Source organism: Pleurodeles waltl, chromosome 8, assembly GCF_031143425.1.
Source record: "Pleurodeles waltl isolate 20211129_DDA chromosome 8, aPleWal1.hap1.20221129, whole genome shotgun sequence".
Taxonomy (NCBI): Eukaryota; Metazoa; Chordata; class Amphibia; order Caudata; family Salamandridae; genus Pleurodeles; species Pleurodeles waltl.
Window position 1 is genome coordinate 257338153 of NC_090447.1, and position 288358 is coordinate 257626510.

Sequence of the window (288358 nt, forward strand, 5' to 3'; positions counted from 1 at the left end):
AAATAGAGATGCCAAAGGGTACAGTAAGTGGCCATAGAATTTGGAAAATCAGGCTGCCATGTACAATGTCCAACACAAAACTGCAATGGAAAGTGAAGTTACAGTGTCTTACTTGTGTGTCACTGGAAGTACTGTTGAATGAGTGAACTTCTGTTGTCCACATCTTCTTCCTCTGCCTCCTCTTCCTCACTGTCCACAGGCTCCACCACAAGACCATCTCTAGGCTCATCTTCCTGCAGAAAAGGCACCTGGGGTCTCAAGGCCAGGTTGTGCAACATGCAACCATGATCTGGCACGTCTTCTTTGGTGAGTTGTAAAGGGATCCACCTGTCAGATGGAGACACTGGAATCTGGCCTTCAGGAGGCCAAAGGTTCTTTCAATTATGCTCCTTGTTCGCCCATGTGCCTCATTGTAACGTTCCTCTGCCCTTGTCCTGGCATTCCTCACTGGGGTCAGTAGCCATGAGAGGTTGGGGTAACCAGAGTCACCTGCAACTATTCGATGGATACCTGTTAGAAAAGACACTCACCCTTAGGGACAACCCCACACCCATATACCCACATCAACTGGGTGGGAACCATGGGCTCACCTATTAGCCACACCCAGTGCCTCTGGAGTTGAGACATCACATATGGAATGCTGCTATTCCTCAAGAAAAAATCATCATGCACAGAGCCAGGATACTTGGCATTCACATGGGAGATGTACTGGTCCGCCAAGCACACCATCTGCACATTCAGAGAGTGAAAGCTTTTTCTATTCCTGAACACTTCTTCATTCCTCCGGTGGGGGGGACAAATGCTATATGTGTACCATTTTAGTGTGGTTAGTTTTACGTATTCATTGCGCTTTAGCTTCAGGCTTTAGGCCTTTGTGCACTTTGCCCTGAATATATTTTATTCATTTGCTGACAGCTTAGAGCCTCTGTGCACTTTACTCTACATGCTTTTTATTAGGCTTCGTACTGTTATTTTTCAAATAGCCAGTTCTACGGTGTTGTTTTTTATTCATATCACACTGTTTTGCCTAGTTCAGCACTGGAGTTCTCCATAACATATTTACTCTGTGCTTCAGTCAAGGATACAGTCTGGTACATTGCCGATAGACGTGGTAGGAGTTTAGACTTGGCATTCCTGCGTAGGGACATTTTGTGATCACGATGACATGTTAGTTATAAAATCACTTCCTTGTCCCAATACACGCAAGAGGGAGATTCCGACCAGGGAACCACAACTAGACGCTGACTGCCTCGTTGCAGATGCTGAACCAAGATCACAGGTCTTTGCTCAGGTATGAGGGCTGATGTCTCCACAGTGATTCTAATAGGCAAGCTAGAAGCTTAACATGCTGTGCTCTAAATAGAACAAGCAGAGGGAGAGTAGAAACTGTTAGACAATATGATAGCTTTGTTCTTATGTTTTACTCTCCTGGTGACTATTTCAATCCTACTGTGTTGTATCGTTCTGGTTATTGCGGCTCACGCCTTAATATCTAAAATACAGTCGTTTTATTAAAACATTATATAAAACTTATACTGTCTTTGTCATTTGTATATGAGATCATATTGGAAATAAGAGAGTTGGTTTGGATCTGAGTAACCACGACTTCCCTGAGAAGTTCCAAAGATGTCATGCGCTCGGCTGCCAAATCATTCCTTCCACATGGGAAAAATGAGGCACTGCTAGTTAGCCGGAGCAAAAACCGGATTTAGGGTGACAGAGTTCTTTACACGTGGGTCAGACTTAGTCCCCCACACCGTTATAGATCCTGCTACCTAGAAATCCAGTAGTCTCATTTAGAATAATGAGAGCCCACGCGACACCATCAAGGGCACCAATGATGTTGGGGATATGTCCCAGGGCATAAAAGTCAGCCTTCACTGTGGCCAAATTATCCACCTGGGGGAATACGATGTAGCTGCGCATGTGTTTCAGCAGGGCTGACAACACCCTGGTCAACATGTTTGAGAACATAGGCTGTGACATCCCTGATGCCATGGCCACTGTGGCTTGGAAGGAACCACTTGCCAGGAAATGGAGCATTGACAGGACCTGCACAAGAGGGGGGATAGCTGTGGGCTGGTGGATAGCTGAAATCAGGTCTGGCTCCATATGGGCGCACAGTTCTTGGATTGTGGCCCTATAAAGTCTGCAGGTCAGGATAATGAGTCTGTCCTCCATTGTCGCCAGGTCCACCAGGGGTCTGTACACTGGGGGATGTCTTCACCTCCTATTCATCCTCAGCGGTTGAAGTCTAGGGAGAAAAATGGTGAGCAGAGGATCATATTCACATAAATGTTGTTATAAAAATGCATTTCTTCCTTTACAGAAACAGTATGTGAATTCGAGAGTCAGTTGATGTGCCAATGTCTGCTGTGACGCAGTTAGGTGCCATGGCCTGTGCCCCCCTGAAATGGCGGCTGCCTGACCTGTGAGGAGAGACATGTGGAAATGAGGTAATTCCACTGGCGTTGTGTGCCGCTGTGGTCGGCTATCGCCGACCGCCGTGCAACTTCGCATTGGTTATCATTGAGCCCTATGGGTTCCAGGAGCCAATGGTGATGTACACCGGCGGTGATGGTACGCACCACCGCAGAGGTGACCGCCATTTTCTATCTGGTCACTCACTTGCTATCTGACCTTCAACAGGAGAGGACCTACACTGCAAGTGCTGCTGTGACCTCTGTCTGGAAGCTGCAATGGCTCGAGTGCCTGGGGAAAGGGCCCCAGCCTTCACTTCGGAGGAGTTGGAGAGAATGGTGGATGGGGTCCTACCCCAGTACACTTTACGCTATGGTCCTCTAGATAAACAGGTGAGTACACTGTGAGCATGATGCGTGGGCCATGAATGTATGGAGTGCTGTGTGTGTAAGCCTCATGTAGGGAGGTTGAGGGGTCCTGGGCAGAGTGCTGCATGTATGGTGGTCAATGTATGTGTGTAAGGGGACGGGAGGGAAATGATGGGCCATGAGTATGACAGTCCAGACAGTATGACTAATCCCTTTTCTGCTGTTTTTTTCCTGCAGGTCAGCACCCATCAGAAAAAGGGTATTTGGCGTGCCATCGCCAAGGAGGTGTGGACCCTGGAGGTCTTTGACAGGCGTCGCACCCACTGCTGCAAACGGTGGGAGGACCTGCACCGCTGGGCAAGGAAGACAGCGGAGCCCCAGCTGGGGCTGGACTCCCAACGAGGAAGGGGTGCCCGTCGTACCCTGACCCCCCTGATGTTCTGCATCCTGGAGGTGGCCTATTCGGAGTTGGATGGGCGCTTGAAGGCATCACAGCAGCCACAAGGGGGTGAGTACAGATTCTGAAGCATGACTTTGCGCACATTAAGGTTGTACCTGGGTGGGGGATGTGGATTGTGGGTGCCCGTATGCCAGGGCGAAATGTCAGGGTAGGTCCCTTGTTGGTCAGGCTCTGAAGCACTCCAACCCCAATAGTGTTAGTGGCCATCTACTACTGGGAGGGTCCTGTTGGTTTCAGGTGTGCACCTAATGGCGTTAGGCATTGTACCCCATGGGCTGGTGACTAGCTTTGTAACTGGTAGTGCATGGCCTAGTGCATAGGGCTGATACCTGTGCGTTGTGTACGCCAACGGTAGTGTTGTTGCTGGCATTGACCCAGTGTATCCTCTGTCTCTCCCCCCTTCTTGTTTTGTCACCCCGTCCTCGTGTGCATTAGCATCATCTGGCAGAGGAGCAGAGCACCGGCGATGGAGGGAGCTGCATCCCACATGGGCCTAGAGGCCAAATCCACCGACGGTGAGGGCACCAGAGAGATGGAGGTCGAGGGGAGCACCATGACCGAGACAGGAGGGGGCACTACAGACAGCGACTCCTCCTCCGATGGAAGCTCCATGGCGGTGGCAGACACCTCTGTGCCGACCTAAACAACAGGTGCAGCCGCCACCGACCTGTACCAGCACCGACCTCCCAGCAGCCCTTCTGCATGTTTACCTGGGGCGAAGGAGATGCCCACCCTCCTGGGTGAGTGGGCACTCACCCAGGAGGCTGGGCATCTCCTTCACCCCAAGCACCTCAGGCCCTGCCCCAGTCAGCCCTGCTGCCCTCAGTGAGGAGGCTATTGACCTCCTGAGATCCCTCACTGTTGGGCAGTCAACCATACTGAATGCCATCCAGGGTGTCGAAAGGCATTTGCAACAAACAAATGCATACCTGGAGGGCATTCACTCTGGCGTGGCAGCCCAACAGAGAGCATTTCAAGCTCTGGCCTCAGCACTGATGGCAGCCATTGTCCCTGTCTCCAGCCTCCCCCTCCAACTTCCTCTACCCAGTCCCAATCCCCTCAACCCCAACCTGCTCCAAGCACACCTTCAGACCAGCATTCACCCAAATCAACACACAGAAGTGGCTCAGGCGAAAACAAGCACCACACTTCATCTCACAGGCACTCACACAAGCACCATCCCCATACAGACACACCAACATCCACTGCCTCCACTGTGTCCCCCTCCTCGTCCACCTCCCTCCCAGTTGTGTCTCCACTCACACCTGCATGCACTACATCCTCATCCAGTACCACCATCACCAGCACACCTATCACTACACGCCCCTCACTGGCAGTCACCACCCCCACATCCATGCACACGTCCCCTGTGTCCTCTCCCACTGTGTCTGTGACCCCTCCTCCTAAAGTACACAAATGCAAGCACACACCCACCCAACAGCTATCCACCTCACAACAGCATCCAGCTCATGCACCTGCACCCAAACACAGCAGACTGACACCTCCTACAAGGACTCCCTCTTCCTCCACTCCCAAACCCTCACCCTCTTCATGCCCCAATGTCCCTAAAAAGCTTTTCCTAGCCAACATTGACCTCTTCCTACAAATTCCTCCCATCCTTCACCTCGGGCAAGGGTGGCCAGAACCCAGCCCAGCACCTCAGCCACCAAGTCCACGTCCGCTGTGGTTTCTGCAGCTGTGAGTGGCTCTAAGGAGGTACCCGTCAGCCCAGCCAGTGTGCCACCAACACCTGACAACGCCAAGAGGGTTCCGCCACCTGGCAAGGGCAAGAAGGGGACAGCTTCCAGCAAGGAGAAGGAGCCACAACTAGCCAGCAAGGCCAAGTCAAAGATTACAGCTGGCAGAACCAATGAGGCACCACCATCTGCCAAGGGCAGGAAGGGGCACAGAACACCAGCCACGGCACTTCAGCCATCCGAGACTGCAGGTGAAGGCTTGGTGGCTACCACCAAAACCGCCAGCCCCGCCACCTGCACCACGGCCAGCACCGCTACCTGCACAGCCGCAAGCACTGCCACCTGCACCGCCGCAAGTAGCACCACTGGCAGCAGCCCCAGTGGGCAGCCGTCCAAGGCTGCAGCGGAAGGGATGGAGCCTCCCCCGACCACTGGCAGCACCACCACCTGCACCGCGGCCAGCACCGCCACCTACAACACCACAAGCACCGCCACCTGCACTGCCGCAAGTAGCACCACTGCCAGCAGTAGCAGCCCCAGTGGGCGGCCGTCCGAGGCTGCAGGGGAAGGGCTGGAGCCTCCCCTGACCACTGGCAGCACCGACACCTGCACCACAGCAAGCACCGCCACCTGCAACGTCGCAAGCATCGCCACCTGCACCGCTGCAAGTAGCACCACTGCCAGCAGCAGCAACCCCAGTGGGCAGCCGTTCAAGGCTGCAGGGGAAGGGCTGGAGCCTCCCCCCACCACTGGCAGCACCACCACCTGCACCGCAGCCAGCACCGCCACAAGCACCGCCACCTGCACTGCCGCAAGTAGCACCACTGCCAGCAGCAGCAGCCCGAGTGGGCAGCCGTCCGAGGCTGCAGGGGGAGGGCTGGAACCTCCCCTCATCACTGGCAGCACCGCCACCTACACCATGGCCAGCACCGCCACCTGCACTGCCACAAGTCGCACCACTGCCAGCAGCAGAAGCCCCAGTGGGCATCCGTCCAAGGCTGCAGGGAAAGGGCTGGAGCCTCCCCCCACCACTGGCAGCACCACCACCTGCACCACGGCCAGCACCGCCACCTGCACTGCCGCAAGCATTGCCACCTGCACCGCTGCAAGTAGCACCACTGCCAGCAGCAGCAGCCCCAGTGGGCAGCCGTCCGAGGCTGCAGGGGAAGGTCTGGAGCCTCCCCTCACCACTGGCAACACCGACACCTTCACCGCCGCAAGCACCGCCACCTGCACTGTTGCAAGTAGCACCACTGCCAGCAGCAGCAGCCCCAGTGGGCAGCCGTCCGAGGCTGCAGGGGAAGGGCTGTAGCCTCCCTCCACGACTGGCAGCACAGATACCAGCACCTCCACTGCCACCACTGTACAGCCGTCCCCGCCGGTGGATGGACTGTAGTCCTACTTCCATGGAGTGTCATGCATCCTGCCCACAGAAAATCATGTGGGTCTGACGCCCAGGTGAGTGACTGTGATCTTGCACTCCCCAAGATCTGCATCACAGGGCACAAAGCCCCCTCCAGAACCAGTGGAAGAAGGCATCCACTCACCCTATCCTTGGCAGGATGAAGCACACTGGGCACAAAGCCCCCTCCAGAACCAGTGGAAGAAGGCATCCACTCAACCTATCCTTGGCAGGATGAAGCAAACCGGGCACAAAGCTTGCTCCAGAACCAGTGGAAGAAGGCATCCACTTGAGAGAATGTGGCCTTGAACTCCCCAGGACCAAGCAGTGGCAACCACCCACTTCAGAGACTGTGGCTTTGCACTCCCCAGGACCAAGCAGTGGGCAAACCACCCACTTGAGAGACTGTGACCTTGCACTCCCCAGGACCAAGCAGTGGGTGAACCACCCACTTGAGAGACTGTGGCCTTGCACTCCCCAGGACCAAGCAGTGGGCAGACCACCCACCAGAGAGACTGTGGCCTTGCACTCCCCAGGACCAAGCAGTGGGCAAACAACCCACTTGAGAGACTGTGGCCTTGCACTCCCCTGGACCAAGCAGTGGGCAGACCACCCACTTGAGAGACTGTGGCCTTGCACTCCCCAGGACCAAGCAGTAGGCAAACCACCCACTTGGGAGACTGTGGCCTTGCACTCCCCAGGACCAAGCAGTAGGCAAACCACCCACTTGAGAGACTGTGGCCTTGCAATCCTCAGGACCAAGCAGTGGGCATGGAGCTCCCTCCTGGAGCAGTGACACTGTCCCATCTTCCGGCTGAGGTTCCCCCCTACCCTGTCCCCCTGAGTTGCCTGTGTGTTTTCGACCTGATGCCCCTGCAGTGTTCTCTCCGTATTCAGGCAGGAGTCAAGTGTTGGTTTGGCCTCTGTGTTTTGGCCCAGTGGGCCATGGACAATTTTTGTGTGGACATTGTCCCGCCTTTTGCATATATTCTATATATTGTAAATACTGTTTTTACTTTCTAAATGTATTTCTAGTATTTCTTATATTACACTCATTTTAATCAATTCCTTTTGTCCTTGCGTTATTCGTGCGGGTTACGGGGTGTATATGTAATGTTGTTGCATGTGTTTGTGTGTATGGTGTTGGGGGTGAGGGTGGGAGTGTGGGTGTTGCATGTTTGTGTCACTCTCTTTTCCCTCCCCCCTCCCTTGTGTGCTAGGTGCAGTACTCACTGTGGTCGTCGTCGCCGGCGTTGGTGCTCCTGGTATATTAGCAGATACACCAGCATGGGGAAGACCTGCAGCTCGGGCTCCATGGCGTCCTGGTTCTTCCTTGAGTGTCAAGAGGTGAGTCTTTCCCTTCAAAACACTGTTTCCAACATGCTTTTGATGGTGTTGGTACTGCCTTAGAAAAGCTGGAGGATGGGCGGGTTGTAATGGAGTGGGCAGTACATTGTTTTCTGCCAGGCTGTTGGCGGCTACTGCCGCGGTGTTTGTTGCTACCGCCGTGGCGGTCGGAGTCTTAAAGTGGCTGTCTGTGTTGGCGGTTTCCGCCGTGGCAATGATTCCTTTTTTTTTTACCTCTGGCCTGTTGGCGGTGTTACCGCTGCTTTAACACCGACCACCAGGGTTGTAATGAGGGCCATAGTCTTTAGCTAGTTTATGTAAGTAGGACTACTAGTATTTCTGCTGTAGCATTGCTACAGTAGCACTTATACAACCATGGGCAGATGATTACTCCTCGTGAGCTGCTTTAATGAGATCTTCTCTAGCCTGCTTATTAGGTATTACTCCATCTCCTACTTCAGAAAAAGACACCACTGGAGTGTTATCTACATTGAAAGTGTAGGAGTATTTATAGGTAGTGATTTGGAGGATTTCCCACTGTAGCTGATGCTTCCATTGCTACCAAAAAGTCTGTGTCAATCTTCGTCTGAGATCTGGTTACCACTGCTACTTTAAAAGTATGAACCACTGCCTTTGTGGCTAGATTGGTTGCACAGTTCCCTCTGAATCTCTGAATATGCTCAAAAGCCTACATGTTAAATCAATATTGTAACCTTACACATAGCAAGGTGAAACCGACACGATTAGTGTGTGCACTGCTCGATCCGCCTTTTGTAGGGTAAGTAACAAGGCATGAATTTCTGCCAGTTGTGCAGCTGCATCACATAACATTTTAGTGTGTGTGTGAAATAGTTTTAATTCACAATCTTTAAAATTTTCCTGGACTGCAGTGCAAGACATTGAGTATTTCTGTTTAGAACCAACTGAAGGCTGTGCAGGTTCATCTGTATAAAAGATGCCCAGATAATTCTCAATGAATAAGATATTAGGAGTCTGTGGTATGTGTGGTGTATACTTGAAAAATACTTGCATGCAGAGAGCAGGAACATATTCAAATTTGATATCAACTGCACTTAATGAAGAGTCCCACTGCACCCAATGCATGTGTACAGTCTGAGCATTAAGAACACTTGCTTTGGTTGACACGTCTAGTGTAGGAATGTTAGAAACTATACTTATGAGATTTCCCTGTATCAAAGGATGCACTTTCAAAATGGATGTATACACAGCAGCAAGACATTTCTCTGTGGGTGCGAACTGTGCCTCAGCTTTGAAGGTCAAATGTGATTTGTAAGTAATAGGCACTGTCTCTCCCTCATTGTAAACTATATAAGGGTATCCTGAGGTGCTAGGAACAATTCTAATAACTATGTTCATTTTGTGATAACTACTTTGTGGATATTTTGTGTTTTGCAGGCTGCATGTCTTGATGCAGCTAAAAGAGAAAACCTGACATGGCACACTTCCTGTGTGCCCTGTCCCGTAGCACTGCTTCCAATATATATAAGTCACCCTTACAGTAGGCCCTGTAGCCCTTAGGCAGGGTGCATTATATTACATGTGAGGGAATATCAGATATGCCCCTGCTATGTCTTTGTCGATTCTTAGACAGAGTGAGTGAGCAGGGAAGCCATTTTAAGTACATGTGCTGGTTACTGGTCAATAGGAGGTCCCCAGCTACATGATGGCTTCACTGAAAATAGGGATGTTTGGGTCAAACATGTCTTATTAATAAACTCTCACTGGTGTCAGTAATGGATTTATTAATTCATGCACCCAGAGGGCACCTTAGGAGGTGGCCCCTGAAAATATACCGACTACCTGTGTGGAGACTAACTAGTTTTAGCCAGTCTGCCACCACCAGACAATATTCTGGCCCCCTCTGGTAAGAACTTTTGCTCTTTGATGGTCAGAGACAAGGCCTGCTCTGGGCAAGGTTCTTACACATCCCATCCAACAGGATGACCAGTGAATCTGCATTCCAAGGCAGGCAGCTTCAAAGAAGCCCACCCTCCCCTTGGTATGCAGATCTGGCTTCACTCAAGGGAGAGATGCCAACCCACATGCCCCAATGCCCACTTACCACCAGGACATGTTGGACATTTAGTATACACAGAGATGTGTCCATCTCTCAGGTCAGTCTCACCCCTAAGGTGAGCTTCCAGATCTTGACACCACATTTAGAAACCAGTCATCTTGGTTTTGGCAAATGTAGGAACTCTGGGACAGGGCTATGCCCACTTCCCCAGCAACTGGTCATGTAAGGGCCATAGTGACCCCAAGAGCAAATAGCCCCTTGGCTACTACCTTACACTCCCCTAAATGTCTTTAAATTCAGTATTCAGGGGAGCCCCTGACACCAGGAAAACAGATTCCTGCTGACCTATAAAGAAGGGCACTAAAGGGCTGCTAAAGCAAAGCCGGAGGAAGAAGCATCTGAGTTGGCCCCAGCCCTGTCGGCCTGTCTGCTGTTCCCACAAATTTGAACCAAAGTTGACTTGTCCTGCAAGCTGCTGTGCCTCCAAAAGCCTGGGAGGCCTGCCTGCCTTTATCAAAGACCATGGAACTCTAGTGGAGCAGCGGAGCTGCTTCCCTGCAACTTGCAGGCACCCCAAGAGACCTGAGAGGACTCCAGACTACAAAAACCATACATCGGAAAGCACTAATGCACCCGTTCCGCCAAGCCCGAGTTGAAGTGGGCCAACAGTGCTAACTTAGTCCGCTAACCCTCCAGAGACAAAGCCCACATTGAACTTGCCCAGTGTGGACTCACTGGCACCACCTGCATCCTCTGCCCGCAGGCCCCTTCAACCACGTGTGCTCCCCGTGGAGAAAAACCCTGCCACAGGACAACTCTGCACCCGTCCCCCTTGGCCCGTGGAGAAGAAGAACAAAGGTGTCCCTCCATCCCCAAGCATCTCAAGACTTGAACCCACTTTTTGGTTCTCCTCGACTGAACTCCCTGTCCAAACCTGCAGGCTCTTTTCAACAGGACCGATCCCCATTGACTAACATTAGGTATCCAATGACGTAGTACACCTCTGCACTCAGCCCCCCCAGTGCCACCTTGATGTGGACCTGACCTTTGCCCAATACTTACCTTAGGCCCAAGAGATTGGTCCCATAAGTCGCTGTACTATACCTAAACGCAGTACTAGTTTTTCTCTTCATAGGATAACACCTCAGCTTCCAAAAATTGCACTGTCAACTTTTCAAAACTGTAAAGACGTTTCTTGAAAAACGTACTTACCTGTTCGTATTGATTCTGGTGCCTAAACATATATATAGAGACTTGTTATTTTTATAATTTGGTGTGGTTCTCCTTGAGTCATGTGTCTCATTTATTGACTGTGTGTGTATTTGCGGATGTCCAACACTATTCTCTGATAAGCCTAAGGCTGCTCAACCACACTCTTCCTTAAAAGAGCATCTTGGGATTGCTAGATCAAGCCCCTGTTCACTAGTAAGAGAATCCCTGGACTCTTTGCATGATATATCTTATTTTGATATATCATATAAAGAGCCAGCTTCCCACACCTTTCATGCTCTTAATTGGGAATAGCTGTGAATTTCTGGTGTACAGCCAAAGACACTCCTTCTCCAAAAATGGTGCTCAGAAGGATTGAAGAAACTTTTTCAAACTTCCCCCATAATGTAATTCCTAGATCTAGTGCTCGCGCAGCTCCATGCTCATGAACTGCTAATGGGGGTGTACGATGAATAGAAGTGTAAATACATGCAATTATACTTCTCTGGATTTTGCACTCATCTACAGATGGCACCAACCCAAGCGGAATACATATAGTCAGAGTTTGATGCTTGTCTTGGGGTGTTGTATGAGGGTAGGCCGCTACAACTGGTTGGTCTTAAGAGCAATTCAGAAGGCACCTAGCCCATGATAGCATTATAGTCTGTGGACCGATTGCCTGCATGGCAAATAGCCCCTATTGTGCATGCCCTAAAGAAACTGTTTTGCCTGTTAGATTCCATAGTACACGCTGCCTGAATCATCCATGCAGAGATACTATTTGATTTAACAATATTACAACTTTCCAAACTGGCAATTTCTGTGAATTAGGAAACTATGGCCCATATTTATACTTTTTTAGCGCCGCATTTGCGTAATTTTTTGACGCAAAATCAGCACAAACTTAAAAAATACAGTTGAATTTTGTAAGTTTCCACTGTTTTTGCGTCACAAAATGACACAAATGCGGCACTACAAAAGTATAAATATGGGTCTATGTGTATCTAGCCAATGCAGACCAGGTGCCCCTTCATTACTGAGAGGATCCAGTCTGACATTTTAATGTGTGTGTGAGATAATTGACCACCAAACCAATTTTGATGTTCCTGGTATGTCAAAAGAATATTTAAGTGCCAGTATACTTTAGATTGTGCAGGCATGGTCGTTGGTATATATGTGTGAAAATATCCTTTTGGGCATGGTGAGGATCAAAATCTAGCCCAGGATAGAAAATCTCAAAAGCATATGCAGTGTGTCCATTATCGACAAATGTTACTGCACCTCTGTTATCACGTATGCTTCTATGTTTAGGATGTTGTGTAACTACTGCCCCATCACAACAAGAGACATCAATTTTAGTGAACAGATTCAATAAACATGAGACTTGAATAGCATAAACCAGATAATGGGTAAAACACTTTTAAGAGCAAAGCTTGGCAGACCTACAGAAAACATGAGTTTCCTATTTATTCTGAAGGAGGTACCCAATATTAGAATGGACATCACCATCTCTTTGAAATACATGGTTTTGGAGAGTGTCATCTGAAACTACTCAAAAGACCCTACAAATATGAGGTCCAATGTTGAGCACCAAATGATATGAATTCTAGGGGGATCCTCAGAGCTACAAAGATCGGATTTCTAGCTCATCAACACAAGGACTTTGTTCAATGAGTCAGAAATTAATTAGAAAGCCAGTTGGTCTGCAGACCTGACACTAATCCGCTCAGCAATCCTGCACATGCAGTGTTTTCAAGTTACAATCAGTTCCTCTAAACAAGTTCAGGGGCACAGTGGCAGTTCAAACAATCTTCTGTTTATGGATAATACACTCAAAGATACAACTAAGAAATGGGAACATGTTTAATATGGTTATTTTAAAATCTTCAGCCTAGCGCAGTGGTTCTTAACCTTTTGCCTTCTGTGAGACCCTAATTAATCATTACTGGAACCCGGGGACCCCCACTAAATCATTATTGGAAGAAGGGGGCCCCAATGAGGCACTATTGGAAGCCATGGACCCCGTCTTAAGCATTTTCGATGATTTCAACCTCAAAACATGCAGAAACAAGCACTCATCAAACAAATAATCATATGATTAAATATCTACAAACAAGTAAAAAAATAAAAAGATTAATAGTAATGGGAAGGCTTGAGATTTTCTAAAATCAATTGAGGTCACTCATTGTCCATATGATATTTTGTTTGATGCACTTGCACTGCTCCGAATTATCAATCTGAGGATACTAATGTAGGGCCTGATTACAACCTTGGTGGAGGGGATATTCTGCCACAAATGTGATGGATATCATGTACACCAAATTACAAGTTCCATTACGTTCTATGGAACTTGTAAAATGGCGGGCGGGATATCCGTCATGTATGTGACGGAGTATCCCATTGCCATGGTCGTAATCAGGCCCTTAATCTTTAGCCTCCATTTTCTAATTCCTTCACATTTACAGAACATTTTAAACTTTTCATTTTTACATTTTGCTTCTTTATTTGTATATACTTTATAAAATCTTGTTAACGTTTTTCCCCCACACTCCCTCTGCATGGGGGCATGTGTTGTGCAATCCGGGGCTCTCGTGGGACTTTGAATGAAGTTGGCCCAGTAAATAAAGCGGCCATGTTGGATTGGGATTGCCCTTCATTGATTATGTCTGCTGGGGCTCATTTAGCGTGCATTTTTATTTTGCTTCAGAGCCATACACAAAGACACCAATTGCAGGAATAGACAGTTAGGGTGCACAAGCTGATGTTCAAAAATATAACTGCATGTTAAAATTGAGGGTTGATATGCTTCTGAGCATCTGAAAATCACAATTTACAAGCACCCAACTGCCTAAGAGTGAAATATTGGAGGCTGAGAATGTCTCTACCTTCCTAACAAAGCTCAATTACTTTTCCTGATACACTGGGTGCAGGCTGACCTTAGATCAAAAGCATAATGCTAATGCTGGGTAAGGCATTTGCTCCATGTAGCACTAGGAGATTTCTGTGTGGTCTCAGACAGTGGGGCAGACCAGATGAATTAAAATGGTTCAAAGTGAAATAGAGGGCCAGGTCGAATCCCAGGTCAAAGAGACTATGGGGGTCATTCTGACCTCGGCGGTAAAAGTCGCTTACCGCCGGCCAGAAGGCCGCCATAACACCGCCGCGGCCGCGGTAAACCGCCACGGTCATTCTGACCCGCAACTGGCAAACCGCCAAAAACCCGACATCCACAAAAGTCCGCCACACCAAAGGTCAGTGGGAAACTGGCGATGACCAAACCTCCACCGTCACGCCAACAGAAATACGCCCATACCATTCCGACCCACAAATCCCTGCAGCGGTCTTTCAACCGCGGTATTCCATTGGCGGTACACACCGCCGTGGTCAAAATACACACACCTTTACAAAACACAACCTCCTTGGATAATTAAAAATACACACACCTGAGACACATACACACACCACTCCCACACACCCAATTAAATATAAAACACACACCCACATCACCCACAAACCCTTACGACCACAATTGCGAGTGAAGGACAGAGAGAGAGAGCACAGCATAGAGTAGACCATCACACAGAGGCAAATCACAACATCACCCACACAATTTCCACGCACAAAACACCATACACCACCACACTCACCACACTTTACAACACATACACCACCCCTCACCTCATCCACACCACCCCATGGCACCCCAAAGACACCCCAGGTTCTCTGACGCAGAACTCAGGGTCATGGTGGAGGAAATAGTTTGTGTAGAGCCCCAGCTCTTCGGGGCACAGGTGCAGCACACCACCATTGCCAGGAAGATGGAGCTATGGAGCAGAAAAGTGCACAGGGTCAACGCAGTGGGACAGCATCCACGCAATCGGGACGACATCAGGAAGCGGTGGAACGACCTACGGGGGAAGGTGCGTTCCATGGTATCAAGGCACAACATTGCGGTGCAGAAGACGGGCGGCGGACCCCCACCTACTCCCCCAGAATTCACAGGATGGGAGGAGGAAGTCTTGCACATCCTGCATCCTGAGGGCCTCGCAGGAGTAGGCGGAGGAATGGACTCTGGTAAGTCAAATCTTCACTACTCCATTCGCCCCACCCCACCTGCATGCCAAATCATACCCCCACCCTCACCCCCACCCCCATCACACCAACTCCTTGCAAATGGCTCAACATCACATCCCACCCATCCCAAAACCTAGCCCTGCGTGCGTCCCCAAAGCATGGACACCCATCCCCAAAGCATGCCCACTGCACACACCCATCACCCCCACAAGCCACCGTCACAAAAGCCCCCACAAGGGAATGCCAGCACTGGGGGACACGGCCACCCACCCATTACACGAAATGCCACACACAGAAGCAATAACCATACTCTTATACCCCTGCAGGACCCGAACGCCACCACACCGCCACGGAGGGTCCAGAGATGTCCATCCCACCCCCAGAAGAGGCCCCCAGTGACGACAGCAGCTCTGTCTCCCTGGACCCTGATGACCAGCCCGGCCCATCGGGGACCTTGGGACAGTTGGTTCCCCACAGACAGCCACAGGCTACACCAGACCTAACCCCCTCTGGGAACACCAGCACAGCTCCCACCCAGCGGGCCCATGCCTCTGTCCCCAGGACACGTCAATCAGTGGTGTGTCCACCACTACAGGGCACCCAGGTTGACCCACCACCCCAACAACAACAGGGACCTGGGGGCAGTGGTAGTGGGCACACCGTCCAGGGGACAGAGGCCCAGGAACACAGGGGAGCTGGGAGGGCTGCTGTGCGACAGGGGGGGGACAGGCCCAGGGAACCGACTCTCCAAGAGGCCCTCTCCTCCATCATGGGAGCATACCACCGCTCCCAGGAGACGATGGCTACGGTACTGGCCATGTTCCAGGAGATCCAGGTACTGCAGGAGGAACAGTACATGGGGTTCAGAGAGGAACTGAGGAACATTAGTTCCGCAATGGGGACCATCGTAGTGGCCCTCAACCAGATAGTCACCACATTGCGGGACCATGTGGCACCACAAAGGGCCCCTGTCACTAGCCTGGACCAGGAACAGCCTACCACCTCCGCCGGCGCTAGTGGACAGGAGGCCCCCACACAACGACAGGCCACCAGAACCCCACCTCCTGCAGAAGAACCACCCCGCAAGCGGAACGTGAGATCTCACAAGAAGACAGAGTAGGATGCCAAGACCCCGCCAGCAAACGATACCCCCTGATGTCATCCCACTGTCCCACATTGTCACCCTGTCCAACCTTGAACTGCCCCTGCTCCATCCTTCCACAGGCATATGGACAATGCACCTGTGCGACTGAGAACTGGACTCTGCCATGGACATTACTCCACCATCACCCATCCCCGTTTTACAATCATGTTCCTTAAATTTAGCACTTTAATTAAATCACTTCTTGCACTAAAAAAATCTGGAGTCTGCTTGAATTTTGAACAAATGTATTAGACATAACGGTGCCAAAATTTTCAGTTACATTGTGATGACAACATACCACTGTCACACAGCTGCAGTCCATGGGCAAACAAAGCAGAGGTCACGCAGTGGGGCCCACAGCTCTGAAAACGGAAGGGAAAGTCCCAACTCAGTTAACAGGAACTGGGGGGGAACTCAGACAGTAGAGAGGCTGGAGACTTTAAGTAAATGTTAAATGGCGTGGTTGATTCGTACCTGTGTGCTACTGAAAATACTGTTGTATCACTGTGTCCCTGTTGTCTGTGTCGTCCCCGTCGTCCTCCTCCTCTTCACTCTCCACAGGCTCCACAGCTGCTACAACACCACCATCTGGACCATCCTCCTGCAGGAAAGGCACCTGGCGTCGCAAAGCCAGGTTGTGAAGCATACAGCAGGCCACGATGATATGGCACACCTTCTTTGGTGAGTACATTAGGGATCCCCCTGTCATATGCAGGCACCTAAACCTGGCCTTCAGGAGACCGAAGGTTCTTTCTATAATCCTCCTAGTTCGCCCATGGGCCTCATTGTAGCGTTCCTGTGCCCTTGTCCTGGGATTCCTCACTGGGGTAAGTAGCCACGACAGGTTGGGGTAACCAGAGTCACCTATTAGCCACACACGGTGTCTCTGTAGCTGTTCCATCACATAAGGGATGCTGCTATTTCGCATGATGTACGCGTCATGCACTGACCCAGGGAACTTGGCATTTACATGGGAGATGTACTGGTCAGCAAAACAGACCACCTGGACATTCATAGAATGATAACTTTTTCTGTTCCTGTACACCTGCTCACTTCCACTGGGGGGAACCAAGGCCACATGGGTCCCATCAATGGCACCAATGATGTTGGGGATATGTCCAAGGGCATAGAAATCACCCTTCACTGTAGCCAAATCGGCCACCTCAGGGAAAACAATGTAGCTCCGCATGTATTTCATCAGGGCAGACAACACTCTGGACAAAACCTTAGAAAACATAGGCTGAGACATCCCTGATGATATGCCACTGTTGTTTGGAATGATCCACTTGCCAAAAAATGGAGTACTGACAGAACCTGCACCAGAGGGGGAATCCCTGTGGGTTGGCGAATGGGGGACATCAGGTCTGGCTCCAGCTGGGCACACAGTTCCTGTATAGTGGCTCGGTCAAGTCTGTATGTAAGTATGACATGTCTTTCTTCCATTGTCGACAGGTCCACCAGCGGTCTGTACACGGGAGGATTCCTCCATCTCCTCGCAAGTCCCAGCGGACGGTGCCTAGGAAGGAAAACATGAAGCACAGAGTCAAGCAACCCACAGGTACGTAACCACAGCTTGCACAGAACACGATTCGCTATGCATTGAATGGCTTGTATGAGTGGCAATGCAACGCCTAGGCCTGTGTGACGCAGTAGAAATTAAGCCATGTGGGCCCTTGAAATGGCGGCTGCCTGACCTGTGAAGTGTGACAATGGGATGTGAGGTCAATGCGCTGGCGTGGCACACCGTGGCGGTAGGCGGTCGAAGACCGCGGCGCAAAGCAGCATTGGTTAACATTGAACCCTATGGGTCTCAGGAGCCAATGACGATGTGCGCCGGCGGTCGCGGTACGCACCGCCGCGGGCGTGACCGCCATTTTCTACTTGCTTAATCACTCGAGACCTGATCATCCACAGGAGAGGACCTATACTGCAAGTGCTGCTGTGAACTCGGTCTGGAAGAGACAATGGCTGCTGCGACTGGGGAAAGGGCCCCTGGCTTCACATCTGAGGAATTGGATAAACTTGTTGATGGGGTCCTCCCCCAGTATGCGCTACTCTACGGTCCTCCAGACCAACAGGTAAGTACATTGGGAGCACGTAGTATGGGCTATGCCTGTGTTGAGTGGTGTGGATGTAAGATGGTGGGGAGGGGAGCGAATGAGGAGTGCAACGCACGACAGATGAGAGCATGTGCCACATGGCAAGGTTGGGGAGGGGGGGCCGCGCACATCGACCATGCAGAAAAGTGATGATATTTATTTTTCAACCCTGTACATGTCACATAGGTCAGCACCCATCAGAAGATCGACATTTGGCGTGCCATCACCAACGACGTCCGGGCCCTGGGGGTCCACAACAGACGGGGCACCCACTGCCGCAAGAGGTGGGAGGACATCCGCCACGGGAGCAGAAAGACCGCCGAGGCTCTGCTGGGGATGGCCTCCCAACGTAGGAGGGGTGCCAGTCGTCAATTGACCCCCCTGATGTCCCGGATTCTGGCGGTGGCCTACCCCGATTTGGATGGGCGCGTGAGGACATCACAGCAGACACAAGGGGGTGAGTATCAGCACGTTCCACTATATTAGCGCACAGTGGAGGCGTCTGGGTGGGGGAGGAGGGCTGTGGCTATCTCTAGGCCAGGGCGGTTTCTGTAGGCTAGGCCCCTCCGTTAGACATGGCCCTGTGCCCCCGCCCCCCACCTCTGTAGGGTGCTAAGTACAGCTATCCATGGCCCGGGCTCACCTATGTGTGCATTTGTCGTCCATAGATTTGTAGGCCAAGTCACTATAATTGAGTAGTGTACCCCGAGTGCGCGGCGTAATGCAGGGGGCTTCTGTGTCTGTCCTCTCCGCCAACGGTGCTGCCAATGCATGCACTCAACATGTCTTTCTTTCTTCTCCCCACCCTTTTTTGTGGTTTTCCTGTTCATGTGTGCATTTGCATCATCAGGCGGAGGAGAAGTGGCATCGGCGCACGAGGGAGCTGCATCTCACATGGCCCCGGAGGGCCCTGCAACCGACTCGGAGTTAACCAGTGAGACGGAGGGCGAGGGGGGCTCCACAACGGGGACCCGTGGAGACGTCAGCGACACCGACACGTCCTCGGAAGGGAGCTCCCTTGTGGTGGCGGCAACATCCGTGCCCACCGCAACAACAGGTACAGCCGCCACCCAGCGCACCAGCTCGCCCTCCCAGCAGCCCCTCAGCTTCCGCCCCGTGCCCGCTCGGGCAGGAAGCCGGCCATCTCCTTCGCCCCTGGCACCTCAGGTCCTGCCCCAGTTACCCCTGCTGCCCTCAGTACGGAGATCATTGACCTCCTCCAGACGCTCATTGTTGGGCAGTCTACCCTTTTGAATGCCATCCAGGGGGTAGAAAGGGAGGTGCATCGGAGCAATGCATACCTGGAGGGCATTCATTCGGGTCAGGCTGCCCATCAGCGATCGTTCAACGCTCTGGCCTCAGCACTGACGGAAGCAATTGTCCCTGTCTCTAGCCTCCCCCCTCCAACTTCCTCAACCCAGTCCAACTCCCCTGTTCCTCTGCCTATCCCAGACACACCTACAGACCAGCCTGCACACACCTCAACACCCAAGGGCAGCTCATCCAGACATAAGCACCACAGATCACACAAGCATTCACCCAAGCAACATCCACATGCAGACATGCCAACAGCCACTGCCTCCTCTGTGTCCCCCTCCTCCTCGTCTCCCTCCTCCCTCCCTGTGACGTCTCCACTCACACCTGCATGCACAACACTATCTGCCAGTACGTCCATCACCAGCACACCCACCAGAATAGTCCGCACACGTGCAGTCACCACCCCCACTGCCATTTACACGTCCCCTGTGTCCTCTCCCAGTGTGCCTGTCACTCCCTCTTCCAAGCCACACAAACGCCTCCAGCACAAGCACCTGCACCCAAAGACAGCACACTTGACTCTCCTACAACCACATCCTCTTCCTCCACTCCCATACCCACTGCACCTACCCTTCCCATTGCTCCTAAAAAGTTGTTCCTCTCCAAAATTAACCTCTTTGCATCACCTGACCCACCCCCTCCATCTCGTAAGAGTCCAAACAGCACCTCAGCCACCACAACCCCTGCACCTACTAGGACCATCGTTCAGGGCTATTGGAGTCCACCAGCTCCTAGGGCAGGAACATCAGCCAGCAGCAAGGGGACAGCCAGCCCACCCCCTGGGAAAAGAACCAAGAAAGGGAAGGGCCGGCGCGACAGGCCTGAGACGGCTGCCCCCAAGGACACCACCCTTGCACTGTCACCTGGCCCATCCACAAAGGGAGGCAAGGGCCCCAGAGATTCGGCCAAGGGGAGCAAGGGCAGCAGGGCGGACAAGTCCGGCAGCAGGCGAGCTGCCCAGGAGGGCCCCACCAGCCCCATTTGGGTGTGACGGAGGACACCCACGGGCCCAGGAGTCCAGCACAGGAGGGCCCCGCAAGCGATAGGTCGGATGGCGACTGAGCGGGAATAATTGCCCAGATCTGGTTCCCTAGGAACACAAGACAAGCACCGCTGAACAGGGCCCCGCCGTGAGAAGCACCGCTGAACAGGGCCCCGCCGTGAGAAGAGTAGCACCGCTGAACAGGGCCCCGCCGTGAGAAGCACCGCTGAACAGGGCCCCGCCGTGAGCAGCACCGCTGAACAGGGCCCCGCCGTGAGAAGCACCGCTGAACAGGGCCCCTCCAAGAGTAGCACCGCTGAACAGGGCCCCGCCGTGAGAAGCACCGCTGAACAGGGCCCCGCCGTGAGAAGCACCGCTGAACAGGGCCCCGCCGTGAGCAGCACCGCTGAACAGGGCCCTGCCGTGAGCAGCACCGCTGAACAGGGCCCGCCGTGAGCAGCACCGCTGAACAGGGCCCGCCGTCTCTGCACTGCTCCGCTGGGCCCTTCCTGTCAAGCACCGCTCCGCTGGGCCCTTCCTGTCAAGCACCGCTCCGCTGGGCCCTTCATCTCAAGCACCGCTCCGCTGGGCCCTTCATCTCAAGCACCGCTCCGCTGGGCCCTTCCTGTCAAGCACCGCTCCGCTGGGCCCTACATCTCAAGCACCGCTCCGCTGGGCCCTTCCTGTCAAGCACCGCTCCGCTGGGCCCTTCCTGTCAAGCACCGCTCCGCTGGGCCCTTCATCTCAAGCACCGCTCAACTGGGCCCTTCCTGTCAAGCACCGCTCCGCTGGGCCCTTCATCTCAAGCACCGCTCCGCTGGGCCCTTCCTGTCAAGCACCGCTCCGCTGGGCCCTTCATCTCAAGCACCGCTCCGCTGGGCCCTTCATCTCAAGCACCGCTCCGCTGGGCCCTTCCTGTCAAGCACCGCTCCGCTGGGCCCTTCCTGTCAAGCACCGCTCCGCTGGGCCCTTCCTGTCAAGCACCGCTCCGCTGGGCCCTTCATCTCAAGCACCGCTCCGCTGGGCCCTTCCTGTCAAGCACCGCTCCGCTGGGCCCTTCATCTCAAGCACCGCTCCGCTGGGCCCTTCCTGTCAAGCACCGCTCCGCTGGGCCCCGCTGTCTCTGCACCGCTCCGCTGGGCCCCGCCGTCTCTGCACCGCTCCGCTGGGCCCTTCCTGTCAAGCACCGCTCCGCTGGGCCCTTCATCTCAAGCACCGCTGGCCCATTGGCAGGGCCGGATCTGTGTCGGGCAGGGCTTCACGAAGCACTCTGGGCACCATGCCTTCTCCATAACCAGTGGAGTCTGTAATCCACCTGATGGACTGTGGCTTTGCACTCCCCAGGATGGTACAGTGGGCAATCCACCCACTGTAGAGACTTGAGAGACTGTGGCTTTGCACTCCCCAGGATGGTACAGTGGGCATGGAGGCCCCTCGTGGATCTGGCGTCGTGGACTCATGTGGCTGAGGTGCCCCCCTTCCCTTCCCCCTGAGGTGCCTGTGGTTTTATTATCTGATGCCCCAGCAGTGTTCTCTCCAATGGAATCGGGTCTCGTGTGTGGGCTTTGCCCATGTGTTTATGCACATTGGCCCACGAACAATGGCATGTAGCCAATATGTGCCGGACTTTTGGACTATGTATACATTGTTCATGTTGTGATTTATTTAGTGTATAAATTTCATATTTCAATTAAGTTCAAATATGCTTTAATATACTTCTATTTTAATGATCATTTTATTTTGTCTTTGAATTATTCCGGGGGGCTTGGGGGGTGTAACTCTGACTTGTTGCTCTGCATTGGTGTGTGGGGATTTGGGGGGGGGGTGTCGCGTATGTGTGTGCCCGTAATCTTTTCTCCTCCCCTGTGTCGTAGGTGCAGTACTCACCGTTGTCTCCTGCGGCGGCATTCGTGCTCCTGGTAGAGGAGCAGGTAGACAATCGCTGGTAGGATGTTTAATTCGGGTTCCATGCTGTCCAGATTCCTCGTGGAGTGTATAGAGGTGAGTGTTTTCCCGTTCGTGGTCTGTTTATGCCTTGTTTTTATCGGCGGGGCTCCCGCCCCGGAAAAGGTGGCGGATTGGTGGGTCGTGATAGGGTGGGCGGTACATTGTCTGCCGCCTGTCTGTTAGCGGTGACCGCCGCGCTGTTTGTTTGCCCCGCCGTGGCGGTCGGAGTGTTAAAGTGGCGGCCTGTGTTGGCGGTTCCCGCCAGGGTCAGAATTCCATTTTTTTTACCGCCTGCCTGTTGGCGGGTTGGTCGCCGCTTTAACACCGACCGCCAGGGTTGGAATGACCCCCTATAACTGTGGTGAGATGGGTATCTCCTGACACCTAGTCTCTGGGTCTTCAACAGGGAACAAGCTGGATGAGATACTGGCAGAAATACCTTCCACCAAAACATCTCTAGAGAAAAACATACATGATGGCTGTTGATGTGGGCCTGCTGTGAGATGACCAGAAAAAACTCTCACAGAGTACAACTAGCCTAAGCCTCACTTTAGGAGCAAAAGCCTACTATGGTGGAAATACAGCAAAACATGGATGACTTGATGGAAAGAATTTGCTTTTGGAATGGTGTGCTGAGGACTACAAAGCGTGCTTTTGACGCAACAATACCGTATCAAGTGGCTCAAAGAGGGAGCAGAATTGAAAGATATAGGGGGTCATGGCGGCGGTCAGACTCCCGTGGTCGTGACAGTCGGACCGCCACATTATGACAGTGGCGGAGCCGCCACGTTTCAACCACTGACACCGCCAGGCTGCCACCAGCCTGCAGCCTGGCGGTCCCGGCGGTTGTAATCCACCAGTGCGGCGCTGCAAGCAGCGCTGCCCTGGGGATTACGGGTCCCCCATCTGCCAGCCTGTCCATAGCGGTTTACACCGTCATGGATAGGCTGGTGGAATGGGGAACTCGGGGGCTCCTGGGAGCCCCTGCACTGCCCATGCATTTAGCATGGGCAGTGCAGGGGCCCCTATGCACAGCCACATTTCGCATTCCACTGCCCGAATTACAGGCAGTGGAATGTGTGACGGGTGCTGCTGCACCCGCTGCATGGCCACATTGCAGCCGGTTGCAATGTTAAGGCCCAGCAGGGAACTCAAAATAGGGCAGGTGGGGTTCAGGCCCCCCGTGGCAGGCGGCAGAGTCATAATGAGGGCCATAGTCTCCTTCCTCGAAACCATGATGAGCCAAACTGTGGCAGCACAGTGCCTCACACAATTCTTTCCCTTGGAGAAGGTGCACAGAGTTTCCACCAGGCGTTCTCTGTCCGGCACAACTGTGGCCAGTGGTTGAAAAATGGACCCACTACAAGGCAGACAGAATTTTCCTTCAAGAAACTAATAAAGTATGCATCTACATGAATGACAACTGTAAAGTACTACTTTTCTAAGACTACACCCTAGGAGTTCAGCATGTGCATGCTTCATTGTTCCTGGTAAAATAAAAAAATATTTGTGGATCAACACACACATTTTTTCGAAGACCTGGAGCAGTCTGAGCCTGGACTGAGCAGCACTGCAGAGCAACAGCAGAACAACTGACGAATAGAGGGTAGCACTGGCAACAACAGCAATGTTGTGAAAAGCGACAAGACAGAGATCAGAAGTTTCAGAGGAAGTCATAATCTCTCATACACTTGCAGACCCAGGCTAGAAATCAGGCTGCTTTGGATGCCTTTATGGATGCTAGAAAGAACAAGAAAGAGCACAAGCATTTGCAATGCAATAGGTCTCACATTAGAAAGAGTTATAGCTGTTGGTGTTGTAAATGATACTGACAACCTCGCATTTGGGACCTTATAAATATTTAGCCGTGCAGCACATTAAACCTTTATCAGAAATAAACTGTGTTTGTGCATTTCTTCATATGCTTGGCATTAGACTGCAATGGTCTGAACAGCCTTTACAGAGGACCACAGTAAAAATAGCATTTGGAAGAAACCTGGTCATGTAACCATACAGTATATTCAGCCCCTAGAAGGCATAATCACATAAAAAAGAATGGTCAAGAACATTGCCATGTAACCATATAATCAGCCCTTTGAAGGCGTAATGTATTACACACTTTCAGGCCTAGCAGGCCTTTTAAATATCATTTAACTGTGGAGTCAGTGGCACAAGGGTGCAGTGCCGCAGGTCGTTACTAGATGTCCCTGTAGAGTCAACCGCAGAAGGTGCAGCGCCACTGGTTATGGCTAGATGTCCCTGTTGAATCAACAGCAAAAGGTGCATTACCACTGGCCGGGGCTAGATGTCCCTATGGAGCCAAATGCACTCAGAGTACAGTGTCACAGAACGCTGCCAGAACGTCTTCTGACGTCAGAAGCTCAGAATGTCCCCCAAACTGGGAAACGTCTGGAGAAGTACCAGGTCCTCAGTGAAATTGCTGAAATATTTATCCATGCCACACATTAAACTGTTTTCAGAAATAAACTGTGTTTGTATACACTTGGCATTAAACTGTAATGGTCCGAACAGCCCCTACAGAGCACCACATTAAAAATAGCATTCGGAAGAAACATGGTCATGTAACCATATAGTCAGCTCCTATGGGGCATAATCACATGAAAAAAGAAGGACAAACAACATTGCAGTGTAACCATATAATCAGCCTCTTGAGGACATTGTGTATTATACATTTTCAGGCCTAGCAAACCTTTTAATTACTTAACTGTGACATCAGCTGCACAAGGGTGCAGTGCCGCAGGTCGTTACTAGATGTCCCTGTAGAATCAATAGCAGAAGGTGAAGTACCACTGGCTGTGGCTAGATGCCCCTGTAAAGTCAACCGCAGAAGGTGCACCACACTGGTGGTGGCTAGCTGTCCCTTTAGAGTCAACAGCAGAAGGTGCAGTACCACTGGCTGTGGCTAGATGTCCCTGTAAACAGCAGAAGGTGTAGTACCACTGGTTGTGGCTAGATGTCCCTGCGGAGCCAAAAGCACTCCGAGTAGTGTCACAGGACACTGCCAGAACTTCTTCTGACATCAGAAGCTCAGAATGTCCCCCAAATCCGGAAATGGCTGGAGAAATACCAGGTCCTCATGTTTGCTCATACAAAATTGTGTTTGTGTATTAGTAGAAGGTACAATATCACTGGCCGTGGCTAAATGTCCCTGTGGAGCCTACTGAGTTAGTAGTGCTTTGGGGCAATTATCATCCTTCAGCCCTTGGAGAGCATAGTGCATTACACGTTTGCAGGTCAAGCAAGGCTGTCAGAATATAATTACAAACAATGCCCTTATAACATAAGTTTCTTTCAGCTGTAAAAACAAACAATCTAACTATAAGAGAGTTTAAATATGCATTAAATGATGGAAGAGGTTATGATTTTTGGGCCCCCTCTCACCTAGTGTGACCCACAAGATGGCCTAAACATAAATGTTTTGGTGATGATCACCGCTAGGTTATGCCAAAAAAGCGTTGTAGAAGGAATGCCTGCAAAGCATTATGGAGTGAGTTTCCCCAAGTGTAGTGAATATTGTAGTATCATCTATCCCGCTGTGCTCATACCTGGGTCAATTTCATACTATATAAAGCCACAAATAAATGTACAAAACACACGCACAACACAACTAATTGTAATTACTGATTATGTAAGGTAAGGACCAAGTGAAGGGCAAACGTGGAAAACAAATTGCGCGCGTGAACACAAGGGCTTACTGGCAAACACGAGAGGCAGGAAACAAAGAAAAATAGTCCGTCCAAACAACAGAAAAGCATTCAGCCGTAATTAAACTGTACTTTGCCAGTGCTCCTCAGCCTATTACAGGCAGTGACGCATCGGCTGCCAAACCAGTTATGAGGCAGCAAAATAAGAGCAATACTGCCTTCAGCCGATGGTAAGAGGCAGGTGGGAGCAAAGTCCTATACTCCATCCAACAGGTCTTGTAGTCAGCGCATGCATGCTGTTTAGGCTTGACCTAAAAATGAGGACACTACAGAATCCACCAACTCAAACAAAAATAAGAAATCAGAGATTTTGGAAAGTGTTATAGACTGCCTACCTACAATTATGCTGCAATCGCAGATTAACTGATTTTAATTTGTGGGTGCAGGTATATGGCTGATGAATAATATACAGCTGTGCATTTTATAAAAAAAGGTTTATCGCAGGCTAGCGCCATTCCAAGCCGCCGCCAGCGCAAAGGGTGATCTAACGTCATGGAAAATTACGTTAACCGGGTGGGGGTGGCGGTATGGGAGAAGGGGGTTTTGCACCAAAAAATGCTGTTAGGCTGGTTAGAGTAAAAAAAGATGACTCTAACCAGCCTAGCGTCATATCTTGACGCTAAACCTACCATACCACATGACTCCTGTGTTATAGAAGACAGGAGTCATGCCCACCATCCCAATGGCCAGCACAGGGGACAAGGGTCCCCTAGGCATGGCAATTGCACCCAGTGCCATGTATGGGGGCACATTTCATGGCCCCCAATGGCACTTTAAAAAATATATATATACTTACATATACTTACCTGGGATAGGGTCCCCCATCTCCTGGTGTCCCTCTTGTTTGGGTGGGGTGTCCCTGGGGCCTTGGGAGGGCACTTGTGGACTTATTCCATGGTGTTACACCATAGAAATAGGCCCATAGGTCCCCTAACGCCTGTCCTGACCCGGGCGTTAAATAATGGCGCTAAGTAAGCTTAGCACCATTATTTAGGCCCGCCTCCCACCCGTACACCATTTTTGCACAGGAGGATTAATAAGGCGCTAGGGCCTTAGAGTAATTTTTTGCCCGGGAACACCTACCTTGCATCTCATTGACGGAAGGTAGTTTCCCGCTAGCAAAAAATGACTTTAATTCCAAAACATTGGCGCGAGATGGGTCTAGTGCCAAAGTATACATTTGGAGTTAGGTTTGCACTGAATTAGCATTAAAAAAATGTTGATAATTCAGCACAGAGTGTAAATATGCCCCTTAGGGCGAGCACTTGGGCAGGAGCTGAGTAGAAACAGCATGGTGCTGTAAGTAGACCTTTATCTAAGGCAGTGGGAGTTCTACAATCGACAGCATATGTCTTCCCAAAATTGCTCTTTTCTAGACTACAAATGGGAGGGGATCGTTACTGGAAAGGGTACATTTAGAAAGGACAAACAATTCACTTGTTTTGTTGTTACTCTCCTGTTCTGGAGGGATGTTTGGAGGAAGTTTAGTGGAAAGATGTTCTTTTGTCAACTGTATGGAGATTAGGATTGATAGTTATATGCCGAATAAATTATATCTGCAGGAAATGAAAAGCAGCAAGATGAGGCTCCTAGTCGCACAACATCCTATATCACTCACTAATAATAAATTGATCTATTGGCAGATAATAGGAAGTATTCCACATTAACATGTAATATTACAGCAATGAAATTGGCAGGCAGAAGATCCAAGATGTATGCTTATATATCTGACATATAGAGTGTCACAAGTCGCTATACTCCACAAAACATACATTTCATAAGGAGAAGGTGTTAAACTACATAAATGATGGCGAGGTTAAGTGTTCCAAATGGGTTATTCGGCTGGTGTCCCGTTTCATGCCAGAGATGTTTTGAGTGACAAACAGGGTAGATATGTATTTGTAGTGGGTAAGATGGATGAGGTTCCTATTGGATTGGGTAGAATATCCATCCCCAACTCTGACCAATGCAAATTTTACACATCTCTGTCAGAAATTCTAATGAAATGGCCTCATATGCCATGGAGAGTGTAGGGAGTATTTTGGTGAGTGTTTGACATTTTTCTGGCCTGTTTCGCACCTCCCTCATCCCCTAGTTTTTAAAACAATAAAGGCCTTGAAAAACTGACCGAGACAGTGGTTTTTGCTAGATGTCTGGAGAAGCGTCCACCACATGGTTAGAGAATACTCTTTTTATTCATTAGTTTCTGATCGCCATATGAGACTTGACTACCTACTCTGTACACAGCATATATTTGCCAAATCTTTATGTGCAGAAAATTCGGGGAGGATGTTCTCCCACCATAATCCACTGCTACTGGACATGTAATGGGGCACAGAACTTGCCCAATACACACATAGCAGCTCCAGGTTCTATGCCTGGGAGATGCAGCTTTAAAGGTGACCATCTTGGACGCTCTAGAGGAATACATAGACAAAAACATTGTTCCACTTACACCAAACAGTCCGAATGAGAGGCTTTAAAGATAATAATCAGGAGAATAACAATGAAAACTGTGGTGGGTACTGAAGGAAGGTGCTGAAAGTACTATGTACATCAGAAGGTAAATTGGGTGACTTGGATCCGAAGACATTAATGGAGTTGACAAAAGCCAGGAAAAAACATTTTACACTCATAGAAATGTTATGGTGTATAGATGATAGAGAATACTCAATGTAAGCACAAGCCCATGACGTTAAATTGGGGAGACCCCTGGAATAACTTCTTAAAGATGAAGAGATAAAATAACATAACCCCAGTCACTGCAACCAGGGACAACACAAGCTTTCTTTGAAAAATACTCAGCCTTATATAAAAATGCAGACCAGGGCTTTGATGAAGCCATAAGTATTTCCCTTGACTCAATCAATCTTTCGGGTGTAGGTATGAATTACAAAGAAACGCTGGACCTACCTACACTGCAAGGAGATGAGGGACGCTATCTTAAGTCTAGCAGGAAATAGGTTCCACGGGACAGCTACGCTTCTGGTTAAGTTCTACAGTGCATATTCTGAAATACTGATACATAAGTTGGTGGAACTATATAAGGCTGTTCCTGAAGCAGGTCTTTCCCTGAAGACTACTAGTGAGGCCCTTGGGGTGTTGCTACTTAAACCCAGATAATATCCAATTGATATAACTTAATTTTGTCTGCTCTCTCTAATTTGAACATTAATTATAAATCACTCAGCAATACTGGCCAATAGGCTTCTCCTATGCATGTCAAAATGAGTACATTCTGATGAAAGCAGTTTATACTGGATTCATAATCTTTCTTTGAATATCCAGTCCAAATGCTGTGTGCTAGGGATGCTAACTCATTCTGTGGTTGTTCTCACATTAGACATGTAGAAAGCCCTTGATGCATTAATTTGAAAATACTTTATCTAATTGCTACAGAAATTTGGCATAAGCAGCTCCATGTTAAGATGGATACACTTGTTTTACTTTAAACTGACTGCCAGGGTCAGGTTCCATGGGCTGATGTCTGACAAGTACAGAATTAGTAATGAACGTGACTAGGAAGTCTACGTTCTCCAACAGTATTCAACTTAGCAGAGAACCATTTCCTGTAGCACTGAGACGTACTGCTGAAGAATGGGGCATCCCTAAGGTAGACAGAATACACTTGATCTCCCTTTTCACAGACAAAATGATATTATATAGAAAAGATGTCAGTGGGAACCTTGGCCCAATATTCAAGATATTAAATATAATGTGCATACTAGCAGATCTTCAGTTAATTTAAGTAAATCTCCTGACTAAAGATGTCCTCCCCTTACATCTTAGATAGGAATGCCCAGTAATAACTTGAGAACCACATGAATTGCATTACCTGGGTATAACGTACATCATAGAGATAAGAACATACAAGATGATAATGTGGGTCCCTAAATACCTGACTGCGACCACAAAAAAAGATTGAAAAAGTTAGGAGAATAGTTCTGCCGACCAAATTGCAGGGCCAACAGACAAAGGTGGGTTAGGTGCTCCTGATATGGAGTTATACTACTTAGCTGTACAGCTGCAATGCTTAACTACGTGGCTAGTTGGTCACTATTTCTAGGCCACGAATATAGCGCAGGATGGCGGACTATTTAATGTGTTGGTACAGAAGGACAAACTCTTGCGTCTTCCTTCTCATTTCCTCTGCAGAGCTCTCGACTGTTAAGAGGGTAGCAAATACGCACGCCCATCAGCCAAATGCCCAAGATGCCCAACTGAACCAGCAGACTTTTTCCATATGGTATGGAACTGTAGCACAATACAGAAATATTGGGAGGGAGTGCTTCGGAAGATATGAAAGGCCCTAGGACAAGAAATACAAAAATCAGCAAAACTTATCCTACTGGGGATAATGGAAGAAATGGGAGGGACACGTGCTACACGATCATTTACAGCCACAGCACTATTGGTCGCCAAAAGGGACATTGCTGCAACCTGGACCCTCCCTGAGGGCCCATCGATTCAAAACTGGACAAAAGGAGTAGACTGGTGTGCCAGCCAAGAAAAACTAGTATTTGAATCTAGAGGTTGTCCGAATAAATTCAGAAAAGTATGGGGGAGATGGATGGATCTACTGACATAAACCAGGCAGATTTTCCAACACGTGATATTATGGGGAGGAGTGATTGATGGTCTGATGGTCTTACAAATAGTCCTAAAAATCACGATACTGTCGATTGCAGACTCTGATGCGTTGCTACTAACGAATCGATATATAATACATGTGGACTTTACTCTGTGCACTAACCTTGTTTGTAATGTATTGTTAATCCCATTCCCCTTTTTCCTTGCAAAAAACAATAAAAAATTGTTCATCAAAAAGAGGGTAGTAAATAATAGACCCCGTGGTCCTGCAGTCTGTATACTAGAAAAAATGCTAATAAGAAATATTGGAAAATAAAAATAAATTCGATTCTTGTACCCCGGGCAATGGCAAAGCTCTCTGGTGTGTTTTGGGAGCTGTTGCAATAATAACATCCATATTTGTTAGGAAGCTGTCATATATTTTCCTGTTTCCCTGTGAAATATGAGTTGTTGTACTACTGCATTTTGCGCAATAAACTTGCAAAATCATTTGATATAGGTGTATGCAAGTATATTACATTTTTTATTGCACAAAATACAGTGATAAAAACCCTTATTTCACAGAGACCCATGAAATATTGTAGTTAATTTATAGTGACCTGTGAAATGAGGATTTCATCATCATAGTGACAGATTCCCCAGACCATCAAATCCACTCTGTAGAGCTTTAATTTAGGATTATGCCTCAAAATGGATCAAATTATGCTGCAGGTTTATCCAAATCATGCATCAAAACATGCAAATTATGCCACCCATTCCCTGTCAGTATTATTTTCGTCCATTTGAGATAGAAAACACCTTTTAATGGAATCTGCAGATTTTGCAATTTGTGTGGCAACTTTTTCGGCAACTGCAGTAAACCCATAATTATGTGGTAACAATGCAGCCACAGAATCACAAAAAATCTACTGATCCCTCAATCAAGCCTTTACCCTATATAATTGACTTGTCACTGTAAGCAAGTCCTACCTTATTGAGTGTCAGCTTTCCCACAAACCAACCACTAGGTATACAATCATAAAAGTACAAATTAATGCAAAATTACAGTTGGTAAAGCAAAATACTATTTCTCTATAGAGGGCCTAACAAGAATAATCACAGTGTAACTCTATCCCCACAGTTTATCAGACGGGATAGCAAACACTAGAATCCTTGCATAATATAGTAATCTGTGACATTCCTTGTAATAAATTACCTTTCTTTTTGCTTAATTACAGAGTAAAAGCAATCCACCTTTGTATACCTGTTGATTTTAAAATATGCTTTTCATAATACATGCGTCAGTCCTACTGCCTTTATTGTGTTTTTTCATAAAAAAACAGATCAGGCCTATAAACTTGTTAATTGGCTTGCCACCATAACCATCACAACCCTGCTGTATATGGAGCATACATCTATGTCACAAAGCAAAACTTACAATCTAAGCTCCTTTTTTCACTGTAAGCACAAAACTTCTGATCAATTGAATACTTTACTCAAGGCTAACATCATGTGAGCAGAGCCTAGGCACCACTCTCTTTAGTACTCTCAATAGCTCTTTTCTGCTGATTACATAAGATGCAGTGACAACTGCAGTGTCTAGCAAGACCTAAAACTTAAGAAAAGGGGATAAACAACAAAATAAATTAAATTTAATGGAAAGGAAAGGGACAATGAAGTTGCTGATGATGTAAAAGTATAAATACTTATCTAGAAGAGGTAATGATAAGGTGAGATATAGGGTCGATGTAATGGTATAGCGATGTAGTGGTGGTCAATATTGAATTGTACTGTAATGTCACATATATATAGCGCTTAGTACCCATAAGTGGGGTGCTAAAGCGCTAGCCTCTATGAGTAGCATGTTACACTGCGTGGGGTGTGTGGTTGGAAGCGTGTTGTCTTTGTTTTGATCCTGTGTAGGAAGAGTTTCCATGTGATGCATGATGACCAATGAGGTGTGGGTATCGTCAGGGCTGACACCTTGCACTGGGATGAGCAGCACTGTAAAAGAAATAAAACAAAATAGTGGTATTTAAATTGTTATTTGAGTAAATACCGAGGCAGACCAACTCATCTGACATTCTAGAGTGCATGCATATCTCTTAAATGGAGGGACTGAAGAAAGTCAAAAGAGTGCCTCTCTTAAGTACCTGTGAAGTGACAAGCTATGTGTTTTGTTTCCCCTCCATTGCAGTAGCATTTATGTGTAGGCTCCCAATAGCTCCCAGCAAGGATACCCCAACAAAAGGAGACCTGATGGGCCCCTTAAATTCGGTCTTTGTTAGGTGCATAGGGGTAATCTGATAACCCCCCACCCCGTCTGCACACTACTACTTGAAAAGAAAGCAAACAACGTTCAGGTATTGCTGAATGTGTCCTGATGTCTGAAAACTACACTGGCACATGTTTAACATATTTCTGTGGGGCCCAACTTCATGTCATCAATACATCCAAAACAGAAATACTCATATGTGGTGATTGGAAAAGTTATGACCCACTGTGTGCCTGGCCTGACGATCTTGGACCATCTCCTCAATTGTCCAAGGAAGTTAAAAACCTTGGAATCACCATGGACTCCAAGTTAACTATGAATGCCCAAGTGGGCAAATTAGCACAAACAAGCTTCATCGCCTTGAAGACTCTACAATGGATCTTCCACCACCTCGGATTTCCACACAAGGTGCAAGTTACTATCTCGCTTTTACTATCCAAACTGGATTATGCCAATGGCCTCTACCATGGATCATCTCTATCTATTATGAAAAAACAACAACGTATTCAGAACTCCGCAGCCAAGCTACTATTACATGTAAAGCCGCAAGCCCACATCTCCCCTGCCTTGAGAGCACTACACTGATTACCCGTTGCCAGAAGATGCACTTTCAAGCTGCTTTGTATCACCCACAAAGCTATACATGGAACAGGACCGCTTTTTATCAGAAACAAAATAACCAAATACATTCAACAGAGAAACCTCCGCTCAAGATTGGCACCCGGCCTTAGAACACCACCATACAAGAAAAAGACTATAGGTGGTACATCCTTCTCCGTTCAAGCAGCCAAACTATTAAATTCATTACCCCCAACTATAAGAGCCACAGATAACTTTCTTGTCTTCAGAAAACTATTTAAGAGTTGGCTCTTTCCTTCATAACCACCATATTCAAACAACTATGGACTTCATATGCCTATGTTGATAAATATTTTTTCTGATTATGTGTATAGCTCTAGTTCTGTATAGTTCTTTAGAAAATATGTATCACTACTATGTCCTAACAATAAACTACACACACACTCTTTAAACCTGTTTAAGTATATTTACCCATGGTTTTAAATATGTATTGTATGTACATATATGTGTGCATATGTGTGTGTATTCATGTGTGTATATATGTACTGTATGTGTGTATATACACATATTTATGTATGTATGTGTGTATGTTGTTCTGTGCTTGGCATGTTCGTGGGTCATTGCATGGCTCCTGGGTGGGTTGTTATACTAGATATCTATGAATCCCTGCTCTCATCTTATATCACACTTATCTACCCATCATCATATGTCATGACTCTATCAATCTATCCTCCATTCCCACTCTGACTCATCCCAAATCCATTATACTACTTTCATCTCTCATAAATAACTCTGCCTAAGCTCTTCCCTCCGCTTCCACATCTAACTCACCAAACCTCACTTTACTACCATGACCTCCCAAAGAACCCTACTAAATTCGCCCTCATTTATCTCACCCTGCTACTATGATCTCCCTAACCCCTGCCACAGACTCTTCCCTCCTCCATCCTCCTTTGCTCATCCCAAGCCTGAATCCTATTACCCTATACTCCCAATTAACACTTCTGGATTCTTTCCTCCTCCACCCCTCCATTACTTCAGTCAATCTAACTAACAAACTCTCCTATCCGCAGCTCAAATTAGCTCATAATAATACTAAAACTGTACTCATATTTCCCGATACTAATCCATCACTAATTCTTGTTGGGTTCCGGAGTAGCGTGCTACTCGCGGAAAAGCGATTCGACGCCTCGTCAGGGGTAGTAAGCGCTATATAAATACGATTACACTACACACTATACACTACACTGTAACAAGGTACTGAAAGATTCAAACAAACTACAAGAAATGGCACAACCCTTTGGTAAAACCTTATCAACATACAACTGATTATCAAACTGAATTCCCAACAATGACAAATCCAAAGGATGCACTGGTAACAGTCAAAAAGCTGACTTAATATCACATTTTGCTACTTCTGCTGCTGGACCCATTGTGCGCACTAGCTCCATAGCTTCATCCACTGAGGCAAATTGAACTGCAGCATCCTCTTTCGTTATGTAATCTTTAACAGATAGTCCTTGTGGCCAAGAAAGGTGCTGTATCATGCAAAATTCTCCCTTGTTCTGTTTTGGCACTACCCCTAAAGAAGAGATCACCAAGTCAGGTAAAGGCCAGTAATCAAAGGGGCCTGCCATCCTTCCTTCTACCACTTCTTTGCCCAGCTTCTCTTTTATTATATGGTGATGCTCCTTTGCTGATTTCAAATTGTCAACAAACCTCTGTGCTATTGGACCTTGGTGACTCAACCTGGAACCTTCATTAAACCCCATTCCAACTTCGCTCTGCATCTGCTCTGTTGGGGTAAAATTTCAATTAATAACTCATGACTTCCAATTTAATTTAAGTAAAAGCCCTTGTATCCATTCTCTTCATTGTCGTCCATTTCACACTGCTTGACCTCATCCACATCACAAAAGCTAACACCCGGACGATCACCATCTACTATGCCCCAATCAAAACTTTTCCAATCTATACTTTTCTTTTTTATTGCAGATGACGCCAACCTTTGCTGCCCTCTCGCTGTTGGGACGGTTGCTCCGAACCTCTCCCTCAGCTCATGCCCGCCCCCCCAGGTCGCTCCCAACCTGGCCGGATGTACTTCACTGCATCTGCGTTGTTCATGCAGCATGGTCCCTCCGTCACCCTGCAAGTCGACAAAACCTGTAGGGGCTGTGGCCCTAAACTTGCCCCTATTTTTAACAGTGCCATTTCCTTTTAAGCTGCGATGCCGGACGGACGTGCTGCCTGAATAAAAATATTTCCCCGGCTACACGAGCTTAGATAATACAAGTAAGTGACCATGCTGAAATGCCGTATACAGTGGAATTATCCCCTGATTTTGTACTAAGGCCACACTTATTTTTTAGAAACCGTCTGCCTCCCCAGCCACCATTATTGCGCGGCTGGCCCACTGAAATGCACCACAGAAGGAAGTGATAATTGAGATATGGTCAATGCTAAATAATACAAGTAAGTGACCATACAGGCATGTTCTATACAGTTAAATTATTCCCTGTATTTGTATTAAGGCCACACTTAATTTTATAGATACCATGAGCCTCACCAGCCACCATTGTTGCTTGGCTAGCCCACTCACATGAACTTAAGAAGGACGCCACAATTTGGAAATACAGAATGTATCCGGGCTTCACCTACATCTTTAATAATAATTGATAATGTAAGTAGTTACACCCATTATTACTATACAATAAAATGTTTCGATATAATCCTGGGATGACTATAGAACACTGATAGATGCTATGTCGCCACCAGATACAAGACACTGACCTGAAGACCACAACTAATTACTGGTATCTCTAGGTGAGTGCTTATTCTTAGCCCCATCGATTTTATGAATTGGACTGCGCAATTAGGTCCCTTACTAAGCTGGATAATTTAATTATTTGTAGGTGCTACTGTAAGAAATATCCCCAGTCCTGATGATGATCCTCTATTGATTTACATCTTGTAATGGGGTTGAAACGTCGACATGAGATTGAATGTGGATTATAAATTGTAAAAATACTTTGTGACTTCAGGGCTTCCTGGATTGACGGAGCCGTTAGAAGTCCATATTGTTCTTAACCACCTTCTTAGGGTGACCACCCGTCCGTAAATTTCACGGACTGTCCGTAATTTCGCCCTGCCATCCGTTGTCTGTGATGAAAGCCTTAACGGACTGCATTTGTCCGTAATTTTAGCCTTTCACCTAAAGGGCAAAGGAGGCAGGGCGAAATTACCGGCAGATCAGTTTCCCCAGCTGGGCTGGAAGGCAGGGAGTCTCCTGTGCTCTGAGGGAGGGAGGGGCAGACATATAAGAATCAGACCTTCTTGACAGGGGGTCTCCTTCCCTAAAGACATGCAAATGTGCCCAACTGGTAAATCTGCAAATACAAAGAGGCTTGAAAACCTGCATTGACTTTACCAAAAGGAGTCACTTGAAGTTTTCTGGTGGCAAAGATATTTATTTTGGAGAGGTATTGTAATGGTGTTCCAAGGTGAGCTGTGGAGTGTGTGGTTTTAATGGAGTGTTATACATTTTTTTAGTACTAGGTATAAACTGCATATTATTCAAATCTGTATTTGAGAAGCACTTTCTTTTTATTTAACTGAAATGTATTTGCGCATTTTGTAGCAGCCTTTATTATGATGTTATTGTATTTTTCACAGGTCTTTCAGGTACCTCGGTACCTCATAGTACTAACAAACATTGGCAAAGCCAATTGGTCTCATCTACGAAAGAGTTATTGGCTTTGCTAATGTGTTTTAGCCATTAGCCATGTTATACACCAGAGTAGCTGCTGATCAGCATGGCTTAAATGTAGTGGCATAGTTGTGAGGAGTGGAGTAGAGTGGCATAGGAGCAGTGGCGTAGAGCCCAGTGGTGCAAAGTACAGTGCAGTGGGGTACAGTGCAGTTGTTTAGAGTGCGTTAGCGTAGAGTGCAGTGGTTTAGAGTGCAGTGGCATGGAGTGGTGTGGGACAGAGTACAGTGGCATAGAGTGCAGTGGCGTAGAGTGGCATACAATGGAGTAGCAGAGAGAGCAGTAGTGTAGAGTGGTGCAGTGGCATAGATTGCAGAGTAGACTCACGTTGCAGGGAGTGCAGTGGCGTAGTGTAGAGTGGTGCAGAGTAAAGCAAAGTGCTGTAGAGTGGAGTGATGCAGAGTAGAGTGGCATAGAGTGTAGTGGCATAGAATGCAGTAGTACATAGTACATTGGTGAATAGTACAGTGGTGGAGAGTGCAATGCTGCAGAGTATAGTGTCAGTGCAGTGATGCAGAGTGGAGTAGAGTGGCACAGAGAGCAGTGGCGTAGAGTACAGTGGTACAGAGTAGAGGGCAGTGGCTTACAGCGCAGTTGTTTAGAGTGCATTGGCGCAGAGTGCAGTGGCATAGAGTGGCACAGGGTAGAGTTACATAGAGTGCAGTGGAGTAGTGTGGCATACAATAGAGTAGCAGAGAGTGCAGTGATGCAGAGTGGTGCAGTGTCAGAGTGCAGAGTAGACCCATGTGGCATAGAGTGCAGTGGTGCAGAGTGGAGTATTATAGAGTGGTGTAGAGTATAGTGCCTAGAGTGCAGTGGCATAGAGTAGAGTGGTGTAGAGTGCAGAGTTGCAGAGTAGAGTGTCAGTGCAGTGGTGTAGAGTGGTACAGAGAACAGTGGCATAGAGTACAGTGGTGCAGAGTAAAGGGCAGTGGCATACAGTGCAGTTGTTTAGAGTGCACTGGTGTAGAGTGCAGTTGCATAGAGTGGCATTGGGCAGAGTAGAGTGTAATAGAATGCAGTGGAATAGAGTATATTGGTGCAGTAGTACAAAGCAGAGTGGTGTAGAGTATAGTGGCGACCAGTGCAGTGTTGCAGAGTGTCAGCTTGCAGTGGTGTAGAGTGCATTGAACTAGAGTGCAGTGGTATAGAGTGCAGTGGCATAGAATAGATTGTTTCACAGTAGAGTGCAGTGGCATAAAGTAGATTATTTCACAGTAGAGTGAGGTGGCTTAGAGTGGAGAGGTGCAGGGTAGAGTGGAGTTGCATAAAGTGGCATAGAGTGTGATGGCATAGAGTAAAGTGGTGTAGAGTGCCGTGGCATAGAGTGCAGAGGTGCAGAGTAGATTATAGTGATGTACAGTGTATTGATGTAGAGTGCAGGGGCATAGATTTGAGTGTTACAGAGTAAAGTGCATTAGCATAGAGTGTATTAGCTTAGAGTGCAGTGGCGTACAGTGCAGTGTTGCAGAGTGGCAGAGAGTGGAGTTGTGCGGATTAGATTGGTGTTGCCTAGACTGGAGTGGTATGGCGTGCAGACGAGCAGAGCGCAGTGGTGTAGAGAGGCGTAAAGTGCAGTGGCATAAAGTAGAGTGGTACAGAGTAGAGTAGAGAGGCATAGTGTGAAGTAGCATAGAGTGCAGTGGCATAATGTGGAGTGGTTCCGAATGGAGAAGAGTGCAGTGGCATGGAGTGGAGTAAAGTAGAGTGATATAGAGTAGGGTGCAGTGGCGTGTAGAGGTGCAGAGCAGAGTGGAGTGTAGTATGGATGGTATGCTAACACACTGCCATTACAGACAACACATTTTTAATTGAAATTACCATTACATTTGCACAGATATACAGTTTTTCAAATCAAACTATACTGTGCACAGACGATGATGTGTGGAAATTGCATCGCCTAATGCAATGATTTGTTTTAATCATGTACAGGTATTTGTTTCCAGCACAGTTCAGAATTAACAAAAATGTGCTTGATTTGTACTTCTAATTCTGATATATTCTGAAGTTTATTTAAATCTTGTCATGTGATAGAAAAAACTCTTTCCTAACCCCAGTATCCAGCAAGATTGTCACATAAATCCTCTCACTGGAAGTCAGAGAAAGGAAAGTAAACACTAAGTTCCCACCAAAGACAGAGCCTGACATTTGACTTTGTTCTTTGAATGCACAGCAAATATGATAAGATAAGAACAAGATTTACAGGCCTGTTTACAGAAAGGGAGCACTCGGCAGGATACTGTAAATAAGGTTTTGGCAAGGGAAGGGACGAATTCAAGCTGCATAGCCTAAAACAAATAAAGCCAGCAAACTGAAAGCAACAAATTGTGAGTTACAAACCACAAGGCCAATGGCAAGCAACGGGCAGAATGCATTCACAAGGAAGCATTATGAATTTACTTAAATATGTGGGATACTTTGTGGGGAAAGTCCAGTATTTTAGTCCATATCTTGCAGAGGTTTAGCCACATCAATCACCCAGGTAGTATGACGAGAAGATCTTGAGTGGTTTCCATGTTGCAGGATAGGTCTGTACACCCATTCTATCAGTTTGCCACCATTTCCTATGGTACAGAGCTTCTGGCACACCTCTTGTAGGGTTAGTGCTAGGTGGCAGACATGAAATAGGGCATTTAATGATTATTTAAGGTGGTTGTAAGTAAGGAGTTGACCGTCGTGAAGATGGTAGTCTGCCACAAGGGTTTGGAAATTTAGTAGCTCACTGTTCAGAAACAAAGTCTCCAATTTTAAGACACCTGCAACATGCCACTGATGGAGTTGCTCTGAGCACAGCCATCCTGTGCGAGTGGGAAGGCTTAGCAAAGGTAGTGCAGGAGCATAGGGTTTCTTTCTGTCAGCGAGTTTACAGGTTCTGGCAAGGCAAGAGAAAGCCGTGCATGATAACCCCAGATGGTGATCCGTAGAATGGTCAGTAGTAAACAATGAGCAGAGCATTAAGCCTTTCTTAAAAGTCTTTACTTGTAAACCCCATCTCTGCAGGGAGGTGGGCAGAAAGCCAGCGAGCGACCCATTGGACCTGTGCAGCTGAATAATAGCATTCTAAGCCCAGAAGACCTAATCCACCCGCAATCACAGTTAGCTTTAGAGTGGAAAGAGCTCCTGATGGCGCTGCAGTGACCAAATCAGATGTGTGAAGACTATCGAGGGTCCCTGGTATAATACGTAGCCCATCCAGGGAAATACTTGAGTACAAGTAAAGAAAATGAGCTACAACTAATGCTCACTGTTGTCTACTATATAAACAACCAAACAATCAAGATGGCGAAAATACAAAAAATGATATTTATTACATATGTATGTACAACAACATGAGAACACAATAATCAAAATTAGATATATAAATATTTACATATTCACAAGGAAAGACACACACACTCATATATAATGAATAGACAGAGACAAAGTGTTACACAAGACAAGACACAAAAGATAATAGAAACGTAACATTGACAAAAGAAAATCCAAATTGTCCAAGATACAATGAGATGTAAATTAAATATACACTTTTTCTTTCTAAAGCCTTGATAATGTTCATAATAATGACATATTATAACTCAGAACTAAATAACGTCTCCACCTAATTCATAAAGATAATTTAATTACTTGGACCTTAAAGTTCATAATCCATTGTAACAACTGTAGGAACTAAGCCTACGCGCGTTTCGGCGGGAACCATCCAATTTATAAAACCGCCTTCGTCAGGGCAGTTCCTTTTCAATATTAGGTAACTAATGTCGCAGGTCTTTTAGATTCTTGTCCTTCCCACCCGAATCAGGCCTGATAAACATGAAAAATAATAACACACAAATACATTTAGTCCGAATCCTTGAGATCCAAATATCCACCTACATAATACCACATGCAGATTATCATCAAAAGAATCCAAAGTGCAAAAACAAAGGAACAGGGTGAAAAAATAAATAAATAAAAATAAAAAACGACGTGATTAAAAAATAAGAACAAAAAAAGATTCAACACCAAAAGCCAGTGCAGGGAAATCAGGTGTGTGGCCTGTCTGAAGAAGGAATGAAGGACGAGCAGGGGAAGGTTTGCAAAATAATACTGTCATTGGGGTAGCACACCATCTTCACTAGTGCCACATGGCCTCTACAGAAAGCAGAAGAGAAGACCAAAAAGCAAACTGGGCTTGGAGGGACCGTTCGCTCTGCTGAGATTTTCATCCTGGAAATCAGTGTAAGAATGGTCGATATTAATCATTAGGTATCAAAAGGTAACTGGTTCCCAGTTTAATCTGAGATCTAATTGTATATAAAGGCAAAAACAGTGCCATATGTTAAAGAAACACTAATTACATTTTAAAATTTGTAAATTTTGGGCAATTTACATCCCAAATATTTTGAAAATTCTATTTGTACTTGATACTTAGGGATAACCCAGATCTCTAGTTTGGCTTTTGCTCAATTTCAAACCCATATAAAGACATGGACAAAGCGGGCAATTGCCTGGCACAACCTTGCAAGAGGTCTGGCCCCTGCTCACCCTTCAAAAGCACTAACAGCGGACCATTGCACCAGAAGAGTTTGCCAAGGTGGATGGGTGTTGCTTGTTCAACCGCTTGACAGTGCCCCTTCTGTTTTGCTCCTGTGTGCAGAGACAACTCCCCAGGTACCCAATACCTTCGAATAGTCTTGGTGGACCCATCTTGTCTGATTTTAGGAATTGTCCCACCTTGTTCTTCTCTTCTTTATTTATCCAGTTTTTTGCAACAACCCTTTGAATTAATTGCCGTGGATCTCCCACTTGCTCTCAATTTCCTCCTCCTCTTTTAATATCTTTGATTGGTACTCTGGGCTCCCATTTCTGAGATAAATGTAGAGTCCCAGACACACACTCTAGTGCAGTGAGACTACAGACAAGTTATGGGTACATCACATCCTGACATTAGGTGTGAGACTGTCGCCCACACCATCTGCCCTGCCTCTTTAAAAAAAAAATAGGTTGAAAGTCCCTGGGCGGTTGGGGTAAGCCAGATGTTTTTGTTCAATTTGTTTAAACTAGCATAAGGTTAATTACCTTAATGTTTCCCAAACTGTTTGCCAGTTCAGAAACATAATCAAAATGTTGCTGTTACTTTCTCTTCAGGAAAGATCGGGTAGGTTTGTGTAGGGGTGATGGCCTTGCCGCAGTACTGAAGGGCATTAATTTACTACTGAACAAGGACGTAATGTAACACCTGAATGTAGCATACCAGGAGGCACTCACAAAAAGACCACAGTGAATAAATAGTGCTAAGTTAAAAAAAGAGTAAATAAATGCACTGACAACATAGTGAGGCATGGCCTCTCTTGCGTGTGTTTGTAAAACTGACGTTTGTTCTTGAATTTTTGTCCTGAATTTTAACCCTTTGTCCTGAATTTTGGTCCTGAATTTTGACCCTTTGTCTTGAATTTCTTACAGTCCTGTCCAGAATTTCCCTCAATGCCAGGTGGTCACCCTACACCTTCTGTACATATTGTAAATAACATTATCACTTTTATTCACAATATTCAATTTTCACTGTGTTTCAATATAGGAGCACCTAATATCACAGATACCTTATAAAGAAAATGTGCAATATATGCTGTTACATTTCTTTGAAAAAGCTAAAAGAAAGAAAGTACAATAAATGTAGCAATAATTATTTTACGTAATTATCACACAGACAGTTTACCATGGAAGTCTAGGATTACTTCCCCCTTGCATTGACAATATAATAATTCTGTTTATTGCCCTGGTCAAAAGGGTTTTGCCTCATTGCTTTGAACTAATATGGATTTATGTCAGCTTCCTCTCTCTTGAACCCGCCTTCCATATAATGCAGTTCTTCCTGTAATTAAAAAAACAAACACACTTTTGATTTCTACTAGCTCTTCCATCTGTTCCCAAACGTTGGCATGTGGGTCAGAAAGTGCATAGATAGCTCAAGCCACCACGGCGGGTTTTCATCACCTCCACTGGAAGACTTGTTTAACATGCATCTGTGTCACGCGCAGTGTTTCCCAGGCTTGTTTAATAACATGTATCTGTGTCAGAGCAGACTTTCCCCGGCCCACACTGTAGCTGCAGATGCTGAAGCCAGGCCCTCGACTGATACGTGGTTCAGCCTCCTGCAGGTCAGGGGCAGGCGCTGCCCGGCGCTGCGGGGGTTAAGGAAGCCGGGCAGGACCAGTGAGTGGCAGCAGGCTGGGAGGGGCTGCGCGCCCGAGCACTGAGCCGGGGGAGGATCTGTCCTGCGGCCAGGCGGCGAGGCTGGAGCTTGGCAGGCATTGCAGCAGAGCCCCGAGGCCAGGGGAGCGGGAGGCAGGCAAGCATACAGGAAGAAGCGGACGAGCGCAAGCGACCTGCTGAGACCAGGGTTGTTGGGCGGTAGAGCCTGCTGGAAGCACAGCCTGAGGAGGACGGCAGACAAGATCCCTTGGTGGGCGCCTGGCACGCAGCTGCGGGATCGGGGGCAGAGCTCGGAGAAGGATCGACAGAGGCTGATGCCCGTCCACGGGTCTTGAGGGACCGAGAAACAGGTACGTGCCTACCACGGCGGGAGCGGCTGAGAAGAGGGCCTTGGAGCAGTGCCTCTGGCCTGAGCAGCTCCCGCCGCCGCTGCTGCTGCGCTGTGCAGGGGTGGCCAATCCCAGGGAAGGTCCGGATGAAGCCGAGCTAGATTTGGACTAATCTGTGTATTTTGGTCTCACGCCGGAGCCTCTCCGGATGCACTACCATCTTGTCTCCTGCACATCCAGGTGTATTATTTGGCCCTAATAGCCTCCTGGCGGGGGCTATTATATATGCATTCTTTATTCTTGCCTGTTTTTATACCAAGTCTGACGTGGGGTAAGTAAGTCTGTATTTTATTATTCGTGTTGAAGACCCATATGGATACACCCAGCATGTTCTGCGATTCAGGCCCCTGGTGCATCACACGCATGTCTGACAGGACTGGCTGGTAAGGAGTTGTGAGTGCCCTGTGCACATCTAAGACCTGGAAATGCCAGTGTGTGTTCAAAGGGACCTTATGTTTTCCGATCAGGAAGCCCTGTCCGTGTCATGATGAGCTGGGCTCAGCTCGACGCGAGACCCATTGCATTGCAAATGCTTGTTTCTTTTGGGAATGAGGCAGAGTAGACCTGTGTGTGCCATGATGGAAAGAGAGTGCGCGCGTCCTCTCATGAGATGTATACAAACCTGACTGTGACCTGTAGAAGCGGGCACAGACCCGTTTATACCGGTATAGATACGTGTTCACTCGTGACGGACTGGGCAAAGCCCTGTGTGCACTAGGTATATTTGGTACGCAGAACAGCGTGTGCTATGTTGAAGCAGGTTGTAATGAATGGGCCGTAGCCCTGCATGTGCCTTTCGAGCAGCCCTCTGTGTGCTTATAATGAACCTGAGTTAGGATGCTAAGATTATATAGGGAGAGACCTCCATATGACCTGCGCGGTCGTATGGGAGCCACAGACAAACTGTTCGTGACGACCTATTTAGAGCATTATAGAAGGAGGACACGCTGTGGTAAAATACAGGATTTGCGTGCTCAGAGAGGATCTTGCCATCGCATTTTGTGCACCAGGTCGCAGTGCTCAGAGCAGAGACTACATGTGCAGTAAGATTGGCATTGCTGGTAAACAGTGCGCATTGAGCCTGGGTGCAAAACAGGGCTAAGGGAGCCCATTACTGCTGGGGGCTTGTACAATGCTACAGTAAACAGGACTCGGCGGGCTGCCACGGGCGCAGGTGCCACTGAACCTGCTGCACCACTGGTAGCTACGCCTCTGCTGGCGAATCTTTAGTGACTGGCCTGGAACTGCATACCCAGTGAGCAGCCTTGACAGGAAATGTTGTTACCCTACGTTCACAATGCCTACCAACTGTTTTTTCTTTCAGGGGCACGAGACGGTTATTTCATGTTGTTTCCTGCCTTGTTTGAACTCTTGTAGCCTTTCTACGACACACACCCTCTCAACCCAACATTGGCTATGGAAATAAAGTGATCCCATGTGCACTTCCTGAATTGCATCATCGTATGTCCCGTTTTTTTTATTTTATTTTTACAGTAACCCTTTTCCAACATGTTCACATCACCGTCTAATGCAGGGATAGTAAAAGCACGTGTTAGGTGTCTGTTTTAGATACATTTAAAGAACTATCACTACCTAATTCGTTTGACGTCCAGCGTTTATTAATGTTTTTTTTTTTGCAACAATCAAAAGCAAACAGCAAAACAGGGCGGGGAATGGATAAAGCAAAATATCGAATTTGGCAGCTTAATCTCATCCTACCTGCAAAATGTTAGTGATGCTTCTTTTGACGATTGCCTAGATTTTAGAATAGCCCTGTTCCTTAGCCTTACTAACCATTAATTATCCTCAAAGTACTTGAGCGCAGTGTTGGATACACTCCCAATTCCTCGCACTAGTTTGCTCGATTTGAGCACTGCACAAGTGCTAAAGTTGTCTGTTTACCGCACAGTTCTCTTATACAGTGTTGCAACCAACTCTCCGTGCGTGAGGCAGGTTTACAGCCTGTTAAACACTTAAATACTGAAGCAGCAGTGCTTTAAATTGCCAGACACTGGGTACCTGCGTTTCTTTAATTAGAAAGGGAGAGTACCAACCCTACCACTGTGGAAGTGCATTGCTTTTAATAAGGGAGTAGCAAGTCTTGTCAGTATTAAACTGGTACTCTTAGCGAATATCTGTACTTTTCTATGCCACATAGCACAGGAAAACAAAAATGTGTTTCATTTCTGTCAGCAAATTTCTGGTGGCAGCTGCCTGATAAATAAAAACAGAATTCTGCATGTACCTAGGGTCTGTTTGTTATTCCTGTATTCCCCCTCCAGAAACTTAAGTCTGAGGTAAGCGTCAACAGTAATGCTATACCTGTTATAGGTGAAATCCATGTGAAATACACAACACTTTCAAAGAGCACCGGTGTCCCATTTTTCAGCCTACTAATATTGCAAAGGTTTCAGTGACTCATGATGCCAGTAGCCCACTCACAAGTGTCCAATTTAATTTCACTTTCTCTTCCTTGCTATAAATAATAGAAATTATTAAAATCATGAACCTGTTTTAGTCAAAACTCATTTGGTTGCATGCAACTGGGTTTGCAGGGCAAACTGCATCCAGTGGGCTAGAGCAACAGTGAGCCATGGCCATGCCTCTATCTTTTTTTAGGGAAGATTGAAAGATAGGAGAATCAGGGGGTGGGAGAGTTCAAGTGTGGTCGTGTGTTAGTAGTAATACATTTCCAGCTAAAACCTAATTGTGCACTAATGTTTACAGGTTGTTGTTTTTTTGGTTTGACGAAAATGTATATTTATTTCCCAAAACACTCTTTGAACCTATTTATTCCGAAAGGGAAAATAAATCCGCAAACGTTTCTGTAATTCAGAAACTTAATAAGGAGTGCACGCTCATCTGTCTACATATGTAAAGCACAATGATGTCTCCTCTCTGACGTTTCGGTAGCCTGTTGAGGTGGAACGCTCCATCTCGATGTGAGCAGAAATACTGAATTATATTTTAAGCGCTTGTGGGGAAGTCTGTTTTCCATTTAGGAAGTATGTGGTGGGAACAGGGATGTCTGCATGTACATCTCAGTTTGAGAGCTCTGGTTTCATCTTTGAGTGGAAGGGCACCGACTTGGTGCCATTGGTGATCTTGTGAAGTTCCTGATGCATTCGTTACGTGATATGGACCAGAAATTCGGCGCTCTTTTACTTTTTTCGTTGGTTGACATTGCTGTTTCTTCCAGTAGTGGCACGGCCCACCACTCTGGTGCGCTTCCATTTCCAATTAAGGTGCTAAATACAATGGGAGCTCCTTTTGTTGTTTATCTCACTTTCCTGATATTGGTGAACATGCTGACCTTTCATTTCAGAAAAATACAGTGTTAAAATCTTTTAAAGATGATCATTATTTTCAATACATTTGATGTTCTCCTTGGAGTAACTTTAGTTTATGGCCACATTATGGATTTACTTGTTAATTGACTTGCTTGACAATGACCCCTCCTTACCTGTGAAGTCAAGTTAGATAATATCAATTGCTTGGATGTAGGTATTTTTCAGGGAGCTTTCAGGTTTAGGTACATTTTGGGGAGGATGCCAGTGATTGTAGAAAAGGTAAGAGAGTGCTTTTCACTTTTTTACACATGTACCCATTTGCTGGAAGAAATGCGTGTTTTTGGTCCTGGCCTGAAATGACCCTCATAAAGTTCTGCGGTGGAGTCGAAAATTGCACTTAGATAAAAAAAAAATGTTACTGAAAAATATTCAGTGTTATTTATTTTTAATGTGAGGGTGTACCAAATCCTGGTGTTTACTGGGGTCTTTTAGCATTTCTCCATGACTTTTGTTACAAAACCCTATTTGCATTAACTGGCTTCATAGCTCGGATGCCTCCGTTTACTTCATTCACGTCATGATGTTGGGTTCTGGCTGAAAGAAAGAGTGATGTTAAGATAGGTGTTTACGTTGTTCAGCTGTCTCCACCATCTTGGCACCTGGTCTGTCGGTAGGTGCTCTTGGCAATCCAGCAAGATCCTGAGAAGAAGGCATATCTATAAAAAATCAGCCAGACATTACAATATTTTGTTATACAAATTCACCCATCCCTTTGAAACTTAACACACGAGCTTTTGTCGAATTTGGTAGCACAGAATCTTCGTTTTAACTTGTTGCTTTGCCTGCGCCATGGTAATAAAAGGGTCCCTGCGCGTGTTAAGCAATTAACCCCCTTCTACCCTCGTTGGAACGAGCCGTGTGACTCAGAACAACAGGATTCAAGCCGAGTGAATCGCTCAACAAGTTTAAAGCATCGGGGATATTGTGAGGATGCTCTACTCCAGTGTACAGTGCTTACAAGTTTCCTTCACACTCTGCCGAACGGTAACAGGCCATATGATGAGGAAACCGTGCCTGGATTTTTGGGTGTCCTGACAAACGGTTGGAATCACCAACTGTCAGAATTTCAGGCTTCAGGAGCTCAAAAAACACCATCCCCTGTCACCGTGAAGCACTGCACTCAGAAACTGCTGCGTCACAAAGGACTTCCTGTAACATACATGTAAGTGATGGCAGTGAAGCCTAACTTGCTTGCCAGACCCCTCCCTACACGTGTTCTCGGTTTTGGGTACTTCTGGAACTCCATCTACTTCTATGTTTAACTCGAGCAGTGAACTTGTGGTAAATTTACAGTGGCGCTGACATATATCGTTTTCCCGCTTTCCTTGCCAGTTTTGAGGGCTGTGGTTGTTTTGTCTGGCCTGTCTGGCCTTGTATCCTCACGTCACCCCTCCGAGATCAGGCAGAATGGAATGTTCTGTATGAATGCTTCATCGATTTACATAAGAGCCTTTACATTAAGCGAACGTGCTTGGAATGAAAGATGTTTCCTCACACTTCTAGACTACTCGAAAAACCTGACCTTCCTATGTATTAGGGTGGGTAGAAAAGGCATGTGCAGCGTGTCCTCTCACTGCCTTTTCAAGCCTTCTAATGAGTCATGCTGGGGAGACAGTGAAAGTGACTGAAGCGCTTTTACTCATGATATGCTAATGTGGAATTACCTACACATTGTAGTACTCCATAAAGGCACGTCACGTTTGATGATTGTTGCTCTAATGATGCTTGTGTAATCGGACAGAACGTACAGGCGAGAGAACTGAATGTACATTCACCTCCGCGAGGTTAGCCAATATGTTTATGATGTTGTATGCTTCAATTTACATTGTACTCAAGGGGCTTAGCTAGGGCTAAAATTAAACGTGGTAGTAACGTGGCAGTGGCAGAAAGACACGTAGATTAAAATTCATGCCTTTTGGATGCGTCCCAAGGCCCCTGTGGCTACCTTCCTCGCTTTTGCGCACTGTGTTCTTTCATTGAAGTCCAAGGGCGGTGCTGAATGGTGATTGTGTTTAGGAAAGGTCCCGCGAGGCCAAGTGCACTGCGTGTCAGGGGCAAGCTTGGGACTGCTTGTGGGCGCGTCTGTGCTGCTCTGTGCGTGCGTGGGATGCGTGCCGGGATCTGTTCCAGCATCATCTGTGTGTGGGGAAGAGTTGATCCCAACGCACCCTGATCTTAGCCACAGTGAACTTTATCCTTATGGTCGCCAGCTGTCCCTTGTATTCCAAAGTAGCCCATATATTTTATTAAGAAGTCTGTTCAGTTCCTGAAATAAGGAACTTTATGAACTGTATAGGTAAGAAATAGTGGATTGAAAGGGTCAGAAAACTTGGAAAGTACCAGTCCTCAGATGACCCTGTGTCCGTGAGAGGTGCCAAGCTGAGCCAGCACAGGGCAGCCAAGGACCATATCATGAACATTCTGCATGGGCTCATTTGCAGGGGTGTGCGAATTTATGCAGTTACGCAAAATGCAAATCTGTCATTTCGCACTATATTTTGGCGCTAAATGCATCCTAGCTCTATTTTTTTGTGTGAGGATACATTTAAACAAAAGCACTGCAAATAAGAAGTGCTTGCGTTCTGTTTCTCCTCTGTGTTTACTGTACATTTTCCCTGCAAACGGTGTATAAATACACAAAGTGGAATTGCCGGAATTTATGTGACAAGCGCAACATGAATTTCCCGAAATGCCACCAGTGCAAAATAAATTTGGCCCAGGCCTATTTTGGAGTTGTGCACCACTTTTTCATTGAACTCGTGCTTTCCATAGTGCACAATGCACATGCACCAACTCTGTAGTTCCTAGGGAGAGTACATGAGCTATGGGCATCGGAGGGTGGAAACATGCAGTGGCAACTAAGACTCTTGTGTTTCTCACCTGTGCTGACCAGCTTATGTATTACACCGTGCTAACAAGTTAGAGACAGTACAGTTCTGTGGCAAACTGGCACACATAACAGTGTTGTTGATCTGGGCCCAAGTTCACTCGTGTTTATGTTAATCAAATCCTGGCAACCTCTCCCCCTGCAGTCCACCTCTGCTTCTCTCAGTGAGACTTTAGAAGAGAGGGCAAGTTCTACTCTTGGGTGGCTTGCTCTTCGGAGTGGTATGTTGAGCGTGTAGGTTCGCAGAGACAACAGCAGAGTGCAGCCATCTCTTTAAATGAGCCATCTGCAAGCGAGAGCTCCAAGCCCTTAAGGTCCCAGGAAGATTCATACTGTCAGGCATCGTGGGCCGAATGCATCTATAAGAAATGAAAAGTGTTCAAGTACTACCTCTTAGTATGTGGAACTTCTATAAGACATGCTTCTGTACTGCATATGTCGCATCCAGGGTATAGTGCGGATCCCTTACCTCCTTGCATTTATAAATTTGTTGTGCACTTTCTACTAGCGGCCTCTCTATTCATGTCAGCCTTATGTATATTAAAGGCACAAAAGGGTTATTTCAATTTTTTTTCTTGACTTTGTGTGACTCTAATTTGCTCTGACCCAGTTAAAAAAGCCTATTTAGTTAGGCTATATTCTAGAAACCTATCAAAGTCACAGAATAACATTGTTAGGAGCACACAAACATTTGCAGTTCAGTTTTCTTTGATTCTGTTGTGCATGCTACATTTGTGCTGAGAGAGGCACATTGCACACATGGGCAAAGATGTTTATGTGGGGCACTTCCGGATTGGTGTTCTCTTGCAAGTTAAGATAACGGTATTGATGAAATAAAAATAATTGCCTATGAGCCTATTGGCCTAATTTATAGGTGGCTTTCAGTAGAGAATTGAGCAATGGCTGCTGAGGTAAATCAATATATTTCAATAAATACCTGTAGCTCCTACACGCATGCCACATCAGTGTCACTTCTGAGCCAATTTAAGGCAAATGTTGCCGAATCTGAAGCAGCTAGCTGGTTCAGGAGATATCAGGAGCCCTTGCTTATATCCTGATGTTATGAAATCTTAATTTTTCAGCATCATGCTGCTTCCTTCTTTTTAGGTCTGGTGTTTGCAATGGGCTTTTGATTTTACTAAAATGTTATTACAATTGTATATATATATACATATTTCAAAACAAGGTTGTCCTCTGTGAAAACGCTTTCACAGAGATAGGACGTTTCAGCTAGCCCTCTTCATCTTTTTATCTGTAGTTCATATTTTTCTTCCACCTACTGTAGCAGACCGCATGTGGCACTGGGTCAGGCCATTTCAGCTATTGGCTAACTCTATTGCGAGTGACAGCACTCTGTTCTTTCGCAAAATGCACATCAACACAAAGTAGTTCCCTTTACTACCAGGGAGTGCTATGGCAAAATGTGCTTTGCGAAATCAGATAATATTGTTTTTAGCCAATGTTTATTTTTTGTTAAGTTGGAGCGGTCCCAGCAGCTCCTCCAAAATAAGTTTAACTAAAACAATGACAAAATAAGCATTGACAAAGCGAAAAGGCTAATTGCCAACGCCAGACCTTTTGACATTGCCAGTGCTTGTTCTTGGTGCACTGACTTCGTTTCCTGGGAACATTTCTCCTGCCACAGCCTAGGAACACGAGTTCTGGTGTGTGGGGAGGCTCGTGACCCCTGAGCAATATTTCATGGTTTGACAAGTTGTCCTCTGCTGACTGCACGTGGCAGCCTCTTCTTGAATAAGGCCTCACTCATGACATCAATTTGCATGCCACCGAGATCTCTAACTTAAGAGTGATTCTTATCTTCAGAAATAAGTGTCCTGTTCAGGTTTACCAAGTTACACTGAACGATTACTTGTTCTACCCGGATTAGTATAAATGTGTTTGAAACTGTATAAGACACAGTAACCCAACAGCTTATTTTTATTTTTAATAATGCATTGGAACAGATTTCTCCCTATTTCCAAAATGTCTATAGATTTTAAACTAAGTGTTAGCCGTAGTTGACATAAGATCAGGGAAAGTGTGGATGACTTGGTAAAAAATATATTTAGCAAAGGAGGCAAAGCTTGCAACTTCATGTAATGGAAAAGTTTGTCACTGTCCCGAAAATCTCATTACAGACAAAAATCCCCCAAAAATAGAAAAGCCATTTATGCAAACGTATTATCTTCAGATTGTAGTTATTTTTGCAGATGTTTTTCCTATAAAGCCTACTTTGACACACTTATTTTTCACAACGTTGCATCCTCTGTACCCTTCATAAAGTTAGCAGAGTTTTGAAAAATAAAATCCCGAAATTTGCAAAGGAAAAAGTTGCTTCTTCACACACCTATATTGCAAAGGCAAGGAAGGTGTGTAAAGCTGCAGTAGAGAGGTTGAGCAAAACGAATGGTGGAGCTGCAGGTGGGCATTAGCAATGATAATTACGGGGCAAAGAGAAGGGCAGCACGTGCATAGGGTGGAAGGTGCCAATGGGAAACACTTACTAAAAAGCAGTTTTCCCCCGTGTGAGGATGCAGAGTTTGTTGGCGATTGGGCATGGTGAACTAACTGGCTGAACATTTTTAGAAAGAGGACACTTGTTTGACTGTTTCAGTAATAGCAAGTGGACCGCCTTTAATATGCAGATTGAGTATACAGTGAAACATTTTCTTCCTATCTTAGGTTGTCGTACTGTGTGGTGTAGAACGTGCCCTGTCCTATCACTGTCGTACTTCGGTTTGTCCATCAACACATATATTAACCTCTAAACTAGCCTTGTACTATTTGTTATATTTTCATTGTTGACAACATGTTTTTTGTTTTCCATTATTCTCGTATGTTTTATTCATCATTATTGTGCATTAGTGATATTTTCTTCTACATTACTTCTGACCAGTGCACAAGCCCTAAAAAACGAAGTGTGGGGAGTAACCAAGCTAGGCAGTATGCGAGTGGCATCATGGCGTGCATAGTGCGTGATATCATGGCGTGTGACATCATAAAGGATGACATTGCACATGGCATCATAGGAAGTGATATCACAGCCCATGACCTCACAGGAAGTGACATCACAAGAAGTGACATAAGATCTTAAGACCTCACACATCTGTTTAGCAGGTCTTTCATGAGAACATCTGTGCACATTACAATATTTGACAAATGAGATTTTGCTCTGGGGATGTGCCAAAAAAGTGACGCAACCCCAACTTCAAAATCTGGGTCTCAACTTATACATTTATTTTTTAAAACCCTGCCACAAAGAAATTGTCAACAAGAAGGCATATAACAGTAGATCCGTCATGTGTAACTGGTTGAAAAGTCTGCATTTTAATTCATCCTATTGGGTTAAGACACATGCTGCAGAGATCTTTGTGTGCTTGGCAAATAATCTATGATGTAAAATGCTCGAACACCGTACAATTGGATGAGTAACGCTCTAGAGATATAAAAGAAATAAAGTGGCATTTAAACTGTTATTTGTGTAACTACTAGGAAAGACCAACACATCTGACATTCTTAAAATGCATGCATATGTCTTGTATACAGGGAATGAACAAAGTCAAAAGTGTGCTACCTGTGATGTGATAAACTGTATGCCTTTGCTTCCCCTCCACTATATTTAGGTGTGAGGCTCCAAATAGCTCCCATCCAGGATACTCCAACAAAAGGGGGCTGATGGCCCTTTACTTCAGCCTTTGTTATGGGCCCAGCTGGAATCTGAAAAGCCTGTTTCCCGCCTGAAGGTTGCTGCTTGTAACAAAAGCAGACAACTAAGTGGAGGCAGGGCTGAATGTGTCCTGGTGTCTAAAAATTACACTGGGGCAAGTTTAGCATATTTTTGTGGGGTCCAACATTTAGCAAGGGTGAACTTGAATGTGTCCCGGTGTCTAAAAATTACACTTAGGAAAGTTCAGCATACTTTTGGGGGGTCCAACCTTTTGCAAGGGTAGACGACGTCCACCCTGTGAACAAAATGTGTAGACAGGGTCTACCCTTGACTCGCCCCCTACTTCTGCCCTTTACACTGTTTTCTTTTCCTTGTTTGGAATTTTCACAAGCTGCGTAATCTGGTAACTTTAATTGTGGGACGTTTTCTTTTTCCAAACTTCTGCTTTTGGTTTCATAACCAGCCTTTTGTTTTGACTGTCTTCAAGCAATTGGTAGCTTAAAGGAATTTGCCATTGTATACAATTCATGCATTTGTTTATAAGTTGTGTAGCTGTTGTATCAGCAGTGCGAATGCCATGTAGGTGTCCATATGCATGTTGTTCTGAACTTGAGGCTTAAATAGGGTGACTAGATTTTGAAAACCAAAAACTGCCGAGATCTTTGTGTCCCCAGAAATTCTCGGGCAATAATAATAATGATAAGATAACTCTGGAGAGTAATGTATTTCTTGGAGGGATCTGAGTTTTTTTTTCTAGTTCCTGTTCTGAATCAAAGTAGCATATATGGTTAATTTGTCTCCTGCAAAGCACATGAAATAACACCCAGATAACAGATTTTTATTTTATGTGAATGGGTAAGTGGGTTACTGCTTTTGGAGATCCTTTGGTTTCTTGCAGTTCATAAATGGTAATCCTTCTAATATGGCACAGTTACCTATGAAGGACACGTGACTCCTACACCTTGTAACCCTCCCTCTCTTATGTGGCACATTCTGTACATCGATTCATACACATATCATTTATTGTCAATGTATAATATGCACATGTGATGTAAAGCTTTCTGACATCCTGCTTTGAGATGAGTAGCTCAATAAAAGAAATAAAATAGTGGTATTAAATTATTTGTGTAAATATGATACAGACCAACACTTCTGACATTCTTACAGTGCATGCATATCTCTTATGTATGGTGACTGAACAAAGTCAAAAGCATTCCTCTCTATAGTACCTGTGAAGTGATGAGCTGTATGTCTTTGTTTCCCCTTCATTCCATTTAAGTGTGAGGCTCCAGATAGCTCCAAGCCAGGATACTTCAACAAAAGGAGGCCTGATGGCCCCTTAATTTTGGCTTTTGTTATAGGCCCAGATGGAATCTGATAAGCCTCCTCCTGCCTACAGCCTGCATGTTGCTGCTTAGAACGAAAGCAAGCAACATGCTGGCACTGCTGAATGTATTCCCGTGTTTGAAAATTACACCATGGCATGCTTAGCATATTTTTGTGGAGGTTAAAGTCTTGGCAGAGTAGACGACGTCCACCCTGTAAAAATAGTGGGTAGGCGCCGTCTACCCATGTGTAACCTTGACTTGTGCCCTGCTACTGGCACCCTCCCTTCGCGCTACCAAAAGCGCACATTTGTTTACAACCAGTTATATTGTAAAGGCTTGTCATTTAGCCACTTAACTTGTATTCTCAGTGGCTCCATTGCTGTTGTGCTAGCTCCTGTAGTTGTTCTCCAGTGCTTTGCATTCTCATCTTGATTTAACTGACTGCCTGCCCTCTTACCATGTACATACATCATACAAAGGGGAACCCCATGCATGCCAACATTTTCAAAGTGGAATATTCTGGAAAAAAACGGGGAATGTATTTCCCCAATGGATTATATTGAAACGGAGGCAATTTTAGCCAGGAAACACTTAAAATGAAGCCAGTTTATTGTGAGTCTCCACCCTGAATCGGGTCTGTTACATGTATGGCACCTCATATGCTCTCAAGGCATTTTTAAAATAAATTCATATGTGTATAACTGTGAATAATAGGGTGTTTTTCACTGAGGGGTTATAAGTGGTATAAGATAGGTAAAGAGAGCAGAGCCATTTATTAGCAGGGAATAGTTTTATGTTATCTCTCCCCCACCCGACATCTCTATTCCCATTCCGAGATGAGCAGCACCGGGGAGAAGGGCCATGGGGAAGCTGTGCACAACATGATACGATCCCCCTCAGGTGCACTACGCTATGTTATGTGGACATAAAAAGCTGCTGGTGTTCTGGCACCCAGTGAAACCAACCTCTTGCTACCTCTTCTCCCACACCCAAAGATTGAGAAAAATGCTGGTGTCATGGCACCGTTCCCCATCACCCTCCAGCCTACTCAAAAAGTCCCCTCACCAAGTATTTAAACATCTGGTGTCCTGCCACTCAGCCCACAACTCTTGTCATTACCCTCACCTCTACCTAATATTTTAAAACATTACCTTTTATCTGGTCACTCGCCCCCATCGTCCTTAACGTGACTGACCCCTCCCCATCCATATATAGGGGAAAACATAAATGCCTGCTTTCCTGCCAACCACCCCAACTTTTGTTAAGCTTTCAGTTTCTCTCTTGAACTTCGGTTGCGCTCTCTGTTCTCACAGAGAGTAGTGGCACTTCATTTGAGGTTAGTGAAGCACTTGATTCCATGAGCGCGCAAGCCTGTTCTGATACGTGCTGGCAGGGAAGATGGAAGTTGATGGCAGCAGAGCGCTACCCGAACTCCTCAGCTTCCTACAAGGCTGTGGTGACCTGAGAGAGAAGGGACATGGTGGGCAAGATGAAAGACCGTGATCCACCACTTAGCTTGGGTCTCTGGAGATCGGGTTAAGGTGGTGAACATTGGGTTTTTGCTTGCATTGGTGGTGGAACCACAGAGGAAAGAGGATTTTGATTTTCCACTGATGACACATCAAATCAGCCAGAAGCTGGCATTGAGGCTAATGACTCTCGTAACAAAATGTATACACATCATTGGCACAAGCCACAAATGTGAAAGAAAGTGTCCTCTAATATTTGTACAAACATTAGAGAAGTGTGGCACAGGAGTTCTCAGACACACAGGCAGTCAGCTAGTAAATTAAGGATGGACTGTAATTCCACAGCCCACTTGACTTTTTGTCTCTAGTAAAGGGGCACATGGTATGAACAAGAGATAACTATTTCTAATGATTCCCCTGGTACAGATAATGTTATGAAGAATAGCATGTTTGAAAAAAGGTGAACAATTGGAGGGTCCAGTTCTTTAGAAATAATGTGTGCTAAGATATGAGTCATAAAATTATGTGATAAGGTATGTCTTGCGCTTGAATTTCCATGAGCAGGTTTCATCCACTCATGTAAACCAGGCCCTAAGCGTTTTCTTGAACCAATTCTGAATTACCACTAGGATATGTTTTATGCAAAAAAAGGCCTATACCATAACATTTCCATATTTAATATGCTGCTAATTCCAGCCTCAGCCGGCCTGTGCTTACCGTGACCTTGCACTCAGTAACTTCACAGTGTGACTTCCGTGGTGAATAGATTACTTGCTATTTTGGGAAGCAGGTCTGAGGAACAAACATTGGTGATTTATTTTTGAAAGCCTGCAATGCTCACTGTAACACCAGTACTCGTCTCTCAGTGTCTCCTACCTCCTCTCTTTGTATCTTTGAGGATCACCTGTAAGAATCAGAGCAAAGTGCCACAGGTGAACCTTTTCCTATCCTTAGTAAACCGCTTAGCTCATCACTGTGATAGCGCTGCCAATCCAGATGTATACATGCCCACTAAATATTTTTCTTAGTACTTATGACTTTGCACCATTGAGTCAGCCATCCAATCTCTTTTAAAGTTTATATGGCTGTTATACATGGCTTCAATAGGAAGCCTCTGCTGTTTACACCAGAGTCTAAATTTACTGCCATGACGGAGGCGCTTGTTATAATAAAACATGTTACCCTTTCTACATACAGTAGTGTACTACAGAGGTTAGCGGTAAATAGATTATTACAGAGAATAGTGATAAGTGGATTTAACTCTGTGAAGAGAGTGAGAAGCTGCCAGTTTTTGGTTTGTATATTACTCCTTGGAGCAAAAATGCCCAATAACGTAAACCACACCTCTCATCTGTGAACAGATCGTGGCTCACCCTCCCACATACCTTAACATGCAAACTGGATAACCTGCTATCCAGTAAGAACAAAGTCTACACACTTTTCTTTAATGTCTGTCAGTTCCACAAGGCAGGGTTGTTGACACTGTTGGTGGATCCTATGTCATGTTCTGTTTTCGTGAATTGTCAGATATTGCTGATATAATTTGATGCTGTGTTGACTTAAATTCAACAAAGAATTGTCATCAATTACTCTTCTTCTCTGTAACGCAATATTTTGTTATCCCAGAAAAAGTAGATGTGGGTCTGTGGGCTGGTGTCCTTAGCCTCCTCTTTCCAAAGGAAACATGTTACCGTATTCCTTTAAGTGCAAATATACTTTGTCCTAGAAATCTAAGCCTAAAGCCTGATCTCTGGACGCCACCAGCCTTTCTCCTTTACACCATGTGATAATTAATGTGCACTGTAGAAGGCACTGGCAAAGCCAATAGGATTTATTTGCAAGTAAATTAAAGTGCTTTCTTGGTTGATTGTCCACGTGTGGTTGAGTGAGCGATGAATGAGTGCACGTACTGATGAATGAGTGAGTGATAGTAGACATGGATGGTGAGCTAAATGTGACTGTCATATTATAAAATATGCAAACAGTGAGCCTGGCCAGAAGACAACTTGTGCTCCTTTCAATCAATAAATGTATTTTACGTTTAAGAAATCGCTAAAACCTAATTAATTCATTGTGTTTTATTTAGTTCCCTTTCTCTAAATAAAAAAACGAATGTACAGGTAAATCAGTCCTGTGCAGCGGAGATGCTGCTCCAAAAATAAACCATTGCAAGGTGGCTGGAGAGCAACGTTTGGCCTCTTGATAGAAGGCAACTGTTAACTTTTAGACTCCAAAAATTATACCACGCCCTGTAATAGGGACAGTTTGTCTAGCACTTACAATCAAGATACATACCAGGAAGCATTGGTACTCCCATGTTGGGGACGATTCCTTGATAAGGGTGATTCTGATGGCTGATTTTTTACTATGTTTGATGCTATTTTCAGTCTGAACCACACCAGGTGTGGATTCCCTGTGACTGTGCCATAGGACTCCAGCTGCACCGTACTGACAATGCCCAGATAGGTTGAAACCTGTCTGGGTCTGCTTGTGTTCGCTTTCAGAAGGGGCCTGGCCTTGCAGTTTGTGCTGAACTGTAACTATTGGAGGAGGACCAAGGCTGATTGGCACATAGCTGCTTCCTGTCTCAGGTGGCATGGTGGGCCAAAAATGACGAACTGCATTGCAGCCCAATGTAACTACAAGTAGATGAGATTAAAGGAATCTACCAACTACTTTTTTGTTTTCTTCCAGGGCACAGCCATTCCCCACCTCACAAATGCTTTCCTTTGTTTCTGAAGTCCTTGTAGCATCTGATGGAGGCCAGCCTGTTATATACTATGAAATACTAAAGAGCCACTTTGCAGAACCTCTTGGAAAGTCATCCTCAGATACTATAGGTACTGCAGTGCCATATCGATGGCAGACTGTGCACTATATAATGTTGTTATATTAACCATTAAGTCAAGAATTAAAATTGAGGCGGTGCAGCTGAAGGTGGGGGCATACACTTGGAGGGAACACTTACAGAATGCGCAGAAGTGAATGTACATGGTGTAAAGTAGAGGCAAGGCATCTTAGCCACTCGAAACAGAATGTACAGTTGGTATTATGTGGATTTACTAACTGAATGTAACACAAATAATGGAAGTGCTACCTTTGTGAAAGTCCCACACTATGAGCGAGTAACGAGTCCAGCATTATAGTCAGGGTAGTGAATGCTAAAAGCAACGAGGAAAATCTTTTGTAAGCATAATTTAACTACCTGTGAAATCCTCTTAGGTTTTCCAAGTCCACGAGTAGGCTTCCGGGCCTAAATTGTCCTTTCCACGCCGGCACCTGCAACGCTGAATGTATGAGGACACACCGGGCGGACTACAAGTACCAGAATGCTAATTTAAAAAAAAGCTCGACTGCCTGTCCTGTATCGAACCGGGAAACGTGAGAGCTAGTTGTGCTGTAGATTGAAGACCTGATGGGCGTGGAAAGGAGCTTTTAAAAAATAAAAAAAATCGTAGGCACTTGAAATTCTCCCTGTGTTGAAGAGTTCTTGGAAAGGAGATTTCTTGTTCGGAATGAAGTTTCCTCGCTTTTATTGTGAAGCCCCACGAATTCAAAGACCTGCGGGGACAGGGCCGTTCTACTTGACACAGTATCGCTGCACATTCTTATGGTTAACAATGGATACTTTTAACGGTACTTAAGAATAAAGAGCCAGTAGGTGGGAGACCCCCTATGAAAGAAACGTGTTTTGTTCCTCGTAAATCCTTGAGGCGAGAGTGAGCTCACTGAACAGGGTCAGCGGTGACTAGCGAAGTGCAAGTCCAGTAGTCAGACAGGAAGCTGTATAAATAAACCCGTGCGCAATGCATTCTCTGAGAATGTAAATAAAAGCTGCCTGCTATTTAGTTTGCTAAGCTTTCCAGTCCGACAGTCTCGTGTGACTATATATGCCGAAAGCGGTATAACCGAGGGCCATGCGTGATATGGTACGGTGCATTTCATATATTTCCGATTTGCGGGCAGATTGTCACAATTGTTGGAAAATTTGTAGAGCAAATCAAGACATCTTCAGTTTTGCTGATTTTCTGAAACACCCTTGTACGTGTTGCGTGTGGCAAACACGGGTATGTTAAGCGTAACAGTAAAAAGCTCCTTTGTCATGCTTCTGTTTCCTTATCCTCTAGTGTCGTGTGGCCTTTGACCCCGTGAGTTCACTGCCGTGTATATATAGCACATGCATCCAGGGAAGGGGCACATGCGTGTCATTTTATAGCTACTCGGCGCACTCGGTCTTACTGCAGTGCAGTTGGTGTGGAATTCGGAGGTTAAAACTTGATGTGGGGCGCGGGTGTAACACAGAGTGATACAGAGTGATGGGCCCCTCCCCTGCAGACTTTGATGAGGGGTCCCCGAAGCTCCCATATCCCAGATGTGCGCTGTCCTTGAGAGAATTTGGGTTCCCGGAAGAGTTGCGGGACACTTGAAGTGCTGGGTATAATCCTGCTCCGCAGGGGCTGCTGGGCCTCTGTTAAGGGCCTCTGATGCCGCGGAGGAAAAGGGGCCCTTGAAGTTCGGGAGAGGGAAGGGGTTTGGTTTGCCCAAACGCATGTGTCTTTAATGCTGAAATGTCTCCATTTAACCGAGCCACAAAATCGAGGTCGAAATATCTATCTTCAGATCTATCGAGATCTTCATATCGTTTTGGCAGAGTTAATTGAAATGTTTACTTGTCTTGATAACATTTCAGGAGTTGATGGTGTATGGTCATGATATAGGTATTGCTCAATATGATACCGCATCTCTAGCTTTGTTACAAAACAAGTATTCAAAGACAGCAGCAGCAGGGCACATATGTTTTAAAGAAAGGCGTCCATCACTTACAGTTTATGGCATTACCTCCCAATACTCCCTTGCCTTCCTTCTTAACCAATGTGAGTAGTAAGCGAAAAGAAACGGACAACTGAGTCCGAGAAGAGCCAAAGGAAAGAAAGAGAGCCCCAGATAGCGGCCCCAACAGAAAACCAGAGGGTCCCACTTAGTAATCCGAAAAGGTAAAAACCCAAAAATAGACTCCCACTTAGTAATCCGAAAAGGTAAAAACCCAAAAATAGACAGGGAAGCCAAGGGTGTAGCCCAGCAAACCCCATCCGCAGAATCCCCTGGCAAAGCAAGCACCTTAGAGGCCAAACAAAACCAAGGAAGAAGAGCCAAAGGCAACCAAGCAACCTGAACAAAAGATCACCAACAGGAACCGCAAAGCCCCACCAGAGAAAGGTTGCACCAAACCAGGAACAAAGGGAAGGGCCCGAACCATCCGGAGGAAGAGCCAGAAGAAGAGGGGGAGACTGGCGAAGGGAAGAGCCCACTCCAGACTCCCCCCCCCCCCCCCCCCCCCCCATATGCCAGAATCGATAGAAAGAAAGATGCCCCGGGTGCACCATGGGGCAAAACAAAAACACCAAACCCCACACACAATCCTGCACTCGAAGCAGCCGGACCAACACGTATGTCGGAAAGGGCAAAACAGACCCTGAGGTTATGGACAAGGTCCGCAGCTGCCACCGAAGCAGGAGAGAAACATCCCCAGGGACAAACATAAGCCAGGAGTTCAACAGAAGAGAAACAAGCAGTCCCAAAACCGGAACACCCTGCACTGACCAACAGAACTAACAGGCTGGAGAGCAGGGAAAAACATCCCACACCACCATATCCCACAGGCCAGGCCACAAAAGAACAAGAGCCAGGAGAGCCGCATAAAGGGAACAGTGAAAGGCAGGGGCCTAGAGGCCACAGACCCACAAATGTAAACAACACCCAGCCAGAAATGGATGCAGTATGGGCAGAAAGCACACCATCCCAGACGAGGCACCAAGAAACAGACAACACACAAAAAGCCCCAAACCCTCAAAAGTCAACCAAAAGGTCAACCAGCCCCCCACTGCAGCCAGAACCGGAGGCAGGGGAAGGCCAATCGAAGGGGGGAACAGGACCGAAATCCACAGTAGAGCCACTGGCCACAAGATCCAGACCCAAGGACCAGACCCACAGGCAAAGTGCAAAGCAAGCAAACACTCAGGAAAGCCCCTGAAAAACAGGGCAGGGAAGCCCCACCAAGAGCGCCTGACCCACAACAAAAGAAACAGCAAGGCAGCAACTCACAAAGCCGCCGAACACTGAGCCAAAAAAGCACGCCCAGGTCTCAGCCAGAGCCCCAGGGAAGAAGGAAGCTGGCAAACAAAACAGCAGCAACAATCCCGCACACAGCAGCCAAAAGAGCAGAGCACACAGCAGCCATCCCAAAAGCCCCAAACAGCGAAAAAGAAGACCAGGACCAAACAGAGCGTCAAAGCCGCAGAGAAAGACCAGCAGACAAAACCAGCATCCCAACAGTAGCAGTCCCTAAACCAGAGGCGAACGGCACAAAAGTGTCAGCAAAGATAGTACCGCATACCGGGGCAAAGGCAGCCAAGATGAGCAGGGGAGACAAAAATAGAGGCCATGGGACCAACCACCACCCCCTTCCCCCAAATAAAGGCACAACCACCGTAGAAAGCGATGACAAGGAAGCAGAGCAACAACTTGCTCCACCAACAAGCCCAGGACCCAACAGGAACCCGAAGGACATGGAAGCCTAGCAAGCAGAGAAAGGTGGGAAAACAGAGTTTCCAAAACTCAGCCGCTAGAAAGGACGGAACACCCAAAAGAAGACCCATACAGGTAACAGAAGAGGCCACCACGCCAAAAGGGAAACAAAGGGCAGTAACCCAGCAGGAGAGGGCACCCCAAAACGGCGGCCAAAGAAGCAGGAACAGCCACCCTGACCCAGGCAGGAAATCTACAACAGAACCAGCAGGCTGTGCTCAAAGGCACCAGCCACCATAACCATGACACGCAACACCATTCCAACAGAAGAGGAGCACCCAACCAAACCACATAGAGGGTCGAGCTGTGGATATGGGGAAAAGGAACAACCAAAGAGGCAGAAGCTGGCGACAATATGCTCCACTGAAAAGCAGGGAACAAACAACCGACACACCGCAAAGAAGGGAATGGACCATAAAGACCCCAGTAAGAAAACCCCCAACACACAGTGTGAGGGGAGACAGGAACACACATGCTGCAGCAGCATGGTCGAAGACCTGAACCCCTCAGTCCACAGATAACCCCCAGGACCCCATACGAATGCCACAAAACCAACCCAGCCACCGGGAAGGCAACAGCAACCCGCAAGGCAAAGCCAGGAAGCAGGTGGCCCAGGAGGCGCAAGGCCGAAGCTGGGGGAAGGATCGCAGAGAAACGAAAGAAAAGGACCCAACTCAGTCCTCCCACAAAAGAAAGAAAGAAACCGCCAAGGTTCCGAAAGACCGCAAAGGAGGGAAAGGATAACAGACACTCCTGGACCAGAAACCACTACAGGCAGTACGAGGTAAAGAGACTGGAACCATAGATAGCACCACCAAGAGTCACAAAGCTTGTGGGAGAAAAGTGCATATTCTGCCAGCGGCCTGCATCCCTGCAGTGTCTGAGAAAGACACACAAAGAACAGGGGCCCCAAAGCGCAGAAAAAACATGCACCAGGGCTATACACAGCAAAGGAAGCCACAAGTAGTGCTGATAATAAAGGCCACCAGGAGGAGCAGGTGAACATTGCGAGGAAGAGGATTCTCCAGAAAGGACGAGAATACAATAGTACCACCATCAGCAACGCAAGACTTCACGTAAGAGCAAGCGTCATCCTAACGGGAAAAAAAGACACACAGAAGTACACTGACAGTATAGCACTCAGAAACGTGGCAGCCAAGTATGAGGCAAAAGGGGACCGCAGCAGGAAAGGAGCGGCACCAGCAGGGGACCGAGTGACCGCATAAATCAGGAGGCCAGCACACAGCACAATAAAGAAAGACAAGCATTTGCAACGCAGTGGATCTCGCATTTGCTCGATTTGGAGCTATTAGTGTTGTAAATTCCTAACTGAACTTTTCTTGCCAAATAAATGAAAAATGAAAAGTAAAACAGTTGACATAACCAAGCAAATTCAAAGCGCCACGGCCGCTATGAGCGTGAGCACGAAGGAGAGACACAAAAGGAAAAAGAAGTTCGCTTGCAGTCAAACATATTGGCAAACATGCAATGGCCAATGAGGTAACAAAACTGCTCTAAGGAGGGACAAACATAAATCATTTACCAATAATAACAAAGGATTTTTGAAAGGCAAGCCCACAAACGAGTAAAAGTGATGGGTGTGTGGTGGGCATGTTTAAAAGCTCACAGATAGATTACAACATGTCAGAGCGTTTTGCAAGCTCGATCTAAAAAGTGGACTGGGTTGAGCTACTCAAGCCTGGAACTGGGTAACCTGAGAGCTCTGATGAAATGCAGACACAGAAAAAGATACACATTATCGGTTTACTGTTTGTTTTGCTGGTCACAGACCTTCGAGTATCATAGATTTGGGAAAGGGTCAAGTGGCTTGGCGCAAAGCACAGACATGTATTCCTATTTGTTTCTGGGACAAGTACTCGCAGAATAAATAAAAGAAATTCAGGAATATATATCTGTTGTGACCATGCCTGTGCCTCTCCTTGGCTATGAGTCTATGGGGGTGTCGATCCCAAAAATAAAACGACAGAATGAACAAGCATTTGCAATGTAACAGGTCTCGCGTTTGCTCGTGCTAAAGCTTTTATCGTTGCAAACTCCAAACCGGACTTTTCTTGCCACATAAACCAGTAATGAAAAGTAAAACAGTTTCACATATGCGAGCCGATGGTCGACATGAGCGTGAAGGAGACAGAAAAGGAAACGGAAGTTTGCTCGTAGTGAAACTTATTGACAAAAATGCAATAACCCTTGTTACCGGCAAAAGTGCAAATATCCATGCTACTGGCAAAAGTGCAATTATCCATCTAACAGGGTCGATGTCATGCAAAGCGCTCGACTTCTGCCCAGAGAGATCATGCTTTTCACAAATGGAATCAATCCATTTTTAAAAGGCAAGCCCACGAACCAATGAAAGTGATGGTCGTGACAGAAATTACAACATGGTCCAGAGCACTTGCACATGCTCGACCCTAAAAAAAATGGGTAAACTCCATCAAACCGCCCAGCCACCATGCCCGAGACGCGCCGAGATCCACCAAGGCGCCAATATTGAAGCGCAGCCACAGCAGACCCACTGGATTCCGTCACAGCACCAGCTGGCAGAGCACCAACCACAGTCACGCAGATGACAGGAAACGCCACCTAGCTGGGAAATCACCGCCCAGAGCTCCGCACATGGCGGGAAGCCAACAAAGAAGCCCCCCAGGCCACACCTGGATGGGACCATCATCAGTGCATCATATGTGTACCTCACAGGACCGCCGCAGGGAGCACCGCATCCCACTGAGATCCAGCACTGAAGACCCCCCAGGTCCCGCAGTGGAGGAGGAAAGAGGTAAGTCCACAGGCAAGACAAAAAAGAACAGGACGAGGAGGGGGACAGAGGGAGTTTTTATTTAGAGGAGGGAGGAGTCTGTTGGAGGCAAGAGGCCTCATTGGTTAAGGGAGGAACGGGAGGTAATGTCTTGAATCTTCAAGAACATCTAAAATGAAAGACAAACAGTGGGTTCCCACATAATCGCTTAATAACGCAAAGACTTTCTTTCCGCTAACTTGCTCTCGTCTTGTGTTACTTCTCTAGTACCATACGTTTCCAAAGTTTTGTTGTCTAGTATCAGTCCAGTACCACATTAAATACTTTGTTGCAGTTTAAAGTAAATTAGCTTGCTCAGTTACACATAAAGAGTAGTCCTGCAGCACATCCAGATTGAGCACCTCCTCCTTTCCTTAATACTGAAAGCATCTCTTAAAAACTATACTCCGAGCTTTGCAACAACTAGTCTATAACCACTGAACAGTTTTTTTCATCCTTTGTGTCAAAGTGGCCTCTCGACCATCTGCCGTATGTCTGCGTGGTAATTTAGTGCATGACCAATCTGGAAAGTTTGCAAGACATCGTATCTGTTTTATGAGTGCTTTGTCGCCCAAAGAAGTATGTAGTCAAATGATCAGTCTAGATCATATGTCAACCATCATAGCAAGCATGTTGGTTGAGCCTCATGACGGGCTTTGTGCTGCTTTGTGCTGCAAGAGGTGGCCACATTTTATGAAAGGCTGCTGGAGGTGACTGTAGATTCGGGGAGCTAAGGCAGCAGAGATTATCTCCACTGCACCTGGCATATGGTTTTGGTCTTGATGATGATCCTGCCCAAATAGTATGGAATCGTGAGGTAGGTCGGGTGGTCACATGAGGCAAATTTTTCTGAAGCAATCTGGTTAGGATTATGAGATTGTTTTCATCATGTTGATCACTTGAAATCATAGAATGGTTCAGCCTCACTAGAGACTTCAGTTTGAAGTGGATCACTGGGATTCATTTGTTCAGGCAGTAGACCTAGGACAAGCCAGAACTTCCTATCACTCTCTGCACTACATACATTATTGAATAGGAACTTAGAACCTGAATCAACTCCATCAGTGGGGCTGGTGCCACAGTGTGCATCAACAGTAACCTGTGAGTGACGTGACGTTATCCACTGCGGCCCTGTCGTTAACATTTATTTTCAGTGGTATCAGTTGTACACACAGGTCTGGTGGAAGGAGTGACAACAAGAGACAGTATGGTTTTGTTGGTGTCCTGTGTGAATTTTGTCCCTACAACTTTTCGGAGTACCAAATTTGGAACTGAAATGTAGGTCGCCAATCAGTGGAAATTTTAAGGAACCAGACCTGCTGTGTACTTTAAATATATAAGCATATTTTCTGTCATTAAACGCCTTTTAAACTCTTTTCTAATATGTTGAACACAAACAGCTTTGCCTCAGAACGGGGGCATTTCCAAAGCCAGCTGGAGTAGCACATGCATTTTATTTCAGCAGAGTATTGTGACATGCATTTTTTGAAGATAAACAGTTGAAATATTCAGTTGTAAATATTGTGCTACAAAAATATCATAGTTAGAATCCCGACTAAAATATTTTGCACGAAAATGTATGTAGTTATGTGTAGATTTACTGTACTGAACACCACATACATTTGCCTTGACAATATATCTTCATACTACTTGGATGTTGAAATAAGATTACTAAATCTCTATTTACGTCTATATACATATTTTCATATTTGTGGTTGTTGATATTGTGGCTTGAATATTTTTTGAGCACGCTATTTTTGTGTTCGATATTATGACATGAAACCTCTTAGGGGCACCTCTATTTTATGCTAGCATTGTGATAGAATCCAAAATGACATCAGAAATGTGCTTTGCCTTTTATTGAATTATATCCAGAACCTATGTCAAATCCCTCATGCATTGCCTCATTCGATGTCTGAATGTCTAATTTCTGATTTTGAAAGTTAAGCAGAATAAGTAGTAGTAACCAACATCAGATCTGCTATTTTGCACAATTTATTTAAGGCTGTGCAGTCATGGAAACGTGTCCAGCTAAGTTATGTAGCATAGGGACCACCCGTAATGTCAAGTCCTTCACTGTGGATTTCTGAATAGCATAATTTCTCGAATCTACAAATGTAGGTGAATAAATATGCTTGAAGGTTCATGTTGCTACTCGCATTAGTCCCCCCCCCACTGCTTGCCTGTAGAGCGCTATGTAGTTTAAGGCTCCCGTATGCATTATTGTCTCATAGTTCAACTTGGATTGAGGGGAAGGTGAAAGTTGTGACACAGGAGCCGCATTGCTCATTCTGGTACTCTGGCATTAGCCCGGTAGGCTTCTGGCTATTGTTTACTTTCTTACAGGGTGGGCTGCCATGACCTAACCATGTCCCCATAGGGCAATTCTTGTACATCAGTGTAGAGCTCCAGTTTTAACCTTTTTGCCAGGTCTGATATTTGTTTCCAGCCCAGGCCTGTGCTCTCTGCCTCCTTTCTAATTTTATTTTATTTCATTTTCTTAATATATTAGTTGTGCTAGTCTCCACAGTAATTGTTATGGGTGCTTCGATCATAGACTGTAGACATAGCATGTGAATCTCCTCTGTTACAGTTTACTTACTTCAAAATCATGTCCACCCCATCTGCTCTCCCACTGCTTCGACCTCCTTGTGCATATTCACAAGGAATGCAGGTTTTTTCCCTTGATAGCAGCATGCCTGCCCGCATTAAATAAAAAAATACACAACACATATACAATTCAATTTTACTAGGCCCTCACTTGCCATGTCCTCCTAGTCCTGCTGCTCCTGCGTCTATAACTTCATCCTGCCCTAGCCAGAGGCCTGCAGCAGGCTGGCAACCAGTGATGAAAATCATTGCTAATGTACACGTATATCACGCTATAAGTGAAGTTTTCCTCTGCCTGGTGTTCTCTTTCACCTTGTCTGCTGTTGTTCTTCCCCACCTTTTCTCTTGCCAAGCTCAGCTCTGCCTCCACCCCCCGCTCATCCCTCCTGCCCTGCTCTCTTCTTCTCACAGTCAGTGCAGGACTTCTTCAGCTATGGGCGACTTGCTGAGGGTACGTACGTAGGCCATATGCAAAAGTTGCAGAGGCTGCTCCTTATGCTGCTATCCTAGCTGAAACAATGGAAGCAGACCAAGACTCCTTTCACTGCATTCATTGCCTAATAATAATGACAGTTCTGGTTCTCTGGGAGGAAATTCTAGAAGGGAAGGAGTATGCCTTCCCATGTAAAAATAGAAAGAACAATGGTGTCTGGGATTTAAGAACAAATGTTGCACTTGCAATGAGGGGTGAAGACATAAGGGCGAGACAGTTGTTCTTGTGCTGTCAGGGTAGGAAGGTACCAATCATTTCGTCTCCTTCATACGTCCAGGGAGCTTGAGAGTGGATTGCAGGCTCAAAATGTTATCCTTGGCGGACCTAGCAGGAGCAGGTGAAACCTGGGTCTTACAATGCGAAGTATTCTCTGCTCAAGTTTCGCAGTATCCCTGCCTATGAAAAAGATGCATGGGCACGGCACATGCCCTCAACTTCTATTCGTGCTAATTTGGCTGCATTGTACTTATTTGACACCGTCTCTGTCCCCCAGGACTATCTGTATCGCACACACCACCCAGTCGGATCCCTGCCTCGTTCATAAAAGAAACAGTGAAAATGAACATTGAATCTTCAAAGTAAATTATGACTGCCACCTAATTCCAGTTATATTTTGTGTGTCTGTCTCTATGGGCGTTGCACCCCTAGACCAGATAAGAGCACCTCTCTGGTCACTTGCACACCAAAATGCTTCAAATTGGATCTAAACTAATAGAACACTCTTCCAACCAAGCACTGCCCGATGGTGTAGCGTGCTGCTTGTTTGAAAGTGCACTTCAGCATCCCATAGTGAGGTATGAAGTACTATATAAATGCTAAGATGCACAACAGGTTCCCCCTAGAATTTTTCGGTGCCCCCCGTGTCCGTATGGACATGATCTGTCATCAGGCAGATGTAACTGGAGTAGCTCTTTGTGCCTGTCCCTCCTTTGCAAGTCCTGCAGGAATTAAGGGGCTGAAGCAAAGGAGGGTGCGTAAAGGGTATGAACAAACCCTGACAGTGAAAGCCCAAGACTAGCAGGTGTCTGTTTTAAGGAGCACTAGCCTCTTAGTATTTGGGAAATCTGACTAAAAAGAGAGGTGGGTAATGTTGGTGTCGCTGTACCTTCTTCAGAGAACACAAACATGCATGCACCATGGCCGCTGGAGCTTGAAAGACAAAACAAAGAGAATCCCTGAGGCAAATACACTCCTCTTTTTCTCTCCCTGTTTAACCTTTGCCGGCTCCATCATGCTAGGACATAATTATTGCAAGTTGACCTCGGGTCGTTTAGAAAAAAAGATCTGTGTTCTGATCGTAATGGAGGCAGGCGTGCTTTTTTTTAAATTTATTTTTAATAGCATTGTGTTCACGGAATGAGCTAGCAAGACTGGGTTTTAAAGTGCTCATTGGACCTGCACGCTCTGTACCTCCAGTCTAATTATTCAGTGTTTGTTTTGTTGTAATGCCTGTTTAGGAAATTATCACCGCATTATTAGAGTAAATCTTGCAGTGTAGATTGACAAGCCGCTTGAGGTGAAATTTCTCCATTGGTCATTTTTATGAACCAGAATGTGCTGCTCGTGTTTCGGGTTGCCACCTTTCTCAGAGAAACATACCAGCAATTTGTTATTGTTTTGAGAGTCAGAAAGGCCAGGACGTTGTCCTCTTGCCACATGTTGTGTAACCTATTCAGTTTCTGCTTCTTTTAATAATCATTTATGAATATTTTGTGAAGCTCTTTTTTGTTATGTCCATTGCATTTATCTTCCTAGACAAATTTATTATATAGGGAGAAAAACTAGAAAAACAAGGGAAGAGGTTCAAGAAGACTCTTGATAGTGTTTTTGGTGAATTGAAAGGAGACAAGACATTTCAATATATTGAGGCTCTCTCTGTAAACATGTACGAATGTTGGATATTCATCAGGCTTAACGAGGGTTATAGATGGCATAGAAAGTGATTCACAGAGGTTGTATTTCCTGCATCTCTGGTTTGTTTAACAAGTGATCTGAATCAGATTAGGTTCTACAGATCAGTTTTAAATCGAGGGCATTGCGCCTTTTGACATGGTTTATATTTGCGGTACTGGTTATCAGATAATTTGAGCTTCCCTGATGCTTTCTAGGTCTTTGCAACATAAATTAATAATAGGGACTAGAGATTTATCTCTCTTTGGAAAAGCTTCTTCGTCAAGATTTATGGTTGTAGGTATAGACTGGGCCTCCTAGAGAGAAAAGGGAATCGTACTTAGCCACCATAATCTATAGTTTGTGCAACTCCAAACTACTTTTGAACTGTTTTTTTTCTTCTTTTATTTTTGTTTACATTTAACTTCTTACTGGATTTTTTTTTTTTTTACTTAGTCCCCAGCCCCCACATGGTTTTACTGGCATTGACATAAACCGGCTCATAGTGTGCAGTTGCATTATTGCCTACAGTCATCCTAAAACATTCAATCATGTCCAAGATATGGTTAATAGCCTTTCAGGAAAAGAAGTAAACTAGCATAGGGGTATAATTGGGCGTAAAAGTACACGTATTTATTGAACCAGCAAAACACAGTTTGGTTATTCTGCACCCAATATTTGTAATTACTTGTGTTTTTCATACCACACGTCTGCCGTTTCTAAACACAGTGACTATGTTCAAAATTGAAGATATATATTGAATCAGTACGGTAAGTGTCACTAATTAAAAAAAAAATTAATATTGCTTACGTATTGATGAACCTGGGGCCAGATGTATGAAAGGTTTTTACCCATTCTATGTCTATGGAAAAATGTGTTCGTACATATGGCCTCAGGTTTCTTTAAGTTGGATTTTCCTCAAAATCCTGTAGATCTGGGAAAACAGAAGTGATGTAATACCTCAAAAGCACTTGCTCCCATCCGAACTGTTTTCTTGTCTTTTACCTTTTTTATATTTGACTTACAAACAGTATTAATAGTTGGGTCCTATATAAATCTCTTTAAATGTACCACTTTTTCATTTGGAAAAAGTCACCAAATTCTGCAGTGAAAGTGTGGTGATTCATTAGGTCACAGGATCAATAGAAACCGTTATTAGTAAATGGGGAGATGTCAGCTAGGCAAACCTTGTGCACAAATGTCTTAAACATGTGTCCACCTGGTTATAGTAGAAGATGCACTAACTTGTCCTGTTCCGTATTCATTTACATCTTTCTTGAGTGTTAAAATTCCTTCGATCTTTCAAGTTGTGCATGCTCAAGAATTTACTACAAGAGTGTTTATGAGCATTCAAAAATATGGAGCAACTTTAAGAAATGAAGCGTAAGTAGTTCAGTCCGTGGCTGCGTGTGTGTGGCAGTTTCTATTCAACGTGATTGGACGATTTGCAGTTTGATAGAGGTTGCTGTACGATCATCTTCAGCTTGAAGGGCGTGATGACCTCCCTGCTGATGTGTATGTAAGTGGTATAATGAGATGTACTGTGTGTTTTCAGCTCTGGGTCCAATTCAGAAGCAAACAGATTATGCAGGATGACTATAACCATTCCTATAATTTTTCCCTCCGTTGTCTCATAGGTTGCATCCATCAAGCATTCAGAGTATTTATTACCACATGGATTTATTTGCTGAGTACCATACTTGGGTAACGTTATCAAATGTGTTTGAATACATAAATGGTCTTAAATAATCCAAGAAGTCAATTTGCAGTTGTACATGTATCACACCCTAATTCAAAGAGCCATTCACAACTCTATAGTGCACATAAGGCGGAAAATTTGCCATTGTTGTAAATTTAAGTAGACAAATGACTGTTTCATGGTAGACTGATGGGTTAAAATATGTGAAGCCCCATAAACTAGGAAGTTTGCTATTCACATTCTTTGAAGTAGTTTCACACCAAGGTGACGTCCTAGACATAAGTGTGTTTTCTATGGAGATAAAAAAAAGATCATCAATCAGAACATTATTCTGCATGATTAGGTCTTTCTTTAGACCGATTTAGCAGTCTTGAATACCTTACATCACCAGGTTTTTAAAAAATACAGTAAGCTGTGAAGAGTGAGGGTGTGCTTTGGTTAGCTCCCTTCAGCCATCGTTTTCCTGAGTTGCCTTTGCTTAGATGGGGTTTTTATCAAGGCCATGACATTTTGTGAAAGTTTACTTTGTTCCATTTGTGTTCCCATCAGATTTTGTTGATGGCGTGGAGTAGCTTTTGTTGAACTAGTGCTTTAAATGCATTTGCTTTGTTGCGATGACACCACGCCCCCCACCCAAAAAGCCATACCTTTTGACTTTGGCAATGCTCATGTAATCCTGCTGCAGGTGGAAATGTGGGGCCTGCAGACCGTCCGAAAATCTCAGACTGTCGCCAGTTTACAGGGATACCTCCGAGGATTTTCATGAATTTCACTAACAGTTCAACTATGAAGTTTGTCAGTGAAAGTAGATTTCTTACTTATTTCGGTGCAGCACTTTGTGAAATCGATGGATTGTCTTAATTGGCCTCAATTTAGTTTTGAGGAAACGCTCTGAAACTGTATTAGTTACATATGTTTCCGAGCTGTTTATGTACCACTCCCACTTTCATTGCTCAATATAGGCGTTGCTCACTTGCATTGTTATGCGTCTATAGGAAATTATTTGCAATGTTTCTTTTTAAACATAATACTGAGTAAATGTGCTAGGAGCAGACCTCTAAATGAGAAAAAAGTAACCCACAATCTCTTTGTCTAATTTCAACTCTTATCTTTTTTGAAAATGTGAGAAGTGTAAAACTAAATATAAACTGGGTAATGGTGAAGGCCTTGGCCCTCAACAACTTGCAACCCTGCCTTGAAGGAACAGCTTTCATTCACAGTGTGGGTTACATTTAAATCCATCTCTGGCGAAGCAGGTGGTAATGCTAGCCCGCAGGGCCGTCTTAAGTCTCGCCAACAGACATTACTTAGCTGTCTGTTGTCAAAGACCAATTGTGGACAATATCTAACGCTGGCTTTGAGTTAGCACACTGCCTACTCATTTTTGGCTTTCTTGTTACTTTCTTTTGCTTGCTTCCTATTTGATGGTTTTCCTTCCTCTGCGTATGTTTGTCCCTCCCTGTGGAGCATAGCTTATTTACTGTCCTTTTGATTAGTTGACTTGTATCCTTCCACAGCTTACATTCAGGGAATCATTTTTTTCTTTCAGCACAACATTTTCTTACTGTCTTTGGTGTGCTGTTTCGGACTCTAAGTCTTTCTTGATCTTTCTTCCTCCCTCCCCCCAGCTGTCTGTTGCCTCTCCTGTCTTGCCTCATCCCCCCCCTTTTTTTTTTAGATTTCAAAAATTCCTAAGTTGCTTTCTCACCCTCATACTCTCTGTTGCTCTTCCAACTGTGGCACTTTCTTCTCCCTTGACCGATGACATTTTTTTTGGTGATTTTCTTTTTGTTTTTTTTTGTGGAGAGCTGGGCAGCTGCAATTTGGTATTGGGATGCACATTTCTGTTTGATGCATTTTCAGACATATGTTTTTACTTTACTGCACAAAATTGGCGTCTGTCATCTTGAAACAGTAGTTTACAAGTAACAATTAAAAAAAAAATCTGACATATATGTGTAATGCTGGTAAATGTGTCATCAAGCCAAGGTGGACAGCTTTTTTGAAATTTTGTCATCACAAAACTACTTGGTCAAAAAGCATTGGTAAAGCAAAAACATTGGGCAGCACCATTGAACGGCGAGACTAAATGGCTTTGGCAGGGCGCAGTGGACTGGTCGGAGCCTCAATGTCTGGGTCAAGCTTTGTGGGAGCTGCTGCTGAGCACACTAAAAGAAACACCATGTTCACAGTGCTGTTTGCATGACACTTTGCACAAAGGTTCTGACTGTGGACTGTGACTGCTACAGAAGGCGCTAGCAGCTGTTTGTGTGAGTACTCCTTTATTCCCATGTCCTACTGTAAAAGGGAGGTTGATGTACCCTGGAGTGCTGTATCTGGGGTACCGTCTGTGGCACAATGCCATCCACTTTGCATTTGCGGCATTTGTCCTAGCGAGGCGAAGAAGAAGATATTTTCCACCCAGGGCTTTCCAAATAGACCTCTTTTCCACTTCCCTTGGTTTACCCTCTGTTCTTCTCAGTTTAGCAACATATGATTATAATTGCTATTAATTTCCCTGAGCTTGACCAGTGACTACCTACAAAATAGACCCCTAGGTCACATTTGACACAGCAGAGGACTAATGGGTAAATGAATACCACAGCTTCTCTTAAGTGTTATGACTTCTGAAAAACAGGGAGAGTTAAGTCTTTTATTCCCACAAATCATGCGTCTTATAACATTTAGATTGAAGGTGATTTCTTTCTTTAAAAGACTAATTAAAACATCACGTACTTTCCCCGTGTTAAATACATTCATAGCAGTGGCTAAGATTAGGCCGGAACTGGAAGATCGAGACAGAAACTCACTGCCAAGATTTGGAACTGTAAAATCGGGGGGAGACTGTCATAAAACAAGCCTGACATAAATGGAGTGGTGTAAATAAATGAGTGATATTTTAGAACGTGTAAATCCCTGGTGAAATCCTGCTGTCGTTTGGACTTAGGACGTTAAGGTGCCCTTGTTGTGCCACCCACCTAATTTTCACTTTTGAAACGAACGGAACACATCACCCCTGACTTGATGTGAGTCAGTAGACTTTTTATCAAGCAGCAGGTCGAATTCACACTCTCCCACGGGTCACCTGTTTAGACATGCTCAGACTAACTTACCGCAGCGCTGCTGTCCTAGCAGCAGACCATATTCACAAAGCAGACCATTTACTACCTGTTAACATATAGGTATTATCGGTAAATATCCTTTTATTCATAGAGCTCTAATCGATGGACTCGCTTTGACTGCCCGTCAACTGTGGAGCTCGCTTCATGAAGTTTTGGAAAGGTTTTAAAACTTGCTTACTCAATGGACGTGGACTCTTAGCAAGGTTCCTCAAACATAGCAACCATATCTCCTTTGTGTCCTTTGTATTTTCCACCCACAACAAAAAAAGTGATCTGAAGAGGTCGAGAAAGCGGGAGCTCAACACATTCAATCTAATTTAATAACCGATACTGTACAGTTAAATAAGGCTTTGTTTTCCTCTTTAGATCTGCGCTAACTCTCTGTGGTTCCTTCTCCTTCACTCCAAAGTGGACTGTTTGTGTCCTGTAGGTTCCTATCTTTTGCGAACAGAAATAGGCTAAGAATAACTTTTTGAATCAGAATACATTAATACGAGAAGTGCAGTTGTATCATATAGGTTTGCTAGGCATAGTGCCATCGAAATTGTTACTGCTAATGCGTTCTGTGTATCCGAGCTGTTCAACACTATGACACCATGTCATGGTGACCCAAGAAAAACAGTAGTTGTGTATTAGAACTGCATTCCAGTTGTCGGTGAAAAGTAAGTGATATCAGTTTAATTCTTTGTCGAAACTTGCCATGGAGTTTTGATTTTCTCACAATGGGCAGTAGTTATTGTCCCAGTGGGCAGCCAGAATAGAAGCTGAGTATTTGTAGTCGTTGAATATAAAAACGAAAGATGGTGACTGCAGAGTATGATTGTGATAAGGTGGCAAATTACAATATTTCTGTTAATAATGAAGATAAATGTGTGGGCACCTGTTGTTCCGCCATAGGGTAAGGACCTGGATAAACTCTTCTACAGCCAGACAGAAGATGTGGTTTATGAACTGTGTGGGACACTGTGCCTCTGAAACACTTTAGTTTTTCTCTAGTTTTCCAACTTGCTGTGCTTCTTTCTCTCACTATTAAGGGAGAAAAAAAATCACAGTTGATTTGGGTACCCATACAGTCTGATACAAATACTGTTAGAATTGTCTCAAGATGCTTTAAGGTGACCTTGATTTTCTAGCGAGCAATGGGCTTTGATATCCCTGTGTACACAAGTTACATTAACGTGACGTGAGGTGTAAATTCTCGGGTACCGTTCACGGAACCGAGACCCGTTTGTCTTTTCAGGTTGAAAAGGAAATGTCTCTGGCTGGTTACCCAGCCAGATGTATGTCGACGCCCTGTGGATATGCATAACCTTTTCTACAGGTCTTACACAGTTTCTTCTGCCAAGAGCATGAGTAATCCTCTTTGTGAACAAGAAAAGAATAGAAACATGCTCATAATTCATGGCTTGGCCAGGAAGGGAGGGTTGCCTAATGAAGAAACTATTTTTCCTGAGGATGCAAAAAAATAGAGCAAAAAATTGCTGGTGTTACAACAAAAGCATAAGCACTGAAGTACGCAGACAGAACCTCAGGTACACCCCAGGATACATGATTTGCATAGATTCCCATAGCACTCGCTTTGAAATTCTGTGAATCACTAAAAATGTGTGAATCCTTGCAAATCATAGGTATAAGACAACAAGGCGCATAGAGTTACACATTTTCTGTATATTGTCCCAGAATGGTGAACATTATGACCAGATTTTCTCAGCTTTTGCACTTGATCCATGGAACAACGGCAGTGTTGGTCACCCTCCATGGTTGTGCTCCTATCACATTGAGTCATGCGTGGTTTGTATGGCTACAAGGTGGAGGTATTTTATTTTCTCGTTATTCCTTAGTCTGTTCGTGCCAGATTTATTTTGGGATTTTGAGCTACAGTTTCGATATTTCAGTTGTTTCATTTTTTAAATGCTGTGCTGCATTCAGCTTTACTGCAGCAGTTAATTTAATGTGCCATGGTGGCTAAGATGAATGGAGGGATCGAGCTAATTAACTTTTTATTACTCCAAACCCCCTTGGTTCTCTTGCTACGAATTATATGCCCTTGCAGTCATTGACTTGAGCCCGTGACAATGTCAGCACCATGAATATAATTAAAGATGCTCGTTATGTCCGGGAGAAGTTCAAAGAGCATGTATTTTCTCTGCAGGTGTGTTTGTTTAGTATGTGTGGCTGGCAAAGGTCACGTCAGTTTTCGTGGCATACGTGATTAGATTTTTTCCAAGCCTTGATTACAGAAAATAGTTCTATTTGGTGCTTAAAGAATGTATTTTTTAAAGCTATCCTATAATTCAACTTTGGGACCGGTGACTTAAAGTAAAGGTTTATTCCATCTAGAGATAACAATTGTAGAATGAAGCAAATGTTCCCCTTGTGGGCCAGAATTAATAAATGCGGGTGGCTGAGAGGGAGCATTGTGTGTACATTGTGCGCGGAAACGATACGGTAATGCCATGGTTCGGATTTATTGGTAACATTCACTTTAACGCACTCGGCCATTGCATGTTATATGTTTAACCTCGGCCATACTGGTGCCTATGATATAAGGGGAAAAACACGTTTTCTTACTGACAGTGGAGAAAATTGAATTTACAAAATGTTTATAATACCTCTTTCACACTTTATGTGTATTAAGGTTCGGGCAGCCTACTGGCGTTTTAAATGACAAACTCCTATATTGTGTTCATTGTCCCCACGTAAATGTCATGCAGAACTACTAACACTCGTGTCTGTAGGAAATTTAGGGGCTTTCATTGTGGCACCTGTGCCATCCAAAGGCTGTAGCCAGATCTGCAGTGATGCAAAGTGAAAAAGGTTAGGTTGGGGGTGTTAATAAAGCCAGTTGCTGCAGCCTCTAAAATATTGTGGGTGAAATGCGCACTGGAACTGCAGTGTTGCCGACTGTGCCCCGCCCACACACAGACACACAAATATTAATGAAGGGAAAGTAGGGCGCTTACTTGGAGGGGTGGATCGGCCCATGCAGCGGTGCTGGCAGCGTATAGCATGACCAGACCTTTCTCTGTGTTAAGGATGGTGCAGGCTATGGGAGGAGGGAGGAGGCAGGAGGCAGCCGAAGAGCGGCGGAAAAAAGGGGCCAGGCCACTGACACCCATAACTCCGAAAGGGTGTGGGAGCCCAAGCATTGCCAACCCATGGAGCGCACGAAGGTAGAAACAGAAGACTAGGAGAGGAAGGGAAGCGGGCACGGAGCCGGGTTAGTCAGTGAGGCTCCAGTCTGGGAGCACGCTGTAGGCTGCGACCTGGAATCTGAGATCTTAAGCAGCACAATGCCCTAGGCTAGAGAAAAAAGTCAGATCCAGACATCAGATTATGAGTCCGAGAAAGGGGTGTTGTGAGTTTAAAAAATAAAGCCCTGCAAAAAAGCATAAGAAGAAAGTACAGTGTAGGAGACTTAGCATTGAAACACTGGAATCTCTGCTAAATTCACCAACCGCAGTGAAAGAGGTTGGCTGCGCCTGGGAGGTCCAACGTCCCAGCATGAATTGTCATGGTGGTTGTGGCTTCAGTGAATAAGTGGTCTTTCCAGCATTACAAGCCTTGAACCTGTCCAAAAAAGGCATTGAACTGTAAATAACATGGCCAGGATTAAAGTGGATCCAGCGTACTACAGATCATTAATTGAAAAAATAATGCAGGACATGTAATGAGACGAGGGCAGGCAGTGCATGATGTGCCTTGGTGAAATACAGGGTAGCATCCATGAGTTTAAATATCCACTTTGTATAATGTAGGTTTTTTTCCAGGTCTGCAAAAATGCATGCCAGTTTCTGATAAACTCGTGCAGGTTTCTTTCCTGTTCATGTTTCCACTCTCAGTGGCATACTTACATCGGAAGATATAGAGTACATTCTTTTTACAGCAGAAAGTGATTTTTTCCAGGCCAGGGTCTTGGCTTTTTGTTTGTTTCTTATGTGTTTCTTATTTAACATGAACTATTGTTTAGCAAAATTTAAAACCTAAATAGGAGCTAAAATGCAAAAGCTGTCTGCAGCTTACAGTTGTGTGCTGGCCACATTAGAGATCTCATAAGCCTCTTTTGGGACTGGTTCACAATTGGGTGCCTAGGAATATCAACACGTGGCTGTAAAAACATGTAAATTAAAGAAGGCACTATAAAATAACTTCCCTGTTCCACCCAAGAGAATTGCTGGGTTTGAGAAAATAATTTTGCAACTGAGCTCTAAAACTGTCTGCTGGTATGCCCTTCATTTCTGTCGCAACAAGTCTCTATGTCCTTCACACAGAACACGTCAGTTGTAATATATAGCACAGTTTGAAGGGTTTGGGCCACCAGGATTCTTCACTTTGGACTACTGTTGTTGACTTGTCAGATAGCTCAGAAGGTTGAATAGCTGCAAAGCTTTCTGTGTCTGGTACAAGACTGGGGCTAAACAGACTATGGAAATCAGCCTTTCATCCTCCTGATGTAGATTAAATAAGTACTATTGAGTAGAGTAAACATTACATTTCATGGGATACAGAACATCTGAGTGTATGGGGAAGGGAACTAGAATGGAAACAGTGCAGGTCGGGGAAAGAAAAGGAGGGGCGAAGAAAAACATCCTTGCACAGCAGTTAAGGACAGACAATGACAAGAAGATGAAAAACAGGAAAAACAAATGCTTGGAGAGATGAAGTAAGGTGAGAGAGTGTCTGCTTTTCCTAAGGAGAGGCAAAGGAAGAGTGGAAAGCCTGGGATGCCCTAGGGGACACGAGGAGAGATTTTTAGGTTAATGGTTAACACTGAAACTCTCCAGTCTGCTGCAGTCGACAGTCATTCATGTAATTACAATTTTGAGAGCTCAGGATATTTTCTGAGTGACCCCAAGTATAATTATCGTGAGAACTCTGAACGAGCATGCATTGTGAGTACCTTCTGAGCGAAAATGGCTTAACATGGCGTAGAGCCCCGCGTGAGTCTGTATTGTTGGAAAGAGAGCCTGCAGTGAGTCTGGATATTGCAAGGAGAGAACTGTTGCAAAACGGAGCAGAGCGCCGAGTAATTCAGTGTATTGTCAGAAGCAGAGCGTCCGGTGAGTCCCCGAGTGAGTCAGTGTAATGTTAGAAGCAAATCGCTCAGTCGTCTGGGTATTGCAAGGAAAGAATGGTTGGAACACGGAGCAGAGCCCCGAGTGACTCAGTGTATTGTCGGAGGCAGAGCGCTCAGTGAGTCTGGGCATTGCGAGGATTATGGGTTTGTCTTGATACTGCCAAACACAGAGCTCCGGGTTATCTCTCTAAGCTAGCAAGACGCCATGTCTTCACATTCCAATATCAGACCTCTGTGACTTACCGATGAATGCCCTTAGTTAGTATCACTTGTACTTTGTATCTCATAGGTTGTTTAAAAATACATTATTTTATAATAAAAAAATGGAGTAAGGTGGTGGATAGATTGAACAGAGAGCTCCCTTGTTTCTTCCGGTTCTTTAGAAGAGCGACTTTTGGCGTCTCTTGCTCTTTGCTGCATGAGTGCATGAAAACTGATATTACAAATATTAGCTTCTGTGTTGTAGTACTTAAAGGAACATCGGGCCTGCTTACTTTTTACCGGCCTACCTTTACAGGCTCTGTACATACTTTGGTCCAATTGTTCCAAATTGAAGGAAAAAAAACGGTGTTAAGACTTAAGTAACACTAGCTTCCTGCGTGAAAAATTCAGCATTGTGATCAGTTGCTACTGATGCGTTTTTTATGTTGAGTAAGTTAGGAAATGCTTTTAATCATAGGACGTTCCACAGAGCCACCTTGTGTTCTCATAGAGCACTGCAACCATTTTCATGCTTGCCTCTTTGAATGGATTTTGTTACTTAATAAACGCCTTTAAAATCCCTATTTGGAGTTTCTTTTCGAAAACGAGCCAAAACAAACTGCGAAGAAATATGGGTGCATTCGTTGTTTTATGGCTGTTCGGTGTCAAGTGGAGATAAAGCGACCGCCCGTTTTCAGCCCCTAAATTCTATTTAAAAGAAAATAGTATTTGGGCATGTTTATTATTGCAAATCAGACCAGTATGTTTCACTTTGGAGGTAACCATCTAGAGTGATGGTTAATTTCGTGGGCAGTATTGAGAACCACCCCCAAAAAAATGAATTGGGTCATAGTGTTTCTTGTGATTTTTCCTCCGGTTATATCCTGCAACTGTGTATTGCCGAAAAAAAGGCTGGCAGTACATTTCCTAACAATGAAGCTATGCTTTGTCTTAGAACACCAGTACCGGGACAAGTGTTTTAATCTTCTTTCATCTAGCACCAATTACAAATGACCTAGTATCTGTGCACCATTGGCAGAGGTCATACAGTCATTACCAGCTGTCACTTGCGATCAGTCTCAATAGCTTTAGACCCCCGGCCGACAAGATAATTTAGTTTGCGAATACAAAACGTGAAACAATAGTATTTTCTTGTGACGCGCTGGTAAAACAATCGCCATTTCACTTTTTAAACAAGCATTTTCAATGCAACGGGTCTCGCATTTGTTCGAGTTGGAGCTATTAGCGTTGTAATGCAAAAAAAAGAAAAAGGCAGCGCGATCGCGCTATTGAAAATACAGCGCTAACGCGCTGCGTGGAAAATAAACAGATAAAGTAGTCCTGACTACAGGCTAAAAACATGGAGCCTCGTATGTTTTTGGTACTTTACCGGTGCCGTATAGGTTGGCTAATCACCGGAAAAGGTATGACTTATACATGCCTTTCACAAATGAAAGCAAGCGGATTTTAAAAGGCAAGCACACGAACCAATGTAAGTGACTGACTGGAATGGGCTTGGTTTCAAGCCCAAAGAGAGATTACAGAATGGACCGAGCACTTTTTGCTCGCCCATAAAAATACCAATTGCATTGTTGAATCCATGTCAAACATCCTTTCAGGAGTAATTTGGCAAAAGTAATAATGATTTTAAAAAATTGCCATTTTGTTTCAATTTTTTCTCATTTAACCTTTTAATATTTCTTGGAATTAAGTTACTTTTTGTTTTATTGTTAATTTAAAGTGGGGGCACTCCTTATCCCCCTTTGAGGCAACTATCCTACAGTACTCCTGAGCTATGCTTCTTTTGCAAATGTAGTTAGACAGTTTTTTATAGGCGTTTTTTTCAAAATCTTCTATCCTTTGTAACAAACGCTTCTGTGGATTTTTTTTTTTTAATCGGCTACACACAGATACAGCAGACCACACTTATGTGAAGCCGTGTCGGTATCTAGCGCTGGCTACAGGTAGGAAGAGCGGACCGCCTTTCGCTGTGGTGTAAAGTTTCAAACTATATATTTTTTTTCGCTAATTTCGAAATGTGACTATTTTTGTATTCTTATGAAAAACAAACCGGGCTTCAACAAGTAAAGTGGCGACTGGTGGTAATGCAAATTGGAATCTCGAAGATGCTGCCAGTGTACTTTAAATAATCATGTGAAGGGCAAAGCGCTAAACGGCTACTAACTCATTCATCGGATTATGGCTCCGGGGATTTAGTTGAGCGAGGAAAGCTTGGAAGCCGCCGAAGATATTTTTCCCTCTTTCTTTAAGGTTGCTGTAAAGAGTGTGTTTTCTTTCGATTGAAAACACTGCCGGAGATGCAGTTTTCAATACGTTTTTTAGTTCAGTCTAAATAAAGGATTATTGGATTTCTTTTCAGCATAGGCTCCTTTCCTTGCGTTAGAAGTGCCCCGGTATGGCTGTAGGTGCTGCATGCTAGCCCCTGACTAGGTTTGAAGAGAGGTTACACACAATTTGTCAGGTAGTGAATGCTAGCTCGTTTTTCTTAGTCATTTTGCATGTTCTGCCCTGAGGTTTCTATGAAATTCTTTCCTTCTGAAGTCAGAAGGATGGAGTGTATTCTCTTTTTCACACCCTGACATGATTCAATTCTTTTGTGAAGTTCATTTGTGCACATATGTTCCCGTGAGCATGTTCAGATTCTGTGCTCTGGCCATACCTGATCCAATTGTCTTTTTGGTTAAGCCTAGACTGTATGTTCAGTCCACTCTAGATTTGCACCACTTAAGTTTATCCACATTCAGAGCCCCCCAAACCCACCAAACATTTATTAAATTCTTAATCTTCCTAGCCGGGGGCACACTTGCTTTGTGTACTAGAATGTCTGTATTTAAGTGCATCCAATCCCTACATTTATCACAACTCTGAGATGGTGATCTGAGGATTATTTCTGATTGGTATGGATAGTCAGGCCGCACACATTTTCCTACTGAATTAGAGTTAGTTTATGGTGACTTGCTTTGTGGTGTATTTTTCATTCCTTCAAGAGGCGTTTGCACCATATCTTAATCTGGATTCTAAGCCTATAATTGAGGAGTTTGTTTAAATGTTCGCATATCTAATGCCTTCTACAAGGCCCATCAGAACGGATGGGAGGGGCAGAATGGGCTTTATTCCACATGCCCTGCTTTTGTTTTTTAGGGCTCCTCACTCGTGCTTCAGAAGGTATTTTATGGTTTTTTGAAGCGAGCCAGTTATTTTTATTAATGATGAACCTGCTAACACAACAGCTGTCATTAGAAGGCGCTAGATCCTGGAGGTGCCTTGTTTTATCTTTTGGTGTTGTCATTTTTTAAAACTTTAAAACATGCTAGGAGTAGCCCCACATGAAGTTTTTCACCCTGAACTCCAAAACCTCTAATTATACGCCTTCTACCACTGACCTGCTTTGCTTATTTATGCACTCTCACTTTGAATTAAAAAAAAACCCATTTATTAATTATTCTCTGTACTGCAGAAATGAGAACTCCTCACCTTTCAGTTGGGTATGGAGGGCTGGCTGTAGTGGTTGGTGCAGCCATCTTCATGGATTACTCGGTGTGAAGTTTCAGCATAGCTGTGACTTCTGGGGACTTTCCAAGTGCCTTCACTTATTTTGAAGATTTTTGTGTGCTTCTGTGGATATTTGGAGATAGTGTTGTTGGGGGAAGGACACTGAAAAGGTCTTTCCTGAACTTGAATTGATCGTGCTTTCAATTGGGAGGGGACCTCCGTGTAGCAAAGGTAAACATATTTGTGATATTCATCCGTGAATAAGTCTTTGGAGCTATCGTTTTGGAGGTTGCTGTCATGAGTTTGCATTACTAGGTCTTGCAAGAGTGCATTATAGCTCTCATGCTTCTATTGCAAATGCATGCAAAGGTCTTTTTTTAGAGTGAAGGTTATATTGCACTATACATATCCAAGTGGCACAAAAAGGGGAATTGATGCTGAGGCCACAAACTGATTGCAGGCGATACATGTGGTACTCTGTGCCCCATTAGACACTTCTTGCGAGCATCACCTAAAGGTACGATAAAATAACATCCTTGTAAGAATATTGGCAGATACAGACATTGTATCCTAAACATCACTTGCAAAAATGTCTCTCCATTGTAGTTAATAATAGAAAATCCACACCCAGTGGACAGTAATTTTATAAATGATATTTAGGACATTATGCCTTGTTATTTTGATAAATTATGTTTAGGCCATTATATTTATTTCAGAATATATTTCTGTATACCATTGTCTGATATACAACCAGCCTAACTGGATTTCTTTACAGCTCTTCCTCCTCAAATTCAGACTGCATTGGCTGTTTAATTCTGGTGCTCTACAAACAAATGTCGTATGTCACAATGAGTGGCCTTCTGTTCCATATGCAAGCAGCTTTCTCAGAGCATTTCAAAGGCTTCCTTGTGTTTTTCTCTGCCCTCCCTTCTACACCTTCCCTGAATCTGAGTGGGTAATTCTAGACCACTTGCACCGCATGCAGTGGCATCCTCTGGCCATTATTAACCCACACCTAATCAGAGTGTAAGCCTTTCAGACATGGTTCATGTTTTTCAGCATCAGTTGCTGAGCTGTACATGGATTCCAGGAGGACAGGCAATTGACAGATGATTCCTGGGGTTATTGTGAAATTATGAAGTGCCATTGTGTGTATCAACAGCTGTGGTCCTCAAACTTTTTAATGCCATGCCACCCCAGTGGAAAAAAAAATATCCCCCCCCCCTTATGAATGTTTTGCAAATATTCTTTGCCAATGTTTAAATATGTATAGTTTTTTGTAGACATTGCAGTTAAGTTCTGTTACTGTTTCAACAATGCAATCAAATGTATTACGCCAAACATACAATTCTGGTCAGGCAGGCCTTGCTAACATGTAAAATAATTCACAGTGGGATTATTAGAAGTGAGGATGGGGGTTTTAAAGAGTATTTGGAGTCCCTGCCCTTTTGACACATACTCCCAGCATGGATATAAATGACAAAGCATGTTCAAGATGGCCCATTACAGAATGGTTTACGGCTGCTCATTTGGTTTAGCTTATAACAAAGCCCTTTTACCACCATAATGCTTCTTTTGCCCAGAGCCTGGCGCCCAACCACCCAGCATCACTTGAGGTCCCCCTAGTTTGAAAACCCTTCATCTCCAGTGACTCCAGGCCCATTTTCTCGAAAGTGGTTCAGTGTTTTTCATCTATGCCCATGAACAACTGCACTGACTGGCTCTTATATTCACTTAGCAAGTCTTTAGGACTTCCAACAGGTGGAAAATCTGACATGTTTTACAATGGAATAGGATCAAAGGGCCAAATGTACATACAATTTTCTTGTCGCAAACAGCATGATTCACAGAATTGGGCCTTTTGCGACAAGAAAAAAGCATTTTGTTACGTACAGACCCTATTTTGCGATTCAGTAATCCATTTACCAAATCGCAAAATATGTCTGCGAGTCGCAATTAGGAAGGGGTGTTCCCTTCCTGATTGCGAGTCGCAATGCGATCACGGTCACAAAACAATCTCAGTTAGCACCAGTTTCAAATTGGTGTTAATCCATTCGCAAACGGAAAGGGGTCCCCATTGGACGGACCCCTTCCCTATTGTGAATGGTAGCGAAAATATTTTTTCAGAGCAGGCAGTGGTCTCACGGACCACTGCCTGCTCTGAAAAGATGAAAAGAAAACTTTTCATTTATGTTTTTGAAATTCATTCTGCTTTGCTTTAAGGAAAATGGGCTGAATTAAAAAAAAAAAAAAAAAAAATGCCTTAATTAAAAGCAGTCACAGACATGGTGGTTTGCTGTCCCTAGCAGGCCACCTTCCCTGTGAGGTGGCCATTTCCAATGGGGGTCGCAAATTGCAACCTACCTCATGAATATTTATGAGGTAGGTCATTTGCGACCCCATTGGGAATCGCAAACAGTGTCATTGACAGTGTTGTACATCAGGTTTTGTGTCTCTCAAATTGCAAGTCGCCGAAACTTGCAATTTGCGAGTCGCAAAACTGAAAATTCGTACATGTGACCCAAAATGTGGATCTTTTTGATTCCTTAATCCTGAGGTGATGCAACTACTAAGGAGTATCATTAGTTTAACCTGACGAGAATAGTGTCGTTAGTGTACAGCTGAAGGGTAAAAATAGGGTCACAAGTTGTAGATTCCAGTTTTTGCTTCCTAAAGGCTGGTGTTGGTGCTCGTGCAGCACAGAATATTATTTGACATGGAACCGAACTGGTCAGAAAGAAAAAGTGAATCCATAACTTCTTTTAAGCTCCTGAATGCCACTCCTGTGCCCAAAACAGAGCGAAAAGTATCTAAAATAAAGCAAAGTGTGGGAAATATTTAACATGTGAGGGGCTCTTATGACCATAAAGCATTGGGACGCGTGTTTGGGTTATTGAAATCTGAACTAGTGATGTAACGGATGAACTGTTAAATATTAACTACAAGTCCTACAATACAGTGGTAGACCTGAAAGCAAATAGGCTAATACAAGCAAGTTACTAATCTGAGATGATAATAATGGGTTGAGTATTGACGCAATGTAGGTTCGCAGATTTCAATCCTGGAGCATCTTGTTAATTCAGTGACTGGTCAAATTTTTTACCAAATACATATTTAGTGGCAGGTGGTTCTTGGAAAATATTGCCTTGTCTGCCAGTTGCTGTTTGCTCTAAACTGACTAATGCTTGCGCTGTGTCTACATTAAGGGTCACATGTACAAAGCATTCGGGCAGATTCACAGAAACGGCCCGTTTGCGACTAGAACAATGCTTTTTGGGATGTACAAAGCCCAAACTGTGATTCGGTAACTTGTTACCGATTCTCAAATTGGGTTTTGCAATTCGGTATTAGGAAGGGACGTGTCCAAGGCATCCCTTACTAATACCGAATCTAAATGGTATGTATGATTGTTTTGTGACCGTGAATGCAGTGGCAAAACAATCTGTTAACACCAATTTCAAATCGGTGCTAACCCATTCGCAAAGGGAAAGGGGTCCCTGACGGACCCCTTCCTCTTTGCGAAGGCATGCAAAAACGTTTTTTAAGACCACTGCCTACTCTTAAAAAATGAAACTGAAACGTTTCATTTTTTTTTTTCAATGCCACCTGTTTGCTTTTAAATAAAGCAATCTTTTTTTAAAGGAAATCACAGATGTGGTGGTCTGCTGACACCAACAGACCACCATCCCTGTCATTTTTGTGATTCCCGGTGGGCTGCAAATTGCGACCTACCTCATTAATATAAAATATAATATAAAAGCAGATAAAAGAAGTCACAACCACTTAGAGATTAATTCTGGTTGTCTTTTGGCCACTCCGAGAAATTTAATTTTGAAAGCTTCATTAACGGAGAAATTTAATTTTGAAAGCTTCATTAATGGGTTTAAAAGCACGTCGTGACCCCCAAAGAGTGGCTTACTCTTTGGAAGCGGACTTGTCTGTAGCGCATGGATTCAGTAAATAGTGCTGGCTCTGAATGTAGTCTAATCTAGTGGGTGCAGTGGCTGGCTGAGACTGTTAGGTAAACCCACCCGTAATCCGTTTGTTTCTCCAGTGTGCCATTAACAGTAAACTGCCTTGCCTTGAACGTTATGGCTGAAAGCAGCACCGAGTTTTTGTGTTTTCCCGCATAAATTATTTGCCTAGCAGGATAGTTTACTCCTTGCTACCTTTAAATGTCTGCCCTGCCGACTACATAATGTACATTACTCACCGGAGCATACAGCTAAAACCAACTATGATTTGTGCCGGAAGACCTTTGTCAATCCTGGTTTTCGTTAGCTTTCTCCGGTTACCGCTTTTAACCTTTGCTCTCTCAGACCAGACTCCATGTGACACTCTTCAACGTTTCCTTTTGTGGCTTGTGCGGAATGTTTTTGCTTGGCTGTTAACTTTCACTTAAACCGTACATGCCCAGTGACAGACGTCTTCTTCTGAAGAATGGCTGACTGGAAATTATTAACGGGTCCTTTCATGCCGCCAGTTGCCCCATTTAGATGATGCTTCCCTCCAGCAGCATGTAGTGATGGGGTGAGGCGTGCAGCAGGTCTGTCACTGGACCTTGACCTTCAGCTGCAACACTCCATCCCACAGACAACAGTTTACAGCTTTCTGTTGGCTACTTGTCTTTTTCTGTCTTTCATGGGCAACAACTGATAGTTTGGGTGTGCCTTCCTTTTTGCACCATCTCTTGCCCTCATTAAAAAAATTAAATGTAGTTTAGCTATGACACACAAGCAACACAACAGTGCTCTTTTATATATCACTTCTTTAGTTTCGAAGCACTTACATGTTACTTTTCACCAATCTAATGGTGCACGAGTTACTGACCTTGGAAGAAAGACCGTTTGTCTTTCTGGTATTTTGATATAATCTTGTGACTTTCAAATGACTGCAGATGTCAGTGTGAAGAGTTAAACCAATATCAGACCTCGTTCGGGGGGAGTAGGGTGGTGGGCGGGGTCCACAGGCAGACAGGAGCCACTGGGCCGAACCTTTGTGGTTGATGTACCAGGGTCCTCCTTAGTATGGCCTTGCACTTCACTGTCAGGGTAACAATGGTGAGCAGTGCAAGGCTTCTCCGGCAGGTAATGTTGGGGACAAACACTCACAATCAACCCCCATACACAGTAGCTTCAGTGTCCAGCCCGGTACTTGTCTTTTAGTAACAGCAAGCACTTTGCGTTCACAACAGAACCAAATACTACACCACTGGTGTAACAATAGCCCCGCAGTGCAGGGGTGGCCCTTCAAGCACCAGTGGGCCCCCTCAGCAGAGTAAACTCTGCATGGGCAATGGGCACCTACCTGAGAGCTCCTGCCTGGGTCAGGGGGTGGGGGCTTGATGTACTTTGCAGAGGTGTCCCCTCAAGTTTCGTTACACCACCGTACTACACAATCAAACTATGCTCAAGAATATAGGGTGGAATCCCATGTTGTACACTCAAGGTGGTGCTGTTCCCCACCTCAAGTGACCTTTCCCTACCCAGGTGATATCTAGTGTCTGTACTCCCCAGTGTCTAGTGGCAGAAGCACGAAATAGGCACAGCTGCAGATTATCACAGTTACAACCCTGTGGAGCTCAGATGCGTAACTCAGTCACTAAGTCTTACCCTTGGTTTACTACAAGTAGAAAGTCTCAAGTTCATGCAATCATCATCCTTCAAGCTCTTCTTTGCCTGTGTGCTTCAGTTGCACAGGTTGCTTTGTGATGCCTGTAGGCCAGTCCTTGTAGGTTGGGCTGCAAGACATGTAGCCCACGCATAGAGTAGCAGTTCCATGATGTTTATGTCATTGGCTGGATGAAGTGCAGGTGTCCTCTTCAGCCGGTCAGGTTCACATAGGCCATGTACAGGTACATCCTCACAGGCTGATCAGACTCCAGATTTCAGGTTCACAGTGCTGAGGTGCAGTGGCAGCCAGTCAAAGTCATGGCTGCAGTGGATATGGCTATGCCTGATTAAAAACGTTTTTGTGGTTGTTCTCAAGTAAAAGTTGCTCAGAGACACTGCAGATTCAGTGATGTATGTTGCTCCTGGTTTCACTTTCTGATAATGTCTACTTTTGTTGCATGATCCACACCCTGCGGTTACGCTGGGCTCCTCCGCCTTATGAGCCTTTTCCCCTGCAACACCAGGCGTACCCCTTCCCTCTCTCTGCAGGCAGGCTTCCAGGTACTAGGCAGACCCTCAGCTGCTCCAGCAGAAAGTGTAGATACAAGATGATGTTCCTTCACCTCTGACTGACAGGCAGACACCAGCCAAGTATTCTGCAGAGCACTCCCTTCCTTGATCAAGAAGAACATGGGACAAGAACAAAATGGAGTAGTTTGGGGTCCCATTGTTATACACACTTTATAGATTAAAGATGTGTAACTTCTGTCTCAAACTTTAGATCCTGTTTGAGTTGTTCACTTTCAAGTTTCCTTCTTAGGCCGCTCTCCAGCCTTTTGTGTAAAGTGATGCTTCTCACAGCAGGTAGCACTGGCACTGTCTCCAAGCAGACACACTTGGGCGCAATGAAATGTTAAATTTCTACACCATGCTGTCATTAGCTGTTAAAGGCAGTAATCCGGGACAGACAAAAGGGAAGGCCTGATTCAGAGACCTCCTCTCCTTGAACAACAGGTCAGTGCCACTACTACAATCTACCAAATGGCATTGCTTAGGAAGAACTAATCAGCAACTCCTTGCAAACATCGTTTTCATGGAATTTCTCAAGGTAGTCCTTTCTTCATTATGTTCGCTTTCGTGTGTATATCTCCAGCCACTGGAATACAAGCAGTATGCTTCCACTATCTGGGGACATTCTCCTTCTCCCCATCGTGCACTATACTCCCCCACTGGTTTCATTACTCAGACTAGCACACACACTCTCCACACAGACATGCACAATGTCAGTGCAAGGCTGTGGGGTACACACAACAGCAGATCGTTAGACAAGAGGGGTCAGTAATGCCACACAGCAGATAAAAAGCATGATGACACTCACAACACATGGTACGTTGCTACCACTGCTTTATGTACTACACCCAGAAGAGAGCTGTAGACCTATGCACTCGATAAGGACTAGCTTGGTCTGCTCTTCTAGATCACAGGACAGGTTCTGGACATTGCGTTGTAAATGATGGGCTGCTGCACACACACAAGATTAACATGATGCTAAGCCCATATAAAAGTCAGAATACTAGATCCACTTGCAGTCATGTAACTGGGCAAGGGAACACACCTGTATACCATGCAGCATACATTCCCATCCCAACAATCACCGAGCCACTTTCCAGTTAAATGCAGTGCTCGAAGAGAAAATTACTGGGTGGTGGGCTGCTCTCTGACAATACCTGCAGGGCAAGTAATCTTAGGTGTTAAATGACTACATTTTCTGCTAGAACAGTCTGTCATTTTTTTGTGAAAAATGCATTGTACAATTACTTTTTTGATAAAAATGCTCATGAAATAAGTACTTTACAGACAATTATTCTTCAGTATTAAGATACTCTTCAAAAGCATCATAATTATTTTTCTCTGCCTGCGAAAACGAATTGCCTTGTGCAATTCTTTCTTGAGTACCCCTAAATTATGAGTCTGTACTTGTACGTGAAGAGAAATGAAATGTAAGCTGATAAATTTATGTATGATGCTAAAGCCAGCTTCTGGCTGCTGAACATGGAAAATCCATTAGACTAAATATGATTATATTTCAGAAGGCAGCATTTCAGCACAACTATAATTGCAACCGGTTGCCTCCTAGAGTAGTGAATGTTGTTATTCTTAAAAAATAAGAACTGCTTCTTTCCGAGACGTGTCTGTGAAGTGTGAATGTGCTTGACTACGGCTGGTGATTGGTTTTCTTTAGTGGTAGTATCTACCTGTGCCCGGTCAGCTGTAGGTTAACACCATGTTAACTTAGTGAGAAGATGAGCGATCTGTATCGAAGAGTACCCTAGATTCCTTACTGTCTGACATCTGGACCAGACCTGCCAATTCACACGGTGCCACTGTGTGAGGGACAATATTGGCTCCCATCATACAGTCCCCCCTGAGGAGCCAATATCACAGGATGGCAGGGACACTGAGCTGAAAACAACCGTAAGCAGTGGTGTTCAGCCGGTTTTCAGAGGCTTTTAACTGCAGATGTCCATTAATGGGTGTGAAAACACCCCAGAACATCGGCAACAGCCTCAGCAAGTTTTTTGTTCTCCAGAGAAGGGGATTTGGGGCCAGGGTGGAGGCATAAGTGCCTCTTGGGTGCTTATGGGCACGAGGCCACACCCCCTCCTTACACTGTGAGATTTTTTGTTGAGGTTGGCAGGTCCGGTGGACTGTGAGGAGTCTAGACTCATGAGCCATTAAAAAGGAAATCTGTCCTTGTCCGATCCTATTTAGGTTCATTTAAGTCAGTAGACAAAAAAGCAGTAATATGGCAAAGATAAACCTGCAAGTTGGATGCACCATTATAAAAATTGGAAGTTCTGAATTAAAATAAAATTCATATTTCCCACCTATTTGCAAGACGCTTCCTACTCAGAAAAGGCATTCAGATTTAGTTCTATTATAGAAACGAGTAAGTGTGTTTAATGGATCGGGATTTTGAGAGCACACTGCCAGAGTAATTGGGGAAAGAGATTACTCCCCCCAAAAAAAAAAAATGTGTCTGCAGAGAGGAGGCAGGGGTGGGGACAGGACAGATTAATGGGTAGGTCTACATTTGCCTTACATTTCTACATACAGAACTGTCCCTTGTGTAGGTGGGTAGTCCTGAAAGTCTGTGACTATTTCAGATTTCCAATACTAGTAATGTATTTTTTGTGGATTCCCAAACAGTGGGAAATATGCTTCGGACATTAGAATACTTTTTAAATAAAACCTTTGGGAATTGACCTCTTGTCCGTTGGACTTTTGAATTGTAATGAGGAATGTTTGCTTTGACAAAGTTATGGAGGACTTTATTTATATCCACGTTATACAGAAAATATATTTAATTTGCAGTTTAGAAAATAAATCACCAGTCTTTAAATATAAACTCATTGCTATTGAGCAGACTATGCGAACCTCCTAATTGATGAGCAGTGGGCAACAGGAAACATACATTTCTCATGTCATGGTGGTTTGCCAGTTAAGCACAGAAGAGATCGAGCACACATTCTAGGAATGACGTTAACTTCATTTTTCATTAACATTAAATATACTACGACTATGCAACAGATCATGCAGAAAGATGTCAGTGATTGCATGTTAAGCTTTTTTTGCACCTTGTTTACCATTACTAAACAACTGGTCTTATGATGATAGCTCACACTCATCATATTCTAGGAAGGTGGGCTCGGGGACAGTCATCATTGTATTAGAGCAAAGATGGGACTGGAGACTTAGGTGATGTTGCAGCAAGCAGGTAAACAGAGTAGATGGACCTGGCTGCTGTTATCTTTGTAAGTTTATGTCCCCTGAGTATCTGATTTTGTTATGCATGGCTTCAATAGGAAGTCTCTATCATTTACACCTTACTCTGGATCTAGTAACTCACTGCTATGACACAGCAATAGTTGATATTAAAACTCATTTTTCACATTTGGGTCAGGGAAGAGAGGCCATGTATTGTATGGCTCTACCATTATTCCTCTGCGCTTGCATAGCATTTGAAAGCAGGAGCAGATAACTTTGCGGGCCATACATAATGCAAAGTTATAGATGGGTAAAAAGTGATTTACGTGATGTTTTCCAGTTCGAGGTTCAGAGTGACTTCATAGACAACTCGAGTTTTGCTCTTGTTGTCTCTTTGTTGTCACACAGAACCTCACCGTGAAAAAACATCCCTATAATTCCCTTTTACCCATCTGTAATTCTGTATGTAGTACATAAATGCTAAACATTTTATCCTTAATTCTCACCTTCGTCTTTGTGGTTCTGCTGCCCCTAGTTTGGTTCACCATAATGCATACCTTCATTTTCCCTCACTGCAGGCCTGATTCATAAAAATCAGAACAAATCAGAACTTGGCTCTTGTAGACTTCCTCTTAACATGTAGAGTAAATGTCTGAATTTATAGGGATTCACAAATAATTCCTGATATGCTCCTGGGCATATGAAACTACTGCCGCTTTTCAGCAGTAGTAAGAGGTATAAGTATTTCCACATGAGAAAACGTAACAAGGTACACTCCTGCATGCATAAACATAATACAAAATTACCATAACAGTTGAAAACTTAAAAAAAAAACACTTTTTTCTCCACTAGAAATATATTTTTCTATGTGGAGCCACCCAAACATTTTTTTTCTTTTTGCTCTTTTTCAGGCCCCACCATTAATTTACATTTACTACATGTTAAAATGCATGTTATGTGTTTGGGAATGCCATCAAACTTAAATCTTTTCTTAATGCTAGACATTTTACAGGTTAACCAATTCAATGCTGGTTTATTTTCATGTTTGCCATAATCTTGTTGAAACTGGTTTCACAGATTTTTCCATTATGAATATTTTTGGGAAATACTAGCATGCGTTAAAACATTTTACTGAGTGATGCTTCAAGGAAATAGTACCAAATATCTCACAGTAATTTAGAAAAATGTTTTATTTTTTCCCTAGAGTCATCACTCTGGCTTTCAAGCTTCTGAAAATATTTGCATCTAATCAGAGAGTATTCTGGAAACATATGTAGCCTTGTGTTGGTAAACTGTGCAAACGTGTGAACAATTTTTTTTAATGGAACCACTGGCAGAAGTGCAGTCCTAACATACAACATGCATTTAGAGCGCTCACCCTAATAACAAAGGCTTTGCATTAATGAACCATAAATACAAGCACAAACAGCATAAACATATGGACACAAATATTACCTCAACTGCAGACAATTCCCTTCCCTGCTCTATAATGTGGTACCATAAACTGTCAGCCAAAGGGTTTGTGCTGCAGGAAGTTGAGCCTACTTGTCCTATGGACAAAATAAACATCAAAACATGTTGTCCTTGACCCCGAACAATATGTCCTAGGGGTGTCAGGCTATAGGAATTCCACACCCCTGATGTGTGGGCACGTTTTCATTGAGCCCATCAGTCTGTGCTGCAGTGGCCTGCTTCTTCTCTAGTTTTGTCTTGTGGGTGTTGCAATGGATTCCAAAGGCTTGAAGCTGCATATGCAATCCATGTACCTGTACAGGCATATCTTTCTTCAGTTGAGTAATTCTTGATTAACTGTACATGCAAATTCTGGACTTCCTTTCTCTGTATTTGAAAGGCAAGTTAGTAACTGTTGTAGCTGAGAGGATGATGTCATAGGGAATTCTCATTTTTTTATTCCATTAATACTGTTCGAGACTTCGATAAATCTGCACCTAATCTGGTAGAGACCTATCTATCCTGTCTGTCTGGTTCTTTGTTCCACGGTTAGTGCAGATTGGTCAAGAAGGTCAAAAGTTATTAATGAAAATGTTTTTTGAGATGTGCAAATGCAGTTCAATGTAACCCTAGCCCAAACTGTTGGGCAGGTTTGTACCAAATGTGTCATGAAGAAATAGCTTAATCCATTATAGGTCTTTTTGTAGTTTAGTGTAACTTGTTTATTTCTTTGCAATATTTCTATTAATGTGCTAGCCACTCTTGAAAGCGTTTGTTTTACGTATATCTGTAAAAGTAGATGCTGAACCGCTTCAGAAACCTTGGGTTAGAGAAAACGTAGTTTGAATTGATTGGCTCAGAGAGTTTCTAGTTAGTTTGCGAAGTGTCCACCATCTGACTAGATAAGGAAAAATTTGTATTTTTTCTTCGTCTCCATAGCAACTGAGTGAGAACATCATGACTCCTGCATTGACATGGAAGTGTACAGAGGTAGAGTGGAACAGACTTTTATCTTCTTTCACAGCTCAATACTGCCCTAAGTGGAAATAGTAACACAGACCTTTCTGTCCAAGCGAGAATCCAAGCCACATCAGCAGCCAGAGGGCTAGTGAGGTAGAAATCATTCACAGAAATCTGCTGTCGCTGCCTGACCAGTAGCACCCCACAGTACCCCAGGCTCCAGTAAGATAGGCATCATGGGCCCCACTCACGGAACGCTGCAGCTATCTCTGCCTCTCCAATAGCACCACATAGTACTCCAGGCTTCAGTGAGAGGGGTGCCATGGGCCCCTCTTACAAAAAGCTGCAGTTAACTCTGCCCGTCCAGCAGCATCACACAGTAAGTACTCCAGGCCACAGTGAGATGCAAATCATGAACTCCATAGAAGTCAGCTCTCGGTACCTCTCAAGTGGCAAGACCCTATACTCCAGTCTGCAGTGGGATGCAACTCAATAACTCCATTCACAGAAATCTGCTACTGGTGCTTCTCCAGTGTCACCCCCCAGTGCCCTATCTGCAGTGAGATGCAAATCATGAATTCCATTCACAGAAATCTGCTGTCGGTCCCTCTCCAGTGGCACCAACCAATACTCCATGCCGCAGTGAGATGCAAATCATGAAGTGCGTTCACAGAAACCTACTATCTGTGCCTGTCCACTGCTACCACCCAATACTTCAGGCTGCAATGAGTTGGAAATCCTGGGCTTCATTCACAGCAGTGTTTGTTCACTAAGGTACAACCATCTAAGGTTATACGACCTAAAATCCGAATTCAAAGAATCACGGTCTGCACATGGATGAAATGTAGCACGGCAGAAAGTCCGATAAAATGACAGATTTTCTCCAGTGCTCAGAGGGGTGATAATGCTGTATGACACAGGGATGTTAAAGTGCAACAAACACCGGCAAACCCATGAGTTTAAGGATGTTTACAAATATGTTGCATGTGCATGTCTTTTCCACCTTGGAAAAGCACAGACAGCTACTGCAACGGGGAAGATTTCCCGTGATCCCAGCGTAGTAACGGGAATGGGCCCTGCTTTTAGTTAAGGGTCTATAGGTGGATGGGTTTTCTCCAAAATTACACTTTCCTCCCAGGTCACACATCAAAGGCCCAATTCAGGAAGATTTTACTGTGAGCACTACTGTCTTCCTCTTAAATTCCAGGGCTAAGCCTTGAATGCACTTGGCTTACTCCTGAAATTCAGGAGTACAGGGTGTTCTGCAAAACTAAATCGGAGCAAATTCTTCTTGACTCGGACTCTAAATGTGTGTGAATGGGCTGTAATAGAAAAACAAACTTTAATGTCGTTAACGATGGCCAGTCCCAGCCACGCACCAGATGTCCATTTGAACTTCTGTGGGAAAGATTTTCTTCAAAGTCTGTGTTTTTAAACATTGTCTGTGCGTCTTTTTCAGCCCCTGCCCCCCATGAGTCAACATGTCCACAATGTCTGTTGCTAGAAGGAGAGCCCTCCTGCTAGTCTAGGTGTTCAGTTCTATAAGGAACCGGTTAGAATCAATGAGCAAATGGTGAAAAAAACGTTTTTTGCATGAACTTCTTGATTGATTACATTTCTAAGTGCTGTAGTAATCAACATTACTGTTACTCAGTGGTACTCATTGTATCGACCTCGAAAGAATGAAGGGCTGAGTTGCCACTGTTGAGTTGATCACCATTTGGCAGCTTTGAGCTGTGAACTAAGTCACTGCATCTGCGTATCCTCAGACTGCTTTAAATATTTAATTGGAACTATTTCGAGCAAAAAATGCTATGACGAACAGTCATATTTGTATGCTGTTTGGGAAATCGCTGTTAGTTTTTGCAGGTTTTGTAAATTTCAGTGGCCAATCGAACCAAAAAAATGTATTGGAATAAAATATATTTATATATTCATTCTTAGAACCAAACCATTTTGCTTTTTTCTTTCTTATCGTTGACATGATATTCTGGTTCAGCGTCTCTGTTGTGCTGTGGAATTTGTTTTCATTTTCCTCTGCTTCTTGCGTTTAAAGTTTTGAATTTTTCTTGAGCTATGTCATTATATTGTTCAAGGCGAGATAGCCCTGGCAGAACAAAATAACTGGTCATGCTGACCTTCTTGTCTATTACCAGCCATTTGTTTTAATTAGATTTCAGCCAGTTATTCAGTAAAGGGAATCTTGTTTAACTCTCCCTTCCCTGTAGCGTTGTTGCTGCTTTTCTGATTGAAAGTTGGAGATCGCTGAAAGTATGAAGGATCTCCCTAGGTTCATAAGACTACCTGCTGTAAGGAAGCATCCGAAAAAAAAAATGTATACAATCTAAAAATTGTAAGTTATTTGCCAATCCATCCCACCGGATGAATGCAAACCTATTTGATCCGCTTTAAAATGCATCCAGTTATATTTTCTTGATCAGTATATTTACTACATCGATCTTAGATTTTTGTATCAGAGTTAGGAACAATTAGAGAAATAACTAAGCTTCATTAGACCCATTTGTATTGTTGAACTGAAACATTGCACTTTGCAGCCAAAATCAGTTCACCCACCTTAGGGAATCTAAATGAAGCCTTCAGTTGTCACTATAGCAAAATATTTATTAGCGCCACTGAGGTTACATATACCAAATTTGTGCCTATAGTTACACATTTTGACTCATTCAAATAGCGAAAAGGGATGCAACTTCGTATTGATTTCAGTCACTAACACCACCTACTATGCAGCCGTCCTTAAAAAGAGGCCAGTCTGGAGCAAGTCACCTACCCATGTTTACCACCTTGAGGGCTAAACTCCGTTCATTGTAGATGTCACTTCATCATTGGCAGATAGTGTCGTTGATAAATAAAAAAAATATTGAGCCTCCGCCAAATTAGTCTGGGTCATCATCTGATGATTTCAACTCGGCATCTTGTCCCAAATATCCTTAATTATAGGAAACCCAAGACACCTTTCCCCAAATTCAATTTGGCAATTTTGTCAGTACCTACTAGACAGTGTACAGAGAAAACACAGAGCCCCTAATGTTTATCTGACTAGAACCTAATGCTTGTGAAGCCAGTCAACTGGATGCATTACAGGCTTTAGTGTGGTCCCGTGCTGGCATGGGGCTGCTTCGCTGCATGTAATCACATGCCTCCATATTAACAGTGCTTAAGACGCATGTGTTTCCAAAGCTGCCTAGTATGCTCCGCCTTCTGTGCTGCAGCTCCTTCTTAAAGACTGTGATGTAAAAAGATGCTGGCCACTCATATGCTGTTCTACACCGCTCATGTTAACAATGTGCAGGGTTGTGCATAGACCACTCTACCTCTGTCACTCAGTGTAATCCTTCGATCAGGCTAAGGCATTAGTGGACAGCAGTGATGGCTCTATGCAGCAAGCTACTATCTACATTTTTCAAAGATAAGTAGAGGAGCGAGGAGGATGAAGCTCCCATATTACAGACTGAGCACCATCAGATATTGTTTGCAGCACAGACAGCAGTGCGGAAAGACCGAGACTATCAGCCTGTTGTTAGTTTGGCCACTCAGTGTTGGTTTTCCCTACATTAGCAGCCTATGTTGCTCGTACCTTACTGGATGGAGCCATGATGTAAAGAAAAAGCTGGTGCTAATTGTGAACCATTGGTCTTACAAGTCGAGTACTGGAGATAGAGGCACCAACCAGTCTAGAGGAATCACAAAGTCTGATGAGGGAATTGTGGAATAGAGCCATTAACTTCACCTTGTTACCCATTAACCATGCATTCATGGTCTAAAGTTGAGTGTCTTTACCCATGGCTAGCAGAGCTTGAATATTTTGTGATGGTTAGCAGGAAATAATAGCAGAAACTTTTTGTCTGTCAAGGATAAGGACAAACACGAAGAGCAGCTCTTCTTAAGGTAATAATAATATAAATAATGCAAATGAAATATTTCGTCCTGGAATATTCTGTGTGTAAGGATTAGGAGGATGCCTTTATGATTTTCTGCTGTATTGACACTTCCTTGAGATATAGCCACAACTGCTCTGGAGGGTATAACACTGGTTGCAGTCTTGAGGCTTCTAGAGCTCGTGAGCTTCTGCGTGGCCTCAAGGAGGGATCATACAGTTAGCACATGGACGTCTTATGCTGAAGGGCCCGAAAGCGGTTAAGTGTAAAGGTAGGTGGCGGAGCATTTGAGGCAGCAATTTGCTGAAGGCAAATCAAATAAATTAGACCATCACACATTAACTGTGAGTTAAACATGATAATTAATGGGCAGGAAGGACGGAAAGAAGTACTCCGTTGACCCTTGTGTTTAAATGTTATTGTACCTTAGCACTGCTGTGGATGTATATATTGCATAGTGTTTAGTCCAATAATAAGATGCCTCCTGTGGTAAACCATTTGTGTGACCATCTCCAGCTTGGGGCGCGGTATAGTTAACTCTATTCATTAACTTGTCAGCATAGGGTGGAGAGTAGACCTAAGTGTGAGTTCGCTGTAGAGTAACCGGAGACACCTACACCCTTCTTCAGTACAGTTTCTCCTCCTGTTGCTCTCCTAAATTATTCATATGCAGTATGTATCATGGCTTGTGCATGTGAGCCTCATCCAGATATCATGGGGGCACTGTCAAAGCAATGAAAAACAGAGAGGTAGAGGGACAAAAGCAGCAAAGGTTGAAAGTTTACTAAATAAAATGTGAAATTGGTTGCATTTAATACTAGACTAATAACAATCAACAAATGGCCAACAAATCATAACTTAATATACTAACTTATTTAAAAAAAGAATTATTGTATCCTCCAGAAGATGCTGTCAAGTGACGGTTAACTCAGAATTCTTAGAAAAAAAATCCTTGTCTAGGTTGTTTTTCACCGGAACCAAAAGAAAAATCCACCCTCCTTTTTCTGAAGATCATGTGAGGGGGTTACAGTGATAGCAGCCTCCTATATTAAGTACGTAACAGCCACATTGAGGCGATTGTATTATGTATAGAATTTGACAATGTTGGGAGCATTGTGATATCCCAAAGCTCGATAAACTCACTAGGCACTGTAGTGTACTTAATGACTGCAGTTATGGTATTTACCTTTTGGAGGTGATTTGGTGGGAGCAGTGATGGTGACTGTCTGCACTCAGCACATGATGGGTCAATGAAGGCTCTACAAGGGGGTGTGAGACCCATGCATGTAGTGTGTTAGAGCAGAACACAGTTGCCGGTAGGTGCTCTTTGAGTGTAACTTGCTTTCTTTTGGCTGGCCAGGCATCTGCAGATTCCTTAACAAATATGCAGGGTATCGGGTAATAATTTAAGTCAACAGAGCCCGAAGAGTATTGATACTGAAGTGCTGATATCCTTTCTTTATCCCTCCTCTCACTTGATATGACAAAACATTGAAATAAAATCAGATACTTTTAGCAACGCTGTTAATACCTATTTAAATGTGCATTACCTTCTTCAAGTTGGAAGTGTCTTTTGTTCTCTTAGAATTTTTAAACATTTTCGAACCTAGTTCTATGATCTTGTTAGGCCCAAATCTTTTTAAATGATTTCAATGTTTTTTGTCAGCTGTAGAGTGATGCCCGTATTTTTACAACCACATCCAGCATGGTGCCTGTGATAATGAAAGGAGCGACTACATTGACGTTATTTTTTTTCATGCAGCAAATTATAGTTCATCACAGTGGTGCCCTCAGTAAGCCCTTGTTACTCTTAAAGGACCATTTATTAATGCAGAAGTCCTTCTTAGGGTAATCATACCGTAGTAATTGTTCTACATCCGATTTCTCATTTGAAGATCAAGTGGTGAGTTGAGTTGAAATAATTTAGATCTCAGCGGAGGGAAAACGTGACGAATATCGTGCTCTCCATTGGATATAATAGGATTATAATAGGGCAGACGGGATATCCGGCAAGTTTGTGATGGAGTATTCTCCTCCTCCGAGATCTAAATTGGGCTCTTAGTCAATACCACGTCTTATCAATTTGCAGATTTGGTGGTAATGTTTCCCTCTGCACATTTTCTGAATGCATTTTAAAGTACTCACGAGTAAAATTAGCTCTGGTCATGTGTTGGAGGCTTTCCAAACCATAGCTGTTGTCCATGATGAGTGTTTTTCTGCTGTATATTGAACTGGATGATTGCTGTCCCAGGATGCTGTAAGTAATGGACTAATTTTCTGTTCCTCAGCCATGGTGACCTAATACCTTGTCAAAGCTTCAGGCAATCCATTGTCCATTGTCCCCCTTCTCACATAAAACTCTAGCACAGAGGAGTCAATCCACATCACTCTTCATAAACCATTCAATGCACATAACCACAGCAGAACAACAGCTGCTTGTCGCATCCTAAGACCAAATAAATGCAGGTGCCTGGAAGTTTGAACAATTATTATTATTTTTTTTGTTTAAACCTACATGCACATTTAAATGCCCCTTTTGAGATTCGCATTTATATCATTTTTCATCTTCTTGCACTTGCAAGGAAATTGTGGTGTAATTGGATGCCCCTCCTTTTCCTTTATAGGAAAGTTTCTGTTTTTGTGCAACTATTGTGCCTGATAAACCGTTCATCAAGCGAGAGGTTTTGCATTCTCTGTTGAATATTGATAAGTAGTATTGCATTTCTTTCAACATCATTTGTAGGTGTGCTATAAAGTATTTTTATTAAATGAAATATGACATATGAATCTTTATTTACAGCTCAGCAAATCATTTATACTTTTTACATTTGTGTAGAAAAATTAGGTCTGTTCATTCTTCTTTTTTTTTTTTTTTTTTAAATCTACTCCTCACAGGCTTTCTTGTACATTTGGGGTACAGTTCGGACTTTTAGCTAATTCATTGAATTCTCAGAGAGTACTCATGGAAATGTTTGAAAATTGATTTGCCTAAGAACCTCCCCACACCACACTTACCTGTAAAGGCTGTCCACTAGACAGACTATTAGCTTGCGTAAATATTTTGGAAATAGCAATTGGTGGTAACTTTTTTCTGTTGAGAAACACGTTCACTACACCTTCATTTAACACTAGTGGTATCTGTCCCCGGAAAACATTTAAATGCCTGCCACTAACATAGTACTTTTAATACTTTTAATTGTGTCCACAGGATGAGAAATTGCACTTAAAACCAGTAAGTGGATTTGTGTTCTCAAAAGTCCCACAATCCTGATTCTGGAAATTGGATCTTGCATTTTCCACGGCCCACAGTATTTATATTAAATACATACGTTCCACAAATGTGTTCCTTTAGTGATTACACATGTTTTGTTACAATAAGCCCAGTTTCATAAATACACCACTAACTCATTTGATTGCATTCTTGCTGCTATGATCTGTTTGCAGATACCAGTTTGTATCAACTGACTAATCTACAGAAGATTAATCAATTGTTGTAGATTCACATCAGCTCAATTCTCGTCATCCACTTATCCACTTTAGAAAGTAGATGATTTTCATAGGATTGATAATTTAAGCAAATTCACTCCTAGATATCATAGATCTAATCTGCCTCTAAAAAAAACAGTAATTTAATGGGATCTAGCTTTCAAACCAAATCTGGACTAGTGTTAATGGGATCTAGCTGTCTGTAGACTATGCCTATTGAATATGACCGTCTTCCTGATGTGTTAAAGTTAGAGATGTCTCCTCGATCAACAGTCCCTGCTCAACATGCCTATTCCATTGTTGGTTGTTAATCGATCGACTTACAGAGGAAGATGGTGACTCGAGGCGTGCTGTTTACATCCTGGTGAACTCGATTAAACTAAGGGAATTAGCTTTCTAAGGTAGCCTGATACCTTAACCAATATTACCCCAATAAATTGTTTTTATTGATACCACCAGTGCTGCCCCATGAGTGAGATCAGAAATCCAAGTTTATGTTAAGACACTGAAATTGTCTTATCTTGTGAGGAAGGGTTGTGATGTAACTAGACATCACAATCCTTCCTCACAAGGCGTGGCCTGGGAAATTGGCCGATGGGCCATGAGCCTCCAAGCTCCTGGCCAGGCCGTTAATTAAATCATCTCTAATCCTGCATTACCCCGGCAATTTATGGCCCTATAGGGGTAAATGCACCACATCTACCTCCATGATCTGTCTGGTTGCTGCAAAATTTCGATGCCCCGTCATCAAGGGCTGTAGTGGGTTCTTGGCTCCAGACCTGGGCCAGCAGCCTGCATTGTCCCCAAGCAACCTTTATAAGCCTCCTGAAACTTGGTGATAATCTGGATCCTACCTCACTGATTTGCACCCTCAACAAATGTAAGGGTGCCGGAGGCAGTGTTTTGCATAAGCCAAGCTGAAAGACTGCAACAGCTCCTGGGCCTAACCTCGCCGTGTGGGTGGCCCCCTTGTGTCCCGCCTGAGTTGCCGGTGGCCCCACAATGTGGGGCGAGCCCTCGCAGCCCCAACCGTCCCAACCACCCAGTCTGCATATCACATGATTGTGGGGTAGCACCTTTAGTGGCCCACAGACACCAGGGTGCTTCTCTGTGGCCCGGCCTCCTCAACAGGCGGGACCCAGAACAATGAAGCAGCTTCTCCGTTCGACAGCAGACTCCTACCCCTACCATGGACTCCTCACTACAGCACCTTCTTGCAGCTTGGCAGGTTCGGCACACAGGCCCGGGGCTTATGAACAATCCAATTCCTGACTGCACAGACCCAATCTGTGGACACATGAGGTTAGGCTGCCTTCGCGATCTCAGTTAAGTTTCTATCCTTCCCCTTCCTTCCCCTTCTTCCCCCGCCAGCATTGCATGGAACTCCTGCTGCCCACTGATCCTAGACAGAGGATTCTGGGGACCCTTTACACCATCCTCCATGCCACTGTGACTGCGACCTAGGCAGCAGGGAGGGGCAAGACCCCCCCCCCCCCCCAATGAACATTTTAACATCAGGGCATACTGCAGAACTCAGCAGCCGCTTTTTTCCTCGGCTACAGCACTGTGGTAAGGCTCATTTTATTTCTCCCAGCGACCTGCGTGCCCTTACAGAGTATGTTTCCTCTACAACACAGACCCCTTCATCTTGTTGGGGGTGCCTTGAATGTAGACACAATCCACACTGCCGCGGCGAGTGCCCCTTAACAGCGAAGCCCATAGGCTGGCCATGGTCAAAGGTGCAGTGGCGATTCACTGTGGTGGATGTAATCCTGTTGCAGAATGACTCGTGCATATTTGGCCACTTGAGGGCAATCCTGTGTGCACCATTTTACTGGCACGCGCCACCGGAGGTCGGCACAAAATGTAAGCCATCCCACATATGATACATTGATCCCAAGCAGGCATCTCTCCTGGACTGTGGTGACTGATGGCAATCCTTCCCCCAGTGGTGGTGTCCCAACGTTGGGGAACTCACTCAGTCAACTTCTGGTCCTGAATCTGAGCCCATTAATGCCCCTCCTGCATGAGATGTACAAACCCTAGGTGGGCATCAACCCTGGACCTTAGTGGAAACTATACAGACCACAGAACTTACATCCTTTCCGACGTGGGGTGTCGATGTTGGTGAACACTCTGAGTTGTTATGATCCTCGACAAAAGCCTATTGAGGAGAGCCAACCTCATAACCCAGCGTGGGCGCTAGACCCAGTACTCAGTGTGCTGACACACTAGCCAAAGCAGTACCCTGTACATTGGGGAAGATATGCCACGAGAGCTCATGCGACGAACTCAGTTGCGTAATACACCACCCCTCTCCAACCTACGCAAAGAATTACGAGGCAGACAGGGGCAAATGATGTTGAAAATATTCCGGGAAGCAATTCAGAACCGACCAGGTCAGAGCTATTTGCAGCCATACAAGGATTCCATACCACCCTTGAAAAAAAAAATTGAAGCGGTTTCCATAGATGTAAACTTCCTCAGGACAGACTTAGGGAGGGTGTCTGAAAAAGACAAATCTGCTGAGAGCAAAGTATCCTAACTGCAAGGAGCAGTTGTGGTCCTCAAATGCCAAATAGCTTAAATGTCCACAATTGCAGTATACCTAGGGTTCCTGGAGAGAATGGAAGGATCACCCACAGAGCAATTCTGGGAGAACTAGGTCCACACTGACCTCAAACCAAAGGGCATTTCCAAAAATGTTCGCAGTGGAGAGAGCACGCAGAGCCCTCATGCCTCCTCCACACCCAGGGTTGCCTCCATAGGCCATTATCACCAAGACCTTAAGATACTGTGATAGAGACTTTATTCTCCGTACAGCATGGGAAGGGCCGGTCCCTTTATTTGGCAATGCCAATATCACCTTTTACTCAGACTACATGAAGCAAGTCCAGGACTGACGCAAATATTTTCTCAGTGTTAAACAGAAGTTGCGTGCTCTCAATCTTAGGTATATGCTTCAGTACCCAGAAAAAGTCAAAAAGTGATATAACAGGAGAAAGCCCATTTTTTTGAGTGACCAGAAGATGACTTGGAATGGCTTGAGATCAGGAGTGAACCTGCAGACTCCTTACAGGGTGGTAGCCGCTCCCAGGCAAGGGGGGGACACCCCTGTAGACCTTCCGATCGAAAACAAGCATGAGCTTCAAGCCCGAACACACACCCTCTGGGACTCTGCAAAGTGACAATAAGCGATGATGGCACCTTGCGGCTAAGCACCATTGAATCACCAATCCATGAACAGAGTATAGAACCACAAATGTAGTCAATGGAAACTGACACAGATTACTCCAGACTGCTGCCGGGCTTTGTGCCAGACACAATGGTTGCCCCAGTGGTGGGGATTGGGTGTGACTGAACAGCACAAATGACGGTGACTAATTGAGAAAAGGGAAGCTTGCAGATTAGCTTTATATGTGTGCCTGGTATGTATGTAACTGCTGAAGCAGCTTGCGAGGTGAATGTAAGTACATCTGTTCGTGAAACTGCGGGGGTTGGTTAGAAAAAAGCAAGTGTCACAATTGCCAGCCTACCCTCACAATGACCATTAGTAGAGACTTTTATAGTCTCCACTGGTAGCATCCCTCAAACATCCGGTGGCAGTTCCTCATACTGTCAGCCAATGTTGCCTCTGTTCAGGACCTCTCTCCCTCCCACTATCTAGTGGCGACTGGTGACTTTGAAAACTAGTAGGAGCTAAACGTTGTTTACGAGTTTCACCGAGGAAATGAAGCAAGTCCAACTGATACAAGGAAGGGAGGGGCGTAGTACCTCCTCATGAACATTTTGAATAATGGAGGTTAAAAGTATTGCGTTTGTTTTACACAAATGTTTGATTAGGAATTTGGTATAAAGTAGTAGTTGAATCGGTAATTCTGAAGCTAATGCCCCCATTTCTTATAGCGCTAAATATGCCTACATATCATTCCATCTTTTAGTTGCAATGGGCCATCACAGTACTAAACAAGATAAAAAAATTTTTTTTTAATTCAAAATGATTTGTAGCAGTGATCCCTCATGAACGACAAAAATACATTTTCCCCTGCAAATCCAGAAAGAAAACTAACTTTTATCACAGAGAAATAACACTACAGCTAATTTTACCAGCAACAGTAAAGGTATGTTTACAAATGTATTACTGTGCAAGTGGAAAATAATGCCGCCATAGTGGAGGAGGTGCCCCTGGTGATTTGGTCACATTCTTACACCTAAAGAGTGAGTAGACAAGCGCCCCGGATGAGTTACATAAATAATGTTTCATGAGACTGTTTATTTAAATTGAGTCGCAGACTCTGTTCTGGACCCCATTTGTAACATTGCCTGAGCTGCCTGCCGATTATATGGCTGGGCCTGGGTAGAGAGTGATGGGGAGATCTAATGTCTGTACTGAAAGAGGGTCTGGCACTCCTCTCTCCCTGTCTGACAGGTATATTAAGGCCGACAGTAAGGCTGAAAGTGACAGGACACAGCAAAGGGCTGGAACATAGGTATTGCGCACAGGCAGAGCATGCTTGTTCCTCGCCGTAGTTGCAGTAAATTAGTAGCTTTCCTTGCTTTTCTGCAGAACTTTATGCAGTTTTACTGCCAAGATTGTGACCTCACCTGAATAGGAAAAGAAGATGCAGGCGGAAGCAAGGACATCTTCAGTGGTTCTGCATGTGTCCTTCCCTTTTTCAGAAAGAAGTTTTGGTGTTGTATGCACAGGACAGTACTACTGCCTACTGCCCAAAATATTTGTTTGGGCATCAGAAGCAATTTAATGATAATGGGCTGCAGCAGCCTTTGGCTCACTTCAAGTGACATGTTTGAAATGTCTTGACCTGGGCCCTGTCCATACCCTCACACACAGTGCATTAGTGGTGCTATGTATGAAGGGAAGGTGCGCACTGATAGAAATATGGCCACTCACTATGTGGTTTGAAAATAAAGTTCCATACTGATTGGCCATGTAGTGGTAATATTCCAGCGCTAAATGCATGTCATTGGGGCTGCAGGATTGCTTGCAAACTACAGCCCACCTTTTCAGACAATCCAGATGCTTCCGTCATGCTGTTTATTGCAATAAATAGCATGAGGGCAGTACTAGGGTTGGACAGAAGAGGGAAACCCAGCACCTCCCATCAAAGACTGGGGCGCTGTGCAGGTGGTCCTCAGCTCCCTAACAGTGCAGGTTGAAATGAGCATTTTGGTCTTGTTGTACAAAGGCACAGGTCACCCTGATAATGCAAACCTCAATTTATTGTTGTGGGCAGGGAGACCTGTTGCTACCAGTCATCATGCTGATGGGTCACACCTACACTATCCGACCAGGAAGGCAGTGTGAGGGCATGCAATCAAAATTATGAAAAGGCATTACTAAAATAAAAGCCATCCCAGACAATATCCCCTTCTCAAAGTGCCTGTGAGAGTGGGTTTTTCACAATACTCGACAAACCTAAATCTCCCTCCTTCCTGTTTCTCTCACTGCCCACTCTGGGTAGTGGCAACAGTGCTAGCTCTTCTCCCATCAGTGTGAGTTTGTGCGACTGTCCACCAATGGGTGACTCTCACACTGTCCAGTGGTTCCAGTCACACTGCCCATAAATGCCAACCCCTTATCCTGACTATCAGTACCATCCTTTCTCTACCCACATATACCACCTTCTCACAGTGACCACCAGTGCCAACAACTCACACATCGGATCTCCCAGTGTGCCGTTTGCCACAGTGTTTTTTTTCCAACATTATCTGCTCCTCGTGCTGCCTACCAGTGTCCCACCTCACACTGGTTTAGTTGTTGAATTTGCATACTAGAAACCAGTATTTGGTTCTCAATCTGCCCACTAATGTGAACTGCTTATGTTGCCCTCCTGTGCATGCTCCTCATTAATGTCAGTCCTTAATCTGCCCCCCAAGAGTGCTAATATCATTAGTTGGTCGCTAGTACTGACTTAACCCTCCTACCACAAGCACCAGCTCCTCCTGTTCCCCGCTAGAGCCAGATCCTCACACTGCACACAAGTGCCAGGTCCTCACACTATTCACGTATGCCACCTCTTCACATTGACATCACATGTGCACTATACCTGCTCTAGAGGTTATAGGTAATCAACTTGTGATTCCACAGTAATACAAAGGCTCACATTACTCATACCCCTCTTTCTATTACATGGATTATTGCACGATTGCCAACATACTTTAGCTTGGGCAAACTATTTCTTTTGTGTCTCCTTTTCATGCTGGATGGTGGCCATGGTGCTGAGAGCGCACAACAGCGTGAACTCGATCAGCGGTATTGAAGAGCTGGTCACATTGTTCACAGTTACCTAATCAGAGTCATTTCTTGTGGCTCTCCCCTTAAAACACTTGAAATTGGTGAATACTTTACGTAAAACAGAAATCCTCAAAGAGAATGCGGCTCTCCAGGCATAGCAGGAGAGCTGATACTACAATATTCACTGCAATCAGGAAAACTCAACCCATAATGCTTTGAAGAGCATTACTTTTACAAAACTTTTTTGCCCGTGTTGGTGCTAGGACAATGGGTGCACTACCAAAACATGCACAACAGCATGCTCTTTCTGTTTAAATTATCCTTGGGTCCCCACACTAGGTTAGTGGGGACCCCAAAATAATTATCCCTCCCACCATTCAGTGTCTGTTTAAGCTCTCTAATGGCTGGATCCTTTTGTTTTACAGCTAGGAGCTGCTTGTGTATTGAGGGCCTTCTTTGTAATATCACTGTTAGAGGCATCCTACTCCTGAATATGTGTAATGCCCCATGCCCTCTAGGGGCTAACTATTTAGTTACATGACCATGTTTCTTACAAAAGCTATTTTTATTGTGGTGTCCCCTAGGGGATGTACTAAGCATTACAGCCATATTAAAATATTTGTGGCATGGAATCTTGTCCCATAATGCTTTGCATGGCATTACTTTTACAAAACATGTTTTGCTCATAACTCGACCTGTTGTGGTCCTAGGGCTGTAGGACTACCTTTCAAAACAATGACCACAATGTGCTCTTCCAGTCTACATCATCTCTGGTTTCCCACACTATGTTAGTGGGGACTCCAAAATAATAACCCCTACCACCATACATTATCTCTTTAAGCTTTCTCATGGCTTGAACTTTAGCTTTGTAGATGAGATAAGTTTATGTTTTATTTTTTACAGTTGTAGTTGTCCTGCTTGGTTTAAAAATGTGTAATGCACTGTGTCCCGTAGGGGCTAAATATATGGTTACACTTCATTCATTACTTTCTCCCATTCCTTTTTTATGAGGTCATGTGCTTTAAGGGCTGACTGTATGGTTACATGAACATGTTTCTTCCAAATGCTATTTTTATTGTGGTGTTCTCTAGGGGCTGTTCTGAGCGTTGCAGTTAACATACTATCACCCCATACTTCTTTGCAAGGCATTACTTTTACAAGACATTTTTGTTCATACCTCAGCCTATGGTGGTCCTACGACAGTGGGACCACCTTCAAAACGCTCTTTGTGTCTATATCATCTTTGGGTCTCCACACTAGGTTAGTGGGGAATGCAAAATAATAACTCCTCCCACCATTCAGTGTGTTAAGTTTTCTCATGGCTACAATGTTTGTTTTACAGCTGGGAGAAGTTTTTTTTTTAAGTCCTTGTTTGTAATATCATTGCAGTAGGCCTGTTAGCCCTAAAAATGCCTTCTAGGAGCTAAGTATATGGTTACACTGCATTACTTTCTCCTATTTTTTATGGTGTTATCCCCGCTAGGGGCTAACAATAGGGTTACATGACCATGTTTCTTAGAAATTATATTTTTGTTATGGTGACCTCTAAGGGCTGTTTTGAGCATTACATTCTAATGCCAAAACATGTATTTCTGATAAATGTTTACATGGTTATTACAGTTATGGCCATAAATCAGACTAATTTAACATTCTTATTACACTATGACTGAACACTCCTGGTATGTTTGGGTGACCCTTCTAGTTTATGTCTCCCTGTGGCTGTCTTGTGTCTTTTTGGGGGGAATTGTGTTAGCCAGCCAGCAACTCTTATAGTGGGGTGGTGAATGTGGTATTCTATTGGAATTAGCATGGCAGATTTAAATTAAGATGCTAAATGGCAACATTTTAATTGCTTGCTGTAGATAGAAGAAGTTAAATGTAAGTGCTTTAGTTATATGCTTGGCGACTTGCATTATATGGCAGGAAAAGACGAAATTATGAGGCAGGGTTGACTAATTTATATGGCAAGAAATGTCCAGTTGTGAATTTACAATGCTAATAGTTCTAACTCAAGCAACTGAGCCTATTGCCTTGAAATGCTTGTTAAATTTGAGTCGAATCAGAACTTCATTATCGGGGACCTTTTAATATGCTGAGATCATTTTTCCCTAACGATAGCTGGGGCTGGGTGTATGGTGCCTTGGGCCAAAATCTCGTCGACAGCACCGATACAGGTATCTATACAAATGCCAAATTTAATGGCCTTGCCAGTGCTTGTTTAACAAAGGGATGGAACTTTGCTTTTATGTGAGCAAGACCTAATTGTTAAAGCATTCAATAAAACCACCATCACTTTTAGTAATAAGAAGCCGCATATCTCTTGCTCTGTTCTTAGTAATAAAGACTTTGGATTTCTTGCTTGATTAATACTATAATTTCTGACAAGATTGCTTAATTTCTGGTAGGAAACGTTTCTGCACTCCCTTCACAAAGAGTAGTGATGTGACGCCGTCTATTCGGCCACATCCCTCTTCCTTTCTGCTCACATTCTACGTAGTCTCTTAAACGTGAATTCTCTTTCCCCATGTACTTCTGTCAGTACATTTTCTTTGAGTGTCTCGTGGGAAAAAAACATTATGTGCTGGCAGCTTTTTTTTCAGATATAAAATTGTGTAACTGAGGATGTTGTCACCGGAAATCTGGTATCTGAAGAGAGTTTAACAGCCAGGAAATAAATATACACTTAGGGCCTGATATATACTCTATAGTGCATCAGTTCTTGACTCAAAAGTGCTGCAAACTTACAAAATATACTTGGGCCCATATTTATACTTTTTTTGCGCCGCTTTTGTGTCCTGTTCTAACGCAAAAGTGGTGCAAACGTACAAAATATAATTATTTTGTACGTTTGCGCTGGTTTTTCGTCAAAAAATTACGCAAATGTGGCGCAAAAAAGTATCAGGCCCTTTTTTCTCATAACAGTTTTGCATTGTTAAAATCTGAAAATGGTGGCCCATATTTATACCTTTTTAGCAACGCATTTGCGTCATTTTTTTGATGCAAAAGCAGGGCAACCTTACAAAATACATATGTATTTTGTAAGTTTGCGCCGCTTTTGCGTCAAACAATCACACAAACGTGGTGCTAAAAAAGTATAAATATGAGCCGTATTCCTCAGTTCCAGCGGTCTCCAAGTGCACGCAGTATCTCTTTTGCAGATCTCTGTGCTGAGTAAGTTGATGTTGTGGGCGCCTGAAGCTATGCAGTTCAGATAGAAAAGAAGGCAAAGGGGAAAACGAACATAAGTGTATGTATGTGTATGTGTGTGTGTGTGTGTATATATATACTCCACATAGAATTCAAACGCTGGCACTCCATGCAGATTACTGTCCTTTATTTACATCCAAAATTCCATTTCATGTCCACAAATCCATAATGACACAGAAACAAAAATAGGGAGACGTGTTTCAACCATCACGGTCTTCTTCCTTGGCTCTTCAAGTATACTTGAAATGGAATTTTGGATGGAATTTTGGATGTAAATAAAGGACAGTAATCTGCATGGAGTGCTAGCGTTTGAATTCTATGTGGAGTATATATCAAATGGGTCCTGTGCCCATTTTCTGAGCACCAACCTCCATAGGCGAGCGCAGGAAGAATAGCAGGACTTCTTCTTTTTGATATACACACACACACACACATATATATAATGTGTATATGTATATATATAGATGTATATATTTTCAGACTAGAAGCTAAAGGTATACCAAATCAATTGTGTATTTAGCATTTTCAAGTATTTTACCGAGTAGCCTGCCTGGCTCTTTTTGTGGCGCGGATGCTAAGAAATGTAATTGCTAAATAAGGTTTCGAGGCATATGCTTTCCAGACGTAGGTTAGAGGCTTGCAGGTCAGACAACATAACCTGTATGAACTCTTCACTTAAAAACTAGACACCCATACTGCTTTCTCAGTGCTTATCCCTCCCGCCTCACACCCTTCCCCACCGCATCTTTCACCGAGCCGACTGGGACATAGCCTGCTACTTAAATGACAATTGTGTTTTTCTCCATCATTGCCGTTCTCCTTTAAATCGGAATACTCGTTTGCTGTACTAAATTATGCAGCGCCGTTACACACACCAGAGAACGAGCCTGTTTCGATTTCAATCCTCAAATGTGAGTTATATCTTTTATCAAATAATATATGAAATTGACTGGTATAGCATGAATCTTTTTTGGCGATGCGACCGATCCTAAAGCTAGTGTATTTAAATATTTGGACATTCCATGAGTTGAGATTTCCCAGTGGCTTCATTTAAATGGATTGTTTGTCCTATATATCAGTTTTAACTTCGAAAACTTCAGCTGGCCTTGCCCTCCTTAAACACTGAGTAGATCACCGATGTAAGGCATACCACCAGTTTCAGAAAGACAAGCAGTTTATGCATTTAATTACCTCAGCTCATACTTTTGACTACATCATTTCATTTCACTATCTTCAAATTATGCTAATTTGTGAGAGTAATCCTTGTTATACTTACGACAGGCTTGTTTTCCACTGAGATAGACTAAACAAAACTGTGAGCTTTGAAACTATGCACACTCTGCTGTAGGGTGCACATATGTTGTAGTGCTCTATCGCTTTATCCAGCCCACCAACAGCAGGCTACTACTGTACCTTTTGATCACAAGTGGCTAAATAAATACTGGTCAGGCAAAACACGTGTATATTGCAAGAATTCTGGACTCCCATATATCTTGTCAACATGCATTGAGACCACGCTATAAATATTTGCTAACTCCTGAGAGATAGATACTCTGGGAGTAGCCACAAATTAGGCTCTTTTTAGATTTCACCTGCACAGCACTTGCACTATGCTTGTGATATCTCGTGTTAAAAAAATAAAAATAAAACGGGCTTAGACCCCTCCCATTACTTACTATTGTGTGGCTCCAACGCCACTCTCGTTTCCATGCTTCTCATGAGTCAGGGCCTGTTCCTCACCTCAGCTTTCTCCTGGGGCTTCATCATGTATTTCTCCCCTGGAGCATGTAACAAGTACAGCTTTCTGTCCACGGCCAGTTTCTTCCCACTGCCCGCAGGCTCTTGCAGGTACGATTTTTTTTCCAGAGCGCAGATGTCCGCAGTCCTTATCCTTCACCCCCGCCATCCTGCTCCTCTCCATTGTTTGTAAACCCCCTCCCTTCTCCCGCTCTTTTGTATTTGAACCACCCCGCCTTCCTGCCGCTCTCCATTGTTTCTAATACCAGTTGCTCACTGTCCTACATCACTCACCGTTCTTTTTGAACCACCACCTCCTCATGCTGTTCGTTGTTTAACCCACCCCAATTTAAACCACAACCCACACTCCTCCAGCTCTCCATTGTGTTTCCCACCATCCTCCCACATGTTGCTTGAACCTCCCCTCCCCAGCCCCCATGCAGTTCTTAGACATATTGCACAGCAGCGCAGACTGCTGTGCAGCATGGCTTAAAGGAAAAAAAAAACCTCTATGATGTGTTCAATGCTGGCAACGTTATAGTGCTGCTGTGCATCATGTAAAAAAAAAACATTGACAAAGCCACTAGATTTCAAATAGGTGAGACGTATCGGCTTTGCCAGTGCTTGTTGTGGCCGAGACAGGGTGTCCGTTAAGTTACTTCATCTAGGTAATGTACTCCTGTGGCTTCTATCTGTAATTAAAAAGATTCCTCTACATTTACAGGTATAAAGCTTTTATTAAGATGCTCTTTAGCGTTTAGTGCAGTATTCATATTACTTATGATTATTCAGGGCAGCTTAGACAGAGGCTGTTGACGTTGCACCTATAGAGGGATTTGGGGTGTCTTTTTGTTTTTTTCCCTCCTTTTCATAAGAATGTGAAGCAGAAACAGACTTTCAAAGTACATTGATCAGAAAAAAATAATTCTGGTCGAGCCCGTTTGTCAACTCGGATTTCTCATGAGAGTAAAAATATTGATTAGGCACAAGATATTGAAAAGTAGTTTTTGCACACTGCTCGGGGAGTGTACTTCCAGTATTCAGACTGACACATGATCAGATTTCTGAAATTAGATACGGATCTACCCACAAAATTCTGCTTTTTGCTGTGAAAGGAACACGAGTTAAAGAGCCCCACCCAGTTAGAGGTAACTGCGTTATCAAGTTCGGAGAAAATGCATGCAATAATAAACAGCATCAGGATGTTCACCATCTTGAGTTGGGACAACAATGGCTAAAAAGTTAACCTACCACTTCAGAATGCTTCCCGGCCGAGCAAGTCTTCAGAGCCTTCACTTCTGTTGCTGGCAATTGGGCCTTGTTATAGGAGCAACCCAGGTGTACATTCTAAGGGTTCAGACTTGTCCATGTTGACCAGCTTGGTCTTAGGGACGCTGAACGTTTTAAAGTAATAAATATTTGTGTTTTGGTGTCTGGGTTTCTTTTTAACAAGGTTTTATGGGAATTAATTTATTCTCAAGGAAATCTACCAAGGGTTTCAGTTGCATGGCAACCTAGTGAGTTAACATTTTTTGCATCTTGGCAAAGCTGATCTTCTGACCTGACAAACAGAATTAATTTAACAAACAAATTTGTATATTGATAAGATCCAACCACAATAATATATAGCGACAATGATGCCTGCAGCTTCGCCATGGCATCAGCTGGGTAAATATAATGGGAAAAGGATCAGGCTATGGTTGAAATAGGGGCAAAATGCATCTCTTACACTTCCTGGTCTGTGAGTCTCCTGTTATTTGGGTCACACACATCTGGTGGACATGTTAGCTTCGCAATACTGAAAACACAATTAAAAAAATTAGTTCCAGTGTAATGACCAGCTGCATTTCATGAGTTAATGCTTAGGTTTACATGAAGTTAATTTCAAAGATGCATTGGATTTCAGATATATTGTCTGAATAGCCTCCAGTTTGAACAATAGGTCACATTGACATCCTTTAATTGGGTATAACTGAATACACCTATTTAATTTATACTTCAGACCAGCATCAAAAACCTTGCACATAAAATCGAAGTAATTCATGGAAAATATAGATAGCATTTTATAAATTCAGCATTGATACTGTGGGAGACTTGAGTTTCTCTCTTAGGGACCATCTTGTTATGTTATGTGTATTTGTAAAGCATGCTATCACCTAAGGGTTATCCTTGTGCTGAGAAGGTGTGGAGTCTAACCTTGCCTGGGGCAGGAAGGAAGGACCATCTGAAGAGCCAGTTCATCAGCTTCTTGTGGACCTTAAGAACTGAGAAGGAGGCTCCTATGTGTAGCAGTAGATCGTCCCAGGCTTTCTGTGGGATTTGTTCAAGTAGGTTTCTGGCTGAGCAGAGGTACCTGCATGGTATCTGAAAGAATATATGACTATTGTGTTTGTTGAGCCCATGTTGTGTAGTTCTTTGAAGGTGTGGGTGAAGAATTTGAACTCAGCCTGTTTCTGTATTAGGAGCCAGTGGAGTGCCCTGAGGTGCAGTATGATGTGTGTGCGATGTGAGAGGTTGAATGTGAGTATCTGCCAACTTCTGAATGGTTTGCAGTCATCTGGTGAGTTTTTTTTGCTGACCCTGGCATGGAGAGTGTTCCTATAGTCCAATTTGCGTGTGACATGTCTGATGGTTTTGCAGGTGGTGGTTGAGAGCCATTTGTAGATTTTCCTCAGCATCTTCAGGGGGAGGAAGCATGAGGACGTGACTGCGTTTCTTGCAATGTCAAGGTTTCTGTCTCAAGTTCCCGAGGTTCTTGGCATGAGTGATGGGTCCTGAATCAGCCAACCGTCAGGTGGAATCCAAAGGTGTTGGGTTATTCCGGAAGATAACAACTTATGTCTTGTCAGAGTTAAGTTTGAGACAGCTGGTCTTCATCCAATTGGCGACTTCGGTCATGCAGGTTGTGCACTTTTTCTGAATGTTGGAGATCGTGTCTGAGAGGGACAATATTATCTGAATATCATATGCAGGTGGGAAGCCATGCCGAATGAAGCAGAGAAGTTCAGGAGATTAAAGGCAGCCATTTCTGATCTGTCCAGGATCATAAAGACGTTGTTTGTGGGGGCAGTGTGGGCTGTTTCGATGCTGTGCTTGGGTCTGAAGCCTGACTGTGTGATGTGAAAGAGCTTGTGGTCATCGAATTTCTCTCGAAAGTTTGTCTGGTATCGTAGCAGGAAGATGGGTCTGTAGTTGGCAAGCATGGGGGAGTTCTGTCGAGGACTTCATGAGCAGGGGAAGGAATATGACATGCTTCCAAGTGTTAGGGATTGTGGCCGGCAACTGGTCAGAACTGCTGTACATGGATGTTATTTTGTTGCAGTATAGCAAGAACTTGCTGCAGAGGTCCTGTGAGATGATGCAGTTGGAGGCACCAGCTGGAGAAACAAAACTTTTCACAGTGACAAAGATCTCTTTACTGCTGTTGAACTGGGTGTTGATGCTGTCTGTGAGTGTGGTGCGTCAGCAATGCTGAACTTGACAAGGGTGTAGTCTGTGCAGGTGATTGGCATGGGCTTGTTGACTTTCATACAATCCAAGATGGTGAATATTGGACAGAGGAGGTGTCTGGCGGAGTGTGTGGGTCTTACTGCCGAGCAGTTGTCATCTTTTTGCCTCTTTTTCATCTTCTGTGTGTGAGTCAGTTGAGTTTGCTATGTTTAAGAGAAATGTTGTCACCGTGAATAGATAGATACTCCTCTGTTGACCAGGATCTCAAGAGTGCATTTAATTTGTGGAATTCTTTTAATTTGTGGACTACAAATTGGACTTGCCTAGAGCTCCATTTTAAGATGTTCAGTGAAATACTGGGCAGAAGGTTGAATCTTTCATGTTGTGAAGTGGACAGGTTTGACAAGAAAGTGAACAGTGCCACCAGGTGAGGAAGGGTAGAGTGCGAGAACTACTCTATAAGCAAGGAAGAAGGTTGGGAAAGCATGTGGAAGGAAGAGCATACACACGTTCTCCATCATGGCTTGAAGAAAGGAATACATGGGGTATAGGTTTCTGTGACTTATGTTGTGCTAAAAACAAAGGCTCTGTGTACCAAAGGAAGGATGTAGGCTGGTTGGAGGAAGAGTGTCCTGTGAGAGTCAGGTTTACAGTCAGCCAGCCACACAGTGTATTTTTCTTAAACTTTGTTGAGTTTGGAGTAGGGTCAAAACATCAAACCAAATGCTCGCTTATTGACAGCAGTTCATTATTAAAATGTTATTTGGCTTGAACAATTACTGAAAAAACAATGTAAATTGTGTAATAGATCTGAATGGGTAAAAATCTCGCTCTCTTTATTTCTGTCTCTCCAAACGTACTAAATAATGACTGTTGACTCAATTCCTGGTTTACGCTCACTTCACTCTAGCTTGATTGCAGAGCCTTTTTTCTCATGAACTTGCCTGTGTCCCTCCTTATTTGATATGGGAACCTACATGGTATAGGATTTTAAAAGACATTAATTTCCTTCTCAGGAGAAGCTATGATGTGAGATTATTGTGGGGCATGATTCAGGGGGCTCTGCCATTTACTGCATGGGCAGTGTGAAAACCAATTTTTTAAAATATATATTTAGATCTGGCTTAGCGAAGACCTTATGATTTTACGAACTTAATTGTAAAATATGCTTACTTACAGAGGCTTTCAGCTAGCCGTCTTTATCCATTGGTCTGGTGTTGTCATTCACATTTCTCCACCCACTGCAGAAAATAGTATGGGGCAACTCACGTCAGGCATTGGTTAACTTCAGTGTGAGTGAAACAATTTGCCCTTTCACAGGGAGGAAATGTACACAAAAAGCTGCCCCTTAAATGGCAGGGACCTCTATGGCTGTGTTCCCTTTGAGACCCCAAAATATGTTTGCTTTTATCCAGTGTTTTTTTTCAGATTGATAAGAGCCTGGCAGATTTCCCAGCAATAAAGTCTTGCAAAAACCATGACAAAACAAACAAAGCTTTGACAAAACCAAAAGGCTAATGGCCAGCGCGAGGCCTATTGGCTTTTTATGGCCTAGCCTGCCTGGGCAGGATACTTACGATCGTGGCTCTAGGGAGAGTCCTTTATAACAAAAACAATTGCTGGCTCAAAGACAGATTGTATTAGTATGTTTACTACTGTGTAAGAATGATTGGAAATTGACAGTGTTCTTTTCAACATAATGGCGGATTAAAGTAATCTTTAAAGTGCTGAAGCTTTATAGGCAAGCTTCTATTCATGCGACTGCTAAACCGAATACATTTTAATGAGTGATGGATAGTACAGAGTAAATTGCGAGGTGATTGTCAAAGCAATCTCCTTCTTCAGTATGCGAAACTCCTATAGCATAATATTCCACAGTAGGGGATAACACTTATAGTTTAGCATTCTGTAACTCATTGGACTAAATGAGGCTATAGGTGGCCTAGCAGAGGGGGTTGTAATGACAGGCTCTGCTGCCATTAGTGCAGTCTCCCCGCATGCCCTTCCTCGGGGTTAGCCTAGCCTCTATATTGGTGACGCTTAACGATAGTTCCAAGCAGATCTGAAACATTTACGTTTGTGATTTCCTTAACCTTTGTTAGCTGGTTCTCATTTCAAAGCGCAGGAAGGATTCTCACCCGCCAGATTAATCATCACAAAATATAGAAGACATGGATGTGAGTGACTCCTTTTCAAATAAAATCACGTCTAGGTGCTCTATGTGTAAAACACAAAACATTCCAACTTGTTATCTGTGTGTCAGGGCAGCGTGAATAATCGAGAATGCACCATCATTTTGTCCCCTGAAGGTGGGGAAAAGCGTGTGTATGTGCATGCATTGGTGCTTCCAGGCGTAGAACAAGGGTCCATGTTTGCTGGTTTGTGTTTTTACTGTATTTGTTGCTCCGTTGTTTGTCACTAGCGCTTGAGCCCGATTACAGTTTGATCCGCTCTGCACGTGAAGGGTTAAGAGGAGGCAGCCTCCTGTCACAGACCTTGTGTTTTTTTTTTAATTTTGCCTCTCACGCTGCCACAGATCCTGCTAAGAGCAGTCCAGATTAGTTCAGAAAACCTTTGAAGAGATTTAAGATGTCCTTCAGCCAGTTTGAAGGATTTTGTCTTGCAAATCCGGTACAAGGACGCCTGCAGGCATCTCGACCCTTGCTGTGTTGCTGATGCAGCTCAAGGTCATACTAACCCGCCCTGTGACATTCAGCAGCAAAAACATTATGCAGTGAGACTGCTTCAGCATTCAACCAACAACTTCCCCAGTAAAAGAGGAAGAATTTGCTTTTTTTCTCCATCACTCCGTGGATTTTTGCTGTAAGAAATAATCCGGGATTTCTGCTGCGCATGGTGACAAGGTCGTTTCTTCCTTAATTGGAACACATGTAAAGAACAAAGCTAAATGGCTTCAAAACAGCCTTTGGAGTTGATGGAGAGGATTTAAATTATTTAAAGAGATCGTTAACCATAGCAGGAAGAGAATGCAATATACAAATGCCTTAACTCCTTCCCTTTTGCATATTGCTTGCATGTGCCCTACTGGCTATTTTTGTTGTTGACGAACAGTAATTAGTATTTTTAATTATCGTGTAGTTTATGTTTTTAGTTTATTCACTTTATCCATGCAGGGCTATTTGCCTGTGCCTGTGATTTCCCCTTACTCCACACAGTGTCTCATTCACTGTCTGAGGTGTGACCAACACAAGACCATATGTCCCAAATATGACTATGTGCACCACATTTATTTGATGGTCTTCAAATCAGAATAAATTGAGAGACCGTAAAGAGACAGACTTTCAACCGTGTATGCCCCGGAAATGTGTATTGTTTTTTACAGTATCATTCAGAATCCATTTTTATCTTTTGTATTTGACGGAGTGCCTCCCACAGATGGCGTTGCTATCTTCTGCAGCGAGCACTACTGGTTTTGCTCCGACAGCTCTTAATATTCCGAAAGGCTTGGTGGTGAGATTGTAAAACTACACAAAATTATCTCCCTGGACAGATCCCCCTGCACCGTCCACCCCACTTATGCTCAGTTTCCGACCACCCATGAAATGTTAACAATATGTGGCATATACCTGTTGTTCATTTGTGTTATAAGATTAGAGTAGGTACTAGAAAGTTACCGGAGAAAAAGGCATTCACATAAAAAATGTATGTGTTCTGTTTAGGTGAGGTTCCTCCCAATACCTATAGTACTTAGTAGATGTGATTGCTCTACCTGTATGCTTTTGGGCTTCATGATTTAGTTGTCCTTCTCTAGGAAATGATTCCTCTAGATAATTTCCAATCCTACATGTTAAAGGTTTGCCGCTGATAACCCATTTTGATTAACAAGAAGGTATTTACACTTTTCTGGTGGGAGATAGGGGTCTCTTTCTTCAACCTACAAGTCCATGCTGGCTTTCTGCAAAGCAGAGTTCCTCTAATTGAAGTTTATTACTTAGAATGGTGGAATTATTTCCGTCTTGCACTAGAACTCCATGCGTCTGATTTTAAGGTAACATTGTCTTGATAGAATACGCTGTAGTCTTTTGAAGGGCGTTAATATAAAGTATGTTGTTTTAGTCTTGCTGTCAGAAAGTTACCTATGTCCTTTACTGTTCTATTAAGGGTTACCATTTGGACAGGTTACCAGACTTTCTTTTAGTTAAGTTACTTATGACAACTGAATGTAGACCTAGTGATACTGGAAAGAATCATGCAAAGTTGCCACCAATGATAAAAAAGAAACATATGTTTAATCTTTGGATTTAAGGCGCTGTCCACGAATATGCCATTGTTTTTTGGCAGATCCGTTCAGAGTGTTGTTGACTATCTCAGGCTCAGTAAAACGTGTTGTGCTGAGATACAGGTAAATTTATATTTTATTTGTGATTTGGCTCATTAGGAGGAAGATGTTAAAATGAAAAAGTAGCAGTGGTAGGTAGAGCATTAGAGGCACAAGTGTTTTAAGTGTGAAGTTAGCAAGGCCTTGTCAAGTCAAATTGGTGTATAAGATCATGCTTTACAGAATAGTATTCAGTGGTGTTACCTAGTCTAAAGTATTAGGCAGAGAGAGAGATCCAGGATCTGTTAGAGGCAAAATGACCTCCCACATAGTGGTTTCCTACTGCTGATCATACATTTGCTGCTAGCAACTGTCCTGTTCAAGAAGGGGAGTCCGTGGGCAACAGTAGGGCATTGGTGGGAGCACAGAGTATACATTCTGTAGACTGCAGATCATGGAGTTATTTGTTGGTTTCAAACTAGCCTCTAAATTAAGGCCCTAGTCTCTACAATGGACATCGATTTAAGAGTTCTGTCTTGTATCTGAGTTGCTGTACACTGGAGCCAATCTTCTCTTGCAGTCGCTAACTTTGGCGAGCGAGGTGAGCAAAGGATGTAACTTGATTATTGAACTGGAATTGAATAGACCTTAGGCCTCACAGTCTGCTTATGCCTCCTTTAATCTCTTATCTTTAAAAAGCATAAGAGAACTTGGAAAAGAGATAATTTAAGGCAGTAAGTCCTATAAAAATCCTTGAGAAAGATCCTTCAGCAAGGTGTACAATTCACTAAGTTGTGCCAACACAAACACTGGCCGTCTACCGCTAGAAATCGTACAGTGGGAAAGGTTTAGCCATGGCACAATGAGACTGGACATTTTATCTTAATTTTACCACTGTGTCAGATTATGTTGGTGGTGAACTCTGTTTAAAGTCTGGGCAAGATCCACAACACATTGGCTTTTTTTTTGGTGAGAGTGGTCTCGGACTTTACGGTACCAGTGACACTTGAGTTCTTGTGTAATGAGCAAGATGGAAACTATTGAACCAGAAGGCATGGTTTTAGTTAAGCTCATCTTCCCCCTTGTTGCCGATTGTGTGCTGTTGGGCAGTCACTTTTTGATTTGATTTTATCCGTGGGGAGAGAACACCTATTCCTATAGTCCACTTACTAAAATGTGGTTTAGTGACAAAGTTATAGGCTTTGAAACATAGAATCCTGCACTGTGGTGCTGGTGCTCCTGCCTTCCAAATTGTTTGCTTATGGTCAAATCATGACCTTCCTATGCCTTTGTCCCTTTAATTGGAAGTATGTGATAGAGGTGGGTGAGCCACTAAAGACACGACATGAACTAAGCTCAGTTGAGATGCCCAGCTCAGTCCTTATTCCCAGAGTGAGGCACTCTTTGATGTGGCTTCTGTCTGCCACCCACACTCTAACCTCCTGTGCCAAGAATGAAAGACAAGGCATTAACTTTTAATTTAAACAAGAGAGGGAAGGAGATAACCATCTGGTGGCTGAATTGCATGGTGTAAAACCAGAAAATGTGAGATCAATCCCAGTTTCCTGCTTGAACAAATTGTGATCCTAGGTAAATATTTTATTTCAGTTTGCCTCTTTTTTCTTCATTATCACAAAGAAGAGCATTTTGAAATGGGTGTGCGCTGTACAAAACCCTCTCTTAAGTCTCATTGTACAAACTTCAATCCTGTTCGATGTATAACAACAACTGGGGCTACAAATAAGGTGCACATGACAACTGACTTGCTTCTTGGTTCATGAGCATCATTGTCAGGAGGGCAGGGTGATGCATGAATGTATCTAAGGTAATATTTACAAACAGTCACTTTTAATAAATATCTCTCAATGCTGTGATGTATTCTGATGTACCAAGGCGAAAGCAGATTAAAGAAATACACTTTTTTTAAATGTAAAAGAGGGGTTATATGTTTTTTTATATTTTTGTTAAAGGATGTTTTTAAATGTGAAAATGTAGTCTAAAAATGTCAATGCTCAGAAAAGTAGACAGCAGCCCAATGCTGCTCTTCGCCAGGGGGACCGTATAGAAATGTCAGAAGGGCCTCAAGTGGCCCTATGCCCTACAGTGAGTATCCCTGCAATAGACTGTAGCAGGGAGAGCTAAGGCGTTCTGAAGTCAGTCGTGATTTACATAAACCATGGGAAATGTAATCATTTGGTTTCAGTCATGCATTGGCAGCCTACCATAGAGGTTTTAGGTACTGACCTAAAGGCTAGGCAGGTATGCCTTTAACCTAGTACAAGTCTTTTACTCCGATCCAGTTAAGGGATGAAATGCACAACTTGCATTTGACAAAACACATTCTTGTAACCCGCCTAATTAAAAATTGTATAATTTACTTATTATGGGTACAAGTCATAAATGTGCGGGATTGAGGTAGTAGGTGAGAGAATATGTGAGAGAAAATTAGCAAAACAATGTGTGCTTGAGGTGATGTTGAGCTTCCCAAAGAATGCCTTGCTATTGTCTAGACAGGTAAACACTGATAAATGGATCAATTATTCTAGTGCAGGAGCAAACCATAGTATGGTTAATCCACAGAGCTTGTAAAAGTGAAACCTCTTTGGTATGGTATGCCAATGGTAAAAAAGGAAAAACGGATTGACCACGAGGACAGAATTGCCAAAATGTGTTTGGACAACTACTACCAAAAAGATCCAAGGCCAGCTGTCAATGGTGCAAGTGCAGCCCGTGTAGAGCTATCCACAAGAGTGCATCTCAAAAGTCACTTGTGTATTCAGTGCCATAAATCTGGTTTGATTTTATGCTGTGTTGCGACATACCAGAATGTCCCACCAGAGCTTCTTTTTTGAGCCCATGTGCACTGACTGCAGAGGGACTCATGGATGTACAACCTTTCTCTTTCATTGTTAAACTACAAACAAGCAAAATGCCATCACTCTCACAACCTGACATTCTAAATAGTGAATGGCTTGGGTTGACCCAGAAGTGGATGAAGCAGACAACAATGCTAATGGCTAAACGATTCTGGACTATTAACCACTGTATGTATTCTGTCATGTTAACTGAACCAATAACTGACTGCAACAAACCGGGGGCTAAATAGGCTTACCAGCATCCTATTTCTGATTGTAGGCGTATGTTTTTTATGCATTTTTGAGATCACATTAGCTTAGCGAGGCAGCTGAAGCTATTGCTAAACCAGACCTAAAATGTGTTTTGAGAAATTGTATATAGTTAAGAAATTTGAACTGATATCTTCTAATTTCAGTGAAAAGTATGATGACACACTCTTTCTCTCTCTTCTTCTTCTTTTTTGGCCTAGATAGCTCTAACTGACTCGCCAACCTCATGTAGTGAACAAAACAAAAAAAGGTGCATACTTATATACATACATAGAGGACCTTTGTGCCAGTCTTCTTGATCTAATTGTAAATTGATCTGTATTAACATTTAGGATCTGTGCACTGCAACATACAGCATGGGACAATGAGTCAGCCCGTTTGAGCCATTGGTTCTCATGCATTCTGTTGCATTCTGAGTAATGGCATTTACCTCATCACATGTGCATATTTGCCTAAAAAAACACAATAAAGTCCCTGGCTGCTGTGCCAGTACATGACTTTGTATATTTTTTATTTCCATTATTTATCTTTTTTATATTTTGTATTCATTCTCTTTAAAATAAATTCCTAATGTATAGTAATTTAAGCCAATATTCTTTGCACTGTTAAGAATCATGTGTTCCTGTGACGTACATGTTTTAAGTACACATGCCTTAGAAAGCACCATACTCTTCTACTAAAATTATATGTGTTGGGGATTCTTTTCAGTTTTAAGATTTATATTTCATGCATATAACTGTACAATTTATTTGCAATAAAGAAATTAATCATCACACCAGATTACCAAGTATATTGGTTTTACTTATGCTGGTTTTTGTTGTCTTTTGTTATATTATGTGCACTTTTGCTGTCTTAAACAAAGGTTAATAAAGCCAAGGTAATTATTTTGCATTTTGCTATAGGTTTGATGCCCCATAATGTAAGTGTTATATTGGTTTTCTTTCACTAATAGAAACTGTTAACATATGTATGATATAGATTTTTGCAGGAGTCCTTTCAAAGATTCGTTTGGGTTTTCACAAGGGTTTGGGAACTAAAGAACAGTGCCATAACTTGAATCTCTTGATTTGGAAGTATGTCAAGATTAGCAATGCATCGACAAACCAATTGAAGCAGCTTTCATGTGCCGATATGTTAACACAGGCATTCACAAATGCTGTTTACATACATTGCATGCACAGTGTTGTCTATAACAGTCTTCCCATTTGACTTTGCCAATTCTGGGGGTAAAATAGCAAAAAATAATCGCTTTCAATATACGATGCATATTGGAGCTAAAACATTGGATGTGGTGAACAGTGTGATGATTCAGATACTTTTCAGATGCAAAATAGCCCCTCATTCTTTCTAATGGAAGCACTTCCTTGCAATCGTAATGATACAGCAAAGAGCATGATGTAAGGGAGAAAAACTCCTCTGGCCTAAGCCAAAACTCGTTCTGTTTATATTTTAAAGAATGTGTAGCAGTATGTATCCTGAGAGCCGAGTTGTTGAGCCAGACCTAAAATTACGTTTCCTCTTAGCATTTGTGAACCTGTTGACTGCTTTTAACCTTGCAGACAGTTCCAAATTATGGCCAAGGTTATCCCAGAAGGGTGGGGAGTAAAGGAGGTGGTTCCATTAAGATTATTTAACAGATAAGGCGAGATGACCATCAGTTATCATTAAGGAACGTGTAAAGATTCAAGTTGTAATGCCAATAATGTAACAATTCACCTTTATTTTGTATGTTAATTATATGAAATGGAACACAATTTACACAAAAACATGAGTAAAAACAAAATATTTATTTACATTCAATAATTTTGAATTTCCTAATTTCATGTGAGACGTGAGTGATACAAAAACGTGCAAAGTACATTCCAGTGTACATTCCAGTACAGTCCAGTGAAGAAGTGAAGAAAATTGTGCAAAAAAAGAGAAGTACACAGATAGAGCAAAAGTGAATGCAAGCATCGGTTTCCCCCATTTTAAATGAGAGCTATCTAATGAGAAAGGGAGTATACAGAGTTACTCACTTGAGTAGCTTGATTCCAACAGACGTTATAGCCTGGACTATGTGTTGACCTTGAAAGGATTCATTGGAGTCCTCATCAGAACGAGGCCTAAGACAGTGGAGTAGTAGCTACCTTTCAAAATGTATATATGTGTATTGGAACATGCGGTATATTGTAATGGTTTGCAGTCTTAATAGAGGATTAGTAGTTCAAGAGACAATGTTCCTGGGGTCCAACTCTCGCATCCATTGGAATGCCCTTTTGATCCAATTGTGGTTTATCAATTTGGGTATGGACAAACTTACCACAAATCAAAATCTTGGAACTATAGAGGATTGAAAGCCCCTCAGTGTATCCAATTCGTGAGTTTCTGGCTAATATCAAGGCTATCAGTAGTCACCAGAATACATCCATTATTTTAGAAGCGCATATTAACTGGTCAGAACATTCAGTCTGTGAAAGATATTCTACAGAAGCCATCTGGATTAGATGAGGCATAGTACGCATCTGAACCTGTTAGTGTTGCTTCGGAGTGGACAGACAACAGCGGAGCCATTTGTTGATGCACCTGCAGGCTTGACAGCCATTCCATGTTGCCACGGGCTGGGATACTGCTTCCATCCCATGTGGGTTTCCCAGCATCCTTTGCTACTCAAGGAGACTTCCGCTTGGGGGGGTAGGTCCACTCACCAGAAGCAGCCACCAATAAAGGATAACTAGATTTCTGAAAGCCACTGGGGAAACGCAATGAGGGTTATGAATAGAACAAAGTCCTATATTGGCAACAATCCGGCCAAGTGACTGGTTGTGGAACATTGCACTTTTTTTTTTATTAGTATAAGCTATGCTTTTTTCCTAGAGAACAGAGACAGCTCTGCTACCTCATGCTGAATTTTTTCCACGTAGGGAGCATAGCTTTTCTAACCGCAGCCAGACAAATTTAACTGGTATTGACTTCCTTGAGGAAAGCATGCCCTGCAATGTGTGCCTGGAAGAATCGCTTGGTCTGACGATTTTAACCTATGGATTACAGGTTGAAGAAAATAGATTCCGTCACCAGACCGTTGGCCTGCCCCGTTCATACCCAACCTATTTGGTACATTATGAGCTTGCTTTAGGCTACATGGAGGATAGATTGTTGTAGTACAAGAGAGGTCCTTATCATCCTTTTGATGCTTCTGTGGTGATGGTGCAGTTGCAGTTTTAGGACTACCAAAAGACCTTGCAGACTTTCCTCTATGTGGGGTGAATATATTGTAAAACAGCTGGCTACGTATGTCAGTTATCTAAAGAAATGGCATGACTTTTGAAAACATCCTTTGTGTGGCTGTGGCATTTAACAATCATTTTCTTATCAAATTCTGATGTGGCTAAATAATGCACTTTTCATTTAGATCTTTTTAGGAGAGTTTGGCGGATGCAATTGACTTATAGCTGTGTTGGATGGTGGTGGCAGTAGAGGTGGAGTGTGGTTTAAACATCTGAGTGGTAGGAATCAGATGTGACTATAAATCGATATCTTAAGGAGCTACTCTTTAAAACCTTTAGTTATAAAATAACCTAATATTCTGACCTTTCATCCAGTTATCTCTAGCTTATGTTCTTATGCATCCTGTCTAAGGACAGTGCTGATGGGTAAAGGGCAGGAAAAACTAGTGGTCCAGGATGAGGTGTTAAAGGCTAGATTTACAGTCACTGAATTCCCATGCTGCATGATCTCATGGCAGTTTTGCAGCTACATGTCATTAGCATCACTGGAAACTGGTTGAAACAAAAATAGGGCAAGCTGCTGGATAAACTACCTCCTCTGAACTTTCACTTATTTACAAATTGTTGAACACTAAACCCACTCGCACTAAAATCTACTTCTTTTACTGAGATTATTATCATTTGCCCACATGGACCACAAGGCATCTTTTCAGAGGATCCTACAAGTTACTGTACTGGTACATACTGCTTCAGATTATATGAATTCTCTAAAATAAGGGCCTTGTGGGGTGGACATTAACCGGACTGGGTTGTAGCTGGGAAATGGAGTTGTTCCTTATTAAACAAAATGCTGCCTCCTAATGTGAACATTTGTTTAAATATGGGATTTGGCATCAGTCACTAGTGATATGGACATTAACAACTTTGCCCATGCTCCAAAGGCATCAAAGCTGAAAACTTTGTGGCCTTTTATACAGTTTTGGATAATAGATTTATGGTATTTGTGTCTATTAACGAAATAACTTTAAACCATTAGCCAGACAAAATATCATCTCAACCATTCTGAGCAAAAAGAGATTTGTGAGGAGTATCAAGTAGTGGAGGAGTCTGGATCATAGCTAAATGAACAAAATTGGTGAACGACTCAATCCCAAGTTTACAAAGAAATTTAGAGAGCAAAGATTTTTTATACATGCTAAATACTACTGACCAAGAACTGCTCGCAGAACACAATAAGATCTTTATAAACCTCACTCAGCTACCCTGTAACAATGGGTGTTTTATACATGAAGATTAAACAGGAATTTTAAAAAACAATCACTTAAAGTAATGATAGAGTGTACTTTATACTGTTATCAGTTGAATGGTTTCTTATACTACATGATGTTCAGTAGCTTGCAAATGTGATGATACTGTTTCCACCAATATCTACCCTTTGCTACGAGGTTTGGGACAGGTACTTACACTACTGACGTCTATTAATTCAAAGTTTACAGGGTTTTGTGTCCTATTGCAGAGGCTAGGGCAAACACCTGACTTGTAAGATCTGACCAGTCTAGCTCGCCACTACATTCATGTCCACTGGCAGCCTGGAACTAATTATTCCCAGTTTGGTGTCCGTGCTATGTAAGTTCAGCAAAGGTTCTGTAATTTAGACCATAATGTCCCTTGAAATAGATGGGAAGGAACTGTTTTTCGAAAGCCCAGCTCCTTAAAGGGATGTAGAAAAAGATATAGAGAAGTGTGACCCTAAATCACATATTGTCGAGCTGGTAAGCTTATTCTGCGGTTTTCATCCCACACCCCCAAATCTAATTTATTTGCTTAACTTTAAACCTAATATTTTAATGTATTTTCAGTAAGATTGCACCCGCCACTACTCTCTGCCAGTGTTGCCAGTGAGATTGTATGTTTTTGCGCTGTTCATAATTGTTCTTCTTCTAATAGTTTGCAATTCCCTGTGTTCCCTCAGGGTCCTTGGCCTGTGTCTGTCTCCTCCCGTAGTCTTGAGTTTGTGTTTATTAATGTCTGTGAGTGCCATTGATTTGTGGCATGAGACTTTGAAAGAGCTGTTGTCACACCAAGGCCATATAAAACAATTGTAAATATTCTTAGAGATGTTGCTGCTATGGTACGTAAAAGACTTTATTTCTGATTTGTAACTACAAAGCAGTAATTAAACGGTGCTGGACTCTGCCATATTTTTAATTTCAACTTTAAAATTCGAATTTCGGCAAAATGTGGAGTTACCTTGCCTCCTCCTAAGGAATCAGCAATTTCATGTGATCACTTCGTCTGAAAATCATCTCTGATTTTAGCGAGTGACTATTACCAAATTAATGTGAACACTTTTTTTGCCCTTTCTTATTCTGTGAAATGAGTTTTAACCAAAGTCAGTATGGTGCGTGTAAGATTGACAGAATAATCAACAGCAATATTACTGCCTTGTTTCTGACGCACCTAGTTTAAAATACTCTCCTCTTTTGTTTCACTCATTACACAACTTTGGAAGAAAGATTCCCAACAGTAGCCATAGGACCCATACGTTTTTTTATTCATCGCAAACTGATTCTCTTAACTTTAATTTGCCACACCTGACTCGGATTTGTCACCCCTAATAACCGTAATGCGCTTTATCAGGTGGTTGACATTAATTTACAAGATTAACTTTGGGGCAATCTAAGCACCGGTATAGATGTCAATTATTATCATTAGATTAAAGAACATTTGAGTGATATCCTTTGTTTTGTGTCTGAAACATTAAATGGAGGGTTGGGGAAGACTTGTCTATCACCTTTAAATCCCATGACATGAATGATCACACAGTTCTACTGGGGATTGCTATATTTTATGCCATGCAAATTAAATCAGTGCAGAATAGAAAGTTGGGAGAGGAAAGGTGATCCCAGCTTTAGTAATATAATTGGATGATGGCATCTCTTGCTTAGAAGCTGACCATAATAATTTGCTAACCTACACAGTCTCATTTATTTACCGTATTCATGAGAATTTGCGGGACAGGAAATTCATCTGAATTAGCTAAAATGATCTCAAGAGGAATTAAAATGAAAGAAAGTATAGAATAGTGGGGTCAAATCACAAAGCACATTTCAAAACAGAATTCAACCCCTCTTGGAATTCCTCCAGCGATTTGAGTGGTTTTGGACTTTCGGTCTATTGAAACAGATCCTTGGAGCAGACCTACAAATTCTCATTTTTCGTAGATTTCCATGTCTGGTGGGTTTTCCATCTGCAGAAAATGTGCCAACTTACACCTTTTTAAGTGTTTTCATTTTTACTGCCATTTATAAAATAGTTTTCCAGAGGAGAACTACAATATCAGAAATCTCAATAAATGTGGAGTGTGTTCTTCACAACCAATATACACACTTACACTTGGTTTTTTGGTATATGGTACTAAATAGAAGTCTACAAATTGGCTGTGAAAAGCAAAGGTTTTTTGCTACCCACTAAAGTGTCACGTTTCCCCGAGCTACCAACACACCCTCCCTTGTTAACAACCTTGCTTCCGATCTCTAATACCAAACGTGCTATTTTGGAAAATCTGCTTCACTGGTGGATATTTTAAGGTAGTATTTTCTTTATGCTTAATGTCAGCATACAAATACTCTGATCTGGGTCTGCCATCCGTGCCTGAATGCCAAGAGGTGCCTTGCCTTTAAAGAGCAAGAGGTATGCTTTGGAACCCTTCCTCCGATATTTTTTATAAATTAGACCAGCTTTCTCAGTTTTTAAAATTGTAAAGACTTGACTTTTTGCAATGGTTTGGAATGGAATTGATGCCCCTCTGAATTACCCAACAGAGTGACAAGAGCTTGTATAGAGTGGAAGTTCGTTCTTTAAATAAAACCTGGCAGATAGATGTACACCTAATTTGAACATAGTGATGTACAGTAATATTCTTAATCTTCCCTAAAGTAACAACACCTCGGACCCATACATTTCTTTCGAGACCCTTTCTACTAAGATAATGAAGTCATTGTGTGCATCATGACTGACAAAAGCACTAGTTGGTTTTATCAAGAATGTGGGATGGCTAAATCCAGATTGAGATATAGAACAGAAATGTTATGCATGCTACCTGTCTGAAACTGGATGGAAAGAAGACCATAGCTGATATCCCAAGCATAATTGCTAGGCACACATCGTGGAGATGCTTTTAGGAAGGAGAAGATATTTTGGCCCTCAGACATGACGGAGTGCACAAGTTGAGAAACGAGTGCGATACACACAGCAAAAAAGTTAATTTTGAAAACAAAATGCCAATCTGCATAACTCAAATGACAAATCTATGATGCTTTCCAAGACAATTAACTGAATACATTGTTAAAGGGAAGATTCAATCAGGAAGAGAAAGTAAAAGAAGTGTAACCATAAAGAGCCCTTAGTCCTGAATGTTTGCTCCCTGGGAAGGACAGAAGGCCTGTCTGCCTAATTCATTCATGCATTCTGAACTGCCCTAAATAACTTGCAGGGAAAGCATCAAGTCAGGGGGCTGCTAGTACCCCATTTTATAGCTTGTTTCCAACTGTGGGTGTCATGTGCAAACGAAGGGTGCTATATCGAGTTACTTTTCACAATGCAAAGTGAAGGTAATTGTAATTTTGTAAAGATTCTGAAAGCACACTTGTTCTCCACAAGGCTCTTGAAAAAGTTATTTACCTCTTTTTATGGCCTTTTTAAAATCAACAGCTAGTTAACTGCATGTGGTGCCTTCTACAGATAAAGTGTATAAATCCATGCATCTTAGTCTATTATTATAAGATCCATCCTGACAGTTGCACTCAAATGCTGACTATAGCTTTTAAACTGGTCACTAAATTAAATTCTGCTCCATATTCTTGGAATTGCTGTCTACATTTTTTGTTACCAACACGTTGATAGTGTGCTTTGAACCTTAAATAGTACCAAGACTACAAAAATGCTACAGAGCCATACAAATGGTATATGATAGTCATGTGCCAGAGTCAAGGTTATCTGTTGTCATTGTGTTTTTCTATAGCAGCTCTCTCTCTGATGTATTGTTTAATAGTGTTTCTTATTGGGTAATGAACTGTATAGGATAGTATACATCCTGTCAGTGTCTTGAGTAGGAGGATGCCCTATAACCCTTCACCCCCACCACTCTCAGTGCAACATTTCCAACATCAGTGATGGGCGAGGAGAGTGGCTGCACTCATCTATCCTGCCAGGACTGGTCCTGGGGCCACTAAATACCAACTCTACCCTATGGGCCCTTAATGCCCATTGATGGCTCCCTAGCTTTGTTGAAGGGCCGAACAACTAAGCATCTGTTAACTGTCCACTTGTACTTGTCGAATGATAATTTACTGGATAACACTTCAATTCGGAGGAGTAGAAGTGGTCTGCCAGAAGAAACAACACTCTGCAGTGCCATGTGCACCCCTGCAAAGAAGCAGAGAAAACATAATCACTGAAACCACAAATGAGCATCCTTGTCTTTTTTTAATATGCATCCATGCACGAAACATCTGTATATTGAAATGAAGCTAATGTCGTTAAACTACAATTAATACCTCTCACCTAAAACTCTTTTAAAAGTTGTATATTTTCTCCCATAAACTAACCTTTGGTTTGGAGCAATTTTCCAGATCATGGATTCACCAAGGAAACCCATTAGTATTCATGGAAATCTATTAAGAGTTTTTTCAGGATAATTCCTTTACAAAATGAGATGCATTTATGTGTATCAACGGGAATCCTTTCTCCTAAACCTCCAATATGCCCAGGAGTGCTCCTTTCCCGTTTCCATCTGTGTTACATACTTGCTAGAATTAAATGTGTACATACTCACTGGTTAAAGTATCTCTTTACCCTTGTCTTTAATGACATAACTGAAACCACAATAAATTACTCTCTTCCTGCAGTTTCTTAAATAAGCAACAGATGTTGTCATAGAGCTTATAAAAACTACATTCCTTCCAATAGCAAGAGATTTCCTCACAAAGGTTACAATATGACACATAGATTATATGCAGACAAAAGACATCTATTTCCACAAGGTGCTGTCATATGCCTACTAAGTGTTGTCAATTCCTCACAATGGTCTTCATATCTCTCAAAGTGATATAATTCACAAACATTCCAGAACATGCCTAGGGTTAGCCTTCATAGGTGGAAAATTGCAATTTCTGCCCCATCTCTAATATAACTGATGCCAAAGGTGACGCTTCTCTGGGTGAGTAAGGTCATGAGTGACTATGGATGTGTAGCTAACCATAACTTGTATCTTTAAATGGCTTTCATGTTTTGGGTTGTAACTAATTTTCCTTCCGCAGGGGTTTTTAATAATGTAGCCTTCATGTTTGAAGAAAATTATAGTCCATTTAACAAAAACATTTTAAACTATTCCTCGAGATTTATCAATTACATAGTCCACAGTTTAAAATCCCGACACAAAGTGTCACCAGGCTATGTCCTGTGGAAATTGTACACTTGATTTTGACTATGCGCCTTCACCAGGGTATGGTCTGTGAGCATACCTTTCTGGTCCTTATCACACTACTTAAATGCTCTGGCCTGCTCCTGGTTTCAGGCATCTAAGGTACTTAATGGGTACAAGCCATGTGGTATAGCGAAACTCAGTACTCTAGACCTGCCAACTCACCCTGTCGCACCTTGTGCCACACAATATTGTCTCCCTTCACCTGGGCATCCTTTGGCAGCCTATATCACTCAGTGGGAAACAAAGTGAGTTTTAAACCCATGCTGAGAGTAGGTTTCCAGCTAGTGTGAGTAGGCTCTGCACATATAATGTCCCTTTCAGGGTTTTGAAACCTCCCTGGGGCATCGGTGGTGGCTTCAGAAGCATTTGCTTTCTTTTTTGATTGGGGCGGGGGGGTGTTCCATGCAACTGTTGACTGGTTTTGGCACAGAGCCACGCCCCACTCCAAAGGTCATCCACATTTGGCCCTATAATAAGGTGCCCTGCCCCCTTATCAGGCCCCACATCCTTCACTTGCATGATAAAAATATTTTTCAAGTGAGCAGTTTAACAACATGTGCCCAGTACAAGTGTCCACAGTGCAAACAGAGCACTACCTTAGAAATATTCCTGTACAGATACAGAGCACACGGCAAGAACTTACCCATACTTTGTGTACAACATGCCATTTTTGCCTTACCTGCATTGTAACAATCAGTATCTCAAATAAGCAGTAAGAATTAGTTACAACCACTTCAAAGCAGTGTGAGGCTGAATTGGCAACAAATATGACAAACTCCACCATGGGAGTGATATTAAAATGGAACAGACATTATGATTAAAACTGTTGTGAAACCACACAGGTAAATCTGTCAAACCAAATTAAAACTACTATAGAGCTAGTACAATGTCATGCCTGTAAGTAACAATCAAAATGAGTGTAGGACACAGTGTACCATCCATGTTCTTTGTCACGCCCCTGTGCCCCATACCGACAGTGCCTGCAGGGTGAAACTCATTATCAGTAATATTTCAGAGTAAACGACTATAAATCAGGATATGACCAGTTTATGGCCATAATGGTATGGAGTAATTAAAGCTAATTAGTTCTAGAAAGCACTAGTTGAAGACCATTTAGGTTTGCTCTGTAGCTGCTAGAGTGTATTCTATGCAGGGATTAGGCACACAAGGCTTTGCCATAACCTGCTAAGTACAGTACATGCTGGCCTTGCACCCTGCTTGCTGTAACCACAGGATCTTTAGTTACTTGTAGGTCTTGTGGACAGTGGTTAAACCCAGTAACCATGCAATATCTACACTTTGGGAGTAACCTGGAGCCATGTCTTGTGAGTACTATGCACTAGGCATTCTTCTGCTCAGTATCCATGCTTGTAATACCCGTTAAGCTTTACCTGAGCAATATTGAATATTACTGGGCTTAAGTCAGTACACATGTCCCAAGTAGTTTCAAGTTTTGTGAGGCCCATGCTAGGCAGTTACTGTATGCAAGCTATGACTACAGGCCATTCCTGCCTTTTGTACATGCTATACATAGACGGTGGCGTTGGGCATAGTGAATTGCATACATTATGTGTGTTTTTTGTCCTCCGTGCAATATACATGGTCTGCAGTTATTGCCAGGGTCCTGCCTGATGAGTACTGTTCACAGGGCACAATGAAATGGCATTTGGCCTTGCTCCATGCCCAGTAAACCTGCATCTATACTTCTTTTTCTTCATGTTAGGTGCCTGTGAACATTAAAAAGTGGTTTTAAGCATGCTACCTGTGAAAAGGTGAACAGATTGTAATTGTATTTATATAGCGCTTACTAACCCTGACAAATGGAAAAAGAACAGATGATAGACAAAATGCTGAACAAATCAAACATTCACCCCCGGTCACAGATCTGGGCCTAAAGCCATCATTTTATTTTTGCTTGCCGCGCCATTCCAGTTGGAACCCAGCCACATGCAAATCAGTCTTGACTCTGCTTGCCATGGGATCAGCCCAGACCGAACAGCCAGACCAGGTGCTCCATGGAACAGAAACGAGCGTCCCAGGACCTGTTTCTGTGTATCACCGCTCATCTGCCAGGCAAGCTTGAATTTGGTGGCATAGCGAGTATGTGACCCACGTCTGCGCATACTCTTCCCACTTAGGGCAACAAATACTAAAAGAACATATGATGGACGGAATACTGAAAAAAAATCAAACATTCACCCCCAGGCAGTGATCTGGGCGTAAGTTAATTGTTATTGTTGCCCACCATGACATTCCAGTTTGGACCCGGCCATATTTAAATCAGTCGTGATCCTGCTCCCCATGGGAACAGTCCAGCCCAAACTGCCAGGCCATTGAAGAGGCATTGAAGCACTTTTCAGCGAGTAGCCGGCTACTCTGGAACCCAAACGGATTAGTGGTGGATTAGTTAAGGGAAATACGAGTAAATTTGAGCAGTGGGCATGTGAGCCTTTTAGTTGGACTGAATAGGACAAAGGAGGGAGAGAAGAGTTTAGAAATTGTTATTTGAGAGATCATAGTAGTAAGATGAGATTTGGGAAGAGTAAAAGGAGAGATGAAGGAGGGAAGAGTCTGTAGAAAGGGATTAGGGAGATCATAGTATTAAAATGAAGTTTGGGATTCATCATAGGAGGGTAACATCAGTGTGAACAAAGATGCTTTCCTTTTAATTAAGGGCATATTCCACTTCTTTGTGGCATCCTATGATCTTTCACTTGGATTAGGTGTGCACACTATACCACCACAAGGAACCGATTCAGAGATGATTCCTCTAACCTGGATAACAACTTTCCTCCTGAAAATCCAGTGGAGTTTGGAGGGCATCCCTCCTGATACTATCTACGTAGATATGTAAAAGTTGAAGTTACTTGAGTTTTTGGTAATATTATATTTGCAGTTTTGGCAGGCATTTCAATATTATAAGTAATCGAACCTCAATGCTGTTCCTAAGGACTGATCTGTGACTGAGAGTTTACCTATTGTGACATAGATGGAAATAAGATCCCTGTTTAAATTGTGATATATGGCCTCCTGTCTGTCCCGTTCTTCTAAATGATTGAGTGTGTGGTACAGCATAGTTACATTTTCGTGGCCTTGGAGTTCGTGCATTTTGGTACCCATGCTGGGGTTCAAAGGTCGCCTGATCTGTCACCTGATGAGACCCAAGCATGCAGTTGTTGTGATGCTTAGCATGCTTACCACGCCAGGGAATTCTCAGTCACAGGGAGGAGCCACCACACCAGTCATTCATTTTGGCCACGATGGTCAACAAGATACCAGAACATACCTCACCTGGGATGTGGAGTATGGAGCCTAAAGGAATTAAGGCAGAAGACGGGGAATATTGGTAGCTCAACAAAAAGAAAAATCAGTTGGATGGGAGAGAAGGAAGCCAGACGCTGCTCTCTAGCTAAAATTTGCACACACAGAGTAAAACTAAAGATCCATCCGTTGACAACCTGATAACCTTGACACTAAAATCTAATGAAGCAGAACAATTACATACAAATCCAGCAACTAAGCAGAAATATTACAAATGTATTTCAAAAGCTATTTAACTGTAATGTGAAACTGTAAAACGCACTAGCAAACACCAATAATATATTACAATTTTGTTAGTAGTAGTCATAGTAATATTATCAGAAAGTATTTATCTGCAAATTTGATAAGAAAATACTACTATTTGTTTTCAGGTTTTGAGCACCTCAGCCACTGGTAATTAGTCCGGTCGCATTCCAAGTCCATTGTTTTCATCTTTGTCCCCTCTTCCACTCTAAGATCAGCTGCATGCAAATCTGACTTAACCTGCTCCAATAGAAACAGCAATCCCAAACTGCCAGGCCAAGTTCTGACAGGATCACAAGCAACTCCTGACAGTTCTTTCCTTGGTGGTCATCAAGGTGCAGCTTGACTCCTATGGCAAGGAAACTGGGGTCTCATCCATGAAGTGCAGCTCGAGCCCTGTAACAGAGTAAGCAGGTGATGCATGCCAATGCATACCCATTGCACGTGTGTCTTCTCACTTAGCAAAACAAAAGAAAATGATAGATGGAAAGCTTGAACTAATCCCTGCCATTGGTATTTAAGCACTCACGTCAGTCCGTCGTTTTTGCCTACAATGCCACTACAGACCTGGGCCAGTTCATTCAAATCAAACGTGGTCATGCTTCAAAGGGACAGTCCAGCTCATACTGCCAGAGCAAGTACCTTAGATGGAAATGCAAGCAACTCCAGGCCGGTTTCAGCCTTGTTGGACTTCAACAGTGAGATGCGGTTTGAGTTAGACGGGATGTGTGTACCTTCTAGCTCCTAACGCAGCCTGTCTCACTTAGAGAGTACTTCCCCGGATAATTAACTGTGCCCGAGGTTAATTCAAGCATCCCAGCCATTACTTTTCTTTTTTCGAAAATATCAAGAGGTTTGTACTTAAATATCGAAAATCAGACTAAGATCACGGTGAAAGTAGAGACTGGGAGGCAGCACATACCTATATTGCAAACGACTGACTTATTGCTTAGTTTATTAGACCTGGAATAATGGTGCAGAAAGACAACAGCAATGTTCTGCACATACATACCCTTTCTGAGGCATCCCATGCCCTTCATATTACTTGCGACCTCCGCTCACCCACTGGTAATATGTAATTCACCATGATAAATCATCGATTTGTTATCGCTAATTGTTCTAAATGTACTACTGTGTAGCTCCCAGTACCTAAAGGGTTGAAAGGTTGCTGTAATTGGCACCCACAGCTGCTCTTTCTTTTGACATGGGATAATTTCGCAGCCTGTGCTTTGTGTGGCATCTGCCTAATTGGGCATTCTCACCGTGTAGCAGGCCTGCCTCCTCCAGCCTCCCCGCTGACAAATGGCGGCGGATTACAGATGAGGACACGCTGACCCGTTCGACCTTGCGGAGGCGGCGGGGAGGGGCCTCCTGCTACCACAGAATGGCTGTGGGTCATTGAAAGGACAAGGTCACGAGCCAGGTGGGGGGAAATGACTTAATAGCACGTGACAGCGCTCTGACGGCGCGGTCACTATGTCAAGGACAAACGCATCATTGTTGATTATGCAGCTTTCTGTATGGTGTCTCGTTGCAGCCTCTTGATATTACAGAGCCAGTAGGCAAGGAGAAACGTGTAAATGAAGGGCAAGGATGTGACATGAGCCCTGTGTTTTATTCACTGTTTAGGAACGGGGTAGTGTTTAAAAGGAATACTGCCTAAAGTGTGTTTTATATTTTGTGGTTAAAAATGCTACTTTAGCACGTGCCGTGCGCGGGATGAACAGTAACGCACGCATTCTGTGGTGGAATATGACCCAGAGACAATGTTATGTTGTTGATAGTTTTTAAAATGATGATTGTGCAGTTCAAGGCCAGGAATAATGAGTCGCCTGCGATATATCAGATGACTGCAATTCTTCGTCGTCACCGAGGAGCATTGCAGGACTAATACACTTGCAAGCAGGCATGCTATTTTTTTTATTTAAAAGACCGCTATATACTTTATTATGGTTTAATGAATGTAGATGGGAGCTTGGACAGTTTTAGTGTGATATGCATCTGCCCTTGTCCTCTCTGTTGATTCCTTACCCTGTCCTACCTAAAATTGGCGCTAAAATGTAAATAGCGCCAACTTGTCTGTGAAGCAGAAGAGCTGTGCAAAGGAGAGAAACTTACAATTAAAATCAGGCGCACGTGGGTACAAGTACTTTTGGAGGGGTAATGTAGTAGGGACGTTCGGGTTATTTCCTGTTGCTATGGTTTAAGGATGCTTTTGGTACGGATTGCGGGTCGCTCCTTGGTGGTCCTCAGTTTCATAAAATAATATTTATGTCTTTTCACTTTCTCGGGATGTAGCTTTAATCCCCTAAGGCATAAATACTCCAATTGTGACGTGCAATTATCTTTGTTATACATATTCTCCGTGTATCTGTGTCTTTTGTTTGTGCAATTTTGCCTCCGTGTATCTGCGTGTACAGTTCTCTACGCCTGTGTACAGTTCTCTACGCCTGTGTACAAGTATCACCGTCTGAATTTATGATCTTATCTGTTTCTGAGTATCCAGTTATGTTCTTCCTGCTTGTCGCCATGTATGCGTGTCTGCGTCTGTGTGAGTCGTGTAGTCTTATCTGTGTGTCTGTGTAGCTGCGAGTACTTGTTTGTTTATTCTCATGGAGGCGGGAATTTAGTTGTGAATCGGCACATGAATCCGTACATATGTTTCTGTAGGTCTTTAAGTGTCTAAGCGTGTAACTCTATGTGTGGCTGGACCTGCCTCCGTCTGTGTATCTCTGTATCTTTTTGCACTTGTGTGTATCTGGTTATGGATCTGCCTGTGAATCTGTTTAGTTGTATCTTTAACTGCTGCCCGTGTATTTGCTGTCACTATGTATATCTTTGCTGGTCTGTGTGTCTTTCTCTGCAGCTGTCTGTGAATATCCGGTTGTGAACCTACGCTTGTGCTCCTCTGGGGCACTATGCATCTGTAATGGGTGTGCCTTCGTGTCTCTGCACTTGTATGAGTGCCTGTTTGTGTCTGTACGTGTGCATCTCGAATGTGTCTAAGCATCTCTTTGTGGATGTGTGCGTTTGCCTGTGTGTGTGTGTGTGTTTGCCTGTGTGTGTGTGTGTGTATGTTTTTGTCTGCATGTGCCTCTCTCTGTACGTTTACTTCTGACCTTGCTGTGTGCGTGTGCTCAGCAGCTCCCGGTGGCGGGTGCAGCTTTGCTGGAGTTGTAATCCCATGCCCTTGTATGCGTAGACCTGATTAGTGGCAGCGGTTATCTCGGCAGAAGACGTTCTGCCCTCCTGCTTGCACTGGTCGGGACCCGGGCGCCAGGGAGCCAAGTTGAAGGAGAAAGGAAGTATTTGTCATTAGTATTCTGTGAAAGCCGTGCTGTCTGCAGAACAAAGTAATTGCTCCGTTGTACCTGTATTTGTCGCCGCTGCTGCGAATGAAAAGGTATGGTCTATTTTTGCATTATAATTCTGACACTCCAGGAATTTTAAAACGCATCCTATAGTAGCACGTGCTGCCAGTTCAGGTAATGAGAAGTAACAGTAATTCGTTCGTGTGTTTACTTTTTTAAATTTGTTTTTAGTGCAGGTTCTTCCCTTCACAATGCATGTTCGTATTTTTTGTTCTTTTTGTACTTGGCCTGGTAAAACACAACATCCCCCAAATGCTTAGTCACATAACACACCAGCCAGCACCCCGAATGTGTATAACATTTACATCTGTGTGGTAGGGTAGGTACAAACAGGGGCGTATGGGAAAACGAGACCTACGAGAAAACGAGATTTGTTGACTAAATAAACTGTCATTCTTTTTTGTATTTTAAATCACCGTTGCAGGTAGTATCTGGCTGATAGTATCCGACCGGCTGTTTGTTGTGGATACAGGGTCGAGAGATGCCCATGAGACATTCATACCGATGCAGGGCTATTGACGCTTATAACGGAAATAGTGTCATGTCCCAGCCCATCGCAATGATCCTTGGCGCGGCTCATTTGAGTTGTCTTGCCCTCTTAGGAGCAAAGTAATGTATTCCACCGTCATCGTTGAGCACAGTGCAATGGACGCTTGTTGCTTACCTGCTAATCATAGTTCAGAAACTTACAGCATTTCTTGTTAAAGAATTGATGTTTGCAGCCTTATGTTGTGCTGGGCTCCATGTACAAATTAGGTTGTGTTTTGTGTTGCATCTACCATGTGGTCGCGCTGTAGGTGCCAAGGAGTTTGTGTAATCATGATGTGTCTCCAGTAGCCAGGAGCGAAATATGTACCCCTTTCAGTGGCCTTGTTTCCAGATGTACCACGAAAAATGCTGGGGTTACATAGTGATAAGCATATCTACGGATGAGTGTATGTGTTGGGAGGGGGGGGGGATTGATAGACGATGTTGGATGATTTAGGAAAGTGTTACCTGGAGTGGCCTGATTCATTGGATGCTGGATATTTTTACTGTTCCGGACAGTCTTTGTGACCACCATATACGCCTGGATCAAGGGAGTGTGAAGTTCCTAGGTTTTCTTTTCAGCCATCGTGAAGTTCTGTGACATATCTTAGCAACAAAAGCTTACACTTGTCCTATATTTGAATGAAAATCTGCATAAATAAGACTATTTTTGTTTGCAAATGTATAGAGTAAAATTCTACGTACTTTTGCCTTTGCGCATTGAAAAACTTTACACAAGTTAACTTCGTAAAAAAAAGCCCTGCATATATTTTCCATATCTGATTCCATTGAATGGAGCGGAAATTTTCTTGCAAAGCCATGAATGATAGTATTAATGTGAGTTGCAAAGTGATGTAGGCGAATTTAAACCAGAAATTTTGGCAAACATCCTGAATTGCGAAAATTAGTAACTTCGCAAAAATTTGGCAGTACAATTAACAAAAAAAACCTTTGCACATCACTCGCTAGCACACCACTCGATGACTGCTAAACATATGTAGAAGTGCTACCAAATTTAGCATAAACGTTCGATCAGGAATCGGTAAATACCCAGTGCATAATATTGACTGATTAATTAAGCAGCATAATTTTGTTGAGAAACTTTTTACAAATCAGCATGGGCTATATTTACAGGAACTGTATTTAAAAGATAAACTGAAAGTTCAAACTTCTGCGATTTTGTCGGTGTTAAAATTGAGTGTTGTTGGGACGGCTTTGATGGGATCGAGTTGAACGCTGTATCTGTTTACTCTGCATGCGTTTGTGTTCCACCAGCCTGTTCATTGGTGAATTGTAACTCGTAATTAAAACTGCACTCAATGCTGATCATCTGCAGTACAGAACAGCCTGTATCGCGTGGTAGCTAATGGGTACATTTCGGGGATTGGCTGTCTTCGAGGAAATCGTTTTAGAACATTTGAAGCGTGACGTCAAACAGTGGGCGGCTGGAAAAAAACAAAAACAGACAGGCGTTCTAATTATCCATGTAAAATTGCAAACGTGTTTTCGTGACTTAGTGAAGCACCAATAAATATAGACGAGATAAGCGTTGAGCTTGCTGAAAGTTGGAATATTAGTTTTTAAGCATTGCTTGACAAGTAAAACCGAATATAACTCGTGGCCTAGTTGATGCCAACATTCGTACGTGTTTGTGGCTGCTATGCAGTGTCAGGTAACGTACCTCCGCCGATCAAAAAAAAAAGTCCTAGTCTAAAAGCCGTGCCCGCTGCTTGTATTCCTCATGCATGACAAGGCCATTGCAATATAGTTCAAGTCAGTGAAAAAAGAAGTTAGGGCCATATGTACAAACACTTTTTCCCATAGACACAGAATGGGTAAAAGCCTTTGATACATCTGGCCCTTAGTTCTACCTACTTTACGAGGCAAATATGCACTTGCTGGCAGGTGTGCTTCTTGAATTGGAGTGTGTGAAATCTAGCTGTAGTAAGTAAAATTCAACTGTTGTCACTAAGACTTTGGATTTATCGAGTTTAACCTGGTTGGAGAGAATGGATTTGGGTCTGTTTTCATACCATGAGTAAAAAGTAAAGTTATTTGGAACTTCCATATGAAAGGCAGATTCTGTGTTCTGTTGGACCATATTTATTAATTGTAAATGTATTGTTTTCATAATGCTAACTTAGTTCTAGCCAGGTTTCTTAAAAAATAATTGATGGACGCCAAGCGAAATAATTAAAGATGCTAGTGAGATTTTTAAAACGGAAATGTAAACTCTGTTGTGCAACATTTATTCATCATCGTACCCTATGAAGTAATTACAGAATCAAGCTATTTGACCTCAAAAACATACCTATTCAGTTAGTTGGACAACAGAGATCATACTAATGGTGTTCAGCAGCATGAAAGTAGATTGACTGGATTCTTACAAATGAACTTCCAGATTGCACACCAATCTAGCCACTGTGCTAACTTGCTAGCACTTCCAAAGGACTGACAAGTCGCAGGTGTTCATTTAAAACCGGACTCGTTATCTTAAGAGCAGGGTACCTGGCAGAAGAACTCTCAGGAAATCTTGGTCAAAGCCCTACCAAAGAAACTTTAATGGAAACCTCAAGCGGAATACAATGCTGGAAGACCATAGCCACATAAAACTTTACCAGAACTTGTATTTAGGATACTTGGACAACAATGCAGGCCTGAGCATCTTCCTCAAACTTCAGTGAGCCTTATTTTGCTAGAAAGCCAACTTTGTCTCATTGACAAACTTCCAGTTATGGGGTTTTGTCAGGGCGTCTTGCCAGAATGTCTAGTCAGGGTGCCTGCCAGAAACTCTTGTTCAAGGTATTTGGAGTTTTTGTAAAGTGCTTGTTTATTTTCTCCTACTGCAAAGCCTTTTGAGTAAGGGGGACCAAGGCACTGTAACCTACTAATTTTGGTCTGGGACTCCAGGAAGAAGATATTTTTTCAGACTTGACCTGAACCCATTGCACGTTCTGCTTTTCCCACTGGTCATGGCCAGCTGCACCCATTTGTAACCACTGGATTCAGCCTAGACTGTGCTCAGTGCGTGTGCTATGGTCATACCCTGCTTCCACTGCTCTCATTTTCATCTGGGCATTGCCGAAGGGCGTGCTTTGACAATGCTGTCACATGCACCACAACACCCCCTCAAATTCCTCGTACGTTTTTTATTATATTCTGGTGTGTATTTATTTCACTGACAAGATCAGGCTCGATGAAACCAGTTTTAGTATCCTCAGTTTACATTTGTGGAACAAAATGCAATAATGTGCAACATACTTTTTCGCCACCTATGTGGATTCTGTCTAAATATAAGTTTTTGACTGCAGAAAGGGAATTCTTTGCTCCTTTAATTTATGCTCAGTTCACCCAGTGGATAATATCTGCTGTCTTTCCACCCATGAAGGTCTCCAGCAAAGATCAAAGGCATTCCCAAACCTGCCTATGAACTGCATTCAGCTCTGCATAGGTAATCACATTCAGAGTTCAGTTGGTGAAGTTTTCACACACGGATATACATTTAATTTCTGAGCCCAAGTTTTAGAAAATATATCTGCAACTGAGGTCAGATTCGCGCTCAAAATAAATTAAAAACAGAATCCATTGGCTTCTGAATCTGATTGTATTGTAGTACTTGAGGATGTGGTAAAAAAATGAAAACCTTTGAATCCTTAAATAAAATATAATTGTGGGCCTTATATGTGAATGCCGGATCCGTATCTGGTCACACCTGCCTCAAAATATACAAACCGTAAATCTCCTCAGTTTCTGTGAAACATGTCATACCAGGGAACACTTTAATGCTAATTGAAGTGTAATTGATCATATTTAGAGTTCCACAATGTTAAACATTAATAGGTTATAAATTGTATAACACACAGCCTGATAGTTGAGATATTGTAATAGCAACTTGTTGACAGTGTCTCAAAAGTCATCACACCCAGATGTAGTGAGGAAAAAGATGGGTGTGGTCCCTCTCCCGAGTTACATCTCCAGTATGCCTCATCACCTCCCCCCCCCCCCCCCCAATTTGGACTGGGAACTATACGTTTATCAGAAAGACTGCGAAGTTAAGAACAGACCAATAAATGATATTAACACTCAATAAATCAATGACCAGCCAATACTTAAAAAAGAAAATAAAAAGTTCTTTAATTTTCACACAACTAAAGACTGTTAGACATTGCAACCCTCCTATAGGGCCTTGCAGATTACCCAGGGCACAAATCACTTACTTTGAGAAAAATCATAGGAGGCAAATAACCCTCAAAGTATTATATGCTCCCACTATTTGTGAAGTACCATGTGACAATTTACACAATAGTAGGCTATTGACATAAAAAAGCAGCAATGGTCCTTATGTTTTTAAACTTTTGAAAAGTTTGAAAGAGTTAGTTTGACTGTTCCAGCCCGGCTTGGGAGACCAGTCCCGACAGGATGGAGGCCTAGGGAGCCAGAAGGGATATTTTGAACAGTTACCTTCCCCCCCAGAGCCTTTTTCAGTCCAGTTCCAATCTTTAAAGAACCACTGCCATAGACTATAACAGAGTGGTCCTGATGCTGGGGATGCAGGATGAAAAGAGGCTCAAGGATGCTCCTGTTGAGATGCAGGTGATGGGGGTGCCCTTGTGGTGATTCTTTGGTCCACAGGTGATGTGGAGCAACCTGGGCACAGAGGTTGGGTTCCACAAAGGCCTTTTTGATGCAGTAGCTGACCAGCCAATGCTGAGCTACTAGTCTCCTTGCACAACAGTTGGGGCAAAATCTTTTGTTGGGGCTAGTGTGCCTCTTGGGCAACCAATCCGGCCTCTGACAAAACTTCTGGGTCTGGCAAACTTGGGAACAACTTTTGGTCGTCAAAGATTGGTCTTTTGGGGCGTTCAGTGGCGATTCCTCAGAAGTCGCTACTGCTTTGCCGGTTTGGGCTTCTTCAGTTTTAATGTTCCTGGTGCTGTTTCAGGGGCCAACTAAGTGACCCTTGGACTCACTGCTTCTATCTGGGGCTAGGAATCAACTTTTCCCCGAGCCGGGAGATCCTAGGCACAATCCCAACTTCACTAGCCTGAAGTGCAGCAGGTGCTATTCTTCTAGTGGTGCAGCCTCTCTTTGTGCAGTTTCGAGGGCAACAAGGCAGTCCTTCAGTCCTTTGTCCATTTACAATGTGCCCTGACTTCCAGGGTGCCAGAGGTGCCCATTTTATCCCAGGAAAGTGCCCCAAGTGGACAATGCAGTTAATAGCCAATGGGCTAGTAGGTCCCCTCCTCTTTAGTGACAAAGGTATGGTGATGTGGGGGATTTGGCAATCCTAATTTATGCCACTCTAAAGATGTCAGGACCCTCTCTTGACTGAGAGGAGCTTGGTTGCCCACCCCAGAGGTCTGTCTACATAACGGCAACATGTCCACGGGAAGACCAGTTTGAGGACAGGTTTTCCCTCTCTAGCTCTGTCTCCAACTTGTCTACATGAACCAGAAGCAGCCTGCTCGGGGGTGTTATCACCATTTTCCCTTCAAAAGTGTCTTCCCCTATGAAGCTCACCTTTTGGGCTAGCACTCTGAGTGGCTTCGTGAGAGGGGAATTAACACCTCGCCCTGAAGCAGCTGCTTTTGTTCCTAAGCCTGAGAGCCATTCATAAGTCTCCCCAGGTGGGCAGAAAACTGTCTGTTGGCCAGGGCCTGTGCGAGGCCACTGGATCAGTTGGGTCACTGAGTGGAAACTTTCTAAAAGTTACAGAACTTTACTTGTGACATTAAATTCGACCTTGGCATAAGATCGGGTTTAATGCCATGATTAATTTGATACCTTACCGTTCCCAGTTAGGCAGTTCCATTCAGAAGTTAGCCAGGCTGGGGTGCTAGTCGGTAACCTCGTGTTAGCCAATGGTGCTACTATCATTTCCCCAGCGATATGACAGTTTGAGAGGTTTTACTGTTAAAACATACATAAACCTATATGTCTTGCCTAATATTATACAGCTCTCTACCATAGGGTTCTATAGGCCTTCCTTAGGGGAGACTTAAATATACTATCAAGGGATTGGGGACTTTGGCATAAATGATAATGACAAAGTCAAACTAGCAGTGGGAGTACTGCTCTTCCAGGCTGCAGTAGCAGGCTGGGAGCCATTACGTACCCTGTTAAATGCAGGGTGGCACAATCAGTACACTCTGCCTTACATTCCCTGAGTACCATATACTAGGAACTTGCTAACTGGGGACATCTTATTCGACATTTCTTTTGTAATCGGTCAAAGCATTGGCACAGAGGACTGCTTGGCAGGCCTCAGTGCACGCTGGCAGTGTAAAAACCAGCAGCTGGTAATCCAAATTGGGGCAAAAAGTGTGTGTGTTGTGGGGTGGGTGGTGGGCTGGCAAAAAAAAAAAAAAAACAATTTTCTTACACCTACCTATTTTGTTTGGCAAGGAGTTCACAATGTAAAACCCATTCCTATTGTTTGTGCAAGAGAGTTCACAATATAAAGCCTCTTTATATGATTCTTGGCAAGAAGTAAAACCTCTTCCTAAAATATTTGTCAGTAAATTCACAAGGAGAAACCCCTTCCTAATGTACTGGTCAGTGGGTTACACCATGCAGGGCCAGCTTTACTGTGGGTGTTGCCTTGTGCAAAAGTATATTTTTGGCGTTCACCCCCAGTGACCTCCTTCTCCATGAATTCACTCATTACTGCCCTCCAGCATTGCTCCTTGTGACTCCATAGCCCTTCTCTGACATGCATTTCATTTTTTTTATAGTGCTACTCGTAATTTATTCACACTCAATTATGTGATCTCCATGGTACAGGTTCTTTGCAGCAGGCACATTAACCCTCCACACTACTTTATGATGAGTCAAAACTGCTGCTAGATAAAACTTCCATGTCTGTCCATCAGGAAAAGTAATCACCAGTTAACTTGACATTTTTTATGTGACCTGAAAACTGCTGGACACAAGGAATTCTGCAGCAGGTGCTTATAAGCCATAAGTTATTTTTAAAGTCAGCGCCCCTGTGGTCTGCCTTCGAAAATATTTGTATATAGGCTTTTAAAGTGTAATAACAATCCCTTCATAAAGGCTTACTGGTTTTAACATATGCTTTTCACAGTAAGTAGTTCAGGGTTACTACCTTTGTCATAACCTTTTATAATAAACAGATCAGACCTACAGCATCTGACATGACTTCCCAATGAACTAGTGGAGCCTACAGCCTTGATCATTGACATTTTAAGGTGGCCAGCTCAGGATTTCCGTAATGAGCATTAGTGAGCATTGTCTGTGCAATACAAGCATGCTTTTTCTGCTTAAAAATACATATCCTGCCTGATGAAAGAGGAAGATCTGCATGTGGTCAGAGCCAAAGCTCCATTAGTAGTGATACTTAAAGGTATTTTTCTGTTGTTTAAAGTCTGGCGACAGCTGTGCTGTTAAGACCGACCTAAAATCAGAAATTGCCTGAGTTTAAACATGTATCAAAAATTGCTAGAAATGTCATGTTTTCTTTTCACATTTTCCATTGGTAAGAATACTGCACCCATTTATCTAGGCTCTTACAGTCCATGGTATGACGCAACCCTGAATAGATTTGCTCTATGACGAGGGTAGAGCTGTATCCTGAGAAGTTCAACTATACCAGAATATTAGAGCAAGGAAGACATAATGAGGCCCTTGTTGATCCCTACTTGGTTACCCAGATTGGACTTGAAGTGAACAGCTACACATGCTGTCAGGTGGTCATTATGAAATTGATTGGTTGCAGTAATACCATGATTCAAAATTGTGACTGCAAATTTAGCAATTTAGCACTCACTGGATACCAACATGCAGAAACTAGGATGGTGTGTGTGTGTATAAATATGTCTCCTAGGTAGTTATACTTAGGACCAACTTTTCCTCTATAGAAAGAGTTTTATGTTTTGCTAATAACTTTGCCGCCGTTTAACAAATCTTACCAAACATTTCAAAACTAATATGCAAGTTAGGTCAGCTGCTGTCTGGAAAGTTTCAGGGTGATTCGTCAAATAGGGGCTGAGAAAAATGTGGTGTTTCAAAACGCTTTCCCCCATTCTATGTCTATGGGGATTTTGCAATATTTAGAAACGGCTACAGTCCGAATTACGAAACGGAAATACACCATATTTGGCAGGAAGCTAGATCTTGGTCTAGCAAGAGCACTTTTTGTAATCTGGTGTAAATCTCTTTTGTAATTTCTGAGTTATTGAAGGGAACAATTATAGCTATCTAGCAACACATATCTTTTTTGGATGGGCCCCCAGGGAGAAAACATAAAAACACTTATAAGGGCTCAGGATACAGTTTTTCTGATCCCATAGGACTCATGGAGGGGTGAGGGACCCCTCATGGGCAACAAATTGCCCAATTTTGGGGGGTCAGATCCACTGTGGCACACAGCATGACCCCCAGTGTAAATCTGCAATGGATCTGTGAATCCTAAGACCAATGGGGGGGAAAAAACTCACTCTCTCACACACCATACCCCCGTGCATAGTGTGGGGTTGGGTGTATGAGGCAGGGGGGCTGCAGCCAACCCCTGCTGCACATAACGTACAGTGTTTATATATTATTTTACATTTAAAAAAACATAGAAATTCATGAAGACAACCAAAGCTTACCGGGACTTTATAGTTAGGTTCATGCTTTACCCAAACAAAGCCATAGAAATTCACAGGTTACAGTTATAGTTATAGTTATACTTCTTTGAAGAAACTGTAATTCGTGCCGGAAAGTAACTTTAGCCCACAAGTTTTATAGTTTTGTAACATACTTCTAACTATAACTGCTGAATTTCTATGGTTTTGTGTCGGTAAAACAAAAACCTAACTATGACATCCCTGTAACCTTTGTTTTTTTCAGTTTGTGTGTATGTATATACAATATAAGATACCCAGTCTGCTCCAGTGTTTTGCTGGTGTGATGTGAACAGGCATAGGTTTCAAATGCAGACAAATAGCATGAAATCACATTTGTGATGCTGTTACACCACTTTTTCCAAAATAGAAATGTTATGTTAAAAACAAAAAAGTCCACCTGCCATGCATTCCACACATTTATTCTAATTCTGGGAGTCTGTAAATGAACTAATTTCTGACAGGAACTACCTTCCAATCTGGTCTACTGAACCAGCAACAAAGGGCATCATTAATTTCTACATTCTACATTGGCATGTACGGGTGTTCCTATTTTACCACTAGTAGATAATCATAGAAGGACATAATCATATGTTGTTTAATAAAGTGCACTAGTACCCGCCCGTCCTAAAAATGTCTTTTGAATGTGGCAATCTCAAGTATTATATATTTTTCATACAGTACTGTAGGTAAGGAAATTCAGTGACATGCAGAAATCAGTTAATAATGAAACACAATGTGAATTCAGTCATACGGAAAAACGATCTAATAGTGTAAGTGATTTGACTAAGAGTTTCAGTTGGAGATACCAGAATAAGGAAACACTTTCTTCATTATAATATTCTCGTACTTAAAACTGCTGATAGTCTGGAAAAATGTCTTCAAACTCTTGCTAGAGACTAGTGAGTTCTGCTGTCTTCCCAACCTTTCGTCATAGAGAGTTGCCCATCATATCTCTAAACCAAAATAAACCCATTATTTCCCATTAAGCCCCCCCCCCCCGGGGCCCCTCACTTTTTCAGTCCATCTTGTAAAACAATTTCTTATGCTCTTGGCTCTTGCAACCTGACTGGTTGGTGGCTGTCTCCATGCATCATTCAAAGTTGGCAATTTTTCTCTTTGCAGATTCCAGTATCAGGAAGGATTCTCTTTTTTCTCCACCTACGAATTTCTAGCTTATGGGACTTTAAACGTATTTCAGTATAAAAAAATTAAGGCCATAGTTATACTTTTTTAGCGCCTCATTAGCACCGCTCTTTGACGCAAAAGTGGCGCAGGCTTACAAAATACAATTGTATATCGTACGTTTGTGATGCTTTTGCATCAAAAAATGATGCAAATGTGGTGCTAAAAAAGTATAAATATGGACCTTTAAATTAGTCAGTGCAGACTTGTTTTCTTTTCTAGGTTCACAGGTACAGCATTGCCCATTCTACACTCTCGACTTAATTGTTGCCCTGTCTCGCTGCAGTACAACAAAAATGAAAGCACTGTGGGGCACAGTCAGTGATGAGGTGCTCTTTGGTCAACCCGTTTCCTATATGTGGCACAGATGGCATTGGATGCTATTCCAAGTCTGAGTTCGCAACAGTGCCTTAAATTGCATAGACAACAATCAATGGGAATAACCGTGAATATTTAAACCGATGTCTAGCTTTTATAACCCTGCTTGGTGTCTCTGATCCTTTGGTAAATAGGTTGCATGGCATTTCCCAAAAATGATTTAAAAAACAGCAGGTTAAATATCCTCTGCAGTTTAAAAAGTACACTGTAAAATTTCTTACCTCGTCGTTACGAAATAAACCCTTTCCTTTATACCCATCCCAGCTAGCATCTTCTTTTGGGTGCTCGGGTTCCTTGTATGTTTTTATGTTTTTTCCGGCTAATGAAAGACCAGCGAAGGACAATGACGAGGAGGACACTGGGTGAAAAAATGGAGGAACCATTTTGATTCCTGTCATGGAATTAATTTTACTCTAGGACCATCAGAGAGGTAACGACCAATTGAGTTTAGTATTTTGTGAGCAGAAGAGAAGTTGTCCGATTAACTGGTCCAGGTGATGCCTTTCCATCATGCTTACTATAGCTTTACATGTATCTTTGGTATAATGAGCACATTTTCACCAGAACGTACCGTTTCTTTTCGCTGGTTTTATTGTTTATTTTTTTCCCAATATAATTTCCTGGTGATAACATCTGAAATCCTAATTGCACTGAGGGAAGAAAATGCTCCCATGACCTTTTTATTTCAAGTCACCCAAAGATGTTAGCTTCCATGTTGATCATGGGCTTAGTAGGCACTTGCTGTTCAGTTAGCTCTGACAGTTTGGCCTGGTTTTGAGCCCTAAAGGAGATAGTGGGATTGTCAATGTCTTCTAGCCACGTTTTACAGCAACATGGCTGCTCTGCCTCATGGCTGAAAGTAAAGGGAAAAAAGTGATATGATGCAGGCAGCGCTGGCTGCGTAACAGCGCCTTTTCCCCTTTACTTTCCGCCATGCTACGCAGCGTCCGTGCTGCTCTATAACATGGCCAAATAAAGCATTGACAAAGCCAATAGCTTTCCAATTGGCAATACTTATTGGCTTTGCCAGTGTTCATTGTTGAACACACATTAGGTAAATCTTTACACCTTATGGTTTAGTCAAAAGTATTTTTACCTCCCCATCTATATTGCTGGATGCTTTTCATTTGTCATTTGGAAGGCTGGGAGTGATGCAAAAATAATGCTAGTCAGTCACCACTGTGACAGTGGTGCACACAGGCTTACTGATCCTCTTCCGGTAGACTGCTCACGATGCCCACTCCCTTTGTACCTCTTTGGTTATGTTACAGATGAGGTGCACATGACTGACACAGTGTTGGGCTAGTTGTGTGCCTGGCTCTGAAACGTCGTTGCTCTGCACTGTCCAAGTGCTACATTCGTCTTTCGTACTAGGTGCTCTACCTAGTAGTCTAGACAAAGAAGGTATATAGGACTAGGTCCTCGAGTCACCTTGAAGATAAACTTGCACTTCTTAACAGAGCGACGTATTTGCTGCAATATTTACAGAGAGAACTTCTTAGCTGTAAATGTGACATAGCAGTTCACACTTGCTACACATTCTGTGGTTTGTAGCTGTATGGGAAATCATGCTAAAAATCACTGAAACAGAGTGTAAGTTTACAATATTTTACTTCGTCAAAGCTTTAATAGATACGTTTATGTGTACAAAGTGTTCCTCATGCATATATTGTGAAAGAGCTCCTCCTGTTTGTGCTCGTTTAATGCCTTGTACTTTGTGAAAGATTGCTGTCCACACCTCTAAACCAGAAAGGGAAATAGCATCTACTTAAAATGTATACTTTCAGGAGGAAAAATATGTTTTATAATACTTTGAAAATCTACCTAACACTGATCATAAGGCTTGATGTGGGGCTATCCATCCACAAACCAGGGTGTGCAGTTTACACACTGATTGAATTGCAAATTTATGTGCAATTTGAGATGCAACTCGTGTATTAAAAGGTCGTATTGCAAGTTGGCTATTCAGAGAGTCTCACAAAACAATTGATAATTAGGCAGGTTGCAATTTGCAGCTTCCTGTGATTGACTAAACATGCAGTGATGGAGGCCTGCAAGAGACCCCAGACCGCCGGCCCTGCATTTACAGTCCAAACAGCACTCATTTTGATCTTGTAAAACTAGTCCATGCCCATTAATGGGACAGGTGCTGCTTTTTTAAAAAAAATCTTCCCATTTGGGAATATGCTGTGGGAACTGGCAGCTGCTTCCCCAGCCCGCTCCAGCCATAGGCTGTTAGCACTCATGTCAAAAGAGAAGCTAGCTCATTGAGAAAACGTAGTTTTTGCAAATCAGTTACCAGCCGAAGTGAAGGGGGAAGGTAGGTAGATAACTGATTGTTTTGCAACTGAGTCACCGAACCTAAGATTTTGAATATTGTAGGATTTGCGAATGCAGAAGAGCTTTGTACATCAGCCCCTGAGAGTATAATAACAATGCGAGCAGCTGGTACTAGACTAGCACGTTATTCTTAATTTTTCTGTCATTATCTTGCATGGCGTTCTCCTGTAGTGTGCATTCCGTAATTTTGGTTCTGTTTGTGATTCTAGATGTCCTGTGAAGAGCCAGATGATTGGACTCTACTGAACAATGGAAGAACGTGATCAGTGGGTCAAGACGCACAATTTTTCGATCATCGTTGATGGTGGAACTTATGATACAATAGTGTCAATGACATTTGAATTCTCTATCCACTACCATGGTCCTAAGAAGAACATCTATTCTGAAATAAATGTTTGTTAGCTCATCATTTAACTGGGCATGACTTTTAAGTTTCTTTTATTTGGGCAACATCTCACAAAGATTAAACGTAAATACGGAAGTGGGCTTTGAGGATACTTTCTGTTGAACATGACTTATGGAGAAGAGCTTAGCTCTGAGATGCAACAGGATTCTATGGTTTTAACTTACCTAGAAGGATTACTCATGCATCAGGCAGCAGTAGGCTCAAGCACTGTGGTTGAGAATGGATCTTCTGTGCGTCCCACAGATGATCAGAAACTTAAGCTCCCTGGAAACATGTTCCCCAATTGTCATAATAATGGCTCCGTTCTAAACAGCCCTGCCTATCAAGGATCTGGATTGCTGCATCTCAAAAAAGCTAGACTGCTACAGTCTTCTGAAGATTGGAATGCAGCAAAAAAAAGACGGTTGTCTGATCCAAGTGTGGAATTAAATGGGAAAAATGAAGCTGTGTCCACTGGAATGGCTGACAATGTTCCAAAAGGCAAGCAGGACAGCACATTACTTGCCTCTTTGCTTCAATCCTTCAGTTCACGACTGCAAACTGTTGCTCTGTCACAACAGATAAGGCAGAGCCTCAAGGATCAGGGTTACTCTCATGATCAAGAGCCTTTAGAAAAAGAAAAGGATTCACAATGCTATGGTGTGGCGTCAAGTCATCTGAAGACTCTGTTAAAGAAAAACAAAGCAAAAGATGCAAAGACAAATCCAACAGGCGTACAACAAAATCACAATGATAGGATTATCGAATCTCCAAAACCAGGACAGAGTGCAACCAATGGAGTCACAGAAGCACTGTCTTGTGCTGCTAGACTGCAGGCTGTTGCAAGTATGGTTGAAAAGCGATCTAGTCCAGCTGCATCTCCCAAACCCAGTGTGGCTTGTAGTCAACTTGCATTACTCCTCTCAAGTGAGGCTCATCTGCAGCGGTACTCTCAAGAACATGCTATGAAAGCACAAAATGCAAGTCAGTTAGCCAGTGAAAAACTTGCAGCAATGGCCCGCTTACAGGAAACCTGCCAACAAGACCTCAGCCCTTTTCAGTTATCAAACAAAACATTTAACCTCCATAGCCAATCAAGGACACCGCCCAAGACCTTAAATAATGCAAACAATAGCACACTATATCAGAGCCCGGTAGGAATCCCAAGTTCACCCCCCAAAATGGCAAATTGCAAGCATCCATCTGAAAGACATAATTCAAAACCATCTCTGAACAACAGTTTACTTCTACATCTTCTGAAAAGTCAGAATGCTATACAAAAAAGTAAAAATTACAAACAGACTGAGAGTGGCACTGTATATGAAAACAGTAGTACACCAACAACTGCTGATGAGTTTTCAGACAATAATCCAAGTTTTACTGAAGAAGACAGTAGTGACGAAGAAAGTTCACATTCAAATTGTGTACCTATAGATTTATCATTCAAACGGAAACATAGCATTGTGCAGTCTCCATCACTCGACAACCTCACGCAGTCCTTTCTTCAGAATTGGAATCCAAAGGTTAATGTGATTGAAAACAATAGAGCAAATAATGATTCTTCTGAAAGCTCATCATTAAAGCCACATCAGAAAGTTACCTTGCTCCAGTTACTCCTCGGACATAAGAGTGATGACAATCCAGAAAAAAATCCAGACATTCATAGACCAAAGAACATGGTTGATTTGGCAAAAACCAATGCCCCAACAGGCATTTATATTCCTAGTTGTGATGACACACACTCAAATCAAATTACTCCTTTAAGCACTCCCCCTTTATTTCATTGTGCAAAAGCTGATTCACCTATCAATTTGTCGCATCAGTCGCTGACAATAAAATCCAAATCGCCATCATATATTTGTAATAGCCAACCAGAAAGACCAGTCAATCCAGCATCAAAGCACTTGATGGATCTCAGTAAAAGTAAAGAGACAAAGACTCCTACAGCTACAAGTGAAATTAATCAAAATAGTGCTACATTTAGTGCAAGCAAGCTTTTGCAGAATTTAGCACAATGCGGTAAGCAAACATCTCCCTCAGTGGATGAATTAAAGACCTGCAAAAATCTACTTAATGGAAATGCTGAAAAAACAGTGGGTCTGAGTGAGCGGGTAAGTAGCCCTCTCCTCCAAAATAGGGCTGCTGTTATTGAGGAAAACAAGAGATTAAGCAGTCCACCCACTCCTGCTGACCCAGGCCTTTCAGGTTCAGAAATAGAAAACCTACTTGAAAGGCGTACAGTACTTCAACTTCTTCTCGGAACAACAAGTAAGAATAACACTGAGAAAAAGTGTGATAAAATACCAAATCATGACCATCAGCAACACCCCTCAGAAAAGGGGTTAAATGGGCACATACCTGCAGTGAAAATAAAAACTGAGCCTCCTGAGGAAGACTCAAATACAGGCAATAATTCACATGTGTATCAAGTAAGCGAGAAAAAAAGTAACAAATGTGTAGGAATATGTCACACTGTGGTGAAATCCCCTGATACCTTACCGATCCCAGATACTTTCAAACAAGAGCCTCCTTCTACACAAAATTTTTCTTTTTCCAGAAATGGCCTCTTGAGTCGCTTGTTGAGACAGAATCATGATGACTATCCAATAGATGATCTTGATACAAATCAAAAGAATGGAGAACTTTCTCCAATGAAATCCCTAAATCACTGTACTATTCCGAAGAAGCGTAAAGTTCCGCATATAGAGCCTTCAGAAAGTCCAATTAAGCGTATTAAAAGAACTGTATCTGAAAGTGCAAGTAGGCATATTTCTCCAAGTGATGGCTCATATGGGACTTTATTACATCAACAGGAGATTAATGGTATGGGAACTGATTTGGATCTGAAGTACAATCATGTTCACTCCCCACAAAATGACAGTGAAAGTAGGAGTTGGTCTAGAGAAAGCAAAGGATTTAATGTCTTAAAGCAATTGCTTTTGTCTGAGAACTGCATTAGAGACATGTCGCACCACAGGAATAATATCCCAAAAGATGGATGGATAAATGGAAACAAACCCAACACGACAAACAAGCCAGATTATAGCACTTCACCCATGAATGCACTAGTGGGTACCCGAGCTTCACAGACGAACTGTATAGATCATAGGACACGTCCATATCCATCTGCTGTGAATAGTCCTTCTCATTCTTTTCCGGAACACTTTGGTAATGTGGTACCTAGGCCTGAGATAGGCCAATTCAAAGCCACGCCTGCTGACAAAGGACCGCTTAGGTGGGTTATCACAGGTATGGAAAAAGGTGAATTTGGAAGAGACTCACCTAGACTCACCAAAACCAATCCAATATTATATTACATGTTACAGAGAGGGGGTCACATGGCAAGCACACAGGAAGAGTGGGGCCGGAACGGCTGGTGCGAATCTTCTGTAACAGACAATGCCACTCGTGTTGCTTTCAAGGGCGATGCAGACACGGGAGCGACTTCCGGTTTTCTGAACTTGCAGAACAGTTACAATCATATGAGAAATGCGGCCTCACTACACAATGGGAGTGGCAACAACTTTAGAATTTCCGAAAAGGTCCACAAAATTAAGAAAGAGCCAGAGTAAAGTGCTGCGCCCTGTTGTCAGATTTTCCTTTAAAGTACTTAATGACTTCAATGCAATATACACTTTGCCTAGCATGTTTTCTCTCGGACACGCATGGTCTAATCGTGAAATGGTTTGATTTTATTTGTTTCCTTTAGCCACAGAATTTCATAAGTTTCTTTTATGTGCTCTTGCAACCGTGAACAATCAAGAGTGTAGCATCCTCAGTTTGAGTTACACTGTTAATTGGTGCCTGCAATGTCTAATCAATTCCCTTATACTCCGTAACTGTGAATTTCAAGTAATTTGATTACACACTCAGCTACCTATTTGATTTGTTTTTTTTTAAGTACAGAACAAACTCTCCTAGCTCTGCCGAGCCTACGCGTACGTTTAATTGAAAAAGTAGATATCTAATGGAGCTGGAAATATTTATCTGTTTTTTCTCTCTCCTGGGAACAAACATGCTGTGATTAGTTTGCTGAGAAGTTGGTAGCGTGGTCAAACTTATCATACCGTTAGGAGTGTATGTGACTGATTTCCATCAGAGTGTGTCACACTATGTTCCATAGGTGTGATTGGCGGCCTTGTATTTTGTATTGCAACAAACCGAATAACTCCCTGGACTGAATGGCTCAGAAATATTTTTTGATTATTTTCTGAAGATCAATAGATTGTGTTCTTTTAGCACAATGAATGGGGATGCATTCAAGTCTGCAGTTTAACCTTGGATATTTCAGACAGTCCAGCAGAGGCTAGTTTCATGAAGTTGGATATTTAGGCAAATACTACCAGATATGTTATACAGGTCAGATAAAGGCGACTAAAGCTAGTGCTGTCATAATAGTAGGGCATAATCATGAAATGTAACATTCAAATCGTTAAAACAACTTTTAACTTTATTTGCATAACTTCCCTCCAAGTATACTTCATATTTATAAACACATTCAGTTGGCCAATTTTCAGAAGCGTTTTGGTGCTGTTTCTAATTTGCGTCTTCCACTAATTGAACTTTATTTCTCCTTAGCTTCGTTGTTGTATGAAAATTACCTAATATCTTTTTTTTCCCCCACAGGCTCAGGGTAAATGATGATCTCTTTATGTGTGTTGAACTTTTCTGTATAAAGCCATATTTGCTCACTTGTTCTCAAATATCAAAAAGGAATTAGTAGTGTACCGTAAGTTTGGCGAAAAAAGGGTGCATCTCTACACCTCACCCAGTTTAAACAATCTCTAGTGCAGGGGTCTCCAATCTTTTCTGTAATAAGAGCTACTTATGTTCAATGAAAATTATTGAGAGCTACTAATATTATCAGTGTTGTAATAGTGACCACATCAGACAAGATTACATTAGTGACTACTTTAAGCAAGATTACTACGGGCAATCACCTCAGTGCACCAGGGGTGGTTGCTTTTCGTAAAAAGGCAATATGACAAATATGGAATGCCTCTACATAGGTAATACATAACAGCCTTAGCAGCAATACCTCCGGTACCAAGATATTGTAAAACGTCTCTCCAGTGCCATATGATTTATCACTCAAATATCAGACTGAATATATTTTAGAAATTCAGACATTTTTCTCTGAGCCTCAGCTTACCATTTCCTAAACAAACAAATTTTTTTGTCTTAACTATACACTTTCAATTTTGGTATACATATAGCAATTCAACCAATTGAAAAACTTCTGATTTAGTAGGCTTGGCTGCACAGAGGAGAGCTACTTACAGGTAGCTGGAGAGCTACCAGTAGCTCACGAGCTATTCGTTGGAGAAGCCTGCTCTAGTGCATGTGAATATTCTGTTTTAGGTACACTTGTATGCATTGTTCTTCCTGTTGTACGTTTTTTTGGATTCCAGCTCGCTGGGCCTTTTGGCTTGAAAATATTTTATTTTGGTTGCCAGTCTCTTTGAAACTAGGCTTCGTTGTTATGTGAATATTTCTAAAGGAACAGCGAGCTGATGTTTGATGTTATGCTTATAAATTCATCGACTAGGAACAAGATCAAAAGGTCACACTTGTACAGGTGTTGCCATTGATACATACAGCATGTCTTACCTTTAGCATGCAGAGATGCATGAACATGAACATCCAGCAGTAATTTTCAGTTCATAATTCTTACTTTATAAATACCTTTATATTTATTAACGAATACAAATTATACATCTGGAAGTATTCAAAAATAAGCAACATAATTATGGATTTTTAATTATCCCAATTTGAAACAAAGCAAATCGAGAAAAAGAGGCGAGATGTATTTTATGTGCATAGGAAACAAATCACACTTTACTGTGCACTGAGTATGCGTTTGCAGTACTAATCAGTCATGCCCTCCATTCAATAGAAGGGATGTTCATCAGAAGAATTATTAATTACATGTGCCCTGCCTAAGTACCCCTCTGTGTCATGAGGTTAATCCTCTCCCTTCATAGGGGAGTAGCAAGAGATATGTTCAGTGAGACAGATGGAACACTGGAGGGAATGGATGCATAGTTTATATTATATTATTTTATTAGTATTTCTATAGTGCTTTTGCATACCCTTTCAGCAGCCTAAAGCAGTTAGGTATTTGAAATATTCCCTCATCATGCTCCAGGCATACAAAAAATGTGTTGACCATTATCAGTACATGTTTTTACAGTTCGATATATGCAATCGATTTCCAGCTAGAATTGTCCTGATTAACTTTGAATCACGTCTGTTTTGTGCTCCAGCAATGAGCATAAATGAATTACTTGCACCACATGATGTGGAAACAGTTACACATGGAGAAGACATGCCACCAGACGTGGCAATGCTCTTATACTGAAATGATTTATACTGTGCGACATTATGTAGCTTTTTATGTTTACATTTTTGATGCAGATTCAAGTTGCATTTTAGGTATTCATTTATAAATGATAAATGGAACAAACTAATGTAACTACTTTGAAGTCTCATATTTGTATGAAAAAGGTTCACAAGTTCCATTTCGTCCCCATCTTATTTGTAGGCAAAAGTAGGGAAAAGCAACATTCCCAATGTTGTCATTTGTGTTTAAACATAGCCCAGTAGATGACACAGAGCCAATAATCTGCAAATGGTTTTCTCTGTTCAGTTACTCATCAAACTGACTCTGCTCATATAAATTTACTGAAATAATAATATACTGTGCTTAGCTCGTTTGAACTATTCATGATTGTTTTTCACATTCCACCTGTTTTGACCTATTCATTCTAGTATATAACTTCACTATTCATAAACACACATTTTTTCTACAAACAAGGTAATGGTTTATTCTGTAATCTTTAAACGTAGGCCTATTGCAAACGGGCTACTAAAATCACACTAAAATGTCTTGTTAATTTCATTACATCCAGTTGAGGAACAATGTAGCACGCGGAATTGATCATAACCACGACTTCATGCAGTACTTGTCCACATACGGTTGAGTTCATTGAAGGAGCCTTTGTATTTGCTGGAGAAAAGACAACTTCAACCTATTTTTGTGTAATCAGTTTGTTGGTATTGAATGAAAATAAATGAACTGTTAATTAGAACTGTTCTTGCAACATTTGTCTTAAGTGATGTCCGGCACTATTTATTTAAAAAATGATTAAATTATTTTAGAGTTTATTTTCTTTGCTGCACTTCATAGAATCATACCACGCTAATAAACCTTTTTTTAGGTATCAAAATCTTCTTTCAAACAGATTTCTGTGCAGTCAGTGTTGCAGGACCCATATGAAGTTAATTTAAACATTGGACTCAATGTGATCTTATTTAGGCGGTTAACAATCTTTAATAAGTAGATGCTTTTGACAAAGATCCTGTTAAAATGTTAAACATGGTACGCATACAGCCTCTCTACTAAATGGAAAATCTGTACTGAAGTGGTTATTTTTCTCGATATAAGTTGTACATGCATACCACGGAGAACGTGTGTACAGACATAACACACACATTGTATTAAAAATGTAGACATTTTTAAACATTGTGTATATAGTTTCCTTGCTGAAAGATACATGTTTTGTATTGTTCCCAATGAAATGCTATAATTTTGGATCTTTGTTTATGTGCTCTCTATTTAATTGTAAATAAGAGGTTAATAAAACTTTTGCATGGATGTATACATTTGCAAGTCCGAAAGAATGTATAGTATTTACTTTATATTTAAAATTTGTGAGTACCCAATGCATGACAAGTGCATGGGATACCCTGTGCATCTGTATGTTTGGCAACATGTCCTAGGCCAAATGTGAATGAAAGCAAAGTGTATTATATTTCTGAATATGACCTTTGGTGTGGTATTTTAACTAAGTAAAAAGGATGTACTTTAAATCCAAGGGTCACAAAATGTAGGTACCTTTCTTGTAAATGGAAAGTTAACACAATTGTAATCTGTCATAAGTAACTATTTTTTTAATTTCAATGAATAACATGACAGGAATATTCAAACATAATGTCATAATGGCACATTATTTCATTGCCATGATGCTCTGAATTCTTGGGTTTTGCCAATTTGTAATATGTTGAATATTTTTACATGTCTTTTTTTCTTTTTAATCAATCCATTTCTTCATGTGGTGACACAATGTTGTATATACCTGGAGTGTGAAGTGTTTTTTTAATCTTTTATTGTTTACTTCCTAATCGGTTTTGAATAAATGAAGATAAATAATTATTGAGTGGGCTTTGATTTTCATTTCCTTGAATGCGATTTTTAGGATGTTGTGGACAAATGAGTTACATTTACGTTATTGTTGGCACTTCACATTTTTACTCAGTAGAGCACTTGTCATAAACATTCGGCAACATGCAAGACTTTCCTATAAGGAAAATGGGAAAATAAGGTGACAGTACAAAATTACCGTACCTTTTTGTTCGCTTTTGTTTTAGAGGTGAAAACCCCATATAAAATGCTACAGGAGTACTCTGTGTTTCTATGCAGTATATTCCCTCTCGAGTGTCTCTTTGCCGAAGTATCTCAAAATGGGATTTGATCAACAAAACCGAATTGGGACATATGATGCAACACCCTACAGATGCAGCTTTTGATACAACCTTTCTGTCTCTTCTAACAGCCCCCTATAATTGGTGGGCCATCTTTCCAAGCCCTCTCTTGAAAGCCGATCTCACAGGCATTTACTGCAATGCACTGTGGGTTTAGGATGCCTTCATGTTGGAGAATCATGCATTTGTTTTGTGCACTGCATGTACTGGTAGCAATCCTGAAGCCATCGTGGAACACACCTGGGCTGTGTCCCATGTCTTTGCCTTTCCTCCTACTACTACCTTTGACCGCACTCCATCCAGCACTATAGTCTTGAGATGGGGCACGGAGAGAAAAACACTGCTAAGGAGCCATGCTCTGAAACTTGTTAAAAGAAATCAGGGGTCTACAAAAACACAAGAGCAGACTGCTGTTACAGATACTTGCTGCACCGCAATATGGGTAAAACCCCTTAAGTGCCCCATTGCTAAAACGTTTTTGTGCTTAAGGTAGTTTGCACTTAAGCCTTCATAGTTATTTAGATCAAAGCAAATTTCGGACAGCTCAGATGTCTTGTTCGCTAACAACATTTTGGGGACATTCTGAAAGCTTCTCTGGGAAAGCATTCCACCCATTGCTTACCATTGGCTTTGTGGTGTGTTATTCACATTTTCTGTCTTTCTGTTTGCTGGCTTCATTTGTTTTGAGCTGTCCAACTTAAGTTTGCCCATCTTGTTGCACAAACCTTGTTTACTGTATTCTTCCAAACTGGCTTTCTCTAAACAGGCCTTTAAATCTTGTTCTTACCTTGTCACATTTGCTGTGCGTTCAAAGACCGGGGTAAAATGTGTGGCTGTGTCTACGAGGGAGCTTGATGTTTACTTTTCTTTCTCTGACTTCAAAGTGAGAGAATTTATGTGACAATCCTACAGAGTATCCACGTAAGAGGAGAGGCTTTATCAACTAAAAAAAATGAACTCTATGATGTTTCAGAATATATCAGAATTGGTATAAATGAAACACATTTCTTAATGATTCTGAAGTGTGGTGAAAACAAATATTTAAATAATCAAAATCAAAACTCATCAATGCACTAGGTGATGACATTTGCACACATTATCGTTTGTGTGCATAAAAAAACATAAAAAAATGTGTTGTCTGTAATGGCAGTGCTCTACCACACCAAGCATATTCCACACTATGCCGTTCCACTCTGACATGGCACTACACTCCACGCCCGCCATTCTGAGACACTCTACAACACGTCACTCAACTCCATGTCCCTCCAATCTGTGCCACTCACTCTGCGACACAATGCACCACTCCACTCTACGCCCCTCCACTTCACTCTAATTTACCTCACTACACTCCATCTACCCCACTCTAACCCAGTTTACCCCACTCCAATCTACCCCTCTCCACTACCACCCAATCTACTCACCCCATCCAAACCTATCCCAAATCACTCACTGCGCTCTCCCCAATCTACTCCACTCCCATCTACCCCAATGTATCCCACTACACTCTGATCTAACCACTGTACTCCAGTACACCCCACTCTAGTCCACCCCTCTAAACTCTAGTCTACCTCACTCCACCCAATCTACCCTACTCCAGTCCAGTCCACCCCGATTTAATCTACCCCTCTGCCCACTCTAATCTGCTACACTCTACCCCAATCTACCCTAATCCACTCCACTCCAGTATATCCCATCCCAGTCTACCACACACTACTCCAAGGTAAACCACTCCAATCTACCCCAGTGTGCCCCATTCCATTCCAATCTACCTGAAATCTATCCCACTGCACCATTCCCCATTGCACTATTCCCAACTGCACTATTCCCTACTACATTCACAGAATCCACCCAACTGCACTCCAGTCTTCCTGAAATCCATCCCACTACACTATTCCCCAATCTACCACTCAACTCAAATCTACCCCAGTATATCTCACTCTACTCTACCCCACTGCAGTCTACTCCACTCCACCTCAGCTTGCCATAGTTCAATCTACCCCACTCTGACCTACCCCACCCACCCCACTTCGTTCTACCCCCACTCCACTCTCCCCCGAATCTACCCCACATCACTCCACGCCGCTAATACTTAGCCATACTGAACAGCAGCCAGCCTGGTGTACAACATGGCTAAACTAAATTGCCAAGAGACCTTTTGGCTTTGCTATTGCTTGTTTCCACAAAAGGTATCAAAGCTAAATATGCATCCTTATTTTCCTACGTGCTGGGGATTCTAAAGTTTGTGGATTTTACTATAGCAGACCGGGTAAATAGACAATACAGTATATAGCAACATTTTGTGGGTGTTTTTGGAAAAATGAGAAAGTACTGTGAAAGAAAGTTTTTGTTTTTTTCTAAAAATGTTACGTACTAAAGTTTTTCTGTACTAGGATCACCCTCTTGCCTGCTTTTGTTTTACTTATTTTTTGCATTTTTTGAAACGGTAGACAATATTTCCTGCTTTTTGTGGCTTCTACCTGCTTGCAGTTTCTGGGGGAAAGTATATAAAATTCAGTTGTGAATCAGGGAGCTCTATAATTTCAATAAGTAGGCAAAATTTGAAATTCAGTAAGGGGTCATTTGTATACGTCTCTTAAGATTTTCCCAAAGACACTAATCATTGAAATAAAAAGTAAACTAAGTAGGAATAAATAGAAATAGCTAATAGCATTTTCATGTGTAATTTTGTGACCCGATGACAATTTTATAAAAGTTAAATACAGTTACATCTATCAGACTCGTCTGGTCATAGGGATATATAGTGGTTGTTGTGTGTTCAAAAAACATGATATCACGACCAAACAAATGGGCTACAGCTTATAATGATTTTTCTTTGTGCACCAACAATGCATTAATTTATATGGTAAAACCTAATGAATGGAAAATTGGTATGGAGGAAACCTATGCATTTTTTGAATGAGCCCAAGATAATGAATTCAGAAATACTGCATATTTATGCAACCCCGAAATTGGATTTACCCATATTATCATGTGGTTCAGAGGGCAAAATGTGTTCTTTCTCGCACACTAGCTTTTATTTGGAAGCCAAAAATAGAAATTCCACCGATGCATACAACAAAGAATCTTCAAGATTTTCTTTGCAAATGTATCCATTCATGCAGTATACTGCAGTAGTTGGGCCCAGTAATTGCTGCCACACGGAAACCACCAAACCCAGACATATCTGAAAACTAGAGACCCGGGGGAGTGCAGTGTGGTTTGATTTGTGTGGATCCCACTATATTTTCTTATCCAGAATATCAAACCACCACTAAAATCACTGATTATCCTCATATTTCTGTGAGGAAATGTTTTGGAATCTGCAAGGAGCCACACCATTTCTACCACCCAGCGTTCTCACTTATGTGGCTGAGACTCAAGATTGGAATTAGTTAAAACTGTGAAGTCAGTGAAGTTTATTTACGTTTATAGTTTTCGTCCAATGCAGTTATGTGCATTTGGTCCACCCACAGTTGGAAGAAGTGTGGGAACCGAAGATGGTAAGACATTTGTCTTTGGTTGGAAGTGCCTTAGTTTTCTGTCTCACAAATATGAGAGAAATAGCCTTTTTGGAGCTATGCTCTGACTTTTACAGGGAACTCAGGGTTAGAAAGCGTTTTGGGATGTATGCCAGTCACACCACACTGGATCCTCCTGGATTTCTTGGTTTAAAAAAATTCTGAAGGTTGGTAGACTTTCCTGGTTGCCAGCAGACAAAGAGGTTGAATAGTTCCGCTATTCACCATGAAAGGAAACTGGGATTTCTTTGGGTGCTGCTTTGGCATAAAGGCTCCTCCTGGAGGAAAAACTATTGTCTGATGCTAGAGGGTCAGGAACAATGGCAAGATGGAACAGTGCTCAACATCCCATTCTTTTTCTATCTTTTTTTCCTGTTAGGCTATAAAATCCACCCCGCACCCTGGTAGGCATATTCGGGTATTTTCCAAATATTTTCCTGTCCTGAAAGCGTTAGGGGCAAGAAGTCCAAAAGACTGAATAGAGTGGTGATGGATTTATCCATCCAAGTACTGCACTGCCTCCCCCGCCCCGGGAACCAGCCAGTCTCTCTGCTGCCAGGTTGAGGCATGGTAAAACTACACCCAAAAGAATCTACATTTCCTCTCTCTTGCTGTGGGGATGAGAACTCTCTAGGCCCTAGGGGCAGAAAGACTATTGGGACATTATCAGTTTTATTGTGGCCTGATGCTAAGAGGCTGCCATCTCACCTTATTTTTTGTTATTGTTTATTTTTTTGTCTATTTGGAGTTGGGGCACAGCCCATTGCCAGGGTGTGACACCACTATCCAACTATTGTTTTTTCGACATAATGCCTGGTGTCTTGTTGGGTTTCTGCCCCCACCCTGGGGCAGGGGTGAGAGATGCAGAAAGTCTTCTGGGGGCTATTGTGCGATGGGACACTGGGTGATATCACGGCAGGCTGGGGTTTTGTCTTCATAATCCCTGGTGTCAGGTGGGATCTTTGCTCTCCTGGGGAGGGCAGATTTGGGGTTATTCCCCAAAGACTGCTGAGGCCTTTATGGAGTGGGGACATGACCTAATGCCAGGGAATGCGGTCCCCACCCTATTATACTTTTTAATTATGTAATCAATGGTGTGTAGTGGACTTTCTGCCCACCCTCGCTCATCCTAGGGAGTGAAGGTTGGGGGGGGGGGTAATCCCCCTCACAGTCTTCCTCCAGGGGCAACAGAAAGTCTTTTAATTCCATTAGCGGTGATGCACAGAGGGTGGGATGCCCCCATTCCCTTTAATTCCTGAGTGGACCCTAAAATGCATTTATTATGACTCCTCTGTAGCTCCTTCATGGACCTTGTATAGGATTCATCATGACAGCCTTTGCACTCCTGTGGGTGTTTGTTGTTACTTCTAGGTAACCCCTGTAGAAGGAAACCCTGTGATTGCCTGTGGGTTACTTCACATCATTCCTGAATGGCCTCATGTAATTTATGTTGGCTGATTATAGTCAATGCATATCCTCAGGCAGCTTACCACTCTGGAGGATATGTAGAACATCTTCCACACCTGCTCACTTGGACAAATATAATTTGCTTGCTATCTATCTTTCACTCCTTTCCCCAATATAACACACCTATGTGCAGCAAAATAAGACAAGCACCACTCTGCTCACACAGACACAACATCAAAATGCTTTCCACTTAAACCACACTGCAGCTCTGTACTTCTCCAAGCCCTCAACAACAATATAGCATGCTACCCGTTAATTAATGTCACACATCATCATGGGTATCAAACACTTTATAAATAAAATAAAGTTGTTAAAATTGTTTTTAATATCAGGACCTCAGTCACACTTCTCCATATCTCATAATCCTAGACCCAGGCCTAAGCCACCACTGTCTTCCATCGAATCGTTTTTTTTTGTTGCTGAATTCAACAAACTGATCCCCAGTTAACCACATGTTCTCCTAATACTGTATTACCCTGAAAACCTTTCTCAATGCAGTGTTTTTTTCCCAACTCCTCCTTTTCCAATTTCAGTCACTGCCTATAGCATAGGGCTTAAATAAGTATTGGCATAGTTAGCTTTGAAAAGAACCTGATATGTCTGAATGTATATCTATAGCGTCATCTAGCACTTTCCCTACTCTTTAATACCTTCTCAACTTTGTGGTAGCGTAACATGCTACCATACATCTGTAGACTCAGATACAGCTATGCTGCCCTAAAACAATATTATAAAAAATTGTAGCAGTGGTACTAGGACAGGCCATAGCTGAAGACTGATTAACATGCTTAATAAATACTGCAAGCATGGATATTGGACACATGACATAGCTCAGGCTCCTGCCCTGTCTTCAGTTCCCATAGCATACAGGCACTGTGCTTTGGCCTGGCCCCCAGTACATAAAGACATGAAAGCTGACAATGAATGCACTTTCAGTATTGTGCGATCATGGGCTGTCCTGCCCAGGTTTTGCTGGGGAAATCAAAAGGCCTACTAGGGAACCAATATTTGGCCCTTTGCCCAGCATATGGACAATGGCCTTTCCCTGTACCCATTAGCTATGGGGCTTGGCCTTGTTCTAGCCCTAGGGCATAGCCAGGGCCAAGACCTGTAGAAATGATATGCACAAATACCTGTATTTAATCATGCCTAGGCGGTATGGCCTACCCGTCCCATCAAATCCATGTTATGTGATGTCTGTGTATCCAATTATCCATAATTTTATTATTCAGAATAACCTGTGGCTTTCTTTTTGCGTTCATAGCAAGTTGTGGCACTCAAACAAAAGATACCACCTGTTACCTCAACCCAGAAGCTTGTCCTTTGTTTGTGAGATTAGCCTTGCTCTGCTAGGCAACTAGCTTAATGTTTCCTCTGGCTTTACCATCAACACTTCATTAACCCCAAGAGAGCTGCTCATATTCTGCTTCCTGTTTTTATTCCAAGGCTGTATAACAACTCCTATATAACAGCTTCTTATTATTGGATGATTTGCTTGTGCCTATTGCACAGTTTTCTTAAATGTGGAAGGCTAATTAAATCACAGGAAGGTGACGGTGACTTGGTTTTCTGAGCACTTCTCCTTCCGTTCAACCTGGTTATGCCCTCACCATGCTCCATCTAAACTCTGTGCCCTAACTCTTATACTAATTCTTATTGTTTGTGTTTGGAAGGCTGATGAGGGATCAAGATGCCATAAGTTATAAAGTCTATCCTGGCCTACTATTCTCAGGTGTGGGCAGTTCCAGTTCTTACATTTGCTTGTTTACAGAGGATGAGTTTCTCTACTCTCTACCATGAAACCTTGTTGCCTGAGGTGGACTTGTCCAAATCCTGCTGCTGCGTTTTAATATATGTTTTCTGCTGATGAGATGCTGCAACCTCTTCCTAGATGCTTTTGCCTAGAAGGTGCTTTTATAGCTTCTACATCAGATCACATAACCCCTAGCGTGGAATGCTTGCACTCTGGCTATTATGTCATTGTATTAAGGGGAGTTTGCACCAGTTGCAAGCTTTGTTTTCCAATCTCCAGGGGCTCATTGCTCTTTGTTTTCTGCTCCTCTGTTGCCAGAGGTTGTCTTCTCCAGCTCCTAATCCTACCCACATTTACTTAAGGTGTACATTTGTCTGTTTTTCCTTTCATTAACTTCTCTTCTATTGTCTGTCTTGGACTGTCAAGGCTACTAGCTCTGAAGACAACGTAGGAAACTTTTAAAACTATGTGGACTGTATTACAATTTTCTGTTGTATGCATTGCACTGTTATTGATATACTCCATTCCACCCTTGTCAGGATGAACCCTCAAAGTCTTTAAATTAACCTGAGCTCAAGGCCCTTGTAACTATTGTACGTAGCAGACATGCTTACATTAGTGTAATGTGTAAAGTAGTTATGCAGTATTAAAGCAGTAGTAAAGTTAAAATGGAAATCAGTGAGGCATGGCGGAGCGGTGAGTGGCACAACACCATCATTCCCACAGGCCACAATGCTTCTGACCGCATCTTCGCTTCCTAGCAGACAGTGTTGCTACCAGAGATGCCTTGGCGGTCCAGGACACCCACTGACTCTGCTGCTGAGTGATAGACCAAGCCGGGGACTCCAAGTAGCTGAGAGAGTGGCTGGGAACACAGGCTGCGAGCCATGAGCTGACCTGCATGCGGGGAGCTGCAGGGATTGCAGCAGCGTGAGGTGCCTCTGGAGTGTTGGGGAAGCATGTAACCCTGTTGTTTGCCTCCCCAAGACATGCCTGAGAGGTACTCTGGTTGCGGGAACCTCTAATGGTATGGGGCTTGCAGGGGGGGTGGCATCGGCAGGAGCGCGCCTGAGTGTGACTGGTGCAATGAGGACAGAGGAGCCTGCAGTGATGTGGATGCAGGCCTCGGGAGCTGCTGCTGCAAATGCTTCTGTTAAGAGTAACCTGCAACCTATCCTCGGACCTGAGTGCACCCCTGTGGCACAATAAACTTACTTTCCAGGGGCCACACAGCATGAGCTGCCAGTGTGACAAGCAAGAGACCCCCCACCTCTACTAAGGGAGAGCATGCAGCCAATACAAGCATTGATAAGCTCAGTGTAGCCCGCTCAACACAGCTTGAGAGGAGAAAACTGGGATCCTCCTGGGAATCCAGCACTGTTGCAATTATATGCCTAAGTCCAGTGGAGTAGCTCAGTGTGCCAGAGATGTGAGAGCTGTGTGCTATGCTGACCATAATGATCCTCTACTAGGAAGAAATGGGAGCCCACCGATGCATGGCCTGACTTGGGAGACTTTTAATTCTCTACCGACCCAGACATAGTGACTATGAGCCCTGGTGAGTGTGAGCCCTGCTCTCCTGCTGAAGGAGGATCCCAAGCAGGTGCCCTAGGGACCCTCCTTGCACATCAACATAGGTGCCAGCAATGGAAGAAGGGGCCAATCATGCCCCCATAAAAAGGAGGCAATACCCTAAGGCAGCCTTCTTGCATTTTTGGACAAATCCTGGGCACACCTTGAGACTTTGGCACTGTTGACCTGTCAACCTTAAGGTGGTCTTCTCCCAATTTATTTGGCTATTAACTTCCATTTTCGGTGCTGAAATGTGTTTTTGTTGGTCTTAAGATTGCACTTTACACTGCTATCTATTGCTAAAGTGCTAGTACTCACTCCCACAAACATAGTTTAATTGACTTACAACCGATTGACTTATTTAATTTACGTATAAGTCACTTGTAGAGTAGTATACCATGTACCCAAGCCAGGGTCTGTAAATAAAATGCTACCAATGGGCCTGCAGCACCTCTTGTCCCACCCATTTAAGTAGCACCTTAAAACGTGTCCTAGGCCTGCCATTGCAGCCTGAATGCAGTTTTAAACTGCCATGTCGACTTAGTATTTAAACCCCCTGTCAAGCCTTAAACTCGTCTTTGATTTCATTGAAGTCACCCCTAAGGCCCTAAATACCCCGTAAAACAGGGCACTATCTAATGAAAATTTGGACATGCACTTTTAACATCTACATGTCCTGGTAGTGAAAAACTCTCAAATTCGTTTTACACTACTGTGAGGCCTTCACCTCCCTTAGGTTAACATTGGGGATTCCTTATTACATTTACTAAGATGTAATTTGTGGTTGGTAACAGGTAGCTATATTATGTTTGTTATCTATGAAATTGTAATGATAAACTCTATTTAATGGTAAAGTCTGGTTTCTCATTACAATTTTGAAACTGCCACTTTAGAAAGCTGACCTTTTCCTACTCTTAGCCTTTTGTGCCTGCAACCTGTCTTGGGTCATATGATTGGGTGTACTTGATAGATTTTTTAAATTCCTTTCAGCGAGTCACACAAAAGAGGGATTAGGTGTGCCTCTATGGGCAATCTGATGGCGGAATGGGGGAAGGGAGGCTGAGGTGAGCACACCCCACACCTGCAACTGAATAGGATGTGCTCTGCCTTCACACAAAGGGCCTAACAAACCTCATAGTCACTGAGGCCTGCTTGAACTCAGGGGAGGCAGGAAATTCCACTCACTTCAAAGAACCTTTCTGGAAGCTTCTGCCACCTTCCAGAAGAAGGGCACCAGGGTATAACAAGCATTGGCATAGCCAATCGTCTCAGCAATGAGAGGGCCCAATTACAGTGACATTCCAGGAGATGCTCAAAATCAAATATAATGGGCAAGGGAGAGAGAGGTTTCAGTGAAGGTTGCTGCAATAGGAACAAGGTTCCAACAAAGTTTCCTGACTGTGAAACTAGTCCGTGCCACAATCACTCTGCCGCTATTTCTCAATCTCATGCCACACTCTATAGACACCACTCAGTGTGGTGACCCTGCTAAAGTAACACTGTTCAGTTACTTGCTATTTAAAGGACTGGGTCAGGAAGTAGCTGGGAATAACTGTAAGAAGGGCACTAGCAAACACTACACCGGTTCATATTCCCTTTACTCCCCTCAATAGATACCAAAAAACCTACAAACTCTAACCACATCCGAAGCCTCCAGTTGTCCATCAGCCAGTCTCACTAGCCATTCTTGTCCGTAGGAATGATAGGGAACTTAAAGTATCCAGATGAGAAGCACACCTATGACCTGCCCCCACCCGCTACCACTTCTTCTGGTTTATTAGTTTCCATTGGAAGAGAGGACTGTCTATCTAACAGAGCCCATGGAGTGGATTGGTGCATTTCTGCATCTTTGGCAACTGTGTCAAGAACACTTTATCATGAAACTGTGCATTGAGGTGGCAGTTATTTTAAGTTTAGCTAAATCTATATTTGTCTTCTGCAAAAAGATACTTGTGTAAAGGCGACTTATGATAGGGTGCTGAATATGTCATCCCTATTTAAGCACAGTTGTATACATGCAAACATTAGTGATGGATGACTTCCTTATTTATCAGCTTTTCCTGCTTCATAGTTATTTGCTGGTAGCTGTGACTCAACTGTAGTCTTTATTGTAAGATGGCCGCAATGTTAACCCCTGTAGGGTCATGAAGTCTCCTAAACTAGTTTGTCTTTTATGTGCTTAGGGCCTCCAACCACTAGTCAACTTCAACTTTAGTTTATATCTGACACACATTAAAAGGTTGTGCTATGAGTAATTGGTCGCTGCTCTCTAGGAGGGCTAAACCCTGGAAGAGGCATGACGCATGCATGCCATGGACAAATGGGGAGAATGAATAATTGAGCGATGATGGAGCCAGCAAATGGGAAGAATATGGGCAGGCTGAAGCCCACAAAGTAGGTACGACAGTCTCTTCAAGATAGCCCATGCGCTGTCTACAGCCGAGACCTAGAAATAGGACCTTCAGACCCACTCTGCAGTTCACTACTTGACCTGTAGAAGGAAGGACTGCTTTGCTTCTGGAGCCTGCCTTGCACCCTCAGAGGCCAGCCCTGCATCTTTATTTGCACCCAAGACCACCAGAGTGATTGCAGGAGCTAGTTTGCTGGCTTCATGTTCAGAGCCACAGGGACACAAAAGGCTCCCACCATCTTGTACCCACACCTGGACCCAGCCTGAGTAAGGCCTGAACCTCTAAGAGGTATCCCACCAGTCCTGGACCCTTGGTTGTGGTGCTAATAGTGCCCAGAAGGCCAAATCTCAAAACTGAGGACTTAGGTAAATTTTGGCCAAAAACTGCTCTGGTAACAGGAGGAGACCATGACTAACTTGCTCGTGTATCCGCCCAAGGTGCATCACTGGTTGGATTGACTTTGTGGCTTTTCACACTATGTTCTTCTCCACAGCAGCAAATCCTTTTCAGTGGCCCTTCGCCAAAGGGACATATGGAACTGTCATCGGCTACAGCCCTCTGCCTCATTCCTCTGGAGATTTTCGACTTCCATTTCGGGGACTAAGTCAGAGCATAGAAGTGTTCACTGCACCATCGACGCAAGGCCATCCGACGTCGACACTCCCTCCTCACACACTTGTTGCAGCCTTAACCTGCTGAACTTCACCTTCTCAGACACTTTTTCTCAGAATTTCTTCTAAGTCCAAAACTAAGTGCAGACCGGGCTCGAACTGAACCATGGCTCATCACGGTTGGCCATATTTTTCGACTTTGACCTCGCATGACTAGGTATCCGTAGATGGCGTTTGGATCTTCTAAGTGCTAGTTTTTACTTAAAACCATTAAAATTCATGACTCCGGTTCTGCTAATTAGACTTTTGTCATTTTGCTGTGAAATTATTACAATATACGATATTTTTCTAAATTCGTTTGGGATTTTTCTTGTGCTGTGTTTTCAATTTATTACTGTTTGCATGCTGCATAAATACTTAATACGTTGCCTTTAAGTTAAGCCTCCTGGCTGTTTTTTGTGCTGAGCTACCCATTAAGCCCACGTTAATTTATTGACTTTTTGTGGTTCACCCTCCAAGAGATTGTGGCTTTTGCTTGACCAGAACTCACATTCAAGTCAACCAACAACCCAATTTTGCACAGGCACCAGTATAGCCCTTACCAAATTGGACTGCGTGGAAAGTCTCCGAGCCTTTAAAATGAAGCTTTGACACACACTGAGGCAAGACTTTACAGCTGCTCTGCCCGAACTTAGTGCAGATCTAACCATGAAAATAACAGAGCTGCACAAGGATATAGATGCAGTGAGCCAACAGATTCTTAATGCAGAAGCAATTATACGCCATATTGACAGCCCAGACTCATGTAACGGTCCGATGCACAGTGCTGGAAGAAACATTCTAGCAGGCAGTTGATAAATCAGAAGATCTTAAAAATTGCTTGAGAAGAGAGAACCTATGGCTCATGGGACTTAGTGAAGACATCATTGACACCAACATGGATGCCTTTGTGACTAGTGTTGGGAATGGCCCTTTCTGCGAGGTTTCCCCAGTCATTTTGGCTTCTGATCTCCTGTTTTGATCCTGTGCTGAGTTTCGTTTTTGCTGGTTTTAGGACTCTGGGTACTTTACCACTGCTGACCAGTGCTAAAGTGCAAATGCTCCCTGTCTAAATGGTTATGATTATGAGGGGCTATACAATTTGTATGAGATCACTTGTCTAGTCTGTTTTTTCCAGAGCTGTACCAGCACTTGATTGACAGCAGGCTTACTGACTCCAGTGCTCAGGAGGTGGACCGATGGATGAGTACCAGGGTCCACAAAAAGTTGTATGTGGGAGACTCAGCCAAGGGTGGGCAATGTCCCCATCAAAAGAAGGAGGGAAAGGTGAAGGGAGACACAGACAGGTGTCAGGATAAGTGGGAGAAAAAGTTTTCCAGGTCCCTTCTGACAGGAAGGAGGGACGATCTGATGGGCGGTGGCCTAGGGCACCCCATTTTCAACCCCACTTTTTTTAGTGTTCCCTACTAAGACAAAAGAAGGGGGATCCTGTCTGTCCTAAGAAAACCCCCACTGGTGTCCCCTCTACAGGGGTGGCCAATGTGGCCTTATGGGAAGATAATCCCCAGGGGTAGGTCATACAACATGCCGTAATCTCTCAGTTTGGAGGTGAACTCATAGGGAGAGTTGGTGATCCCAGAGGGTGGGAGTCGTCACTCCCATCAGGTGAAATTGGACGGGGTCCCAGTCACTGCTCTGAAGGACACCGGGGCTAGCCGGATCTTGGTTTGTGGAAAGGCCAGTTTCCCCAGAGCAGTACACTGGTCAGGTATGTAGAGTGACTCCAGCCCGTGGGCAGGACTTTTTCCACCATATGACTCTGGTGTCCCTAGAGTGGGGTGGGGAGGTGACCCAGAGGAATATCATAGTTAGTCACCAAATGTCCATAGACTGCATTCTGGGGAATGAGTTGCCCCCGGTGTCGGGGGAACTGGGAATGGTATCTGCTAAAGACGCCTAACAGATGAGTTTCAGGGCGTACCACTCCAAATCAGAAGGTACAGGACGCCAGCAAGAGAGACAAGAGGTGGGAGAATCCATCCATGTCTTCTGGTCAATCTGAGAGTCCAGACCCTAAGTTGAGTGACCAGTCTCCAGATACCACCCCTTAACTGGTGGGAGGTGAAGTGGAAAAAGGATGCAAGGCACCTGGGACTACTGCCCACCACTTTTCGAAACCACAGAGGCTAGAGACCCCAGGATGGCCTAGGGCCTGGGTCTTGACACTGACATCTGTCAGTGGCCCCTATTGGTTGTTGACCTTGTGGTCAAAGATTTCCCTTGGTTAGGTACTGAAGTCAGATCCAAGGGATGGAATGGGCCACATAACACTATTGGCCATGGTGGTACTGTCGTCTACCGGGATGCATCTGTGAGCAAGGTAAGTTTAAGTGCTGCACAGATTGAGTCCACAGATGAGAAGTGTTCCTCCTGCGTCCCCCCGGGTTAGTTCAGTGCACCCTGAGAGTGTAGCCAGAGGGATCCATCTGGGTTCAGAGAGGCGTAGAACTGGCAAGAGCCGCTGCAGTAGTCGACCATTGTCCTGGTTCTAGTGACCTAAGCAGGGAAGTCTAGCAAGGTATTGATTGGCCTACCCTGGCTTTACGCTGGGAGGGGCTTGTGTTGGAAATAGCCCTCTCTGCAGGGTTTCCCCTGTTTTTTTGTCTTCTGACCTCCTGTTTTGATCCTATACCAAATTTAACTTTTGCTGGTTTTAAAGCTCTGGGCACTTTGCCACTGCTTTCCAGTGCTGAAGTGCCAGTGCTCCCTGTCTAAATGGTATTGGTGATTAGTTTATCCATGATTGGCATATTTTATTTACTAGTAAGTCCCTAGTATAGTGCACGAGGTGTGCCCAGGGCCTATAAATCAAATGCTACTGGTGGGCTGGCAGCACTGATTGTAAACATGTCTCAGGCCTGCCATCACAGTGCCTGTGTCCGCAGTTTTAAACTGCCATGTTGATCTGGCAGTTGCACCTACTTGCCAGGCCCAAACCTTCCCATAAACTACATGTACGTCACCCCTAAGTAGGCCAAGGCAACCCCATGGGCAGGGTGCAGTGTATTTAAAACATAAGACGTGTACTGGTGTGTTTTACATGTCCCGATAGTGGAATACTGCTAAATTCGTTTTTCACTATTGCAAGGCCTATCTCTTCCAAAGGATAACATGGGGATTTCCTTCAAATATCTCAAGTATAATTTCCCGTTGGGAGCAGATACAGATTTTGAGTTTGGAGTCTCTGAACTCACAATGGCAAAAATAAATCTTTTGGTGAAGTTGTTTTTTTTAAATTGTAAATTTGAAAATGTCCCTTTTAGAAAGTGGGCATTTTCTTGCTTAAGCATTCTGTGCCTCTGCCTGTCTGTAGAATACACATCTGGGTCAAAATGACTGTTGAGCTGTTTGTGCATTCACTCTTGACAGTCACACAAAGGGAGCTGAGGTGCACCCTGCATATCTTGATGGGTCTTCCTGGGCTAGATTGATGGGAAGAACTTACAGTTGCACCTGATTAGGGCTATGTCTATCCATACACAAAGTAGTCTCCAGCCCCTGGAGTGTGTCTGGGGCCATGGCAGGAAAGGTAGGGTCTTGTGCACTACCAAGACTTTCCTTTGAAGTTTGCCTACTTCAAAGGCAGAAATGAATTCAAGCCTTGCACCTCTGAAACCACAACTTTAGAATCCTTCTGGTCTGAGGATATTCTGCCAGGAAGAAGAGCTAGATGTTGTAGGAGGGACCTCAGCTCTGCCTGTTGTTTTGCTGTGCTGGCCTGCTGCTTGTGTCCTGGAAGTGAAAGGACTGGACTTCTCTTTCTACATCCAGCTTCTAAAGATTTTCCAAGGGCTTGAACTGAGTGTCAGGGACATCAGCAACTTCATCTGCCACCACCTGGGCTCTCTTGCTGAGTCCTTACTTGCTGAGTGGTACCAAATCCAGTACATAGGACCTTGAGAGAGACGTCTGGTGAAACCAAGAAGAAACCAAGTACATCGCCTCCAGTGCTACTTTGAAACTGGTGCAGCTGTTGACTCCATGCTGCTGCCTGCACCGGAGCTGTGGTTCCTACTGAGTACAATGACCGATGCAACAGGCCTGATGCCACTGCAGCACCTCCGAAGTCCCGCTACAACGTGAGTCCTGAGTGCCATCCAACTCTGACTCCCCCGCAGCACCTATGGCCCTGTGGTGTGATCGTGAGACAGTGAAGTCAACGCCTCACATCTTGCCCTGCTGGATTCATTGACCCCGCTGGATCATAAGGAATGGACGCCTCGCCACTGACACCACACCACCCCCTCTGCAAGTGTAAGGAACCAACGCTTCACCTCCTCTGCGCCACAGTAAGGAATCAATGCCTCACCTCCCTAGTAGCAGTAAGGAACCGACGCCGCACTGGCTCCAGTGACGCCGCACTTCCCTGACTTTGTGGATCGTTTTTGTTTCATTGTTTTCCAAAGGTACTGTACCTGGGGTCCGCATGACTCCAAAACAGGCCCGCACTCTCTCGCAAATGGCATTGGACTTTTGGGAATGACTTGTCAACAACATTGTGATAACCCTAGTTAGAGCTATTGTGTTTCTAAGCATTCAACTGAGATTTATTCTTTAACAATTTATATCTTTGTTTGTGTTTGTTGATTTTATGTTGTTTTGGTCTTGTTTTACTCAGATAAATATTGGCTATTTTTCTAAACCAGTGTGGAGTACCTTTGTAGTGTTTTTACTGTGTTACTGTGTGTACAAGTACTTTACACATTGTCTCTGAGATAAGCCTGACTGCTCATGCCAAGCTACCGAGGTTGTGAGCAGGGGTTATCTTAGCTGTGTGTCTCCTTTACCCTGACTAGAGGGAGGGTCCCTATTTGGACAGAGTGCAAACCCCTGCCAACTAGAGACCCCATTTCTAACAACTACTATGCTCTCATTCTTATTAGGGAATGCCCATCCTGAAATACATTTTAATAGGATACCCCACGCAGAACCCAAGAGACAATCCCAATAACAGAGACCTACAGATGTGCTGATGAAGTCCCACTACTTCTCAGAAAAAGAGGAAATCGTATGCCACACACGGAAAGTGGTAGAAGTGAGCTTTCAAGAGTATTCCTGTGTGGTTTACCAAGATCTCTCCTTACTCACGATATTGCACAGGGTGGAGTTCTGCCCAGTCACATATTGAGACTCCAGGAAAATGGAAGACTTATCAATTTGGCCTATCCATCGAAATTTGAGATCAGCACCATAATCTTATGGATGTATGGAATGGGCAGCCCTGGTGGAACTCTGTAGGAAGTTGGCTCTGTATGCACTATTTCAATGTAAGGAATAGTATGCACAGAGTCCAAGGGTTCCCCTTAGAGGTAAGATAGTGGCAAAAAGAGATAATACTAATGCTCTATTTTGTGGTAGTGTGGTCGAGCAGTAGGCTTATCAAAGGAGTAGTGTTAAGCATTTGTTGTACATACACACAGGCAATAAATGAGGAACACACACTCAGAGACAAATCCAGGCCAATAGGTTTTTGTTATAGAAAAATATATTTTCTTAGTTTATTTTAAGAACCACAGGTTCAAATTCTACATGTAATATCTCATTTGAAAGGTATTGCAGGTAAGTACTTTAGGAACTTTGAATAATTACAATAGCATATATACTTTTTACATAAAACACATTTAGCTGTTTTAAAAGTGGACACAGTGCAATTTTCACAGTTCCTAGGGGAGGTAAAGTAATGTTAGTTCTTGCAGGTAAGTAAACCACCTACGGGGTTCAAATTGGGGTCCAAGGTAGCCCACCGTTGGGGGTTCAGAGCAACCCCAAAGTCACCACACCAGCAGCTCAGGGACGGTCAGGTGCAGAGTTCAAAGTGGTGCCCAAAACGCATAGGCTTCAATGGAAAGAAGGGGGTGCCCCGGTTCCAGTCTGCCAGCAGGTAAGTACCCGCGTCTTCGGGGGGCAGACCAGGGCGGTTTTGTAGGGCACCGGGGGGGACACAAGCTCACACAAAAAGTACACCCTCAGCGGCACTGGGGCGGCCGGGTGCAGTGTGCAAACACGCGTCGGGTTTTCAATAGGTTTCAATGGGAGACCAAGGGGTCACTTCAGCGATGCAGGCAGGCAAGGGGCAGGGGGCTCCTCGGGGTAGCCACCACCTGGGCAAGGGAGAGGGCCTCCTGGGGGTCACTCCTGCACTGGAGTTCCGATCCTTCAGGTGCTGGGGGCTGCGGGTGCAGGGTCTTTTCCAGCCGTCGGGATTTTAGAGTCAGGCAGTCGCGGTCAGGGGGAGCCTGGGGATTCCCTCTGCAGGCGTCGCTGTGGGGGTTCAGGGGGGACAACTTTGGTTACTCACAGTCTCGGAGTCGCCGGAGGGTCCTCCCTGAGGTGTTGTTTCTCCACCAGTCGAGTCGGGGTCGCCGGGTGCAGTGTTGCAAGTCTCACGCTTCTTGCGGGGATTGCAGGGGTCTTTAAATCTGCTCCTCTGGATACAAAGTTGCAGTCTTTGTTGAACAGGGCCGCTGTTCTCAGGAGTTTCTTGGTCTCTTGGAAGCAGGGCAGTCCTCTGAGGATTCAGAGGTCGCTGGTCCTGGAGAAAGCGTCGCTGGAGCAGGTTTCTTTAGAAGGCAGGAGACAGGCCGGTAGGACTGGGGCCAAAGCAGTTGGTGTCTTCTTTCTTCTTCTGCAGGGGTTTTCAGCTCAGCAGTCTTCTTCTTCGGTAAGTTGCAGGAATCTAAATTCTTAGGTTCAGGGGAGCCCTTAAATACTAAATTTAAGGGCGTGTTTAGGTCTGGGGGGTTAGTAGCCAATGGCTACTAGCCCTGAGGGTGGGTACACCCTCTTTGTGCCTCCTCCCAAGGGGAGGGGGTCACATTCCTATCCCTATTGGGGGAATCCTTCATCTGCAAGATGGAGGATTTCTAAAAGTTAGAGTCACTTCAGCTCAGGACACCTTAGGGGCTGTCCTGACTGGCCAGTGACTCCTCCTTGTTATTCTCATTATCTCCTCCGGCCTTGCCGCCAAAAGTGGGGCCGTGGCCGGAGGGGGCGGGCAACTCCACTAGCTGGAGTGCCCTGCGGTGCTGGAACAAAAGGGGTAAGCCTTTGAGGCTCACCGCCAGGTGTTACAGCTCCTGCCTGGGGGAGGTGATAGCATCTCCACCCAGTGCAGGCTTTGTTACAGGCCACAGAGTGACAAAGGCACTCTCCCTATGTGGCCAGCAACATGTCTCGAGTGTGGCAGGCTGCTAGAACCAGTCAGCCTACACGGGTAGTTGGTTTAAGTTTCAGGGGGCACCTCTAAGGTGCCCTCTGGGGTGTATTTTACAATAAAATGTACACTGGCATCAGTGTGCATTTATTGTGCTGAGAAGTTTGATACCAAACTTCCCAGTTTTCAGTGTAGCCATTATGGTGCTGTGGAGTCCGTGTTTCACAGACTCCCAGACCATATACTCTTATGGCTACCCTGCACTTACAATGTCTAAGGTTTGGCTTAGACACTGTAGGGGCACAGTGCTCATGCACTGGTGCCCTCACCTATGGTATAGTGCACCCTGCCTTAGGGCTGTTAGGCCTACTAGAGGGGTGACTTATCTATACTGCATAGGCAGTGTGAGGTTGGCATGGCACCCTGACGGGAGTGCCATGTCGACTTACTCGTTTTGTTCTCATCAGCACACACAAGCTGGCAAGCAGTGTGTCTGTCCTGAGTGAGGGATCCCTAGGGTGGCATGAGATATGCTGCAGCCCTTAGAAACCTTCCCTGGCATCAGGGCCCTTGGTACCAGAGGTACCAGTTACAAGGGACTTACCTGGATGCCAGGGTGTGCCAATTGTGGAATCAAAAGTACAGGTTAGGGAAAGAACACTGGTGCTGGGGCCTGGTTAGCAGGCCTCAGCACACTTTCAATTCAAAAATAGCATCAGCAAAGGCAGAAAGTCAGAGGGTAACCATGCCAAGGAGGCATTTCCTTACACAACCCCCCCCCCCAAACGAAAGAGGATGAGACTAACCTTTCCCAAGAGAGTCTTCATTTTCTAAGTGGAAGAACCTGGAAAGGCCATCTGCATTGGCATGGGCAGTCCCAGGTCTGTGTTCCACTATAAGGTCCATTCCCTGTAGGGAGATGGACCACCTCAACAGTTTTGGATTTTCACCTTTCATTTGCATCAGCCATCTGAGAGGTCTGTGGTCAGTTTGAACTAGGAAGTGAGTACCAAAGAGGTATGGTCTCAGCTTCTTCAGGGACCAAACCACAGCAAAGGCCTCCCTCTCAATGGCACTCCAACGCTGCTCCCTGGGGAGTAACCTCCTGCTAATGAAAGCAACAGGCTGGTCAAGGCCATCATCATTTGTTTGCGACAAAACTGCCCCTATCCCATGTTCAGAGGCATCTGTATGCACAGTGAACTGCTTGGAGTAATCTGGAGCTTTTAGAACTGGTGCTGTGCACATGGCTTGTTTCAGGGTGCCAAAGGCCTGTTGGCATTCTACAGTCCAGTTTACCTTCTTGGGCATTTTCTTGGAGGTGAGTTCTGTGAGGGCTGTCACAATGGATCCATATCCCTTCACAAACCTCCTATAGTACCCAGTCAAGCCAAGGAATGCCCTGACTCGAGTCTGGGTTTTTGGAGCTGCCCAGTCCAGAATAGTCTGGATCTTAGGCTGGAGTGGCTGAACTTGGCCTCCACCTACAAGGTGTCCCAAGTAAACCACAGTTCCCTGCCCTATCTGGCATTTGGATGCCTTGATAGAGAGGCCTGCAGATTGCAGAGCCTTCAAAACCTTCTTCAGGTGGACCAGGTGATCATGCTAGTTGGAGCTAAAGACAGCAATATCGTCAAGGTAATCTGCACTAAAGGACTCCAAGCCAGCAAGGACTTGATTCACCAACCTTTGGAAGGTGGCAGGGGCATTCTTTAAACGAAAGGGCATAACAGTGAACTGATAATGCCCATCAGGTGTGGAGAATGCTGTCTTTTCTTTTGCTCCAGGTGCCATTTTGATTTGCCAGTACCCTGCTGTTATGTCAAAGGTACTTAAGAATTTGGCAGCACCTAATTTGTCTATCAGTTCATCAGCTCTAGGAATGGGATGGGCATCTGTCTTGGTGACAGAATTAAGTCCTCTCTAGTCCACACAAAACCTCATCTCTCTCTTTCCATCTTTGGTGTGAGGTTTGGGGACTAAGACCACTGGGCTAGCCCAGGGGCTGTCAGAGTGCTCAATTACTCCCAATTCCAGCATCTTGTGGACTTCCACCTTGATGCTTTCCTTAACTTGATCAGACTGTCTGAATATTTTGTTTTTGACAGGCATGCTGTCTCCTGTGTCCACATCATGGGTACACAGGTGTGTCTGACCAGGGGTTAGGGAAAAGAGCTCAGCAAACTTTTGCAGGACCTTCCTACAGTCAGATTGCTGTTGGCCAGAGAGGGTGTCTGAATAGATCACTCCATCTACTGAGCCATCATTAGGGTCTGATGACAGAAGATCAGGGAGAGGCTCACTCTCAGCTTCCTGATCCTCATCTGTTACCATTAACAGATTCACATCAGCCCTGTCATGGAAGAGCTTAAGGCGGTTCACATGGATCACCCTCTTGGGGCTCCTGCTTGTGCCCAGGTCCACCAGGTAGGTGACCTGACTCTTCCTCTCTAGCACTGGGTAAGGGCCACTCCATTTGTCCTGAAGTGCCCTGGGAGCCACAGGCTCCAGAACCCAGACTTTCTGCCCTGGTTGAAATTCAACCAGTGCAGCCTTTTGGTCATACCAAAACTTCTGGAGCTGTTGGCTGGCCTCAAGGTTTTTAGTTGCCTTTTCCATGTACTCTGCCATCCTTGAGCGAAGGCCAAGTACATAGTCCACTATGTCTTGTTTAGGCTCATGAAGAGGTCTCTCCCAGCCTTCTTTCACAAGAGCTAGTGGTCCCCTTGCAGGGTGGCCAAACAGAAGTTCAAAGGGTGAGAATCTTACTCCCTTCTGAGGCACCTCTCTGTAAGCGAAGAGCAGACATGGCAGGAGGACATCCCATCTCCTTTTGAGTTTTTCTGGGAGCCCCATGATCATGCCCTTTAATGTCTTGTTGAATCTCTCAACAAGGCCATTAGTTTGTGGATGATAGGGTGTAGTGAATTTATAAGTCACTCCACACTCATTCCACATGTGTTTCAGGTATGCTGACATGAAGTTGGTACCTCTGTCAGACACCACCTCCTTAGGGAAGCCCACTCTGGTAAAGATACCAATGAGGGCCTTGGCTACTGCAGGGGCAGTAGTCGACCTAAGGGGAATAGCTTCAGGATACCTAGTAGCATGATCCACTACTACTAGGATGTACATATTTCCTGAGGCTGTGGGAGGTTCAAGTGGACCCACTATGTCCACACCCACTCTTTCAAAGGGGACCCCCACCACTGGAAGTGGAATGAGGGGGGCCTTTGGATGTCCACCTGTCTTACCACTGGCTTGACAGATTGTACAGGCGACACAAAACTCCTTAACTTTCTGGGACATATTGGGCCAGTAGAAGTGGTTGACTAGTCTCTCCCACGTCTTGGTTTGTCCCAAATGCCCAGCAAGGGGAATATCATGGGCTAAGGTCAGTATGAACTCTCTGAACTCCTGAGGCACTACCACTCTCCTAGTGGCACCAGGTTTGGGATCTCTTGCCTCTGTGTACAGGAGCCCATCTTCCCAATAGACCCTATGTGTTCCAGTTTTCTTGCCATTGGACTCTTCAGCAGCTTGCTGCCTAAGGCCTTCAAGAGAGGGACAGGTTTCTTGCACCTTACACAACTGCTCCCTTGAGGGTCCCCCTGGGCCTAAGAGCTGCTCAACCTGATAAGGTTCTAACTCCATAGGCTCAGTTCCCTCAGAGGGCAGAACTTCTTCCTGAGAAGAGAGGTTCTCTTTTTGTTGTTGTGTTGCAGCTGGTTTCCCAGCTGACTTTCCTTTTCTCTTGGTAGGCTGGGCCCTTTTTCCAGGCTCCAGCTCTACTTTTTCACCCTGAGCCTTGCACTGTGCCCTTGTCTTGACACACACCAGTTCAGGGATACCCAGCATGGCTGCATGGGTTTTCAGTTCTACCTCAGCCCATGCTGAGGACTCCAGGTCATTTCCAAGCAAACAGTCTACTGGGATATTTGAGGAGACCACCACCTGTTTCAGGCCATTGACCCCTCCCCACTCTAAAGTTACCATAGCCATGGGATGTACTTTAGTCTGATTGTCAGCGTTGGTGACTGGATAAGTTTGTCCAGCCAGGTATTGGCCAGGGGAAACCAGTTTCTCTGTCACCATGGTGACACTGGCACCTGTATCCCTCAGGCCTTCTACACTTGTCCCATTAATTAAGAGCTGCTGCCTGTATGTTTGCATGTTAGGAGGCCAGGCAGCCAGTGTGGCTAAATCCACCCCACCCTCAGAGTCTAATGTAGCTTCAGTGTGACACCTGATTTGCTCTGGGCACACTGTTGATCCCACTTGGAGACTGGCCAGTCCAGTTTTAGCTGGAGTGGAGTTAGAAGTGGTACTGTTCTTGGGACAGGCCTTGTCTCCAGTTTGGTGTCCAGGCTGATTACAGCTACGACACCAGGCCTTTTTGGGATCAAAGTGTTTACCCTTGTACCCAAAATTGGTTTGTGAAGAGGCTCTGGGCCGACCCTCCTGTGCAGGTTTTTAGGGGCCTGTAGAAGACTCTTTACTATTTTTGTTTTTGGATGTCTCAACACTCTTCCCCTGGGGAGGCTTTGTGACCCCTTTCTTTTGGTCACCCCCTCTGGAAGTCTTGGTCACCCTAGTCTTGACCCAATGGTCTGCCTTCTTTCCCAATTCTTGGGGAGAAATTGGTCCTAGGTCTACCAGATGCTGATGCAGTTTTTCATTGAAACAATTACTTAACAGGTGTTCTTTCACAAATAAATTGTACAGCCCCTCATAATTATTTACACCACTGCCTTGAATCCAACCATCCAGTGTTTTCACTGAGTAGTCTACAAAATCAACCCAGGTCTGGCTCGAGGATTTTTGAGCCCCCCTGAATCTAATCCTATACTCCTCAGTGGAGAATCCAAAGCCCTCAATCAGGGTTCCCTTCATGAGGTCATAAGATTCTGCATCTTTTCCAGAGAGTGTGAGGAGTCTATCCCTACACTTTCCAGTGAACATTTCCCAAAGGAGAGCACCCCAGTGAGATTTGTTCACTTTTCTGGTTACACAAGCCCTCTCAAAAGCTATGAACCATTTGGTGATGTCATCACCATCTTCATATTTAGTTACAATCCCTTTAGGGATTTTCAACATGTCAGGAGAATCTCTGACCCTAGTTATGTTGCTGCCACCATTGATGGGTCCTAGGCCCATCTCTTGTCTTTCCCTTTCTATGGCTAGGATCTGTCTTTCCAAAGCCAATCTTTTGGCCATCCTGGCTAGCTGGATGTCCTCTTCACTGGAGTTATCCTCAGTGATTTCAGAGAGGTTGGTCCCTCCTGTGAGGGAACCAGCATCTCTGACTATTATGTTTGGAGACAGGGCTTGAGAGGCCCTGTTCTCCCTAGTTAGGACTGGTAGGGGGGAATTTCCTCCAAGTCACTATCTTCATCCTCTGTGTTGCCATCCTCAGAGGGGTTGGCCTTTTCAAAGTCTGCCAAAAGCTCCTGGAGCTGTAGTTTGGAAGGTCTGGGGCCCATTGTTATTTTCTTTATTTTACAGAGTGACCTTAGCTCCCTCATCTTAAGATGGAGGTAAGGGGTGGTGTCGAGTTCCACCACATTCATCTCTGTACTAGACATTATGCTTCTAAAAGTTGGAATACTTTTTAAGAATCTAAAACTAGTTCTAGGTTCTAATTCAAACTTTCACAAAACTTTTAAACTTTAAAAGAAATGCTAACAGGGAATAACACAAGGCCCTAGCAGGACTTTTAAAATTTTTGAAAAATAGTTCAAATTGCAAAAATCAATTTCTAATGACAATTTTTGGAATTTGTCGTGTGATCAGGTATTGGCTGAGTAGTCCAGCAAATGCAAAGTCTTGTACCCCACCGCTGATCCACCAATGTAGGAAGTTGGCTCTGTATGCACTATTTCAAAGTAAGGAATAGTATGCACAGAGTCCAAGGGTTCCCCTTAGAGGTAAGATAGTGGCAAAAAGAGATAATACTAATGCTCTATTTTGTGGTAGTGTGGTCGAGCAGTAGGCTTATCAAAGGAGTAGTGTTAAGCATTTGTTGTACATACACACAGGCAATAAATGAGGAACACACACTCAGAGACAAATCCAGGCCAATAGGTTTTTGTTATAGAAAAATATATTTTCTTAGTTTATTTTAAGAACCACAGGTTCAAATTCTACATGTAATATCTCATTTGAAAGGTATTGCAGGTAAGTACTTTAGGAACTTTGAATAATTACAATAGCATATATACTTTTTACATAAAACACATTTAGCTGTTTTAAAAGTGGACACAGTGCAATTTTCACAGTTCCTAGGGGAGGTAAAGTAATGTTAGTTCTTGCAGGTAAGTAAACCACCTACGGGGTTCAAATTGGGGTCCAAGGTAGCCCACCGTTGGGGGTTCAGAGCAACCCCAAAGTCACCACACCAGCAGCTCAGGGCCGGTCAGGTGCAGAATTCAAAGTGGTGCCCAAAACGCATAGGCTTCAATGGAAAGAAGGGGGTGCCCCGGTTCCAGTCTGCCAGCAGGTAAGTACCCGCGTCTTCGGGGGCAGATCAGGGGGGTTTTGTAGGGCACCGGGGGGGACACAAGCTCACACAAAAAGTACACCCTCAGCGGCACTGGGGCGGCCGGGTGCAGTGTGCAAACACGCGTCGGGTTTTCAATAGGTTTCAATGGGAGACCAAGGGGTCTCTTCAGCGATGCAGGCAGGCAAGGGGGGGCTCCTCGGGGTAGCCACCACCTGGGCAAGGGAGAGGGCCTCCTGGGGGTCACTCCTGCACTGGAGTTCTGATCCTTCAGGTGCTGGGGGCTGTGGGTGCAGGGTTTTTTCCAGCAGTCGGGATTTTAGAGTCAGGCAGTCGCGGTCAGGGGGAGCCTGGGGATTCCCTCTGCAGGTGTCGCTGTGGGGGCTCAGGGGGGACAACTTTGGTTACTCACAGTCTCGGAGTCACCGGAGGGTCCTCCCTGAGGTGTTGTTTCTCCACCAGTTGAGTCGGGGTCGCCGGGTGCAGTGTTGCAAGTCTCACGCTTCTTGCGGGGATTGCAGGGGCCTTTAAATCTGCTCCTCTGGATACAAAGTTGCAGTCTTTGTTGAACAGGGCCGCTGTTCTCAGGAGTTTCTTGGTCTCTTGGAAGCAGGGCAGTCCTCTGAGGATTCAGAGGTCGCTGGTCCTGGAGAAAGCGTCGCTGGAGCAGGTTTCTTTAGAAGGCAGGAGACAGGCCGGTAGGACTGGGGCCAAAGCAGTTGGTGTCTTCTTTCTTCTTCTGCAGGGGTTTTCAGCTCAGCAGTCTTCTTCTTCGGTAAGTTGCAGGAATCTAAATTCTTAGGTTCAGGGGAGTCCTTAAATACTAAATTTAAGGGCGTGTTTAGGTCTGGGGGGTTAGTAGCCAATGGCTACTAGCCCTGAGGGTGGGTACACCCTCTTTGTGCCTCCTCCCAGGGGGAGGGGGTCACATTCCTATCCCTATTGGGGGAAACCTCCATCTGCAAGATGGAGGATTTCTAAAAGTTAGAGTCACTTCAGCTCAGGACACCTTAGGGGCTGTCCTGACTGGCCAGTGACTCCTCCTTGTTATTCTCATTATCTCCTCCGGCCTTGCCGCCAAAAGTGGGGCCGTGGCCGGAGGGGGCGGGCAACTCCACTAGCTGGAGTGCCCTGCGGTGCTGGAACAATGGGGGTAAGCCTTTGAGGCTCACCGCCAGGTGTTACAGCTCCTGCCTGGGGGAGGTGATAGCATCTCCACCCAGTGCAGGCTTTGTTACAGGCCACAGAGTGACAAAGGCACTCTCCCTATGTGGCCAGCAACATGTCTCGAGTGTGGCAGGCTGCTAGAACCAGTCAGCCTACACAGGTAGTTGGTTTAAGTTTCAGGGGGCACTCTAAGGTGCCCTCTGGGGTGTATTTTACAATAAAATGTACACTGGCATCAGTGTGCATTTATTGTGCTGAGAAGTTTGATACCAAACTTCCCAGTTTTCAGTGTAGCCATTATGGTGCTGTGGAGTCCGTGTTTGACAGACTCCCAGACCATATACTCTTATGGCTACCCTGCACTTACAATGTCTAAGGTTTGACTTAGACACTGTAGGGGCACAGTGCTCATGCACTGGTGCCCTCACCTACGGTATAGTGCACCCTGCCTTAGGGCTGTAAGGTCTACTAGATGGGTGACTTATCTATTCTGCATAGGCAGTGTGAGGTTGGCATGGCACCCTGACGGGAGTGCCATGTCGACTTACTCGTTTTGTTCTCATCAGCACACACAAGCTGGCAAGCAGTGTGTCTGTGCTGAGTGAGGGATCCCTAGGGTGGCATAAGATATGCTGCAGCCCTTAGAAACCTTCCCTGGCATCAGGGCCCTTGGTACCAGAGGTACCAGTTACAAGGGACTTACCTGGATGCCAGGGTGTGCCAATTGTGGAATCAAAAGTACAGGTTAGGGAAAGAACACTGGTGCTGGGGCCTGGTTAGCAGGCCTCAGCACACTTTCAATTCAAAACATAGCATCAGCAAAGGCAAAAAGTCAGGGGGCAACCATGCCAAGGAGGCATTCCCTTACAAACTCCCTTTGGATAGTTTACCATAAAACTTCCAATCCGGGGGCACGATCCGACTACCCCCTGAAAATTGATGAATACCTGGCGTGCCTATGCTCACGCAATTGTGGGTGAGGCCCACGCTTGGAGGCCAGACACACTTAGCAACCCAAATGACTATTTGCTGCCATTCTGCACTTAGAGCTGCCCAAAAGGTTGACACCCAAAGGAGCGTGTTGGCCCAGCAGATCACGACTGGCTCTGAAATCTGCTCTCCCCAGGGCTTCCGTCTGGGTGGTAGGGAACGAGGCTATTGTTCTGGGGACACTTGCACCTGTGGGTCAACCCATGTGAGACAGCTGTCGGCCCAGGGATCAAGAAATGGCTCCATCATCATTGCCACCCAGAGTGAGAAGGGCCATCTCACCCTGATTGAGGGTTTTGGGGACCATTTGTTGTCCATTCCAATCGATCCCCAAAGGAGGTTCTCCTCCTTTTCTTCATTTTGACATGTTCTTTGTATGCTGCAGTTTTTAGGTCTCATTTCACTTTCGGGTTTGGGGACAGGGAGGGGAGGGATATTGAAGTGTCCTGCTCACTACGATGCAAACACCAGGGCAACTAGCTACGACATTCTGGCACCCGTTTCTAATGCTACAGTGGTTCAAATAGTGTCACTCATCGTACAGGGGGCTGGACTCCTACTAAGCTAGGTTCAATGTGGCAGACCCTCATGAAAACTAGCCCAGACATTAGCTGCCTCCAGGAGACTCACACTATCCGAAGGGATAAGTGAAGGCGAAGCATACCTCATATCCCCTGGCCTGTCATTCCTCTGCCCTCAGCAAGCAGTGGGTAATGGCAATCATTGTGAGGAGCAACCTAACCCTAATGACTCACACTCCAAAACCTACAAAGATGTTAGGTACATCATATTGGTGGGGGCACTAGAAGGGCCAGCCAAAATGCTTGTAGCACTATGTGCTCAATCAGGCCCAGAACACCTTTCTTTTGGCGTTCCAGAATGGCCTAGCAGAGGTGTCCAAGAGAGACATTGTGGTCATGGGGGACTTCATTATAGTATGGGAACCCACAGGGAGGGAGGAGTTGGGACACTTATGGGGCCGTTCTTACAATGACTTAAGAAAACACTGGGAGACCTGGCTCAGAGATGTGTGGAGGGAAACACACGAAATGGCATATAGTTTCACTTTCTGTTTGTGTCGACAAAACACATTCCCGTATTGATTATATACTATTAAGTAATCCACTGGTAGGGCTGCTCCAAATGACATAGATAGGACCCATTGCTGTCTCTGATCAGGCCCCCATCCTGATAGAACTGCCTGAAGGATAGCGAAAATGTCCACACACCTCGAAAATCTAGCCTGCCTTGCTGAAGGACTCTATCATTCAGCAGGACTTTTGTAGTGGTATCATTGAATACTGTGAAGTTAACAAGGAGGGAAGGGTGCGACCCCAGGAGTCTGGGAAGCATTTAAGACAGTCATTAGGGGCTACTTTATAGTGGCAGACTCGGCCAGATGGAGGTCCAGCAGTTAGCTGCTGAGACCCAGAAACTGGAGGTTGAACAACTTCTGCTGCTCCAGTCATCTTGCCGCACCACACGACCAGCTCCATGTGCACTGTACAAATAAAGCGGAGCTCTCATTCTTACACCTCCTTTCAGTAACAAGGTAGGAGCCCAACAATTGCGCACCCTGAGAGGTAAGAGGCAATAGGAATTTATTTGTGAACTTCTCAATGAGAATAGGACCAGTCTCATAGATGAGGTTGGGAAGGTCAATGAGCTCCATTGTTCTTATGAGGCCCACTCCAGAGGTGCTCCAATGTCATCTGAGCATGGGTAGACCTTTTTAGAACAGGTAGAGCTCTGAAGGTTCACATAAACCCAGAGAACGTCTGTGCAGAATCCTATCACCCTGGAGGAGGTCCATCTAACCATTAAAACTTTGAAGGCAAATAAACTGCTGGGGCCAGAGAGCCTTCCAGCCCAATTCTATAAAGTATTTTTTTCCCGATTGACACCACAGCGTTGTTTAATCAAAGGGCAGGTTTGGGTGCCGTACACAGACCATGGGTAAGGCAGTGAAGACAGTCATACCAAAACCAAGCAAAGGCCCACACTATTGTGCATTTTATTTTATTTATTGCCCATATTCGTACATCCAAACCAGAGTGGATTTATTCTGTGGTGGAAGATCCCTGACATCATTCTATCGGCCATACATTTGATTAAAAAGGTCTTCCTAAAAATGATTCCTGCAATCCTCTTGTTATTTATTGGACGCAAAGACAGCGTTTGACAGAGCGGATTGGGCTGGCTTGCATTTAACCCACCAGAAGATGGGCTTGTGTCCTTAATTTGTGAAAATTGTTTAAAGTTACGGAAGGCCCAGGGATAAAGTGAGTGTGGATGGACATCTATCTACACTCTTCCTGCTCTCTGGAGGCATGAGACATGGTTGCCCTCTCTGGTGCTTACTATTTGCCCTGTTCATAGAGCCCCCTGCCTGTCTGATCCAGCAAACCGGGACAGTAACAGGGATAAAGTTTGACCAAGGGAATTCAAAATGTCACTCTACACCGACAATGTCCTTTTAATGTTGGGTTCCACGAGTATCTCCCTTCTGACAGTGGTGCACCTACACTAGACTTAAGAGAAGATCGCCGGCTACAAGGTCAACATCGACAAACTACAAAGATGGGGAGGAGCAGACAGGCATGATGACACAACTCCCATTCATATGGGCCACACCATCAATTAAATACCGTGGAGTCAGTCTCACACTCTCAAGGACTCATTTAATACCAACTTCCCACGTTTGATACAGCCATTACAACGGACCTCTGCACCTGGGGAATATGGACGCTCTCATGGCTAGGCAGATTCAGTGTGGTTTCCAAGCCTTCCAATATGGCTAGATCCTGCATACCTGAGAAGTATTCATAACTCACTATTATGCAGCAGCCCAACTTCACATATTAGTAGAATGGTTCATTCTGGAGTCAGAGAAGAACAGCGGGGTGGACCACACAATAGTACGGAGGTCCCTATGGGACTTAGTTTGCCTCAACAAATGCCAGAGGCCATCCAACGTATATATTAGTACCCCTGTATCTACTACTCTCAAGTCATGGGACCTATATGTGGAGTCACATGGGAAAGTACCATATCCATCCCCCTGCGTTACACACACTACAATACTGCCTTCACCCCTACTCTGGAAGGATGGACCTTCCACAATTAGAGAGAGGGGGGCTGTACAGTGATTGCGGACATGTATGATAAAAATGCCCACAAGTCATTTACAGTGCAAAACTGCATCCAGACTCCCGGAGAGTGGCTCCCCTGTGCTCAACTTCAGCACTGGGTAACTCATCCCACTATCCACATGGGAGCTACCAGAACTAAAATACCATTTGAAACTTTTTTCTCTAAGCTCATAGGCACATGGGGTTGGATCTCAGCAATATATATTTTTTTTTCTCGACAGGAGGCACCCCTCACCTGGAGACATAATAGAGGGTTGGAACAATTCCTGGGCTTACAGGCAGATGGCAAGCAGTGGATCGAGTTAAGCATGGTTATACACTCCTCTACTTCTACCCCAGGTAGAGAAATACACTCTAAGGTCTGGTATGTTTGGCACTACACTCCACGCAGATTGCAACAAATGGAACATAAAGCATTACCTCAGTGCTGGAAAGGATGCAGTACACTTGGTGAGGCGCTCCATGCGTGGTTGGCCTGCCCAGTGATCCAGCCTCTCTGGAGAGCAGTTTCAGTGTTTTTACATGAGGTGCTGACATATCCCTTTAGCTTCACACCAGAAATTATGCTGCTGGGCCTTAGACCAACAAATCTGAAGGCACTGTCCAATAATGAGTGGTGAATGTGTTTCCAAAACCTGGGACCTGCAAAGTTGATGATAGCTCACAATTGTAAGAGGGTAAAGAGACCAAACCCCTCCCAGTGGTACCATAGACTGTGAACAGTATTAGTGATGGAACGTCTCATCAGTAACATGAATGGTACCCATCTTATATTTAACTTTAAATGGGATCCACTTTGAGAAACTTAGTGGGGGGTCATGCCAACTGATCCCTTACTCCGCACTGGAGAACCTTTAGCCTCTTCCATTAATAATGCACTAAGGGTTCACAACTCAGCTCATAGCGCCGCTGTTGTGGGTATGGAAGCAGACATGATGCTCTGGGACTCATTGAATAGACTAATCCTTTTTCCTGAGGGGGAGAGCACTTTGGGGAGGGTTGTATCTTCTGCAAGTTGAGGTTCAGATTCATTGAAGGGTAACATTAGGAGGACTCTGTGGATAACATTTATGTACGTTCAGCTGTGGTGATGTTAAAGTGATTTCCATAGGTGCCATTTGGATACTGCCTACATTTGACTCCTTCCTAGGTCGAAGGATAGGCAATGACACCCTCTGCTTTCTTTAAAAATGTTAATAAAGAGATTATTACAAAAAATGCAAAGCAATAAAGATCCAAAGCTGAAATAGAAAATTAGAACAAAATCTAATATACAACAGGACACCAAAAGGACAAAAATTGCATAAGGGTAACCAGAAATTTGATTTTGTAAAGTTTTAAGTAGAAATAATGCCAGAAACCACAAAGCACCAACGATAGTCAATGGTCTCAGTATATCGGGACCGAGGCAAAATTTAAGGCTGACCTCAACAGAGCACGGGTGTTAGGCCTGACAACCATGAGGTGGTCATCCCTCCAAATTTTTACCTGCCTCCCTCCACTTTTCAGATACTGTTTTTGCTGGGGTTAGGAATCTGTTTACTTTACCATCGCTAACCAGTGCTAAAGTGCATATGGTCTCTCCCTTAAACATGGTAACATTGTTTTGTTCCAAATTGGCATATTTGATTTACTTATAAGTCCCTAGTAAAGTGCACTACATGTGCCCAGGGCCTGTAAATTGAATGCTACCAGTGGGCCTGCTGCACTGGTTTCGCCACCCACATAAGTAGCTCCTTAACCATGTCTCAGGCCTGCCATTGCAAGGCCTGTGTGTGCAGTTTCACTGCCACTTCAACTTGGCATTTAAAATTACTTGCCAAGCCTCAAGCTCCAATCTTTCTGCATATAAGTCACCCCTAAGGTAGGCCCCACATAACCCACAGGGCAGGGTGCTATGTAGGTAAAGTGCAGGACATGTACATGTGTGATTTATATGCTCTGGCAGTGGAAAACTCTTAAATTAATTTTCCATTACTGTGAGGCTTGATCCTTCCATAGAATAGCATTAGCGCTACCCTCGTATATGGTTTGAGTGGTAGATTCTGATCAGAAAGGGGTAACCAGGCCATATGTAGTATGGCCAGAATGGTAATAGAAAATCCTGCTTATTGGTGAAGTTAGATTTTATATTACTATTTTAGAAATGCCACTTTTAGAAAGAGCGCATTTCTCTGTACTTAAAATCCATCTGTCCCTTACAGCCTGCCTCCAGTCAACATCTGGGTTGGGCTGGTTGACAGCTTCCTTGTGCATTTCACCCAGACAACCACAAACACAGGACACTCAGTCACACCTGCACTCATCTGTATACTGAATGGGTCTTCCTGGGCTGGAAGGGTGGAGGGCCTGACACTTACATGTCAAAGGCTAGTGGCCTGCCCTCACAAAATGGACTGCCAAACCCCCTACTGGGACCCTGGCAGACAGACCTGTACTGAAAGGAGAACTTATGCACTTCAAAAGCAATCTTTTAAGTCTCCCCCACTTCAAAGGCATTTTTGGGTATATAAACTGGGTCCCTGACCCCTCCAACTCAGACACTTATGGCCCTGAACCTGCAACCTGTCAAGAGGATATGCCTGGCTTCCCAAAGGACTCATCTGGACTGCTTTGCTGAGAAGAACTGCTTCCCTGCTGTTGCCCGGCTGCCTTCTGACTTTGCTGAGAAGTGCTCTCCAGGGGCTAGGATTGAGCTTGCGTCCTGTTTTCTGAAGTCTCAGGGCCAAAAAGACTTCATCTCTTCAGGAGACTCCGAAAATCAACACACAGCCTGCTGGAAATGGCGCACAGCTGATTTGCGACCAAGAAATCACTGCACAGCCGAACCGGAACGACGCAGCCCAACTTCCCGAGTGATGATTCCACGCAGCGCCTGCCTTGCAACAGGAAATTCGATGCACAGCCCTACCGGATTGAGGCAGAGCCGAGCCGGAATGATGCAGCTGATTCCCCGTGTGGAAAATCGATGCAGCGCCTGCTGTGCGACAGAAAATTCGACACATCGCCATATTTGATCGAGGCAACGCCTGTGACTTCCAGCAGGCCCCTGGATTTCCCCGCATCGCCCCAAAAAGATCTCATCATTGCAGTGAGGAGCCAGGACTGCACCCTTAAAAATGGCGCAAAGCCCCTTGCAGTGTGGAAAGAAACAATGCATCTTCTGTGCCACTTCAGAAAATCCTACGCACACCTATTGTTCCACACATCTCCTCCTCTGCCGTCTCTGCATGTTATTTTTGACGCAAACCAGGTACTTTGTGTAATCAAGAAACAACTATTGATTTCTAAGATTTAAGACTCCTTTTAGACCTGCAGAAGTGATATTTCAACTTGTGCTTATTGAATCTTTATTGTTTTGACCTTAATTTAACCAGATAAATATCCTAATTTTTTCTAAATCTGTGTGGTGTATATTTGTGGTGTTTTCACTGTGTTACTGTATGATTTATTGCACAAATACTTTACACATTGCCTTCTAAGTTAAGCCTGACTACTCAGTGCCAAGCTACCAGAGGGTGGGCACAGGATAATTTGTATTGTGTGTAACTTACCCTGACTAGGATTATGGTCCCTACTTGGACAAGGGTGCATACCTCTGCCAACTAGAGACCACATTTCTAACATTGGTGATCAGCAGTGAGGATAAGGATTGTGTTTGTGCAGTGACATACAATAACTACGTGTTCAGTACCTACCCACAGTTAAAGGTCAATTTGATTTTTTTCTCTTTTTGCTGCAATTTTCCTGCTTGACATTTTAATCTAATCCTATACAACATGTCTCTGGCTCAAGGAGGAGCTGGAGAGGCATACACTGTCAGCCAGCTGAAAGGGTTCTGCAAGGGGATGGGAGTACCCACCCGGGGTGCCTCCAAGAAGGAGAAGTACTAAAAGTCGCTGAGGGCCTCGGCAGAAACCCATTCACAAGAGCATGTTGAGTTGGGAGAGCAAGTGGATGGCTCTCCAAAGGGTTTGCCATCAGCAGTGGGGGATGACACCCCTGGATTTGTGCCCCCTGCTAGACCAGGGAGCAGTGTCTCAAGTCACGGCCTCACGGCTGAGGAAAGGAGAGGATAGAGAATTCAGGCTGTAGTTGGCCAGATTAAACATGGCGGCCGATGGAAGGAAAGCTGAGAGAGAAGCCAAACAAGCTGAGGCTGAAAGGCCCAGGGCTGAAAAAAAACCTCATCATGGCTCATGAACTGAGCCTGAAAGAGCTGGAGCTCAAGTCTAGGCAGTCTGAGTCCAGCAGTGATGGTGGCAGCATACATACAGGACCTGCTGGAGACAAAAAGGTTTGTATACCCAAAGATGTGGTGTCAAGTTATGTGGTGGGAGATCACATTGACAAATGGTTTGCTGATTATGAAGTTGCACTAAGGGCTCCTAGGGTTCCTGAGAGCAATGGGGGGCGGGCTTGTGGAAACACGTGCCAATAATTGGGAGAGACACACTCCTCACATTAGAAAAGAAGGACCTAAACCCATATCAGCTCCTGAAAGCCATTTTAATTGCCAAGTTTGGACTGAACCCTAAAAAGTATCGCCAGAAATTCAGGGATAGTACCAAACGCTCCAACCAAACTTGGGTAGCCTTTTGTGATTCTTCTAGTAATGCACTGAACGTATGGGTGCGGGGTAGTAAAGTAGATGATTACCTGGGGGTTATATAATTTGATCCTGAGAGAGCATATGCTCAGTATTTGCTTTACATAGTTGCACCAGCACCCGATTGACAGTAAGCTGACTGATCGCAGGAAGCTTGCTGAGGAGGCAGACCTCTGGGCTTGCACCAGTGTCCAAAAAGGTATCTGGGAAAGGGGCCCACAAAGGCGGTCAGGGTTCCTACCAGAAGAAAGAGGGGGGAGAAAAACTTAAAAATAAGGAGTTCTCAAAAGGCCCCCAAAATAATTCCCAAGGGAATAGTGGTAACCAGTCCCAGACTGATTCCAAGAGGATAGGGTTCCTTGACCATAAGACAGGGAGGTTTGTACCCCAATGTGCAGAGTGCTCCAAGTATGGTCACTCTAAGGACGATTCCATGTGTTCCAAGAGGGCACAGCCCCCCACCGGAGGGCAGACACCTGGGTTGGCTAGGGTAGCGTTCGGGGAGGAGATAGTCCCAGTTAGTTTTGGGAAATAGATAGCGGTAACCCTAGTGTCCCTGGGGGATGCAGAGATGGTGCCAACAGCCCACATGCCTGCAAATACTTCCAAGTATAGGCAGTGGGCCAACATCAGTGGGCAACGGGTGGAGGCTCTGCGTGACACAGGAGCCAGCATGACTACTGTCAGGGGTCAGCTGGTGTCAGCAGAGCAGGTCCTCCCGAATGCATTCCACCAAGTCATAGTCACTGACAGTTGCAAGAGCAACCTACTAGTAGCTCTGGTTCCCTTTGAGTGTGTGGGGGGGTCTCTTGTACTGTAAATGTTGCTGCGAGTCCTTCCCTGCCTGTAGATTGTCTGTTAGACAGTGACCTTGAGCACACTACCTGGAAGGAAGGCAGAGCTGAGGTCTCACTTGGAAATGTTGGGATTGCCTGGATGGGTCTGCATGACTACAAGGTCCATGGCTGCCCGGGAGGGGAGTCAAGGGCATCTGTAGCCTGGAAGAATGGCCCAGACAGCTGCCAATGAGAGGGGCAAGGGGTGCGGGAAACCGGTCCCCGAAGTTCCCGTGGTGGTTGACCTGGTCCCTGAGGAGGAGGCCCCTGAGCCAACCGGGGAGGACATTGCTGCCCTGGGTGACTTACCTGAGCTTGCTAGCTGGCAAGTTGAAGGTGGGCCAACCAGGGAAGAGTTCTGCAAGACGCAGAAAGTGTGCCCCGATCTTGAGGGTTTGAGGCAACAGGCCTCAGCTCAAGCAGCAGGTGAAGCCTCTGGTGATCACCATATATACTAGGAGAATGATCTCTTTTCAGCAAGTGTGCTGGTGGTCCCTCAGTGTTACTGGGCCTTTCTACTGGGCCTGTCTCACGACTTTTCCCTGCCAGGACATTTATGGAAGACAAGAAATTTGTCAGGCTTGTCACCCACTTTAATTGGCCCCAAATGCAGATGGCCTCAGATGCCTTCTGTAGGTCCTGTCCCACCTGCCAGACCAGTGAGAAGACAGGGAAAAGGCTCAAGGCCCCCCTGATCCTACTCCCTGTCGTTGGCACCCCCTTTAAAAGGGTGGGCATCAACGTCATTGGCCCATTGTACTCCAAAACTGCCCTAGGCAACAGGTTTATCCGTGTTTTGGTGGCCCATGCCACCCATTACCTAGAGGCAATCCCTCTGAGGATGGTGACTGTACCGGTGGTGACCAGAACTCTGATGGGGATCTTTACCCATGCCGGATTCCTAAAGGAGATTGTGTCTGACAGAGGCATAAACTTCATGTCTGCATACATGAAGTCCATGTGGGATGCGTGTGGGGTGACCTACAGGTTCCCCACACCTTATCATCCTCAATCCAATGGTCTTGTGAAGGGATTCAACAAGACCTTGAAAGGCATGATCACAGGCCTCCCTGACGCCATCAGGCGTAAGTGGGACGTCCTCTTGCCATGCCTTCTCTATGCTTACAGAGAGGTGCCCCAGAAGGGGTTAGGGTTCATTCCCTTTGAACTTCTCTATGGGTACCCTGTCAGGGGACCCTTAAGCATTGTGAAAGAGGGGTGGGAGAAAGCTTCCAAGGCACTCCCTCAGGATGTAGTCAGCTACATGCTGGCCCTCCGCAACCAGATGCAATACTTCTTGAACTTCTGAAAAAAGGCCAAGAGCAACCTCAAGGCCAGTCAAAAAGTGCTGAAATGCTGGTACCACCAGAAGTCCACCCTGGTGGAGTTTCACCCTGGAGACAAAGTGTGGGTATTGGAGCCAGTAGAGCCTAGAGCTCTCCAGGCCATCTGGACTGGCCCATTTGAGATCAAGGAGCATAAGAGGGAGGCCACTTACTTAGTGGACCTCCAGTCCCCTAAGAACACCCTAAGGGTGCGCCATGTGAACTGACAGAAGCCTCGTTTTGAGACAACTGAGGTCAACATACTTCTGGGGACAGATAAGGCTGTGGAGGAGGAGAGTGAACCTCTCCCCGACCCTCTCGCTGCCAAGGAAGGCGATGGGCCAGTAGAGGGTGTCAATCTCTCTGACTCCCTGACCCTGGGCCAGCGAGAGGACTGCTACCAGTTACTGGAACAGTACTCCTCCCTGTTCTCCCTCACCCGTGGACTCACACTTGTGTGTCCATGACATTGACACAGGAGACAGCCCCCCTGTAAAGGATAACATTTACAAGTTGTCAGACAGGGTGAAGGAAACATCATGGAAGAAGTTGCCAAGATGCTTCTTGGAGTGATTGAGAAGTTCAGCAGTCCCTGGTCTAGCCCTGTGTTGCTGGTGCCCAAGGCTGCCGCACCCAGTGCCAAGCCAGAACTTAGGTTCTGCGGGGACCACTGGGGTCTCAATTCTGTCACAAAGACAGACGCTCACCACATCCCCCGAGCTGATGAGCTTGTAGACAGGCTAGGTGCTGCTAAATTCTTCAGTACTTTTGATCTCACATCAGGGTACTGGCAGATCACCTTGACTGAGGGGGTCAAAGAGAGATCTCTTTTTCCACTCCTGAGGGACATTACCAGTTCAGAGTGATGCCCTTTGGGTGGAAAAATGTCCCCGTTACCTTCCAACGGTTGGTCAATGGGGTCCTAGCTGGATATGGATGCGGTCTGCGCTACCTACCTAGATGACATTGCCATCTACAGTTACAGCTGAAGGAACCCCTGCTCCACCTCCAAGAGGCACTCCAGGCCCTGCAACAGGCACGCCTGAAAGTCAAGGCCTGCAAGTGCCAGATTGCCCAGGGTTCCGTGGTGTACTTGGGACACCTAGTAGGTGGTGCGAAGGTGCAGCCCCTCCAGGCCAAGTTTGAGACAATCACAGCCTACAACCACCTAGAACCCAAACAGAAGTGAGAGGCTTTTTAGGCTGCACTAAGTACTAATGTAGGTTTGTTAAGGGTTATGGCACCATAGTGGCATCCAAAAAACAACGTAGATTGCTGAATTGGACAGAGGCTTGTTAGAAAGTTTTGACTCTCTAATGGAAGCCATGTGCACAGCGCCCGTATTCAGGGCCCCTGACTACTCCAAGGAGTTCATCGTGCAGACAGATGCTTCAGAGCATGGCATTGGGGCGGTTCCAGCACAGCTGAATGATGAGGGCCTAAAACAACCAGTAGTCTTTATTAGCATAAGGCTATTACCAAGGTAACAGAGGCGGAGTGCCATTAAAAGAGAAGCATTTGCTGTGGTCTGGGCACTGAATAAGCTGAAACCATACCTGTTTGGGACTCACTTCCGGGTTCAGACAGACCACAGGCCCCTCAAATGGCTCATGCAGATGAGGGGTGAAAATCCCAATCTCTTGAGGTGGTCCATTTCCCTACAGGTGATGGACTTTACGGTGGAGCATCGCTCGGGGACCGACCACGCCAATGCTAATGATCTCTCCAGATTCTTCCACATTAGCGATGAGAGCTCCCAAGGGATTGCATAGCTTTCCCCACTTTCAGCTGAGGGGACACATGTTAGACCTGACAGCCTTAGGGTGGTCATCCCTTTTTGACTGCCTCCCTCCACTTTTCAGCCATCGTTTTTGCTGGTTTTAGGACTCTGCGCACTTTACTACTGCTAACTAGTGCTAAAGTGCATATGGTCTCTCCCTCAAACATGGTAACATTGGTTCATTCCCAATTGGCATATTTGATTTACTTATAAGTCCCTAGTAAAGTGTGCTATATGTGCCCAGGGCCTGTAAACTGAATGCTACTAATGGGCCTGCAGCACTGGTTGTGCCACCCACATAAATAGCCCATTAACCAGGTCTCAGCCCTGCCATTACAAGGCCTGTGTGTGCAGTTTCACTGCCATTTCGACTTGGCATTTAAAAGTACTCAACAAGCCTTAACTCACCTTTTTCTGCATATAAGTTACCCCTAAGGTAGGCCCTAGGTAACCCAGAGGGCAGGGTGCTATGTAGGTAAGGGGAAGGACATGTACATGTGTGGTTTATATGCCCTGGTAGTGGAAAACTCCTAAATTTGTTTTCCACTACTGTGAGGAATGCTCTTTTCATAGGATAGCATTAGGACTACCCTCATATACTGTTTGAGTGGTAGATTCTGATCAGAAAGGGGTAACCAGGTCATATTTAGTATGGCCATAATGGTAATAGAAAACCCTGCTTATTGATGAAGTTTGATTTCATATTACTATTTTAGATATGCCACTTTTAGAAAGTGAACATTTCTCTGCACTTAAAATCCATCTATGCCTTACAGTCAATGTCTGGGTTGGGCTGGTTGACAGCTTCCTTGTGCATTTTACCCAGACAACCACAAACACAAGAGACTCAGTCACACCTGCACTCATCTGTATACTGAATGGTTCTTCCTGGTCTGGAAGGGTGGAGGGCCTGACACTTACATGTCAAAGGCTAGTGGCCTGCCCTCGCACAATGGACTGTCAAACCCCCTACTGGGACCCTGGCTGACAGGCCTGTACCGAAAGGGGAACTTGTGCACTTCAAAATCACTATTTGAAGTCTCCCCCACCTCAAAGGCATTTTGGGGTATATAAATTGGGTCCCTGACCCCACCAACTCAAACACTTCTGGACCTGAACCTGCAACCTGTCAAGAAGATCTTCCTGGCTGCCCAAAGCAATAATCTGGACTGCTTTGCTGAGAAGGACTGCTGCCCTGCTGTTTCCCGGCTGCCTTGCTGCCCTCTGACTTTGCTGAGAAGTGCTCTCCAAGGGCTTGGATGAGCTTGCCTCCGGTTTTCTCAAGTCTCAGGGCCAAAAATACTTAATCTCTTCAGGAAACTCCTTGTGTCAAAAATGGACGCACAGGCTCCTGGAAATGACATACAGACGTTTTGCGGCTGAGAAATTGCTGCACAGCTGAACCGGAACAACGCAGTCCGACTTCCTGAGTGAAGATTCGACACAGCGCCTGCCTTGCAACAGGAAATTCAATGCACAGCCCTACCTGATCGACGCACATCCAAAGCAGAATGATGCCACCGATTCCCACTGTGGAAAATGAATGCAGCGCCTGCCATGCGTCAGAAAATTCAATGCATCGCCATCCCGGATTGATGCAATGCCTGTGACTTCTTCCAGCACGTCCAGGAGTTCGACGCATCGTCGCTGGGCATCAAAAAGATCCCCTCATCACAATGAGGAACCAAGACTGTACACCAAAAAACAACGCAAAGCCCCTTGCAGCGTGGAAAGAAACGACGCACTGTCTGTGCCGCATTGGAAAATCCGACGCACACCCTATTTTTCCACATATAACCTGCTCTGTGGTCTCCGTGCTTGTTATTTTTTTATGAAAACTATGTACTTTGTGTTATCAGGAGGCAACTAGATATTTCTGTCATTTAAGACTCTTTTTAGACCTGCAGAAGTGATATTTCAACTTGTGCTTATTGTATCTTTATCGTTTTTACCTTAATTTAACCAGATAAATATCCTATATTTTTCTAAACCTGTGTGGTGTATTTTTATGGTGTTTTCACTGTGTTACTGTATGATTTATTGCAGAAATACTTTACACATTGCCTTCTAAGTTAAGCCTAACTGCTCAGTGCCAGGCTACCAGAGGGTGAGCACAGGATCATTTGTATTGTGTGTGACTTACAAGAGTGTATACCTCTGCCAAATAGAGACCCCATTTCTAACAATGGGTCAAATACACAAACCAGGTTCGTCCTTGTCAAAGATTTCACTTTCTGACTTAGCCCATTAGGTCCCAATCAACCACAGGAGTATACTTCCAAAGCCTGCAGGACCTCATGGAAAGCACTTAGAGACACATATGTTTCCAGGCAGGGCTAACGCAGGCTCTGGTTTAGGTCCAGTTGTCACTGTCAGCTATGTGCTTCCAGGCAAAGGCCTATTGTAGCATGTTGTATCTTTGTAGCTTGCAGCCTCTTTGTCCTGGGTACTGGGTGTTGGTGGGAGCAGATTCAGTCCTTCTGGGTTCCTCTCAGGTCACAGGCAGCAGGTTCAGTCCTCTTCTGATCTTCCTCGGGTACAGCAAGTGTTTTGAAGTGGGTGCCTCATGGACACGCCCTAACGAATGTGGTACAAATTCCTGAGGCCAGTTATACCCACTTTGGGCATTTTCACGATGGCGAAAGTATTTGGCCATACTTAACTTGCACTCTGAAGTCTGTGTATATGTGTGTGGGTAGTGTAATACGGTAATCCTCTATCATCCCACATCTAACATTAAAATCCAGTTTGATGCAGCCTCTGTACCCACAACAAACCGAGAGACAAAATTTTGTTAGGGCAAAAGCAGAGTCCTTCAGGAATCAGACCTATATCCACAACAATTGCCTTTGCTTCCTGTTTTCATCCCTTTTAATTGTGCCCCAAGTGTTATATGTGAACTTAGAAGACCTGTCAAGCAGGACTTGAAACTGTAGTCCTCTCTGCCCAATCAGGTCAGCCAATATTTGCTCCTGGGAAGCATGTTGTGCCTATCCACACCTATTCTAGGCTAATAACTGGCTGGTAGAAGTTGAAGAGCCAATGGGAAAAGTTAACTTTCTAAAAGTTATGTTTCCTTAACAATTATTACAAATCTGACTTCACCACTGAATTGAATTTTTAATAACCATTAAAAGTAGTTGCTTATTTTTCTAGTTGGTCCCTTTTCCAAAATATAGGCCCTCTTCACGACTTCGGCGGTCTTTTCCAAAGACCGCCAAAGCTGCCGGCACAGAAATACCACCAGTGCTGGTGGTCTTAAGACCGCCCTAATACGACTGACCTCTGAATTCTGCCCGAAATCAGGTGGAATTCTGAGACCAGTGGTGCTGGCGGTTGGTGGTGAACAGGCAGTACCGCCACTGGTACTGCCAAGCCAAAAAGAGACCACACACCGTATTACAAGCTGTAATGCGGTGTGGCGATGTCCAGATAGCGAAGTGCTGCCGGTGGTGGAAGCGCCAGGACCTGTCCCCTCCCTGACGACCTCGTTGATGGACGAGGTAAGTGGATCATCCGACCGGGGGGCTGTGTGTGTGTGTCTCCATGTGTGAGTGTGTGTGTGAATGTCGTGAATGCGGGGGGAGGGTGTTTGTGGGTGCATGTCTGCGTGTGTCAGTGATTGTGAATGGGGTGAGTGTGTGTATGCAGTGCAGTGGAAAGGGGGTGTGAATGTATGTAAGTGGTGCAGGGGGAATGGGGTGTGAATGTATGTATGCGGTGCAGGGGGAGGGGGAGTGAATGTATGTATGCAGTGCAGGAGGGAGGGGTGTGAATGTATGTATGCGGTGCAGTGGGGAGTGAATGTATGTATGCGGTGCAGGAGGAGTGGGAGTGAATGTATGTATGCAGTGCAGGGGAAGGGGGTGTGAATGTATGTATGTGCTGGGGGAGTGAATAGGTGTATGAGTGCAGTGTTTGTGAATGTATGTTAGTGTGAATGGGGGTGTATGACGTGAGAGCGTTGGTGAGTGGGGGTGTTTTTGTGTGTGGAAGTATGTGAGTGCAAGTGTGCAGGTATGTGGACATGTGTGCAAGTGAATCCTGGTGACAGGAGTGCTTATTCCTGTCACCATGGTGCATGACCGCCACCTTTGTCTGGTGGTGCGACCAGCAGAAAAATGCTGGCGGTCTCCCGCCTCGTAATACCACTAGCGGTATCAGGCCTTCCGCCGTGCTGGAGGTTCTCACTTCCAGCCCGGCGGAACCTGATAATGTGGTGAGACGGGTGGAGGCTCGGCGGTTTGGCTTAGGCCAAACTGCGAAACTCCTAATTTGGCAGTATTAAACCACCATAGTAATAGTAGTTTTATATGTACTTTGATTTATTACATAGGACATCTAGGCCCGCCACAGTGAAAATACCTTTTGGGTGCTAGTCATTTTAAATTTCTACATGTCCTCCTTTTAAAAGCCATGCACCATGCTTGTGTGCTACAAAGCCTACATAGGAGGGACCTATTATTATTTATAAGGAACGTTTTGATCTGTCAAAAGGGGTTATTTTGAGCAGTCAGATTGCAGATTATACACTGCTCCAGCCAGGCTACTATGGTAAGCCTGAAATCATGTTTGCACTGAAGAAGTGGGTATACTTTGTACCAAATACTAGGAGCTTACAGACATGGTAAATATGCCAGTTAGTAGTAGTGTGACAGTCCAACCATGTTAAAAGAGGAGACACAGGCACTTTACTATTGGTTAGCAGAGGTAAAGTGCAAGGAGTTCTAGAGAGAGGAAACAAATACAGGTTCCAGCACAAGGCGAAAGATCTGGAGTGACCATGCAGAAAAGGTGGATTTCCCACATTCACTATTAATACATTTTAATGGCCATTCATTTACATGGTCAAAATATAAACTGATCCAAAAGAGACAGAACTATGTTAGCTCCTATTGATGTGACCTAACCTCTTTGCCTGTGAATGGCGCTTTGCCACTGGAAAGTTCCATATCTGTTGTTGAAACATGTAGTTCTATTACTCTCATCCTTTTATCTGGTGATAGCTGTCCCCAAGCCTTTTACCACAATACTCATTTACATGGTCTTATGGAGCAGTTAGTATGTACTTTGTAATATTAATAGTTGGTGCAGACATTTTCCACTGGTGGCCCAATTCCTGCAGTGGATAAATACTCTTGCTAGAAAGCCATAGTGCATTGACATATTGCACAAATGTCTTGAAAGATTGAGTTCCATTCCATTGGAAGAACCTCAGAAGGTTGAAAGATGTGAACCTTGAGGTAACACTGGGTAGTTTACATTAGCAGAAGGCAGCTATGAGTGTCAACATAGCAGGTGAGTATGTCAGAGAGTTTGTTGGTGGGAGTTCAGTGAATGGTTTTCAAGAGTAGAATTAGTTGTTTGTACAGGGCCCCATTTTAGCTGATAACCAGCAGGCTTCATGCTAGTTGGTTGAGGTATGTGGTACAAACAACAAAATAATGGTCTGCTTGGAGAGGATCTACCTGATTCTTGTGGTAAAGTCTGCAACTTTGTTCTAATGGGTGGAGTACTGAGGAAAACCCAAAAGCAAATAATTAGTGTACAGAATTTTGCTAAGACCCAGTACATTGATCAAAGGCTTAGTTGATTAGAAATGAATGGATTGAAAGAACATAATGTAAATATAAAACATGGAATGCAGAAGTTTTGGCAGTGTACAATCGCCTTTCCACGGATAGCAAAAAAAGTGCAGTTGTGCCTTATTACAGGAAGTGACAGAGGAACTCAACGTCCTGTGGAACTCAAATGCAGTGTAGGTTGTTTCTGACTGACTGAGTTGCAAGGTCTTTTTGTCTCATGTGTTGCTCATTTGTTCAAGGAACACCCTGTTTATGCTTCAATCCCCTGAACCTTCGGGATCTCCTACTATCCAACATCTGGAGACTATAGATTTCTATTTTGAAGCAGGCTGCAGCTGCAGCTGCAGTGCTGCTCCAATAACCTGACATGATCCTAGCTTGGATTGGAAAAATTCAGCTTAGCTCTCTCCTAAGTAAATGTCTCACTGTATCGGAACACAGAACCCGTTTCGGGTGCCCAGACAATGTGCAGCTACTTTACTTACTGTCATTTATCAGGCAAACTGAAACATTTCTACAGGAATTACTGTGCATCTCTACAAACTAACAATACCTATGATACATATGTCATCATCAATACAGGTGAGTCAAAATAAAGAAAAGGTAGCAAATGAGATGATTGGTAAGTGCTGACATAAGAATGCATGCATAGTATGTTGGACAGGAGTTAGCCATTGAGGCATTCTAGCAAGAGAAAGTACGTTTTCAGTGCTGTCTTGCAGGCATTGACATATTGCACAACTGTCTCATAAAATTGGGTTCCACTAGAAGAACCTCAGTAGGGTGAAAGATGAGAACCTTAATGTAACACAGGGTGGTTTACGTTGGCAGAAGGCAGACTATGAGTGGCAATATGAGAGGTATGTCAGAGAGTTTGTTGGTGGTAGTTCAATTGATGGTTTTCACGACTAGGATTAGTTGTTTCTACAGGGCTCTGTTTTAGCTGATATCCACCAGGCTTCAGGATAATTGGATGAGGCACATGGTACAATAAGACAATGATCTACCTGGTGAGGATCTACCCGATTCATGTGGTGGTGTGTGCAACTTGTTTCTAGTGGGAGGAGTACTGAGGAAAACCCAGAAACAAGCAATTAATGCACAGAATTTTGCAAAGAAATAGTGCATTGAGCAAAGGCTTGATTGAGTACAAAAGAATAGGTTGTAAGAATATTATGTATATTTATCACATGAAATGTGGCCATTTTGGCACTTAAGGAGGATCCCAGGTGCATGGTAGGGTTGAAAGTGCACTAAGGTTTCTGACTAATGATTCCTGGACTTGAGTTTCAGTGGAAGGAAGAAGTAGATCGGGCTGGATGGAAAGGAAGATTGTGAAGCAGCAAGAAAAAAAATCTACAATTTCAACTGTCTTGGTATTAGTGAGCAAAGTCTTCTATTGGCTGATTGCGATGAGGCAGTTAGAGATTTTCTAGAGAGAGAATAAGTAACAAACAAGATTTTACCATTAAGAATAGGAGAAACCAAAAAAAGGAGACTGTCAATAGTTTCAGTGGTTTAGAAGGTGATAAGAACATAGAGACCATCATGGCACCCCGGCTGGTACAGGAAAGGGAAAAGAGAGCCATAGGAGCTCTTCAAAATTGAAACACAGACTAAGGAGGAAAAGAAATGGCTGCATCCAGAGGCTGGTGTTTATAGCAATGTAGAATGATTAGCTGTGTCAAACCTGAGAGGTCAGTCAGTATAAGAGTGGATAAGAGTTTATTCAAGAGTGCAGTGAAAATGAAGTTATCTATGTCAGATAGTGCTGTTTCTGTAGGCGGTCAGCGTACTCGCGGCTCCGACGGCATTTAGATATGTGGCATCTATGAGGAGATACACCAATTAAGGTTACTCGTGGTCATCACTTTGTTTATTTCGGAGGACACAGGGATTAATTTATGGATGACGCTTGGATGTGTGTACATGAAATTTAAGCGAGCCAAACTTGGGCCTCGTTGGTTTAAAAACAGACGTTACCGGAGGATTGTTTCCATGTTTGCTGGTCAACGAATGTTATGCACTTTCATTCTTGAATAAGCCCTGAAGAAGTCGAAGGGGTTATTTCCCCGTGACGAAACACGTGTTGGCTTTGGTTCAAGAACTGGCTGAATCTCCGAGGAATGAACTGTTGGGATTCTAGCATCTGGAGAAACTTTCTTCAATAAATCATAAGGGTTGGACTACACACTGAGGACTGATCCGTGGTCAATTATTTGGACTGTGAAATATTTCATTGTGACACTTTGAAAATATTTCTTTTATATTATAATTACCTGAGTGCCACACGTAGGTTCTTCTTTTGGTTCTGGTTTACTTGGTAAATGCTTAGAGGGATTGTGTGTTGTCCCTTGTGAAGGCACCTTATAGACACATTGTGGCCTTCTTATCCTTGAGCGCCTTTTTCTTCCCTCACAATCACACCCCATTTCTATGACTATTTCTGTTGCTGTAGAATGTAGACCATAAATGCCTGACTGAAGGAGAATGAGCAGATTGTGACAAGTAGTAAAGAAGTTGAAGTAGTTCAAGTTTCCATGCGAGATCAATGGAGGAGGTGTGACGAGCATTTCAAATGTCTAGCATGGACTAATATTTAAACAGGTTTAAAGGCACTGATGGGAATGCAGAACCAATCAAATGTGAATTGATTCAGGGGTCAATGCATATTCCTGGCCTTACTGCTATCTTCCTGGACTGTTGTAGAAAAGAGTAACAGACTGACCCCAAATGGTCAATGCAATGTCGAAGCCATTCAAAATCCGTCAGTCAAAGCTGTGCGATTAGGTGATGTTAAGCCTGGATCAGGTGGTAAGCAGAACTGGCTATGGACAAAGATCATCAGCTGGTTACTGATGAATGTTCTCCCCAATGCATCAACAAGGTATCTAAGAAAGATCCAAGGAGACAGCAACATGCTATTTCAGTTCCACAGGGGCAGAGATAAAAAACATGCAGGAGATCCACCATATAGCATAACATCACATTGCCTATGCAGAACACCATTCAATTTTCGCAAAGTCAGCTAAAAACAATGCACAAGGAAGGTACAGCAGCCCACACATAATGCAGCCCTGTTAGATTTTCTTACATCAAATGGGCTTGTGAGCTTAAAAGATCTTGTGTTAGCAGACATTCCAACAGGGAAAATGTTACAGCATGGCAACCAGAATTGCCCAATCAATTTCGTTTTTTTTGCAAACAAGGGCCTTTGATCTAATTAGGAAATTTGAGGTATTACAATTGGAGTCGAGGGACCATTACCCCTTAAGTACAATCCTTGATCTGGAAATTGTCCCAAGGCAGATCAATTTTCTCCCATTTAAAAGCAGATATCTGAAACATTTAAGAACAAGAATTGTTGAGAAGCATCTAAGATTATTGAAGGCCCCTCAGTATTCATGTGGGGATTTTATATCTGGAGAGGCACCCCGACTTTGTGCTATGTTATGAGGGAATAATAGAAGTGATGGTTGTATGTTTAAAAAACAAACTGATGGCCTTCAACAATACACAAGATAAAAAGAGTTCCTTACAGCAATCCAGGAATAAATGGTTTGATAATGAATGTAGGTTTGTAAAATGAAAAATAAGGAAGCTTGAAAGATATACGAGATTTATTAGACATAAAATGGACGTGTTACGCTTCCATAGCCTAAGGAAAGAATTTAAAAATCTGGTGATCAGCAAGAAGTGGGAATGTAAAACGAAACGTTGGGATATAATGATTAACACAATAGAGTCTAAAAATATAAGGACATTCTGGAGGGTGGTACAGAGCAGAATAGGAAATGCCCAAGGGAAATTGACAGGTTCAGTGACAGAGGATGTCTGGGTAGAATTTTCGGAGGAGACTTATATAAAAGATTTTGCACTCACACATTGCTCAATAAGGTTTCTTGTATAGGAGGAAACAAAGTAGAAGTTTTCAGTGCAAACAATTAAGAAAACAATAGAAATGTTAAAACTTACAAGCACTGCGGGTCCTGATAATTTACTGGCAGTCATAATAAAATCCAACATAGCCTGGTGGCGGTTTCATCTCCTTTTCCAGAAATTCTTCTGGCAGGTAGATTTCCAGATTATTGGAAGGGGGTGATAAGCAAACCCATATATAAGAAACATGAGTATTCTCTCCTAGGAAACTATTGACAAATAAATATGTTAGACATAAGTGGGAAGGTCTTCTCAAAAATTATTTTGAGGATGCTGAGGGACTGGGCAGAAACAAACACAATCATCCCTCAAGAACAAGAAGGCTTTAAGGGAGTGGGGGTGGGGGGGGGCTCACTTGACGATTGATCACTATTTCAGTTTATGGGCCATTGCTAGGAAATCAATGGAGCAGTGTGGAGGACTGTTCTGTTGATTTCAACTCTGCAGTTTATTCAGTGGATCTGGCTTTTTTATGGGAAGTATTAAAGAACCTTGGTATTTCAAATGATTTGCTGTTAATTTTACAAGAACTCCACAAGGATAACTGGGCCCAAATAGAACTAGATTTTGATGAGTCTCTTCCTAAGGGGATCGACATAAGAAATGGCTTGAGACAGGGGGGTTTAGGCACCAACTCTATTTTCCCTATACTTGGCTGACCTCCCTAAAGTACTCAGCCAAACACATAGGTCCATATTTATACTTTTTGATGCTGAACTGCGCTAACGGAGGAACTCATAGGTGTCAGGGTATTCAGGTGTTCAGCTTCTTGGCCAGGTTACGTTACCTTGTTGTGTATGGGGCACGTGTACCCAGGTAAGGTGGAAATTGTACAGTACAGTCAGTCAGGTACTGTTTCGGTTGTCTTGCTAAGTGATGTAGTGGTACTCATGACATCTGAGCAATAAATGGATACCTCAGTTGGAGTTGCAAGACATGTGCATTGAATCTGTAGGGCACCACTGTCAGTGTAGTGTACTCCAAAGAGGCAGGTGTACTCCCTATCAATGGTACATTCCTGTAGTATAAAGGCATGGTAAGGTCAGCCCTGGGACTGAAGGGTACTTCATGTGTTCCTACCTGCATCATAGTTGAGTTGCTCACAGCCTGCATCTCTTTCTTTGTCTCCCCCCTCCCTCTCTGTTTTCTTGTGTCCTTGTGTGCATCAGCATCATGAGGCGAAGGAGCTGAGGCACCGGCGAGTGGGGATGCTGCAGCCCACAGGAACCAGGAGGCACAGTTCACTGACGCCGAGGGAACTAGTAGGTTGGAGGGCGAGGGGAGCACCACGGGAGAGCCTACTATCACTGCAACATCAGACTTGGATTCCTCCTCCGATGGTAGCTCCCTGGTGGTGGCGGGCCACCCCAACAAGATCTTCGTCCCCCTGTACGAGCATCACCCTCCCCATAGCTCCCAAGTGAGTTGCCAGTGCCCGCTCACCTAGGAGGGTGGGCGTCTCCTTCGCCGCAGGCACCTCACCCCCTGCCTCAGTCAGCCTTGCTGTCCTCAATGAGGAGGCTATTGACCTCATGAGGACCATCTCTGCGGGACATACAACCATTGTGAATGCCATCCAGGGGCCTACCTGGAAGGCATTCACGGTGCCTTGTCTGGCCTCCAGAGATGGTTCCAGGCTCTGGCCTCCTCATTGATGGCAGCCACTGTCCCTGGTACCTCTGCCCCCCTTCCAATCCATCTGAGCCTCATCCAGCACCCCTCACCCATCCCAAGCACACAAGCCAAACAGCATGCACACACAACAACACACACGCCACACAAGGACACACACAGGCACCACAAGTCACACCACAGCCATGTACACACTCAACATACAGATGCAACCACAACAACAGCCATGTCCTCCACTGTCTCCCCTACCCCCTCCTCCCTTACAGTGAACTCACCACATGCACCCACAAGCACTGCATCCTCACTCCCAGATCCTGCTCCCATTGACACAGTCACCACAACAGCAGTCACCCAGGCATGCACCCCAGACACCACACCCACACTCACCACAACAACCATTACAGACACCTGCACCACACACACCAGACATGCCGACACCACCACAACTTACATTCACATGACCTGTTTGTCCTCTCCACTCTTTTTCACCCATCTCCTCCCAACACATGTAAACGCACCCACTCAGGCACCCCACATTCACCCACCGCACACAAGCAGACTGAGCACTCACCGGTATCCACGTCCAGCACACCTACATGTCCTATGACCACTCACTCTACCTCCACTCCCACCCCTGTTTCCTCAGCCCCTCCCCGTACCCTTAAGAAATTCTTCCTCTCCCGTATTGACTTTTTTGAACCTCCTGGCCCACCCTGGCTTGTCCCAGTGCATTCCGTGGCCTCCCCAAATCCAGTACCTACGTCTCATGTTCCTCCCTGGACCTTCCTTCAAGTTCCCTTGTCCCTTTCCCCTCCAAGAAGACACCTGGCAAGAGCCCTGATACCACTACCACCCACCGTTCTCCATCAGGTACTTAGGCCAAGCCCCTCCTCCCAAGCCGATGACAAAGCCCCCCTCCCAAACCAAAGTCCAAGCCACCCCCACCAAAGCCGAAGCCGAAGTCCCCCCCTTCATGATCTGAGTCCCCACCACCAATCCCTCCCCCTGCACCTTGAGGTGCCTGTCCCATTGATGCACCTACCCTATGGAGACCATGGTCGTGTCAGGAGTCAAGTTGGGGCCTTGTTGTGCCTGTTTAGCCACATGGTCATGGACCTCTCAACCGCCCAATGGGCCCATTTGTAAATAGTTCTTGATTGCCAACTTTAATTTAATATATCTGGCCAACATGCACAGTTGGTGCACTTTGATCAAGTTGTCCTGCTTTTCACTATGGCTGCCTCGTGTGCAGAGGTATGTGCATCGTTGTCCCTATCTATGTATGTGTACTGTGCTTGTGTGGCTGCATCACTTCTATTTTTCAATTTTGCCCCGCCTGTATTTGTGTGTGCAATGCTGTTTGTGTGGTGATAGTTTTGGAAGTTGGTGTGGATGGTATGTTTGTGGGTATTTGTTTGTGATGTGTGTTCAGTTGTTGTGCATGGTGTGGGTGGAATGAGTGGTATGGACAATGGTGTCCTGGTATGGTACCAATGTATGTGTGGGTGGCACTGGTGGTTGTGTACCATATGTGTGTCTGGTATGCTGTCTTCTGCCTGGTGTCTGTGTCAGCCGTGGTTTTGTGATCAGTTTGTGTGTGGCTGGGTATGTGTGTCGTGACATTTTTATGGTTGGTGTTGTTTGGTGTGTGTGTGTCGTGTGTGTGGGGTGTGGTGTGTGTTCTGGTTGTGCGTGAGTGTATTGTGAGTACGCGTGTGTGTACATGTGTGTGTCTATGGGTAGGGGCGTTGCTGTGGGTGTGTTTATGTGTGGGCGTGGCAGTCGGTGTCAGGGGTGTGTGTGGCGTGTGGGTGTGTAATTGTCCCCTTCCCTACCTTGCGTGATAGTACCAGCATCAGGAAGATCTCCAGTTCATGCTCCATGTCGTCGGCGGCCTTCTCTGAGTCCCTACAGTGAGTGTTTCCTTTTGTATTGTTCCTTTCTGCCATGCTTAGAGTGGAGGTTGGCCCGACCTGGAAATCGCGGCGGTGTGCTGATCCCTAATAGGGTGGGCCACCCTGTAGATGGCATCCACCCTTCGTCAGCAGTCGGCCCGCACTGGCGGTACAGGCAGTGTACTGGGTGTGTGCTGGCCTGTTCACCACCACGGTTGTATTTCGGCGGTCTGCACCGCCAGACTGTTAGCGGTCGGATCACCACCACTGGCGTAGCAGGCATATGTCCGCCAAACTCGTAATGACCACCTATGTTTTAACATGAGAATTCTGCATTCATAATAAATGAAATATTAATGTGAATTAATATTAAAACTGTTACTGAAAATATTAAATGGATATGAATTCATCAGATTTATATCAAATTAGATAGTTTTTTGTTAATGCAAGTCAGATATGCTGAAAAATAAATGCACGTTTAAATTTGTTCTAACGTTATAAATAATGTTTGTAATTAAATAATTTGCTTTGCATATATGAATTCTAAGGTGCGCAATAGGTTTATTAATGTATTAACTGTAATAATTAGTATTTAATTTAAGTTTTTTTTAGCTTGACTAGGCTGGAAAGATTAATTTTGTAGCAGTAATTGAAAATCACTTGTTTGTTCCGTCCACTCTGACCAGATTTGTTTTCCTAGGCTGTTAATGTGATGTTGAATGTCCTATTGTATTGAAGGCAAGGAACGTGCTTTAGAAATAACAATGTTGCACTATTTGTTCTAGCTGTCAAACAAGACATGAAATTTCTAGTTCTCATGTGAAATGTATAAGTTAATTTTATTATGTGTCGTGAGGAAGGATCTTCAGTGACAAATAACTAGAAAATTTAATACTTTGTCAAAAATGTATGAAGTTGTAGTGTAGTGTAGCTCCCACCAACTCCGCTGTGCCGTGAGCGCATGGTTCGGATCTTCGGTGCACCCTTGCTGGTGGAACTGGAGCATGACTGGTCGTTGTCATTTCGGCCCCTTCTCTGGTGCGTACAACCAGGTTTCCACTGCATATGGTGCCTCTTTGAACATCTGCCTATGGTCTGTCTTGCTGTTGCACCATCTCCTGTGGACCACGAACTGCTGATGTCCCCGATGAGTGTTCATACACGGTCATGCCCCTTGAGACTGAGGTTGCTCCATGAGGCCTCCAATGAGCCTTCCGTTTTAAGGTCTACCATGGACGACGGCACTGCAACGGATGACTTTACACTAAAGACTACTGCTCACTACTGCTCTGTGGATCCGTTTGTCCGCCCTGCACTCGATTTAACATCAGATGATGTTGACTCATTTTTTAGGTCCTTGGTTGCTGACTTCGATGACACTCTTTGAGATCACACGTACAGCAAATAATTTGATGGATTGGCTTGCCATTCCTGATTAAAATTATGCATTTAAATTAACTTGCTTTGGCATGCTGTGCTTGTCATGGTTGACATTAACATCTTTAGCTGAACTGTTTTTATTACTTTTTTAACACATTTTAAAGACTTTTTAGCTAGTTTTTATGCTTTTAGCTTTTTCGTTCAGAGCAATTTTAGCGTTTGGGTTCCTGTACCTTCATCATACCTGTTACGACAATGGGGAGGTGTAGTGAATCCCTGTTTGTTTTAATGGGATTACAGGAGTTAGCTTAGCTTTTGGCTTGCAGAATCGTGCCCCGTCACCTAGTGACTTTTAACCTACTTAGCTTGCTCTGTCTTAGCCCATTTAATTATTTAATTCATTTAAGCTGTCTGCCTTGTTTATAGTTAGACAGCTTGTTATGCTTTACATTATCAGTGCCAACGCCATAAGGCGTCAAGAACAAGCTACAAAGACAAACAAACAGTAGGTGTTCACACTTAGGGATTTTCCCTCTGTATACTTTTGAGGGATTTGTTTATAATAATTGCCGTCCCAAGCATGTCTGTTATCTATTGTTTGGGAACACACCTATGTCAGGGGTCCTGGTAGAACTGTATAAATACATTGCACTTTAGACAGATAATCAGAGGGATTCCGACCAGAGGGCATCGCCACAATCGCTGATGTCGATGCTGCACGTCGTCTTGACGCTGACCCAGTCTTCATGTCTCTGCGGAGTCTGAGATAGAGACCTCATTCCAAGGTAACAAGGGTTGGGGGCTCCTCTCATGGACATGGCATTGGCAGATTATGTTTAACAAACCCAGCTCTCCTTTAGGTAGGAAGTTAGGCCTATCACATTAGGATATTAGGGCATATTACACCTCTTATGTCTTTTATATGCATTGCAAGATGGCGGGGGTCTTTTTAATAATGACTCTTGTCTTCCCAATTCTGTTTCTTGCACTATTCATTATCCTAATCATTGCAGCCCAAGCAACATATCGCAAATTGCAGTTGTGTTAAATGAAACTATTGAAACTTTACTGCATCTTTATCATTGCCTGTGTTTGTATGAGACATGATATACCTGTGAGAAAGGGGTAATCTCAGTTTAACCACGGCACTCCCTGAGATGTCTTATTCTCGAATCCATGCGTAAAGGCTGCCACAAATCACCTTTTACTACTGTGTTTCTAGTGAGGTGCTGCCAGTGAGCCGGTAAGGTTGGGACAACAGTTGCGACTTGTTGTAGGATAGGCATAGTCACCTATGAACAAACGTACTGTCATCCTTAAATCAGCAGTCTTGCCTAGAGCAAGAGTCCAAACTACGACAAAGTCATAGAATTAACAATGCATTTTTGCTGATAAGATTTAAAATAGTAGCCGAATTGGTAGTGCCATCTGCAGTCATTAGATGCTGAATCTGACGTCTGAAGTGCCCCCATAAGAAGGACCAATGAATGGATAATGCATACTTCTAATTAGTGAGAAATTTGATTTTGAAGTTAGTCTTCTTCTCCTGCCTCGAAGCTGTGCAGAACCCTGTTTGAGTCTGTTGTCACCTTCCTATTCGTAAGACCCCTGATGAGTTTTCTTATCTCTGTTTTAATTGCCCTATTCTGTTGTGTGGCTCAGTACTAATATGGCCAGCTAATTCTGAACTGCTGATCTGTCCTATGTGCAGCCCGTGATCTGCACTGTCCGGAGGCTGCCGTCAACTGACGCCAGAAGAAGGTGACTGTCCTGCTTGATGAATTACTTTTGTATGCTGTCCCACAAGGAGAGGTAAAGCTAAATGTGGTTTCTTGTTTCCTTTTCAGTTAGGTACTTACACCAGCGTACGTTTTATAGTGAGTTGCCATAGAGAGATGATTTTTTAAAATTAATTTTGTCTTTCTTTTATTTTTACTTTTTTCAACGTGTTAGTCCATTCCCACACATGCAAGTCAAAATTCATGTGAGGGATAGGAATGGTCCAGCTCTGAAACCTGAAATTGATTATGAAAACTGTATTTTGATGATTTACTGATATCATCATCATCATCATCTGCTTTGAAATCTAACAATAATGTGCATATTGTGTTGTTGCTAATTTACATTATTCTTTTGGAGTGTCTAATAGTATTGATGTTTACTAGATTAAGGCGGTAATTACAGCATTGGCGGTAAAAGCCGCTTAACGCCGTGCAGAAGACCGCCAACACACCGCCGCGGCCGCGGGTTTCCGCCACAGCTATTATGACCCACATTTCGGAATCTGCCAAAATTCAGACACCCACACAAGTCCGCCACACCAAAAGTTAGTGATAAACTGGCGAAAACAAAACCTCCACCGTCACGCCAACAGAAATACGCCCTCACTATCACGACACACAAATCCACGCGGCGGTCTTTCAACCGCAGTATTCCATTGGCCGTACACACCGGTGCGCTCAAAATACACACACACATACAAAACACTACCACATTGGACAATTCGAAATACACACACCTGATACACATACACACACCGCTCCCACACACCCAATACTATATAAAACACACACCCACATCACCCACAAACCCCTACGACAAAAATTTAGAACGAAGCACAGAGAGAGACAGCACCAGCAAGAACAACAGCATCCACAGGCACACAACACCATCCCCCACACAACTTCCACGCACCTCACACAACACACCACTACATATCACCACACTCATCACCACACAATCCACCCCACACATCACCTACACCACCCATGGCACGGCAATGACACCCCAGGTTCTCGGAGGAGGAGCTCAGGGTCATGGTGGAGGAAATCGTCCGGGTAGAGCCACAGCTATTCGGATCACAGGTGCAGCACACCTCCATTGCAAGGAAGATGGAGCTATGGCGAAGAATAGTGGACAGGGTCAACGCAGTGGGACAGCACCCAAGAAATCGGGATGACACCAGGAAGAGGTGGAACGACCTACGGGGGAAGGTGCGTTCCGTGGTCTCAAGACACCACCTGGCGGTTCAGCGGACTGGCGGCGGACCCCCACCTCCTAACAACATGGGAGGAGCAGGTCTTGGCGATTCAGCATCCTGAGGGCCTCACAGGAGTAGCTGGAGGAATGGACTCTGGTAAGACAAATCTCAATTATTACATCCCACACACTACCTGCATGCCATCACTTACCCCCACCCTCCCCCCCCAGCACCCCAACTCCTCACATATGTCCCAACATCACAAACCACCCATCCCAACACCAAACCCTGCATGCAACAACAAAGCATGGACACCCATCACTAAAGCATGCCCACTGCACATACCCATACAACCCCCTAAACCATCATCAAACAAAGGTCCCACACAGGAATGCAAGCACTGGGGTACACGGTCACCCACCCATTGCACACCATGATATACACTGATGTAATAAACATCCTTTTATACCCCTGCAGGACCCCTACCCAACGTCACCGGACAGGAGGGTCCACACATGTCCACACCACCAACAGAAGAGGCCCACAGTGATGACAGCACCTCTGTCCAACTGGATCAAGATGACCAGCCCGGCCCATCGGTGACCTCGGGACAGTCGGTTCCCCTCACCCAGTCACAGGCCACCACAGACCTTCCCCCCTCTGGAAACACCAGCACAGCACCCACCCAGCGGGCCCATACCTCCGTCCCCAGGACACGTCAATCAGCAGTGTGTCCACCACTACAGGGAACCCAGGATAACCCACCACCCCAACAACAACAGGGACCTGGGGGCAGTGGCAATGGGCACACGGTCCAGGGGATGGAGGCCCAGGAACACAGGGGAACTGGGAGGGCTGCTGTGCGACAGGGGGCGGACAGGCCCAGGGAACCCACTCTCCACGAGGCCCTCTCCTCCATCATGGGAGCCTACCACCACTCCCAGGAGACAATGGCAACGGTACTGGCCAAGTTTCAGGAGACCCAGCGCCTGCAGGAGGAACAGTATATGGGCTTCAGGGAGGAACTCAGAACCATCAGCTCCACCCTGGGCACCATCGTAGGGGTGCTGAAGGAACTCGTGAACACCAGGAGGGACACTGTGTCACTACAAGGGGCCCGTGACACTAGCATGGACGATGAACTGCCCACCACCTCCGCCGGCGCTAGTGGACAGGACGCCCCGCCACAGGACCACCACACCAGCACCCCACCCCCTGCAGAGGGAGAACCACCCCGCAAACGGTGCCAGAGATCCAGGACAAAGACAGAGCAAGATGCCAAGACCCCCGCCATGAAATGAGACCACCCTGATTGTCATCCTACTGTCCCACTTTGTCACCCTGTCCATCCTTAAACTGCCCCAGCTCCACTTCCTATGCCCATTTGGGCAATGCACCTGTGAGACTAATAGACTGGACTCTGCCATGGACATTCCTCCGCCATCACCTCTCACCATTTCACTACCCCCTCCAATATTGAGCACTTAAATAAACACACTTAAAGCACAAAACAATCTGGAGTCTGTCTGTGATTTTGAAATAGTGTATTAGCAATTACTGTGGCAAAATGCTCTTTCAATTGTAATGTCAACATACCTTTGTCACACAGCTCCAGTCCATGAGGAATCTAAGCAGATGTCACACAGCGGGACCCACATCTGTGAAATCGTAAGGGAAAGTGACAACTCAGTGACCACACACTGGGTGAAAACGGCAGACAGTAGAGTGGTAGTAGTGTTAAAGTACATGTAGTAGGCAGGTCTGTACTCTTACCTGTGTCTCACTGGAAATATTGCTGGATCACTGAGTCCCTGTTGTTCATGTCTTCTTCCTCTGCTTCCTCGTCTTCACTGTCCACAGGCTCCACAGCTGCAACAACACCGCCATCTGGACCATCCTCCTGCAGAAAAGGCACCTGTCGTCGCAATGCCAAGTTATGAAGCATACAGCAGGCCACGATGATCTGGCACACCTTCTTTGGTGAGTAGAATAGGGATCCACCTGTCATATTGAGGCACCGGAACCTGGCCTTCAGGAGGCCGAAGGTCCGCTCGATCGCCCTCCTAGTTTGCCCATGGGCCTCATTGTAGCATTCCTCTGCCCTTATCCTGGGATTCCTCACTGGGGTCAGTAGCCATGACAGGTTGGGGTAGCCAGATTCACCTGCAAATGGTGAGGGACAACTGTTAGACACACACTAACCTGTAGGGTAAACCCAGACAACCATTCCCACTGACTTGCCTCCAGGTGCTCACCTAATAGCCACACACGGTGCCTCTGGAGTTGACCCATCACATAAGGGATGCTGCTATTCCGCAGGATGTAGGCATCATGCACTGAGCCAGGGAACTTGGCATTCACATGGGAGATGTATTAGTCTGCCAAACATACCATCTGTACATTCATAGAATGATAACTCTTCCGGTTTCTGTACACCGGTTCACTCCTGTGGGTGGGGGCGACCAAAGCCACATGGGTCCCATCAGTGGCACCTATGATGTTGGGGATATGTCCCAGGGCATAGAAATCACCTTTCACTGTAGGCAAATCCTCCACCTGAGGGAAAACGATGTAGCTCCGCATGTGTTTCAGAAGGGCCGACAACACTCTGGACAATACGTTGGAAAACTTAGGCTGGGACATCCCTGATGCTATGGCCACTGTTGTTTGAAATGACCCACTTGCAAGGAAATGGAGCACTGACAGCACCTGCACTTGAAAGGGGATTCCTGTGGGATGGCAGATTGCTGACATCAGATCTGGCTCCAACTGGGTACACAGTGCCTGGATTGTGGCACGGTCAAGCCTGTATGTGATTATGACATGTCGCTCCTCCATTGTCGACAGGTCCACCAACGGTCGGTACACCGGAGGATGCGCCATGTCCTCAAATGTCCCAGTGGACGGTGCCTATGAAGGACAACAGCGAGCACAGAGTCAAACAACTAAGAGGTACGTACCCACAGTTTACCCAGAACACCAATCAGACACATAAGGTGGCCTGTATGTGTGTTGAGTCTAGGCCTAGGTATGTGTGACGCAGTTGGAAATGAAGCCATGTGGGCCCCTGAAATGGCGGCTGCCTGACCTCTAAAGTGGGACAATGGGATTTGAGGTAACTGCGCTGGCGTTGTACACCGTCGCGGTAGGCGGTCGAAGACCGCGGCGCAATGCTGCATTGGTTAACATTGGACCCTATGGGTCCCAGGAGCCAATGACGATGTACGCCGGCGGTGACGGTACGCACCCCCGCGGACGTGACCGCCATTTTCTATCTGTTCAATCACTCGATACCTGATCTTCGACAGGAGAGGACCTACACTGCAAGTGCTGCTGTGACCTCAGTCTGGAAGAGACAATGGCACGAGTGTCTGGGGAAAGGGCCCCTGCCTTCACATCGGAGGAGTTGGAGAAGCTCGTGGATGGGGTCCTCCCCCAGTACACGCTACTCTACGGTCCTCCAGACAAACAGGTATGTACACAGGGAGCATGTTGTATGGGCTATGCCTGTGTGGAGAGGGCTGGATGTAAGAAGGAAGGGGGGAGAGTGCTGCGTGCATGAAAGACGGTGAATGCATGTGCCACATGGCAAGGGTAGGGATGGGGGCCAATACTTTGACGGTGCAGTTGGTAATAACTTCTCTTTTTCCCCTGTACATTTCATGAAGGTCAGCGCCCACCAGAAAAAAGATATTTGGCGTGCCATCGCCAAGGACGTCCGGACCCTGGGGGTGTACCACAGACGGAGCACCCACTGCCGGAAAAGATGGGAGGACATTCGCCGCTGGAGTAAGAAGATGGCGGAGGCTCAGTTGGGGATGGCCTCCCAACGTGGGAGGGGTGCCCGTCGCACCATGACCCCCCCTGATGTTCCGGATCCTGGCGGTGGCCTACCCGGAGTTGGATGGGTGCTTGAGGGCATCACAGCAGCCACAAGGGGGTGAGTACACTCTCATTCTGCTGAGTTTGCGCGCAGTGGAGGGGTCTGGGTGGGGGAGGTGGGCTGTGGGTTTCCCTAGGCCAGGGCGAGTTCCGTAGGCAAGGCCCCTCCGTAAGGCACGCCATGTGGCACCCCAGCCCACCTCTGTAGTGTGCCAAGTACACCTAGTCATGCCACTGTGTCATCTATGTGTGCAGATGTCGTCCATAGCCTTGTAGGCCATTTCCCAGGAATTGAACAGTGGAGCCCAAGACCGCGGCATAATGCAGGGGCCTTCTGTGTCTGTCGTGTCCGCCAACGGTAGCGGTAATGCATGCACTCAACATGTCTCTCTTCTGTCTCACCCCCCTTTTTGTGGTCTCCCTTTTCTTGTGTGCATTAGCATCATCAGGCGGAGGAGCAGTGGCACCGGAGCACGAGGGAGCTGCATCCCACATGGCCCTGGAGGGCGACACTACGGAGTCTGAATTCACCAGTGGGACGGAGGGCGAGGGGAGCTCCACGGCGGGGACAGGAGCTGAGACCAGTGACACGGACTCGTCCTCTGATGGGAGCTCCCTTGTGGTGGCGGCAACATCTGTGCCCCCCGCATCTACAGGTACAGCCGCCACCCCCCTACCAGCACCGCCCTCCCAGCAGCCCCGCAGCCTTTGCCCCGTGCCTGCTCACCCAGGAGGGTGGGCATCACCTTCGCCCCAGGCACCTCAGGCCCTGCCCCAGTCACCTCTGCTGCCCTCAGTGAGTAGGCCATTGACCTCCTCAGGTCCCTCACTGTTGGGCAGTCTACCATTTTGAATGCCATCCAGGGTGTAGAGAGGCAGTTGCAACAAACAAATGCATTCCTGGAGGGCATTCATTCTGGTCAGGCGGCCCTTCAGCGAGCTTTTCAGACTCTGGCCTCAGCACTGATGGCAGCCATTGTCCCTGTCTCTAGCCTCCCCCCTCCAACTTCCTCCACCCCGACCCAATCCCCTGTACCTCAGCCTATCCCAAGCACACCTACAGACCAACATGCACACATGTCAACACCCAAGGGTAGCTCAGGCAAACATAAGGACCACACATCCCACAGGCATTCACGCAAGCATCACACACATGCAGACACAGCAACATCCACTGCCTCCACTGTGTCCCCCTCCTCCTCGTCTCCCTTCTCCCTCCCAGTCTCGTCTACACTCACACCTGCATGCACTACATCTACAGCCACAACGTCCCTCTCCAGCACACCCACCACCACAGCCCGCTCACATGCCGTCACCACCCCCACTACCATTCACACGTCCCCTGTGTCCCCTCCCAGTGTGTCTGTGACGCCCCCTCCGAAGATACACAAACGCAGGCACACACCCACCCAACAGCCATCCACCTCACGACAGCCTCCAGCGCATGCACCTTCACCCAAAGTCACCAAACGTACACCTCCTACAAACACCACCTCTTCCTCCACTCCCAAACCCCCTCCAGCTACCCATCCCAGTGTGTCCCAAAAACTTTTCCTGTCCACCCTTGACCTCTTTCCCACACCTCCCCCACCCCGTCCATCTCATAGGTCCCGAACTAGCACCTCAGCCACAACATCTCCGGGACCAGTGGTGCCTGTAGTCACCGGAATCTGGAGTGCACCGGCCACCAGGGCAGCCAGTGTGGCACGGAGCCACAGCACAGACAGTCCCCCACCTGTGAAGCATCAGAAGTTGGCCAGTGCCCGGCGGGAGAGGGGGAAGACTCCAGCCACCAAAGCCGCTCCCAGGGGTCCCAGTGGGAGTGTGGGGTCAGCTGTGACACCTTCCAAGGTGGGGAAGGGCCACAAAATACCCAGCAAGTCTGGGAATAGCAGCACGGCGGAGAAGACCGCCATCATCCCCGATGCCCAGGAGGCCACCGCCAGCACCATCCCAGCTGCCCAGGAGGCCACCGCCAGCACCATCCCAGCTGCCTCGGAGGCCACCGCCAACACCAGCCCAGCTGCCCAGGAGGACACCGCCAGCACCAGCCCAGCTGCCCAGGAGGCCACCTCCAGCACCAGCCCAGCTGCCCAGGAGGCCACCGCCAGCACTAGCCCCGCTGGGCCATGAAGGACCGCCAGCAAAAGCCCCGCTGGGCCATGAAGGACCGCCAGCAAAAGCCCCGCTGGGCCGTGAAGGACCGCCAGCACTAGCCCCGCTGGGCCATGAAGGACCACCAGCAAAAGCCCCGCTGGGCCGTGAAGGACCGCCAGCAAAAGCCCCGCTGGGCCATGAAGGACCGCCAGCAAAAGCCCCGCTGGGCCATGAAGGACCGCCAGCACTAGCCCCGCTGGACCATGAAGGACCGCCAGCACTAGCCCCGCTGGGCCATGAAGGACCACCAGCAAAAGCCCCGCTGGGCCATGAAGGACTGCCAGCAAAAGCCCCGCTGGGCCATGAAGGACCGCCAGCAGCTGAGACCCTGCAATGGAGACCGCTATCTCAAGCACCGCTGAACAGGGCACCGCCGCCTCAAGCACCGCTGAACAGGGCACCGCCATCTCCAGCACCGCTGAACAGGGCACCGCCATCTCAAGCACCGCTGCACAGGGCACCGCAATCTCAAGCACCGCTGAACAGGGCACCGCCATCTCAAGCACCGCTGGCCCATGAGCGGCAAGGGCACTGACGCAACTGAGTCCGCCACGGGGTAAATGATGTACTCTGGGCACCATGCCCCCTCCAGAACCAGTGGAGACTGTCATCCACTACCTCTGTCCTTGGCAGGATGAAGCACTCTGGGCACAAAGCCCCCTCCAGAACCAGTGGAGAGATACATCCACTACCTCAGTCCTTAGCAGGATGAAGCACTCTGGGCACAAAGCCCCCTCCAGAAACAGTGGAGAGATACATCCACTACCTCAGGCCTTAGCAGGATGAAGCACTCTGGGCACAAAGCCCCCTCCAGAACCAGTGGAGACTGTTATCCCATTGTGAGACTGTGGCTTTGCATTTCCCGGGATTGAACAGTGGGCAACTCACCCACTGTAGAGACTTGTGAGACCGTGGCTTTGCACTCCCCAGGATTGAACAGTGGGCAACCCACCCACTGTAGAGACTTGTGAGACTGTGGCTTTGCACTCCCCAGGATTGAACAGTGGGCAACCCACCCACTTGTGAGACTTGAGAGACTATGGCTTTGCACTCCCCAGGATTGAACAGTGGGCAAACCACCCACTGTAGACACTTGTGAGACTGTGGCTTTGCACTCCCCAGGATTGAACAGTGGGCAAACCACCCACTGTAGAGACTTGTGAGACTGTGGCTTTGCACTACCCAGGATTGAACATTGGGCAACCCACCCACTGTAGAGACTTGTGAGACTGTGGCTTTGCACTCCCCAGGATTGAACACTGGGCAACCCACCCACTATAGAGACTTGTGAGACTGTGGCTTTGCACTCCCCAGGATTGAACAGTGGGCAACCCACCCACTTGTGAGACTTGAGAGACTGTGGCTTTGCACTCCCCAGGATTGAACAGGGGGCATGTGGCCCCCTCGTGGATTTGGCGTCGTGCACTCAAGCGGCTGAGGTGCCCCACCTTTCCCTCCCCCTGAGGTGCCTGTTTAGTTGCTGTCTGATGCCCCTGCAGTGTTCTCTCCGTCATGGTCGGGGATCTTGTGTGTGGGCCTCGCCCATACCGTGTGGTCCCAGTGTTCCACTGACTTTCTTGGAGCACCACCTGGACTACTATGGTTGGTATATATTATGTACATGGTGTATATATATATTTCTGCCTACTTGCTTTTAATATATTCCAATGGTTACACTCATTTTCTATTGTCTTTGCATTCTTCCAGGGGGTTTGGGAGGTGTAACTGTGATGTATTGATATGCATTAGTGTGTGTGTTGTAGTGGGTGAGGGTGGGGGTGGGGGTGTTGCGTGTGTGTGTCCCTGTTTTTTCCCTCCCCCCTCCCCTGTGTCGTAGGTGCAGTACTCACCGTGGTCTTTGCCGCCGGCATTCTTGCTCCTGGTAGAGGAGCAGGAAGACTATTGCAGGGAGAATTTGGAGATCCGGATCCATGGCGTCCTCGTGGAGTGTGTAGAGGCGAGCGTTTTCCCTTCGGAATTCCTGTTTCCGCCGTGTTTTTATCCGCGGTGAATCCGCCCCGGAAAAGGTGGCGGATTGGCCTGTCATAATAGTGTGGGCGGTACATTGTCTCCCACCTGTCTGTTGGCGGTGACCGCTGCGCTGTTTGTTTGTACATCCGTGGCGGTCGGAGTGTTAAAGTGGCTGTCTTTGTTGGCTGTTTCCGCCATGGTCATAATTGCAAATTTTTTACCGCCGGCCTGTTGGTGGTCTTACCGCCGCATTAACACCGACCGCCAGGGTTGTAATGACCACCTAAATATTTTCAGTCGTTTTGGTCAGCCTATGATTTTCATGTATGTTTATAACTTAGTTTTGCACACCATTTACGTGTCATTGATTTTGGGATTGTAATAAAGCTTTGAAATTTTATTCGGTTTGGAGTTTGATTTAGTGTTAAATTGTTCATGGTGTTTAGAATTGTTTATGATATAGGCCCTCATTACAACCCTGGCGGTTGGCGGAGAAGTGGCGGTCTTACCGCCAACAGGCTGGCGGTAAAAAAATTGACCATGACGGTTACCGCCATGGTCATCCGCCACTTCTCCGAACCGACCACTAGGGCGGAGATGACTGCTGGGCTGGAGACTTGGATCTCCAGCCCGGCGGCCGTCACAAGACCGCCGGCGGTATCATGACCCGGCTGACTGCCATGGATTTCATGGGGTTGGGATCCGCCATGAAATCCATGGCGGTAAGCACTATCAGTGCCAGGGAATCCATTCCCTGGCACTGATAGGGGTCTCCCCCACCCCCCACCCTTGCTTCCTCCCCCCACACCCCCAACCCCCCTGCCACCCCCCAAAGGTGGCATGACCCCCCTCCCCACCCCTACCCCTGACATCACTACACAGACACACACCTACACGCATGCAGACACCACCAACACACATACCCGCACACACACAAACATGCCAACAGACACACACACAGTCATACACGCACACCCACATTCAGACACACACATCCAAACAGGCATACATACAGGCAGAGACGCACACATTTCCAAACACACTACACCCCCTCTTCATACTCACACGCACACCCCCATGCACGCACACAACACACAACGCCCCCCTCACCCCCCTCCCCTAACAGGCGATCAACTTACCTGGTCCGTTGATCCTCCGGGAGGGGACGGGATCCATGGGGGCTGCTCCGCCACCAGCACCCCGTCAACAGAACACCGCCACGCCGAATCACGTAACGTGATTCGGTGGGCGGTGTTCTGTTGATGGGGCGGTGGAGGTGAAGCAACCTCCACTTCCCCGCCGACCGCCAGTACGGCTAATGGCGGCTCTCCATCCGGAAAAGGACAGAGGCCTGCAAGCAGCCATAATTCGCCGAGCGGAAAACCGCCAGCACTAGCGGTCTTCAGCACGGCGGTCCCTCAGCGGTCTTGTGAAAAGAGGTTGAAATGACCCCCATAATGTCATTCATTTGTGATTGAATGATTCTGACTACTAAACTCTTCGCAAAGTCCAAAGATTCAGTTGACCTCACTAGATGAGAATAGTGATGGTGTCTCATCTGCACGCTGGTGATTATTGAACCTAGAGCGTGGAGAAAAATCTTCCCCGGGGCCCGGAGTTCCCACAATACTGAGAGAATGAGTAATCGGTTTTCCACCTGATGATATCATGGATGGGAGGTGATACCTTCCCCTATCTGGAGAAATTCCCAAACGTGCAGATGCGCCGAAGTCTTTTGAGATTTAGATGTGGGATGATCAAACTTTTGATATCTGAGGTGCATGAAACTCTGTTAGATAGAGGGAGAATTTGTAAGTGTGGCCTCAACTGGAAGATAGATCTCATACATAACTTAGTGGTCTGCTTGTGTTTCTTAGTTCAACGAAAGTTGTTATTAAATCACATTTATATAAAGTATGATATTAAGGATAGAAGGTAATCAATCAAATTACTTGCAAAAATGAGATTTCTGGATGTAACCTGTGCTATTGGGTGATTTTTATTATATATAGGTACACTTTTACAGTTGAAATAATAGTTTTAAGTGAACTTTTTATGTTTGCATAGATGTAGGATAATTAGAATTATATATGACTGGATGAATTGTGGTTTTAATGCTATTTTACTGGGAGCTTTGTCCATTTTAACCCTCGATCTTAATTACTATGATGTTTTAAGAGTTCTCTGTTTTAAAGATCAAGGTCTAAATAAACGTGTTTTGACTGACTGACACACATAATGCAGGAGGTTGAGAAGTAAGTGCAATTGGCATTGGGGACTGGAGGGACTGAGCTAATGCCAGCATACCCAGGGGGTCAGAGAAGTATGCCTGTGCTGCTGAATTCAAATCCTCTGCCACCACCCTCACCGTTTTTCTACAAACCGGTATGGAAAAAGTAACCACACACATCTACGGTGAGTATACCGTATGATAAAAATATGTAACTCCTCCAGTGTAGTGTACTTGGTCATCGGACCCTGGGGAAAAACTTAAAGCAGATGATAAAAAAAGATGAACAGGGCAGTATGGCAAAGTTTTAAGATGGATGCCAGAACTGTGGCCTCAGCACCTTGTCTCTTTCATGGAATCATTTGATCTGTATTCTACCTTTCTTCTTCCAATGCAACACCCCATTCTTCCTCCAAATGTCTTGCATATACGTAGTTCTCTCTCCATTCGATCACTGTTCTTAGTAATACAGCTTGCCAACATCCACCATGACAATTACAGAATGTACCCCACCACTAATACTTTTTACCTTTCCCATCCCCTGCTATTTGCGTCAAAAGAAGAGAATGGACTTGCAAAACAATCTGAAATGGAACCTCTGTTGACTTGTAAGGACACCGTCTGCCAGTAAAATGCCACTCTTACTCCACAGTAGCTTTTATCCTACCATATGTACTGTGTTTTCCTCAAACTCCCTGTGTTGGCTAACCTTTTAAATCTCGACCCTGCACAAAACAAACGCTCTCCAAAGTTGTCCAGCTGTGGCTGCTATATTGTATACATCTCCCTTTCCGCTATGGCATAAGACAAACCTGTTAAATAACATGCACCGAAATCCTCTCGTTCCGAACTAGGGAGTAACTGATGGTGATTAATCAGAGCCCGTAAATCTGATACCGTTTGGTTACTTCATGCGTGTTGCATGTAATTATGACTTTTGGCCAGGTACCGCAGGATTGAATTTACAGGACCCTAAATGCAATACCACCTAATAAACGAAGTAGTTCTACCGGCTTAAAAATAAAGAGTTTACCTAAGTAAATAGTTTACGTATGCGCTTTGTACTTTATTTCCTCTGTACACAGTGCACCCGGATTTACCACGCATGCACATAAAAGGCACGTGAAAAAATACATAATTTTTATGTGCCATGCACGTTACTTGGTGTATAATCTTAGGCGGCCATTTTAGCACACGTGCACACTATTAAAAGCTGAACTCTGTGCGAAAGGTAAGTTCCTTCTTTCATCCTGTTTAAAATTTCTGGGTTTTAATCCACCTGAATCCAGTTAATATATGAGGCATTCGCCTATATTTAGATCATCGTGATGACATCTGGCAGGGAGAAAAAACTCACATTTTTGAAGAAGGAGCTGCAAGTCTAGGCTAAAGAGTATGTCAATGAAGTTCCAAGACTCAAGATTCACCTCTTGATGAAAGCCAGTGGAAAGGGGAGATACCAATTATGTCAGAACGTCACTGATAAATTGAATGCAGCCTCTAAATAACACTCACAGTAGAAGGTTCTGGATAACGATTCATTGACCTGAAGAGGAGAGAGAGGGAGCTGCTGGCCAAACATAAGTTAGAGGGCCTACACCCAAAATGAAATTGGAGTCCTCGGAGAGAACAGTGAGCACCAAAATAAATCATGCTATCCTGAAAGCAGGACACAAGTCAGGGGTACATGTGGGTGGACAGCATCCACCCACTGTTTTCACAGGGTGGACTCCGCCCACCCTGTCAAGACGTTTGGCACCACTGTAAAACACTAAACTTGTCCCAGGGTAATTGTAAGACTCCGGGACGCATTCAGCAGCGCCTGCACATTGTCTGCTTTCCATCAGAGCAACAATGTGCAGGTGGCAAGGGGGTGTTTCCAGTTCAAGACTCCAGCTGGGCCTATAACAAAGGCTGAATTTAAGGGGCCATCAAGCCTCCTTTTGTTGGAGTGTCCTTGGATGGAAGCTATCTGGAGCCTCACACCTAGATGCTAATCCAGTGGAGGGCGGAAACAAAGGCGCACAGCATTTAAGCACTTTACATGTGCAAAAGAGAGGCATGCTTTTGACTTTGTCATTCCCTGTATAGTAGAGATTTGCAGGCACTGTAAAAAAGTCAGATATGTTGGTCTGTCCCAGTATTTACACAAAATAGCAATTCAATACTGCTATCTTTTATTTCGGTTGTAGCGCTATTCATCAAAATGCAGGGGGTGAAAGCGTTTTACATCACATATACTCATTACATTGACAATAAATCATGCAAGTTTGAACATCAATGTTCAGGAAATGTTACATAGGACAGTGAGGTTACAAGGTGGAGGAGTCACATATCATCCTTCATAGCTCTCTTCACTAAAGTAGAAGGATTACAATTTATGAACTGCAAGTAAGGAAAGTATCTCTGTTTAAAAGCAGTAACTCTTTTAAAAGCGGTATCTCACCTATCTACATAAAACACAAATCTGTTATCTACACGTTACATAATGTGCTTTACAAGAGACACATTAACCCTGTGTGCTACTTTGAGTCGAAACAGGCCTTAGACAAAGCCCATATCTTTCCAGCAAATGCATTAACCACTAAAGTTGTCTTACCATTACTATTATGCCCTTATTTCCTCAGATTTACTGGGAACCCAAAGATCCCTGCACCAGATGATGAGGTAAAGTCATCGGTTGTGATGCCACTTCCTGTGATGCCACTTCCTAGAATGCCACCTGCAATGTCACGTGCCATGATGTCAATTGCATACCGCCTAACTTAGGTTAGTTCCCCCACTATTTTTTTTAGGATTGTGCCCTGCCTGAAAGTAATTGCTGGTGGTGTTGAGGCTGGGGCCGCTATTGAACCTGATAAATGGTCTGATGTTAGATCATAAATATTGTTGTATGTAATAGTAACAGTGTACTTTTAGCATGTAAACTACTCATCAATGAGCATACTCCTACAAATATCTGAAATGTAATAAATGTTTATGTTTGAAGTTGCAATAAAATGACAATGTTTTGCAATCAAAGTTACATGTAGACATGTAACAATTTATCTGAACAAATCTTCAAACTATATTTTCACTTATGTGTGCAATTTGAATGGCTTTCTGTATTCCTTGTTATTGGGCTTGGGAAGGGATAGGTGTGATAAGGCATGGATAAACATAGTATTTATTTAAACATTTTTTAAGGCAAAAAGCATAAGTCTTTTATGAGTTAAAATGTTAAGTAAATATAAAACTATACCGTACATCTAATATCCAAAATTTGTATGACATAATACTTTATGTTTCTAAGACATACATTAATTGTGCAAAGATATTGCATAGGGGAAGATATAGGGAATGAGCCGTCATTCAGCCACACCCAGCCAGCAAAGAGGCGAACTAGGTAACGAGTGAAGACTTCATCATTGATAGCTGTTACTACCACAACCACAACATCCACAGATACGTCAACAACAGCTGAGAAGTCCAGTGTAACTTTTGTTACCACCCTTACTGTCCCCACGTCTTCTGACATGTTAGCAACACCAGCTACAACAGCTTCTGCAGCATTGACAGTAAACCAGGATGTTGGCCAACAGTTTGAGAATGATTCTCCGCAATAGGAGCCATCGGACACCGAGGATGGGGTTAAACACAGCACTAGTCCCAGCACTCTGTTGGTAGCTTGTCCAGGGATTAGGAGGGCATAATGGAAAGGCTTGAAGTTTTGCAGATTGGTAGAGAAAGCCTTACTGCAAACGCTGAAGCGTCTGCATCTGCTTTGGGTGTCATGCCAACTTTCAGGGACTAACTGCAAGAAGTTGGAGCAATACAAAACCAAGAGGCCGGATCTACTCTGCGTCACAGAACCCAACTGGTGCTTGATAGAAGGGCAAGACAGCTGCAACGCCTCCTACAAATCTATGCAGACCGGGCAAACATGTGTACTCCTAATAGAATGGCTGCTGCAGTGAGAGACTGGACTCAGTGAATGAGTGAAGGTCTGGCAGCATTTAGGAAAATGCTGCTTCAGCTACAAAGTATTAATACACCACCGGTACCAACGTCCTACCTAGAGGAAATGAACAAGATCTTGGTTTGTAGTCTTTAAAACTGATATATTTATGTTAGGTGTTTTTTCAGAGAAAGAATATGCATTTATAGAAATATGTTTTTGCAAATTTGAATTTCATGTTTATTTACTGTAAATTAACATTTAAAATATACATTTTTGCAAAAAAGATTTATATATAGCCTCATTCTTAACAACTAAAGGTAATGTAAAATGTCATTCCTCAATTCAGCTGCATTACCATCAAGACAGGTTCATAATGATTTTTATCATCTTCCTCACCATTATCTCACTCTAGAATGCCATCAAGTCGTTCTTCAGGCAAGAAAATGTATCTTCTTTGGCAGATATCATGCAGAAGACACCAAGCTACAATTTTTTACAAACGTTTTCAGGTACATTTTGCAAAGCACCACCACTCCTATGCAAACACATGGTCAAAGGTGTGCTCAATAGTGTTTCTTGTCCTTTTATGTGCTAGGTTATATGTTTCTGCATTTGTTGTAGGAAGCAAGGATGTCATTATCCAGGTTATCAGTAGATACCATACGGTGCCTAGTTCTAGAAAAATCCAGTTAATAAAGAAGCATATCAACACTCAAAATAATTGTATGGAGTTGTAGTTTTAATACAACGACTACATAACAATTTAACATACATGAAAGCCATATTCTTTTTGTGTGCCAGCTCCTCATTGTTCTAGGAATTACATTATTTCTGAGCAAAATTGAATCATTAAAACTGGCACAACAATGTGATGACAAGGTCTGCATCACACACTATTTGGATGTACATTGTGTGTTGCAGGTTCCTGTTGCAGATTATCAGTACATTGGCCCTCATTACAACCCTGGCGGTAAATCCCGCTTCCTGCCGTGCAGAAGACCGCCAACATACCGCTGCGGCTGCAGAATTCTGCTACAGGTATTACGACCCACAGCCCGGAATCTGCCACAATACAGACACCCACACAAGTCCGCCACACCAAAGGTCAGTGATAAGCTGGCAAAAACAAAACTGACACAGCCATGCCAACAGCAATACGCCCACACTATCACGACCCACGAATCAACATGGCGGTCTTTCAACTGCGGTAAACCATTGGCGGTACACACCGCCGCGCTCAAAATACACACACATTTACAAAACACAACCGCATTGGACAAATCGAAATACACACACCTGATACACATACACACACACCACACCCACACACCCAATCCAATATAAAGCACACACCCACATCACCTACAAGCCCTTACTACCAGAATTTTGAAACCACGCCAGAGAGATACACTACCAAAAACAACACCAGCATCCCCAGACACACAACACCATCACTTACACAACATCCACACACCTCAAACAACACACACCAACACCCCCTCACACATCACAACACACACCACCTCACACATCACCCACACCACATCATGGCACCTCAACGACACCCCAGGTTCTCTGAGGAGGAGCTCAGGGTCATGGTGGAGGAAATCGTCGGGGTAGAGCCACAGCTATTCGGATCACAGGTGCAGCAGACATCCATTGCAAAGAAGATGGAGCTATGGCGCAGAATCATCGACAGGGTCAACGCAGTGGGACAGCATCCAAGAACACAGGATGACATCAGGAAGAGGTGGAACGACCTACGGGGGAAGGTGCGTTCCGTGGTCTCACGACACCAGATTGCAGTACAGAGGACTGGCGGTGGACCCCCACCTCCTCCCCCACAACTAACAACATGGGAGGAGCAAGTTTTGGCAATACTGCATCCTGAGGGCCTCGCAGGAGTAGCAGGAGGAATGGACTCTGGTAACGCAACTCTTAACTATAATATCCCCCACCCTACCTGCATGCCATCACATACCCCCACCCTCACCCCCATCACTCCAACACCTCAAATATGTCCCACTATCACAACCCACACATCCCAAAACCAAGCCCTGCATGCAACACCAAAGCATGGACACCCATCACCAAAGCATGTCCACTACAGAGACTCAATCATGCCCCAAAATCACCAATCACACAAGGACCAAGCCAATAATGCAAGCACTGGAGTACAGTGTCAACCACCCATTGCACACGATGACACACATACAATAATTATGCATATACACCCCAACAGGACTCCTACCCAACGTCACCGGACAGAGGTGCCAGACATATCCAGTCCCCCCACAGAAGAGGCCCACAGTGATGACAGCAGCTCTGCACAACTGGATCAAGATGACCAGCCTGGCCCATCTGGGACCTCAGGACAGTCGGTTCTCCTGACACTGTCACAAGCCACCACAGAGCCTCCCCCCTCAGGAAACACCACCACAGCACCCACCCAGCGGGACCATTCCTCTGTCCCCAGGACACGTCAATCAGCAGTGTGTCCACCACTACAGGGAACCCAGGCAAACCCACAAACCTAAGAAAATCAGGGACCTGGGGGCAGTGGGCACACAGTTCAGGGGACAGAGACACAGGATAACAGGGAAACTGGGAGGACTGCTGTGCGACAGGAGGAGGACAGGCCCCGGGAACCCACTCTCCAGAAGGCACTCTCCAACATCATGGGAGCTTACCATCATTCCCAGGAGACGATGCCAACGGTACTGGCCAAGTTTCAGGAGACCCAGCGGCTGCAGGAGGAACACTACCTTGGGATCAGGGAGGACTTGAAGTCCATTAACACCACCCTGGTCACCATTGCAGGGGTGCTGGCAGAACTCGCCAACACCAGGAGGGACACAGTGGCACAACAAGGGGCCCCTGACACTAGCCTGGACGATGAACAGCCCTCCACCTCCGCCGGCGCTAGTGGACAGGAGGCACCGCCACAGGAACAACAGGACACCAGCACCCCACCCCCTGCAGATGGAGAACCACCCCACAAACGGTCCCTGAGATCCAGGAACAAGACAGAGAACAATGCAAAGACCCCCAGCAGGAAATGAGACCCCCTGAATGTCACCCTTCTGTCCCACTATGTCACCCTGTCCATCCTTAATCTGCCATTGCTCCACTTAGTATGCCCCTTTGGACAATGCACCTGTGAAACAAATAGACTGGACTCTGCCATTGACATTCCTCCACCATCCCCCCAGCCCATTTTACAACCCTCTCCACTTATTTGCACAGGAATAAACACACTTGAATCACAAAACAATCTGGAGTCAGTCTGTTCTTTCACAAATGTATAATTGTAAAAACTATGGAATATAGCAATGTCAATTAACTTGTTCACAAACCAATGTAACACATCTGTAGGCCAGCAGTAAACATAGCAGAGGGCACAAAGTGGGACCCAAATCTGTGAAATGGAAAGTCAAAGTGACAAGTCAGGGTCCATACACTAAATGAAAATGACACACTTATGCTAGTTCCAACAATAGAATGAGATGTGGGAAGCAGTGGCATCTTCTTACCTGTGTCTCACTGGAAGTATTGCCTGATGATGTTGTTTCGGTTGTCGATATCCTCTTCTTCTCCCTCCTCTTCTTCACTGTCCACAGGCTCCACAGCTGCCACAAGACCACCATCTGGCCCATCCTCCTGCAGAAAAGGCACCTGGCATCGCAAAGCCAGGTTGTGCAGCATACAGCAGGCCACGATTATCTGGCACACCTTCTTCGGTGAGTAGTAGAGGGATCCACCTGTCAGATGGAGGCACCGGAATCTGGCCTTTAGGAGACCGAAGGTGCGCTCGATCACCCTCCTAGTTCGCCCATGTGCTTCATTGTTGCGTTCCTTTGCCCTTGTCCTGGGATTCCTCACTGAGGTCAGTAGCCATGACAGGTTGGGGTAACCAGAGTCACCGGCAAATGTCGCGGGACAACTGTCAGACACACACTAACCCTTAGGGACAACCCCATACCCAGACACCTATGTCAACTGTATTGGGACCTTGACCTCACCTATTAGCCACACACGGTGCCTCTGGAGTTGGCCCATCACATAAGGGATGCTGTTATTCCTCAAAATGTAAGTGTCATGCACAGAGCCAGGATACTTGGCATTCACATGGGAGATGTACTGGTCTGCCAAACACACAATCTGCACATTCATCGAATGGTAGCTCTTCTGGTTTCTGTACACCTGTTCATTTCTGCAGGGGGGGGACAAACGCCACATGTGTCCCATCAATGACACCAATGATGTTGGGGATATGTCCCAGGGCATAGAAGTCACCTTTCACTGTGGGCAAATCCTCCACCTGAGGGAAAACGATGTAGCTGGGCATGTGTTTCAGCAGGGCAGATAACACTCTGGACAACACGTTAGAGAACAATGGCTGGGACATCCCTGATGACATGGCCACTGTTGTTTGAAAAGACCCACTGGCCAGGAAATGGAGTACAGACAGGACTTGCACGAGAGGGGGGATTCCTGTGGGATGGCGGATAGCTCACATCAGGCCCGGCTCCAACTGGGCACACAGTTCCTGGATTGTTGCACGATCAAGTCTGTATGTGACCAGGATGTGTCTCTCTTCCATTGTCGACAGGTCCACCAGGGGTCTGTACACCGGAGGATGCCGCCATCTCATCACCTGCCCCAGCGGACGTGCCCTATGGAGGAGAATAGCGAGCAGAGAGTCATCCAACACTGAGGTATCACAATGTTTTATTTTCAGAAACGTAATTAATCCGCAATGTGCCGGTATCTGTCTATATTCCCGGCCTAGATAGGTGTGACGCAGTTAACATCCATCCCATGTGGCCTCCTGAAATGGCGGCTGCCTGACCTGTAAGGTGGGACTAGGGGAAATGAGGTAACTGCGCTGGCGTTCTACACCGTCACGGTGGGCGGTCGAAGACTGCGGCGCCATTCAGCATTGGTTAACATTTGGCAATATGGGTTCCAGGAGCCAATAACGATGTACACCGGCGGTGACGGTACGCACCGCCACGGACGTGACCGCCATTTTCTGTCTGTTCACTCACTTGATACCTGACCTTCAACAGGAGAGGACCTACACTGCAAGTGCTGCTGTGACCTCAGTCTGGAAGCGACAATGGCTCATGTGTCTGGGGAAAGGGCCCCTGCCTTCACTTTGGAGGAGTTGGAGAAACTAGTGGATGGGGTCATCCCCCAGTACACGCAACTGTACGGTCCTCCAGACAAACAGGTGAGTACACTGTGAGCATGCTGCATGGGCAATGCCTGTTTTGAGGGGTGTGGATGGAAGATACATGGGGGGGGGCTGAGGCCTGCATGTGCCGGTGGGGAGTGTATGTGCGTCAGGGCAAGGGTGGGAACTGGGGGGCAATGAGTACGACGGTCCGGACGGGTAAGTAATTTCCATTTCCCACTGTACCATTCCTCTAGGTCAGCGCCTACCAGAAGAAAGGTATTTGGCGTTCCATCACCAAGGATGTCCGGACCCTGGGGGTCTACCACAGACGGAGCACCCACTGCCGTAAAAGATGGGAGGACCTGCGCCGCTGGAGCAAGAAGACGGTGGAGGCCCAGCTGGGGATAGCCTCCCAACGTGGGAGGGGTGCCCGTCGCACCATGACCCCCCTGATGTTCCGGATCCTGTCGGTGGTGTATCCAGATTTGGATGGGTGCTTGAGGGCATCACAGCAGCCACAAGGGGAGGAGTACACTCTCATTCAGCTGACTCTGCGTGCATTACGAGGTGTCTGGGTGGGGGAGGTGGGCAGTGGGTTCCACTAGGCTAGGGCGAAGTTTGTAGGCAAGGTCCCTTGTGAGGCAGGCTATGTGGCACCCCAACCCCAACAGTGGTAAGAGCCATCTACATCTAGTCAGGCTCCCGTGGCTTCCAGGTGTGCAGCAATTGGTGTTAGGCTTCGTACCCCATGGTCAGGTGAAATTTCTAGGAACTGTTAGTGCATGGCGTAGTGCAGAGGGCTGCTCCATGTGTGTTGTGTCTGCCAACGGTAGTGGTGTTGCATGCACTGAACATGTCTTTCTTCTTTCTCCCCCCCCCCCTTTTTGTGGTCTCCCTGTTCTTGTGTGCAATAGCATCATCAGGCGGTGGAGCATTGGCACCGGAGCAGGAGGGAGCTGCAACCCACTTGGCCCTGGAGGGCGAAACAACAGAGTCTGAAGCCACCAGTGGGACGCAGGGCGAGGGGAGCTCCACGGCGGGGACAGGAGCAGACAGAAGTGACAGTGACTCGTCCTCTGATGGGTGCTCCCTTGCGGTGGTGGGCACCTCTGTGCCCACCAAATCAACAGGTACAGCTGCCCCCCCCTACCAGCACCGTCCTCCCAGCAGCCCCTCAGCGTGTGTCCCGTTCCCGCTCACCCAGGAGGGTGGGCATCTCCTTCGCCCCAGGCACCTCAGGCCCATGCCCCAGTCAGCCCTGCTGCCCTCCTTGAGGAGGCTATTGACCTCCTGAGATCCCTCACTGTTGGGCAATCTACCATTGTGAATGCCATCCAGGGTGTCGAGAGGCATTTGCAACAAACAAACACATACCTGGAGGGCATTAATTCTGGGCAGGGAGCCCAACAGAGAGCATTTCAGGCTCTGGCCTCAGCACTGATGGCAGCCATTGTCCCTGTGTCCAACTTCCCCCCTCCAACTTCCTCCACCCAGACCCAATCCCGTGTACCTCAGCCTATCCCAAGCACACCATCAGACCAGCATGCACACTCATCAACACACAAGAGTGGCTCAGGCAAACATAAGCACCACACATCCCACAGACACTGACACAAGCACCATCCCCATGCAGACACAGCAACATCCACAGCCTCCACTGTGTCCCCCTCCTCCAAGTCCTCCTCCTCCCTCCCAGTCTCGTCTCCACTCACACCTGCATGCACTACATCCTCAGCCACTGCCTCCATCACCAGCACGCCCATCACCACACACCGCTCATATGCACTCACTACCCACACTACCATGCACACATCCCAGTGTCCTCTCCCAGTGTGTCTGTGAGCCCTCCTCCCAAAGTACACAAACGCAGGCACACACCCACCCAACAGCAATCCACCTCACAACAGCGACAGTCCTCAGCCTCTTCCCCAGTGGGCAGCCATCCGAGGCTGCAGGAAATATCCTGCTGTGTCCCTCTGCAGGTGCTGACCCATGCACCGCCGCCAGCATCCTCGCAAGCACCCCTGCAAACACCGCCGCAAGCACCTCCGCGACAGACACCGCCGGAAGCACCGCCACAGGCCCCGTGCGTCCTCGGACACAGGCACCACCACTGACATGGCTACCATCCCCATTGGTCAGTCGTCTGAGGCTGGAGGAGAGTTTCTGGACCCTGGGCAGCTACAATGAGGCATTTCTTCCATTATTGTTTGCACCTGCAGGTGGAAGGCGCAGCTGCAGCAGTGTGGGGTATGTCGCTGCCTCCATGGCGTATCATGCTATCTGAACCTCGCAAATCTCGTGGCACGCACTACCAGGTGAGGGAATTGTACCAGCCACACTGCACATGGAGCACTCTGGGCACCAGACCCCCTCCAGAACCAGTGGAGAGATACATCCACTACCTCAGTCCTTGGCAGGATGAAGCACTCTGGGCACCAGGCCCCCTCCCGAACCAGTGGAGATTGACATCCACTACCTCTGCCCTTGGCAGGATGAAGCACTCTGGGCACCAGCTCCCCCCCAGAACCAGTGGAGATTGACATCCACTACCTCTGTCCTTGGCAGGATGAAGCACTCTGGGCACCAGGCCCCCTCCAGAACCAGTGGAGATTGACATCCACTTTCTCCGTCCTTTGCAGGATGAAGCACTCTGGGCACCAGGCCCCCTCCAGAACCAGTGGAGATTGACATCCACTTTCTCAGTCCTTGGCAGGATGAAGCACTCTGGGCACCAGGCCCCCTCCAGAACCAGTGGAGAATGACATCCACTTGAGAGACTGTGGCTTTCCACTCCCCAGGATGCAGCAGTAGGCAAACCACCCACTGGAGAGACTTGAGAGACTGTGGCTTTGCACTCCCCAGGATAAAGCAGTAGGCAAACCACCCACTGGAGCGACTTGAGAGACTGTGGCATTGCACTCCCCAGGATAAAGCAGTGGACAACCCACCCACTTGAGAGACTTGAGAGACTGTGGCTTTGCACTCCCCAGGATAAAGCAGTGGGCAAACCACCCACTGGAGAGTCTTGAGAGACTGTGGCTTTGCACTCCCCAGGATAAAGCAGTGGGCAAACCACCCACTGGAGAGACTTGAGAGTCTGTGGCTTTGCACTCCCCAGGATACAGCAATGGGCATGGAGCCCCCTCGTGCAGCAGTGGCGTCGTGCGTTCATCAGGCTGAGGTGCCCCCCTCCCCCTGAGGTGCCTGCATATTTTCGATCTGATGCCCCTGCAATGTTCTCTCAGTTTCAAGTCAGGTATCATGTGTGGGCCTCTCCCATGCATTTTGGGCCCAGTGGTCCACGGACAATGATTAGTACACTATCCAAACTTGTGTAGTTGGTATACATATTTGTATATACTGAATTTTGACTTTTGAATAATGGATTTTTCTTGATTACAATGGTTACAATCATTTCCTTTTGTCCTTGCATTCTTCCAGGGGGTGGCGGGGTGTATATGTAATGTTGCTGCATGTATTTGTGTGTCTGTTGTTGTGTGTGGGGGTGTTGCAAGTGTGTGTCACTCTGTTTCCTCCCCCCCTCCCCTGTGTTGTAGACGCAGTACTCACCGTGGTCGCTGCTGCTGCTGCCACCGCCGTTCCTTCTCCTCATAGAAGAGGAGGTAACGGTGCATGGGCAGTACGTGGAGTTCGGGCTCCAGGGCGTCCTGGTTCCTCGTTGGGTGTCGAAAGGTGAGTGTTTTCCCTTCTGTGTACTGTTTCCGCTGTGCTTTTGATAACGTTGGTTCCGCCCCGGAAAAGGTGGCGGATAGGTCTCTTGTAATAGGTTGGGCGGTACTTTGTCTCCCGTCTGTTGGCGGTGACCGACGCGCTGTTTGTTTCTACTGCCGTGGTGATCGGAGTGTTAAAGTGGCTGTCTATGTTGGTGGTTTCCACTGCGGTTGTAATCCCATTTTCTTTTCCGCCAGCCTGTTTGGGGTATTACCGCCGCTTTAACACCGACCGCCAGGGTTGTAAAGAGGGCCGTTGTCTTGTAGTGCTATTAATACTATGTAGCAGTTCTGTTCAGTGCACCAATCACATTAGAAAACCCACCAATTGCATACAATTTACCTTTTACATTATTGTTGGTAATGGCCTTTCTGCAGGGTCACCCCCAAAATGTTTGCCTTCCTCTTTCTCTTTTTCTGACCTCATTATTGCTGGCTTTAGGACTCTGCACACTTTACCACTGCTAATCAGTGCTAAAGTGCATATGCTCTCTCCCTGAAACATGGTGACATTGGCTCATACCCAATTGGAATATTTAATTTACTTGTAAGTTCCTAGCAAAGGGCACTACATGTGCCCATGACCTGTAAATGAAATACTACTAGTGGGCCTGCAGCACTGGGTGTGCCACTCACATAAGTAGCCCTTAACCATGTCTCAGGCCTTCCACTGCAAGGCCTCTGTGTGCAGTTGCACTGCCACTTCGACTTGTCATTTAAAAGTAATTGCCAAGCCTTAAACTCCCATTTTTCTACATATAAGTCACCCCTAAGGTAGGCCCTAGGTAGTCTATAGGGCAGGGTGCTATGTAGGTAAAAGACGGGACATATACCTGTGTAGTTTATATTTCCTGGTAGTGTAAAACTCCTAAATTCATTTTACACTGCTGTGAGGCCTTTCCTAGGATAGCATTAGGACCACCCTCATATACTGTTTGAGTGGTAGATTCTAATCTCAAAGGAGTAACCAGGTCATATTTAGTGTGGCCAGAATGGTATAGAAAATCCTGCTTATTGGTGAAGTTGGATTTAATATTACTATTCTAGAAATGCCACTTTTAGAAAGTGAGTATTTCTCTACACTTAAATCCTTCTGTGCCTTACAATCCACGTCTGGCTAGGTTAGTTGACAGCTCCCTTGTGCATTTCACTCAGACAACCTCAAACACAGGATGCTCAGTCAGACCTGCACACATATGCATAATGAATGGGTCTTCCTGGGCTGGGAGGGTGGAGGGCCTGACACTTACATTTGAATAGAAAGTGGCCTGCCCTTATACAATGGACTGTCAAACCCCCTACTGGGACCCTGGCAGACAGGATGGAACTAAAACGGGACCGTGTGCACTTCTAAGCCACTCTTTGAAGTCTCCCCCACTTCAAAGGCACATTTGGGTATTTATACTGGGTCTCTGACCCTACCAACTCAGACACTTCTGCAGACATTTCTTGACAAGATACCTACTGGGAAAGGAACCTGCCACCTGCTAAGAGAAGCTGCCTGGCTTCCCAAAGGACTCACCTGACTGCTTTGCTGTAAAGGACTGCTGCCTTGCTGCCCTATGGCTCTGCTTAGAAGTGCTCTCCAAGGGCTTGGATTGAACTTGCCTCTTGTTTCCTGAAGTCTCACGACCAAAAAGACTTCATCTCGCCAAAGAACTCCTTGTGCTGCAAAAATTGACACACAGCCTGCCGAAAATCACCACACACAAACTGGAACGACGCAGCCCGGCTCCCCCAGTGGACATCGACGCAGCACCAGCGTTGCAACTTCGATGCACGGCCCACTGGATTGACTCATAGCCAAGCTGGAACAATGCAGCCTGACTTCCTGTGAGAGGAATCGACACAGCACCTGCCGTGCAACAGAAATTTCCCTGCATCACCCACCGGATCTACGCAGCTCTTGTGACTTCGTCCTGCACGCCCAGGATTCCTATGCATCATCCCCGGGGTGTCCAAATACCCCACAACCCGAAGAGGATCCAAGTTTGCATGCTGGAAATCGACACAAAGCCCTTGCTGCATGGAAAAGCATTGATGCATTATCTGTGTGTCCCGGGAGAAAACAACGCACACCTCCCTGTTTTCCACGCATCTCCTCCTCTGAGGTCCTGTGAGGATAATTTACACGCAAACCAGGTACTTTGTGCTTGCAAAAGACACTTAGGCCCTCATTCCTACTTTGGCGGGCGGCGGTCGCCGCCCGCCAAGCGGGAACCGCCAGAAGACCGTACCGCGGTCAAAAGACCACGGCGGTCATTCTGACTTTCGCGCTGGGCTGGCGGGCGACCGCCAAAAGGCCGCCCAGCGGGAAAGCACCAGCAACGAGGAAGCCGGCTGCGAATGGAGCCGGCGGAGTTGCTGGTGTGCGACGGGTGCAGTTGCACCCGTCGCGATTTTCAGTGTCTGCCAAGCAGACACTGAAAATCAATGTGGGGCCCTGTTAGGGGGCCCCTGCAGTGCCCATGCCAGTGGCATGGGCACTGCAGGGCCCCCAGGGGCCCCACGACACCCGTTCCCGCCAGCCTGGTTCTGGCGGTGACAACCGCCAGAACCAGGCTGGCGGGAAGGGGGTCGGAATCCCCATGGCGGCGCTGCTTGCAGCGCCGCCGTGGAGGATTCACAGGGGCAGCGGGAAACCGGCGGGAAACCGCCGGCTTCCCTTTTCTGACCGCGGCTTTACCGCCGCAGTCAGAATAGCCCCAGAAGCACCGCCAGCCTGTTGGCGGTGCTTCCTCCGTCCCCTACCCTGGCGGTCTCGGACCGCCAGGGTAGGAATTACCCCCTTATTGCTTTTCAAGAACCAAAGGCTCTATTTATCATTACAAAAGGTGATATTTCAACTTGTATTGATCAAATCTTGATCGTTTTTACCTTAATCTACTCAGATAAATATTATTTATTTTTCTAAACCTGTCTGGTGTATTTTTGTGGGGTTTGCACTGTGTTATTGCATGATTTATTGCACAAATACTTTACACATTGACTTCTAAGTTAAGCCTGACTGCTCATTGCCAAGCTACCACAGGGTGGGCACAGGATAATTTGGACTGTGTGTGACTTACCCTGACTCTAGTGAGGGTCTTTGCTTGGACAGGGGGTAACTTGACTGTCAACCAAATACCCCATTTCTAACAATTATTGACTATGGATCCCGTGAAAATGTAATTGTTTAGGCACCAAATGCTGTAAGGATGGTAGAACTTTCTCCAAAATCTTTCAAAGTGTAGGCTTTACTGTAGCATGCAGATTACTTATTGGTGCCTGGAATCCACCCGTAGCATGAACATGCCGAACTCCCAGTATTTTATCAGAGGTGGCATACCAGTCTTTATGCCTATATTAGGTTCCTGTGTGTTAGAAATGGGGTCTTTAGTTGGCAGTGGTTTGCACCTTGCTAAGTAGGGACCCTCACTCTAGTCAGGGTAAGGGAGTCAGGCCTTTGTTGCAGGTCATGGCCACTGCACTCAGCAGGGACCACTGCTCCGGTGCAGGCGGCACGGAGTCAGACAGCGGCACCTGTTCCGGAGTTGCTCTGGAGTCGATGGGCTTAGTTTATTCTTGGTTGCACCAGAGCGCACTTCCAAGCGCACAGGTACTGGATTTGACACCACTTGGTACCTCAGGACTCTCAGCAAGCAAGCAGGGATGCACAGCAGGGCAACAGACAGAGTGGCAGTCCTTCCTACAGCATACAGATTTTCTTCCTGGCAGAATGTCCTCCGTCCACGAGTGTTCTAAATTATGTGTGTCAGAGGACTAGTACTTACACCCATTTCTGTCTTTGAAGCAGGCAAACTTCAAAGCGAAGCCTTTGTAGTGCACAAGACCCTGCCTTTCCCACCCTGGCCCCAGACACATTCTAGGGAATTGGAGACTGCTTTTGTAAGGACAGGCACAGTCCTGTTCAGGTGTAAGTGTCAACTCCTCCCACGACTCTAGCTCAGGAAGGCCCATCAAGATATGCAGGGTACATCTCAGCTCCCTTTGTGTGACTGTCTAGAATTATTCACAAACAGTCCAACTGTCATCCTGACCTAGACGTGTATTCCACAGTCAGGCAGAGGCACAGAATGGTTAAGCAGGAAAATGCCAACTTTCTAAAGGATGTACTTTTAAATTGTGAGTTCACAGACTCCATATCTCTATCTGCTCCCAATGGGAAATTACACTTCATGGATATTTCAAGGCAATCCCCGGGTTACCCCATGGGAGAGATAGTCCTTGCAATAGTGAATACTGAATGTATCAGTATTTCACTATCAGGACATGTAAAACACACCAGTACCCATCCTACCTTTTAATTAAACTGCACCCTGCCCATCAGGCAGCCTTGGGGCTCCTACAGGGGTGACATACATGTAGTAAAAGGGAAGGCTTTTGCCAGGTCACAATGGCAATTTGAAACTGCACACACTGACACTGTAGTAGCAGGTCTGAGACATATTTACAGGGCTACTCATGTGGGTGGCACAATTAGTGCTGCAGGCCTACTAGTAGCATTTGGTTTGCAGATCCTGGGCACACATAGTTCACTTTACTAGGGACTTACTAGTAAATCAAATATGCCAATCATGGATAAACCAATCATCAGTACATTTTAGACACAGAACATATGCTCTTTAGCACTGGTTAGCAGTGGTAGAGTACCCAGAGTCCTAAAGCTGACAAAAACAGGTCAGAAAAAATAGGAGGAAGAAGGCAAATAACCCTGCAAAAAGGGTCAGGTCCAATACTGGTCACTTCCCATGGCATTTAGAAAGCCCAGAATGGAGCCCATATATATCCTATATTGTGAGAATGTAGCCTTAGCAGTGGCATAACATTAGCCCTCGCAGTGCGGGGCAAGATCCAGGGGGCCCCTTCAGCACAGTATCCTTGCCTGAGAACTTCTGAGTCTGGGGGGGGGGGCTCCATGTACTTTATAAGTGGGGGCTCAAGTTTTGTTATGACACTGTAGCTGAGGTCATATTTAAAGGATTTAAGCATGTCCTTATTAGTCTTGGCTGTCTCATTCTGTGATGTATTGATTGTTGATGCTGGGCTGGAGTTGCTAGCATTTAGTCTGATGTCCTGGTCAACTGTTCCCTCCATGACATTGGTTTGAAATGTGAGTTTATGAAGTTTTATTGGGCTATTTATAGCTCAGTTGGCAGGTGTGCATGTGAGAGGATGTTCATTAGTCATTACTTACATAAACAAATTCAAACTATTTTGTTATAATTTTCAACTTGGGATAACAACATATATATGTTTTATTTGTGTTAATACATGTCATGATTACAAATAATTTAACACAGTTTTAACATTTACTTTTGCTTTTTATGAAATTTAGCACCTGCTCTGAGCTGGTAGAACTTTTCTGTGGTAATTGCACCTCTTTTGAAGCTTAAACAGCAACTTGTAATAGGAATGTTAATTCTGCACCTGTTTTCACCATGTATGGTTTTACTGGGAGTGGTAAAATCACACGTGATGCTGCTCTGGGTGCTGCATTTCAACACATAAAAAACAATATTCCTGAACCCGGAGTTAACACTCCCAGTGTTTCCATGTGTATTAAGTCCACGTGTCTTGTTACATCATATTTTCTGCAAACTATTTAAGCAACCCAAGCACAACCTTTAATCACATGGAGTGCTAGTACTGCAGAAAACATGTGGTACTACTAATCAAGGCAACTTGTAATGAGGGCCAAAGTGGGCTTTAGGTCAGTCTTCTTCAGCCATTCACTTGCCTAGGGACCTTCAGCCATTGGCTAGAGACATCAATCACATCTTGCATCAGCCCACAGGAGTATTTTAGTCTTGCTGTTTTTCTGTTGACTGGAATGTATCTTTCCACCTCCACTGAAAAGCATGAGGGTCTAGTTTACCTCTGAACCATTCAACATGTTTTAGTATTCCCCTGCTGCTGGACCACTGGTTCATTTCTAAGTGCCCATGGCTCCTCGTTGTTCACCCAGGGTGCGCACCAGGTGGCTCTTTTTCCCTGCTGTCTGGCTGCCGATCACATCAAGAGGACTCCTGGTGGCTTCTCATTACTGCTGCCTGGGTTGAATATACAGTCTTTGGGCCCTAATATTAAATATCAGCTGCCCACATACAACCCCATCAGACTGTCCCCTGTAATCATGGAGCTGTCTGTTAGTCTAAGCATCTAGAAAACATTCCAATAGCTTTCTTTCTTACCTTTTTGTTGCATGCAGAGTGCTTATTAGTGAATGTGCAGTCTGCTAAGATGAAAAACATACATGCACGCTATATCTGTAAGTAAATGCCTCTTTTTTGCATGTTCACCCCCACATTTGTGTTCTGATGCTGCTGGTTTTTAGACTCGGAGTGCACTGAGGTCAGCTAACCAGACCTCAGTTCCAGTATTCTTAACCTTTATAATTTGCATGTCCAATTGGATTCAACCAATTGGCAAGGGCTGACTTTCTTATAAGTCTCTAGTATGTGGTACCCAGGGCATGTATGGCAGAGTGTCAACTCAGGGCTGCAGCACTGTTTGTGCCACCCTTTATGTGACAAGGTACAAAATGCCCCCCAGCCTGGCAATGAAGACTGGAAGGACAGTGCTTTCACTGCCAGTTCAACTTTGCCATTGACTCAAATGACAAAGCCACTCTATCCCTTAACACTATATGTACGTCTCCCCTAAGGAACGCCTACAGAGCCCTATGGCAGGGAGCTGTATTTTGTTAAGGTGTGTATATATTTTTGATATGTCTTAGCAGCAACACTTCCAAATTGCTCTGGTCGAAATTAATACCACTATTAAAGGTAAGCAACTTTTAGAAAGTTGCCACTTTGTGCTACAGCTAGCCCAGCAGCCTCACAAAGGCCCTGGCACACAGTCAAATGTCCGATTGTCTGGAGAGAAGTGTGAATGACTCCCCAGCATAGGAACAAATGCAATTGCCATGGAGAGAGCTGTCACCTCCTCACTGAGGATGGCCACTCGAGGGTGGTCCAAAAAGCGAGCTTCAAAAGTGAAGCTTCCTTTGGAGGAAAGTTGCACCAACACCCCTTAGTAAGATGCCTTTTGTTCCTGCAGACAAAATGGAGACAGAGTCAAGGAGGGAAAACATACCCCCAAACCGGTTCTACGGTGGCCGTATAGCCATCAGGTAGCCACACCTCTATGGAGGGCTAGCAAGCCCCTAATGACCAAAGAAGGGTCATGACATCTTTATAGGGCCAAGAATGTGGCACTCTGGGATCGGCAGATACGAAACGTTACTAGAACTTTGTCACAAATAACCCAACTAGGTTGGAGGGGACCCACTACCTCTCTGGCTAGTGATAGTGTGGGCCCATCAGGGCACTTTCCTGGGATAAATATGGCACTCCTGGCACTGTGACCCTTATATCATGTTGAAATCAGAGAGAGGCCCAAACAAGGACTGTCTAGCTTCCCTTGACCCCGCACAAAAAGAGGCTGTACGCTGAACTTTGGGCTAGCAAAGTTTGGACTGTGCTTACTGCTAATGGCTTGGGGAAAAGTTGATTCTTGACATCTAACAACAGCAGTGACTCCAAGGATCAGTTGGCTGATCTCCTGTAACCAGCTCCAGGGGCACTAGATGAAGTTGCCCAAATCAGCAAGTTGGTAGCCACTGCAGAAGTTATGCCACTAAGCATCGCTGGGCACATGAGATAACAAACCTAAGATAGCCAAAAGGTGCACCCAAGTCTACCTGACCTGGGACTGCTATCAAAGTTCACATTTGTTGCACCCAAGGGACATTAGCTCCCACCTAAGGATTTCTCCCCTACTTTGGTGCAGACTGACCAGTAGCTTAGCATCGGGTGGCCCGCTACTGCCAAGTAGAGGAATTTGAGGGACCCTCATCTCTGTGACCAAGTTCACCCCACTAAACCTGTGGGTCAAGGATCATCCACAAAGACACCCCATTGATTGCACCACTACCGGAGCATCCTCTGAGCATTTTTGCCTGCACCCCTCAGCATTAGGGCCACTCCATTGTCATCCATAGAGGTTGTCCTCTAAAGTTTGGATTTTGCTTCAAAAATACTGTAGTGGGCAGGTAACTGTCGAAAATGTCCACTCTGGCCACCCAGACCTCTGACTTGCCATAATTGGTCGCTCATCCTGGGCCAGAGAAGTTTAACTAACTGGTTCAAACTTTTCAAAAGTTTCCTAAGTTTTTGTTGACAAATGCTTGTTTATGGTTGCATTTAAAATTAATAATATCTTTAAAAAACTGTATTTGCGGAACCCTACGGTGAATTTTGTTAATCAAGGTCTCTAAAAATTCATAAAAATATAATCTATTTTGATAAATTTGTGTCTTCTTTCTTTTATGAGTTGTTGCTTTATTTTGTTGTTTGGTGCTGTGAAATGATTTACACTTTGTTCCTTGGCTAAGCCTTACTGATCACAACCATAGCTTTTCAGACTTAAGCTTAAGGTTAAGTAAACATACCTGACTGGACCCAAGGTGGCAGTTGTGAGTATACTGCATGGTAAGGCCACACAGCAATATCATATAGTACATAAAAATCTCATAGTATATTAAAAGCAGCACATTGGTTATGCATGAAGGGAAGCTGAAGTGGCAGTGGTTTTCTGGCTGGCAAGCTGAGCGAGGATACCTTTTGTACTCCACCTTTTACATCTCTCGTTTTGTTCAACAAGTGAGTATTTGTGCAGTCACCCCACACCAAGGTGGCAGCGGCACAGTAAGGTGCAAGTGTGATTATCTGCTAAAACCAACATAGTGATGTATATGTCCTCCTACAGATTTCTCTCTTTGTGAATACCCTCTAGTCACCAGACTGACCCCAAAACCTTTTTCTCCCAGCTGCAACTATCCATCAGGTAGCGCTACGTTACTTCATCCATGACTCTGGATGATGACATCACAGTATATTATGTGTCAACTGGCAAAGTATTGTCAGTTTCTGTTTTTGTATACCTTCTAAACATGTTCCATTGTGCTTTCAGTGATTTTACTGAAACAATTCCTCACTTTCAACAGTTGTTGTGTAAAATGCTGCTTCCTACTGTTTCAGGGTTCAACCATGTTGCAGGTCCCACATAGAGACTCGTTGTCGGACCCACATGCCATCTGCATTTGATGTCACAGATCCAATCTTGACCCCTTGGCCTGAGAATCCTGTTACTTAATTAACCCAAAGTCCTTCAAGGAGTAGAAGTTCAAGCTATTTCTAGACAAAGCAGTGCACAGCAAAGCCTTCCCTCTCTTCAGATTTTTCTCTTGCAAATGTCCACAAAAAAGATGAGGAACACTACAGAAAGAATAAATCATCATCTTCACTCAGGAAACGGTCCCCCTTCCAGGACCATTTGGAATCTCCACGTCATTCCTCAAACCTATTTTATTTCTTAGCAACAGGGAAAATCCCAACTTTTAGAAAAAAGATTACGCTGACATTTCTGACTCCGTCAGCCAATTCCACATTGGTCAAAGCTAACTCGCCATACTAGAATTGTTCTGGATGGCTCCCGTACCCCCTCAGCCACATCTCTAGATTGACTTCAAGCCCAGTACCTTCCAACACAGAGCCTCCACCAGCTCCATCCCTGGTTCCAAACAAGTCAATACCTTCCAAGGCACACTCCCTGAGTGGTCTGTGCAGCCTATAATGTCAACTCAGAGGCACCACACTGTAAGCTGTCAATGCAAGCTGAGATCAGAGTGGCAGAGGGAAATATTGATGCATGTGTTAATGATGTGCCCTTGGCAGAACATTCTTTGAATACCCAGAGATTGGCTGAGTGGGAAGAAATTTTTTGGTCTGACTCCAATGTCCTTGTCATGCCTTATAAAAAACTACGGCTGTGCAGATGACGATGACTCGGAGGCTGATAACCTCCTCCCCTTTGGAATTGCTAATGATAGCTTATACCTTGATTTAAAAAAAAAGAAAATTGTCTGGCTACTTCTACAGCAGGAAGATATTTTACCTCAATGCAGGAGTTTGGCTTGCACCCTGAATCTCCATGATGTGTAATTTTATCTTTCTGTTTTCACTTGCCACAAGTGTTATCTTTGGGTTCTTTGTGTGGTCCAAGCTCTATCAGTCCACAGTGTTACAGTTCAAACTGACAATACTAAAAATTAAGGGACCCCTGAAAAAACTGTAGGGAACGGGACAGGGGAAAAATCAAAGACCATCCAAAAGAACCCCGCCATCCAAACCTTATTTAATCAAAAATGGGTGCTTACTTTATGTATAATACTCATCATATATTACAAAGTGCAAAAATGCAACAATATTATCACTGTCTCTGAAAGTTGCACTTATCCATTCCACCTCTCTAATAAAACCTAATTGCATACATACCACATACACTCCCATTCATAGTACATCATAACTCTTTCAGCCATATGTATATCAACAGCATCCAACAGCAAAAGAATGCAACTTAATTTTCAAAAGAAAATCATATTTTCAGCATTCTCATAAACATTGCATCCAAGCATATATCTTGGCAAACAATTTTCTTTTATTGTCAACTTTATTATATGCTTATTATATGTATTTCCCTGATCATCATTATATATCCTTATTTTATCCTATGGTAACCTCTGTTGATATCCCCTGTTTATTCTCATAGTCATTTCTATGTCATGCCGACGTGCATTTTTGTGTCTCATGGCCTATGGTGCACAACTTCCTCAGGGCAGAGAAAGACCAGTCAATAATACGAAGGATGGTTAGGACATTGATAATTATTACCTAAAGGAAAATAATAAATCCCAATAAATCAAACTAGGAATGGAAATGCACATATCTACACCATTATAATATACAGACCTCCAAAGTCACCTAAGTGTCTGCCTCAGAGCATAAATCACCAAGTGTTCACAAACTCCTCGCTTGTTACCTCCACCACTACATATTTCATGCATTGACACCAAGGGTGTATAATTTAACACTATGGAGGTCATTATGATCATGGCGGTATGGCCCGCCATGCCGGTGGTGGCGGGAAAACTCACCAGCCGGCATGGCGGGCCAAACCGCCACATAATGAACACTTCACCACCAGGCTGCCTCCGTCAGGCAGCCTGGCGGCAGTCGGAATCATTATCCGACTGGGCAGCGGTGCTCCAGCCTTTCACTGGTGGAAGGGGTGCACCGGGGCACCCCTGGGGGCCCCTGCACTGCCCATGCACATGGCATGCACTTGGCATGGGCAGTGAAGGGGCCCCTGTGCAGTGCCCCATCGCATCCAACAAAAAAGGACTGTACAATACGTACGTTTTACTAAAAGATATATGCGAAAGATATATGGCTCGAAAAGAGGCCTCCTTTAAGCGGGACATCTGGATATAAATGATTAATGATAACATATAAATGACATGGAAAAAATATGGTCATCTTTATTGACTTGTATCTTGGAGGATGATTGGGTTTAGATTGTGTTCCAGACTATGTTTGAGAAATGTTAGTTGTAATCATATGTCAATATAATTGATAAATAAAATCTAGGTACATGAGGAGGATAGAGTTTTTCAACTGTAAGAAGCTACATACATGCAATTATTTTGTTAAGAAACTAACTGGTTCTAATACTGGATGTCTCTAAAAAATAAAAAAATAAAAAATAAAATCAATGTATAATAAGATGATAAAGGTGGCTTTGAAACAATGAAGGAAAAAAAAAAACAGATACAAAATTGATAATGATGGAAATTGTTATAATCAGTAACCTTTTAGCTTTCTTCCCATAATGTCTGCCTTTATGATCAAATCATTAGTTCACTTAATATTAAGAAACAATTATGATGATGACAATAGGTGGTTTTAACTTTTTCCATGGCATTTTATATTTAAATTGGTGGAGGATATATGTATAGTATTATATTGATTTATATTTCATATGTTCACATTTTTATAGCCCTGAAGAAGTCCGTTAGGACGAAACGAGTTGGTTAAGGCTATGGATTAGTTATTATTATTGTGGATGAATAAAGAACAAAAGTTTTTATAAGAACTTTACTGAATTATGTGATTTGTGAAGCTTTGTGGACATTAATGGACACTTGGATGTGCTGGGTCTTCCTTTCAATGTTATGAGCCTTTGGCTATTTTGAGGTCTGGGGGGTTGGCCCTCATGACCCGTGTACCAAAAGTGCCATAAATCGTACATATAGAATATAAGAAGAAGGTGTGGTATCAATTCACCTTGACCCCCAATTTTTTCATTTTAAAGAATTAAGCAAAATGTGTTATCATTTGTTTATATGATTGATGAAATGCTTGTTTCTATATTTTTTTGTGTATTGTTTTTGCTATTCAAATCCTCAACAATGTTTAGGTCAGGGTCCCTGATTTCCAGTAAGGACTTAGTGGGGGGTCCTCACATTCCAAAAACAATTCTGTGGGGGTCCCTGGGTTCTAGTAATGGTAAAGTGGGGGTCCCCAAAAGACAAAAGGTTGAGAACCACTGGTCTAGGCTTTACACAAAGAGTCATGAAAGAAGACTCATAATGACACAGTTGCTTCCATCTGGCACATATTTATACAATATTCCATCTGCCAAAGGTCTGTCTAATATTACACTGATATTGAAGCCTGACACATGTGACTCACTGTTAGTTAGTACTTATCTCTATGATGTTTAATAGCAGCCATCTTGAAATAGAGTTTTTTTATTTGCTTATATCTTTGGTGCTGGTTGATGAATCTTTACAAAACTTTTCTCAAAAAATTGACGCTCACTTAGCTGCAGTCTGGAAACTTTTGGGGTGATCTGTCATGCAGGGGCGGAAAAAAAGGTGGGGATCGCATAACGTACTTTCCCCATTTTAATTCCCTTAGGGTTTTTGAACAGGAATACAGCTCGAACCGCTGGACAGAATTACACCAAATTTGGCAGTAAGTTGGCTCTTGGTCCACAAAGTGCCCTTTGTGTTATTTGATGTAAATCGGTTCAGTAGTTTTTGAGATATTGAAGAAAATTCAAATTTGTACATATAGGGATGTTAAGGCTCCACGAACCCTCCCAATCTTGTGCTGAGATCTGATTGGCTGCCAACACTTCAACAAGGAAGAGTTGGCACCCATCTTGGGACTCGGCTTCAGTTGGGTCCCTGAAAAAAATAGAAGAAAATAGAAAAGGAGCCAGGATAGGGACACCCTGACCAATTAGCTCTGGTGCTGGGGTCTCAGAGAGTCGCAGCAGATCCACGGATCCAGCAAAAAGTCCCCAACAAACCTAACCATGGGATCCCACACCTGTTTTGGAAAAAGTCCCCAACTGGGCCAGGTCCTGGGAGCATGATTAAAAGAAAGGAGGGGGAACCTTGGGCCCCCCTCCTGAGGCTCTCGAAGCCCCAGGGAGACCACCTCCGGGGGCTATATTAAATAAGTATGCAAGGGGGGGGGGCACAGGCCCCCCGTGCCCCGGGGACCAGCACCTCCCTGGGGCAAAACAGTTTTTTTAATGGGGATGGCCCGTACGGCCTCCCCTACAGCCCGTGGAACCGCTATCTCCCCAGGGCTGTATATGTAATTTATGTGGGAATCCACATGGATCTGAAATGATATGATGAAGGGGGTCTGTTCCGGACCCATGGCTCCGGGGACCACCACCTCCCCAGGGCAATTGATTGCAAATAAGGGGGGGACATGGCCCCCCTCAGCCCAAGGGACTGCCACCTTCCTTGGGCTGAAATAAAATGATGAAGGTGGTCTGTTGTGGACCCCTGGCCCTGGGGACCACCACCTCCCAGGGCAATGGAGTACAATTGAAAAGGGGTTGCCCAGCCTCCCCACAGCTGTAGTGACTGCCACCTCCCATGTGCTGAAATAAGATGATGAAGGGGTTCGTTGGGGATTCCTGACCTGTAGAACCTCCACCTCCCTGGGGCTAAATTAAAGATTGGAGGGCCCCCCATGTGGAGCCCATAGTGGGCCATAATGGCCATGGGGACTGCCACCCCCAGGGCTGGTTCCCACCAAGGCAGAGCAAACACTCTGCTTCCAGTGGATGAGAGATGTCAAAGTGCTCTTACCCACTGCAATGGAAGCAGAAGTTTCATCTCTTTCTCTGCCTGCAGAGATACAGGCAGGGAAAGAGATGAAACCATTGTTTTTGCAGAGAGGGCGCTGCATGTGTTGCAGCTCCCTGTGTGCAAAAGCAAGCCAGCTCCCGCAGGAGGTGGGGGGCCGGCTGGGACCTTAGGGGCCTTGAGGCTCCCTCCATGGTCTCATTGCACACTGGGTGCTCTGGGGGGCACCATGGACAGATGGCCGGGCCCAGGGTCATGGGTTCCACAGGGCCAGTTTCAGCCCGGGAAGGAGGGCCGTGCCCCCTACATACATGCAAACATTTTAGAAAAGAAAAGTGGGAGATTTATAGAACAAAATCTGGAGAATATATTTCCCGCATTGACTTCTTTCGGGCCTGAATTGGGTATGGGATTTGCAAGTCTACTGCTGCAGGATTGGATATTAGATATGCAAATGTATGTTTTTTTACCCTTACCTGTCTGGAGCACAGACTAAGGGCTATGGCAGGCAGAGAGAGTGTGATGCAAGTTCTGTGCACTTGCCTACAGGAGCTGGCAGTGCATACTCTGAGTTATACAAGACCAGGCTCTGTCAGCTCACAGAGGAATTGAGTTTTTAAATGCTGGAATCTGGAGGCAGGAGAATAGCTTTGAAATTAGTAGTCTCCTTTCTGAATCGGGAGGGTTAGTATGTATGTCCCCTCTTTATTTAATGAAAGCCTGGTCCCCAGGGGATGTGCCCCCCCTCCTCTATTCAATTAAGGCTGGGCCATGGGAAAAGAGGTCTCCTGGGGCCAAATTCGGCCCAGGGAAGAAGGCTGCGCACCCTCCCTCCTCCATTTTATTGATGGCTAGTCTCAGGGGGGTGGTGTCCCTGTGGTCAGAATTGGCTTTGGGAAGGGGGCTGAGGGGTTGGGTGGTCATGGGTGTTGGCTGCAGGCCTTGTGGCCTACCATGCAGGGCTGAGTGGTCATAGGGGTTTGGCTGCAGTTCCTGGCTGCAGACCAGGCCATGTGCGGTAGTGGTTGGATTAACGTATAGTAATTAAAATTACTTTAAAAAAACACAGAAATTCTCAAAAAACAACAAAGGTTACAGGGACATTAGAGTTAGGAAACAGAATTAAAAAAACATAGAAATTCACCGATAAAGCTAAAGGTTACAGGGACGTTATAGTTAGGTTCTGAATTTACTCGTACTATAGTTAGAGTTATTTCAAGTAATCATAACTCGCACCCTAAGGTAACTATAGCTCACATCCTCGCCATGCACTGCTAATTACTCTAGAAATTACAGCACTAGTGACAACTTCTATAATGTTATTAAAAATATAAATGAAACATTAGGAGTCAAATTATTGAAGAAAAAACTTCTGAAACTGAATGGTACATGGGGTGGTGATATGCACTGGAGGAGAGTGTATGTGGTGTGTGAGAGGAGATGGACTGGGGTTATGAGAGTATGTATTAGATTTGGTAAGATGTATGGTAGAATGTGGGGTTGTTTGGGTGTGTGTTTTTGCTAAAAAAAAGAAGAGGGTGTTGTTGGTGGATCATATGGAAGTGAGTTGGTAGTTATAGAAAGGGGTTTGCTAGGAGTAAGTAGAGGTTAGAGCTGGTCTTTTGCATGAACAGGGTATGTGTGTTTGAAGGGATTAAGCTTCTGTATTATTTTGGTTTGTGTTGTGTTGGTGATGTGTGTATTTGATAGTGGTATTGGACAAAGTGGTGGCTTGTGTGACAATGAAGGTGCCATTGTGTAGCAGTAGGGGTAAAGGGTGTATAGATGTGGTTTTTGGGGTTATGTTGAGACACTGAGATGTGGTTAGAGTTTGCTTGTTGTGAATAAGTAGTGTGTATTTGTGTTTGTATGTACGAGGATATAGATGGCTTAAGGTGGTGGATGGTGAATGGAAAAAATTAAAGCATCTCTGGCCTTAAGCCTGACCTGGCCCAAACAAGCCCAAACAGCCAGCTGCCGTTGTCCTTTCTGCCCTTAGCCTCAACACCCAGGCTAGGACAACCCAAACCCTAAGGTTGAACAATCTTAGTGATCAGGTGACCTTGGGTCAATCAGAACTCTCACACTATCAGCCAATCAGAGCGCAAGCCCTAAATACTAGGTCTATTAGAAACTAAAGACCTAGGACCTAATCACTACCTTAACCCTATCAGCCAATAAGAGTTCACGTCCTAAGCCCTACCTCCAATGGAAACCCAAGCCCTAGGACAAAATCAGAACAATTGTGACATAAGTATGTTCATTCCCAGAAATATGTGCTAGTGCCTTTGAGCACACTGTCAAATATGTGATTTAGGGTGCCTTGTTCAGTAAATTATAACTTGTTAATTGAAGTATATCTTCTCTGATTAATTAACAAAAATAAAGTGTTTCTTGTATGTCTACACACATATGATTACAGAAATAGCAATAACACTGTGAACAAAGTTCTAGATGGAGCCAAAAATCATTGGTGTTCCTACCACTTCTAATCTCTGATAAATGCATATTTGGGCATTTGAGTGCAAGTTGTGAATTTTTCTATCCATGGTATTGTATGTGAAACATAGGTTCCTGCACCAATAATGCAGCACCCACCCTGATCTGGAGCTCTATTGGAGGCAACATGGTTTACCGTGGCGTGCACTTCTGGAGTGACTGCATGAAAGCCTGCTGATCAAAGGGATTACTAGAGATGATTCATAACCCTTTTCGACTACGTAAGGAATTGAGAATCATTGCACCAGCACGCAGTTGAGCTGGTTGAGCATTAGTCAAAGCTGGGTCCGAGGATGATCTCTGACCAACTCCCACTGGTGAATGCTTGTTGCATGAGTTCTTGTACTATATGTAATATTGTGATCAATGGGGTAGCCCTCAAGTATAGAGAATATTTTCTAGAAGAATAAATGGAATCTGAACTACAAGAAATGAAGAGAGGTTTCAAGCCATTTATTCTATGACCATGCCAATTATGTTCTTTCAACCACTGGAATATCATTAATAAAATCTTCTCAAACAATGCATGAATATCTCAGAACCCTAGAAAATCTGTATGAACAAGAGTGAAGAAGATGGTGCAAAGCAGCTTCATTGCAGAAAATACATGAGATTAGTAGTGTTTCCTGTGAACTCTGCAGATATACAGTATATTCTTATGAGAATCCTAATTGAAATCTTTTTGAGGAATGGTCTTCTCACTTTACAGCGAGCTCAAAGGATATGTTGGAAATACTAATTAAGTATGCATGGATAGACAGAAGCAATATCTTCGAGAAAATAGTGAACCCTAAAATGTTCTTATTTAAAGGATCTATGATTGAAAGATAAAACCTACGAGGAGGATATCAAATGGGGGAAAAAGTATGTTTCAGCTAAGCAAACAAGATTATGAAAATGGTAGAATTCTAAAATTGGCTAAACTATTTCACAATTTACAAAAGAAGACCTACAGTTCAGAAATACACAATTAAATTCAAGTACAATTACAGACGTCACCAGATACTTTAGCTGTGGCATGGAAGGATCAATTGGCAGTGAAACAAAGAATACCTTCACTAATGGAAGGGGAACTTTCTAGACAAATTTTGCCTAATAAGAATTCAACGTCCCTTACTGACATCCACCAGGGCAGACTATGAAGTGGAGGAGGACGAAACAAAGGGAAAGATAAGGAGAAGAGGCTAAAATAGAGTAAAATGTAAGCACAGATACAACAAAACTGTAGAGGTCTTACAAGTAACACACCAAGAGTAACAATAAGAAACTGACATGAATCAGTCCCAAAATTACTTTACTAAATATGACAAGATCTTCTAAGTTTAGATCTGATGTTTTTTCTGAATGGTAAATGTAATCTTGTGAACACATGCACTAGCATATTTTGGTTTATACAAAAATTGAAATTACAGAAATCTTTTGCAATGTCTAAAACTGTCAAATGGAGAGTCAGCCCAACTCAATCTCATATTCCAAAGAATTATCAAGTGAATGATTTTAATTCATGCAATGGGAACACTAGGAAACATGATGTAAATGTTTCTGAACAACCATGATCACTGATGTTGCTACGCAATACATATGTGGCAAATAGGGGGTTTGTAGAAATATACCTATTTTGCCTTTCAATGCCTCAAGTAGTTTTCATGAATTGTTACTCAAGACTTGAGAAATTTAAGATAGGGTAAAAGGCAATCTAGAAATAATTTCACATTGTCACTGTGGAAGCTATTAAAAATTGCATGATGATAATTCTGTTGTAATCGAGGCCTCAGAAAAGGGGGGAAATATTGTGATCATATCCAAAGACATATTCATTAGGGATTAGGAATGACAATGATAAGAAGAATTAAGCTATGCATATATAACTGTACAGGAATATTTGCAATTGATACACAGTTACCATGATTTATTATTAGAAAGGAGAGCTAGAGATCTCATTGATTATGAAGGATATACATTTTTGCGTAAAGAGCACCCCAAACTACCACCTTTATATCTGTTACCCAAGACTCATAAAGGTGCGACATGTATGCCAGTGAGACCCATAGTTTCATCTAATGACAGCCACTTCTACATTTATTGCCCATTCTGTCATACCCATTTGCGAAAAAGTTACCTTCTTTCATCAAAGATCACAGTGTTTTCTTCAGGAGATTCCATAATATTATTTGTCAGAGGGATGAATTTAGATGGTAATGAATGTCAATATTCTATATGAGTATATAAGATGGCCTCAAGTTGATTAGACATTTTCTAAGAACATGGCCTTTGACATAGGCAAAATATACAAATAGTCTTTTTGCCTGAATCAAAATAGTATTTATCTTTCAGAAATGACTGTTCAGACAACAAAGGGGAACTGCAATGGACCCCTGCTTTTCCCCCAGCTATGCCAGGCTGTTCATGGGCTGGTGGGCAAGCAAATGGTCTGGTCAGATTCTCTGGAGAACTATTCTTCCAAGATCGATCTATGGCTCTCCTATATTGACAATCTCTTCATCATCTGGAGCAGGAATTAAATAGTGCTAGTGGAGTTTATAACCATTTTAAATCAGAGTACTTTGAATTGATCATTCTATTGAAATTTCACAAGTCTAGGATTACATTTCTTGATCTGATGGTTGAGACCAATGGAGATGAAATAAGATCCCTGTTCCGTAAACTGACTACTGGGAACTGTATTCTGCATGCACTCATGAGCCACCTCATCACCTTAAACTGGATCATCTCTTACAGGGAATTCCCGCATGCAATTGTGCCATTGAGGAATCATTTGTGAAACAAAATGAAATTATGAGAACCACTTCATTGAGAGAGATTATCCATGGGGAATGATTAACCAACCTTTAACTAAAGTAGAAAATCTTTTGCAGGAAAGTTTATTTTCTAAACCTAAGAGGGATAAGTTTGAAGACACTACAAGAATTATCACCACATTCAATGTTAAAACTATGAAAGAACGAAATATTCTTAACATCATTGATCAGTAATTTTGGGTGATCCTGTGATAGGGTCTAATTTACCTGATGCCTGATCAGATACATACTGCAAAAAGAGATCCCTTAAGGATTCTTTGGTTCAGAGCCATTTGCCTTTTAGAGGATAAACCTGACTGTAAATGTTTGAAACAGGCCAATTATGTTTTTTTTGCTTGTAAAAAGTGCAAAGCATGCGAAGACAGTATTACTAGAAAGAAGTACCCTATACCAAATACTGTTAAAAAATATATAATTATATTTATTACAAGAAAATCTGATTACATGGTTTGTGCTGTTACTTGACCATGTTAAAAATGGTACATAGTATGCACCACCTTTGCAGTTAACAAATTTGTGTTAAAACACTTTGAACAATTAGAAACTTTAACAAAACCCACCCTGTGTTAAGAAATGTTGTTTTTACATCATAATGGTGATATGGATCTTGCAGAATATTTTGGAATGGACAGAGTTCTTAGACACCCAAGACAACTGGATTAGACATTGCTACTTTGCAAATTCGAATCAAGGTATATCAATAAACTGCAAACAAATTCACCTGGAGGGCTTAGTAGGGATGAACAGTACTTTTCTCAATAGTATTAACATTTGTTGATAATGATTTCCTTTTCAGTTTCTGACTCCAATTCCGTTTGTTCTTTTAACCTTCAACCATCTTCTTTTATTGCAGAGGGATCCATAAGTGAATTACCTATATTACAAAGGCGTTTCAAACCATGATTACTGGATTTAAAACAGAGTATTTCTTTTGGATGCAACTAACATTTTGTTTGTCTCTCAGTGGTCCTTAATGAGTCTGATATGCTTGTGACCATGAACTCTACTCACATTAAATGGATTTGCCCACTTGGGCCTGGTTATAACGATTATGTGAAATTCCACGATTATAACTTTTTATGCTTAGGAATTGCAGAATGGGACATGAAAAATCCCCCAAGCTGCAAAAAATTGAATTCTTCCTTTTTATTTTGAAATCAAATGTCGAACAAAATGGTGAATTGCTAGTTCATATTTATTTTTCTTCTACTTCTATAGTAGCTTTAGCATACTCTCAAATGAGGTATTAACATCTGCATTATTTGTTAAGAGTGCAAAAGAAAATATTGTTTCTTACTTGATAAGATGACAAGTATGAGAAATGTGAAGCTCTGTAGAAGGGTATATTTTATGTGTGATAGTGCCCCTGAGTACACTGTCAAACACGAGATCGCGTGCAATATCACAATTACCTCTTTTCCATTTCTTTTGTATCTTTTGTACATTCGTAAACAAGGTACTTAGAAAATAATATTTATAAAAAAGAAATACAAAATATGCCTTTGTTAGATGACTAAGACGAATAATACAATCAATGGTATAGGTATTTTATATACCAAAGTTCTTTTGGGTACATTGTTACATATATTATAACTTTTTGTATGTTTACACACCTATGAGTATAGAAATAGCTAAGAATGAATGTAGATTTCCAGAGTGCTGCATACCCAAGGGTCTCTTGGTTCTCATGGACCTTACAACTAAACCAAGGCAGCTCTGAGATGGTGCTAAACATAGACAGCGCAAAAGGACTAAGCAAATAACAATGTGAAAAATTTTCTGGGCATAACCAAAATGTGTTGGTGTTCTTACCATTTCCAATCTCCAATAAACGCATGTTTGGGCACTTAAGTGTGTTTTACAGTTATGCCTGTTAATGAGTGGCAGTTGATACTGGGTAGTTATAGTTTGGTCAGCGTTTCCATCGGAAATGTGTTTTTGTGTTGCTAATTACTCAGTAACTTTGGCACAGTTGGACGAATCTCCTAAAAAGTTTACAAAAAAAAGTGCTCTTGTTTTCCTAGATTGTGCCTGGAACGTTTCGGGATGGTTCGTCAAACGGGGACTGAAAAAAAGAGAGTCCCAAAAGGCAAAATCCCGATGAATTTTTCAAAGACTTAGTTAGGACAGGGCCACAGCAAAAACTGCTGAATGGATTTACATAAAATTTGGCAGGAAGCTAGAGCTCGGTGCGCCAATTGTGCTTTTTGTGATGTGGTCTAAATCTTTTCAGTATTTTTTGAGAAATTAAGGTTAAAAAAAAATTGTATATCTGGATGGTTGGGTCTGCACGGCACATAAGAGACACTTGTTCTGATTGGGTGCCAAAACATAAGAAAAATGTTGCTGCAAGCCATTACAGGGCTCGGGGACTTAGTCCCCTGTCCTAAATTTAATAAAAGATAACCATAACATAAGGGGGCATGTACCCCATTAGGCCCCATGGGGCGACCCTGATGGTAAAATACAGAAAGAAAATTCAGCAATTTTTACAGCTCTGCCAGACTCACACAGGATTGACCCCCCACCCCCAAAATACAAAATGGCAGGCTGGGCTGCATTGTTTAATTAAGGCAAGGGGACACAAGGCCTCCTTCCCCCAGACTTATGCAGCCCAGGGGAAGGGGCCTGATTCATTAATATGGGGAGGAGATGTGGGGGCAAACTTCTCAAGCCTTTTTTGGCTCTGGGCCCACCATCCCCTGGGGCCCGATTCATTAAATATGGGGGGAGGTCCACAGCCCTCTCTCCAAGCTCCATTTGGCCCTTGCGGACCCCATCTCTGGGCCTGATTCATTAAATATGGGGAGTGGGGAAGCACAGCCCCCTCTCTGAGCATTATTCAGTCATGGGGATCCTAACCCCTGGGGCCCACTATATTTTTTAAGGGGGCCCCTCCCCTAAGGCATTAAAAGGCCCTGGGGATCCCACCTCTCAGGGCCATCACTTTACTTTAAAGGGGGACCATGGGGGCCACCTCCCGGAGCCTTTATTGGCCATGGTGTAGGTCACTTGGTGTGTCCTGGGGAGCCCAACCCTGTGACACAGCAGTTTCCCTGCCTTCGCATTCACGGAAAGAGAAACTTGTGGTTGCTCCTGGATGGCAGGAGTATTTTCAGACTCCTGCCAATTGGGAGCAACCACAAAGTCTGCTTCTATCTGGCGGGAGCTTAAAAGTTTTTCCAGCTGGTAGGAGCAGACTTTTGATCTGTTTCCCTTCCCACATTGATGCAGGCAGGGCAACAGTTCAAGATATTGATACCGCCCAGAGGGAGTAGCATAAATAGCTGTTCCCTTCAGGCAGCAGCATGCAGGGAGCCAGCTGGCACAACAGGGGCCCTGAGGCTCCCCAAGACCCTCAAAGTCTGCATGGTGGCAGGCCTTGTTTGGCAACAGGTCACCCACCTTTATAACAAGCATTTACAATGCAACAGGTCTAGCATTTCCTAGAGTTAGAGCTATTGGCATTGTAAATGCATATTTGGACTTTTCTTGCCACAGCGTGAGGATTCCTCCTGCAACACTGCAGCTTAAGCGCTTTAAGCGCTACAAACAACCAACAATATGGGAGGGATGGTGGGGACGGGCAGACACAAACATGAAACTCAGGTATGGGCAGGAGGTGCTAGGAGAAGGCAGTGTGATCCGATTCAAAGCGCCATCGCCACCATGAGCGCGAAGGAGAGACACAAAAGATTCAAACAACAACGTGGAATCCCACTTGAGCACTTTAGCACTGACTTAAGTACTATGGCACTGAATGGAAATAAAAAAAACTAAAAAAATAAGGGGAGAAAAAAGAGAAGCGGTTTAGACTAAAGCTAGCAAAAGTATCAGCTCAAATGAGGCAAATGGAAAAGAACATCGCAAGCTTATTGGGGAGCGAAGCTTCTACCGTCTGGCACCTGCATCAATTAAGTTAGCATGGAGCGCCATAGGCCTGTAGCCAAGGGTTTTTGTAGAAAAATAGACCGCTAACTTGTGGTAAAGTATCCATGTTCGAGATGACAATGTGGAATGCCATTGGGCAGAATTGGTCATAGGGAAGGAAAGCTATTAGTTCGCTGAAAAGCTCACCCTTGATGACGTGGTGTGCCCACGTACAATGCGGCTACGTAGGACTGTATTGGATTACTAGCCTAAGGGCTAAAAGTAAATTGCTGATTGTAAAAAGGTTGCAGGAAGCACAACAAGAGCCCTGAGAGTACCAGATACTGACCAAACAAAATAAGCAATGATGTTGGAGGGGTGGTGGGGACGGGCAGACATGAACAGGAAACTCAGGGATGGGTAGGAGGTGCTAGGGGACAGCAGTGCGAGCATATTCAAAGTGCTATGGCCGCCAAGAGCATGAGCACGAAGGAGAGACACAAAAGTAAAAGGTAGTATGCTCACAGTAAAGCATATCGGCAATCGTGCAATTATCCATGTAACAGGGTCAGTTGGCAAGGCAGGACAAATGTAAAGCATTTACCAATGTCATCAAGTGATTTTTGAAAGGCAAGCCCACGAACAAGTGAAATTGATGAGCGTGGATGGGCGTGAATAAAAGCCCACAGAATACTTACAACAGGTCGTAAAGCTCTTGCGTGCTTGACCTAAAAAGGAGGCCCAGGGATGGGATCCCTGGGGCCAAAATAAGCACGGGTGGCGGGCATTGCCCCCCCTTCCTTTTAAAAAAGAAAAGGCCCCATGGTATGGGGTCCTCAGGGACAAATAAGGCTTGGGGAGGGCGCCACATTCCCCCCTCCCCTTTAACTTACATCAGGCCCTGGAGGATGGGGTCCCTAGGGTCTAATGAGGCTCAAGGAGGGGAGCCATGTGGCCCCCTCTCCTTAAACAAAATATGGCCCTGGGGATAAGGTCCCCAGGGCCTATTAAGGCTAGGGGAGTGGGGCCACAAGCCCACTCCCTTTCTAAACTACATAAGGCCCTGGGGGATGGGGTCCCTAGGACCTGATGTGGCCCGATGAGGGAGGCCACATGGCCCTCTCCCCCATTAAAATACATAAGGCCATAGGAGATGGGGTACCCAAAGCCTAATGAGGCTCAGGGAGTGGCCATGTGCCCCCTCTCCTTTTAAAAAATACATAGCCCTGGAGGATGGGATTCTCAAGGCCTACTCACACTTGGGGACAGGGCCGCATGCCTCCCTCCCCTCATTAATTATATTTGGCCACAAGAGATGGGTGCTCTTGGGCCTAATAAAGCTTTGTGAAGGGGGCTTCTTGCCTTTGTTCCCTGTTTAATTGTATTTGACCCCAGGGGTATGAGGCTGCACACCCCTCCATGTAATAGATATGTTTTTGGCCCAGAGTATGGGGACCCTAGGGCCCGAAGGCCAACATTATATTGCACATGATAAAGGCTGTGCGTGCTGTGGGGTTGGCAGCCTGCTGGGGTTTTGGCCATAGGGCCTGGTGGTAGGCCAAGCCCTATGATCAACCCCTCTGTGCACAGTGTGGGGTTGGCTGTCTGTTTGGACTTGGAAGTAGGGCCTGGCCGCAGCTCAAGCCCTGTGGCTAACCCCACTCCACACACAAGCAAAGGCTGTGGCGGCGTTGGGCTGGCTGCCTCCAGGTAGTTGCCTGCAGTGTTTGATGCAAGGCCTGGCTGCAAGCTCCTTGCATTCTATGCAACACTTGTGAAAAAAATAGCTAAGGTCTGAAGGTGCTAAAGATTATAAAACTTTACAGATGGCCCATTTTCCAAAGCAAAAGAAGCACATATACATAGGTAAGCACCTGTGTCCATATTTATACTTTTTGACATAAGCGCCAAAAGAATTAGCGCCGGCTAACGCCATTCTGAAGCGCCATGCGGGCGCCGTATTTATTGAATGGCGTTAGCCGGCGTTAGTCGACCGGCACTGCCTGGTGTGTGTGAAAAAAAAACACGTACACCAGGCAGCGCCGGCGTAGGGAAAAATGGCGTTTGGGCGTCCAAAAATGGGGCAAGTCAGGCTGAGGCAAAAAAATCGTCTTAACCCGATTTGCGCCATTTTTTTTGGGCGCCCAGACGCCATTAACATGACTCCTGTCTTAGCAAAGACAGGAGTCATGCCCCCTTGCCCAATGGCCATGCCCAGGGGACTTCTGTCCCCTGGGCATGGTCATTGGGCATAGTGGCATGTAGGGGGGCACAAATCAGGCCCCCCTATGCCACAAAAAAAACTTTTAAAAAAAAAAAACTTACCACAACTTACCTTTTCTTCCCTGGGATGGGTCCCTCCAGCCTTGGGTGTCCTCCTGGGGTGGGCAAGGGTGGCAGGGGGTGTCCCTGGGGGCTTGGGAGGGCACCTCTGGGCTCATTCTGAGCCCACAGGTCCCTTAACGCCTGCCCTGACCCAGGCGCTAAAATCCGGCGCAAATGCAGGTTTTTTAGTCCCGCCCACTCCCGGGCGTCATTTTTGCCCGGGAGTATAAATACGACGCATATGCATCGGAGTCATTTTTTAAGACGGGAACGCCTACCTTGCATATCATTAACGCAAGGAAGGTGTTCACGCAAAAAAATGACGCTAACTCCATGAACTTTGGCACTAGACGCATCTAACGGCAAAGTATAAATATGGAGTTAGTTTTGCGTCGAAAAAAACGACGCAAATTCGGCGCAAACGGAGTATAAATATGCCCCCTGGTGCACACAGCCTTCTGTTATGTAGAAATTGTGAGACAAGCCTGTCTAATAACTTAAGGCTGCTTACAATACTTTAAGCCTAATTATGACCCTGGTGATCTTTAGACCGCCAGGGTCGGGGTGGCAGTCTGACTGCCGCATTATGACCATGGCAGTTGTGCCACAGTCGGACCACCAGCACTGGGCTGGCGGTGCTGGTGGCCCTAATCCACCAAGGCAGCGCTGCATGCATCCCTACCTTAGGGGAGACTTACGTGTAATAAAAGGGTAGCTTAAGGCTTGGCAAGAGGTTTTAAATTCTTAAGGCTTGGCAAGAGGTTTTAAATTCCAAGTTGATATAGCAGTTTACCACTGTATACACAAGCTCTCCAGTGCAAGCCTGAATCATGGTTTAGAGGGTACTTAAGTGGGTGGAATAATCAGTGCTACAGGCCCCCTAGTAGCATTTAATTCATAGGTCCTGGGCATATGTAGTGCACTTCAGTAGGAACTTATAAGTAAATTAAGGGGCATATTTACAACCCCCTAGCACCACCTTCCGCCGCCATAAAGTAATTTGTTTTACACTAAGGCGGTTCTAAGGTGGCGTTTCCTCCATGCCGTATTTACAAAGTGCGCAATGCTTGCATTGCACCACTTTGCAACCCCTTGCACAACATTATGCCTGCATCAGGCATAATGTAATGAAGGGGGGCGTTCCGACGCAGGGAGGCCTGAAAAAATGTTGCAATGAAATTTACAACATTTCACTGCGCCATTTTATAATGTCATTTTTAACTCCTGCTCAGGGCAGGCACCACTTTAATCAATGGGCCTCCCTGTGCTTTGCTGCACTAGCATCAACATTTTTTACTACTGTCCTAATGACTGCAAGGTGCGCCATATTGTAAATACGGTGCAACCATGGTGTTCTTAGGTGAGGCAGTGGCGACACAAGAAAAGTGGCACATCAGGATCAATGCGCAACCTTCTTGTAAATATTCCCCTAAATATGTTAATTGGGTAGGAGCCAATGTTACCATGTTTAAAGGAGAGAGCACACACACTTTAGCAGTGGTAAAGCCAACTAAAACGAAGTCAGAAAAAGAGGAAGAGGAAGGCAAAAACTTTGAGGGACCCTTCAGAGAGGGCCATTTGCCAGTAGTTACATAAACTCTGTTGAAAAAAAACTAATGAACTGAAATTAAAAATTAAGTACAAAAGAAAAATGTGAATCAACAAGTTAAGCTCAGTAACTACTAACAGAAACAAAATTAAAGGGGTTAATAATTGCGTAGCTCCTGAAAGCCCTCCCATATCAGATTTAACATTTTCTGTTGATTGCATAGTTTAAAATATATTTGAGTTTTGCCATATCATTTAGCCATGTATCAGTTTGCAGGAGTATTTTTGGTTTTCCAAATTTAAAGGCTAATCTTTTTCACTTTAGATGCTATACTGATTAGCAGTTACATTCGTGAGACCATATCAATTGGTTTCAAATCTTGACTAAAGGTCTTGAAAAGCACCTGAAAATCACCTCAAGATAGCAAAAGATACAGACAATCTAAGACAAATATCTCTAGTCAGTCAGGAGGGAGGCTCCTGTGTTATTATTTCTAATTTAAACCTAGAAAGGAAGCAGGAGAGGAGCAAATAAACCTACCTTAAATATCAGACACATTGAAGAAATATGAGCAATAAGTAAGCAAAAACTCAAAAATGGTAGGAATTTAAAATATTCACATTAAGTAGCCAGAAGCTTGCACATAATGACACAGCCTACTTAAAAAGATCAGATTTCTAATCTAAAGAAATGGGAAGATGACACACAAGAATCTTTTATGGTTCAAATCTCTTTATTGGATTTCAAACAAACAAAGAAATTACAGCAGTACCGTTGAGCGAACAGCTCATCCTGAGTAGTTCAAATATGAAGAGGCAAAATGTTTCCCTAGCTCCTCCCTCCCCCCGAGACCAAAAGTGCATGATAGTGTAATAGCTAAGGATTGCTCATCATCCCTGGTGTGGCTAACTAGTCAGAGCCCTCATGGTTGGCATTGACAGGAGCCTCCATCACATAAAGGATCCAAAGGTATCTGGGTAGGTGAGTTTGCAAAATTCTGAGGATAGCATAGCTATAAAAGGATGCCAAATCTCCGAGTATGAGTTAGTTTGTGCGGAGAGAGAGTAAGGGTCAATCTTTCCACCCCCAGTATATACCAATGGCAGGATTTGAGTGAGAAAGTGAGTGCGTTGAGTAACCCCAGGGTTGTATAGGCAGGAACGCAGAGTATTAAGCAGTTGGTATTAAGGTGGGCATAGACAGTGTCCTGCAGTTGAGTCCCATGAGAAGTAGGTTTTGGACATTCCCACATCAAATTTAACAATGTGCCTGGGGAGTCACAGCCGAACCAACATTCGGGTTTGCGAGCAAGGTTCCCTCGGTGCAAGCGGACTGGAATGAGCTACCAGTACATGACGATCTTGGTAGCCATCTCAGTACTGGCTGTTGGATGGGCTGTATATCGTGCTTGGTAAAAAAGTTCCCCCCATTCTTTCTGGGTCAGTGAGTGAACAAGTTCGGATTCCAAACACCGCTGGCTTGTTGATTCCTCCGGTGTTGGAGCAGGACCCAGAAGGCCGTAAAGTTCAATGATAAGGAATCTTTCTGTTGTTTTGGTAAGCAGACATTTTTAAAAAAAAGTAAGGAATAATTGTGCCCCTGGACAAACTGATGGGTACATCAACCAGTGTCGTATCCGCAGATAATGCAAATGCTCTTCTTCAGGTAGGTCATGATCCGATCGGAGTTGCCCGAAGAGGATGGGACCCTCCTCATCAAACAAGTAATCTATGGACTGGCATCCAGCTTTGTGCCAGTGTTGGAAGCTCCTTGCATTGCGACCTAGAGTAAAGTCTGGGTAACCAACAACGGGAGTCAGCGGGACAGGCCGACCACTTGGTCCCACACAGCCAGGGTAGCTTTGCTAATGCGTGAGAGTTAGAGGCTTCATGACCGAGCATGTCCGTGTAGAATGGAGATCTTCTAGAGATGTTGCCCTGCCACTGCCCTATCCATGAAAAACCAATGCTTTTCAGACTCCTCTTTGAGAACACTCAAGAAGGAATCTAAGTTGGGCTGCCTGATAGTAGCAAAGCAGATTCAGGATGCCAAGGCCACCCTCGTGCCGCGGTCTGTAGCTCAACTCCTTCCGCATGCGAGAACGTCCATCAGCCCATAAAAAGCGATTCAGATCTTGCTGCAAGGCCCGGATGGTCCTGGTAGTAGGTGCCACAGGCAAAGCCTGAAAGAGGAATAATATTTTAGGTGAGCTCAACATCTTCAGGGCTACCACCCGAGTGAGCCAGGAGAGACAATATGGCCTCCTCTATTTAGGTTCGACTTAATCTGCTGATGCAAGTTCTGGTGGATGAACGATGCAGTCGCTGGGCTGAAGAAGTCAGTTGTATACCCAAGTAAGTGATGGAGGTTGTCGCTCATTGAATTGGGTGGTTATGAGCAAGGGCCTTTCGGATGTCAGGCGTGAGAGACAGATTAAGGGCCTGGGATTTATGCACACTCATCCAAAATCCCATTGCCTGTCCAAAAGCCTGCAGTTCAGACATCAAGGTTGGGTGGGAGGTGGAGGGTTCCTTCAGGGCCACCAAGACATTGTCTGCATATAGACTGATGATGTGCTCCTCGTTTCCGAAAAGGAATCCCTTTGATGACCGGATTGTTGTGGATGCGCTGGGCCAATGGCTCCATATATAATTTAAAAAACATGGGTGAAAGAGGGCACCCCTGGCGAGTGCCTCTACTGATGGAAAATGTGGTTTACGTCTGCTCATTCTTTTGAACAATCTCAACTAGATGGCTGTAGTTACTAAGGATCCAGGAACAAAAGTGTTTACCCGGGCCAAAATGCTTAAGAGTGACCTCCAGGTATAGCAGGTGAACCTGATCAAAAGCCTTCTCAGCGTCCACTGCCAATAGCATGCGGTCCCGACCCGAGCAGCAAGCTTTATCGTTTAACTGCATGATTTACTTTATATTGTTGCCACACTTACGATGGAGCACAAAGACCGCATGATCGGGGGCCACAAGGCCTGGTAGAAGAGGGCCTCGATGGGCCGCTAGAATGCCAGTGCATAGCTTAAGATCAACATTGAGAAATTATATGCTCCAAATAAAATGCTCAGGGTTGCTTATCCTTGTCTGGCTTAGGGCTAACGATGAAGGAGGCTGCTAGCACAGAAGGCGGGATTGAGGCTCGTTCTTTGATAGCTTTAGACAATCTAGAAGGGGAACCAAGGTCATGCAGAAGGTTTTATAGAAAAGCACTGGAAACCCTTCCAGGTCCAGAGACTTAAGAGGGGACTATATGACAATGATTGCTGTGACTTCCTCGACCCGAATCAACGGATCAAGGTGAAATGCCCGTTCCAATGTTAACTTTGGTGTGTGGGCACCCTGAACGTAAAGGCCCGGTCCATGCACGGGCAATTACTGATTGCGTTTAACTTTGTATAAAAGTCCTGGAAAGCAATGGTGATCTTGGGGTTATCAGCATGTTCCAAACCATCGGGTCCAGAATCGCCTGGCCCCCAGCGGCCTGTCTCTGCAGCCAAATCTGTTGGCTGAGAGGAGGCCACAACCATCCCACCAATGTAATAAGAATGGTGATGTTTGAACACAGAGTATTCTGCTCTGTCCAGGTCAATTCCTGCTAATTGTGTCTGGGCAGCATCTAGTTGCTGCCATACTTGAGGGGCGCCTGTGCGCTTGTGAATCCACTCAAGTTCCTGAAACTTTCAGGACAGGTGCTTCCTCTTGTCCATGTGGATCTTATTGTCCATTGCGGAAATCGCTATTAGCTCGCCTGGAACCACTGCCTTTACCCACAACCTGAAGATGGAAATATTGGCAGTGTTGTTGATTGTGAGGAAGTCCTCTAGGACTTTATTTATTTGTTTAACAACTGCAGGGCATTGTAAGAGTGTTTCTCCCAGCTGCTAGGACCTAATTATAGGCAGCACCATCAGAAGAGTCAGCGTAAGTGAAACAGCCGCATGATCAGACAGAAAATGGCATTCTGTCTCCAAAACCGAGGCCATAACTTGGATGTCGTGGGTGCCTAAAAAGTTACCTATTCGGGTGTATGTCTTATGTGCGGTTGAGTAGAATGTATAGTCCCTAGTTTGCGGATGTAGCGTGCACCAAAAGTCACCTAGACCTATTTTCCCCAGCTAGTTGATGCCTTCCTGAGAAATTGGCCATGTTTGACCATAGCTTTGGGCAGATCTGTTCATGTCATCATCAAAACCCAAGTTGAAGTCACCCCCTGAGAACACCAAGTGGTCCTGTGTTGTCATCACCTTCACCACTGTGTGATGTTTAAAGTGCTCCTGACCCTCTTGAGGAGTGTAAATAGTCCCTAATATAAAGGCATGTGAGCCCACGGTCACAAAATAGGCTAACAATCTACCCTCATTTCAGCCTGTTTTAGGGCCTATATTTCCTCGGAAAGAACTGTATACCAGAATCGCCACTCCCACCGTTTTTGTGGAGTTGAAGGGAAAGAATTGACATGGGAAGGTTTTGGAGTGAAATCTATGCCAATTAGCTGCCAACAGGTGGGTTTCTTGGGGTAGGCACATATAGGCTCCATATTGTTTGAGATAGGAAAGTACAGCTTTGTGTTTGGTAGGATTTTTGAGGCCCTTCAGGTTGAAGGTGAAAATCTGTACACTATATGGCATTGGACCGAGGGGAGCAAGGCGCTGTGAAGTTGCTACGATCTAAGAAAGGGGGCTTGGTGTGCGTTTCGAAGTGCGTGGCACAGAGGAGCACAGAACAGTTGTTTTGAAGTGAGGATGTAAGACTGCAGCCTGTAGGTTCCCAGAAAAATGAACAAAAGTAAAGAAGAATGGAACAAACAACTGTAGAAACATTTCCAAATAGCGTCAGAATCCAGGGTCTAAGAGCCAGTCAGTAGAGATAATGGTGTGTGTGTAGTGGCCTAAATTCCCCATCTCCCCGGCCCCACCCTGTCCTTCCACCTTAGTGTAAGCTGTAACAACATCATGGCTGTGTTCATGTCTGCACCGCTCCAGTGGGTCCCCGGAGAGCTTCTTAACACCGATTGCCATTCTTTAGCTATGGTCGCCGAGTCCGAACGGAGTCCCACTGGAGACGCTCTGGCACCCCTCCGTTGGGAATGCCTGGAGTCCCACTCTCATGCTGATCAGAGCGGGGTGACTCCAAGGCAACCTCAATGCCCAGCAGCCGACAAGACTCCTTGAGGAATCGAAGCTGGTGAAGTTTTCTCTTCAGTCGAAATGCTATCTGGAAAGAGTGCGCCCACGAATATGATATGCCTGCAGATCAAAGATGGGTGGTAACCAGCGGAAGTGCCTGCCTTTCCAGGAGAGTGGAGGCAGCCAGGTCCTGATAAAGCATTGGCTGAGAACCGTGGAACTGGAATTGGTGGCGGTCCTGAGCCGTGAGGAGGACGTGCTCCTTAAGTGGAAAGTTGTGGATGCATGTCAGAATGTCCGCAGGGGAAATGAGTCTGGTCTTTTAGGTCCGACTTTATGTGTTCTGTCCAGCTTTATTTCAATCTCTGAAGGTACCTCCAGGATTGAGCAGAAGATCTCTGTGACATACTGAGTTATGTCAGTGTCCTCTACCCCAGTAAGTACACCTTTGATGCGGATGTTATTGTGCTGCAATCTGTTCTCCAAATCTTTAGAGTCCTCCTGGAGGTCCAGCTGCTGGTGCTGCTGGTGCAGGACTGCTTGCTGCAACTGCTCAATCTCTTCCTCTCGACTGGTTTCATGGTCCTCCAGCAATGAGACTCTGTCTCTCAAGCTGTCAATGTCTCGGCAGACCTCTTTGAGGTCTTTTGAGAGGTCTTTTCTGAGAGTCTGGAGGTCATCCCGGAGGGAAGCAAAGAGGGTCTCCATGAGTGGGTGAGTTACCAGGGCATTCATTCCCTCACGTCGGATGTGGCGTCCGATCCCAAAGATGACGAGGGTCCCCTGGAGTGTGAGCTGGTGGGCTTGATGAGCATGTCCTTCAGCGTAAAATCCTTTTTCTCTCGCCCGGTAGCCGTAGCCCCACAGCCACTACTTCCCTTCACCACCACAGGTGAAGGGAAAGCTTGCCGCACCCCCAAGTGCTGGGGGGCTCTCAGCAGTGGGGCCCTAGTCCGCCAAGGAGGTGTGAATATTCAGAGACATGGCTGCTGTGGAATCCCTTGTTCACTGGGAACTGGGAGTGGAAGTGTGTGAAGCTGCTAAGGACCATCGTGTCTCTGAGGTAACTAGCCTGTCTGTGATATTGTTGGCTGCCGCACCCCAGAGACGATATCATCAAACTGGCATAGTGTGAAAGGCCACCCACCTCTGTACGCATGGGCAGTCTCTTCTCCCGTGGGGCCAGCAGGGCACAAAGCTGCCCAAGGGAGTCCAACCAATGTTCTTGTTGGCTAGAACCTGCCAGTCGTAGGGGCCTGGGCCCCAATCGCGCACCCTCACCAGATAAATGCCCAAAGTGCTGCTGCTGGGAGGAGGTGCGCCGTATTCAGCCTCCAAGTCTGGGCCCGGGACCCCCAGATGTTCAGTGACATTGGGTGATGCCAGCACTGTAAGCTGGTCCACAGCTCAGTCCCAGGGGGTCAGGGGCAGAACCAAGGGCAGGTCCAGGGCCCGTAGGACCCAAACCCCACCAGGAGTCCCTCCAAGTGGAGCCTCCAGGCAGCCCGAGTGCGGCAGGGCAGCAGAGACATCTTACAAGTCCAGGCCAAAGCTCCAGGCCATCTGCCTTCTGCTGCTGAAAAAAGGCAGACATAGGGCCCCGCCAGGCCACCCCCCAAGCGCCATAACCCAGGGGGTTGTAGTCTAGGGCCCCCAGCCACCTCAGCTGCAGAGTTCAGGTCCAGCACTGCAGCAGCTATGTGCACCGCCGCGATCCGCTCCTGACATCTCCAGGGCCTCGGAGATAGGCATCCGCAATACCTCTTTCACCTCCCATCTGAAGAGGGCCCAAGGAGGGGAGCAGCACACCCGAGTTCCTGCAGTGTTCACTGCCTCACTGCTCCTCAATCCAATCGATCCACCGATTCGGCCGCGTGGCGAAGCTGGGCCTCTCTCCTCTAAGCCCGGCTGCTGGTGAAACACTCCTGCATCATTTCACAGCCGGCCGCATTCTTCTCTCCATGTGGCCAGCCCACAGTCTTCCTAGATGTGAGGCTCTGGGCCCCGCACGCCCTCTGGCGGCATTCAGGGTCACCCTCGGCGGGTGCTTGCCAGTCAGGGGGTGTGAGACCCCCATTAGTAGGCAGTTATATTGGGCTGAACGGTGGTGGGAACGGAGAGACACAGGAACAGTCTCACATGTCTGCCATCGTGGCCATGCTCCCCCACAAGAATCATTTATAAGATGAATGAAAATATTGATAAAATCTGTAGGAAAAGTTCTGTAAAATTTTAAAATTGAACTAATGACACTAAAATTGAAAGTTTTTGCAATCCTCAAAAAGCAAAATGAATTCTTGAACAAGGGTGAGAAATCTTTTCTAATACTGAAAGAAACAAGGAAAGAAAGAAAAAAGATATTTAGGGGACTGGATTTGCGTGAAGTAGTTGCCAATTGTGCACAGACATTTTGCAAGTAGATTCTGATTTTGTGAACTCACCTAAGTACTGCTAGGTCAGTTTCCAAAATCACCATTTGGAGTGGGACATAAATTGACTTATTTCATTATTATTCCTGAGGAAGGTCACAAATTACAACTCACTCCTTTTGGATGCCACCAGAAGGGTGGTGGCCTTCTGGGTTATGCACGCCATTATGTCTGTGATTGCATGTAAATATACTTTTTTTCTAGGTGTAGCCTGTTTTCCTTAAAGGACCACTGTCAAATTACGAACAAATATTTTTTTTACATTCATGAGGGGAAGAGATTCCTAGTGGACCCTTTCCCCTCTGATAGTTACTGGGTTACCACATCTTCAAAATTGCGGTTGCAAATCGTTGATGCATAGCATTCAGAGTCGCAGTTTGGAAGGGAAACCCTAAAGATACCCCTTCAAAACTGAGAGCCAGTAAGCATTTCTAAAACCATTTTGTGATTCAGTAAACACTTCCAGAATCAAAAAAGGGTTAGTACATAGTAAAAAGCCATTTAGTGGCTACAAACCCTGTGATACAGCAAATTGCAGGTCTAGCGTCCCTTAATGGCTTTACGCTTTTGGCCCTCTGAGAAAATTGTCTTGATACATTCTCCCAAACCCAGAAAAGATATGGCTAAAGGCAAAAAAACATGTAGATATTGGAATGAAAGCTTACCAGTGAGCATAGGTTATAGCGAAGAGACCAAAGAAAAAATAAGGGAAACAGTGATCATAAAACTTAACATAATTATTTAGGGGAAAGAAAACAAGGGAGAGGAACAATATAAGAGGGAGAGTATGGTTCAAACAAAAATGTGAAAGAGTTTAAAAGCATTAGAAGAGGTAAATGAGGGAGCAAGCACTTCAAAAATGCAAATGTGTTGAAGCAAACAAACATCAAAATAGATGAGAACACTAACTCAATCGTATATAATCCCTCAAACAGAAACGTTAATGAAAATGAGTTGAGAGTGCTGGAATAAGGACTAAGGGCCACATGCACGTATATTTGGAATCACAATTAGGGAATCGCATTTCCAAATGTAAGAAACTCCATTGAGTTTCTTTTGCAATTCCCGGTGCGTCACAACTAGACCTGCCACATTATATTAATGAGGTAGGTCGCAAATTGTGACCCACCAGGAATCGCAAAAATCACAGGGATGGTGGCCTGCTGGGGTCAGCAGACCACCATGTCTGTTATTGCTTTTTAAATAAAGCAATCTTTTTTTTTAAACGCAGCCCCTTTTCCTTTGAGGAAAAGGGGCTGCGTTTCAAAAGAAAGAAAATTAAACATTTCAGTTTCATTTTTGAAGAATAGGCAGTGGTCCGTGGAACCACTGCCTGCTCTTCAAAAACGTTTTTGCATGCATTCACAAAGAGAAAGGGGTCCCATTGGGCCCATTCTCTTTTGCGAATGGGTTAGCAGCCAAGTTGAAATTGGTGCTAACTGCGATTCTTTTGCGACTGCATTCATGGTCACAAAACAACCATACCTACCATTTAGATTCAGTATTAGGAAGGGACACCCTGAACATGCCCCTTCCTAATACCGAATCGCAAAAACCCAAATTGCAATTCGTTAACAAGTTACCGAATCACAGTTTGGGCCTTATACAACCAAAAAGCATTTTTCTAGTCGCAAAAGGGCCAATTCTGTGAGTCGGCCCATTTGCGACTAGAAAAATGCTCTGTACATGTGACACTACGGGCCTTATTTAGAGTTTAGCAATCAGGTACCCTGTGAAAGATGTCCCCTCTGTGTTATTACAAGTGCCATAGGATATAATTATGTTGTATAAATGCAGACTGGATAGCTGTCATGTTTGTGATTGCGTACCTCTCATTTACACTCTAAGGGCCAGATGTATCATTCTTCACAATAGTAAATACCTAATTGCGATTTTTAGCTAATCACAATTAAGTAATTGCTATTGGAATGTATGAAACTCCAAGAGTTTCATACTGCGATTCGCAAGGGCTCGCAAATGGACCTACCTCATTAATATTCATGAGGTAGGTCGCAATTTGCGAGTCATTGCGAATGGCTACAATCACAGGAATGGTGGCCTGCTGGGCTTAGCAGACCACCATGTCTGTGATAAAGCAATCTTTTTTTAAAAAAAAATTCAGACCCTTTTCCTTAAAGGAAAACGGGATGCGTTTAAAATTGAAAAATGAAAAGTTTTCTTTTCATTTTTTAAGAGAAGACAGTGGTCCGAAAAAGGCAGTGGTCCATAGGACCACTGTCAGCTCTTAAAAAGCGTTTTTGCATGTATTCATAAAGGGGAAGGGGTCCTTTGGGGACCCCTTCCTCTTTGCGAATGGGTTACCACCAATTTGAAATTGGTGGTAACTGCGATTGTTTTGCGACCGCATTCACGGTCACAAAACAATCATACATACCTCTGCGATTCGGTATTGGGAAGGGACGCCCTTGACACGGCCCTTCCTAATACCGAATCGATATGTAGTCGCAAATCCAATTTGCGATTCAGTTGCAAGTTACCGAATCGCAAATTGGACTTGTTACACACCAAAATGCATTTTTGCGATCGCAAAATTGTTTGATACATCTGGCCCTAAATTAGGCTCTACATTTTGTGGAAAAGGAGACTTAACTCGGCTGTGGGAGACTTGTTTAAAATCTGTTGGAAATTAAAAATGAGAATGTTCCTTACAGAAGAAGACATGAAGAAAAAGAGGCTATTAAAGTCTCAATTCTGATAATTGATCAAGCAAGTCCAAGTAAATTCACACTGATTGATGTGCACAATTTAGCTGGTTTGGGACAGCCATTTCAGAATATGATGTTGTTGAAAACTTGCAAACTTGAACTGATTTTCGGACAGTAATTTGAAAATAACATCTAGATTTACACCAAACTTAAACGACGTTTAAATGATAGAAGATTTTTTATATAGCATAAAATATGTGAAAAAACTCGAGTTAACTAATACAGCAAAAAAATTTAAGGAAAATCTAACCAAAAAGAAAGAATGATATTGCATGAGAGAAAAAAACAACAAGGCCATTGCGGTAAGAAAAAGCAGATGATGATGGGGACAAAGGCCCTCATTATAACCCTGGGGTCGGTGTTAAAGCGGCGGTAAGACCGCCAACAGGCCGGAGGTAAAAAAAAAATGGGATCACGACCACGGCGAAAACCGCCAACACAGACAGCCACTTTAACACTCTGACCGCCACGGCGGTAGCAACAAACACCACAGCGGTCACCGCCAACAGACAGGCGGAAGACAATGTACCGCCCACCCCATCACAACCCGCCAATCCGCCAGCTTTTCCGGGGCAGTACCAACGCCATCAAAAGCATGGCGGAAACAGTGTTTGGAAGGGAAACCACTCACCTCCGACACTCAATGAAGAACCAGGACACCATGGAGCCCGAGTTACAGGTCCTGCCCATAATGGTCTACCTCCTCATCTACCAAGAATACGTAAGACGGCAGCGACGACCACAGTGAGTACTGCACTAGTACACAGGGGAGGGGGGGGAGGAAAAAGAGAGTGACACACACGCAACACACAACACCCCCACCCACATCCACAACACCATACACACAAAAACATGCAGCAACAGTACATTTACACTCCGTTGCACCCTGGAAGAAGGCAAGGACAAAAGGACAAGAGTTAAATCAGTGTAATTTTAGAAATAGGCAGATATACGTAACAATTATAAAAACAGTATCTACAACAATATACAATATGTACATAAGGCCGTACATTGTCCCTTCCAAATGTCCGTGGGCCACTGGGCCAAAAATCATGGGCCATGCCCACACTTGACTCCTGCCTCAATACGGAGAGAACACTGCAGGGGCATTAGGTCAAAAACACACAGGCACCTCATGGGGACAGGGAAGGGGGGGCCTCAGTTGGAAGATGGAATAACACCACTGCTCCTCCAGGGGGCTCCATGCCCACAGCGATGTCCTGGGGAGTGCAAGGCCACAGTCTCTCAAGTGGGTGGTTTGCCCACTGCTTGGTCCTGGGGAGTACAAAGCCACAGTCTTTCAAGTGGGTGGTTTGCCCACTGCTTAGTCCTGGGGAGTGCAAAGCCACAGTCTCTCAAGTGGGTGGTCTGCCCACTGCTTGGTCCTGGGGAGTGCAAAGCCACGGTCTCTCTGGTGGGTGGTCGGCCCACTGCTTGGTCCTGGGAAGTGCAAAGCCACAGTCTCTCAAGTGGATGCCTTCTTCCACTGGTTCTGGAGGGGGCCTTGTGCCCAGTCTGCTTCATCCTGCCAAGGATAGGGTGAGTGGATGCCTTTCTCCACTGGTTTTGGAGGGGGCCTTGTGCCCAGTCTGCTTCATCCTGCCAAGGATAGGGTGAGTGGATGCCTTTCTCCACTGGTTCTGGAGGGGGCCTTGTGCCCAGTCTGCTTCATCCTGCCAAGGATAGGGTGAGTGGATGCCTTTCTCCACTGGTGCTGGAAGGGTCCTTGTGCCGAGGGATGTAGCACTTGGGTTGTGGCAGTTCACATTCCCTCACCTGGGTGTCTGAGGCACGAGATTTCCAGGGACCAGGTTGCATGATAGTCCATGGAGGCAGAGCTAGGCTCCATGCTGCGGCGCCTAAGGCTGCAAACTGGTGGTGTTGCCACTGCTGGTGGGGGTGCTGCCATTGGTAGTGGGAGGCTCCAGCCCGTCTCCTGCAGCATCAGACGGCCACCCACTGGGGCTGCTGGTGCTGGTAGTGGTCCTACTGTCAGCGGTGCAGGTGGCGGTGCTTGCAGTGTTGCTTGCGGTGGGGCAAGTGGTGGTGCTGGCCGTGGTGCAGGTGCCAGTGCTGCCAGTGGTGGAGGTAGGCCCCAGCTCTTCTCCTGCAGCCACGGACGGCTACCTACTGGGGATGCTGCTGCTGACAGTAGTGGTAGCAGCGGGGGTGCAGGTGGTGGTGCAGGTGACGGGGCTTGTGGCGGTGCCTGTGGCAGGGCTGCTGGCGGTGCTGCCCACGGTGCAGGTGGTGGGGCTGGCGGTTCTGCTGGTGGGCACCAGGCTTTCACCTGCAGCCTCCGACGGCTGTAGTGCCTTGCATTGGGTTTTCGGCCCCTTCCCCACCTTGGCAGATGCTGTTGTGACCTTGGCTCTGGCAGCTGGAGTTTTGGAGGAGGCCTTGCTGGGTGGGTCGTGCTCCTTGCCCTTGCTGCATGTCGTCCCCTTCTTCACCTTGGTAGGTGGCGGAATGGTTTGGTCCTTTACAGGGGTTGGTGGCACACCAACCCCTGGCCTGACGGCTGCCCCCTTTGAGCCTCTGGGAGTTGGAGGTACCACAGCGGATGCCGACTTGGTGGCTGAAGTGCTGGCCTGGGTTCTTGACACCCTGGCCGAGGGGAAGGACAGGGGGAGGGGTAGGGAACAGGTCAATGTTTGCCAGGAACAGCTTTTTAGACACACTGGGGCAGGAAGAGGGAGAGGGGTTGGGAGTGGAGGAAGAGGGAGTGGTGGTAGGAGCTGTCTGTCTGCTGAGTTTGGGTGAAGGTGCATGTGCTGGATGCTGTTGTGAGGTGGATGGCTGTTGGGTGGGTGGGTGCTTGCGTTTGTGTACTTTGGGAGGAGGGTCACAGACACACTGGGAGAGGACACAGGGAACATGTGAATGGATGTGGGGGTGGTGACTAAGCCCCCACACTGGGGTGAGTAGTGATGGGCGTGCTGGTGATAGAGGTAGTGGATGAGGATGTAGTGCATGCGGGTGTGAGTGGAGATGCTACTAGGAGGGAGGTGGATGACGAGGAGGAGGGGGACACAGTGGAGGCAGTGGATGTTGGTGTGTCTGTATGGGTATGGTGCTTGTGTGAGTGCCTGTGGAATGATGTGTGGTGCTTGTGTTTGCCTGAACCACTTCTGTGTGTTGATTTGGGTGAATGCTGGTCTGAAGGCGTGCTTGGGATAGGCTGGGGTTGAGGGGATTCGGACTGGGTAGAGGAAGTTGCAGGGGGAGGCTAGACACAGGGACAATGGCTAACATCAATGCGGAGGCCAGAGCCTGAAATGCTCTCTGTTGGGCCGCCACGACAGAGTGAATGCCCTCCAGGTATGCATTTGTTTGTTGCAAATGCCCTGCTACACCCTGGATGGCATTCAGTATGGTTGACTGCCCAACAGAGAGGGATCTCAGGAGGTCAATAGCCTCCTCACTGAGGGCAGCAGGGCTGACTGGGGCAGGGCCTGAGGTGCCTGGGGCAAAGGAGATGCCCACCCTCCTGGGTGAGCGGGCCCGGGAAACACACTGAGGGGCTGCTGGGAGGGTGGTGCTGGTAGGGGGGTGGCAGCTGTACCTGTTGTTGGGGTGGGCACAGAGGTGTCTGCCACCGCTAGGGAGCTTCCATCGGAGGAGGAGTCGCTGTCTGTGGTCTCCCCTCCTGTCCCTGTTGTGGTGCTCCCCTCGCCCTCCGTTCCACTGGTGCCCTCACCCTCGGTGGATTTGGCCTCCAGGCCCATGTGGGATGAAGCTCCCTCCGTCGCCAGTGCCTCTGCTCCTCCGCCAGATGATGCTAATGCACACAACGACAGGGTGACAAAATAAAAAGGGGGGGAAGAGACAGAGGTTACACTTGGTCAATGCCAGCAACACCACTACGGTTGGCGGGCACAACACACAGGGAGCAGCCCTATGCACTAGGCCATGCCCAACCAGTTACTAAGATAGTCACCAGCCCATGGGGTACAATGCCTAATGCCATCAGCTGCACACCAGAAACCCACAGGACCCTGCCCAGTAGTAGATGCCCACTAACACTATTGGGGTAGGAGTGCTTCAGAGCCTGCCCAACAAGGGACCTACCCTGCCATCTTCACCCTGGCCTAGGGGCACCCATAGCTCACATCCCCCACCCAGGTACCTCTTAACGCGCACAAAGTCAGGAGTCAGATTCTGTACTCACACCCTTGTGGCTGCTGTGATGCCTTCAAGCGCCCATCCAACTGCGGATAGGCCACCGCCAGGATGCGGAACATCAGGGGGGTCATGGTGCGACGGGCACCCCTTCCTCGTTGGGAGGCCAGCCCCAGCTGGGCCTCCGCCGTCTTCTTTGCCCAGCAGCGCTGGTCCTCCCACCTCTTTTGGCAGTGGGTGCTCCACCTGTCAAAGACCCCCAGGGTCCACACCTCCTTGGCGATGGCACGCCAAATACCCATCTTCTGGTGGGCGCTGACCTGCAGGGAAAAGACAGCAGATAAGGGAATTAGTCAACCGTCCGGACCGTCACACTCATGGCCCACCATATCCCTCCCATCCCCTGATGCACATACATTGTCCATCCTACATGCTGCACTCTGGCCAGGACGCCTCTGCCCGCCCCCCCTCTACTTCTGGCTTACATACAGAGCACTCCATACATTCATGGCCCATGTGTCATGCTCACAGTGTACTCACCTGTTTGTCTGGAGGACCGTGCAGTAATGTGTACTGGGGTAGGACCCCATCCAACAGTTTCTCCTACTCCTCCGCAGTGAAGGCAGGGGCCCTTTCCCCAGACACATGAGCCATTGTCCGGACCGTCACACTCATGGCCCACCAGATCCCTCCCATCCCCTGATGCACATACATTGTCCATCTTACATGCTGCACTCTGGCCAGGACACCTCTACCCCCCCTCTACTTCTGGCTTACATACAGAGCACTCCATACATTCATGGCCCATGCATCATGCTCACAGTGTACTCACATGTTTGTCTGGAGGACCGTACAGTAATGTGTACTGGGGTAGGACCCCATCCAACAGTTTCTCCTACTCCTCCGCAGTGAAGGCAGGGGCCCTTTCCCCAGACACATGAGCCATTGTCACTTCCAGACACAGGGCACAGCAGGACTTGCAGTGTAGGTCCTCCCCTGTTGAAGGTCAGGTAGCAAGTAAGTTGATAGATAGAAAATGGCAGTCACGTCCCCGGTGGTGTGTACTGTCACCGCCGGCGTACCTTGCCATTGGCTCCTGGAACCCATACGGCACACTGATAACCAATAGGAAGTTGCACCGCGGTCATCGACCGCCTACCGCGACGGCGCACAACGCCAGTGCAATTACCTAAATTCCACTCGCCCTTCCTCACAGGTCAGGCACCCGCCATTTCAGGGGGGCACAGGGCATGGCACCTAACTGCGTCACAGCAGACATTGGCAAGGCAACTGACAGTCGGGTTCAAATTTTGTTTCTGTAAAGTAAACAAATCATAATTAGTGCAATAGATGTGGGAATATGACCCTCTGCTCACCCTTCTCTTCCATAGGTTTCAACCGCTGAGGCTGAATATGAGATGGCGGCATCCTCCGGTGTACAGACCCCTGGTGGACCTTGCGACAATGGAGGACAGACACATTATCATTACATACAGACTTGATCGGGCCACAATCCAAGAACTGTGTGCCCAATTGGAGCCAGACCTGATGTCAGCTATCCGCCAGCCCACACTTATCCCCCCTCTAGTGCAGGCCCTGTCAGCGTTCCATTTCCTGGCAAGTGGTTCCTTCCAAACAACAGCGGCCATGGCATCAGGGATGTCTCAGCCAATGTTCTCCAATGTGTTCACCAGAGTGTTGTCTACCCTACTGAAACACATGTGCAGTTACATCGTGTACCCCCAGGTGGAGGATTTGGCCACAGTGAAATCTGACTTTTATGCCCTGGGTCAAATCGCCAACATCATTGGTGCCATTGACGGTACACATGTGGCATTTGCCCCCCCTCCCCCCACCCACACCCCCCCTGGAGAAATTAACACGTTTTCAGGTATAAAAAAATGATCACTCTGTGAATGTGCAGATGGTGTGTTTGGCGGACCAGTACATCGCCCATGTGAATGCCAAATATCCTGGCTCTGTGCATGACGCCTTTATCTTGAGGAATAGCAGCATCCTATATGTGATGGGCCAACTCCAGAGGCACCGGGTGTGGCTAATAGGTGAGCCAAAGGTCCCCACCAAGTATAAGTTGGTGTCTGGGTATGGGGTTGTCCCTAAGGGTTAGTGTGTGTCTAACAGCTGTCCCTCAATATTTGCAGGTGACTCTGGTTACCCCAACCTCTCATGGCTACTGACCCCATTGAGGAATGCCAGGACAAGGGCAGAGGAACGTTACAATTAGGCAAATGGGCGTACAAGGAGGATTATTGAAAGGAGCTTCGGCCTCCTGAAGGCCAGGTTCCGGTGCCTCTATCTGACAGGTGGTTCCCTGTACTACTCACCCACGTAGGTGTGCCAGATCATCGTTGCATGTTGCATAACCTGGCCTTGAGATGCCAGGTGCCTTTTCTGCAGGAGGATGTGCCTGGAGATGGTCTTGTGGCAGCAGTGGACAGTGAGGAAGAGGAGGCAGAGGAAGAAGATGTTGACAACAGAATCAATATAATTCAGCAGTACTTCCAGTGACACACAGGTAAGACACTGTAAATTCACTTTACATTTCAGATTTCTGTGGGACATTGTACATGGCAGCCTGATTTCCCTATGTCTATGGCCACTTACTGTGCCCTTTGGCATCTCTATTTTCAGATCTCTGTGCCCCACTCTGGCTCCTGCTATGTGTACTGCTGCCTACCAAAGGTCACTTCAAAGTATATTTCACTGTACATTTGAGTTGCAATGCTTTGACAATGTTGTACTAATACATTTGTGAATCATTTGACAGACTCCAGATTTGTATTTGTTACAAGGGTGTTTATTTAGATACTCATAAGTAGAGGGGGATGTGCAATGGGCTGGGGTGATGGTGGAGGAAAGTTCAGGGTAGAGTCCAGTCTCTTGGTATCACAGG

The 288358-nt window shown here is 45.0% G+C and overlaps 1 protein-coding gene across 3 annotated transcripts; it reads left to right on the forward strand.

Moving 5' to 3' along the window:
- Positions 1 to 43522: 43522 nt before the first annotated feature.
- Positions 43523 to 164208, forward strand: NRIP1 (nuclear receptor interacting protein 1). 3 transcript variants are annotated; one of them, XM_069204113.1, is made up of 2 exons: positions 43523 to 43958; positions 155821 to 164208. In XM_069204113.1, exon 2 carries the CDS (start codon positions 156122 to 156124, stop codon positions 159566 to 159568), a length of 3447 nt encoding a protein of 1148 aa, XP_069060214.1. In that variant the 5' UTR covers positions 43523 to 43958; positions 155821 to 156121; the 3' UTR covers positions 159569 to 164208. The 3 variants fall into 3 exon arrangements, 2 of the variants coding, with proteins under 2 accessions (XP_069060214.1, XP_069060215.1); XR_011194857.1 differs by lacking the exon at positions 155821 to 164208 and adding an exon at positions 59393 to 59448 and having other exon boundaries at positions 43562 to 43958; XM_069204114.1 differs by lacking the exon at positions 43523 to 43958 and adding an exon at positions 142434 to 142588.
- The last annotated feature ends 124150 nt before the right edge of the window (positions 164209 to 288358 follow it).

Coding starts and splice junctions, on each gene's coding strand:
- NRIP1 (XM_069204113.1), top strand. CDS start 156,122: ATGACTTATGGAGAAGAGCTTAGCTCTGAGATGCAACAGGATTCTATG.